The 288,358-nt window shown below is 43.9% G+C and overlaps 5 protein-coding genes across 11 annotated transcripts in view; 3 read left to right on the forward strand and 2 right to left on the reverse strand.

Annotated features, from left to right (window-relative positions):
• The first annotated feature begins 16,296 nt into the window (after positions 1-16,296).
• LOC103185262 (T-cell acute lymphocytic leukemia protein 1 homolog) lies at positions 16,297-23,115 on the forward strand. The gene is made up of 4 exons (XM_007903668.2): positions 16,297-16,416; positions 20,373-21,017; positions 21,759-21,838; positions 22,647-23,115. The coding sequence occupies exons 2-4, from the start codon at positions 20,467-20,469 to the stop codon at positions 23,102-23,104; spliced, it is 1,089 nt and encodes a 362-aa protein (XP_007901859.1). The 5' UTR covers positions 16,297-16,416; positions 20,373-20,466; the 3' UTR covers positions 23,105-23,115.
• Positions 23,116-42,797: 19,682 nt separating this feature from the next.
• Positions 42,798-49,021, forward strand: pdzk1ip1 (PDZK1 interacting protein 1). 2 transcript variants are annotated; one of them, XM_007903674.2, is made up of 4 exons: positions 42,798-43,010; positions 45,485-45,614; positions 47,319-47,417; positions 48,830-49,021. In XM_007903674.2, exons 1-4 carry the CDS (start codon positions 42,938-42,940, stop codon positions 48,915-48,917), a joined length of 390 nt encoding a protein of 129 aa, XP_007901865.1. In that variant the 5' UTR covers positions 42,798-42,937; the 3' UTR covers positions 48,918-49,021. The 2 variants fall into 2 exon arrangements, with proteins under 2 accessions (XP_007901865.1, XP_007901866.1); XM_007903675.2 differs by having other exon boundaries at positions 42,837-43,010; positions 45,488-45,614.
• A 4,912-nt stretch (positions 49,022-53,933) lies between these two features.
• patj (PATJ crumbs cell polarity complex component) lies at positions 53,934-203,569 on the reverse strand. Of its 3 annotated transcripts, XM_042334863.1 has the most exons (48): positions 203,449-203,569; positions 195,859-195,927; positions 194,560-194,729; positions 193,632-193,838; positions 192,713-192,852; positions 190,167-190,365; positions 186,941-187,069; positions 184,949-185,167; positions 184,205-184,304; positions 183,679-183,767; positions 182,700-182,820; positions 181,713-181,826; positions 161,722-161,798; positions 159,067-159,123; positions 158,508-158,642; positions 157,605-157,763; positions 156,446-156,514; positions 155,893-156,006; positions 147,136-147,345; positions 146,075-146,182; positions 144,420-144,800; positions 143,479-143,605; positions 142,321-142,501; positions 136,771-136,842; positions 135,677-135,854; positions 135,039-135,149; positions 134,623-134,685; positions 129,273-129,426; positions 99,228-99,424; positions 91,028-91,119; positions 81,407-81,479; positions 77,823-77,852; positions 73,664-73,762; positions 72,355-72,447; positions 71,688-71,762; positions 69,803-69,932; positions 69,140-69,276; positions 68,412-68,495; positions 65,379-65,572; positions 64,672-64,819; positions 64,163-64,249; positions 62,685-62,805; positions 61,547-61,584; positions 60,589-60,711; positions 58,952-59,056; positions 55,554-55,657; positions 55,175-55,298; positions 53,934-54,135 (listed from the first exon to the last, which is right to left on the reverse strand). In XM_042334863.1, the coding sequence occupies exons 2-48, from the start codon at positions 195,878-195,880 to the stop codon at positions 53,989-53,991; spliced, it is 5,907 nt and encodes a 1,968-aa protein (XP_042190797.1). In that variant the 5' UTR covers positions 195,881-195,927; positions 203,449-203,569; the 3' UTR covers positions 53,934-53,988. The 3 variants fall into 3 exon arrangements, with proteins under 3 accessions (XP_042190797.1, XP_042190798.1, XP_042190796.1); XM_042334864.1 differs by lacking the exons at positions 53,934-54,135; positions 147,136-147,345 and having other exon boundaries at positions 54,877-55,298; XM_042334862.1 differs by lacking the exons at positions 53,934-54,135; positions 77,823-77,852 and having other exon boundaries at positions 54,877-55,298.
• A 2,581-nt stretch (positions 203,570-206,150) lies between these two features.
• Positions 206,151-239,339, forward strand: tm2d1 (TM2 domain containing 1). Of its 2 annotated transcripts, none has more exons than XM_042335737.1 (7): positions 206,151-206,338; positions 207,820-207,893; positions 209,961-210,069; positions 215,370-215,461; positions 219,229-219,302; positions 224,828-224,950; positions 238,453-239,339. In XM_042335737.1, the coding sequence occupies exons 1-6, from the start codon at positions 206,205-206,207 to the stop codon at positions 224,936-224,938; spliced, it is 594 nt and encodes a 197-aa protein (XP_042191671.1). In that variant the 5' UTR covers positions 206,151-206,204; the 3' UTR covers positions 224,939-224,950; positions 238,453-239,339. The 2 variants fall into 2 exon arrangements, with proteins under 2 accessions (XP_042191671.1, XP_042191672.1); XM_042335738.1 differs by lacking the exon at positions 238,453-239,339 and adding an exon at positions 237,315-238,235.
• Positions 239,340-286,696: 47,357 nt separating this feature from the next.
• nfia (nuclear factor I/A) overlaps positions 286,697-288,358 on the reverse strand; it is a 225,766-nt gene continuing 224,104 nt past the window's right edge. For all 3 annotated transcript variants that reach the window (XM_042334849.1, XM_042334850.1, XM_042334848.1), the window contains one exon: positions 286,697-287,883. In XM_042334849.1, coding sequence (XP_042190783.1) covers positions 287,866-287,883 — 18 coding nt within the window. In that variant the 3' untranslated portion in view covers positions 286,697-287,865. The remainder of the gene's footprint in view (positions 287,884-288,358) is intronic.

Genomic DNA, 288,358 nt, shown 5'->3' on the forward strand with positions numbered 1-288,358 from the left:
GCTGTCAAAATATTACACGCTTTATTAAAACCAAGAATAACTTGCTGCTTAACTTGGCTACAGTATACAAAAAACAACTCTTAGTCCCTTGCAGAATGTCTTATTGGCGAGGACTGTTGCCCATTAAAGAAGATTTGCTGCTTTACCTCTGCTACGAATCCTTTGATCAATGCGGATTATATCTGGCCATTTCACCCACAAAATACAGTCACTGTACTTTACAATATATTCTGTGAAGCGCTTTGAAACATGAGATAAGGCGCGATATCAAATGCAAGGATCTGCAAGGATTTTTTTAAACCCAGAAAGTTAAAGCTTCCTCAACCAAATAAATTATATTTGTAATTCTGTGCAGTGTCTAATCACATCAGGACATCTCACTGAAAGGCTATTGAATTGTTGAGAGAGAGACACCTCCTGGATCATCACTCAAATGATTTGTGGCTTGATAAATGATGTGAATCTGTACAACACATTCTAGAATTATTAAGAATAAATAGCAACAACGTGCATGTATATATTGCCCTTCACACATGGAGTAATGCCGCATATCACTTTACAGAGAGACTAGACACCGAGCAGAAAGGGAGACGTGACCATAAGTACAGTCAAACAAGCATTGGCCTGCTCCATGTCCCCCGCCCTGCCCACCCAACCATCTGCCATCGGGCCTTCACCCTTTCTGCCCCTATCTGGAACTCCCCCCTGGAATCTCTTTGCATCGCCCTGTCCCTTCCCTCCTTCAAGGTCCGTCTCAAGACCTTCCTCTTTGACTGTGCTTTCGGTCATCCTCCCACCCCATCCCTCTTGCTCTCCGCCTCTCCTGATCCCTTCTCCCAGCTCGGGGGAAAACCCTCGACTATCCAGCATTGAGTGGAGGGAGCGGACAGGTTGTGAAGCTGAGAAGAGATAGCTTTTTAGGTGGATTTTTTGGATTTAGGTAGATGGGACAAGGCAGACAGGTTGAGGAAAAGAGTGTCAAAGTATGAGAAATAGGATGAAGTTTGCCAAGTGGAGGTGTGAGCAAGAATATCTTCTACATGATCCAGAGAACAGCTTTGCTGGACAATCATGTGAGTTTTGGGAGACAGTAGGCTACTTAAACCTCCACAGCAGAAATATGCGGGTGAGAGTGCGTGGAATGGGTTCCAGAATGTAAGAGCAATGCAAGTGAGATGAAAGGTCTGATTCATTCAACCCTTCCCCTCTTCACTGTAGGCACACTAACACTCAACTGTCATAGAATTATATAGTACTTACCATTAGAGCTACACTGAACAGAGGTATTGCCTTGCAGGCAGAATGTAATTTAGGATGGGAAGGTTGTACCAATCTGATACTTTGTACCTATGTTTGATCAAAGTGGTATTGGCAGAAATCCAGAAACAGGCTACCCAACAGAATCCATTGGGATCTAAGAAATTCACAGGATGATTTATACGAGAAATTTATTTTAACTTTTACTCTTTACATAAACCGTGACATCACATGTTCTTGAGATGTTCCCAAGTATCCATAGACTAACTGCTTCACATTGTCCTGATTTCCTGTTGGGAATATTGCATTAGCTAGCTACCCTGCTGCATTGGGATGTCCATTGGGAAAACAGTGTTTTTCCCAGTGTCCTGACCAATAAATCCCGGATATTAAGTTGATCGCTCATTCCATGTGTGCAAATTGGCTGCTGCGTTTTGTCTGCAAAATATACAAATATACAATCCACATTGCATGGATAAGCGCTTTGAGACACCTCTACGACGTGATAAGGCGCTGTATCAAATGCAAGGATTATTATTGTTAATAACACTGAACAGAATTTCAACTGTTTTCCCACATTTTTGTGCTATTGAGTAGCCATGTCTCTTCATGACATAATACTTCAAATAACGGCTGGATTTGTTCCACCAGAATTGGGTGATGTTTTGTGCAATATTACATAACATCAAAAAAACAGTTCCTGTTCAGAAGAGTTGTGTCTTCAGTCAATTTTTTTTAGAAAGGAAGGAAAAAAAACTGTACGGCATGTTGATAATTTTCTCAATGTTGTGGATAAGGTCAAATATTAATGATAAATGGTTCAAATCAATCACTGAATAGAGAACTGGCTCAGGGATGGGACTACTGAGACCACCAGAGAGGGTTGACGCGATTAAGAACATAAGAATTTGCTAGGCAAAAGAAGACAAAGTTCACCTTGTACTATCCTGGCAGTCTCATGTATATGTCATGTGCCAAACTAAACACTGTATCCCGAGATATTATTTCCTAACAGAAATATACCTCATTTGTTCTTGAAAGAATCATCACTTTCTGCTTCCACTGTCTCCCTAGGGAGCCTGTTCAATACGTTTACTACTCACACACTGCGGTAGTGTTTCTGCAGATTTGTTCTGAATTTACACCACTATATTAATTATTAGTTTATCATTACAGATTGAAACCAGTACTCAGTATTCAATTTAAAAATAGACCACAGTGGAGCTTTGAGGTAAGAAACCATCATGTTCATTTTCCAAATGCTGCACTTGAAAATCTAACCACAATCGGAGCCTGTGGTGATGGACAATAATTAAAGCGAGCTATTTAATAAAGATCCAGGTTCTGTTGACAAAATAATAATATAATAACAACAATTCTTGCATCTTGTTAGCTAGCGTTATTCACTTCAGGAGGAGGTTTCAAAGCTCTTCACAGGATTTACTGTAAAGTGTAGTGACTGCATTTTGTAGGTAAACACAGCAATTTATGCACAGCGACGTGTACAGTCATATCACTTACGAGCTGTCTGATGTGTTGTGACTGCTGATATAACAAAGCTAGCATTTGTATGGCTCACTCATTAATAGAGATACCAGATGAACCACACTTCCCAAAGGCAGCAACAGATATGAGGACTTCCTTATTCACAATCAGTGATGTATTTTGGCAATAGTTATAATCACAGTATTAGGTCACTTCCTGAAGCAGGTGCCTTGGTTCATTACATGCTTGCCTCTGGTCCAGAAGGTTTTAAACCCCCACATCAGCACAGTATTGGGGGAGAGTGGGGGTACCTCACTGCTGAAGGTGTTGTGTTCCAGATGAGATGTTCAACCAAAGACCCATTTGCCCATTCGTTAAAGATCTCATGGCACTATTTAGAAAGAGAAGAGAATTTCTCCCTGTGTCCTGGCCAACAATCCTCTTGATTAAGTGGTCCTAGGTTTCATGGATGTTTGTGGGACCATGCCTACACAATGGCTGCTGCATTGCCTGCAAAAATAGTCATCACATGTGAAAGTGCTATAGAATGCGAGTACTTGTTTTTTAATGCAGAAAACCGACTGTTTTACGAGAAGTACCTTTCTGCTCAAGGACATTAATCATTAGTTGTCTATGCAATGCCATTACTGAAACAATAAAAAAAAACAATTTGTAGAAGGAACAGGTGACGCAGCAAACATTATTAAAACAAAATTAACAAATTTCCTTTGAGGACTTTAGATAATCACTGTAATAATTACATTTACCGTCAATGCCTCTGGACATACATGAGCACTCAACCTAGTTTTACAGTTTTATTCTATTCTAATTGCAGCACGGTGAAAATATGTCCACCATTACTAAGCAGCACCTTAAGTAGTTGTTAAAAGGACAATATCTTCCCTTTGTATTCCTCCTGATTAGCCACTCAATGTGCAAAATGTGACAGCAATGTCTTTTGTATTGGCAAAACAGCTTCACTGAAAGATCCTCTTGAAGACATTAATAAGTGATGTCTGGAATAACCTTCAATACAGCTTCTATATGCTATCAATGGTCAGGGAAAAAAAGGAATCATGTTTTGTGTGAATAGGATGCACCAATATGTGACTAGGTTGTGGCAGTGATGTAAACTGTAAACGTAAGCACCTATTGATTTCAGCTAAGCAATAGTAAATGAAGAAATGTTAATCAAGTGAATGTTCAATGTGTTTTTCTTGCTCTTTGAATCTGATCAATTTGTGACAATAATAATAATCATCTTTGCATTTGATATAGCGCCTTATCATGCCGTTGAAATGTCTCAAAGTGCTTCACAGAATATACTGTAAAGTGGGGTGACGGTGTATTTTATGGACGAATTTTGATGACGATGTCGTCATCACATACTGTCTTGTTTTGCCCACAAAGTGCACAGTCACCACACTTTACAGTATATCCTGTGAAGCGCTTTGAGATGTCTCAAATTTATCATGCTTGTTAAATTTTTCAGTTAACGCTGGGTCTCTTACACATCTCCTAGCAATCGGATTAAGAGGTTCAGTAAGATTGGCAACTCTGTTTCACAAACATATATGACAGTTACAAAAACTGGAAGATAGGTTTTTTGGTGAGTGGTGAAATGCAGGGGTTTGCTCCACATTGTGTAACTGTAACGTCTTCTGCAGTTAGCTCAATGTGCAAGCGGGATGGTTCTGCAATTTTTAGCAAAGTAACGTATTGTTTCTGTTATTTGGTCAGAAAGAAGGACGGAATGCAGCCTTCGGATGAGATGTTATAGGTGAATGAGGTAACCAACTTGTGCACAACTATCCAATCACTATCCAATTCCCCTTACAAACTTGGCCTGCAGATAAACGCCACTTGTCTATGTCTTCTGATATTTCAGCCACCTACTGAGTTCACAGCAAAATAAATATAAAAGAACAAGAGAATGGTTTTCACATGGGGTGACATTACAAAGTACTTCACAGAGACAAAGTGGAAATACAAAAGCAAGTGACTGTTGGACAGCAGATTTGTGAATAACAATGACTGGCATCCCCTGGTTTTCCTATATATGTTTTCCTCTGAGCGAGGGTTTGAAGGGACTGTGTTCTGGACCGCTCTCAGCCCCATGTCTGAAAGAAAATATGCTGACCCAAGTTTAGACATAGCATTACCTTTTCCCAATTCTTTCTTTTCTTCTTCACCTTTCTTCTTATCTCTCTGCCATTTGGCAGAGCTTGGCCCACTGTCATGAAGTCTTTTGGGACATCTCCTGATGTTGAAGACACATGTGAATGTAAAATTCTTGTTGTTGTATCTCTTACACCTAGTCAGCACGCATTATATAAAAATCTCTACCAGAGTGTTCAACGATGTGAAATGTCCTTTACAGAACAGTATCAGCTGCTATCATTTTACAGCTTTATTTATGAAGGACATACTTTACAGTTTCCTTATTAATATTACTAACAATAATTCTAGTGTTTCAAATCATGCCTAACAGTGAATTGACTCCATATTTGCGGCCATTATCAATAATGATTATCATCGTAATAATCCTTGCGTTTGATAAAGTGCCTTTCATATCATTGGGATGTCTCAAAGCGCTTCACAGAATGTACTGTAAAGTGGAGTGACTGTGCATTTTGTGAGTGAAACACAGTAGTCAGTTGCGCACAGCAGTGTCCAACAACAGCCATGGAGCGAGTGACCAATTTTGTGGGGGGGAATTGTTGGCCAGGGTACCGAGGGAAACTCCCTTCCCTTTCAGAATAGCGTCACGGGATCTTTAACGTCCACCTGACCAAGCAGACATCGATTTAACTTCTCATCCAGAGGACGGCACCTCCAACAATGCAACACTCCCCAGCACTGCATTGGAGCATCAACTTAGACTATGCGATTCCAAGTCCTGACATGGGACCTGAACCCACAATCTTTGACTCAGAGGTGAGAGCGCTATCACTGTGCCAGGCTGACACAACCAAGCCATCTCATTGACAATTATATCATGTCAGACCTCCGTTAGGATCCCTGCTGGAAGATCCTCATGTGCACAGGGTGTGTGGAAAGGATGTCTTGGCTTCAATACACCCGTCTCCCCAGTCAAACCACACTGGAATAAAGTATTGTGGAAAACATAATTATTTACTGAGCAGGAAATGATGGTATTTCAATGGTGCGCTCGAAATAGCAACAGTATACTTGCCAATAGCCTTGATTTTATTGGGACAATCCCAGTTTATTGTCCTGAGTTCCCTTTACAGCATGCAGAACACCAACTATGTGAAATCAGGTCTCTCTAGATTCCTTTCATCTCTTCCATGTCTCCTCCTTCGCTAATATATTGAACATTCCGTATACGTGTGATTTGTCTGGTGTGTAGTGCGCACCCTGTTTACCTAATCCCAGAGAGTGCAAGGGCATGCTACCAAAATGCAAGGCTTGTGGGAAGGGGGGAGTACAGGGAAACTGGGAGTGCTTTTGAGCGGGGGAGAGGGCAAGGGAAGGAGAAAATTTCAAAAGCTGTCAATCCACATGCCTCTGCTTACCTACAGTAAGTAGGAACCCAGTTGTTAGTCGATTGGCGGATGCTTTTCTGGAGCTAATAATCTCTTATATATAAAAAAAATTGATCACTCAATCCATGACTGTTTGTGGAACACTGCTGTGCGCAATTGGCCGCTGTGTTCCGCCCACAAAATTCACAGTCACTACATTCCACAATATATTCTGCGAAACATTTTGAGACGTCTCAACAAAATGATATGCGCTATATCAAATGCAAGGATTATTATTATTAATTAATGCTCCGCCACTGTCATGTGCTTTGGGACTCTAACCTGTGTGAGGACACTCTATAAATGCAAGTTGTTGTTGTTTTTGTTGTTGAGTTTAACCAGAAGTCAAGCACTAGTGACTAGAGCTCTTTTTTTCTTCTGAATAGACAGGGAAGCAATTTGATTCAGAAGCTTGAATGCTCTTCGATTTGACTTGACAACTCTTAGACGAGGAAGCTGTTTGTGCTGAATGCTTCCTGCAGATGCTAGGGTCACAGTGGTTGAGGCCATCACCGCAAATTAACAGCAAGATGGTCTTTCATTGAGCAGCGGTTTTTGTCCGGTGTAAATAAATTTCCTCTTTTCTTCCCTGCAGGCCCACAATTCCACCTAGCCTGTGAGACCGTTTCATCTTAAAATTCAAGTTTGCTTTTTTTTAAAGCACTCAATCCATGATTGTGGGACGCTGCTGTGTGCAATTGGCTGCTGCGTTTCACCCACAAAGTATACAGTCAATTCACTTTGCAACATATTCTTTGAAGCGCTTTGAGACGTCTCGAAGATGTGATAAAGCTCTGTATCAAATGCAAAGATTATTATTATTATTATCATGCCTAATTGTGGAAATTTCAATTCATTCTTAATTTGGAAGCCAGCTTTCAGCAGTTCTTGAAAATAAATGAAAGCTTCCAAATTACATACTGAACTGAAATTTTTTTTTCACAATTCTGCATAATCTTAAATTTTAAGACAAAATGGCCTCACAAGCTAAGACTTAGTGAGGTTTCAGTCCTTCAGGGTAGTGAGATTGTATGAACTTGCTGGTCGAATCAGATAGTATAGATGCATTCAAGAGGAATCTAGACCTTCACATGAGGGAGAGGGGAATAGAGGGGTCTGAGGGGGAGTAAGGAGTGGGAAAAAGATCATGTTAAGTATAAACAGCAGGGACTGGTTGGGCCGAGTAGCCTGTTTCCATGCTATACATTCTTTGTGAACTCTTTCACTTGCAATTTTACAGTCCCTGTGTTTTGTTTCAGCATTGACTGTCTTCTGTTGGTGTGAGCTAAGTGTGTCAGCTTGGCTCAGTTTGCAGCACTCTTGCTTCTAGGACAGAAGATTTGGGGTTCAAATCTGAGTTGAGGACTTGGACCTCAGGATCTTGAGTTGCCCCTTTGAACCACCCTTCATAATGGGATGCTAAACTGAGGTTCCATCTGCCTGTTCAAGTGAATGCTAACGAACCCATGAGACTGTTTGAGAAGAGAAGGTGGCTTCTCCTGGTATCTTGGCCAACAATCCTCCTGTTAAGTTGTTTGCCTTCTGACTGTGGAATATTGCTGTGGCCAAGTTAGCTGCCGCATTTTGTGCAAATGCACAGACAATGCACTTAACAGTAATTACTGTGAGTTGCTTTGAGATCTTTCAATTTGTTATATCAAATGCAAAGATGATTATATTTTCTTTTCTGTTAGCCATTTTTTGCCCCAAAGAGATCGATATTTAGGAAGAGAATTATGACTTGTGATGTATTCATTACTGGTGTTCCTGAAAATTCTGCCCTGATGATGACTAGAGACACTAACTAGTCTGTGGTTGTGGAACCCCCCAACCTCCACTCTTCATCCTTGACCTTCTGCATTACTCCTGATGGGACTTGTTCTAGAACTGAGTTTAACATTTGGACAGCCAGCAAATTAGACAACAACAACAAATTACACTTACAAAGTGCCTTTCATATTGGGGGGACGTCCCAAGGCGCTGGACACTCAGGGGTTTGGACCCAAGCTAGGGATTGGAATCAGAAGGAGGTGGAGGGCAGGGAGGATAGAGGTAGGAGGATGATCAAAGGCGCGGTTGAAGAGGAGGGTCTTGAGATGGGCTTCGTTCATGTTGTGAATGGTGGGGTTACACCAGTGGAGTTGTAAAACTTCAGCAAGTACAGTTGTTCATGGCAAATTTTGATTTGCATGGTTACGAAACATGGTGCATGATTACGAAACAGGGGTATAAGGAGCAGAATAACCAATCATTGTGGTAAAGAGTAAAGTCACAAGAGTAAAAGAGATGTGCCGGTAAAGAAAGCCCTTCAGTCCATACGAACGCATACTTCCCTAGAACAATGGAAACAAAACAATATAGCAGGAGGCCAGCCATCGACCCCATCAGCGATGGCTCTCAATATAGCACTGATCCCATCGTACCAGCAATAATAATAATAATAATCCTTGCATTTGATATAGCGCTTTTCACATCGGGAGGACGTCCCAAGGCGCTTCACAGAACACACTGTAAAGTGAATTGACTGTATATTTGTGGGCGAACGCGGCAGCCAATTGCGCACAGCAATGTCCCACAAACAGTCGTAGATTGAAAATGACCAATTTATTATTATTTTTTGTTTTGGAGGGATTATTATTAGGCTCTGTGTGGAGTAAGGAAACTTGCCCAAGGTTTCGCCCTCTGCCTGGAATTGAACTCTGGTCTCTCGCTTGCAAAGCGAGTGCTCTAACCACTGAGCTACAGGACTCCGATGGCTCTCAATATAGAATTGATCCCATCATACCAGTGTTAGCTCCCTGAAAGAACATTATATGGTAAAGAATTGGACATTTACTTGAAAAGAAAAAAATTGCAAGGCTATGAGAAAGAGCGGGGGAGTGGGACTAATTGGATAGCTCTTTCAAAGAACCGGCAGAGGTACAGGCACGATGGGCCAAATGGCCCATTTCTGCACTGTAGGATTCTATAATAATATGATTCAATCAGTTAATGAACATCTGCAACTGATACACTGATGTTTCATTACCACATTAGGACTTGAACTCATATGGTCAAAACTGACTCTCCAATGCAGTGCTGGGGAATTCATTGTCAGAGGTGCAATCTCTTGGATGAGATGTTAAACTGAGGTCCCGTCTGCCTGTACAGGTGAACGTTAAAGGTCCCTCGACAATATTCAAAAAGAGAAGGCAGTAGCTCAGTGGTTCGAGCACTCGCCTCGCAAGCGAGAGACCTGGGTTTAATTCCCGGACAGGGCAAAACATTGGGCAAGTTTCCTTACTCCACACACACACACGTCTCTGTTTACCCAGCATTAAGTAGGAACCCAGTTGTTGGTCGATTGGCGGATCACTTTTCCAGGAGTAATAATTCCTACAAAAAAAATTTGTTCACTTCAATTCACGGCTGTTTGTGAGGACGTCGCTGTGCGCAATTGGCTGCCGAGTTTCGCCCACAAAATAAACAGTCAATTTCACTTGCGTATCCTGTCAAGCGCTTTGAGACGTCTCGAAGACGTGATAAGGCACGATATCAAATGCAAGAATTATTATTACTATTATACCAAATGCAAGGATTATTATAAAGTGACATAAGGCCACACTCTCTCTTGTTTTGCAGTGGGTTTACGAAGAAATTCGTTGTGTGGCGTGTATTTATCTCTGCAAAACAGCTTTTCCCTAATCAATCGGGGGCGGGGTGTCAATCATGCTGTGTCCTGGCATTTCCTGCTCTGTTGGGTGGCGTTGACTTGTTATTGATCCGCTGTTTCCTGGATAGGGTTTCCCAAGGCAAGCGCTGGGCTGCAGAGCCCTCCTGTATCACACCATCGTGACCTCGGGAGGACAAGGCAGCAATACTCGTGACTGATGAGATGAGGCTCAGCAAAGGCACGAGTGGCTCAGCTCAGCTCCGCTCACATCAGGGCAACAGATTCACAGCTCAAAACAGGGACCACATCGTTCTCATTTGAGCCACTTCTCCTCCACGACCCCAGATTTTAACCACGTCTCTCCCTTCCTGTGATGTCGAAGTTTTTGACAGTCTCCGGGTTCTTCTCATGACTTTACATTGACGAGTTTAAAGTGTTACATTTTTTTCTCTCTCTTTCTCTCTCTTTCTAACCAGAAAACATTGCAATTCGTGGAAACTCTGGTTAGGGTACCAGGTTACTGCATCAACCTGACGTGAGGTATTTGGGTTGAATCGCGTTCAGAATTCAACATTGAATGGATTGAAGTGTGTGGGGGGGAGGTTTTGTATTAAAAATACTCCCTGACATACAAAAATAATTTTGAGGGGTGAGTGGAATGTATTTATTTACCATTATCCCCATTTCCTAAACTTATACTTGCCCCTGACAAAAGAACTGAATTTTTTGCAAATACTACTACTGATAATAATCCTTCCAAGATTCCCAGCCCCTTATTACATCGTTGAGATGTCTCAAGGCACTTCACAGCATATACTGTAAAGTGAATTGGTTGTATTTTGTGGCTGAAATGGAGAGCCAATCGCACACGGCAGTGTCCCCCAAACAGTCATGGATTGAGTGACCACATTTTTTTTGAAGGGATTATTAACACCAGAAAAGGATCTGCTCGTCAGCTAACAACCGGGTTCCTACTTACTGCTTGGTAAACAGTGGAGTAAGGAAACTTGCCCAAAATTTCACCCTTCTGGGAATCAAACAGGTCTCTCGCTTGCGAGGCGAGTGCTCTAACCACTGAGCTACAGGACTCCACATCAAATGCAAGAATCGTTATTATTTTATTTTTGGTCCCTTACATCATGACTTTGTGAGATATTGCTGATGTCAAATTGCTGCTGAAATATCCTCAAAACCAGTCACCTCAGGTACCTTTGAAAGGCATTTTGAGACGTTTCAATGCGATGAAGTGCTGTAAAACTGCATTTCTTTCTTCGCTGCAATTTGGAGGAAATGGGAGGAAATTGTTGTAATAATAGTAATTAACAATATGTTCATAACAATAACAAAGACATTTAACAGTATGTGCCACACATAACAAACTGTTCAGCAATGTAACCCACCTTGGTCCAGTTTTATTTTGTGGGCGTTATTGGTTATTACAAACTACATTTGTTTGTGATAAGGTTTACCACAAACTCAAGGCAGTTACAGCTCATAGTTATTCATTACTTTTTTTCGAACAAGCCCTGCTAAGATGCGGCTGTATTTACAGCTATCTATTTTATTTTCTATATTGCTACAGTTACCCATGCAGGAAATATGAATGTACAGATAAACCAACATGCAATTTCCAATGTACTCTACATCAGTCATGCAGCGAGATATGCTGTAGTGGAACTGGGGAGTGGGTGTGCTTTACAATGCACACCACAGTCTCATTTACCTTTAATCTCTGAGTAAACCATCAGAAATTAACGGATTATTGAATTGCAGCCATCATGCTGACTGCCTAATGGGCATTAATTTCTCCTGCTTTGCAGCAAGTGCTGTTTTGACAGTGGTGCTTGTTTTGAGGGCAGAGTGAGACTGTTTTACTAAATTCTATTCCCCATCTGCCTTTCACAGCCCTTCGATTTCCACTGCTAAGTAATTCCACACATTAGCCCATAAAATCAGCTTGTCTTAAAATGTAAGGTTGCACAGAACCTTGAGAAATTCTTAAATTCAGTCTTAAATTGGAAAATGGTTTAAGTACTATACTGTGGAAAACCAGCTGTCAACTGAATACATAATGTGAAAATTACCTCATGAATTTCAGACAAAATGGTCTCACAGACTAAGATTAGGTGGAATTTCAGACCTCTGTGCTCTGTGAGCTAATTGCATTGATTTCACAAAGGCAACAATTTAAAATGTTGTGTTTAAAAAGATCAATCAAAGAACCACACAAGTTTGTTTTAATACTGTGTTTGCAAAAATCCAAAGGCAAAAGCAATTGTTATAATATTAATAATAATCCTTACATTTGATATAGCACCTTTCATATTAGAGGATATCTCAAAGGTATTCAGAGGATATTCTGTAAAATGCAGTTACTGTGTATTTTGCAGGGGAATGCGACTGCCAATTTGCTTGCAGCAACATTCCACAAACAGCCAAGAAGTGATTGACCAATGTTATCTGGGGAAATTGATGACCAGGAAATGAGGAGAAAGTCCTTTCTCACAACAGCTTGTGACATGGGATCTTTAACACCCACCTGAACTGTCAAACCGGACCTCGGTTTAATGTCTCATCCACGGGATGAATAATAATAGAACAATAGTCCTTGCATTTGATATAGCGACTTATCACGTCTTCAAGATGTCTCAAAGCGCTTCACAAAATATAGTGTAAAGTGATGTGACTGTATATTTTGTGGGTGAAACAAAATGAAGAAGACCCTTTGGTCCATTTGATTTCATCCTTCCAGAATACCCAATCCACCATCTTCGAATCACAGCTTCACCCGTTTTTGTGTTAATGAGTACAGTGTTTTGGCCTCAACCATCCTTCTCAGCAATCTGTTCCAGTCAATTATTACCCTCTGGATACAGAAACCCTTCCCTGGTGCCTGTCGTGCAATTGCACTCTGCAACTGTTAATCTATCTCTCCATATCAACCTGTCTGTTTCTTCCGCTCAGCAGACTCTGGCCTGCCCCACGTCCCCCCGCCCAGCTCACACCACCATTGGAGGTCGGGCCTTGAGTCTCTCTGCCCCCACCCTTTGGAACTCCATCCCACAGTCCCTTTGCCTCGCTCCCTCTCTTGCCTCCTTCAAAGCCCCGTCTCAAGACCCTCTTCTTCGACCGCGCTGTCGATCACCTTCCTACCTCTTCTCTCCCTGCCCTCCACCCCTCCTGATCACAACCCCCTGCTCAGGTCCAAATCCCTGACTGTCCAGCGCCTTGAGACATCCTCCTTACGTGAAAGGCCCTGTGTAAATATAATTGTTGTTGTTATCTCCTCTTGTTCTACGGTTTAGTGCATCCAAAAGTATTGTTCTGGGTTTACTTTTTCAGTCCCATTTAAAATGTTATACCCCTGTATAAGGTCACTTTGGGCACTGAAGTGTTTCCAGCTTGTCTAATGAATGCTCGTAGGTTATTGCTCTAATGCTGGACTTCATCCTGTTTGCTCTCTGCTGTACTAGGGCTTGGGCAGCCCTCTTACATTGTTTTGGTAGCTTTTATTCATATATACATTATATAAATATATGTGGCGTCCCGTAGTGTATTGGTTCGAGGACTTGCGCCCCAAGCGAGAGAACCCGGGTTTGATTCCCGGGCAGGATGTTTACCTCGCAATAAGTAGGAACCCGGTTGTTAGTCAATTGGCCCAATGCTTTTTGGGGGTAAGAATCTCTCCCCCTAACAAATGTGATCACTCAATCCACGACTGTTTGTGGGACATTACTTGTACAATTGGCTGCTATATTTCGCCCACAAAATACATATTCAATTCACTTTACAATATATTCTATGAAGCGCTTTGAGACGACATTTCAATGACATAAGGCACTATATGAAATGCAAAGATTATTATTATTTGTGGTGATCAGAACGGTATACAGTACTCTAGGTGGGGGCTGGACAGCTTGAGTAAGATATTGTATGTTCTACACCAGACTGAGGCAATATCCATGGTATAACTGAAGCCACCTCACACCATTTTTATTCAATGCAACCAGGCTGGTTAGACTGATTCCAAATCTGAAGTGCAGCTGGCTCACATGTCGAGCGGTACCACATTCTGAGATACAGTCAATTCACTTTACAGTATCTTCTGTGAAGCACTTTAATACATCTCAACGGCATGATAAGGCGCTATATCAAATGTAAGTATTATTATCATTTTAGTTTAAGTGCTCCTAAGACACTACCCTGCGTGGAGGGTGCTATATTAAGTGAAAATTGTTGTTGTTTTGCTGTTGTAGTTTGAAAGTTCCCCGACACACAAAAACATTCAAAAGTGAGGAATGTTAAAAAACCTCTCAGGATTCGGTTATTGTCTGGAAGGAATCAATTGCATTTGTTGAGACGTCTGCTCGTTATATCCACTGTTTAGGGGGTCATAAAATAATCAATGCTCCAATGTGTTTAAAACTGCAATATTCCCTCTTTTAGATGACAGCTGAAGACCTTCCTCTTCGACCGTGCTTCCCTGGCTTAGCGTCAGGCTCTGCTTTCCGATAAGCTGCCCTGTATGAAGGGCGCGGTATAAATGCAAGTTGTTGTTGTATGTGACCCCAAGTAAATTATCTGCCTGCCCCCCTCCCCATTTCCAAAATAAACAACCACAACAAAAGTACATTTTTATAGCATCTTTCGCATCGGGAGGACGTCCCAAGGCACTGGACGGACAGAGTTACAGACCCAAGCTGGGGGTCGGGGAGGGTGGAGGACAGGGGGAGGAAGTAGGGAGATCGAAGCGGAGAGTCTTGAGATGGGTCTTGAAGGAGGCAAGGGTGGGTGTGAGGCAGAGGGACTGTGGGATGGAGTTCCAGAGAACACTGCAATGTGTTAATTGTATCGTGGCTGAAGACTTGCTGTGTCTGGTGGGGGAAGGGGGGGTGGTTGGCGATCCAACGCCCCCCCCCCCCCCCCTCCACACCATTATTTTTCTCAACTGACATTCTGTGCAGACAACATGCACAGTATATACAGACTAGTCTGCAAACAAGAGGACAATACGCTGGTTTTAGGGTGTGGTCAGGTGCCCGTGGCAGTCAAAGGGTTAATAATATTGCTGGGCTGCCGTGTCAGGGAAGTGGTTACACTGGGAAAAAATAATGTTATTGATCAAGGCAATCTTACCAATAGCAGGTCACATCGGATCCTGCTTTAAGAGTTACAAATCCATTAACACAGATAACCTATTATGGAGAACATAAAGGCACTGTTTAGCAGCATTTTTTTTAAAAACTTACATTTTTAATAAAAGGGCGTGAATTCAACCCAGTAATTAAATTCCCAAGCCTTTCAAGTAAGACAGCCTTTAGCCTTTCTGTGGAAAATATGGCAACTTTAACGTTATACCCATATTCTTTGCGTTTTCCTCCATGAAAATTAACCTTTGGATTGTATTCAATTTGTATTTCTTACCATGTCGCCTGATTTGTTCGCCAGTGAACGACATTACTATGTGAGGCGACATAGAGGGACAGAAAAGATATCTTCACAACATGCGTGGCTGTTTTAAAATAGAAAATTACCGATAAGCTATTGTTTTTCGTTAAGATGCGACACAATGCTGTGTGTTTATTTTAGTGCTGGGAAAATGATCAGAGTCGGCGCATTGCATTCCTTTCTAGGATCATTTTGATAAGAGATTTGTTTTCTCTTTGGATCAATTTTTCCTCTTTCTCGCCAAAGCCCTCACAGCAGACTTGAAACAGTCATACACTGACTGTAGCGTCGCTGATGGCAAGTCGCCTGTCTAGGAAAATGTCTATACAGTATTTCTAAACTGGCGAGGAAGCGAGGGAAACTATTTTACTTAATGTCCTTCCTCAACCCAAGCTTTGTTTATCATATGAAAAAAAATCCTATGAATAGGAGAATAGCCCTGTGGTGCACATTTGAGCCGCTCATTAAATTTAATCAAGGGCTGAGTAGGTGTTTTCAATTTAATCAAAACATGGAATAGTTACCAGGAAAGGAAGGGGGAATATATATACACATATATATATATATATATAAATATAAATTACAATCCAACAAGGCAGGGCTAGATGCATTTTACAATTCTGCATGGCTTTGAAGGGGACACACACACACACACACAGAAAAAATCTATATCGGGTTTTTTTATGCCTTGCATTCCAAAGTTATTCCTATGCATATCCATGCAATATTTTTCCGCTTTCCCTCGATAAAATTGCCAAATAATAATGATTCATTTCATAAATAATGGCCTGGCTGTCTTATCTGGGAAGGGCGGCGAATACTGCTTCCTTATCTCTCCTGGACACATTGCTGGAGTGTTCCGTTCCCCATACTAAATAGGAAATCCAACGTGATGTCAAATCCACACCACTCTCTAAGGCACACAAAAAAAAGCTGCCAAAAAACTTATAACTGCACAAAGACTCTCTCTCCGGCCATGGAGGGGGGTGAAAATGGCTGCAAACATTTTGCTAATAAAAAACAACGGTGAGTATATGTCTAAATTATCAACTCTTTGAGGGGGTGGATGTTTTGTGCTATGTGGATGAAATTCCCCCTTTATTATTGTACAATTTCAAATGCGGGATTTTAATAAGCTTTGAACGATGGCAATATATATATTTTTTAAAAAAACACATTGAAGCATTGATTATATCTATATATTTTTTAAAAAGTTCGATTTATTTTTAATACAAAAAAACCCTCGGCGAGATCAACAAGAACACGATGGGAAGGGTTTCCACCGAATTTTGTAACGATTCCCCATGTCGAGCGGTGTCTTTTGTTTAAATACAAATAAAATTGTAAAATTTTGCTTTTGATGTGTTCGCGCGTGTAATAAATCGCCTGATGATATTTTGAATTGATTTGAGAAAGAGAGGATTATTTTTTTTTCGGTCTCCTCCTTTGGAAAATAACAGTAAACGACACACACATATACAGACACACACACAAAAGGACGGTGGTACTTTGAATGATATCAGGATCCAATAGTTTCGTTTTCTCTTTTCTTAATTGCCATTTTGCGCATTTCAAGAAATTTGCGGATGGGGGGGAAGGGGGAAAGGGAACGAGGGAATAACCTCAATAACAATCAACGAAGGGGGAGAAAATCACCGAACGTTTGCTCTTCCAACGAAAAATAGCGACGTGCGTTAAAACTGATCTCAGAGCCCTTTTGATGAACATTAACCTATTATTTACGCTCAAATTCACTCAGGATTCTCCAAAGCACTCTCCAGCCAGAGCTCTACATGGGCTGGGGCGCAGCTATGATGGGGATTTGTATCACCGGGTATTAATTTAGAAATTAAAACCCCACACCGTTTCACAATATGTCGATTTAAAGGCAATTTTCCCTTTTGGAAAAAAAGCTGCATTGTCGTGAAAGTCACCCATATTTGAGTGGGAACATCAGCCATTGGGAACATGGATGGCCATTGTTGACAGGGAGGCAGACTGTCGGGTGGCATTGCAGGAGACCAGAGAAAAATACATTTTCAGCTAAAAGTTAGATTTTTTTTTACAAGTTTCCGTGTGTTGTGATGTATCGGTAGAGTCGTGGGAAGTGTCCTTTTGAGTACAGTTAAACGGCACGTTTTTTTTATTCGTCCCCATTGTGTTTGATTTGTTTGTTTAGTCCCAGGCCCTGTTAAAGACTTTGACTTGCATAAATATACATACAGGCAGCGGCTCCCGCCTGTTTATGGGAACGAACGTATAAAGGGAGCGAGCGATGGGTACACATACACACGGTGTCTATTTTAACAGGAATTGGCAGAGGGAACGTCGCATTTGAACGTGTGTGTGTGTGAGAGAGTGAGTGAGTAAGTGAGTCAGTGTGTGTGCGTGTTTGTGTTGGGGGGGGAATCAAGAAATTAGGACATTTGTGCTATTTAGATACAAAAAAATGAATTTATTACATAATTTGAATAAAATAAGGAAATTATTAATTGTAATATGAATGAATGCGGGAAAGAGAGAGAGGCGGGGGGGGGGGGGGGGGGTGATATTTTAATTTGCACAGGTTATACCTTTTAGATAGACTCCGTGGATAACACCAAAAGCGAATTATAGCTAAATAGTTTAGTGATTTTTTTTCTGAAACAGTCTGATATTTTGTACTGTTAAAAAAGATACAGCTATGGGTTAGAAACTGAATCGTGTCCCCCCGCCCTCTTTTTAAACCTGGTTTCTGAGTTCCCTACAGAATTCACTGAAAATATTACAGTGTGTGTGGGTGGAGTGTTTAAACCCGGATCTTTAATTGATCAACTGTTTTAAGTATCTCGGTTGATTTTCCGTACACTGCAGAATACTTAATCCATCCAACAGCCTATTTTTTCTCCACTCCACAAACACACACAGGGAAACACACACACACACAGGGACACACACACACACACACACACAGGGAAACACACACACACACAGGGACACACACACACACACAGGGAAACACACAAACACACACACACACAGGGACACACACACACACACACAGGGACACACACACACACACACACACAGGGAAACACACACACACACAGGGACACACACACACACACAGGGAAACACACAAACACACACACACACAGGGACACACACACACACACACAGGGAAAACACACACACACACAGGGAAACACACACACACAGGGAAACACACACACACAGAAACACACACACACAGGGAGATACACACACAAGGGACACACACACACACAGGGAAACACACACACAGGGACACACACACACAGGGAAACACACACACAGGGACACACACACACACAGGGAAACACACACACAGGGACACACACACACAGGGACACACACAGGCAAACACACACACAGGGACACACACACAGGGAAACACACACACAGGGACACACACACACATAGGGAAACACACACACAGGGATACATACACACAAGGAAACACACACACAGGGATACACACACACACAGGGAAACACACACACACAGGGACACACACAAACAGGGAAACACACACATACAGGGAAACACACACACAGGGAAACACACACAGGGACACACACACACACACACACACACAGGGACACACACACACACAGGGAAACACACACAGGGACACACACAGGGAAACACACACACAGGGAAACACACACACGGGGAAACACACACACACACACAGGGAAACACACACACAGGGAAACACACACACAGGGACACACACACAGGGAAATACACACACAGGGAAACACACACATGGAAACACACACACAGGGAAACACACACACAGGGACACACACACATGGAAACACACACACACACACACAGGGACACACAGGGAGACAGAGCCTCACATGCAGATGTTGGATTGCGTGTGTGACCCTCAGTGTAATGAGATAATTCCGATTTCTCAGTGAGTTTGAGTGCGGTAACTGGAAGCTGTGGCAATACATTACTAAACCCTTTCTCACTTCAGTTGAAATTGCTGGGAAGATATACAGGAGGACAGATATTTTTAGAGATGTTACAAGTATTGACGAGTGTTGTGGTGACTGAACAGCGGATAGAGATGTCCCAGCAATAGTCATGCTTTAAACAACGGCTATACATGTAATAAAAGGGTGACCAAAAAGTCGTGATACCATTACAACATCTAATAAGGCTTAACGGAATGAAGAAATAAAGTAATTATTATTAAAATAAATGGCATTACGATTTGTTGGTCACCCTGTATATATATATTATATAATAATAATCCTTGCATTTATCTGTATTTTAAGGGTATATATAGGGATATAGATATAATTTAACAATGACTATATATTCATTGAAGGTTGTTTTATTAAAATAAATATGCAATTACGATGCAAGGATTTGATGCTGGATTGACAATCGACTTATATAGAAGTTATTGGCTTTCAACATTTTAATCGCGATTTTGTTTTGCACACATCAAAAAAAAGGTTATTTTTTCCCCGAATTTCACAGTCGGCGACAGACAAAGACAACAACGCACAATAAATCTGGTTGGCATTTAAATGGCAAACTTTGAATTACATTTCTCTTCAAAGTCATCGAGTGATATTGGGTTAGGTGTTTAACATTAAAATAGGCGTTTAATTCGATGACTATTTTTTGCTTCTTGCCAGGGCACAAGGTCTTAAGTGTGTTAAAACATTCTTTGTTTGTAATCTGGGTGGCTTTTAAAATTCTGTAACGGCATTCGTTCATGTAACATAAATTATTGAAAGCGGTGCCGAATTTAAAATGAGATCAGATGTCATACATTTCTCTATATAATTTAGTCAATGTACATTTATTTGGTCGCCAAAGTCATGGGGAAACTATTCCCTTGTAATGTAAATCACCATCAGCTGCTGTGTGTAGTGTTTTGTGTATATATGTGTGTGTGTATGTGTGTATATATATAAATAGGATTTTATTTGCAGATGAGGTTACATCGGGCGCTCATACATTTGCGGAAATTTAACGAAAATTGTGCTGAAGCTACGAAAGGGGATTTTTGTTTGCGTTTGCGGAGGGATGATGGAAAAAGTCGGTTCGGATGTTGACGGAAGTGGTGCCGGAGACCTGAACCCTGGCCCCAAAGCTTCTCCCAAACGGCCGGGGGATTGCGACTGTGAGGATGCGGATAACACGACCCAAACAGCCGCGGTGGCGGTGGTGGCGGCGGTGGCGGTGGTGGCGGCGGCCTGTGAGCAGCAGCTCAGCCAAAGGCGAGAGGGACCGAGTGCGCCACAGCCACAGCCACAGCCACAGCCACAGAGACCTGCGTCAAGTGATGGGGTTCCCATGGAAACGCGACACAACTCCCCCGACCCCTCGTCGGAAGTACCAGTCATCAACCTGCACACGCAGAGAGCGGCTCTGCCTATAAATCAGACTGATGGCAAAGACGCTTTCACTCAGTCAGTCCCCACCACCGAGCTGTCCAGACCTCCGCTGCCCCTCGCCCTGCACACTCAGCTGAGCGACAATCGGATGGTCCAGTTAACCGCAGCCCACCTCCCTCTCCCCGCCGCCAGAGCGATGCTGTACAACAGCACTGCCCAGTACCAGACACTCTTGAACAGGTCAGTTTCGTTTGCATGGATTTCTGTTAGGAAATTATACTTCGGGATGCAGTTCAGTAGATTTAGTTCGGGGGGGACATGACCTGTGCCATGGGACTGACTGACTGTGTGCCAGGATGGTGGGTCTTGGTCTAATTTCTTGTGGCAAATTCTTATTTTCTTATTCATGAAATTTACTGACATTTAATGGTTGCCTTTCATTGGGGGGGATTGGGGAGAGGAGGAAACCTCTTTTTTTCTTCACGTCTCCATCTTATTTCTCCATCCCAATTATGCATTGTGGTTTTCAGTTAGGGTTTAACCCCCTCCACCCCCCCAATATTCGGGGGTATGCAAAGATTATCATGTGCCTGAAAGTAAGATAAATCAGAAATATATGTGCATCCAACGAGAGACTGACCAGCTGCTTATCTCTCTCAGAGTTGGCGTGGCATCATTCACTCGGTGGATTCGAGAGGTGGGATGGCTATTTATGACCCAGAGTGGATTGTGAAGGGGGCACTCATTCCTGTTTCTTAGAATAACTGTAGGTTGAGAAACAGTTTGCGCCATAAGTCGCTGTGCTATTTTGGACTGGTGAATACACACATCACCGATTGGCAAGGGTTTGGGAAAGGGCGCCGACATCAATCAAGACATACACACATACATTAGTAAATAACAAATACAGAAATAAATAAATGCTGTGGCAGATTTCACGATTGCTATTACAACAAAAATGTCCTTTTCTTGTGACTTCAGTGATCCAGAACCCTTCAACATGTTCCCCAACATCAGGGTGAAGCGAAGGCCGACTCCCTACGAAATGGAAATCTCTAGTGGTATGCACAGCTCGACTGGGATATCGCAGCACAACTGCCCGCGTCTCTCTCTCTCTCTCTCACACACACACATCATTTACGGTGCAATGCAACGGTCTGAATTTTGCAACTATCCGAACACAAAACCATCTGTATATATATATAGATATATAGCTCAAGGCATGTGTGTGTGTGAGACAGAGAGAGGAAAGACACTCACGCACACACGTGGGTGAAGTTGGGATAACATGCGCTCCGCTCCATTCATTCATTCATGGTTCAGATACAGAATTTTTGTAAAACATTTTTGGGCAATTTTTTTTTGCATCGAATTGAGAGATTAACTGCTCGCGTCTATTTAGGCGCACGATTTGCAAATGGTTCAGGCGGGTGTGTCTGTGTGCTGGCGTTTGCAAATCGCTAGAAATGCAAAAAAACAACCCCCAAAAACATGCAAAACGCAAGAATTACGCAACAACCGGCATTCACGCAGCGCTCCTCACGCAGGGCAGCGCCCCAGAGCGCTTGGTGTGTGTGTGTACAGTATTATATTTGGATTCATTCTATTATATGTATTATATATATATATACATATATTGTGCAGCATAAGGGTTTGATTCCGTTGCAAACTCGGATCTGAACATGACGCACAGCGCTGGAGGTCAGGGCTGGACTATTCGCTCATCATTCGCTGTCTCTTAACATGCGTTGCGCTCACTGGGGGAGGGGGGGGGGGTTGTGGGGTGCGGGGTCGATGTAATCGAGCGGCGTTTGGATTTGGGGGTGTAATAACCTCCCCCCCCCCCCCCACCCCCGGTTTATTTTGCAGGTCCGGTGTCGCAGCCCAAAGTGGTGAGAAGGATCTTCACCAACAGCCGAGAGCGGTGGCGGCAGCAGAACGTGAACGGCGCCTTTGCGGAACTGCGCAAACTGATCCCGACCCATCCCCCCGACAAGAAGCTCAGCAAGAACGAGATCCTGCGCCTGGCCATGAAGTACATCAACTTCCTCGCCAAACTGCTGAGCGACCAGGAGGAGCAGGACGGTGACCAGGGCGCCAGGGCTCCGCAGGGCCAGGGGGCGGGGGGGGCCGGCACCAGACTGGCCAGGGAGGACCTGCACACCGGGTCCCCGGACTCCAGCTGCGGCAGCTGTTTCGATGGGACGGGAAGTCCTGGGAGTTTAAGCGAAGAGCAGGAACAGCTGGAGTCACGACACGACCACCAGCATCACCGCCATCAGCACCCCATCCTTCCTCCAGATGTGAATGTGAATGGCCAGCGGTGATAGGACCACAGAGCGAGAGGGGGAGGGGGGGGGGGGGGGAGGGGGAGGGGAGGGTGGGGGGGAGGGGGTAGAGAGGGGAGGGGGGGGATGAGACACTGCAGTTAGAAGCTACAACACTGACTCTCTCTGACTTTTCTCGGATCTCAATGCGCCTCTTTATTTTAATTGCCATCTTAGCTATAAATAATGATAATAATACTACTAACGAGGCGCGTGCATTCGACACAGCGCCTGGTCAGGTCTTCGAGACGTCTGAAATACACCGTCAAGTGAATCGACTGTGTATTTTGCGGGCGGAACGCTGCAGCCAAATGGGCACAGCGGCGTCCCACACACAGCCGTGGCTGAAGTGACCAAATTATTATTATTATTATTTTTGTTGTATTTATAAAGTGGAAACCGCTTTAGCCGGTCAAAACAGCCAGTCCCGACGTGTCCGGCTTAAGCGGCTCCCACACACACACACACACGTGCGCACGCATATATATATTGCATTTAACTGTTTCATTTCCAGGTACACGTCCATCTACGCTTCTCTCTTTGCCTCACACCCATCCTCTCACCCACAACAGACTGTGACTGGTTTTATTATCATTGCCTCTCCTTTAAAGAATGAGTCATTCCGTTTCGTTTTTGTTTCAAACAGTTTTTTTTCTCTCCAAAAAATAAAAGAGAAAAGGTACATTGTAAATATTGTACAAGATTCTTTCTGCCTTCCTTCCAAGCTTTGAGCTGCCGTGAACGAAAGGAAAAAAAAGGTGTCAATACAAAGGAGACTCTCACTCACGGCTTAGGTTGGAATAAGAGTATTTTCATTGATCTCGATTCCAATACCCGCCCTCTCCCTTCGCTCTCCCTCTTCAACTGTGTGATCACACGAGTGGAATAGTAGTGTAATTTGTAGCAAATCAATGGATGAGTGTAGGGCAAGGTACTTTTCTTGATATACAGTATTTATATATGGATTTCCCGCAAGGGCTAACCATCTTCAAACAGTAAGAGACTAGGCTCAATTGGCCAAATCAGCAGAGAAATTACACTTGACTTCTTAATTGATATGGGGATGAAAACGCACCATTACATACAGATGTGCAAAGTTACGAAATGGCACCTTTTTCACCTCTCTCTAACCCGGAGAGAGAGTGGGGATGAAAGGGGAAGTGGTTAGTTAGACCCTTTGAGATTTAAATTTCCAAACAGAAATATTTTGTACATTAACAAAGGCTGTGTGTAAAGAGCAGGACACTGTCTGCATATGACAAGTATGAAACAATTGTTAAGCACACGACTGTTTTTGAAAGTCCTGGTTTTCTATAATCTTCTGGATCAATAATCATAATTTATTCCACACACTTGATAAATTCAGATTTTTGGGGAACAAAAAGCGCAGGCAATTTTTATGGGTAAAATTTGTGACATTTTCTTTCCACAGAGTATTGGGAACTCGGCAAAAACCACAACAGCAGACTCTTGTATTTAATAATAAAATGGACAATGTGTATTGTTTACTTAAGTGCAAAAAAATGGTACACTCTTAATTTCCCCATGTTTGCTCCCGCCTGCTAACAGTCTATGTATTTGTGAATATCATAATATATAACCCACACTGCACTTTCAATACATTTTGTATGTGATTGTTTCTTTTTCTTTTTCTGCATTTGCAGAAACCTTGGGTAACGAAAAAAAATGAAACCTGTTTTGACTTTCAGAGAGAAAATAACTCCTTATACAATGTACATTTCTGACAAAATGACTCTAAATGGATATCCTTTTAAGCCTGGTTAATAGGCTGGCAAAGTTTTGTGTGCAGTATGTATATCGCGTATTGTTGTAAAATATATGCAATGTTATATTACGAAGAATTTACTTTTAATAAAATTGTATACATAAACCGATACATAAACTGCCCATCTCATTAAACCTGACATGAGTCGCTAAACTGGGTGCTGCTAAAAGGTTGAATGAATACTGATGATGATTGAGCCTGTTTCAAGTGTTGGGGTTAAATTATAATTTTGCTTTTGGGAATTGGATCGTTGGATTGTTCTGGATTATATGTGAAACAGATACTGTCTATTACCCTGTGTGTACCAGACTGCCTTTCTGCCCCCACCCTTTGGAACTCCATCCCACTGTCCCTTCGCCTCACCCCCTTCCTTACCTTCTATAAGGCCTTTCTCAATAACCCTCCTCTTCGACCGTATCTTTGGTCACCCTCCTACTCCTTACTCTCCCTGACCTCCCCCCAGCTCGTGTTCAAATCCCTGAATGTCCAGTGCCTTGGGACGTCCTCCTGACATGAAAGACACTATACAAATATAATTTGTTGTTGTGGTATACTGGGTTAGTTGAAGCTTGTGTTCATGCTGGTACACGTTGAATCTTGTTATATCCAGTATGTGAATAGATAAGTACTTCATGGTTAGTGTATCAGATAATGTGCATTTTGTTATCCTGTACTATGCAACATACTGGTGCAAATCTGTGCATCACGTATTGCAAATTGTAAGGACTATGCTTATTTATTGGAATGCATGGAAATGCAGTGTATAGGATGATATGCACAGTGCTTGGGAACACATATATATAAATAACAATAATAATCCTTGCTTTTGATATAGCGCCTTATCACATCTTCGAGACATCTCAAAGCGCTTCACAGAATATACTATGAATATATTTTGCGGCAAAACACGGCAGCCAATTGCACACAGCAGTGTCCCACAAACCGTCGTGGACTGAAGTCACCAATTCATTATTGTTATTTTTTTGAAGGGATTATTACCCCCAGAAAAGTGATCTGCCAATCAACTAACAACCGTGTAAAACCTCATATGAAACCAACGACAAATATACCCCCAGATATCAATCAAGAAATGGACTAGAAATGCAGTTGTGACTTCATTGGGGGCAGGAGCACTCGCTAGATAAACATCATCTGAATATGGGTATCAGGATTTTAATAATAATAATAATTCTTGCATTTGATATAGCGCCTTATCACGTTTTTGAGACATCGTAAAGCGCTTCACAGAAAACAACAATAAAATGAAATTAACTATTTTATGGGCGAAATGTATAATAGTTATTCAAAGTGGCGAGACAGATATTTAGCACATCTAAATGCTAAGAACAAGGCAGGACTTGGCACCAGAACTAATTTTCTTCATACAGCGATTGGGAGAAATATATTTCAAATTGGCTAGGTGTTATGGAAAGGGTGAGACAGGGTAATATAGCTGATGCCATCCAATCCCCATTGGCAGTAGATTTATGTGGTTTATATGCAGTTGTAAAGGTCTGTCTAAATCCACAGCCTGTTCATTGCTAATACATACAGCCTCCTTGTTTTCAGGTGTAATTAAACACGTTTGGGGCCACGTGATCTCAATTGGCTGCCACGTTTATGCCCACAAAATATACAGTCACTACACTTTATAGTGAGCCGCTTTATAAGGTCTTGAAAATGTGATAAGGCACTGTATCACATGCAAGGATCCCTCTTATTATAACAATTGAAATGATTCACTCCATTGGCCCGCAAATTAATAACAATAATCCTTGCATTTGATATAGCACCTTATCACGTCGTCGAGACGGCTCAAAGCGCTTCACAAAATATACTGTAAAGTGAATTGACTGTGTATTTTGTAAGGCGCTATATCAAAGGCCAGGATTATTATTAGTAGTTGTATCAGTAGTAGCTGGAGTTGTACATTGATACTGATCCTTATATTTGTTGTATCAGACCAATTTTAACCTGGTGAACATTAGTTACATTTGGGTGTGTGTGGGGAACAAGGACTCTAGTGATCATGTAACTGCAGAAGATCGAGGGATGCTATTAAGAAAAGAAATGTGCTTATTCAGCCTTCAGTTGAATTTATTCCATTATCTGTTTGTTTAAAAAAAAGTCTTCTGTGACATGTTTCAGCCCTTCACGCAATGCAGTATAGTAATCATCAGCTACAATTCATTCAAAATTATTTTTGTATATAATAACCATTACTTTCTGTCAAGGAATTTGTTTTGAGAATTAGTAAAGTAACAACGTACATTCTTATTTGAATGCACGTGGTCTTGAGGTTGATTGATTCTTATGGTGTGAATCGATTCGGAATGTGCACTTGCCTCAGTTTGCAAGCATTGTAACCCTTATCTCTTTTTCCCCTCTCTTGCCTCTCTTGCCTCTCTTTTCATTATAGATTGTTGTGCATTAGAACAAGTTGGGGGGATTGTTTTACAAGATTATTTGCCCACAAAATATTATTTAACAGTATATTCTGCAAAGTGCTTTGCGACGTCTCGATGATGTGATCAAAGATTATTCTCATTATATATTCCGTTTGGAATCGTGCACATAAACTGTGGGTCTGAAACTTGCTAAATAGCCTCCATTATCAAGGCAGAACTTTCTTTCAGGAGATAAATTGTGGGTAAGGTGGAGGCCCTGATAAGCAGACTCTGTGTGGTCTGTTGAAAGATCAGGGTTGGTGGGCCAAATGGCTGTTATCACCCCATCCCTTATAGTTTCATCTTTGTGCTCCACATAGGATGAAAATGCATAATTATTTATTGTTACTTTTACGAACGGACCTCAGTTGGTAGCACTCTTACTTCTGAGCCAGAAAGTTGTGGTTTCAACAACAACAACTTGGATTTGTATAGTGCCCCCCACGCCGGACAGCGTCTCAGAGCGCTTCACAGTAACGGATCCTGGGGCCGAGCTAGGGGAGGGGGAGGAGCCAGGGGGAGAGGGGGGAAGGTGACCAAAGGCGCGGTCGAAGAGAAAGGTCTTCAGCCGAGACCTGAAAATAGGAAGCGAGGGAGCGAGGCGAAGAGAGTGAGGAAGGGAGTTCCAGAGCCTCGGGGCATAGTGGCTGAAGGCACAGCTGCCGAGGGTGGAGCGGAGGACAAGGAGGAGGCCAGACGCGGAGGAACGAAAGCAACGGGTACTGTTTTGAGGAGAGAGGAGGTCAGAGAGGTCGGGGGTTGTAGAGGAGTGGAGGGATTTGAATACAAGAGTGAGGATCTTGAAGTCAATCCTCTCTGGGACAGGCAGCCAGTGCACTCTGGTCAGGACAGGGGTGATCGGGGAGTTTGGTGTGGGTGAGAATGCGGGCGGCAGAGTTTTGAATGATCTGGATGTTATGGATGGCAGTGGAGGGGAGATCGGCGAGGAGGGCATTAGAGTAGTCTAGCCAAGAGGTGACAAAGGCATGGACCAGGGTTTCAGCGGCTTTTGGAGAGAGGTATTGGTGGAGACGGGCAATGCGTTAGAGGTGGAAGAAGGCGGTGCTGGTGAGGGACCGGATGTGGGGGAGGAAGGATAATTGGGGGTCGAACTTGACGCCGAAGTTGCATACGGGTTCGGAGAGTTTTAGGGGGAGGTCAAGTAGGTGGAGGAGGTGAGAACCATGAGATTTTAGATGTTGACGAGTGCCTAAGAGTATGGCTTCCGTCTTGTCAACGTTCAGCTGAAGGAAATTTGTGCTCATCCAGCCTCTGAGATCTGACAGGCAGAACATCAGGGGACTGGGGGTCGCAAAGAGAGGTGGAAAAGTAGAGTTGGGTATCGTCCGCATACATGTGGAAGTGTACCCCATGTCTGCGGATGACATCCCCAAGAGGGAGCATGTAGATCAGAAAGAGGAGGGGGCCAAGGATGGATTCTTGGGGTACCCGCAGGTAACCGGGTGAGAGCGGGAGGAGAAGCCGTTTGTGCAGATATACTACTGGCGGTTTGTGAGGTAGGACTCGAATCAGGCGAGTGCGGTCCCACTGAGGTGAATGATGGAGGAAAGGCGGTGGAGGAGGATGGTGTGATCGACTGTGTCGAACGTGGCGGAGAGGTCCAAGAGGACAAGGAGTTAGAGGGAGCCCTGGTCATAGATAGAGAGGATGTCGTTTGTGACTTTCACAAGCGCAGTCTCTGTACTGTAGGCGGAAACCGGACTGGAGGTGTTCAAAGAGGGAGTGGGAGGAGAGGTGTGCGCGAAGTTGATTGGCAACAACGCGTTCTAGGACTTTTGTGAGTAAGGGCAGGTTAGAAATATGGCGGTAGTGGCTGGGATTTGAGGGATCTATGGAAGGTTTTTTGAGGAGGGGGGTGATGACAGCAGTTTTGAGGGGGGCAGGGACTGATCCGAAGGAGAGGGACTGGTTGATGACATCAGCCAGTAGTGGGCAGAGGAGGGGGAGCTGGGTGACCAGCAAGTTGGTGGGGAGGGGGTCGAGGCAGCAGGTGGTAGGTTTCATGGAAGTGATGGTAGATGAGAGGGAGAAGGGAGAGATGGGGAGGAAGGAATGTAGGATGGGGGTGGTGGAAGGAGCAGAAGATGGGGAGGGTGAGGGGGACAGAGAGGACGTGGTGGTGGGTGACAAGAGGCAGGTGGATGAGGCTGTCTGGCAGATGTTGTGAATTTTAGATGAAAAGAAGTCCATGACCTCCTCGCACTTGGCATTTGATATGAAGATTGAGGAGGCCTGAGGGGGGGCACGGAGGAGGTAGTGGGTGGTGAAAAAAAGAGCATTGCATTGTTAGCGGTCCCGCCTGCCAGTTCAGGTGAATGTTAGAGATCCTATAATAATAATAACAATAATAATCCTTGCATTTGATATAGCGACTTATATCGTTGAGACGCCTCAAAGCTCTTAACAGGATATACTGGATATGGTTTCTCAATATCCTGGCCAACATTTCCCCAGATAGAGCCGAGTCATTCCATCGTGGCTGTTTGTGGGACACTGCTGTGTACAAGTTGGCTGCTAGGTTTGCATATAATCACACAGTCACTGCACTTTACGATAAATCCTGTGAAGTATTCTGACAGGTCCTGATGCAAAAGACCTATATCAAATATGAGGATTATTATTATTATTATTACTACTACCTTTTTTTAAATGATAGGTACGTCAGAGCTTAAGGAATATTATTCCAAAATACTACAAATAACATGGCGACTATTTGTATCAGCAGCTTCCACACACAGTCAAACAGAGGTATCTTGGCCAACAGTCCACCAAATAAAATCAGTTCACTGCTGTTTGTGGGGACATCGCCTACAAATACACTCACAGTTCATACTTTACAGGATATCCTGCAAAGTGCTCTGAGACCTCATATCAATGTGAAAGGGCTTTACCAACTGCATACATATACAGTAATATACTAATTATAGGGAGATAATCAATTTTCTTGTTTTTAAACACTGTCTGCCACCATCTGGTGGCCGTCACATGCGCAGCAGTTTCATTCCTCCTGTGTTATCTTGCCACATGTTCTGCCTTCGCAAAAACAAGCTCCTCTTATTCACCTCCTTCAGCTCAGCACAGCAGCAGCCCATCATTCCCTGCCGGAGCGAGCTCCTCCGACCATACTTCTTTTTATTTTATTTAAGCGCGCCAAGGCGCTACCCCGCTTGAAGGGCGCTATATAAATACAAGTTATTTGTTGGGGAGAAATCCCACCTGGGTGTAGATTTACGCTGTTTATGTAGCATTTCAAAGTCTCCGGGATTTGGCCAATTGTTGAATTCTGTCTTGACACTGACATTGGTTTTCTGGAGGTCTTAATATAAACTTACAGGAAACTGGCTTCAAAATTGAGGCTGTGCTTTAAGAATTTGTCAAATTCTGGATGCTCTAAAAATGCTACGCAAATAAGGTAAATCTAGACCCAGAATTTTCCAAATCTAAATCTGTATTGTTCAGCTGTGTATCTGAGATTTCATTGTCTTTGAGGTTTTCATTTCATGGTGCACAAGGTGGAATGTGTATATATGACATCAAAATGGGTCAAATAAATACATGAAGGTTTCCTTTTACATACGTGTAACGTGTGGGATTATAGTCCGATTGATCTGAATTTGGGACATTCCACCACGTAAATTGGCTGCTGCATTACACCCACAAAACACACAGTAACTACACTTTACGGTATATCCTGTGAAACACTTTGGGACATCCTCCCAATGTGAAAGTGCCCGTACCAAATGTGAGGAGCATTATTTTGTATTAAAAAGGTTGACTGAAGACTGACTCCATTGGCTCCCTATCCTTCAGAGGATCCAGTTAAAGATCCTGGTCCTCACATACAAAGCCCTCCATGGCCTCGCCCCACCCTACCTCTGTGATCTCCTAACCCCCTACCAACCCGCCCGCTCCCTCCACTCAGCCGGCTCTGGTCTGCTCCACGTCCCCCAACCCACCCGCCCCATCATTGGCCACTCTGCCCTCAACCTCTGGAACTCCATCCCCCAGTCACTCCGCCTCATCCCTTCCTTAGCCTCCTTCAAGTCCCACTTCAAAACCCTCCTCTTCGACCATGCCATCGGTCACCCCTTCCCCTCCCCTCCCTTCTCCCCCCCAACCCCAGCTCGGGTCTGAAATGCTGTCACTGTCCAGCGCCTTGGGACGTCCTCCCAACGTGAAAGGCGCTATACACATGTAATCTTCTTGTTGTTGTTGTTGAAGAGGAAGAACAAGGGAACATTGGGGGAAAAAGTAGGGAATTGGGGTTAGTGCCAGTGGAAGGCCTGTTTGGCCGAGAGGCGATGAATGGTTCTATTGCATTTCTCTGTGTTCCTGTCTCTCTGCTGTTCCTTTCACCCAGGAAACGTGTCAGTGTTGGGCGGGTGGATATCTCCATCCCTGTTGTTGTAACAGCCTTTTTAGTGGATGACAGCAGAGATGCCTTTGATTAGAATTGTTCCCTGGTTCAGATAAGGAGAGTTCTGTTACCGAGAATTCCACTATCCCAACACCTCAGCCTTCAACTAAAAACAAAATCATTTACAACAGATAGAAGTCTGGTTCATCTGGATAGGAAGAGCTGAAACTGTTAAATAGTTTTAAAAAATAGCAGCAGCAATAGTTGAATACCTCAGCCACTCTATTGAAATCCAATGTGACTGCCTAACTTGAGTCAAATTACTGTCATAAAATATTTTCTGTCAAGTTAACTTTTGTAACTGTTAAATATTCAACACAAAGAGCTGCTTAAGCGATTCCATGTTCTGTGAAAATATCCTCTGTTGAGCAAAGCTAAGATCTTGCGATTGAGCAGAGAAAGAGACATCTGGGGGAGAGTAAATGGTGCTGAGAGCAGGCGATAAACTGAGAACCTATTATTGGGAAAGGGAAAGCGAGATGGAGGGGTTCAGGTGTTTAGAAGAATGATTACACGCAACACAAGTGGTCGTGGGACAGAGCATTTAAAGGTTCCCATCATAGACTTCAATGAAGACCGCTTCGGTTTTTGTAATTAACATAGAGAAAGTGTCATGGCAAGGGTAATTTGCAGCTGTCTAACACTAATCATGCCTTCACCCCCTATTTTCCCTCCCCTCCCCTTTCCCACTTGCAATCGAGCAGCTAGCTGGTAATCTGTGTGAGTGAATATTTCCCTGGAAAGATAACAGCTGAGACAAAAGTGGGCCGTGCTCTTGAATCCAGGGATAACCTGCCATCCCCACTGCTCCCAGGGAATAGGTTTTCTCAGGTCTTTTGACTTCTGCTGCCCTTGAAAAGACTATTCACTGGAGGGGAGGGTTGTTCCCAGAGCTCATGTGACACCGTAGCGATTGCTGCTATTATTCAACCTATTCTGCTCTGCTTTCCCCTGGGAGCCGGATGGCTTGAGCAGCACTTTCAGCCTCCCTCTCTCTCACGTTCAGCACTTGGCAAGTGTGTGACACTCAGCGAGCTCAGTGATGGTGGAAGATGGGAGGGGGGAGGAGGGACTTGGAGGGGGTGAGGGTAATAACTTACTTCAAAAAACATTGTCTTTCGTTATAGAGTAAGGAGGTACTTTATCGTTGTTTAATTGGGAAAAGTCTGTTCCCCCCCCCACACACACACACACAAAGATCCTAAATGGTCCGCATTGAAAAGCATTCAGTATCTCTTGCCGGGAAGAGAAGAGGAAAAAATCCCACAACAGAAGCTGAGTGATTATGTAAAGCAGAATTTTATGTGTGTGAGTTTCGCTTCTCAGCATCTGCCACTCAGCTTTCTTGGTGATGGGCCAAGGAAACATGGCTTGTGTTTGTTTAGACTTCTCCCTCTCTCTCTTTCTCTTTCTCTCTCTCTCCCTCCTGGTATAGATTTTATTGTGAGATTTTACTGTAATGTGGAGTGACTGTGTACTTGTAGGCGAACTCAGCAGCCAGTATGCACACAGGGACAACCCACAAAACATCACTGAAGTGAATGACTTCATTCAGGCAGATCAGGCAGACAGGTCCTGGGTTTCAATGTCTCCTCCGAAGGACGACTTCTCCGCCTCTCCCCCCGGCACCGCGCTGGAGTGTCAGCCTGGACCGAGAGTTCAAAGTGCTGGAGGTGGGACTTGGAGCCACAAAGCTTCTGAGCCAGACCTGAGAGTGCGAGCGACTGAGCCAGACTGATGTTGCTTCACAAACAATAACAGCACATCCTGTCTGCTCTCACCAGAGTTTCAAACACTTGAAAGAAAATCAACCACAGAAAACCTAATCCTGTCAGGTTCCGATACAGTTAATTATATTTTTGCTGTTTCCTTGGAAACAAAGTAGATTATAGATCAGCAAGTTTTTATACAGCCAGCAACAAAGGACAACCCATCATCCACACTCCTCAGGATCCCTTAACTCATCTCAGCATCAATCATCAAGTCAAAAGTTGTGACGAACTGACGATAAACGCAATAAAAGTGTGGACATTGCAGAACACAGACCGAATGTGGGCTCCAGGGCCCAGTAACACTGAGGGTTCGTATCCGATGAGGATCTCACCGGAATTCAGATAAAGGTTGGATCTGAAGTGGTTATAAAACTGGGGTAATGTGTCCCTGAGGTTGGCCCAAAGAAAAACAATCGCAGGAAGCATTGCAATGAGATTCATTGTATACTGCAGTCCCTCATGTAACATTACTTACACAATAACACCTTGGCCTCGGGTATAATAATGGCTCTTTTTGTAACAGAAAGATGGAAGAATACGTTTGGAGCCTTATCACGCTGAAAGGTCAACACTTCACGCCGATCATTGTTACATGTGAAGCCGCAACGTGCTGCAAATAGCCATGAGGTGAGTGAAGGCTTTGTGGGGTGGCGGCCAGGACACTGAAGAAATTCCCTTCTCCATTTGGTTGGTGCCTTGGCATCTCTACATCTACCTGAAGAGTTGGCAGAAGGAACCTCGGTTTAATGTCTCATCTGAAGGATGGCGTCTCTGACAATGCAGCCTCCCTCCCAACACCCTCGCTTGTGTGCAATTGGCTGCATTTGCTATATCAAATGTAAGGATTATTATTATCATTATTACACTGGAGGATAGGTCTGGACTATGATCTGAAATCCCACAAGGGGACTTGAACCCATAAGTTGCTAATTGAGAAGTAAGAGTCACTATACTATACTGACCTGACCACCAGATCGCACCAATGATCTGGGTGAACACCACCAAACTACCGTTCACACTGATTCCTGAGGCACACTGCATGTGTGAAAATAATGTGTGTGTGTGAGTAAATTTCATTTGCTGAATTTTAAGACAAAGCGAAACCTCCTCCGCCCAAAGTTAATGTATCTCAGTTTGAAAATGTGTCTGATCTCATACAAACTACCCTGTGATCTGAGCACTCGCCTCGCAAGCAAGAAGACCCGGGTTTGATTCCCAGGCAGGGCAAAACGTTAGGCGAGTTTCTTTACTCCACATGCCTCTGTTACTTAGCAGTAAGTAGGAACCCGATTGTTAGTTGATTGCTGGATTGCTTTCTGGGGGTAATAATCCCTAAATATATATATTAAAAAAATCTGGTCACTTAATCCATGATTGTTTGTAACGCTGTTGTGCACAATTGGCTCCCAAGTTTCGCCTACAAAATCCTTACAGTCAATTCACTTTACAGTATATTCTGTGAAGTGATTTAAGTTGTCTCAATGATGTGATCAGGTGTTATATCAAATGCAAGAATTCTTCTTATTATTATTATCTGCAATATCTCTGCTCTTGAAAGCTTCAAATCTGCTTGTAGAGGCCTGAGAAACTGGGGGGCGGGTGGGGGAAGGACGGTGCTTTGCAGAATGTTAATGATTCCCTGTTAAAATCCATGCCCCTGGTGAATAGGTCAATCACAGTCCTTTCTTTCAGAGCTTAAAAATACTGAATTAATACAATTTTCAGCAAAATTTTGAGCTGTAAAATTATCACAACAAACGACGCTTTCTCCCCTTACATTATCAAATATCAATCCTGCCTTTTGTGTAGCATTTGCTAAGCCTTTTTAGTCAGTTCCCAATACTTCTATATACAATAGAAGATCTCAGATCTGCAGACAATGGCAGCATTAGATATGCTCTTGCTTTGTCGACCACCTTGCCTCCCAGGGGATCTTGTAAAGACCCTTTTTCACAAAAAAACAAATTGGACTTTAGTGAAATAAAGGCAGCTTCCTGTGGACATTTCCTCAGGGTTAGAACAGCTCTTTGCTCTAACAAATGTTATCAACAAACTGTAGTAGTAATAATAATATTCTTTACATTTGGTATAGTGCCTTATCACGTTAGAAGGACGTCTCAAAGTGCTTTCATTGGCATCACTAGGTCATTGAGTGACTGCGTATATGCAGAAAAACAAGGTAGCAAGTTGTGCATAGCAATGTCTCACAAACAGCCATGGAGTGGGCGAACAATTTTTATTTGGGGGATTGTTGCCCAGGACTCCGGGAGAGAGAAACTCTTCTCTTTTCCAATAGTGTTACGAGATCTTTAACGTCCACCTGAACAGGGCACAGTCAGGACCTTGGTTTAACATCTAATCAGTGTACAGGAATTGTAACGTAACACTGACGCTAGTCACAAAAGCAGCAACGTATAACGTGGTCACTCACGACTGTTTGTGGGACCCTGTCGTGCGCAATTGGCTGATGCGTTTCGCCCACAGTATATTCTGTGGAGCGCTTTGAGACCATCTCAATGATTGATAAGGCACTATGTCAAATGGAAGGATTATTATTATTACAAGGCGAGAGGGTTTAAGCATCCAATTTGCAAAATTCTGTTAAAAACACACAATAGTTTTATTTTCTGCTGAAAATAGCACACCCTGATTTGCCGGAGATGTGTGAAACCTTCCCTGGGACAATGTCATGATATGGTAATAAATTAGGATTCAGTTACTAGGGACCACCGCTGAGCATTGTTGAGGAACCTAATCTATATCAGCAATAAAATGTGGGAAAACAATAATTAGTGAGGACACACATAATTTAGCCTTGTTACACGCACAGTCATTTAAATTAATTTTCCTCCCTGGAATATTCCGCAATTGGCTGACCTTTCTATTCATTCTCGCTAATGGAACTCAGCCAAAAACTGTTTGACGCTGCTCTATTAGGTCACCCTCTCTCTCTGCCCCCCTCCCTGAGGTCAAAAGGCAAACCAATTTCTCCTCCAGGGAAAGATCCATCAATTTGTGATTGTCCCTCAGGTTTAGAGAACGAGTGAGCGAGCGAGTGAGCGAGCGAGCGAGCAGGGAAGCTGAACTCAAACCAAAAACATCACACCTAGAGCTGTTAATACAAGGAACAATGAGACACGCTAATTTATTGTAATGCGGTGAAAGACATTGAACCTAATCAGCGAGTTAGGAATATGATCATCAGCTGCAGCTTGTTCTGATTTCTGCTTCTGCGGGAATCACACACCGTGTCAGTGAGACCATGGGAATTTCAGACGGCGCAATAATTGGTACGGATTTGCTTTTTGGACGGAAAGAGGACGCAAGATGTCAAACTGAGGTCCTGTCTGCCGATTCAGGTGAACGTTAACGAATCCCTGTGTGCTGTGCCCCAGCCAACAATCTTTCAGGTAAACTGGTTATTCTCCTCCAGCTGTGTTGTACACAGGCTGTCTCCTGCGATTGCTACAAACACAACAACAACTTGCATTTATACAGCAGGATACCAGCTCCTCATGCTAGACAGCTGTAGGGTTAGACCCCAAGCGAGCGAGAGAAAAGAGGGAGGGCGGGGTGACCATAGGCCCGGCCGAAGAAGGTAGCTCTTAAAAATGAGATTTTTTAGATAAATAAGGTTAGGAGTCTCTTGGCTTAAGGAATGGCCACCTATGTATTAATAGCACCTTGGGACATCCTCCCGATGTGAAAGGCGCTATCCAAATGTAATATTGTATTGTAATTACTGTAAAGTGGTTTGTGTTGACTGTGTTATAGACGCTTTGGAGCAAAGACTGTTATGATTATATTACTGTTGTTACAGCACGGCAATGCTGAAACTAAGTTGTTGTCCCTGTTATTTGCCTGCTTTGGAGCAAGCTTTAATATTCACAGCCGCACATCACTGTAAAGCTCAAATGGGGAGTAACTCTGGAAGGATGAAATCAAATAATAATAATAATCCTTGCATTTGATATAACGCTTTGTCACATCTTCAAGACGTCTCAAAACGCTTCACAGAATATATACTGTAAAGTGAATTGACTGTATATAGCGCCTGATCATGTCACTGAGAAGCGCTTCAAGGAATACATTGTAAAGTGTAGTGACTGTGTATTTTGGACTGAAAAGGTCTTCTTCATATGACCCTTTTTTACACACTTGGAACAGCTGGTTTGAGACCTACTCAAAAGCACATTAGAATCATAGAATCATACAGCACAGAAAGAGGCCATTTGGCCAATGGCATCTGCACCGGCTCCTTAAAGAACAATCCCACTCAATCCCACCGACCGGCTTTCTCTCCATAGCCCTGCAATCCTGTCCTCCCCAAATACCCATCCACTTCTCTCTTAAAAGTTGTTGTTGAATCGGTTTCCACCACCCTTTCAGGTAATGCATTCCAGATCCCAACACCTCGCTGGGTGAATTTTTTTTTCCTAACCTCCCCTCTGTTTAACAACTATCTTAAATCGGTGTTCTCGGGTTACTGACCCAAATGCCAGTGGAAATACTTTTTCCCGATTCAACCTATCAAATCCTCTCATGAGCTTGAAAATCTCTATTAAATCCCCCCTTAATCTTCTCTGCTCGAGGGAGAATAATCCTAGTTTCGCTAATCTCTCCTCATAACTAAGGTACTTCATTCTTGGTACCATCCTGGTAAACCTCCTTTGTGCCCTCTCCAATGCCCTAACATCTTTCCTAAAGTGCAGTGCCCAGAACTGATCGCAGTCTCCAACTGAGGCCTAACCAGCAATTTATAAATATCCAACATAAAACCTAGTATCCCGTTTGCTTTTTTAACAGCTTTATCTACCTGTCCGGCCACCTTCAGAGATTTACTATATGAACCCCCAGGTCTCTCTGTTCATTTGCCCCCTTTAAGATTGTACCATCAGCTTATATTGCTTCTCCTCATTCTTCCTACCAAAATGCAACACTTTGCCTTTCTCCACATTAAACTTCATCTGCCACGTTTCTGCCCATGTTACCAATCTGTCTAAGTCCTCTTGGAGGCTGGTGCTGTCCTCCTCACCATTAACTACTTTTCCTGGCTTAGTATTGTCTGCAAAGAAGGAAATTGTGCTCCCTATGTCCAGGTCCAGATCATTAATATAGATCAGAAAGAGCAGGGTTCCCAAAACCGACCCCTGAAGGACACCACTACACACCTCCCTCCGGTCAGAAAAGCAACCGTTTACTACTACTCTCTGCTTTCTGTCTCCTCGCCAGTTCTGGATCCATGTTGCCACAGTCCCTTTAACACCGTGGGCTTCTATTTTGTTTATAAGTCTCTTATGTGGCACTTTGTCAAATGCCTTTTGAAAATCTAGATAAGCTACGTCTACTGCACTACCTTCATCCACCCTCTCAGTCACTTCATCAAAAAATTCTATTAGGGTTGTCAGACACGATCTGCCTTTAACAAATCCGTGTTGACGGTCTTTTATTAAACTATATTTTTCTAAGTGAAAATTTATATTGTCCTGGATTATAGTCTCCAGAAGTTTCCCTGCTACTGATGTTAGGCTGATTGGCTGTAGTTCTCAGGTTTATCCTTCTGCCCCTCTTTGTACAGGGGAGTAACATTTGCAATCTTCCAGTCCAGTGTCCAAAGATGATTGAAAGATTGTGGCCAGAGCCTCTGCTATTTCCACCCTTGCTTCCCTCAGTAACCTGGGATGCGTCCCGTCCGGACCAGGTGACTTATCTATGTTGAGCACCGACAGCCTTTTTAGTACTGTTGATTTTTATCATATCCAGTTTCTGTTCACACTCCTACGATATTGTGGCATTGGTTGCATCATCTTCTTTCGTGACGACAGTTGCAAAGTTCTTATTTAGTACATCAGCCAATGCCCTCTGCCTCCACAAGAAGATTTCCACTTGGGTCCCTAATTGGACCCACCCTACCTTTGTCTAACCTTTAACTCTTTATAAAATACCCTAGGGTTCCCTTTTATGTTTCCTATTAATCTGTTCTCATACAATCTCTTTGCCCCTCTTATTTCCCTTTTCATTTCTCCTCTGTACTTCCTATATTCTATTTGATTATCCTGTGTATTTTGGACCTGACATTTGTAATAAACCTCCTTTTTCTGTTTTATTTTAATCCTAATTTCCTTAGTCATCCAGGGAGGTTTGACTGTCCTACCTTTCCCCTTTGTGGGAATGTATTTGCTCTGTCCCCGAACTATCTCCCCCTGGAAGGCTTGCCATTGTTCGCTTGCTGTCTTACCTGCCAATCTTTCTTTCCAATCTATGTTAGCCAGGTCCCTTTTTAGCTCACTGAAGTTAGCCCGCTTCCAGTTGAGGGTCTTTACCTTTGATTGATTGTTATCCTTTTCCATAATTATTCTAAACCTAATGATATTCTGATCACTGTTATCCAGATGCTCCTGCTGAAACCTGCCCCACTTGCCCCACTTCATTCCCCAGAACTAGATCCAGCACTGCTTCCTTCCTCTTTGGGCTGGAAACGTACTGATCCAGAAAGTTCTCCTGCACACATTACAGAGCGGAGAGTTTCTCAGCAGTTTGCTGCTGTAGAGCAACATCCCAAATCAGGCAGAAACTGCAGTGGTGGAGATTTTTTTTCAGATGAAGAGACCGATCTGTGCTGCAGTTCCCGCACTGACCTGTAATGTCACTGTTGACCACAACGATCCACAAACTACATAACGAGGAAGTTTCAAAGTTGTTATGGGATTATACTTTACCTTGAAATTGCAAAAAATGGCAACAAGTTTTTAAATGGCCTTTAATCGTAAGAGCATAAGGATTTGCTGGACGAAAGACTGGTCCATCCAGTTCGCCCTCCACCGTCCTGGCAGTTGCTTGTATATGTTGGGTCACAAACTATACAAATATATATATATATATAGTATCCCACGATATTATTTCCTAAAATAAATCTCTCTGATTTGCTTTTAACAATAATAATAATCCTTGCATTTTATATAGCGCCTTATTATGTCTTTCAAACGTCTCAAAGTGTTTTTTTGCTTCCACCGTCTCCCTCAGGAGCCTGTTCCATACATCTACCACTCGCTTACTGAAGTAGTGTTTCCGCGGATTTGTTGAATTTACCCCACTCGTAGGCTGTGTCCTCAAACATAATCCATTCCCAGTAAGGACCTGTTTTGAAATGAACCTGATTGCATTTGAGTTGCCGGGCAGGTGTTAAGACTATATTGTACCATGTGTATTTACACCTGATCCTGTGTGATTGCTTGATTAAATTGGTCTAAAAAATGCAGATTTTACTTATTTTCCACATTCCTCGCTTCTGCTCTGTGTTTTTCCACATACAGTATTTGTTTGGGCAAAGATAGCACACTGACACCCTCTGGCCAGTTACAGGAACACATATCCCAACTAAAACCAGATACAGTAACATTGAGGTCTGTCGATTTGTTCTGCACTGAGAAGCTGAACACACAGGCAATACTGTGAGGAGGTCACAGACCCCAAACATCTTTTATTTATAATAATAATTCTTGCATTTGATACAGCGCCTTATCACGTCATTCAGACATCTCAAAGCACTTCACAGATTACACTGTAAAGTGAATTGACTGTGTATTTTGTGGGCGAAACGCAGCAGCCAATTATGCAAGGAGGCATCCCACAAACAGTGGTCGACTGAGTGACCAAATTTATTATTATATATTTTTATTTTTTGGAAGGGATTATTACCCCCAGAAAAGCGATCTGCTAATCGACTAACAACAGGGTACCTACTTACTGCTAGGTAAACAAAAGTGACGTGTGGAGTAAGGAAAGTTGCCCAACGTTTCGCCCTGCCCGGAAATCGAACCCAGATCTTCTCGGTTACGAGGCGAGTGCTCTTACAACAGAAAAGGCAAAGTCCATTATAGTTGTGTAGTCGCTGCTTGAGGTTTGTATCTTGGTTTTGCTCCCTTAGTCTCAGGCTCAGCCAAGAACTCAGAGCTTCTGTTGATACAGGTGACTGTTTACATCCCATCGCCTGTTAGATTTATTCTTGAGGGCAACCACATTGTATTGAGCAAACAGAAACAGCCATGAAGTGAATGATCAATTTTATCTGATGGTTTGTCAGCCAGGACGCTGGACGGCATCTCTGACAATGTGATGACATTCCTGTGTGCATGTCGGCTGTCCTATTTGCCTGCAAAACACACAGTTACTACACCTTATATCATGTGAAGACATCCTCCCAATGTGAGTGGAGCAAAATAAATGCAAGGAATTGTTATTATTTAAAGATATTACTAATATTTTCTAACCTTATTTTTGGGATAACCTTTCACCATGGTAAGTCCCTTAAATATTGGCCTAGGCATGTTAATGAATGATTTAGATTGGATCCTGCTAGTTGGAATTAATCCTTCACTCCAGAAACCGGTCCTGTAAAGGTTTAAAAATTAAACGCTTATTCCATTCCACAGAGCACAACCTTCACTGTATGTGGGCGATATCAGGGACTAATGTAAACCAGGTACGTGAACACCTGTCATAAATCAAACCCGCAAATCAAAGCTTCACATCCAGCAATAATGGGATGAAGACTGTCTCCAGCGTTTTGTAACTAGTTGTGTGTCAGCCTGGCTCAGTTGGTAGCACTCTCGCCTCTGAGTCAAAACATTATCATAATAATCCTTGCATTTGATAGAGTGCCTTATCACGTTATTGAGATGTCTCAAAGCGCTTCACAGAAAATTAATTGACTATATTTTGTGGGCGAAATGAGGAAGCCAATTGCGCACAGCAGTGCTGCTGTAAAGTGATCAACTAACAACCAGGTTCCTAATCACTGCCAGGTAAACAGAGTTGTGTGGAGCAAGGTTGCCTAAGGTTTTGTCAGGAATCAAACCCAGGTCCTCTCGCTTGCGAGGCAAGTGCTCTAACCACTATACTAAGGACTCCACACCTCACCTCCGCTCTCTCTCTCTCTCTCTCTCTCCTTTCCTGCCTTTCTGCCCCCAACATTCACACACACACACGCACTCTCACACACATAGAGAGCAATAATAGTAATAAAAATCTTTGCATTTGATATAGCGCCTTATCACGTCTTTTTGACGTCTCAAAGTAAAGATTATTATTATTTAAATGATTCCACTTAAATATTTTTAAAAAAGTATTCCACTCGTAAAAAAAAAGTTTACTTTAGTCCCTGATATGAACCACATATAGCGTCTCAAAGCGCTTCACGGGATACACTGTAAAGTGGAGTGACTGTATTTTGTGGGATGATCGCATGCAGAATTGGAGCACTAGTGCCTGTCCAATAATTCACCCGCAGAAGGCGTGATCTCCCAGGGCTGTAGAAATGTCCCAGACTTTGATGCCTGTTGGCACAGGGAGGTGCGCTGAGGGAAACTGCACATAGTCAGGCTCACAGTCATGGTGCAGCAACGGTTTCTACTGCTCTGTGCTGTGCTGATCACGTCTGTTTCGCTGGTCGATGGCCAACAAGGTAAGTGAGTGGTGGTGGGGAAGCTTTCACTGCTGTTTGTTCCCAGTTACAAAGGAACCTATATTTTTCTATTGTGGGATATTTGGCGGTGGGGGGGGGGGTTGTGGGGAAGCGGTGGGGAGTAGGGGGGTGGTGGGGGGATTAGTCAGACTGAAAAGCCCATCCATTGCGATCGTCGCAGACTGGATTTTGTTTGCGTGAAATGTGCAAACACCAGCCTAGGTCGGTGCTTGCAAGGAAGTTACATTTTGAAAGAGACTAAACCAAATTCTGAACGCTTTAACTAACTACTGCCCAACACAGATCCCAACAAAGTTCTGTAAATGCAAATAACTGTTTAAAAGTTCAAGATCTTTGTGTGTGTTTTTTTAAATGGCTTACAAAATAGATACAGAGTCATTAAACTTTGCAATGAAATCTCATGAACTGCTTCAAGACTTTATAATAATAATTAATAATAATAATGGTAGCATCTAGCACCTTATCACTTCATTCCACTCTACGTGTGGAGACCTGTAGCATATTGGTTAGAGCACTTGCCTCGCAAGCGAAAAGACCCGGGTTCAACTCCCGGGTAGGGCGAAACCTTGGGCAAGTTTCCTTACTCCACATGCCTCTGTTTACCTAGCAGTAATAATAATAATAATAATAATCCTTGCATTTGATATAGCGCTTTTCACGTCGGGAGGATGTCCCAAAGCGCTTCACAGAACACACTGTAAAGTGAATTGACTGTATATTTGTGGGCGAACGCGGCAGCCAATTGCGCACAGCAATGTCCCACAAACAGTCGTAGATTGAAAATGACCAATTTATTATTGTTTTGGGTTTTGGAGGGATTATTATTAGGTGTGTGGAAACTTGCCCGAGGTTTCGCCCTCTGCCTGGAATTGAACTCAGGTCTCTCACTTGCAAAGCGAGTGCTCTAACCACTGAGCTACAGGACTCCACAAATAAGTAGGAACCCAGCTGTTAGTCAATTCACAGATTACTTTCCGGGAGTAATAATCCCTTCAAAATGAATAAATAGTAATTGGTCACTCAACCCATGACTGTTCGTGGGACGCTGCTGTGCGCATTTGGCTGCCGTGTTTCGCCCACAAAATGTACAGTCACTACACTTTACAGTATATTCTGTGAAACGCTTTGAGGTGTCTCAATGACGTGATAAGGCGCTGTATCAAATGTAAGGATTACTTTTATCATCATCACTCCGTCAAGGCCTCTCAAGGCGCTACACAGGATTTTACTGTAAAGTGGTGTGACTGTGTATGCGTTTTGTGGGCAAAGCCACAAATATTTAAAAAGTGCAATAAAGTAATTTAATTCTCAGTCTTTGAATATTACATTCCTGAGAATTTCAGCAGAACAATAGAAGCGTTATAGTCAGAGTCTGGCTGAACAGGTTAGGTTTCAAGATTCTGGAGATTGTTGGCTCGGACAACATGGGATCTTAAGGTCCACCTCCACAGGCAAACAGACCACATTTTATCATCTCATCTACAAGATACAGATACAGAGTCATTAAACTTTGCTGTGAAATCCTGCTTTGAGAAATCTTTGAAATTTTATAATAATATTAACAAAAATAATAATATTAATGCAAATAATAATAGTTACATTTGTAGTATACAAATGTGGAGGCTAGTGTGCTTGTCTCACAAGCGAGAGGACCTGGGTTTGATTCACTGGTGGCTGAACCCTTGCGTACTGGAATGTCAGCCAGACTGTGATAGACACATTTAAATGCCAGGCCGGACTAGTTGGGTCAAATGGCTTGATTAAGTGCTATAGATTCCATGTAATATTCCCACCCAATATAACTGGTTTTAAACCATAATATTTAACAGGAAGCTTCCAAAAGTAGGGCTGCGTTCAGTTTCTTTTGGCCAGGAGACAAAAAGAACATAGATTACGACACACTTCTTCGGCAATTTACTGGAAAGGAACTATTTTAAGCAATGTGTTTGTAAAAGAAACGTAGGTGTGATTCTTTGAGAAGGAGAGTTCTCTAATCATTGTAAGACACTCCAATGGGTAAATATTTCAGGGCAGGGAAGTTAGTTGATCCTTAACTTTCAACTAAATCATAAAGCAGACGGGAGCTAAACCAATGACACAAGCGATAGAGAGGCCATTGATCTGGAAATAAATGTTCAAATAAGGGCTTGGCTGGCTCTGCCTCCTGCTTGTCCCACATGCCCATCGTTCCACCAAAGGAGGCTGCCCTTTCAGCATCTATGCCCTGAAACTCTTGCACCCTCTCCCTCAATCCCTCTGCCTTCCATCTCCTTCCCCATCTTCAGGACTCACCTGAAGACCTTCATCTTTAAACCGGGTCACTTCACCCCCCACCCCCACCTACCACCCCAGCCCGGTGCCGTGCTCCGCCACTGTCAAACGCTCTGGGACCCTACCCTGCGCGAGGGGCACTGTGTAAGTGCAAGTTGTTGTTTAAGTGCATTTTTCTTCAGCAGGTGAGAATAAACAGCAGCCAAGACGGGTGCTACAACCCTGGCTGACAGGGATCATAGCGGTCGTTGTCTTCCTGTTTCTCTGTTTCATTGGATTTATAGTCAACAAAATGTGGTGCAAAAATTCCCAGTAAGTTCCTGATCCTTTCTATATAATTGTCCATGATTTTGTCTGCAAACATCTGTACGTGGGGTGGGGTGAGCTGGGAGAGGAGAGTAACGATTTCTATCATTTTTAGGATGACATTCTCTCTACTCCCTCAGAGAGAATGTGCGGGATAGAATCATAGAATATTACACCACAGGTGATTCAACTAATGGTTAATCAGATTATTTTGCTGTGAAAGTGCAAACATCAGTGTTATAATAATAATGATCTGGTCAGTATTATAATAATAATCCTAACATTTGATACTAGGACATTGAGATGTCTCAAAGCACTTCACAGTTTATCTCCTATGAAGTGTAGTGACTGTGCATTTTTGGGCAAACGTGGCAGCCAATTTGCACACAACATCATCCTCCACATACAGACATGAAGTGAATGGCCCATTTTTATTTGGGGCGGGGGATTGTTTGCCAAGACACCAAGGGGAGAAGGGTGGGGAGTGGGAGGTAAACTCCCCTCTCATTTTGAATGGTGTCGGGGGATCTTTGACATCCTCCTGAACAAGCAGACACTGGTGAGGCCAACAACAACAACAAATTACATTTGCATTGGGCCTTTCACATCAAGGAGATCCTAAGGTGCTGGCAACCCATAGGTTTGGGAATTTACTCCTGCTTAAACCTTATCCCGTAAATCAGAAGATTGCTAACCCACAGCATAAAAAACAGCATTCGTAGCACAAAACATCGAAAATACCAGAAATGCCCAATTAATTGAGTTCAAATTCATAATCTGTGCAGGACTATGAACTTGTTAGATATCCATTAACTTGTTAGATAGCCGTTAACTTGTTAGACAGCCGTTAACTTGTTAGATAACCATTAACTTGTTAGATAGCCATTAAGTGCTACTTAATTCTACACTTCCCATGTTTGCGAGCACTGTCTAAAGTTTCCATAACTTTAAAACTCTGAAGCCAAATAACACTAACATGGGAACATTGTAATATGGCTTGAGGGTTTTGTTTTTATTGAATTTATTTTGTATTTATTCTATTGAGCTATCCTCGGGGGTGGGGAGGGGGGTGAGATTTGGAGGTGGGGGAGATAAGCTGGATCTCCTCGGAGCTGAACTGGCTCCAAGGTGACCTGCCTGGCATTGGAATGTTGGAATCGAGCCAACCTCTGGTCCAGTTCCTGAGCCGGGAGGGTCCACAGTGTTCCAGGGCACCCACTGCTGATGACAGCACAGCCCGGCCTGGCTCATCAGCAGGACCCAGAAGGGCCGACCAGTCACTGAGAGCAGGGAATTCTCCCATTCAGCTTCCATTAATGGCAGAAGCCAAAGCCCTAACGGGTAGGGTGGTTCTAGCTGGACAAGCTGCAGTTTTATCTGGTTAGACACCAGCAGTTACCCCAACGCATGCTCTGGGGTCCCTAAGCTTTGGCTCTCGCCATCCTGCACCTAATACTCTCTGGAATTAGATAAGCAGGATGTACCTCACCAGGGAGAGAGTGATATCTCAGGAATTTCCATACATTGGTGAGTTGCATGGAACTCTGTTTGGTTTGGATACTCTAAAGCACGGTTATGGGTTTCTGCATGACCAAAAAAAAAGCATTATTTTGTGCAAATTAAACAGAAAAGTGCACTTGAACAGTTTAGGGATGGGCTGTTAAAACTGAGCTTTATTTGACCATTTGTTTTTTGTTTTCCTTTGCGCAGTGAGAGTATTGATCTGGAGCCACCCACAGGTCAAGCCGATTATGCAAATATTAATGGAACAAAACTGACCGAAACCATGTCTTCCACAGATCCTGTGAGGTGAGTCAGTGGTTAATGTTTTCCCTGTTGCTGTGACTGTTGCCAGCTCTGCTTAAGAAGGTGCATTCCCATCACATAGCGTCAGAGCCAGGACTTTTGTGTTTAACAAAGAAAAGTCAACACAGAGAGGCAAAGGAAGTTAAGGTACTTCAGAGGTGCAGTGAGCAATCAGAAAGACTAATGGGCTGCTGGTCTTTACCACAAGTTTGTTCGATCAGCCGGGTATCCGACACACACAGTCACACACACACGCACACAGACCCATTATAAACCATTGATTGCACTCGCTAGTGCATTTGACATGTTAGAAACTCATCAATTTCCTGCCAATGTCAAGCCATAGCACAAATTAGACATAAGAAATACCGCAACTCAGACTTTGCCATAAGAGCATCCAAATCAAATTGCTCAGAGTTCCACACCTGCATTGGAAATGTTTCTTTGATAGAAGTGGAGGCAGCACAGGTTGGTGAGAGCCAAAGATTGTGGGACACCAGAGCGTGCATTGCGGGGATAACTGCTGGAGATTAACCAGCAAAATACCCACAACGGTGCCATTGGGAGCACTGTCTGGCAAGCTTCCCGCTGGTTATCCAGCTAGGACCACCCCACCAATTACTGCATTAGTTCACAGGATTAACAGGAGCAAATGGATCAAACTTTATAGCAAGGGAGCTTGAGTATAAATGCAAGGAAGTACTTCTGAAGTGTGTCGAATGCTGATCAGATCCCATTTGGAGACAGTCGTGGTCAGATTTGGATGTCCAACTTTATACCCAAGGCACCAGCTTTGAAGAACTTCCACACCAGCTCTTTATATTAATACATGGAAATGAAGGGACTTAGCTATCTATAGTGACTCTTTGGATAAATATAAAGATTGAGGGGTGATCTGGCTGACATGTTTAAGATAAGGAACAACATTGAAACTGGGTGGGGAATTTAGCTCCAAAACAAGGGGACGTGATCTTAAAGATAGAGCTAAAGTGGTTAGAAGTGAAACGAGAAAACATTTCACACAAAGGGTTAAGATAGGAGTGCACCGCCTCTCAAGAAATGGATGTAGATTTGATGGACTATTTTAAAGGGAGATAGACACTTGAGAAGCAAGGGATATGGAGAAAAGGCAGGGAGGTGGGATTAAAAGATTTACCATGACCGAAAAATTAACAGAACAGATTCAACGGATCAAATGCATCAGCGAATTACTGAAGCATTCATTGCACTCATTAGCACATTTGACTTGTTAGAAACAGCTGCACATTTCCTGTGATGAAATCTGTCAAGAAATACTGCAACTCAGACTTTACCACAGTGTTGAAAAATCTGATCCGTGTTGTACTTAGAAAATTACATAAACAGCAGTCACGAACAGTCCAAGGCGCTCACTGTCTTTTTATTTGATGCCACAGGTCGAAGGAACACGCTAATGCTTATGAGAACAAGTATGAGATCAGTCTCAGTGAAGAGTTTCCAAAGACAACTGTAACTGCCATGTAGCACCATGAATCATGGTGCTGAGGTTTCAGCAGGTCTGTGTCATGTGTCCTGCTGTATTCCACTTATTATTTCAGGTACAATAATAAATTGGTCACTTCAATCCACGAATGTTTGTGGGACGCTGCTGTGCACAACTGGCTGCTGCGTTTCGCCCACAAAGTATACAGTCACTTCACTTTACAGTATATTCTGTGAAGCGCTTTCAGACGTCTGGGAGATGTGATAATGCACAATGTAAGGATTAAATTACACCTCACGATACCTGCATTTAATGATACAATAAACTGTATCAGTTGGGACCTACATTTAATATGATTTACTCAAAGTCTAAGTTATATCAAACTTGAATAGAATATAAACTATTGAACGGTACTTGGATGATTGTACGATTTATACAGATCAGACTTATGTGACTTTTACCGCAATAGGAATCCTTGTATTTGATATAGCACTTTATCAGGTCATTGAGAGATCTCAAAGCATTTCACAGATTTTACTGTAAAATGAATTGACTATGTATTTTGTGGGCAAAATGATCCAGAATATCCGCAGTGGGGTACAGAATGCGGACAAATCAAGCAGGAATTTCTCACCTGAATCATGCCGACTGGTTGGCAAGCCCTCCGAAGCAAAGCAGAGTTCCCGCGGTTGCTGTGACGTATTTCTGTAAGAATACCCCACTTGCAATTCCTCAATGAAGAAATCGTCGTCGTCAATTAAGAAAGACCTTCTTCTTTGACCGCGCCTTTGGTTATCCTTCCACCTCCAACCCCCCTTACCCTCCACCCCTCTTGATTCCAACCCCCAGCCCGGGTACAAACCCTTCACTGTTCAGTGCATTGGGACGTCCTCTAACGTGAAAGGCGCTACATAAACCCAACTTGTTGTGGTTATGGCATTTTAGACCCTAATGTGGAATTCACTGCAAAGTGTGGAGATGGCTCTAGGTATTATTGTGTCGCACAGAGCTCCTGTTACAAATTAATCATTGCTTTAAATATATTCTGTGCTGACCTTTGAGTGCTGTTTCCTATGCATTTGGATTGATGTATTTACGTCATGTTCTCCCTGCCTGTTGTGATTTTTATTTTGGGGGTGAGGGTTGGGTGGGGGAGGGAGAGGGCAAACAGATGAGCTCAGTTTCCAGCCTTTTGTCTTCGAAACGCATGTCGTTTAAAAAGCATAGTTCTTGGGGGGAAAAAGGTAATTTGCTTCACCTGATTATCAGCGACATTAAAATATATTTTGCACTACAAAATAATTTTAGCCCATTTTTCTCACAGTCGGGAGTTGTCACAACCAATTTATTAACACCATTGGGGGTGTAACAAGATCACAAGACAGGTTTGGATGAAGAAGGCCCTTTGGCCCATTTGATCTCATCCTTCCAGAACATCCATCCTACTGTCATCCCATCATAATATCAAGCTGTTTTTTTTAATTGAGTCCCAGTGTCCTGGCCTCAACCACCTTTCCTGATAACTCATAGTCAAGGCCACGCTGGCACCCCAGTGCAGTGTTACATTGCCTTTTGGATGAGATGTTAATGCAGAGGTCTGTGCCTGTTCAGATGGATGTTAAAACATCCACAATTTTTCTAAGGTGTCCTGGCCAACAATCCCCAGGATAAGTTTGGTCTTTCACTTCGTTGCTGCATGCAAATTGACTGCCACATCCACCTACAAAATACACCACTCACTCCACTTTACAGCATATCCTCTGAAGCACTTTGAGAGGTCCTCCTAATGTGAAAGGCACTGAATCAAATATAAGGATAATTATTATTGGAGAGAGGGTTAAGGAAACTTTATAAAGAATTAGTGTAATTAATTTAATTAAAAGAAAATTCTCTCCTCTGTTTACCCTCCCCCCCATAGGAACTGTAACGTCCGACTTGAACAGGCACAGGCAAGATGAAACTGAGTAATATCTCACTTGAAAGATAATGCCTCCAACAATACAACACTCACCCAGCATTTATATTAATGATACAAATTAATTGTGCAAATGATTATATTATTTTTTATTAAGCCCAGCACTACACTGAAAGACCACAGTCTTTTAAAAGAATCTATCTCATTGATTTAAAAAAAATTCTCATTTAGTTCATGGCAATGACACCAAGAGCTCTGCGTTATCACCGGTTTTGGTGAACATAATAGTTCTCTGTGTATCAGTGTAATGTCGAGCCCATGTGGCTGAGAATCTGAGTGCGAGAAACACCAACAGCTCAAAGGTTCACCAATGATACGAGACAAGACGTCTGGTGCCTTGGGACGTCCTCCTGACGTGAAAGGCATTTTACAAATGTAATCTGTAGTCATTGTTGTTGGTGCCAAAAGGTCCGAAACCTTTGTCCGTGTCTTAGTCACCTCCTGCCTTGACTACTCCAATGCCCTCTTCACCAGTCTCCCCAGCTCCACTACACACCCACAAACTGCAACTGATTCAGAACTCCTGGCACTGGGACTGATTTGAAAAAAAAACAGCTCGATGGTGTGATGGGAGAATGGTGGGTGTGGCGTGTGTTCTGGAGGGAATCAAAATGGAATGAGGGGGAGAGCTCCGGCAGAGAGCCAAGGGTGTTCTGAACGTTCTGCTCTTTTGGCCAACAAAGTGAATGCCCGCACGTACACTTTGGTTTCGTTGTGATTTAAGAAGTTACAAAGTTAAAGCTATATCCGAGACACAATGGAATATTGCCCTTGTAGAAATGAAGAGAAGCCGGGTGAAGGATTGCTGGAACGGATAATTTACTGTGACCGAAGCCGGCTGATTAATGGCTCACGATGGGTTGGACCACACCTTGCTCTTAATCATTTTGTACTTGACCTATGGTGGAAGTGTGTGTGTGTGTGGGGTGTGAAACAATTAGGGACATTCAGGAGAAAGATAAAGTGTTTCTCTTTCTCTCTGGGGTGTGAGCTGAGCTCTCGTAGCCTCACAGAAACATGATTCATCACAGGTAAGAGCTGGGCCAGTGCTGGCATCGAACGCAGCATTGTGACGTGAGTGGGAGGGTGCGTGCTGGACTGTCGCTGTGATCAGGCAACAGGACAAACAAACATGCAGCAAATTTAACTTTACTCTTTTTTGTTTCTTCCGACATTGGGGCAATGTTACAAGAGGGAGGAGTGTGGCACAAAACATCAGAAGTGGATGGTTATAATAATGCTAAGCTAATAATAATAATGCTAATTTGATGTCGTGCCTTATCACGTCTTAGAGACGTCTCAAGGCACTTCACAGAATATACTGTGAAGTGGAGTGACTGGTTTACTTTGTGGGCGAAACGTGGCAGTCAATGGCGCACAGCAGTCCCACAAACAGTCAGGGATTGAGTGACTAAATTATTACTATTATATATTTTTTTGAAGAGATGATTACTCCTGGAAAGTAACTGATAACCAAATTCCAACTTACTGCCAGATAAACAGGCGTGTGAAGTAAGGAAACTGACACATGGGAATCGAACTACGAGGCGAGTGCTCTAAACAATAGGCTTACAGGCCTCGAGTATTTCCAGGCTGCCCCTTTTTCAAGACAACAAGACGAGTTGAATTCAAACAGGTAGTGTTTTATTCTGCCACCTGAATTCCACCAGGGACACACACCTTATTTCTCCGCCACACACAGTAGTTGCTATCGGTTTCACATCAAATTAAAAACACAATGGAAAGAAATAAAAATCACTGTGCAATTAAATTGGACCAGCATTTTATATTTTATCTCTCTAATATATATATATAGTTTTACCATTATTTCTCAAAAACTATAAACTGAAAGTTCTGGGTGAAGGTACAACAAATATATTCTGGCTAATCAAAGTTTGGGAAGAGTCAAGGAGACATTGGGGCGGGTCACAAGGTGATGAGAGCATGACCCACAGACAGATCCTGGCAACATGACAGTCAAACACGCAGAGAACTTAACTTTATTCTGTTTTTTTCTTCGGTAAATGAGAAGAAGCACGATATTTGGCATAGTCTTTTTTTTGAGAGGGGAAGGGGGAGGAGAATTTTTATTTGTTTGTTTTCCGCGAGCCGCTAAATTTTAAGCCACGCAAAATGCTAGCACACCTGAATCCTTCCGCCTGCAAAATATGCAGTCACTACACTATACAGTCTAATCCCATGAAAGGGCTTTGTGCCGTCTCACCGATATGAGGCGTTATATCGAGTGGAATTATTAATAATGACGGAAATTCTTATATTTTTACAAAAAACACACTATATCAAAATTAAATTAAAAATGGTTATAAAACACACAGACCAATGAAGAGGTTTAAAATATCATTAATAAAAAGCAGAATAAGGTTAAACTCCGACCGGTGGTGAGTATTTCACACGACTCATTTACAAAGCTAGAACATTGCGTATCCAGTTAAAGCTTAGGCACTCTCGATCCAGAAAGACTGACAATCTTCTATAATGATATGCTTTAAATATGAAAGCACTTGGTGAGTAAAAGATTGCTTTGAGAAGCTGCGTTTGTAGAACTAATAAGCAGTTTTTCGCAAGTCAAAAAGCACAGTGATTGACACACACAGCAAATAACTTCAGTACACTTCTCCTCCCCCACTCCTCCACCACACACCGTACCAACAGGCCATCAGTAACATACAGAGTTTGGCTGCCACAAAATACAGAAGAATGATCAGATCACCATTTTGCTGAAATCACAACTGTCGAAAACGTTGGCTTTGCTGCTTCTGGGGTTGTGATATTTTGGGCCTAATTTGCGGTGTTTCTTATGCAAGGAAGTGGATGGGGGATGGATGGGGTGTGTGGTGGGGGGACGGGGGGAGATTGTTTGGGGGCTCCTTCCGTCCGCTAACAGGAATTACGTCACACTGACCCGCGGGAAGGAACTCTGTTCCGACAGGAGCTGCCGGTGAACGGGAATTTTATGTAGAAACGTCGCATTTTGGACCCCACTGTGTTCTGGACGAATTTAAGCAGAGGTTCCTGACCAACCACAACGCTCCCCCCACCCCCCACACTGCGCCCCCCACTCCCACACCGCGCCCCCCCCCAACCCCCCACATCTCCTTGCACCCACGTGACCGAACTCACGACAACACTGTTAAAGTCACAGTCCCTTTTTGGCGTTTGAGGATAGCCACCGCCTGCTCGTGAGTGACGCCCTCCAGACTCTCCCCATTCACGGCTAACACCTGGTCACCTCGCTTCAATCTGCCGTCATCTGCCGCGGCTCCCTAGGGAAAAACAATATACAACTGACTCGCGATCAGCCCTGCTTAACAATAATCATAATAATCCTTGCATTTGATATCGTTCCTTATCACCTCGTTGAGGCATCTCAAAGCCCTTCACAGGATATATTCTAACATGAAATGACTATATTTTGTGGGTGAGACGCAGCAGCCAATTGTGCACTGCAGTGTCCCACAAACAGCCGTGGATTAAGTGACCGCATTTTTTTTGAGGGAATATTACTCCCAATTAGCAATCCACCAATCGACTAACAACCTGGTTCCTACTTACTGCTGGATAAACAGAGGAGTGTGTGTGGTGTAAGGAAACTTGCCTAAGGTTTTGCCTTGACCCGGGAATCGAACTCAGGTCTCTCACTTGTGAGGCGAGTGCTCTAACCACTGAGCTACAGGACTCCATAGTGATGGGAAGGAGGGAGTGAGGAACGAGCAGACCAACTGCATTCTCACTTTTAGCTGACAGCGAGAGGATGTTTCCAGCACTGAGGGAGATTCATCGGGCACATTGTGCCTGTGCCATCTCTCTGTGAAGGGCTTTCTGATTTATTAATAATAATTATAATAACAATCCTTTCATTCGATATTGCATCTTTAAAGTCAGGAGCACGTCTCAAAGCACTTTGTAGAATTTACTGTAAAGTGTAGTGACTGTGTACTTTGTGAGTGATCTCGGCAGCCAATTTGGGCACTGGAAAGTCCCACAAACAGCCATGAAGTCAGTGACTGATTGTATCCGGGGTGATTGTTGGCCAGGACACCAGGAGAAACATACTCTTTATCGAGGAGGGTCCCGGGATGTACAACGTACGCCTCAACAGGTAGATCACCACAAACCATCAACAGCGTTATTTGTCGAGGAGTGAACGAACGCGAGAGAAGACAACTCAGAGAACGTAATGAATGCTAAACCTGAGCAGTTATTGCATTGAAGACAGTAACATCTGCAGCGAATACCACTGCTTCCCTCTGGTGGAATGCACGAGTAAAAGCAAAGCCATTGACAATGAATCTGGATAGATACCTTACTGAACACAGTCTTTACGTATATCGGCAAATCTCCGTGGGGGCTTCCAAATCCTCCCACAATACTGAACCCTAAACCATCCAGACCCTTCTCTAACATGATGATTTTGTACTGCGGAGGTCTGCAACGATAAAAGAATAAAACAGTTCATTCGTAACCTCTCACACGTGCTGATTTTTTTCGAAAGCAAATTAAATAGATTTTTCTTTTGGAAAATAATATCTTGGGATAGTGTTTATATACGTAGTTTGGGACACAACATGTCAAGCCAGGAGGGTGAAAGATGAACTGGATGAACCTTGGTCTTCTTTCATCTTGCAATTCTTATGTTGCTCCGCACACACGCAGACAGACACACATGCTGACCCACACTCACTCTGTCTCTTCTGTCTGGACGTCGGACGGGGAGCTCAAGTTGGGCCCAGGTGAGATATTCTCGAGCTGACTTGCGATTGCAGTAATGTTGGTGTCGGCTATCACCTGCAGGTCAAAACGAACAGAAACAGCCATGAAATCATCGGCCTCTGCCACTGTTCAGCGCTCCAAGATGCCGGCCGGTGTGAAAGGTGCTATATAATTGCAAGTTGTTGTTGTCATTAACTCCTGAGTTAACAGGAGCTGAGTGAGGTGAATCCCTGCCCTCAGTGACTGGTCTAGCCTTCCAAATCCTGACGATGAGCCAGGCTGAGCTGGGCTGGGCTGTCATCAGCAGTGAGTGCCCTGCAATACTACGGATCTGGCTGTTTCAGGAACTGGACTAGAGATTGTCACAGAGGACTGACTCGATTCTGACATTCCATTGATAAACACGTCACTTTGGAGCCAGTTCAGCTCCTAGAATACCCCACTTACGAGGAAGATAGTCACCACTTGGTCGTATGACAACTGACTAGGTGGATTGTTGGTAAAAGGAACTCCCTGGTTAAAAAACTACATAGCGTAAAATAAGTGCTATTTGAGCGCTCCGGTGGTAGGAGCAGTGGGGTTTGAATCCCAGTGCTTCCCACTACTTAAACACACTGACTGTGATTAGTTCACTTGTCTCAGTCCAGGATTCCTGTCATTCGCACTCCCAGATCCATCAATTGCAGTAAGCAGCCTGCAGCAAGTGAACCTTCTCTGTTTAATATAACTGCTGTTAATAATAAATAATCCTTGCCTTTGCTTTTAACCCATTAACACATGAACCTGAAAGTGCTTCACCATTGGAAATGGAAAGTGTAAATGGATGCAGCAGCCAATTTGCTCACAGCAAGCTCCCACAAATAGCCATGCAGTGAATGACAGATTGTATCTGGGGGATTAGACAGGACACCAGGAGAGAGAATCTAAACTCCCTTCTGCTTTCGAATAGCGTGTGGTATCTTTGACCTCCACCCGAACAGGCACAGACTGGGAAGCTCGCTTTAACATCTCACCCGAAGGACGGCATCTCTGAGAATGCAGTGCTCTCTCTCCCCCCACCTCGATCCTGAGCTCAGGTGCTGATGTGGGGCTTGAACCCACCACCTCTGTCCCAGGGGCGAGAGGCAAGCTGACCTCCTCGACCCCGCATGGCTTTCCAGCCTAACCCACCATTTGTACTTTATATATAATTACATCATTTCCCCCCCAAAAAAAGCCATCAAACGGTACAAATAAAATTGCAACCTAAATAATAGCACCATAACAAAGGGTCTGAGAGGAGGGATGTGCAGGAGGCTGGTGGGCAGCAAAATGTGGATTGGAGAATGTTTGCATCTCCAGCACTTAGCAGATGGTTGTGAAACGTACGGCTTGAGGCAGAAAAGCACAGGAGGAAAGCCACCAGTGCGTAAAGGGTAAAATTTCCTGCCAGTTGTGCTGCCCAGTCATATTAGTCGATCTGTTGGTGGTTTGTACATAAAGCAGTCAATAAACACCCTCAGCTTTCCTTTATCTCATTACTACACCTGCTATAGAGACAGATTAAATCACGGAATGAGCCAGAAAGCCTACAGACACTGGGGTTTAAGAGGGTGGTAATTGTTCCCGTGAGACCTTAATCTTTCCTCAGCAAACAGCCTTGCTGAAGTCTTTTAACATCCTACTGAAGACAGGCAGATAATCAACCTACATTTCGCCCATTTGCATGAACGAATGCAATTATCTGACCTTGTGGTTCAGAACAGGGCTGCAGAGCGGATAACAAACACACGCCAGTGACTAATGACACGCTACTCTGGATTAGGCCCGGAACTACGCTACATTGCAACACAATTGCGGGAAAATGTTGTAAATCCCTGGCAGCCTCCACGCTGTGATCCCAGCCTGGCGGGCACGAACACTGAGGCCCTGACTCTGCACTCGCTGGGACCCTGTATCTCAGAGCTTCCTACAGTTTGCTTTGCGTAGCTGTTCGTGGTAACAGCTGGACATTTTTGGCCATGTTACAACGTTCTATCCCCAAACCACCTTTGTCAGTTCAACTCCACAGCGCTGTGTGTAATTGGCTGCCGCGTTTTGCCCACAAGATACACCAGTCACTCCACTTTACAGCATATTCTGTGAAGCGCCTTGAGACGTCTCGATGACGTGATAAGGTGCCAAATCAAATGCAGGAATTATTATTATTATTACTATTGTTACCCTTTTTCTTGATTGTAAATTCCATCCGTCTCCATAGAACCACAGAGATTTACAACCCAGAAGAAGGCCATTCAGCCCACCGTGTCTGTGCTGCCTCTTTGAAAGAGCAATACAACAACAACAACTTGCATTTATATAGAGCCTCTCACGCAGGGTAGCATCTCAGAGCGCTTGACAGTCAATCTATTTAGTCATTTTTACTTGCTTCTGCCACCCCACCCCCCGCCATCTTTCAACCCTGAGGTGTTATGCGAACAGAGAGGAGAATTTCTCAGTATTCTGACTGAAAAACTTCCAGATCAAATTGGTCATTCATTTCATGGCTGTTTGTGGAACATTACTGTGGACAAATTGACTGGTGCGCTTACTCACAAAACACATAGTAACTACACTCGTTCAAATCAAACGTCTCTGTAATCGAATGGCGAGATTTGTTTTTACACGTTGGTATTCGGTTACCCATTTTCAATATGGTTTAAAAAGTTCAGAGAGAGAGAGAGAGAGAGAGAGAGAGAAGAAAACATCATAAACCCACAGAAGATGAGGAATTGGGAGAGTTTTAAAAAAAAACACAGCTTTGATCTGCTCGGTCTTTGAGGGGAAAGAACGATGGGTGAATGTAACACAACTGTAAGAGCAAGATGCAAGGAGAGAAAATTGACATTCCTAATTTATTATATCGTAGGGTGTACCGAGTGTATTCAGAAAGGGAAGCTTGGATGAGGGGCTTAGGGGGTACAATTATGTGGGGAGATTTTCCCCCATGTCGCTGCCCCTTCTCTCGTCCATTACATCTCTGATTGGTGACTGTGACCTTTCGATGTCAATGTAAAGTAATAAAAACATCACAGGAAAGGAATGAAGAGGGGCAGGCGGAGAGCAGGGGGGATTACTGTCCACGTGCTATTGTTGTCTTGTTAAGAGTTCACACTGGTTCCTTGTTAAGGTGGCTGCACAGGTGTCACTGGGCTAACTAGATAGCGGCCAATCTAAACAGCGTTAAATCCTGGCTGGTGGTGGTGGTGGTGTTGGTGGGGTGGGTGATGAGTGCATGAGCCAGACCGCTTGTTCCTCTGCCACCCAATCGCGTTTGACAGCAACACTCGGCTGCCTTTTGAACGAGAATTATCTCCCGCGAGCAGCTTGCCACTGCCTTTATCTCAATACCTGAAGGACAATGCTTCCGTAGGCATTCTTCAGCAGATTAACCGCTTCTGTGTGAGACAGCCCGTCCAGGGGTTGCCCATTAATACTCACAATCCGATCCCCAACCTAGCATCACAACGAGAGAGAGGCAAACAGAATTTTAAAAAAATAATTAATTATTTAATTAATTAATTAATTGTAAGGAAAAATTAATTTCAATGCTGAAAGTTAACACTGAAGGAATGAATCAATGAATGAATCAATGAATGTGGTACAGTATTCTTTCCCATCAAGTTAATAAAACAAGTTCAGGTTCACTTTAATAATAATAATAATAATCCTTGTGTTTGATATAGCGCCTTATCATGGCATCGAGATGGCTCAAAGCCTGCCGACGGCCAGGAATCAAACCCGGGTCTTCTCATTTGCGAGTCGAACGCCACTACTCTACAGGAATCCTAACTTTACTATGCTCTCCAATATTTTGACGATTTGGTTGGGAAAGCAGCAGAATTCTGCACGTCTAACTTTGTGCTGTGTCTCAACGGCATTTCCTTAATACGGAACCCGAGTCTTGTAAATGTTTTTTTTTCCTTCCAAGTCACAGGGAAGCATGTCAGTAGCAACCTCAGCCCGGAAGCAGTCTACTCCTGGGAAGGAAGCTCAATAAAAATATGTAACAGGATTCCCAAGTATGAAGCTATAAAAATCCTTGCAATTGATACGGCACCCTATAATAATAATAATAATCATCCTTGAATTTGATATAGCGCTTATCACCTCTCAAAGCGTTTCACAGGATATATTGTGAAGTGAATTGACTGTGTATTTCGTGGGGAAACATGGCAACCAAATGGACACAGCAATGTCCCACAAACAGTCAGGGTTTGGACTAAATTATTAAATATTATTTATTGATTGAACTGTTAAGAAAATAGATCAAAACAGACCCCAACATTTTCTGAACTAACAGCAACTAAATCGAGGTAAGTTTGTAACCAGTTGTGTTTCAGTGCATAAACACGAAAAGAGAAGGGAGTTTCTCTCTCTCTCGGTGTCCTGGTGGATAATCCCCCAGATGAAATCAGTCCTTCGCTTCAAGGCTGTATTTGGGGATGTACGTGTGCGCAAATTGACTGCCTCGTCAGCCTACGAAATACAGTCACCAAACAATGTCCTGTGAAGTGCTTTGAGACGTGCTCCTGACGTGAAAAAGGGCTTTGTCAATGCGAACATGATTAGGGAGGGTCACTGCAGCGTCACCTGAGAGGTGGGAACCTTGGCACAGACTCTCTGTGTGGTTAGAGCACTCGCTTTACAAGCAAGAGACCTGAGTTCAATTCCAGGCGAAACCTTGGGCAAGTTTCTTTACTCCACACAGAGCCTAATAATAATCCTCCAAAACCAAAAACAATAATAAATTGGTCATTTTCAATCTACGACTGTTTGTGGGACATTGCTGTGCGCAATTGGCTGCCGCGTTCGCCCACAAATATACAGTCAATTCACTTTACAGTGTGTTCTGTGATGCGCTTTGGGACGTCCTCCCGACGTGAAAAGCACTATATCAAATGCAAGGGTTATTATTATTATTATTATTAATCGAGAACAAGTCACGGGGTGTAACAAGCGCAAGACAAGCTGTCTCTGTGCCTCACCTTCAGCCTGTGTGTACGTGCAGCCACTCCACTGGCTTGGATCATGGCAATGAAGATGGGCACGTCACCTAGCGGGCTGCCTTTGCCTCCAGCGATGCTGATCCCCAGTGCATCACTCGGTCCCTGGGGGGAGAAACAGGGGGGTAGGGGAGGGGGGGGAATGTAACAAAGACGAATGATCAGCTCAGGTGTATAGCCCTTAACTGTCCAGTGCCTTGGGACGTCCTTCATTCCCACGCGAAAGGCACCGGATAAATGTAAATTGTTGCCGTCGATAGTTGGGACTCTCTCACATTGAGCAAAAAAGCTGTCGCTTAAAACCATCAAAGCACTGTGCCCCCCAAACACACCCGTGCCTTGCACCCCCCCCACCCCCACCACCCGTATTAACCCCGATTGCCTTGACCACCCACACCCTTGTCTCTGTGTCAGGAGGGTTGAGGTTCCAGCCTGAGCTCACAGTCTAGGCTGACAGTCCAGTGCAGTACTGAGGCAGTGGGGGAGTGTTGGGGGCGAGAACTCTCACAGTCGTGGGGAGAGGTGGAGTGAGCCATCTTTCAGATTAAACCAAAGCGTTCCAAACCGTCTGGAGTTTGGCAAACCGCTGATCTCAGCCTGGACTGTGACTCAGTTTTCTCCGCAAATTTCTTTTAAGAGTGAAGGGAAAAACGCGTGAATGTTGAGGCTGAATCCAACAGAATGCCAAACTCTAGCCACCCTGAAACACTACAAAACACAGAGCAGGTCTGGGCTCGGGTGGGATTTCTCCCCATGAAATTAGCTGCAACTTTGGGTCGAGAGCTTCTGGCAAATGAATCTCTCAATCGCGCTGTTGATTCCGTTACCTTAAGTGCACTAGAAAATCTCTGCGTTGTTTTTTTGCTACAAATAAGTTGCTGTGTGGATGCACTAACTTCCCAAGAGGAACTCACTAAAAACACACACACCGATTACTCACCCTGATGATTTCCACGGTGCGTATTCCCGTATCGGCACCTGACAAAGGCAGACACGTACATTAAGGCTCGGTAGCGAGATAGTCAAGGTAACAGTTTCAGGCGGAAGCCAAGCGCAGCTCCAGCCCCAGCCAATTGTTGTTGGCTTTGAAACAACTGATTCCAAATACAATACAAAATGACATTTACACAGAGCCTTTCACATCGGGAGGATGTCCCAAGGCGCTGGACAGTCAGGGATTTGGATCTGAGCTGGGGATTGGGAGGGCAGGGAGAGTAGAGATAGGAGGGTGGCCGAAGGCACGGTCTTAGAGGAGTCTTGAGACGGGCTTTGAAGGAGGCAAAGGAGGGAGCGAGTTCAAATCTAAGGATTATTGAGCACACATTTGTCAGTTCACTTCCACAACATTGCGCGCAATTGGCTGCTGCGTTTCGCCCACAAAATACACAGTCACTTCACTTTACAATATATTCTGTGAAACGCTTTGAGACGTCTCAACAACGTGACAAGGGGCTGTATCAAATGTAAGTGTTATTATTATTATCAATGGTTTCAAAGCCAACAACAGTTTGCGTTTATACAGCGCCTTTTATGTCGGGAGCACGTCTCAGAGCACTTTGCGCAACTGGGTGGTCACCCAAACTGGAGGGTCTACGGAATGGAGGTACCGAGAGCTGGAGGGGCGCAGGGGGAGGGAGTGGGGGGGAAACAGAGGAACGGCGACCGAGACTGGAGTTGAAAATGTAGGTCTTAAGGTCGACTTTAAAGCTGGGGGGAGTGGGAGCAATGCAGAGGGACTCCAGAATGGGGGTCCTGAGAGCGGGGGCAGATTGGTTAAAAGCTCGTCTGCCGATGGTGGAGAGGGTCAAAGGTCAGGGCGAGGATCTTGAATCTGATCCGTTTGTCAATGGAGTTGGACGATAAGGAAACAGTTCTGGGGGTGTGGGGTGGGGGAGGGGGTTTGAGGGGGAGGGAAGTGTTTAATAACGTGATGTATTCAAACATATGGAATCCTGACGGTAGTCAAAGCAAGTCATTGCGACTGATGGGAGATATGCTGCGGTGACCTGAAGGGTGGGGGAGGAGATGGGGGGGAGGAGTGGGCGGGGGGGGGGTTCACTCAGCTCGGCCCCAGTTACCTGAATCCCACTTGGAGACTTCCCCTGAGCTGCGCTTGCTGTTGCCGTTGCCGAAGCCGTGGGAAGAGGCCCCGACGGAGCCGAAAGGCGGAGTGTTGGTGTTCCCACTCGTCTGGCTAATCTGGACCAGGATTGAAAACAAAATAACACACAATCTGATGGTAATCTCTGAACGGGAAAGACAGCGAGTTGCACAGCCAAACTGTGACCCCATTCAAGTCAACCTTACGAATGACTAGCTCGCTGATCAGTTTACCAATAAGTAGAGAGCTTAATATGGCTATACAGCAGCTCTGAGATTATGTACATTAGCCTCTGTGTGTGTGTGTATGTAAGTGTATCTCTGAACTTGTGTGTGTGTGTATCTCTCTCTCCTGTGTGTGTTTCTCTCTGCATATCCCTCGATCTGTGTGTGTGCGTGTGTGTTTGTAGGTGTGTCTCTCTCACTTGTGCTTGTCTCTCTCTTGTGAATGTGTGTGTATGTGTTTCTCTCTCTGCATATCTCTGTATCTGTGTGTGTGTGTGGGTGCATGGCTCCCCCCTCTCTCTCATGTGTCGGTGTGTGTTTATGTCCCTTTCTGTTGTTCTCAGTATCTGTGTGTGTGTGTCTCTCTGTCTGTTTCTGTGTGTGTGTTGGGCGCGCGTGTCTTTCTTCTGTATCTGTGTGTAACTCTTTCATTTGGAAGTCTATGTATTCTAGGTGCGTTCGTCACCTCTCGGCTGGTCTACGCTAACGCTCTCCTCATGGTCTCCCCTCCTCCATTATTCACAAAATTCAACTCATCCAAAACTCTGCCGCCCACATTCTCATCCTCACCAAGCTCCGTACCCCGATTACCGCAGTCCTTGCCAAACTCCACTGGCTCCCTCTGGCTCCCTGTCACAGAGCAGATCCACTTCAAGATCATCACTCTTCAGCCACTACACCCCCAAAGCTGTGGAACTCAATCCCTTAACCCCTCGGCTTCATCCCCTCTTTCCCCATCTTCAGGTCGTGCCTGAACACCTTCCTCTTCGACCGCACCTACGGTCACCTTCCCCCTCCCCCTGACTTCGGGCTCCACCATTATTAAGTGCTCTGAGATGCTGCCAAGCATGGAGAGTGCTATATAAATGCAAGTTGTTGTTGTTTTTGTGTGTGTGCATGTGTGTGTGTGCATGTGTGTATGTGTCTCTCTCTCTCTCTCTTTATATCTGCCCCAGGTCCTGATTTACTCCATTTATGAGCAGTTTAGAACATCCAGAATTTGGCCTTAAACAACAGCCTGAATTTCAAAGCTGTTTATTTTCCCTTTAAGCTACTTTTTTAAAAAAAACAACTTCAAAGTTATTCATCCAACTCGGCAAACTTGCCAAATTCTGGATGGACGAACAGACGGACTGCTCGGTAAACGAGTAAACCTTAGACCCAGGTGGGACTTCTTTCTGGGCGGGCAGGCGGGCAGGCAGTGGAGTTGGGCGATCCCTCAGTGGCTGACCTGACTGCCCTGCGATGTTCTTCGTGATGAAATCCATGACGCTGCCTTCAGCCGCCCGACCTCCAGCTGCACCCGGCCCTGTGCACACTGTGGGGAGGGGAGACAAAGCCAGTCAGCTTGGGGCACAGGGCAGCACAGTACCCTCAAACCACTTCCCTCTCCTTACTTTGAAGATGATAGCCAGCTGTCCCCTCGGCTGGCTCCAGTCTCCTGCTTGTCTCTCGTGCCCTGTGTTCCACCATCGGTGGCCGCGCTTTCAGCCACTATGCCCCGAAACTCTAGAACTCTCTCCCTCTATCCCTCCGCCTTGCTCCCCTACTTCCTCATCTTCAGGTCACGCTTGAAGACCTTCATCTTTGACCATGCCTACGGTCACCTCTCCCCTCCCACCAGCTCGGCGTCCTGCTCCGCCACTGTTAAGCGCTCTGGGACGCTGCCCTGGGTGAGCGGCGCTGTGTAAATGCAAGTCATCGTTGTTGCTGTTGTCCCCACCTCCCCTCTCAGTTCACCTTCAGTATTGTCGCCACCGTCTCCTGGGAGGCGTTGCGCACGTCCTCCCCGTTCACGGACAGGATCTGGTCGCCCTGCATCAACCGCCCATCCAGTTCAGCCGCTCCCCCTTTAACAATGTCTGAGATGAAGACTCCCGTTCCATTCCTATCAAAGAGGAAGAGAATTAGAGACAAACAGAGGGAGATAGAGAGGCAGAGAGAGAGAGAAAGAGAGATGGACATTCTAATATCCCTCACGCTGTAAATTACCTGCAGGAAATCACTTAACCGGCATTTACTTCTCTTTGCGTCTCTTTCCACCATTTCCTGTCTAAGCGAGGAAGTGGGAAAGCTATTCCCAGTGGTACATTTGAGCAAGCTGCTCGGATCTGATCAGGTGACCTCAGAGGGTTGATTGGTTTATTGGGGGGGGGAGAGGAGGGGGTTAAAGGACAGGAACTCAAGTTCAAAGTTGCCTTTTCCGGTAGGAAAAGCTCAGTCTTCGTTCAATACACTCGGTGCCTGGCGTGGGATAATAATAACAATACTGAGAATCATTGCAGTTCATATAGGCCTTTCACGCCAGGAAGATATCTCAAAGCGCTTCACTGTAAGTGTGTGTGTGTGTGTGTGTGTGTGTCTCTGTTTCTCTGTATCTGTGTTAGAGTGTGTACCTCAGTTCCGGCCTCAGTACAGCATGGTGACCTCATGCTGGGCGTTCTCACCTCTTTCCTACGATGCTCAGCCCCAGCCCTCGGCCGACCTTCTTCTGAAGATCCACCACAAAGACATCCAGGTTCTCCTCGTCCTTGTACTGAGCCTCATCCCTGAAGACAATGAGACGCACTTTCTGCGGCGTCTGACGTAGCGCCATGATGGCTTCCTCGTGAGTTGCATTCCTTAAATCGATCCTGTTTACCTGTGGGGCAGAGAGTCCCCTAAGTCACCCTCCCTTAAAATCCAACACAACAATTGTTGTCAACTATCCTATTCATCACACGGACCAGATAACAGCAGAGGAAGCAGCTCAACAGGAATCCATTAGATGGCACACTTCACCAGTGCAATGTTGCTAATGCCAGCATCAACACTGTGACTTGCTTCACCGTGGCTTTCAGCACCCGAGATTTACAACAAAACAACTTCGTAATGAATCGCGCCTTGTAAATTTACTGCTCCGATCGGCACACGGCACAAACGTGCAAGGCAGCAATTGCAGAAATTCAATTCGCGAAGGGTTAACTTGAACTCCTCCCTCACTGGAAGGGGTTAAGTGGCATCAATGCCTACCTTGGATTTCCGTGCTCCTGCCCGGTGCAATATCTCAGGGGCAGTTCTGCTGCTACGGGGATCTAACACGCTCATCTCTCACTCGCCCAAGAAACAAAGGCTTTGGATCTCAGAGTGTGTTTCGGGAAGACGGAAGCCAGACTCTTTGGCTCTGGTCATCAGCTTCTCTCCTGCGGGTCTGAACTCCTCAACCTCCATTGGTTCTCCATCAGATTCACCGAACCCATGCCCAACTTAGGGTCAGGTTTAATCCCCAGCTTTCCTTTCTACACACAACATTCCCTGACCAGTACCTCACAACCAATGCCTCATCCATGAGTTCATCACTTCTCGGCTGGACTATTCCAACGCCCTCCTCGCTGGTCTCCCCACCTCCACCATACACAAAATTAAATTAATTAAAAACTCCGCCGCCCAGATAGTTACCTGCACAAAGCTCTATATCCCCACCACACCAGCCCTTGTCAGGCTCCACTGTCTTCCAATTACTGAACAGGTCGATTTCAAGATCCTCTCACTCATTTTCAAATCCTTTCATGCCCTGGCACCTCCCTACCTCTCCGACCTGCTCACCTCTCACCCCACTACCTGTTGCCGCCGCCCAGCTGGCTCCGTGTTGGGGTAACTTTTGGAGTTGAACAAAAAGCGCAACTTGCATTCATATAGCGCTCTTACCATTGAGAGCATTGTCAAGCAAACCTCCTCTGCTTGTCCAGCCAGGCCCATCCTACCCATTTGGCTTGCACGGTGAGCAGGACCCAAGTGGGAAGAATCTATGCCCGCAGTGTAATGGGTAGCCGAGAGAGATCACTGAAGAGGATGGGCTCGATTCCGACATTCCGTTGCCAAGCCTGTTACACTGGAGCCAGCTCAGCTCCTTACCAACCCCAGCCCCCCATCCCCTACCAATCCTCCCTGGAAATCTGCTATTCTACAAGATGTCTTTGCTGGTCAAAACACATTCGTTTATAACGATGAAAGGAAATTCTATGTCTAAATCTTGCAGAAGAACAATAGCATGTCAAAGGGCAGTTCAGGTGATGGATGAGTTCTGGAGAGATATAAAAGGTGAAGGCTAAAAGATGTCTAACAGTAATTGAAAACGTCTGCCTTCTCTGACAGAAACCTCGTGTTAACAGCACTCACAGACAATTTCCTCATACTAATGATCCTCCAGCAGTTTAATAAATACTAAGTCAGCTCTAATACTTCATGAACTTATAAACGCTGTGTGCCAAACACCTAATCTCAACCCGGGAGCCGGTTTTGTCTTGAAATTTAACATGGCACTGAATTCTGCAAAATTCTTTGAATTTAGACCTTAATTTGGAAGCTGGTTTTCTGCAGTTTCCTAAAAAGTAAGAAATGTGGATACCTGTAGCTCAGTTCGATTCCTGGGCAGGGCGAAACCTTAGGCAAGTTATCTTACTCAACATGTCTCTATTTATCTACCAGTAAGTAGGAACCTCGTTGTTAGGTAATTGCTGGGTCACTTTCAGGGTAATAATCTCTCCATGAAAAAATGGTGACTCAATCCACGACTGTTTGTGCTGGTGCAACCGTTTGCTGCAGTTTGCCCCAAAATACAGTCAATTCACATTACAGTATGTTCTGTGAAGAGCTTTGAGGCATTTCAATGACGTGATAAGACGCCATATCAAATGCAAGGATTATTATTATCATTATTATTTTACAAGTAAACAGTTTCCAAAGTAGACTCGATTTTCCAAGTTGGTTTTCCCACATGGTCATTTGAAAATCTGAGGAAAACTGGCTTCCAAATTAAGCCTGATCAAATCCTCATAATAATCCTTACATTTGGCATTACTCGTTACCACATTGTTGAGACATCTCGAAGCATGATTTTACTGTAAATGCAATGTCTGTATTTTGTAGGTGAACATGGCAGTAAATTTGCGCACAGCAATGTCCCATAATCAAAGTGAAGTGATTTTATCTGGGGGATTGTTGGCCAGGACATTGGAAGACAAAAACGTCCTTCTCTTTTTGAATAGTTCCTCTGAACAGGCACAGACAAGACCTCAGTTTGACGTCGGATCCGACAGATAATGCAGCTCTCCTTCCAGAAGTGTGTTGAAGTACTAGTTTTGAGTGTGACAAAAACAACAACTTGAATTTATATAGCGCGCCTTAAGGAGGACAGCGTCCTAGAGTACTTGACAGTGGCGGAGCACAACACCAAGCTAGGGAGGGGGGTGTGTGTGTGTGTGACCGTAGGCACGGTCGAATAGGAATGTCTTCAGGCACGACCTGAAGATGGGGAAGGAAGACGCAAGATGGAGGGATAGAGGAAGGGTGTTCCAAAGTCCTGACTTGGGGGCTTGAACCTATAACCTTCTGATTCAGGGGTGAGAGAGCTACCAACTGAGCCAGGCTGACACCTTAGCCAGGAGGTACAACAATGGCTGCAATGCATTTGTAAAATAAAGCCCATTTGCTGCACTCACCTCCAAGATCTGGTCTCCAGCCCAGAGTCTGCCGTCCTTAGCAGCTGCGCCCTCCTCATACACCTCGTGAATAACTATCGCGTCCTAAGGGAGATCCACAAACATCATTTAGATTTGCCAGAGCCCTGCACATCTGGATGTTGGATCAAGGGGAGGCCATTCAGCCTGCCTCACATCTGGAAGTCTCTTTTGGTTTAATCAGTACACAAGCCTGCTCGTCTGCATTCAATTTATTCCCTGAATTGAATCTGAGTTGAGCCAATATGTGTCTGTGCGTGTATGTGTGTGTGTGTGTGCAAGGGGGCATGGTGTTAGAGATCACATAATAAAAGAAAATTTCACTTTTACAGAGTTTACACATGTTCACGTAGGGTGGACATCACAAAGCTCATTCACACACAGTGCCCGTAGGCACCTGAGCTGTGGGTGGGAGCCGAGGAGCGGGTGGGGGCAGGGGAGGGATGCGAAAGCATGGTCACAGAGGTAAGTTTTGAGATATTCCTTGAAAAAGGGGAAATAGAGAGCAAGCAAGTCATACAGACTCCAGGATGGAGTTCCAGAAAGCAGGGGCAGAATGGCTGAAAGCCAATCTGCTGAGCAATGGGAGAGGCTGGATCGGTAGGATTGGATTGGATCTCCATCAACTTACACTCCTGAAACTATTCTGTGTTGTATTTGAACTGGAAAACCATTGTCCCTCACCTTCCACAGGCATTTACTGTACTCACCAACAGGGTATCCTTCCCCCCCACAATGCTGAGGCCAAGGCCTGAAGATCCTTTGGAAATTTCGATGGTTGTTTCCTGTCCTGGGACCACAGAACATGTTGCTGGATCCAGTACCACAGCAGGTGACAAGATATTACCTTCGGAAAACAATTTCAGAAGATGCCATGGGTCATACCTGACATTTCGTGAACTAAATAAAATGTCTAAGTTTGACTCAGAGCCCTTTATTTCAGGAGCGCTCTCAAAGCGTTTCACGGGATTTACTGTAGAGTGTAATGACTGTGTTCCCGAGTATTAGGTACAGGTTTGCAAGAGCCAAAGTTTGGGAACCCCAGAGTGTGTGTCGGAGTACAAGCTGCAGTTTAACGTAGCTTGTCCTTTGAAAATATTATTTAGTCAACTTTCTTCCCCACTGATTGTTGCGCTAGGACACCCTACCTGTTCGGCTTTGGCTTGCAAGGTTAATATTCTGTTTGGATCTTTGAATATTTCTACTTCCCAAGAATCAATCCATCTCTTCCTTAAATCCCTCAATGGCTTTCTCATCAGTGACTATCTGGTCCAATGAGTTCAGGATCGTTATGCAGATTAAGTGTGACCAAGTGCGTGAGGGGCGCTATATCAATGTGAGTTGTGTTGTTATTATTGTTGTTATGAACTCACTGTGTTCTGATAACTTGGAGTCTGTGTTGAGGTAGGAAGGGGGAGTGGCTGTGGATGTTTGCTGTGTCCTGTCTTGAAAGCTGATGGTCAGTTTCACGGTTCCTTTTGCCTTTTTGAGGAGATTAATGGCCTAAAATAAGATTGCAAAGGCACAGAATGTAACACTGACAGAGATGCAAGCATGTTTGCGCGCACACAAAAACACACACACACATCATATACCTGGTTATAGTGACTTCGGAAAGAAAAGACCTACAATATGGTGAGAAGCCAGTTCACATTCAGCTGTATCTCAGGCAATGAGCAGGAATGATCTGCCAATGATGCAACAATCTTATTTTAATTCCCTCAGAACCTTCCACAAATGTTCTTCAATTTTCTTTTGGTCAGCCAGGTGTCTGACACATGCGGAAACTCATCAGCAAGCTTAAGAGTATTGAACCCAAGCTGAGATTTCCATGTATCCCACTTAAGCATGGAAATTCCAGAGACAGACTCCACAATAAAAAGTGTTTGAGATCAAAATAAATTGCAAGAATGAATTGGAGTGCGCCCGTACCAGTACTGCCTTAAGGATGCTGAGGTATGGGTATGTAGAGGCCTGATGGTATAGGGGACAGAGCTGCAATCAATCAAATCCTGCTGAATTTTGCTGGTCTTAGTCTGGGCTGGAAAGGGAGGGGTGTATGTGTATGTGCGTTTGGCTGAATTGGCTCTGGTATTCCCAGGGTTAGGGAAGGGATCACCAGCCCAGGTTTCCCGGTCTCTCTACAGCACCCTCTACTGGTAGTGAGTGTGTGTGGCAGCCGGGTGGGGGGAGGTCAAGCTTGGCTGTGATGCCCTCTGCAGCCGAGTGACTTCATGACACTCACTGCCAAAGCTCAACACCTGAATAATTGGCCACTTGGACAATTGGGCAATACTGATGGGCAACTGGTAGCTATAAAACATACTTAGCTAGGGGAGGCCAGACTGGGAGGAGAGAGGCATATGCCAGTGGGCGGAGGAAACTAGTCAAACAATTGGACACACAAAATATTTTTTAAGAAAAAAGGACATTGAGGTGTACTTCTTAATGAAGGGACCTCTGTTTCACATGCACAGAGAGAGGGCATGGTGGCGGGCGTGGGTGAGAGCGAGAGAGAGCAAGAGAGGAGAGTAGAAAAAAACAAGGAAATGGGAAAATGAATGTAATCTCAGAGGTCAAATGGGGCAAGAGCACTGTTGGGAGCGGTTTCCTGATTTGTCTGGTTGATTTAATGAAAAGCTGCCTGTGATTAACTCCTCCACAAAGGGATCGCAGTGCTGCAGAACTCTTCACCCCGTCTGAGGACACAACCGATTAGCTTCTTCCTCTCGAGGGAATTGGAACTGGAATTGAGAACTCCAAAATAAAGACGAGCCAAGCAGATTGTTTTTCACACTGTGATGAATTTGTCCATTTGGCCTGAGCAGCGGTGTAGTGCGGACACTATACCAGCTCCCCCCCCCCCCGGTACGGTCTGACTCTGTTAGAGCGTAGTGGTTTGGTTTGTGAGAGGAAGCAGTGCAATATGAGGGGTCACGTTGCAAAATGGCTGCCAGTCAGCACTTGTGAGCCCAGGTCATGTCGCTGATGGCATCATCGCTGAAGTCGCCAAATGATGCAATTCCCGATGTCCTAAGTTGGTGTCATCAATTACATCGCCAATGATGTAATCACCAGCGTTGCAGATGATGTTATCATTACGTGGTCAAATACATCATCACTTCCTATATGCGCCTGAGCTACCTATGCACAGACTTACTCTCTCTACCGGAGCACGGTATAATAGGGTCCGACTGACTAGGAGAGCAAGATTGAGCCACTACATAGAGGGGAAACATGTTCACTGAGCATGGTTACCTTCTCCGGAGGCTGTGCCACGACACTCTCATCATCCACAGCCAGGATTCGATCTCCCACTTTGAGCCTTCCATCCTAAACACAGCATTGATCGATTATAACAAGATATGAGTGGTAATGTTTCTTTAATCTGAATTCAAGCAGCTTTCAGCAACAGTGGACTCACAACAATCAATGTTTACCCTACCTTCTCAATATACCCCTCCCCATCAAACTAAGGAACTTTACTTTACACAGAAGCTGTCCATAGTAAAGTGAATGAGGAGAGTTTGAAACACAAAACCATGTAATACATTCTGTGCTTCTCGAATTGATTAGCTCAGAGCAGCAATCTTTCTCTTCTCTCTCACTGTCACTTCCCACCTTAATTGATACGTCAAAATGACTAACTGTAAATAAACTAAACGGACATTATTTTATGTGATATGTGCAAACCATGGGTAAATCGTGCGTTATTAACCATTTGCTTTGCCTGCAAAATACACAGTCTCTATACTTGAATCATTTCAACTCAATATTAAATGCCATATCTATATATGTCATATATCAAAAAATCATTGTCAAGAGACCTGCATTTGCCCATGGTTTAAACATAAGACCCCAGACCACTCATTTTCCACTAGGGACTTGCAATGTCGTGGCTATTGGCTTCAAGTTTGCTTCTTACCTTTATTGCTGCTCCATTGTCAGTAAGGCTTTTGATAGTAACTCCCTTGCTGGTGTTGTCTTCACTGATGGCAAGGCCAAGACCAGTATCATCCTATGAGTACATAGAAATATCAACTATTTACATTTAGACTTCCATCTGCTCAAGACTTTCCAACTCCTTGAGAGGAGATGAGGCTAACACTAGGCCTGTATGGGGGGTAGAGTGGGGGTGGGGTGGGGGGGGGGGAGTTGCAAGGTGCTGTCCTTTGGATAAGACATTAAATCAAGGTGTGTGTACTGGTGGATGTGTATAATGGACATTTTCAATGAAATAACTCGTTCTTATTCCTCCAGAAGGTGCTGTTCATCTATACACACACTCACACACCTGCCTGTTCAGGTGGATGTTAAACATCCCTTGGCACTGTTGAAAAAGAGAAGGGAGTTTCTCTCCCAACAATCAGCCAATAATCAGACAAATGAAATTGATCATACTACATGGCAGTTTGTGGGATGTTGTGTGGAAACTGGCTGGCTATAAAAATACATAGTGACTGCATTTCACAGTAAATCCTGTGAAGTGCTTTGAGACATCCTTCCGAGATGAAAGGTACTGTATCAGACGTAAGGATTAATTATTCTAATTGTATTATTATTAGTAGTAAGGTGTATTTTTGTTAAGATGACATTCTGTAAAAGGTGTGCAGACATACACAGAGAAGAAATCTTTCCCAAAGACTGGGGATCAGCCCTGAATACGCAGCATTCCTATCTAATCACAGTATGTTCGGGTTTCCATCGGAGCCTTGGTTGCTGTATCAATTATTTATTATTACTTATTATTACGTATTTGGACCAAAACTTATTATTACTTATTTGGTCTCATCCTTCCAGAATATCAACCGTACTTCCTATTAAAATAAGTACCAGCGTCCTAGCCTCAACCACCCTTCCTGGTAACCATGTTTCAGTTGTTAACTACCTTCTAGGTAAAGAAATAATTCCTTGTGTCGGTCCTGAAATTGGCCTTTGTAACCCTAAATCTGTCATCTCCTGTTGTGCTGGCTCAGTTCATCTGAAAGTAGCGTACTGCTTGTTCTTGGGTTTGCTTTCACTTTGGGTCCAAATTAATTTAGAAATGACTTTGGAGCCCTGGCCTATTGTCTCTTGAGTTTAGTAACGTAGGGAAATCATGTGCAACGATCTAACCATCAACAGATGTAAGAAGCTCCTTTAGCAAACGCTAAATGCTCTTCAAAGGCCAGATTTAATGGAAATAAAGATGTTGACCTGAACTTCACATTAAACAACTCTAACATGCCTCTGACCTTTGTTAACAGTATGTGCTGGACGTTCTTGAAATGTGAATAATCTGACTGCGAGGATGACAGTTCCAGAGAAGTTGGCAGTGCTTCTGCATCTCGAACCTAAGTCAAAGAATGAATGGTTATTACATAAGGAAAGGAGTAAGATCCTCAGTCATTCGATTCCTGAGCCTGGCTCTCGTCTTTGAACCAGAAGGTTGTGTTCAGCCCCACGTAGGGATTTTGAACTCCCACAGTCTTGGGGGAGCGCTGCATTGTTGGAGGTGTAGTCTTTAAACCGAGGTCCCATCTGCCTGTTTCAGGTGGATGTTAAAGACCCCATAGCGCTATTCTAAAAGGGAAGGGAGTTTCTCTCTCCCGGTGTCTAAGCTAGCAATATAATTGGTCATGAACTTTATGGTTGTTTGTGGTACGTTGCTATGCACAGATTGGCTGCCGCGTTTGCCCACAAAACAGAGTCACCACACTTTGTAATATGTCCTGTGAAGCGTTTTGAGACATCCTCCACATTTGAAAGGCACTGTAGCAAATGCAAGAATTATTATTGTCAGGGTGGTCCAACCTTTTGGCTGCTGAGGGCCAGGTGCCCTATTTGAGAAATGTCCTTGGGCTGTATAAAGCTATATTTTTGTGGCTCCCTTCTAGAAACATAACTCAATATTTACGGGTTATAGAGGGAGCGGGTGGGCCAGATGAAATAGAGGGAAGGGATGGGGGGGAATGGAATAGGTGTCAGTTGGACCACCCTAAATAAGGAGGTTGTGAGCAAGAGCATGAAAGTTAGGATCTACCATTAAACTTGGAGTCCAAGAAAATAGTTTCTCTTGAAAATGTTACAAGTTAAAGTCTCCACAGAACCATTTTGGAAGGCAAAGCTGGAACTTGGTACAAAAACTGGACTTTGAGAGAAAAAAACAAAGGGTAAATACAGCAAAGACATGGTAGCACAGGATATATAACAAACTACTATATATAACATTGCAGAAAACGTTTGCAACAAACCAGACTTGCTTCACAGCCCCAGTCCCCCTCTGCTCCCCCTCTGGTGGGCAAGGTTTCCCTGGGCAATCTTTCACACACCATCTTCCATTAAATCCCTCCACGTCACTCTCTCAGTCCTTGCTTTAAAATCACATCTTAGAAACCTCTCCCTCTGACTGCACCTTTGTCCACCACCCCCACCTATACCCTCCTCCCCTCATTTCACACTGCTTTACAAAGTGCTTTGTGATGGGTTGCTAAGTGAAAAAGGCACTGCACAAGTTGTTGCTGATGTTGAGTTTAGGGCATGGTGACTCTGTTTTGTAGGCAAACGCGGCAGCCAATCTGTGATCCACTGCGTCTCGCTGTCCTTGCATAATGGAAGCAACATGAATTACATTAAGCCACATGTGAATTAAAATGACTCCCTCCTATTTGATTTGATGCATCAAGGTTAGTCCAGACAAAGGAACATGAGGTACACATTTGAATGCGTCTGTTCCTTCTGCAGAGACCCAGTTTTTTTNATTCCTTGTAATAACCTGCAGGCTATTTACACAGCGGAGTTCATCCTCCGAACATCTGCACCAATTAAAGGAACGGGAGGTTTCAAATGAACATATCTAGGTTTTCAATTAAATGACTCATTCTTATTCCTCCAGAAGGTGTTGTTCATCCATACACACACACACACACACAGATACACATGCACACATACACAAAAACCTTTTCAAAATAGTCAATTGAATCCTCAGCCCATTATATTTTCCTGGTTTCTCTCACAGTCATGTACAGTGATGGAGATAATGGTAAGAATAATCAGTCCCAAAATATGAAACCACATGTCAGTCTGGCTCAGTTGGTGGCACTCTTCACTTCGACTCTGAACCAAAAGGTTGCGGATTCGACCTTCAACAGCTCATAGTTTGGGCTGACATTCCAAAGCAGTGAAGTGTGTGTGTGTGTGTGTGTGTGGGGTGGGGGGTGGAATGGGGTGGGGAGGGGAGTGCTGCATTGTTGTATACGATGTCCAACAATGCAGCACTTGTTGTTGGCAGTTTGTCGTTCCATCTGACAGTTCAGGTGGACGTTAAAGATCCTATTCGAAAGGAGAAGGAAGGAGAAGGTGTCCCAGCCAAAAGTGCAAGGATATCTTACACGACATTGCAAACTTTATTGATTTGAAATGTTCAGAACAAAACAATCTCACCGCAAAGCAACTGTGCATAACACGGGAGGGTGAATGTTAGGGAGAATACTGTGGTTTAAAGTCTGACTGTGAAGAGTGTGCTTTCTGCATCCTATCAACATCTTCATTAAGTCTGAAATGCACATAAGCCAATCAGTTTTCTGGCAGCTTTTTAAAAATATAGTATTTCACTTACAAAATACACAGTTACTACACTCTACTGTGTATCCTTTGAAGCCCTTTAAGACTTTTTGACAACAAGATAAGGCACCATATCAAATCCAAATATCATTGTTATTATTAATAAACATTACTTTCAACGTGTGTCTTTGCCTCCTGTCAATGTTATCTTGGAAGCATGTAAGGGGTTAAAATTGCAAAGCATGTGGTTCTAATTAGAGTAGATGATAAATGTCATATCAGAACAACACGGACCGGTCATAACTGAAATCTGCCCTTGAGACCTTTCACACTGTGCTGTGATGGACAGGTTTGGTGTTCTCTAAGGATTGAGATAAAATGGGCCAAAGGGCCTTCTCCACCCCAACCTCTCTTGTGATCTGCGATCAGTTGGAAAAACAGGACTGAAGATACAGGTTTCTACTGAAGCTGGGACACATACCCTTGGGCATCAGAGTAGATGACAGGCGGGTTTGCAGCAAAGCAGGGCAATACACCTCAGTTATCGCTCCCCAATTAGGTTAGTGGTTAGAGCATCGCCTTGCAAGCGAGAGGACGTGTGTTCAATTCCCGGGGGTGGGCCGAAATCTTAGGCAAGTTTCCTTATTCCACACGCCACTGTTTATCTAGCAGTAAGTAGGAGCTCAGTTGTTAGCCAATTGGTGGATCACTTTTTCGGGGTAATAATCCCTTAAAAAAAAATTTGGTCACTCAGTCCACAACTATTTGTGGAACACTGCTGTGGACAATTGGCTGCCATGTTTCACCCACAAAATATACAGTCAATTCAGTTCACAATATATTCTCTGATGCACTTAGATTCGTCTCAATGAGTTGATGAGACTCTATATCAAATGCAAAGATTATTATGCCTTCCTGTGAGATATCCGGTCTAACAAATGGTCAGAAGAGAACTGAGTAACTGTAATCAGTGTAAACAGAACAACAGCTGTGGAGTGAAGAGGTGGCAGTTTGAAGCAAGTGTCTTGCCTACAAATGAAGTAACACAGGGAATGAGGTCCAAATTTGAATCTCATGAATCTCAGGTGTTATTTTTTCTCCCACTGAATTGATCGCAAAGAACAAACGCCTGACACACACACATATAGCTTCCCTGCTACTGAACCACACCCCACAACCTTTAATGGTTTGTCGGAAAGGAAAGGCAGAAAAGCCTAATGGGTAGGGTGGTCCTAGCTGAACAACCAACAGGAAAGCTTGCCAGACAGCGCTCTCAACAGCAAGTTATGTAATTGTAGCTGGTTCAGCTCCAGCCTGGGACTGGGGTCCCCAAGCCTTGGCTCTTGCCAACCTGCGACTAATACCTTTCAGAATTAGGTAAGCAGAACGCGTCCCTCCAGGGACAGTGCGCATTACATTCCAATTAATATCTCTAGAATTTCCATGGGTAGGAGGAGATGTATTATTATTATTGTAAGATATTATTGTAACCTGTCTACTCCTTCTGTTTGACTGTGACGGTCACTCTCCTATCCCCAGCCTCCACCTCTCCTGATCCCAACCCCCAGCTTGGGTATAAATCCCAGACTGTCCAGTGCCTTGGGACGTCCTCCGGACGTGAAAGGAGCTATACAGATTCAACTAGTTAACTGATATTGTTGTTGATCTTCACTCGAATATTGCATCCGCACAGAGAGGTTCAGAATGACTTAAAAAATTGGATCCGGTCACCTCCCCTCGCCTTCTCTTCCTTGACTGTCTGTATTTCCCCCCCGCAGCCCCAGCCAAGCGACTCGCTAAAGAGATCGTCAGTTGATGCAAAGATCAAAAGGAAAAGAGAGTAAAACCCACCATCATGTGACAGCCACAGATCTGGGACTGCTGTGAAAAGAAGGGAACAATGAGAGTGGAGCCGTTTTACTTTCGATACTCCTGAAAGCAGGTGCTTTCAGACGTCTCAACAACGCGATAAAGAGCTGCATCAAATATAAGGATTATTATTATTAAGATTGATCTGCGACAAGAATTTATCCACATTCCCAGTGACAACTATATGAGTGCCAAATTCCAGAGCAAGCCACCCCCACCCCGCCAATAATAATAAAATCTGCGTTTTAAACACATGCAATGCAATAACTGCCTCTTTCCCTTCCACCTCCCAACACAAGAAAGAGGATAATTTTTCCCCGCAGAACATCTTCAGGGGTGAAAAACGCAGTTTTTAATTCTCACTCCTCCCCCAACCTTATCCAACTGGCTGGGCCAAAATCTGTTCACAGAGCCACGTGTGCTAAATTTACGACTTGGGGTAACCAGCATGCAAACGTACACGGCTGCCTTGATTGATTCAATCGATAATTAAAACATTTATAGTTGCCCTAAATCCATCTCGTGATTTGTTAGTTGGTAACATTAATTAACCCGCAATTCAGAATTGTACGGCTGCACATTCACTAGGATTTCTGTGCCCCATTCATTTTAATAAATAGTTGCGTAACTGTTCCAGACCAGGTCCTCTCGCTTGCCAGGCGAATGCTGACTTTCAAAGCTCACTTTCTATGAAGTTCACTTTCAAAGCTCAAATCTCTTCCAGTGTCAGCATGAAATCAACGCTCAAAGGCACGCTTAAGGTAAAGTGTGGGGTTTAATTTGCGTGTTGGATTAACCATGTGCAAGCATGTACGAATGGAGGGAATACTTTACTATGTAACCTGCAACCAATGGAATGGGTCGTTGGTGACAAAGATGGCACCAGTTATTAATTTCATAATTAATTTGATAATTAACCAAAACTGTAAATTTAAAAGTGGGTTTTTAACCCAAGGCACAATTGGACATACAGGGGAAGCTTCCTAATGGAGGCATGCACATATGCACACACTCTAATGCAGTGCTGTGATGGTGTTGCACTGTCAGAAGTGCCATCCTTTGGAGAAGGTATTAAACTGAGGTCCCGTCTGTGTGTTCAGGTGGACGTTAAAGATCGTATGGCACTATTCGAAAAGAGAAGGGAGTTTCTCCTGGTGTCTGGCCAACAATCTACGCCCCAAAATTGATCACTCATTCCATGGCTGTTTGTGGGACACTGCTGTGCGGAAACTGGCTGCCTCATTTCACTCACAAAATACACAACCACTCCACTTTACAGCATGTCCTGTGAAACGCTTTGAGACGTGTCAACAATGTGATAAGATGCTATATCGAATGCAAGGATTATTATTATTATTATATGGAACTCTCAGGCTGGTTTGGCAAGCAAGCACGGCGATGGGTTTCCGTGTGTCAAACTCCCTCGTGTGACCAAAACCAAAAATTGAGAGCTCGCATCAGGCTCGATGGCAAACCACGCAAGCAGCCAGAGAACATTTACAGACAAATTCCAGCACTTTGCATTAGTATTTGGAGTTGAGGTACAGATCAGCCATGATCTAATAGAATGGCAGAACAGGCGCGAGGGGTTGAATGGCCCACTCCTGTTCCTTTGCTAATATATACTATTAATAATAATACTAATAATCCCAGTATTTGATACAGCGCCTTATTACGTTTTCAAGACTTCTCCAAGCGCTTCAGAGAATATACTGTAAAGTGAATTGACTGTATATTTTGTGGGCGCAACGCAGCAGCCAATTGCGCACAGCAGCGTCCCACAAACAGATGTGGATTGAGTGACCAAATTATTATTTTTGAAAATTTTTTTTATGTGGGGTTGGCACCAGCTCCATCATTCAATTGGAAAATTATGAGCATGTTCATTCAGAAAGGCACAGCCGCAAAAAAAAATCTACTGCAAGCAAAGGAGAAGCAACTGTAGCAGCTTCTTATGTAGAAGCTAATTTAAACCCAACGTTTTTCCTTGAAAATTGACACACCAGAGGCCAGCAAGCTGTCAGCTATCCAGCTTCACTAATTCCCACGTGGATTCAAGCAGCTTGAACACTGAACAATCTCTGTAAACCGGCAGTTTCGTGCCCATGTTATTCGAATAATTTTGTGGACACCCGGCCTTTAAGCAAAGATCGATTTGCATGACTCTATGGAGCTTAATCCCAAGTCTTAATATGGGAGCATTTGCTCAACAGACAAGATGGATAATGTAGCGTAGTGGTTAGAGCGCTCGCCTCCGCAAGCTAGAGGATCTGAGTTCGATTCCCGGGTAAGTCGAAACCTTAGGCAAATTTGCTTACTCCACACGCCTCTGTTTGCCTGGCAGTAAATAGGAACCCTGTTGTCAGTCGAGGCAGATTGCTTTCCAGGGGTAATAAACCCTGGTCACTCAATCGAAGAACGTTTGTGGGCAATTGGCTGCTGCGTTTCACCCACAAAATTCACTTTACAGTATATTCTCTGAACTGCTTTGACACATCTCAACGATGCGATAAGGTGCAATAATAATAATCATTGCCTTTGATGTATTATCACGTCTTCGAGACGTCTTAAAGCTCTTCACAGAATATACTGTAAAGTGAATTGACTGTATATTTTGCGGGCGAAACACTATATGAAACGCAAGGATTATTTTATTGTTATTATAATAACACTGTAGACATGCAAGCTAGCTAGGCTGAGACACTCAGAACAGACTAACATAGATTGAAACACCAGCATGTCAGACTATGTGACTGGAGGCATCTGTTTAGCAAGTCATTCTGATTTTATTATTGAAGTTATTAGGGTGGGATTTACGCTGTCGTGTCTTTTCAGATCCATACTGCTGATGGCAGCTCAGCCAGCCTTGCTCATCGGCAGGACTTACGAGCATGGATTCTTCTTCTTCCCACTCAGCAACTGCTATCCCTGCAAGTCAAACCCCCAGCACTTAAGGACACTACTCCGCGTAAAGGGTACGATATAAATGCAAGTTGTTGTTATTGTTGTTGTGGGGTGGTCCTAGCTGGACAAGCAATGGGAAGCTCTCAATGACAAGCTATGTGGTTTTAAGACAGCTGTTATCCCCCAAACACACACTCCCAAAGCCAAAACTATCTGGGATTCTGTAAGCAGAGTGCATCCCTCCAGGGAGAGAGGATGCATTTCATTCCTGACACGGGGAATTGTCATGTGTAGGTAGCATAGTTATGTGTGGCAGTACATTGGTACAAAGTAGGGTGGCACACATAAGTTTGGATACTCTTAAGTGCAGTGATGGGTTTCCGCATGTGTCAGACACCCAGCGGACCAAAAATAACCTACCTCTGGGAGTCAGTCTCGGGAGAAAAAAAGTCTGACTTGCGTTTAATTTCACAAGTGTAAAAGAATTACCCATTAATATTAGGAAACCGAGTTAGTAGATTTTCAAGGAGTTGAAATACACAGTCACTACACTTGACAGCAATTTCTTGTAAAGAGATGCAAGATGTTTCGGAGTTAGACTAAAATGAGTGCAAGGATTATTAAACTAAAATAAGGTAGGGAATAGCTACCCAGATGCTTACCTCAATGGAAGACTGTGAACTGGATGGCACAGGGAAGGGAGTAACGGCCATTTGATTAACAGCATCTTCATTCCTGTATTAATGAAAAAAGAGAAAGTAATTGAAAAATATAACTTGCAGGTCTCTTTTTTTAAACAAAAAATCCAATTAAGACTGTTGAGCGCAAAAAGAATCGCTCACCACAATCTTAATTTAAACATTTCATTTAAAGTTTCAGCAAAGTAAATTGCTTTTCGTTTTTCATTTAAAACAAAGGTTTCAATTCTGTATTTATTTTTGCCTGGCCGGGTGCCTGACACACGCGGAAACCCATCACCGTTGCTTAAGAGTCTCCAAACCAAAATGAGAATTCCATACATCCCACCTACATGTGGAAATCCCAGAGACAGATTGTTGGAATGGAATGCACTCTCTCTCTCTCTCTCTCTCTCTGGAGTAGACGCATCCTGCTTACCTAATTCCGGAGAGTATTAGTCCAAGGCTTGGGGGGACCCCAGAGTGTGCGTTGGGGGTAACTGCTGGAGTCTAACCAGCTAAAACCACACACAGCTTGCCATTGATATTGCTGTCCGGCAAGCTTTCCTGCTGCTTGTCCAGCTCGGACCACTATACCCGTTAGAACTTTGGCTGCAGGTTAAACAGGAGATGAGGGGGATGATTCCCTGCCTCCAGCGACTGGTCTGCGCTTCCAGGTTCTGCCGATGAGCCAGGCTGGGCTGGGCTGTCTTCAACAGTGCCCTGGAATACTGCGGACCCTCCAGGCTCAGGAACTGGACTAGAGATAGTCACAGTGTGATGGTCTCCACCCCAATTCCAACATTCCATTGCCAGACATTTCCTGTAGCTCAGTGGTTAGAACAGTCGCACCGCAAGCAAGAGACCTGGGTTCGATTCCCAGGAGGGCAAAATATTGGGTTCCTTACACCACACACACGCTTCTGTTTAACCAGCAGTAAATTGGAACCCGGCTGATAGTCGATTGGCAGATCGCTTTTCCAGAGAACAAAATTCTTTTTTTAAAAAATATTGGTCAATTTAATCCGTGACTGTTTGTGGGACACTGCCCTGTGCAATTGGTTGCACACAGCTGGGGGGGCGGGGGGGGAAATAATAATAATGGTTCAAAATCTTTGATACAGCTCTTTCACGTCGGGTGGACGTCTCAAAGTGTTTCACAGGATTGCACTGTAATCTATCTAAGTTAGTTAGTAAATGAGAAAATGGAGAGGTTAGGAGAATTTATTTTCTGATTCTGAGTGGTTAAGATATGGAATGCTTGGCCGGGAGCAGTGGTTCAGGTTTCAAAAGGGAACTAGATAAATACCATGTAAAGGGTGCTATATAAATGCAAGTTGTTGTTGTAAAGGAGCCAGCACAGACATGATGGGCAAAATGGCCTTTGTCTGTGCCATGAATTTCCATGGTTCTATCTTTCCACAGGATTTGAAGGTGGGGAGGGAGAGGATGAGGCGGCAGGATTGAGGGAGAGATTTCCAGAGTCTCGGGGCTGAAATGACTGTGCATTTTGTTGTTGACAAAAAAACGGAAGTGGGGTAGGTGGTCGGCAGTCTTAACTTTAGTTTGTCACAGCAATATTTCAGCACCTCAGTTGCTTGAGCTGACTACTTAGCAGATTTTGCTTAAAAAGCCAAGAGAATCCCCATTGCTGCTGGCAGCCTCAAACGCAAGTCGAGAGAGATTTCAAACTCATCGAAAAGACCGACTGAAAGGAGAGCAGACTGTCTGGGTGAGAGCAAGCGCATTGTCAAGTGCCGGAGAAATCCAATAAAGCGCTCGCGTTATTGATAGAACAATAGAAATGTTTTGAAAGAGTTGGGTCTTTTAATCTAGGAACTCTCGGAATCACCCAGGAATGTTCGTCATATGCAGTAAAAAAAATACATATATAAAACTCTAAAACAAACGGCTGATTTACTGAGCATGGCTAAGCACTTCTAATGAGTGTAGCTGGCACAGGTGTTAATCAACAGGTAGTATCTTTGGGTCAGTTTCCTGATATAATATGCCTACAAAATGCACAGTCACCGCACTTCAATGTAAAGCCTGTGAAGTGCTTTGAGACGTTCTCCCAACCTAAAAGATGCTGTATTAAATGCAAGGATTATTTTTAATATATTAGCATTACTTTGATTATCATAATAAAGGGTGAGCACTGTTTCACTTGTTAAATTGGTTTGAAATTCTGTGCGTCCTCCCTAAATTGGTCATCCCAGTCCCTCGGCCTCGCACCCCCCCTTGCCGCCTTCAAGACCCATATCGAAACTATCCTTTTCGACCGTGCCTTCGGTCACCCTCCAACCCCCACCCTCCTAATCCCAACCACCAGCTCGGGTGTGGATTCCAGTACTGACTGTTCTTCCTGATACGAAAGACTCTCTACAAATGTAATTTGTTATTGATGTTGTTATAGATCAAAAGTTAGCGATGGACAAATAACAATTAATCCCATGCATTGTAAAGTGGGGGGGGGGGGGGGGAGAGGAGGGGAGGTAACGAAAAAATAAAGTTAGGAAGAAATAGTACAAATTAGTGACTTGCACAGAAGCTAAACAAGCGATTCCTGACACAAGTAATATTCGCTTTGCACACACAGCACTGCAGAAGTAAACAAGACTGCCGGATCGAATTAATTTCGCACAGGCGGTGAGGAAATCAGGGAGCAAAACATCTTAAGTTTAGGGAGTAAAAACGATTGCAGTTACCCTTCAGAGCAGCAGAAGATGGTGAAGGAAAAGATGGGCATATTTGCTAGGATTGACTCCCCTCAGCCAGCTGAGTAGGTACCTTCAACCCGTTCAATAACAGAGCCACGTCATGCTGCAAGCCCGGCGTTGCACTGAATGGTAATCTCTGACATTCTCCTCCCTGCCTCCTGTTGCCTTTCCTGGATGCTCTGTGGCTCTGAGACGGGAAATGACTCTCTTCTGCCCGAGCCCTTCATGGGCAAGAAAAGTATTAACAAACCCAGGCGCTCGGGCACGGAACCAACACTCCTTTTTTTTTTCTCTTTTCCTTCTTTTTTTTTCTCTTTCCTTCTTTCTGCTTTAATCATGGGTTTTCATGGTTGCAAGCGTGTTAGTGCCCTAGGCATGCCATGTTGTAGTGTGACTTGCCTTCAATAGCTCCAATGCTCTGACCTAATCCACACAAGTCACATTGGAGAACCTTTCAGATACAAAATGTACACATCTCGCCTCGGTGATGGAAAGGGGCCTTTATAATTTCTCTCTCTCTCTCACTCTCTCTCATCTCTGTATCATCAGTAATACAATTCCAACAGCACAACACAGCTGTGAGATTAATTAAGAGGCAAACCTGACCTGTAGGATGGAATACGATTAAAGTGCTGAAAATGCCACCTTCCTCATCCTCCACACGGGAAAGGGAAAAATAATATCAATCAGCTCGTTCATACCTTTAACAGGTGACGTGGCTTTGGCTTATCGCATGCAGCTGGAAGCTATGTTTGCTGCGAGCCAGAAAAATGTCTTCACTGCTCTGACGAAAGGAAGATAAATTTGCTTTTTAAGTCCAGAAGGTTTCTGACCATCAAGTCTTCCCAAAGTCTTTGAATGTTTGCAAATGTTAGTGAAATCGTGACAGTTGTCAATCAAACCCTCATTTTTTTCCCATCAAGATAAATGCAAGTTGCTTCTGTGATGATGTTGCCCAAAATCTAAGACACTTTCTTCAATTCCTCCCCCAGCACATACATACACACACACAAACACACACACACACACACAGACAAACACACACAAACACATGCGTGTGTGCTGCAGGATTCTGCAACGGAATTGTAAAGTTTAGTCACAAAGCAAAACATTTGGTCGCAAAAATAATTGTTGGTTGCATCAATCTCTAGAAAGCAAACGTCCTCCCCTTCCATACCTTGCTCAGTCTGCTTTCAGTCATTCGCAAAATAATATTAAATGGCACCGAGGAAGCCTGTGACTTGCGAGACTGAGACTGTATGTAAACTCCTCAAGGCCCAAAGTGAAGGTAGAGCAAGCAGGCGGCTGAGCAGACATTACACTGTGTGATTTACACAGAAGCCAGCTGTCTGCTGTAACTCACTGAATACCATTAGCCTTCATCTGTCACTGAATGGTACCTACACTCCAGCATGAATTGAGTAACCTTTAATCCATCCTGTCACTGGCTTTGTCAATCAGCGTCTCATTCTTCCCCCACTCCCCCCAACCACCACCTCCTTGCATTGGTCGCATTCTGAAAAGTCAGTCACCTCGCCGCCACTAAAAATGTGACTGGTTTTGATAGTGTAAATACTACTGTGAATCAGGACTGGTCACTGGCCAGGCCCACCCCAGCACAGTGAAGCTCTGGCAGTTTATCTTCTCACCGCGCATGCTAACTGGGGGAAATTGGCATTCAATGAAATCGCTAACAATCACCCACAACACGAAGCAAGGGAAAAAAATAACCTTTAATGATGACCACAGAGGACGGTGGAAGGTGAAATTGACTTCTCTCGCTTGAAAAGTAAGCCTCAATAAAAATGAACTGATACTACACAATGCAAATTTACATTTATACACGCCTTTCATGTCAGGAGAACTACCCGAGGCACTTAACCCAGCTGGCTTGGCCCTCGAGCTCAGGGTGGGAGCCGAGAGGGTAGGGGGTGGAGGGGTAGAGCCGGGAGGGGGAAGATGACCGAAGGTGCGATCAAAGAGGTCGATATTGAGATGGACCATGAAAGAGGTGAGGGAGGGTTGCCCAGGGAGATCTAAGCTTTCAGTGACTGGCATGAATTTAGTTAGTGTCACCCGCCATCGAAGAATACTTTCCTTTTCCCTCCAAGGCAACAGGGCAAGAGGGCACAGACTCCGGGTTGTGAAAGGCAATCTCCACAGCTGTTAATTGACCCCTGAAGCAGACTAACAGCAGGGCTCTGAGGCCAGGACACTGGGAAACCACTTGATGCTGTGATGTGAAGATGGCGAGATTGGTGTTCGGGAAGACTGAGATTGGATGGGCCAAAAAAGGATTTCATCTGAACCTCTCTCGTGATCTACGTTACAGTTCTACATCATAGTGCATTTGATATGAAAGTAATAATAATAATTCTTGTGTTTGATAGAGTGCCTTATCACATCTTCGAGACGTCTCAAAGTGCTTCATAGAATATACTGTAAAGGGAATTGACTGTATTATGTGGCCGATATCCCTATTGCTTTGCAACATCTCTGACCAGACTGCTGGAAAACAAGTGCTATGTTTCCTAACAAACACAATGACTATTCGATTGCTGAATGATTATTTTTCTCAGCCATGGGAAAGAAGAATTGATGATAAGTGCAACTGATGTGGCTGTCACTTAAAATAAGTTCTAATATGGGGGTCGGCACTGAACAAATTACATTTGCAAGTGGAATATTTTCCCATCAAGTCAGAATTATCAGCTAATTTTAAACACACCAAACCCTTCACTCAGTTACAGTGCATCTTGATGCAAAAGTAAACAGTTCAAAGGTGTTGTTCAACATTGGCTCGAAGGGGCCCCACAAGTGCACAGAAGATCTCACCTATTTTCTCCTTGGTTTCAACCTATCATTCATTTTAAAACCCAATGAGGAATGGCTGTGTTTCCCTTGTTCTTTACGGAGAGCCCAGGCCAAGCCTATAGGGATCAATTTATTTTTTGGTCAGCCAGGTGTTTAACACGTGCAGAACCCATCACTGTGCTTAAGAGCATCTAAACCAAGCTGAGAATCCCACGCATCCCACCTACACATGGAAATCCCAGAGATAGATTGTTGGAATGGAATACACACTCACTCCCTGGAGGGACGCATCCTATTTCCCTTAAGTATTAGTATTATCCAGAAAGTATTAGGTGTAGGTTTGCAAAAGCCAAGGCTTGGGGACACAGAGTTTGCGTTGGGGTAACTAATGGAGTTTAACATCACCAGCAGAGAAGACAAGAGACGACAAGAAGTTTTTAAGGAGATGTCAAACTTGGGCTCCAAACCTTACAGATTGCCGCCCAGATATGGGGTCATCTTTCAGGCTTTAGATACAATTAAGCCTTTTACAACAACAACTTGCGTTTATACACAGCACCCTTCACCCGGGGTAGCGCCCCGGAGCGCTTGACAGTGGCAGGATCTGACAACGAGCCAGTGGGAGAGGGAGGGAGGGGGGGAAGTGTTCGCAAGCACAATCAAAAAGCAAGGTTTTTAGGCGGGATTTAATAATAATAATAATAATAATAATCCTTGCATTTGATATAGCGGTTTTCACGTCGGGAGGACGTCCCAAAGCGCTTCACAGAACACACTGTAAAGTGAATTGACTGTATAATTGTGGGCGAACGCGGCAGCCAATTGGGCACAGCAATGTCCCACAAACAGTCGTAAATTGAAAATGACCAATTTAATTATTGATTTTTGAAGGGATTATTATTTCCATGTGTAGGTGGGATGCATGGGATTCTCAGCTTGGTTTAGATACTCTTAAGGCGTAGGTTTGCAAAGCCTTGGCTTTTGCAAACCTACGCCTTAAGAGTATCTAAACCAAGCTGAGAATCCCATGCATCCCACCTACACATGGAAATTTAAAGGTGGGAAGGGAGGGGGGAAGGCAGAGGGATTGAGGGAGAGAGTTCCAGAATATTGGGGCATAGTGGCTGAAGGCACAGCGGGGATGGGTGACAAGCGGAGGCAGCGGGTGGCGGAGTGAGGGGTAAGCAGGTTGGAGAGGTAGGGAGGTGCGAGGGCATGAACGGATTTGGAAACGAGTGAGAGGATCTTGAAATCGATTTGTTCAGTAATTGGATTAATTCAGCCAGTGGAGCCTGGCAAGGACTGGGGTGTGGGTTTTGTACGGTTGAGTATCTGGGTGGCGGAGTTTTCAATTAAGTTGAATTTTATGTATGTGGACCAGCGAGGAGGGCATTGGAATACTCCAGCCGGGAAATGACAAAGGGTTAAGGGTTTCGGGTGCTTTGGTTGTGAGGTATGGACGGAGAAGGCACTGTGGCAGAGGTGGAAATAGGCGGTCCTGGTCAGGGAACGGATGTGGAGTAGAAAGGAAAGCTGGGGATCGAACCTGACACCTAAGTTGCACACGGGTTCAGTGAATCTGAGGGAGAGTTTCTGGGAGATTGAGTTGTTCAGACGTTGCTGACATTCAGCTGCAGGAAATTTGCGCTCATCCAGGCCTTGATATCCATCAAACAAACTGACAAGACATCAGCGGACTGGGAGACACAGCTGGAGGAGGAGAAGTAGATTTGGGTGTCATCCACATACATGTGGAAGTTAACCCTATGTCTGCGGATGACATCACCGAGAGGGAGAGTGTTGTTTTTGGAACAATAAGAAGAACAACAAATTGCATTCATATAGCACCTTTCGGGTCTGCCCAACATCCCAAGTCTTAGGGATAGGAGAAGGCCATTTGAGCCATCCTTGAGATTTTTATGACATGATGATATAAATCTCTTTATGTTTCTCATTCCACGCTCCTTGTCTTTGGAGAAGCACATTGATGAAGGCACCAAGGAGGATTTCAGTGGCAGAGAGGGTGAAGGAAGCACACAAGTGGACAAATTAAGGAGATGGCAAAAAGCAATCTTAGCATTGGAATGAATGTGGGGGTTGTGTTGCCCTTTGCAACTCTAAACCTGTGCTCTCTTGGCCTGTTATCTCAAAGTATAGTTCTGGGTTTACTTTCTCAGTCCTGTTTAAAATCTAATACACCTCTGTAAACTGTGAGATAGTATGAATTGATCTTGATGCTGGTACAATCCCTCCCTCCTTGCAGATAAATCACTTTGTACTTGTGTTTAACACAGGACACACATTGCTGTGTAAGTAACCAGGGACACAGGAAGAGATTGATAGCTGTCTTACCGTCAATGTTCGGTCAGGTGACTGCCTGGCTTGTGAACTCTCATTCTGAAGCATTACTTTATATGGAAATACATTTTGTGTGTGTGTATGTGTTGGGGGAGGGAAGCAGACTTATTGCTGTTACATTATTATCAGAACCAAGATGTCAAACAAATGCTTCTTACTTTGCTTCAATACAAAGTGATTTGCAAATGGGGGGGGAAGGAGCAAATGGAAGGCAGTTAACACGCTGGGGAGACAGTGGCGCTCATTAAGCAGATAAAAACATAAATACGTTCTCACTCTTCAACCTGCCAGCCAATAAGCAGAGTGGTTCCAGTTGTGTGAGTACTGAGCTGTGTAATTAGCATGTTTTCTAAGAAAAGCCTTGCTTGAAATGGCAGCTTATTAAACATTAACAAAATGTGTGAGGTCTGTGGCTAGATAGGGCAGTGGTTTATAATAACAATCCTTACATTTGATACAGTGCCTTATCACGTTGTTGAGACATCTCAAAGCACTTCACATAATATATTGTAAAGTGAATTGACTTATATTTTGTGGGCGAAACACGGCAGCCAATTGCACACAGCAGCGTCCCACAAACAGTCATGACGAGTGACCAAATTATTATTTGTAATCTGCTAATCAACTAAGAACCGGGTTCCTACTTACTGCTAGGAAAACAGAGGCGTATGGAGTAATGAAACTTTCCCAAGGTTTTGCCCTGCCCGGAAATCGAACCTCGGTCCTCTTGCTTGCGAGTCGAGTGCTCTAACCACTACGCTCCAGGACTTCATGAGACCTTGCTCCAACCCTCACACAACTATTACAACTCATGCACTTTTATGGTTCTGCAAATGCATGGATGGACGGAGATTTATAAGGGGCTCGGCATTATCCCTTGCCCAGAGGTCACCGTGTGATGCAGATTTCTCAATTGAAGCGCAGCCCACCAAGACCTTACTGAATGTTCAGCAATTACATTCCCATTAGCCCCCTCCCCCCACTGTAAAGTACTTCAGCTGCGCATGTGGCCAAACTTTGTTTCACCAAAAACGTCAAAATTGAGGTCCAACGCAACATCGAATGGACGGAAGGCAGCTCCCACTCCTCACCCACCACACCCCCTGCTCTCCGAATCCATTCTCAATGGAGAAATCCCAGAGATCGAGTGTCTGGTGTGTTGGATTTCCAGAGCAAGGCTTCTGTCTCCCGAATAGCGGAATAATGGCTTTACAGTTTTCAGTTCAACGTAAAGCCAATATCCTGCCAAATTGCAATATCCACACCAGATTAATGAGGTTGCCCCCAAGTTGGCAAGAGCAGTGAAGCTAACTGGTTTTATTGCTGTAATATTACGGGGATTTTTTTAAAAGAAAAAATTGTAGGGTCACAGGAAAGATACAGAACCGGTCAAGCCCAGGCAGACAGGACACTCTATGGCCCTGTTCAGCAGTTTTAAGGTTTTATACCGGAGACTGTGTAAGCAGGTGACCTACCTTCACTGTGAAACGATTAAAAACAAAGCTCACTGCCCAGCCGCTGAATGCCGTTGTAGCAATAACTCACATTGGGCTGAAGGGAATATCCTTTTTTAAAATGAAACACTGCAGACTCAGTCTGGATCCACCAACACATTGGTTTAATAAGAATTACAACAGCCTGCAATACAGCTCTCGCTACGTACATCAGATATGAAATTAACAAGCATTGGCTTATTTAATGAGGAAGGCATTACCTTATCAGAACTATTTTGACCTTTGTTCGAGCGTTCTTTATAATTGCGGATGCATTTTGATGGCTTCTTCCGTACAGAACCTGGCTGTTGATCTGCGTGAATTAAAAGAAAAGCACATTAATGGGATTTCGTAAATTATCTGCAGATTACCAAAGGGAAATAGCGACTTTAGGTACGGAACAAAAGCAGCCACTAAGCTACGATACATACAAACTAGTACTTGCCTGGCAACTTATCACTTAACATCCCCACTGACAAATAAATGCTACACTGAAACGATTAATAACACTCCGCAAAGCTAGGGGTAAAGGACCAAAACTACGTGGCACAGGTGCATAAAGCAACATGCACTTACTGGCTACCTAATTGTTGCTTGTAACCGAATACGATGGGAATATGCTGAATGTAAGGCTCTATCGGGGTTGCGCTAAGAGCTAAGGGCTGTCATGGAAGTGATCTTAGATTGTCATCATGCACGATCCCACAGCAGTTATGTGGATAAGCGTGCGAGCTGGAAAGAGATTAAACAGTGTGCAAGTGACACTGAGCAAAAAGAGTGTCAAAGAGTCAGCGAGGGAGAAACATTCTTCACGGTGAGGGATGATTAGTGATTTTGCCACTGCTATCGCTTTCTGTGTCAACCTGTCACAGTGGTAGAGCTCTCGCCTCCGAATCAGAAGGTTATGGGTTCAAGCCCCAAGTTGGGATTTGGAATCGTAGTCTAAGCTGACACTCCAATGCAGCCCTGGGAGTGAGTTGCATTGTTGGAGGAGCAGCCGTCCTTCGGATAAGACGGTAAAACCGAGGACCCATCTGCCTGTTCAGTTGGACGATAACGATTCCGTGGCACTATTCGAAAAGAGAAGGGAGTTTTTCCCAGTATCCTGGGAAAAAAATTAAAATTGATCACTCCTCCATGGCTGATTGTGAGCCCAAATTGGCTGCTGCGTTTCACCCGCAAGATACAGTTACGACACTCTATAGTATATCCTGTGAAGCACTTTGAGATATCTTGATAATAATAATAATAATCCTTGCATTTGATATAGCGCTTTTCACGTCGGGAGGACGTCCCAAAGCGCTTCACAGAATAGACTAAAGTGAATTGACTGTATAGTTGTGGGCGAACGCGGCAGCCAATTGCTCACAGCAATGTCCCACAAACAGTTGTAGATTGAAAATGACCAATTTATTATTGTTTTGTTTTGGAGGGATTATTATTAGGCTCTGTGTGGAGTAAGGAAACTTGCCCGAGGTTTTGCCCTCTGCCTGGAATTGAACTCAGGTCTCTCACTTGCAAAGCGAGTGCTCTAACCACTGAGCTACAGGACTCCACAAAGTCCTGTAGCTCAGTGATGACCTGAAAGACGCTATATCAAATGCAAGAATTATTTTTTTTTCTTGAAGTCACCCCTTTTTTTTAGTCTTTTCTTTAAGTAACCCCATCTCTTTCCCCGAGTCGAAAAGATAAGGGAGGGTTCTCCCAACAATCTACGCCAAAATGCTCATTCACTTCATACTTATTTGTAGGAGAGTGCTATGTTAAAAATTGGCTGTTGTGTTTGGCTACAAATACATAGTTAATAGATTTTACAGAAAAATTGTGAAATGTTTTGAGATGTTTAGAAAGCAAGAGTTATTATTATAACAGGCAAGGTGGCCCAAGTTAGACAAGTAATTAAAATAGTATTCCCAATTAATACAGAGCCTCATCCTGTCAAAATATCTCAGCATATTGTTATAGTTTCCAGATACCATCTGCCTAAATACAAAGCAGAACAACAAAAATCCATATCTAATTACACTGTGCAAAAACTATAACAAATGCAAGCTTCATAGCAGTAAAAAAAATCCATCAATACATAGTAAATCTAGCTGACCAATAAAGAATTGTTTTTTGCCTCCAGATCTGCAGAAATTTTTGGAAATGAATTATGTTGCCATCCTTCATAACCAGTGGAAATTAGTCAGCATGAAGCGATAAATTTTGCCTTGCAAATTATAATTTCAAATACAGTCTGGTTTGATATGGGACATGCACTTAGTCAGTGACCTAACCGCAACTTGCAGAGATTGGATAACCTGACCTGAACTGCAACAGATGGAGCTGGAGCAAAGGCAGGTAATTGGAGTTGAGGTACAGTTCAGTCATGATCTAACAGAATGGTGGAACAGGCTTGAGGGGTTGAATGGCCTACTCCTGCTCCTATGTAGCTAAATGGAGAAGTCCTAGGATACAACCCTGCTTGAGTGGTGCTATAATGCAAGTTGTTGTTGTTGTCCTCTTACTGAAACCATGTTTGGATCATATAGAAAAACAGGAGACGTGTTTGTGAAGTTGTGCGATGGGGTTTATTGGGGAATGCCAGAGGACAGATTCACCCTGGTCACTGATTAGGGTGTCAGCCTAGCTCAGTTGGCAGCTCTCTCGCCTCCGAGTCAGAAGGTTGTGAGTTTGAGCCCCATGTCGGGACTTTGAACTCAAATCATCTAGGTGGATGCTCCAATGTAGTACACTAGGGCACGCTGGATTATCATCTTCTTTGGATGAGATGTTAAACCGAGGTCCCGTCTGCTCAATAACCTTCAGGGAGAATCTATGCAGAACTTTCCATGGGTGATGGTGTCGTCTAATGTGAGGGCATTGCATGAACCAAAGTCCCGTATGCCTCTTCAGGTTGTCAAAAAACTTGTGGAAAGAGAAGGGAATTGGGAAGATATTGAGATATTAAGCTCTAAGTCTTATTACAGAATATGTCATTGGAATAAAAGGGCAGGAACGGCTAAAGCAACAGTCATTTTCACCATCGTGACTCTGAGCCTTGGTTCCCTCACCCACCAGGTATGGTCAGGTCCATCTCTCCCACTCCCATTCTTTCCCTTAATCAGACAAGAAACATTTTGAAGGTCCTGTATATAAATAATAATAATAATAATCCTTGCATTTGATATAGTGCCTTATCATGTCTTCAAGATATCTTAAAGCGCTTAACACTTGTAAAGTGAAGTGACTGTGTATATTGTGGGCAAAACCCGGCAGCCAACACACCTGTGCCCCACAAACAGTCTTTGATTGAGTGACCAAATTATTACATAAAAATTTTTTTTTGGAGGAATTATTAGTGGGAAATGTGATCCAACAATCATCTAACAACCGGTTCCCACTTACTGCTGGGTAAACAGAGGCGTGTGGAGCAAGGAAACTCGCCTAACGTTTTGTCCTGCCCGGGAATCCAACCTCATTCCTCTCGCTTGCGAGGTGAATGCTCTAACCACTGAGCTGCGGGACTCCACTGACTGAAGGAACATCCAATGGCTTGCACAATTTTGAAGTGAGCCGGGTTTTGGCAATCTTTGACCTCCTTTTTGCTAACGAGTGTGATTTTCTGAACGATCTCTGAGTGAACAAGAATCTTAGCTGTTGCATATATCAGCTACATTGTCCCACGTGTAACTCCATTCTGCAAATACTTACTCAGCCATATTTTTGAATTTATGCTTCAGTGAAAGTGCTGAGAATTTCAACAGAATACAAATTTCTAAACATTCTTATACATCTACCAGCAACAAGGCTTCCTGTGAAGATTAAGGAACAGCACCACACAATACAAAATACATTTATCAAGCTCCTTTCATGTTGGGCGGATGTCTCAAGGTGCTCAAAGCACAGCGCAATCTGTACGTTCACTTTTATATGTGCTATAATTGAGGATAATCCTTGGAGAGTGCAGCGTTACATTTTATCAGCAGGGAAGTGATGCATAATGACAGGACTGGTATAAGTTTTCTTTGGTTGGAGCAATGTTGGAGTCAAAGTATTTTTTTCTCTTTTAACTTCAATTTTAATTTTGTTCCCTCTCATTTTCTCTCTTGCTTTAGTAATTGGCTTGATAACTTGAATCCCTTGTGATAACTAGAGGGTGGAATTTATTCTGGAACGTACACTCACTGGTGGTTGAATACCTCAAAGCACTTTACAAGGGCAATGGGAATTCATGAAATGGGAATCAATGAGCAGGGAGAGGAGCGATGACCAAAGGCACAGTGAAAGAGCTCAATTTATTCCAAGAGGTTTGAAGGCAGAGAAAGAGCGAACCCAAAATGAAGGTACGTTAAGAGAGATAATTCAAAGGGGGAATATAACAGTCCTTCCTTCGGACATAGCGCTGTATCTCGTCATCGACCTGTATCAAAGCGCACCACAGGATATGCTGTAAAGTGTAGCAATTGTGCAAGTTGCAGGTAAACCTGGTCCCCAATTTGCACATACAGACATGAAGTAAATGAGCACATTTCTTTTGCAAAACAATTTACAATTTACATCTATATAGCGCTTTTCACATCAGGAGGATATCTCAAGGTGAGCTGGGGGAGGGGGGATTGTTGGCTCTAGATTGCTTGTTCCTGACTGTACAGTCAATGCTGATATTTCGAATCATTCTATATTGTGGATAACAACAACTACTTGTATTTGAACAGCGCCCTTCACATGGGGTAGCGTCTCAGGGCACTGATCCCAGGGACCTAATTCCCATTATTGCACCAAAACTAGAAATAATTCCATCTTACAATTATACAATAATTGTTTATCATCTCAAAGCCCTGCAGATGTAAAGAATGAAAGATACAAGCAAAGATTGTTACGATCTTCACAAGTGACTTTGAAGTGCATTAGCTGATGTAACACAGTCAGATACGGCAGCTAATCTGTAACGAGTCCAATTATTAGCAATGAGACAAATTACCAAATTTAAAGTGTTTATAGGTGGATTTAAATCTTTGAGGGAGATTGGCCTGAGACTTGCTCCGTGATAGGTGGTGTTTAAGTTTATGAAAGAATTAATTAACGGGGAAAGAAGAACATATTTTTATCCTCAGTAAGTGACAGACTTGGATAGAAGGCAGTAGCACAGTGGAGCAATGGGATATGAATTCTTGCTTCCATCAATCCACGAAATATTGTGAATCATAGGAACTTATGCCATTCAGCTTCTCGAGCCTGTTCAGCCATTCTGTAAGATCATGGCTGATTTGTACCTCAACTCCAAATACTTGCCTTTGCCCCATATCCCTTGATACCCTGACCTAACAAATATATTTCTACTTCAGTCTTGAAAATTTCAATGGATCCAGCATCCAACAGCTTTTTGGGAGAGGGAGAGAGATAGATTTCCACTATGCTTTAAACATTTTATTGCCAAGAGTGAGTATGTGCCTGTCATAACACAATCCTGCCACCCACTCACCTCTTCCTCTCCCAAAAGGCTGCCTTACAACAGAGCTGGACTACAGTGAAATACAATGAGGAATTATTATTTATTTAATTTTTACAACAAGATTTGTGAGTAAATATAATGTCCATTACAAACACGCTCAGCGGAAACACAGAAACATCAGTCACTGTGCTTTCCAGACAGGTTTCATCTACCGCAATATCTGTCCTTTTTTTNCTGAGTCATTAAATCTTTATGGCAGAGAGTGCTGAACTATTCCGCATTAATTTACTATGGGATGGGTTGTTAATATGCTCATTTATGTGTACTCCTTCATCCAATTTTGCTTCACGACACTAGTAGAAGCAATATTGCATTTAAGGCTTTAAGAGCAAACATAAAACATAGAATGAGCAAGGGCCATTCAGCACTTAGAATCCGATCCCTCTACCATCCACGCAACAGTTACCCTGCAACAACATGCACTTACATTGTGCCTTTCAAAGTAACATCTCAAAAGGCTCTTCAGAGATAGTGCTGGACACTGAGCTGGGAGAATAGGAGAATAATAATAATAATAATCATCCTTGCATTTGATATAGTGCCTTATCACATCTTCGAGACGTCTCAAAACACTTCACAGAATATACTGTGAAATGAAATACCTGTGTATTGGGCCAATTGCACACAAACAGTTGTGGATTGAATGAGCAATTTTATTTTACCCCCGGAAAGTGATCCGCCAATCGACCAACAACCGGGTTCCTACTTACTGCGAGGTAAACAGAGGAGTGTGGAGTAAGGAAACCTGCCTAAGGTTTTGGCCTGTTGGGAATCGAAACAGTGATTTGCGTCATTGATAGTAGTTTCATCCCATCGTAAAATTCAATGAATGATCAATAATTATACAGCAATTCATTCTCTTCTTCCATCTCACCTAATGGATGGCGCTTCACTTTATGCACATCGCTCGCAGTTTCTTGTTCCATTATGTCACCTACGTTTATCCACATTGAAATCCACTTGCTTCTTGCATGCTGCGCGCAATTGGCTGCCACGTTTCGCCCATAAAACTATACAGTCAATTTACTTTACAATATATCCTGTGAAGCGCTTTGAGACGTCTCGAAGGCATCATGAGGTGATGAGGCGCGATATCAAATCCGAGGATTATTATTATTATTATTATTATTATGCTCGCTGGCTTTAGCAACAAAATGGCAGAATTTCAGGTCACAAGGTTGCTGCCTGATGACACCCCCTGCTTAACACATGCACAGTGGACAGGAAGAGACATCGGTGATGACCCAATGACCCGTAAGTCGGCCATTTTCCTTTGAGTGTGGGAACCAGCTGTCCGGGAGTTTACGGATCTCAACCACAGCGCTGCGGGAAGCTCACCCGCGTGAAGGGTGCTATATAAATGCACATTGTTGTGGTTGCTCAAGTCAGGCTCCACTATACCATCAAATGTCAGAAAATTGTAGGACGTCCTCTCACCAGGTCTTTTAGGAATTGTTAAACAACGAGAACTTGGTCAGTCACAGCCCCAGATGGAATATTTACTCAATTATCATCACCTTCTGCTTCCAGTCATGAAGCCAATTTTCAATCCTACGATCGAATATCATTAATTCTGCGAGTCTCCGCTGGCTGCCTATCACAGAATGGATCGACTTCAAGATCCTCACACTTGTCTACAAGTCCCTTCACGCCCTGGCACCTCCCTATCTTTGCGAGCTGCTTTCTCCCTACTCCACTACCCGCTGCCTCCACTCGGCTGGAAGGGGGAAAGGCGAGGGAGGGAGGGCGCGAAGGGGAAAGGAGAGCGGGGTGGGGAGGTGGTAAGAAGAGAGAATTATCAGCATTTGATTAGATAGATGTGCTCCATTTCCTGGCATCGGCCGCTTGGATAAGCACAAATTCAGAACACATCCAGAAGGGCTGCAGTTGGATCAAACAGGAGGGTTTTCTCAGGCATTCAGTGCTTATTTACAGATGTTGCTCTGTGCTGAATTGTATGAATTCTGTCTTTTTGTACTCGCTTCAAACGTCCATTTACATCTTCTGTGTTTTGTTTTGGTTCCCACGTGCCAGCAAGCAATGCGGACGCACCGAGAGATTGCCAGCGTTAATGGCCAAATTAGATTCACATAAATTTGGTGCAGCTGCCTGGTTTGAGCAGGGATTTCCCTCAGCTGCCGCTGACAGCTGTACTGTCCATGCCATCTGTTACTTTCAGCTCCAGCGAGTGCCAGTCACGTAAGCAAAGATGACAGTCTCTGACCCCCCCCAACCCAAAAAAAAACTGCAGTCACAGCACGTTCCAGGGGGTGCTTGCTTTACGTTTGCCCAAAGCCAGTGCAGTAAAACTAACATAAGTTTTATCTTTCCAAACATTCACCCGAGTCTCATTCAGTTTCCTATCAAAACCATTTAGATTTCTTTACACTACACGTCATAATCACATCCTAACTCGTAACGCTGCTCCCCAAACGTCCCTTACCGATGGAACTTACCGTCTGCTTTGAATTGCAAAAATGATGTCCTGAGCCGTCGGTGCACACGCACGTACTGGCTGAGTTTAATTATGCATCCGCAGTGTAGATTATCGATTAAATCAGATTTTCTATGATTTATACAGTTTGTCTGTAACTCAGACTTCACTCAGACTTCACTTAATGTTATGGTCCCGACTGATACGACTTACTGTAGTTGGAAATGTTTTGCATCAATACAGCTCAACAGCAAGGTGCACTTAGATAGCACACATAATAATGTCATGGAAAACTTCACAGTTGAGAGGTCTGGATACTGGGCTTGATCCCACAATCATCTGACTCAGAGGCGAGAATGCTAGGAACTGAGCCAGAGTGAAAAGCAAAAGAACTGTGATTTTAGAATACTTGTGAAAATAGTGTAGAAGTGACACTTTCTTGAAGAGCTAAAGATCACATTGAGCTCAGACACGTGCTTGTGACTCTTACCTCCAGAAGCTCATCTCCAATCCTGATCCTCCCATCTTTTCCAGCCGGACCGTCGGGATTGATGCCAACCACAAAAACGCTCATGCGAGACCTGTCCTTGTTACCAGCTAGACTGAGTCCCAATCCATTCTTGTCCTTCTCAAGCTCGATGATGTGTAGCTGCCCTGGCAGGTCTCCATATCTCTGCCTGATCTTTTCTGCAGGAATAACAGGACATCGCAAGCGTCAGGAGAAGGTCCACACATCCCACTTTCAGACATCGTGCAAGAACAACAACAAATAGTAATAATAATCCTTCCATCTCATACAGCGCCTTATTACGCCATTGAGATGTCGCAAAGCACTTCACAGAATATACCTTAAAGTGAATTGAATGTGTATTTGTGGGCAAAAACCGGCAGGCAATTGCACTTAGCAGTGTCCCACAAACACTCGTGCATTGAGTGACCACATTTTTGGGGGGGAGGGATTATTACCCCCGGAAAGTGATCCACCCATTAAAGCACGTTAAAGACAGCAAAAGTAAACAAATGTGTTGCGCCTTTCACATCAGGAGAACATCTCAAAGGCGAATAGGAGCCTCAGCCGCAGGGGATGGGGTGAAGGGAGGGGGAGTTACTTCTTCAGTTATCAGGAGAGGCTCGAGAAGCTGGGATTATTCTCCTTGGAGCAGAGAAGGATAAGAGGAGACTTAATAGAAGTTTTCAAATGATGAGGGGATTCGATAGTATGAACAAGGAGAAACTATTCCCACTGGCGGGTGGGTCAGTAACCCGAGGACACCGATTTAAGATAGTCAGAGGGGAGGTGAGGAGAAATGTTTTCACACAGCGAGTTGTTGGGATCCGTAATGCATTGCCTGAAAGGGTGGGGGAAGCCGATTCGATATCAGCTTTTAAGAGAGAAGTAGATAATTATTTGGGGAGGACAAGTTTGCAGTGCTCTGGGGAGAGAGCGGGGGAGTGGGGTTGATCAGGGCTATGGGGAGAGAGTGGGGGAGTGGGGTTGATCAGGGCTATGGGGAGAGAGTGCGGGAGTGGGGTTGATCAGTATGGGGAGAGAGTGAGGAGTGGGGTTGATCAGGGCTATGGGGAGAGAGCCGGGGAGTGGGGTTGATCAAGGCTATGGGGAGAGCGCGGGGGAGTGGGGTTGATTTGGAAGAGCCGACACAGACACGATGGGCCGAATGGCCTCCTTCCGTGCTGTATAATTCTATGATTCCATGATTCATTCATATATGGTTCAGACTTTCTTATAAAAAATTTCTTGCCTCAAATACAAATTTGTTGCTCGTCAAATTGGGAATTGACTCAGTTACGTGTCGAACTTCATTGAAGGGTCACTTTAGACTGACACTCTGGACAGCCTATCTGCATATAAAACTGAATGGTACATCTCTTGTTTTTGGTCTGAATTGGGATTGAGCTCTGAAGGGAAGCTGAGCAGACTAGATCACAGAAAGAGAGGAAAAATACTGCAGATTCTGGAAATCTGAAATAAAAACAAAAGTCGTTGGGAACACTCAGCAGGATAGGCAGGGAGAGGAAAGTGAATTAACGTTAACTCATTTTACATATATGCTGCCTGACCTGTTGAGTGTTCCCAACGACCTTTGGTCATCGACCTGAACCTTTTAACTCGCTTTCCTCTTCCTCTCTCCATAGATGCTGCTTGATCTGCTGCATGTTACCAGCGACTTCTGTTTTTATTTTAGATCATAGGAGGTTAAGGGTAGGTTTGATTAAGATAGAGTATTTAAAATAATGATAGGGATTGGCAGGGTATGGCAGTGGATGACTCTTCCCCTCAGTAGATGGAGCCATTACAAGGGGGAGCACGGTCTTGAAATAAGAATGAAGACAGTTATAATTGAAGTCAGGAGCAATTTCTTCACACAGTGAGTGGGTTGTGAGAGTGTGAGAACACACGGCCCTATAGAAAGCTGTAGAATATAATAATAATATAATAATAATCCTTGCATTTGATATAGTGCTTTTCATGTCTTCTAGACGTCTAAAAACGCTTCATTGAATATACTGTAAAGTGAATTGACTGTATATTTGTGGGCAAAACACAGCAGCCAATTGCGCACAACAGCGTCCCACAAACAGCTGTGGATTGAAGTGACCAATTTATTATTGTGTCTTTTTTCTTGAGAGATTATCAGTTATAGAATTACTATTATTATATTATGTTATTATTATTATAGAAGTGGAATCAATAAGGATGTTAAGAGAAATAGACAGAGACTTGGGGAAAAGAGGTGTTAAAGGGATGGACAAAGGCAACGGCATTAAAAGATTTGCCAAAATCTAATAAACTGATGAAACAGCCTCAATGGCCTCCTCTTCCTGTTTTCCTTTGCTCTTATGTTTTACGGACTCGTATTCCAAAATGTTATTTGCCCTAGCAACTGTTGCCAAGGGAAGCCGTGCCAACTTCCATGTTAAGTCAACCATTAAAACCTCTTCTTTTCCTAGGCTTGCCTTATTTAACGATGTATCCTTCGTTCTATAATCATATTTGTCATTTTTAGCACCACAATGTACGACCTTTCATGAATGTTAAACTCCGGGTGCGGTTTTATCTTGTGTGTGTGTAGAGGACACCAGCAAGGGTAAAGAGATAAGATGATGAGATAGATTGAGAAGTACTGTTGAGGCAATGGCAAGCTTGGGCTTTTAGGAGGATATGGGAAGGCTGAATGTGATGAGGTCTTCACTTTGTGAAGATTAAAGACAATGTAACCACCTCATTTTAATACAATGAGACTCTAGGAGCTTTCTTCACTTTTCAGATTTTGCCATACCAGGCATAAGTACCCAGGCATATAACCTAACACTGCATCAGGGTGACTCACTCCCCTCTGACTCAAAGATCGAGGGTTCAAGCCCTACGCCAGGACTCCAATGCAGTACTGGAGGGTGTATTACATTGTCAGAGGTGTCGTCCTTTAGATGATGAGACATTAAACTGAGGTCCTTTCTGCATGGCATAATCTGAAAAGCGAAGTGAGTTTCTCCTGGTGTCCTGGCCTACAATCCCCCATATAAAATTGGTCATTTACGTTATGGCTAACTGTAGGGCGGTGATATGTGCAAACTGGCTGCTGCCTTCCCCAACAGTAAATCTGGTGAAGGGCTTCGAGGCGTCAAGACAACAACAACAACAACAAGATTCCATTTATAAAGCGCCTTTCACGTCAGGAGGACGTCCCAAGGCGCTGCACAGTTGGGTCATGACCCGAGCAGGGGGAAATGGTCAGGGGAGGGGAGAGAGCGAGGAGGGGGGAAATGGTCAGGGTGACCATTTGTCAAATGACAAATGAAAATGAAAAATGAAAAAAAAGACGTTTTGTCAAATGCAAGTAATATTACTAAGGAATATAGCCCCACAAATTAACACCACTTGAAAGATTTGTGTGTCTGAAGGAGCTGCGGTATTTGACTTTACAAGTAACTCTCTCGACACAAATAAAAATCGAATCAGGAAATGGATCATACATTTTAAAGATGGCTATTATATTAATAGGAGCAACATAGACACAAAACATGAAACTGAAACATGACAGCCGGATAAAGCAGCGACTATTAGAATGTACAGCATTTCCAGGGCAGCAAATATAAATTTTCACCTAAAATGCTGGTGAATAAGCTCTCCGTCTGATCCAACTTTACTTTTCCAAAGATAGCTACTTAAATGCAGATCCTTATTAAATGACGAGGAGTTCATTAGACATTAGCTTTTGGAGACTGAATGATGAAGAGTTGGTGCACTGGACCTGCGCTCATTATGCAACAGATATATGTGTTGTTTTGTTAGTTGCAGCTGTGACATTGAACGAGAGAGAACACTGGTTGGCAGCCTGAGAATTTTGTCTGTTTAACTAACTGAAGGCTGTGGATGACAGAGCCCCAAATCCAGCTGTAATCACGCAATCTGCGCCTGCCTACACCCACGCACCACAGCCCTTGCTGGCTTACACGTTGGTGAAAGCTCAGGGAAATAAATTGAAAGCTGATAATGAGTGTCAGCAGCAAGTGCTACCGCACAGAAGCAAGCAAGCATTGACTCCCCAGTTATAAACCACGCTTTTATCGCTACTACCTTCCCTCCCCACCAAGAATAATAATAATAATCATAGTCCTTGCATTTGATATAACACTTTATCATGTCTTCGAGACGTCTCAAAGCGCTTCACAGAATATACTGTAAAGTGAATGGATCGTATATTATGTGGGCGAAACGCGGCAGCCAATTGTGCACAGCAGCGTCCCACAACCAGTCTGGATCGAGCCACCAAATTATTTTATTATTTGTTATTTTCATTTCTCCCACAAAACATACAGTGTATTCTGTGAAGCGCTTTAAGATGTTTCAGACAACAACAACAAAATTACATTTATAGAGCGCCTTTCACGTCGGGAGGACGTTCCAAGGCGCTGGATAGACAGTTCTGGGTCTCGAAGACGTGGTCAGGGCGTTATACAAATGCAAGGATTATTAATATATTATTTTTTTTACCGTGTCGGGCTGCTTGGGTCAAAGAGATGTAACAAATGCTCTGATCTGGATTACTAGATGCAAGCTCCCAGCATCACTCCTATATCGTTGTATTAACATTGGATTCCCTCCCGCTCGCCCTCCCCAAACCGTGGGTAACAAAGGATTATGCAAAACCACCCCTGTCACAGCGAGCTTTTGTGAGGGTGAAGTCCACAGTTGCTAGGCAACAAAGTAATCCCTCAGGATGAAAACAAAATTGATTAAAGGCTCGGATGACCGCTGTGTTGTCCTGACAGCAGCAATAACAAATGCCGAACGAGGTGGATCAACAACATTTTAAATCAACAGTAATGTGCGACAAGAGAGGGGGAGAAATGGCTTGAAGTCCTCACATTTTCCGGAGTGCTAACAACGCAGCCATTACCAAATGATCTAAAAATCAGGCACAAGCCAAAAATGTTTTAATTGCTTGTTTGCGCCGCAATCCATTCCTATCCCCTCATTAAAATCCGGTTATTATTAATAATAATCCTTACACTTGCAAAGTGAAAATGATTGTAAGTTTTGTGGGCAAATGTGGCAGCCAATTTGCGCACTGCCATGAAGTGAATGACCAATTATATGCAGAGCATTGTAGACCAGGTCAAGGTCACCGGGAAACTTCCTTCTCTTTTCAAACAGCGCAATGGGTTCCTTATCGTTCCTCTGAATAGGCACAGACAGGACCTCGGTTTAACGTGGGGCTTCAAACCCAAAAGTGCGAGAGTGCTACCAACTGAGCGAGGCTGACACGCAAACAGCATTAATTGAAGTCAAATTGAGCGCAGAGCAGAGGTAAACACTGGTTGAAAGATCCCTCTCCCCCACCCCCACCCCACCAACGTGTTGGTGGTTCATGCAGGTATTTTTTCCCCGGCCGGTAGAGTTTAGTGGTAAACCCGGGGAAAAGGGGCCATTTGCTGGGAGCGATTCACCGACGCCCGGTTCATATTGGACTGTTCCTGGCTCATCCAACTGATGGTGACTTATTACATCATCTAGACATCTTAAAGCACCACATGGGATTCACTGTAGAGTGCAGTGACTGTGTATTTGTAGGTAGGTGAACACAGCGACCAACTCCATGACATATAACAACAGCTTGCACTTATATAGCACTTTTCAGTATTGGAGTTCACAGAAGCGCCATTATATGCTGTAAAGTAGTTTGACTGTATATTTTGTGGGTGAAATGTGATAGCCTGTTGCACAGAGTAATATTCCCACAAACAACCATTGAGTGAGTTACCAATGTTTTTTATTTGGGGGATTGTTGGCCAGGACTCCGGGAGAGAGAAACTCCCTTCTCATTTCGAATAGCGCCGCGGGATCTTTAACAAAGAATTTATTAAAGAATAAGCTATTACTTATTTGTAATTACTTATTACTCTTTACAATTGCAACTGTGTTGTCCACAAAATATATGGTCCATTCACTTTACAGTGACATTCACTTGTGGAGTCCTGTAGCTCAGTGGTTAGAGCACTCGCTTTGCAAGTGAGAGACCTGAGTTCAATTCCAGGCAGAGGGCGAAACCTTGGGCAAGTTTCCTTACTCCACACAGAGTCTAATAATAATCCCTCCAAAACAAAAACAATAATAAATTGGTCATTTTCAATCTACGACTGTTTGTGGGACATTGCTGTGCGCAATTGGCTGCCGCGTTCGCCCACAAATATACAGTCAATTCACTTTACAGTGTGTTCTGTGAAGTGCTTTGGGACATCCTCCCGACGTGAAAAGCGCTATATCAAATGCAAGGATTATTATTATTATTATTACTGCTAGGTAAACAGAGGCATGTGGAGTAAGGAAACTTGCGAAGCGCTTTGGGACGTCCTCCTGACGTGAAAAGCGCTATATCAAATGCAAGGATTATTATTATTTATTATTATTATTATATCCTGTGAAATGCTTTGAGGAGTCACGAAGTCATGATAAGCTGCTACATCAAATACAAGGATTATTATTGTTGTTATTAATTGATGAAAATGCAATTTAGAATCATCATCATAATAATCCTTGCATTTGATATAGAACCTTATCACATCTTCGAGTCGTCTCAAAGCGCTTCACGGAATATACTGTAAAGTGAATTGACTGTACGTCGTGGGCAAAACGCGGCAGCCAATTGCGCAGAGCAGCGTCCCACAATCGTGCTGAAGTGACCAATTATTAGTTTTTAGAGGAATTATTACCCTCGGAAAAGCAATCCGCCAATGGACTAACAACGTTTCCTACTTACTGTTAGGTAAAGAGAGGCTTGTGGAATAACGAAACTCGCCCAACATTTCACCCTGCCGGGAATCGAACCCAGGTCTCTCGCTTGCGAGACGAGACCTGTAGAAAGTTCACAGCATTCAATCTGTGCTGGTGCGAGCTATGAAAATGAACGGCAGTCATTTTCTATACTCCCATTTGACTGCTATGTCTCTACACACCCACAATAATACATCAATTATTCATCCCTCTTCTCTTTTCAATGTTGTTTCCAATTGACACCTAAACTCAAGTCATCTTTGAAATTGCGGAGATTATTACCTACCCATCGCGGAGCTAAACGATCAATCAAAGTGGTTATTGCAGGGTGACTATAGGTTGTCACACTTAACATGACAGATGACACTGCACAATCCTTTATTTGATAACATGAGTGAGGAAACTTCCTAGAATATAATTCCGCTGTGGATATAGTACTGTACTTCACGCCAGAGAAGTTTTCTCCCCTTCAACCCTTGTTCCTGATTCATTCCATAGAAAAGTTAAAATAACATGTCAGCAAAGTTCTTTACAACTATTCAAAATAGTCTGTCTACAAGATATAGTCACGGCAATTTATTCTCCATCCTGTGAAGCACTGCCTGCCGCCTTTCAACAACAACAACAACAACAAAATTGTATCTGTATAGCGCCTTTCAAGTCGGGAGGACTTCCCAAGGTGCTGCACAGTCAGTGTTTCACCCACAAAGCACACAGTCAGTCCACTTTACAGTATATCTAGTGAAACATCTCAATGGCATGTTAAGGCACTATATCAAATACAACGGTTATTGTTATTAAGTAAATTAAAACAGCTTTGGGGACATCAGACCGATATCTGACCAGACTGTGTAAATGTGGTTGAGAGTTTTGCTTCAGGAGCAGAAGTAAAGCGTTCAGCATGTGCGTGTGTGACACAACACCAAAAATTTCTACAGCACCTTTCACGTTGGGAGGACGTCCCAAAGCGCTGGACAGTCAAGGACATAGACAAGAGTCACACAGCAGACAAATAACACAACCTGGATTTCGCGTGGTCCTCTCGCTAGAGCAGGAGAGTAGAGGCGAAAGAAACATATAAGGGAGCAAAATGAAGCACAAAGTGGCTCCTCTGCCATTCTACCACAAGTGGTGGTCGCAAGGTTGAGAAGATGTCTCCATACTGACCAAACTCTCCACTGATGAGCCAATATATGGAGCAATAGCATTAAAAGCCTTCAACGGAATTTTTAAATCGAGTTAAAAATAACAACCTTGCATTTGCTACAGCACCTGATCATGTCGTTGAGACATCTCAAAGCGCTTATATATACATTGTAAAATACTGTGTATTTTGTGGTAAAATGCAGCAGCTAACTGCGCACAGCAGTGTCTTACAAACAGTCGTGGATACAGGGAATGAGCAGGTAATTGACAGTAGGGTAAATGGCTTTGCTGGAGGAGCGAGGCCTGACACTATTGCAATGCGCTCAGTTGTGGATTGAGTGACCAAATTAAACATTTTTTATTTTTGAAGGGATTATTACCCCCATGAAGCGATCCGCCAATCGACTAACAGCCGGGTTCCCACTTACTGCTAGGTAAACAGAGGCGTGTGGAGTAAGGAAACTTGCCTAAGGTTTTGTCCCGCCCAGGAATTGAACCTGGGTCCTCTGGCTTCCGAGGAGAGTGCTCTAACTACAACTCTACAGGATTCCCAAGTTGCACAGGATGGACATTGCAAGTAAGTACATCCCGACAGTTATGAGCCATGTATCAAATGCTCATAACCATCAAAATGTGTGTAGTGTTCGTCCTGTGGTGCTGTGCGCTACACATTCAACAACAACAACTTGCATTTAGACAGCGCCCCTCACGCAGGGTAGCTTCCCAGAGCGCTTCAGATGGTTTGAACTTCAGAGTTTCCAGAGAAGTGGGAAAGGGAAGGGGTTGTGGGGATGGGGGGTGAGTGGGGGTTAAATTGTCAACACCTAAAGCTTAAAATGCACAAAAGACAAATGTTTAAATCCATCACTGAAAGTTTTCTTCACAGATTAACACTTCAGTCGTGAAGCTGAAGCTGAAGCTCGCTAGTTATGTGTGCTAATTAACTTTTGCTGCCAGTACTTTTCCCCTCACAGTGTTGAGCTGTGACTGATACAAACACAATCTCCTTTCTGGTACAACAAAGCCCCTTTTCATTACACACACATGCGCGCACACACACACACACAGGCACACACTTGCACACACTCACGCACACACACCCACGCACACACATGTGTACACACACGCACAAGTGCACACACACACGAAAATGAAATGTGCATCATTGTTCAAAAGAGTATTTGAGCAGTTAAAAAAAACACATGAAGGGATTAGCAGGAGAGAGCTGCAATGCGGGTTTAATTTAACACAAAGGCGTTTTAGAGAAATAAACAACAGTGACACTGAAATAACTGGCTCATTGATCTTGCCGAATTCAGTAACAGAAGGGAGTTTTTCTTTCCCCCCCACCCCAAATCCCCCAGATAAAACTAGTCATTCTCTTCTTGGCTGTTTGTGAGATGTTGAGGTGCACAATTGGATGCCATGTTCGCCTACAAAATGCACAGTCGCTAGACTTTACAATAACTCCCCCTGACATGAAAGCGCATTCAAAGAGATAGGTCTTAAGGCTGGTTTTGAGGCCAGGATGGGTGGGGTGGATTGGGCTGGGGGGGGAACGGTGGGGGCGCGAAGCCTGTTTGCTGAGTTGTTGACTGGGGAGGAAGTAGCTGTAGGGTCACAGAAGGTCACAGAGGTAGACCAAGGCACGTGCATTGGACACTCGACCGAAAAATCAGTGCCTGCTGTCAACTTGCGTGGACATTCAATTAACTGCTCTGTAGGAGGCAGTGTGGGTCAGTTACAAATGCCCAAGCGTGCCACTTGCAATAGCTGTGGGGAAGCTCCAATCCTCTGATCAAGCCATCTGCCGCCAAAGCCAGCGTTGACATTGCAAAGGTCATCAGTGTAACCACATCGTGGGAACTAGCAACGTAGCTGGCGATTGGATAGGACCTAAGCCACCAAATAGATCTGGGATTCACATTTAAAGTGAATAATAACAATAATCATAATCCTTGCATTTGATACAGCGTCTTATCACATCGTTGCAACGTTTTAAAGCGTTTCACAGGATATACTGTAAAGTGCAGTGACTGTGTATTTTGTGAAGTGAAGTGTTCTAACAGCACTTGCTGCCTGTAACAAGCCTGACATTTGACAGTGCCTTTCAAGGCCAGTTGACGCCTCAAAGCACTTTGTAGGATATATTACAGTTTGATTGCCTGTTCTTATACGCAAACATGGCAGCCAATTTGCTGACCACAAACAGCAATGAAGTGAACAGCCAAGTAGAACCTATCAAATCCAACCTCTTCTCTGAACAAAAGTACATTTGAGCATTTAAATGGTGGAATCATAATTCGCCCTTCAGCAAAAATACTCCTAACTCGACAAAATTCTGGACATCGCAAATAGATCACATTAAGAGTCAGTTCAGAGTAAAATAAAAAAATTATCACACAAAGTAAATCGCACCCACCTGCAATTTATATTTAAATCGTTTTTATTTTTTTCACAAGGAAACTAACCTGCCGCTAACATAACATTGCAATGAAGCTGGCAACTCGTCGGCGCTGAAAAGGGGTTAATTAAACAAACGGCATTGATGCAATGTTGAAGGCATAATAAAACACAAGTGTTTTAAATGCTGCTGCAGAACGCTGCACTGCACTTTTTGGGGGGATGTGAATGCGGCCAGGAATCCTTTAACCCCACCTATTAAGACATAGAGCACTTCAGCCCCGCACTACATTTCACATCCCAATGGTGAAGACTCCACACAGGTACTGTGACAAAGGTAAGCCCGGAATTCTAAAGACATCTGAAGCCAGTTAGCAACCCTCAATGGCCTGTGGATTATTTTGATGTGACATTTTTATATATGTATATATATGTATTTGCTTATAATAATTCTTGCATTTGGGCAACTTTCCTCACTCCACACGCCTCTGTTTCCCTAGCAGTAAGTAGGAACCTGGCTGTTATTTGATTGGCGGAGCCTTTACCAGTGGATAATAATCACTCCAAAAATAATAATCATAAGTGGTTGCTCAATCCTCGGCTGTTTGTGGGACGCTGCTGTGCTCAATTGGCTGCCGCATTTCACCCACAAAATACACAGTCAATTCACTTTACAGTGTATCCTGTGAAGCGCTTTGAGACGTCTCGAAGACGTGATAAGGCGCTATATCAAATACAAGGGTTATTATTATTTGATATAGCATTTTTCATGTCATCAAAAACCAACCTGAAAAAATTCCCCATAACACAGCTTTTATGGTCTCAGCAGATATTGTAGAAGAGTAACGACCATTTGTCTACTCGCAAACAAATTAAGCACCACATGATGAGTGATGATGAGGGAGGAAATGCAGGTCTCAAAAAAAGGGTTTTTAAAAGACTTCCACACCACCCCCCTCCCACATTCCTTTTCAAGTATCCAGAAAATCAGACTTGTGGTCTAATTTTGGATATTTTGCTAAAAGGGGATCGGGGGCGCGGGCGGGGAGGGGTAATGTCTTTTAAAACCCCTTTATTGGAGACCTGCATTTCCTCCCATAATAATGATCCTTGCATTTGATACAGAGCCTTATTCACATCTTCGAAATGTCTCAAAGCGTTTCACAAAATATACGTAAACTGAATTGACTGTATATTTTGCAGGCAAAATGTGGCAGCCAATTGCGCACAGCAACGTCCCACAAACAATCGTGGATTCAGTGATCAATTTATTATTTTTTTTGAAGGAATTCTTACCCCCAGAAAAATGATCCGTCAATCGCTAACAACCGGGTTCCTACATACCGTTAGGTAAATGTCTTCAATTCCTTGGCTCCTCTGAAATCCAGGGTTGTTTCCAAACCCGCCCGCTCCCCTGGTACAAGAGTCACCTTCGCTCACTCAAAACACAAACCCAGACGCTCGAGCGCAGATGGCAGAAATCTTGCCTCATTCACCACCAGTTGTGGCTGCACCTCCACACCCACCGCCTCTCCCTTTCACAGCCACAACTGACTTTTACTCCAAAGTCATCCTGGAGGCAAACAACAATCCAAAGATGCTGTTTTCCACCGTCCATCACCTCCTCCGTGCACCCTCTCATCGGAGGTCGTGCTTTCAGCCGCTATGCCCCAAACTCTGGAATTGCTCTCCCTCAATCCCTCCGCCTCTCCCCTCTTTCAAGTCCCGCCTGAAAACTTTCCTGTTCGACCGTGCTTACGACCTCCTCCCTCCGACTCGGAGTTAGGCTCTACCACTGTTAAGCGCTCTGAGACGCTGCCCTGCATGGAGGGCGCTATATCAGTACAGGTTGTTGTTGTAGGTAAACAGAGGCGTGTGGAGTAAGGAAACCTGCCCACCATTTCGTCCTGGCTAGGAATCAAACCCAAGTCTCTCGCTTGTGAGGCGAGCGTTCCAACCACTGAAGCTACAGGACTCAAAGAGACGATATTTCACGTGGTGCTTAATTCACTCTGTTTCTTAATTGCTCGTCTGAGGTCTTACCATCTACTGAACTCATAAAGCAGAAACCACATATCGCATTTGAATTATGTAAAGCACCATCGGTTCTTAACAGCGACAGCAAAACAGAGCCATTCCTCGTACAGACAGATGTCCTTCACTATACAGAGGCAGCTTCTGATTTGAACAGCGACCACGCAAACGCTATAATATTTCACACAACACACTAGACACAGCACCGATGCATGCAAACGCACGCAGCCACAACACCACGCACGAGCATAGGTGCACAAACGCGAATGCACACGACACACTCGCACGCATATACGGATGCACAAAAACGCATGCATGCACAAACACTGACAAGCATACGCAGACATAAACGCAGAGGTGCACGCAAAGGCACGAACACACAGGTATGCAAATACAGACACGCACGTGCAAAAAATAATTAACAAACAAATTAACGGATTACATTCCTTTCACGTCAGGAGGACGTCCCAAGGCGCTGGACAGTCAGGGATTTGGACCCGACTTGGGGGTTGGGATCGGGAGCAGTGGAGGGCAGGGGTAGAAGAGAATGACCGAGGGTGATAATAAGTGAAACAAACACAGATGAGGACAATGCCTAGAAGGCTTTAGAAGATAACTGCCCCGCTTGCGTCATGAGTCACAGTCAGTAGTTAGCCTGACTTTGAAAGTTCCATTTTGAACCAGCCTCGCAACCCCCCCACTTCCCCACTCCCCCCTCTCTCCCCCCTCTGCTTCACTCCCTACCTCCCTCTCTCCCTGCCTCTCTCTGCACCATTCCAATTTTGCATCAAGCAAGCACTGGGCAGCCACACACACAGGCAATCAGGTTGGGCTACAGCCCTCACAGGATACAACAGAGATCGACATTCACAACAGATCAAAACAGAGTTACAGTGAAGAGCACATTCCTCACTACCACTACGGGCATCAACTTTCATTCTAATTAAACATGAATCTTGATTCCTCCTCCTTCCTCTCTACATTTCCCCAACACCCTTCCTCCTCACACACACACACACACATGTATACACACACAACATCACTCCCCCTCCACTCTTGCAAAATTCCCCATAAACTTCTTTTTACCACCACTGACCTGGCAACATATCCCATGATTTGGTATTTCCAAGGCTATTTCTGTCCAATGCTCCTCTGTCCCTCTCTGTAGGACTCTGAAGCTTACAGCCCAGATCTCACTAAGGTAACAAGTCGCCCCTGCAAGTGCTGTAGCAAGACAAGCCTTTGGTGGCATGCTCCTATCCAGGGGGCAGTGCAGCAAGCAAAATATATATATATATATATGTGTGTGTGTGCTTGTGTGTATACCACTATTTTCAACAGCTATCAGCAGCATCATGTTAAATGATTCATGTTCTGAAATAGTTGCAACATTCCCCCCTGCAAACCCCCCCCCCCGACATACACATACTGTTTTCTCCTCTATTTTGCAAATCAAATCTTTCAAGGAATTAGCAGAATGCTGCCACTGGATTCTGTAATTCTGTAAAACACTGTTTCAGTGCCTCGAACAGGGGGAAGCAATAGAAAATCGGGCTCTATTTCACTCAATATATAATAGGAATAATAATCCTTGCATTTGATATTGTGGTACAGATTTTCTGGGGGTAATAATCCCTTCAAAAAAAATGAAAGTTTGATCACTCAATCCACGACGGATCATGGGACGCTGCTGTGCGCAATTGGCTGCCGCGTTTCGCCCACAAAATAAAGTCAGTTCACTTTACAGTCTATTCTGTGAAACTCCTTGAGATGTCTCGAAGATGTGATAAGGCGCCATATCAAAAAATTCCAAAGATTAGTGCTTTATTGCATCGTTGAGCATCTCAAAGCGCTTCACAGAATATAAAGTGAATTAACTGTATATTTTGTTGGCAAAACGGTCTTACTTGAGGGATTGTTGACCCAGATGAGATTATTGATAATAATAATAATTCCTGTATATGATACGGCGCCTTTTATTACGGGAGGGTGCCTGGAAGCATCTCACAGAATTTGACTGTGAAATGTAGTGACTGTGCACATTGCAGGCAAATAAGATTGAGACTGAAAGGGTTAATGTCGCCAAAATCTCCTGGTGGTGAAAGCACCCTTTGCTCTGATCGCTGTGTACTAACAAATGAATCTAGAGCCAAGCTGTCGCTTTCAAATAAACAGGAGAGCCGCCCATATAACAACCACAACAATTTGCAATTATATTTTACAGTAAAGTTGAGGAACTTGTTAAAGACTTGTCCACCACTGTGCAATGACAGCTTCACGGAGTGACACTGACTTCTCCTGGTTGACGCAGATCTCTGTTAACAATTGTTGTGGACTGAGGTCAAAATGAATTCTGGAACTGTGACTCTTCAGGATACCGGCTTTCACTCCTATCCTGTACTGGTCAGTGTCTAAATCTCTATTAATGATAACACCAAGGATATTTCTGAGATCCCCTCTACCTGGGATGGGCTACAAATCTTTACGCAGTGTAATTGCGGTCAGAAGAAATATCAGACCAATCATTGTAAATGCTTCAAAGCATTTGATCTGTGACTCTCAGTGTCACGAAAGCCTCACTTGTGTTAACAAATGAACATTTGACTTGTCAGTGAATGAAATGTCGCATGAAGTTTACGGTGAATAAAGTATTAATTTTCATAATGTATTATTTATTTGTTAATAATGTTAACAAGTGTCAAGGCAAGGTTATCAATATGATGAAATGATCACTTTTTCACAAAATCCCTGACTCCTAATTTCAGTGATTTCACAGTTTCACAATTTCAAAGAATCATAGAATATTACAGCACAGGAGGAGGCCATTCGGCCCATTATGCCTTAGCTGGCTCTTTGGAAGAGCTACCCAATCGGACCCACTCCCCCCGCTCTCTGCCCACATCCTTGCAATTTTTTTCCTTTTCAAATACCGATCTAATTCCCTTTTGAAAGCTGTTATTGAATTTGTTTCCCTACATTTTCAGGCTGTGCATTCCAATTTTACTGAGTGTTTTGCGAAATCCCTGGTTTCACAATTTTACTGTAATAACGTAAAGAGTTCTTCATGCAAAGTAGCATCTTGGAGCTCTTAACAATGGCAGAGTTTCACAAGAGTTAAACATTAAATGGGTTTAAGAATGTTCAAATTCTTATTACTAAACTGCTGCTTAATATGTATGTGTATTCATAAAATATGAATAATGAAGGTCAGGAATGAATTGCTGAGGTGACACGACATAAAAAGATTCAAACCAATGAGGGCTTCCTGTTCCCCTTAATTATTCACTTTCTCCATTTGTTTTCTGGTCCTATACAATAAATAGTGTATGGCTCAGCTGGAGTGGCTGTGAGGAATCAGGATGTGAACAAACCTGATGATACTGGTGGGGGGTTGGGGGGATGGAGGGAAATCACAGTCTTTTTCATTTGATCAAAATGTTGTAAGGCGTTTTACAGTGTAGTGACTGTTTTTTAGCAGACAAATCGCAGGTGGCCAGGCTAACATTCCAGTGGGGGTGCTGGGGGGCTGGTGGGGAGGGGTTGCATTGCCGGAGGTGCCATCCTTCAGATCAGACGTTAAAACTAGTCTAGTGCATGCACTCAGGCGAACTTGTAGATCTTGATACTCTAAAGATTAAGAAGTTTGGCCTGGTATTCCTGGCCAACAAATCATCTGGTGAAATTGCTCTGGCTTTGCTACCGAGGTCAGGCACAAAAGCCCACCTGATTCCCTGGCCTAGAGTCGTGTTCAACATCACGAGATATTTGGGATCACAAATTCCAGACCAGTCACTCTGTTGCCCTCAAATCAGCCTCTCCACTAGATTGTATTGCACTCGAAGATGTGATAAGGCACTATATCAAATGCAAGGTTTATCATTATTATTATTATTGAAGGCTGTCGAGTGTTTCAAGAGAAGAAATCACAAACCAGTTATGAAAATGACAAGCTATAAATTCCTGGCCAGATCCACTTCATTCCGAAGCTTTTGCTTCTAGGAATTGACTCCATTGCATAATCATTGCTGAATTATACAGTCCATTGCGGCCCTGCCCTCCGGTGAGGAAATAGAAAACAGATTGGATGGTATAATCACCACCAGTGTATAAAGGACATAGAAACACAGGAACAAGAGTAGGCCATTCAGCTCCTCAAGCCTATTCCGCCATTCTACAAGATCATGGCTGATCTGTACCTCAACTCCAATGTTATACCTCCTGATGATAAAGGTCTGCTAAACCCAATTTGAACCAAAATACACAGGTATACACGTCATAACATCTCAAGGAGCTTCGCACCTAACTGCTGTCAAATAGTTGTCTGTGTGCATTTGTAGGCGGACCAGGTAAAAATAATAATAACCCTTGTATTTTGATATAGCGCCTTATCAAGTCGTTGAGATGTCTCAAAGATCTTCACAGATCTGTAAAGAGAATTGACTGTATGCCTAGTAGGCGAAACAAAGCAGCCAACTGCACACAGCAGTGTCCCACAGACAGTCGTGGATTGAGTGACCAATTTATTACTCAAAATATCTCCTGATCCATCTGTTGAATGTTCTTTGGTCTCTTCAAAAGCCGATTTATTTTAAGACTTTCGTGGATCTTTCCAACAATATTTCCCCCCAACACACAAAAAGTAATATTAAAAATTATTTCTGACACTTGGAACTATCTGGACTTGAGGTACAGATCAATCATTTTCTTGAGCAGGAAGAGTGCTCTTAATCATCCTAAATTGAAGGATTCAGGGATTCACAAAGCTAGAGTTCAATTGTATCAGTCCATGGGAATACCTTTCCCGACAAGGTTATCAGGAATTTGAGCTCATGGTAAGTGCCATTCCTCCAGATGAGACATTTCTGTTTTGCCCACAATATACAGTCAATTCACTTTACAGTATATTCTGTGAAGTGCTTTGAGAGTCTCGAAGAAGATGTGATAAGGCGCTGTATCAAATCCAAGGATTATTATAATGAAAATGGATTGAAATCTACTGCATGGAATTAGACTTTCTCTACCTTCTCTCCATCCTGATTTTCATGACATAAAAGGCAACACTCGTATCGCACTTTACAGACAGGATAAACGTCTCAAGATAAAATCCAGAACATGAAGTAAGGACGAGGGAGATTTAAGGTTGTCGAACAGGATGCAAGGGGAACAGACTAAGATCTGGGGGTCAAAGCAAGCGACCTTGGCAGCAGCGATGTGATGGGCAGGGGACAAATAGATAGCTATTTGTTAGGTCAGAGTATTAAGGGATATGGGGTAAGTGTGGGTAACTGGTACAGATCAATCATTTTCTTGAGCAGGACAGTGCTCTTAATCATTGCAAAAAATAATCCTTGCATTTGATATCATTGTCAATCCTTGCATGGCGGAACAGGCTCGAGGGGCTGAATAGCCTACTCCTGTTTCTAAGGGGGAATAGGGTTCGAATTCAAATCAGGTTGAAACAAAATGAAAAAAATTGTGCTCATCTTAGCCAGCTCACCAATGCGTTTTGACTTATCAGAATGTTAACATTTTACCAGTGAAATTTTCTTTTTAAAAAATCATCCCCAGGCAACATATTATAGCTTTTCTTTTCGTGGGGGGGAGGGGTAGAGGTGGATGAGAGAAAAAGAGAGAGAAATTGCAGAGCTTAAAGCAGGGTTTTTTTTGCACTTTCACTCCTGCTGCTGTAATATTTAATGGAATTACCACAGGCTGGAGTTTATATTGAAACTGGGTTCTCAAAGCCAGAATTTGCAGTGTTAATGTTATGCCTACCTGATATCACGTCCATACGTGCGTCCGTGTACTTTACCATAATGAAAGCCAAGGAATCATTAACCCAGCTTCCTAATGCAATTATCTGAATATCTTGATATTTATTTTGCTGCTTTGCTAAAATGCTAATCGGATTAAATGCTTTTTAGTGCTATTTACTAAAAATGTATTTAAGTGCGTTTTAAAAAAAATTGGCAGCTCATATTTAGGATTGGATTAATTTAGTCTTTCCTAAGTGAAAGTTAAATCACCCTCCTCTGGAGTTTCTAGGCTTTTATTGATAATTCTGCCTAATGGTTTCGGGAGCAAGAGGCAATGTGCTAATCTTGAGCTCAGTAAACACTAATCTCAGATTGCCTCACAAATCAACGTCCCCACAACACACATAGGAAGATGCTGAGCATGAACAAGAGTTCTAAATAACAATGCAGCTCCATCGATCGATGAGTCACCTTAAAAGCAAACAGATAATGTTTTATATATAATAATAATCCTTGCATTTGATATAGCGCTTTTCACGTCTTCTGCCGTCTCAAAGTGCTTCACAGAATATACTGTTAAGTGAATTGACTGTGTATTTTGTGGGTGAAACGCGGCAGCCAATTGCGCAGAGCAGCGGCCCCGCAAACAGCTGTGGATTGAAGTAACTAATTTTATTTTTTTAAATATTTTTTTCTTTGAGGGATTATTATCAGGCATATGGAGTGTATATGAATTGACTATATAAATACTGTATACTGTAATATACTGTACATATACTGTAAAGGAAAGCACTACAATGCCTGAGGTGCTGTCCTTCAGATGAGATATTAAACAGAGCTCCTGTCTGCCTGTGGTACTATTCAAAAAGTTTCTAATGTTATCTCTGGTGCAGTGTTGCTGCTGTAAAAGCCTCTAATGGCTCAGCCTCTGTGATACCTCTTTCAGTCGTCATCACCGCTTCAGAACCCAGCGCGAAAGCAGGAGATCGTTTTTAAACAATGCAATTTTCCTAACAGGACAGCGGAGGTGAAATTTCACAGCATGCTGAGCCGCAGACTCCATTGGAGTCCTGTAGCTCAGTGGTTAGAGCACTCGCTTTGCAAGTGAGAGACCTGAGTTCAATTCCAGGCAGAGGGCAAAACCTTGGGCAAGTTTCCTTACTCCACACAGAGCCTAATAATAATCCCTCCAAAAACCCAAAACAATAATAAATTGGTCATTTTCAATCTACGACTGTTTGTGGGACATTTCTGTGCGCAATTGGCTGCCGCATTCGCCCACAAATATACAGTCAATTCACTTTACAGTGTGTTCTGTGAAGCGCTTTGGGACGTCCTCCCGACATGAAAAACGCTATATCAAATGCAAGGATTATTATTATTACAGCATGTCCTGTGAAGCGCTTTGAGATGATTCAATGATGTGATAAGGCACTATATCAAATGCAAGGATTATTATTATTATTACTACACCCTTACTTGTGTATGTTATTGGAGGATGTTTGGTATGAGCAGTGGGATATCATAAATATCTAGGTTGCATTCCAATATAATAGTAATAATAATCCTTGCATTTGATATAACACCTTATCACCCGCTCTAACCAATATGCTGCAGGACTCCAATGATGCTGTAAAGTATATTGACTGTGTATTTTGCGGACAAAACTTATTTTGTATGCTTATATGTACACAGTCTCCATGTGTTCAGATGGGCTTTAAAGAACCCTATGAGACGACTCGAAAAGAGAAGGGAGTTTTCCTCTCCTGGAGTCCCAGCCCCACAGATAACACCAGCCATTCACTTCCTGGCTGTTTGTGGCACTTTGCTGTGAGGAAACTGTCCGCTGAGTTACGTCAACCAATACATAGTCACTACACTTTACAGTGAAATCCTGTGAAGGGCTTTGAGAGGTCTCCACAACATAATAACAACAACAACAAAAACATCAAATTACACTTGTATAGCGGCCTTCACATCGGAAAGACAAAGAAGGCACTATATCAAATGGGTTTGAAGTTAACTTGGCTTGAAAGAGATGCGATGGCCTTGGATTATCATGTGGAGCAGCTATGTCTGCAATCTTACCTCAACTTCTCATAACGACACAACCTACACCAACAACAACTTGCGCTTACATAGAGTCTTTCACTGAGAATCGCAACCTGGGGCACTATTTGAAAAGTGGAACTGACAGCAATGCTCAAAGGAAGGCGACCGATGTGGGTTCCGTTCACATAGTGATTAGCAAGAGGTAAGGAATGGTATTAACTCCTGCGTTCCACGTGCACTGACAAGACATTTCAAAGGTTAAGCTTGAGCTTTGCGGAGGCATTGAACTGCCTATAATTTGGTGTAACTTTCCCGCAATGAGCAAGAGCCTGGGATTACGTACTTAATCGCAGCTCTGCCTCTCGATTGTTTTTTAAAAAAAGTATGTTTCCATCACAATCCATCTCGAAACCTGGGTTGCTATTTACAGAACTGCCAGCAATCCGCTCCCTCATTCGAGACAGCACAATGAGTCAGGTCAGGTACGGATAACACAAGGAAGCTGGGAGCTTTCAGTCACTGGAAACCGACACGCTCGGCTTGCTTTCACACTAATTCCAAGCTGCTTTCTTCCTCTGCTGTTCATCTATTTCACTCTCTCCCCCCGAACACCCCCTCCCTCCCCCTTCTTTCCCTCTCTCCCATTCGTTCCCTGCCATGTTTTGACTGATCAAATCTCAGTTAAAAAAACTCACAGCAACATGTTAGGACGTGAAGTTCTCCCAGACACTGCCTTCCATGGTAAAATGCGAAAAGTGCACTAAATAGTCCCGGGTGATTTTAACAACATACAGCGCACACCGAGCAAAGAGATGCCAAGTGCAATTTAGGCGAAGCCTGCCCACAAATGCACAGTCACTACACCCAATACCTCATCGAAGCCCAGTGCTTTCTTCGTTATGAGGCATTGTATCTTCTCAATGTCAATTTATGGAATTAATATATATATCTTTAAAAAGATACATTATCAAATCTCAAAGGGTCAAAGGGCTAAGTGGATTCGCAAGGATGAAATGAGTGACCAATTTTATTTGGGGATTGTTGGTCAGAACATTGGGAGGTAGAAACTCCCTTCTCTTCTCAAGTAATGTCATTGGATTTTACCATTCACCTGAACAGGCACAGAAGGAACCTCGGTTTAACATGTCAATGCAGCACTCCCCAGGCTTCTGTTTGGCGTGTCAGCCTGGACCATGTGAGGTCTAAGTTCCGACATGGGACTTGACTCCACAACCTTCTGACTTAGAAGAGAGTGAAAGTGCTACCGACTGAACCAGACTGGCACCCACTGTAATGAGAGCACCTCACATTCCTTTCAGTGGGAAATGAAACCACATCAAACAGTTTATCCTCATAACTGCTCCTTACTGCTTAGTCTGAGAGCCAGTCAACAGCAGTTACAAGATATGGAAATGCTGTACAACGACAACAACAACAAAATTACATTTGAATAGCACCTTTTACGTTGGGTGGACGTCCCAAGGCCTTGGACAGACAGAGTTTCGGACCCGAGCTGAGGGTCTGGGTGGGGGAGGGTGGAGGGCGGGGGGGAGTGCAAAGGAGGGAAATCGAAAGCATGGTCGAAGAGAAGGGTCTTGAGATGGGTCTTGAAGGTGGCAAGGGAGGGGCCAAGGCGGAGGGACTGCGGGATGGAGTCCCAGAGGGTGCGGGCAGAGTGGCAGAAGGCCCGCCCGCCAATAGTGGTTTGACCGAGGCGGGGGACGTGAAGCAGGCCAGATCCTCAATATATAGCATGTATGAGGGTTTCGGCGGTCTACGGTGTAAGACAGTGGCGGAGCTGGGCGATATTGCGGAGGTGGGGGAGGCAGAACGGGTCATGGCGCAGATGTGGGGTAGAAAGGATAGTTGAGGGTCAAACAGGATGCCAAGCTTCCAGCCTGGCTTAGTAAAGTGGAGTGTGCAACCATGGATGGTGATTCTGTCAGCGCCTAATGTGAGGAGGCGCTGAGGAGCCAATCAGGAGAGCCTCGGTCTTGTTGACATTTAACGGGAGAAAGTTAGCTCTCCTCCAGGACTTGATGTCTGACAGACATTCTGTCAGGACAGCAGTGGGTGGAGGCAGAGGTAGAGTTGGGTTCATCCGCACACATGTGGAAGTTGACCCCATGTCTGCGGATGATGCCACCCAGTGGGTGCATATAGATATTGAAGAGGAGGGGACCAAGGACAGAGCCCTGAGGAACACCACACAAGACCGTGCGGGGGCGAGAGGAGAAACAGTTTGTGGAGATGAAGTGTAGGTGGTGTGAGAGGTACGATCTGAACCAGTCAGGGACAGAGCCGTGGAGGTTGAGGTGAGAGGTGAGGCGGTGGATAAGGATAGAGTGGTCGATGGTCAAAGGCAGGAGGATGAGGAGGCAGGGGGAGCCCTGGTCGCAGATGGACAGAATGTATTTGTCACTTTGACCAGGGCTGTGGGCAGCACGGAAACCTGATTGGAGGGATTCGTGAAGGGTGTGACGGGAGAGGAAGGAGTGAAGCTGGGAAGCAACAACTCACTCCAGGGCTTTTGAGAGGAAAAGGAGGTTGGAGATGGGGCGGTAGTTTGGTAGTAGAGATGGGTCCTGGTAGAGTTTTTTAAGGATAGGAGTGATTGTATTATAGTTTTGGAATCCATAGCTCTTGTATTCCCTTAAAAAGGAACAGATACGCCGATGATGTCAGTGGCATCCTGATGGCATAATCATCACCAGTGTATAAGGGACATAGAAACACAGGAACGGGAGTAGGCCATTCAGCCCCCTGATCCACCATTATATAAGATCATTGGTGATCTGTACCTCCACTCCGATTACCCGCCCTTGTCCCATATCCCTTGATATACAAAATTACAGTCGATTCACTTTACAGTATATTCTGTGAAGAGGTTTGAAACGTCTCAAAGACGTCATAAGGCGCTATATCAAATGTAAGGATATTATTATTATTACCTGACTAACAAACATCCCTTTCATGTTTCAGACTGTGGGGCTTGGTACCTTTCTTAAAAGGAAAATTAGGAATAATAATATTAGCATTAGTAATAATAAAAATACATTCAAAATTTTACATTTAACACAGCGCCTTATCTGGATAACTTTCGCCCACAAAATACACAGTGAATTTACTTTACATTATATTCTCTGAAGTGCTTTGAGATGCCTCAATGATGTGATAAGGCGCGATATCAAATGCAACGATTATTATTATTGTTATTATTATAATGTAACTGAGCCAGTGGTTAATCCCTGAAGCAACACTGAGATTGCTTCAGGCATCAGATTCGGTTTGAAACTGACTTAAGCTGATCACCTGTTAAGTTTTGCTCAGAATAAAAAAAAATTAAGAAAGGCACGACGTACGGCACAAAATCGACAATTTCATAAGCTTCTTACCTGGGAATTCACACTGCCCCATATCTGCACCAGTTAATTAATCTACCTGCATCCTCGAGTTCAGATGCACAGTGGCAGCTCCTGACAAAACCTCTTTCTTCCTCTATCTCTCTCTCTCTTTCTCTCTACTAAGCACCGTGATCTCGCTCTTGCGTGATTTTTCTCTCTCCTCGAGGGCATGCACTCAGTCTGTTTCACTTATCAGCAACAATCAATTATCTAGTTTAATAAAGCGAAGCATTGACGCACACGTGCACAGACAGTCCTCAGTCACTGGGACGGAATCACAGACGGTCGGTCGGAAGCCATTGGGAGTTGGCTGCTTTTTGTTGTTAACCCTAAACCCAGTCAAGCAGCAGCACTTGGTGTCTGCCCTGACAACGTGACACTCGCTCAACAATCTGCTCGGATTCTGGATTGCTCTGTGCTCTGGAACAACAGTGCTGTAGCTTTGTGTATTACATTCTGCAGTGCCCTGTCCCTGCCATTGAGCAAGACCCATGGTGGGGGATGAGTGTACATTATACCATCACATCTTCCCAGTGGATGTGTAGAGAGCATCAATGCAGTAACACTTGCAGGAGCTATTGTTGCAATTGAGCTGATGACCACAACAACTTGCATTTATAGAGCGCCCCTCACGCAGGGCAGTGCTCGGAGCGCTTAATAGTAATGGAGCTTGACGCCGAGCCAGTGGGGAGGGAGGAGGTGACCGTAGGCACAATCGAAGAGTAGGGTCTTCGGGTAAGATCTGAAAAAGGGGAAGGAGGAATTGAGTTCCAAAATTTCGGGGAGTAGGGGCTGAAAGCACGACCGCCAATGGCGGAACGGAGGGGACGAGGGACAAGCAAGAGGCCAGGAACAATACACTGCGTGGCACTAGCTCTAAAGACTGCCAGTTCTGAACTGAATTAAATAACTCAGACTATCTGCAGCAAGACTTTTTTTTAAATGAGATCAGCATTAAATCTTAATCAGATCCAAGCAAAAACAAGTACAGTTTTGAGAGAGGAATCTAATTATAATAATAAATAATAATCCTTACATTTGGTGTAGCACCAGTGACATCAGGAGAGCGTCCCAAAGCACTTCACGAGCTATACTGCAAAGTGCAGTGATGTAGTGTCGAATATCAATTCAGCACATGTAGGGTTAATAGAAACAAGCTGGTGTTTTAACCTTCTTGGGAAGTGACAGGAGACAGTGAACTAGATGGGACTTTCAAGGAAGGTTAGCGATCGTACCAGTGATCTGAAACAATGAAGGCTCCAGCTCTCTCACTTCACCACTGTTAAGCGCTCCGAGACGCTATCCTGCATGAAAGGCCATATATAAATGCAAGCTGTTGTTCTCATTTACGTTATTGCAACACTACTTGAGCATCTCGGTATCTCACTAAAAACAAGCTCATTTACAGTAAATGCTGGAAAATGGTTAATTATAATCCTTACATTTGATACCCATTGTGAGGACGTCTCAAAGCACTCCACAGGCTCTCCGCAGGCACTCTGCAGGCACTCCACAGGACATACCGCAAAGTGCGGAGACTACGTACTTATCAGGTGATCGTCTCCTGTCACTTGTGTTGTGTCAGTTACGCTGGGGTCAATAACGCCCGAGTTATTTAGCCATTTATTTGCGCGGGGAAGCAAATGATGATTTTCTGGATTCCCAATTTATCTTTTTGTTAAGAATTCTGCGTTCGAAAGAAATCAGAAAAATCAAACCAAGCTTTCCCCATTTACATTCTAACACCCTCAACGTGTGCTAGATAGAGAGCAACGTTCAACAACAGAGGTCAAAACTCAGCTGTCACTTTGAATGCCCCAGTCTAGAGCACAACCTGTTGGGTTACCAGTATGGGTTGAGTTGGGCCATTTGTTCCATTGGTGATCTTCCAGACAATCTTTGTTCTCTGCATCTAAATCTTTGAATATTTTGGAGGCTTAATGTGTCATTGAACATCTCCTTAAACCTTTGACATGGCTAACTCATTTCCTAAAATATAGCTCTATCTGTTCCACAGTTGAAACCTCCTTGTCTTGTTTTTATTGTACTTATTTGGGAATTGCCAAGGGCTCCCTTCTCTCTAAACTGGTCGAGGCTCCTACTGCGCTCTCGTTCACAATTTTACCCACAAATAGCTCAGCGTTAGTCTTACAAAAATGGATGTTACACCATGACATTATCACTCATTTCATCTATGTACCCTAAAGGAAGGAAAGGAAGAAGGGAGAAAGAGAGAGAGAGAAAGAGATAAAGAGATAGAGAGAGACAGATAAAGAAAGAAAGAGAGAGAAAAAAATAAGGAAGGAAAGTGCAGATGATCAGGGAATGAATGCGATTCCAAGCTGTTTTTGGATCAATCACATTGTGTATTATGCACACACCAGCCCCAAAGTAATACATTACTCTATACATGTCGGTAACCCAGCCTCGACCATCTGTGCTTTGTATTGAGCTCAGCCAGGATTTCCAGGAAGACATTCATAGATCTAAAAAAACACACAACACACCAGCGCAATATGGGAGCAAATTGAGTTGAAGGAGATCTAAATAATGCAATACAAGCAGTAATTGGGCTTGCAAACATAAAAAATCTAAATATCTAACCTCGGGAGGAGTGAATAGAGGGAAATGATTCAGTCAGACTTGTTCATAGGAATGAACAGATTGCACAGGCTGCAAGCCTGGAATCACTTCAAGCCACTAAGCCAATGGGGAGGGGGAGGAGGTTAAGTTATATATATAAAAAAATTTGCTCAATCCATGACTGTTTGTGGGATGCTACTGTGCGCAATTGGCTGCCGCATTTCGCCCACAAAATATATAGTCAATTCACTTTACAGTATATTTTGTGAAGCGCTTTGAGAAGTCTCAACGATGTGGTAAGGTACTATATCAAATGCAAGGATTATTTTTTAGTATTAAGTTGATCTCAAGCTTCAAGATCAAACCATCAGAACCCCCCCCCAAGTCCTTAAATTATAGCTCTGGCCTGAAAGCCGCCATCCCTGGTCTCAGTTGTTGTGGGAAACAGATATTTAGATCTATGGATCTATGTTTTCTGATTGTGTGAAACTAGAGTCTCTCTTTCTTTCTGCTGTCTGTCGTGTTGATCTCGAGCAGCTGAATATTATGTGTTCTCTACCCAACAATTCACCAGAGGCTATTAATCTCCATTGCAGCGTATTACTGCAGAGAGCAATTTGAAGCAGATTGTAAGGGGCGGGGGGGGGGGGAGCATCTATATACACACTGTATATTGTAGTGTACAGTGTATATTGTGTGTATTGCAGTATAAATAACTGAAGGTGGTAGGCAAGAGGAACCTTGCAACAACTCTCAGGTCAATAACAACAATAAATTACATTTGTATAGTGAGGACATCGGGAGGACGTCCCAAAGTGCTGGACGCTCAGGGTTTTGGATCTGGACAGCTGGAGCGTTGAGATCAGGATGGGTGGAGGGCAGGGAGTGTGGGTGTAAGAGGGTGACCAAAGGCCAATGAGGAAGGTCTTGAGACGGGACATGAAGGAGGCAAGGAAGGGAGCGAAGTATGTGGGATGGAGTTCCGGAGCTTGGGACAGAGAGGCTGAAGGCCCGACTGCCGATGGTGGGGGGGAGCAGGCCAGAGTCCACTGAGAGATAAATGCAAACTACATCTATAAGTTCATATTTAATCATAATCATCCTTGCATTGGATACAGAAGCTTTCATGACTATTTTAAAAAAGAAACGTGATAGCCAATTTACGCACAGGAATGCCCCCCAAACAGCCATGAAGTGAATGAATGATTTATTCTGGGGGATTGGAGGTGGAGATACTCCCTTCTCTGTTCAAGTCGTGCCATGAGACCTTTAACCTCCAATTGAACAGGCACAGATGAAAGCTCGGTTTGACATCTCATCTGAAGGATGGCACCTCGAACAATGCAGAGCTCCCCTCAGCCCTGCGCTGGAGTGTCAGCCTTCAAAATCATAGCGTTCCACATAGCGTTCAAAGTCCCGATGTAGGGATTGATCCCACAACCTTCTGTCTTGGGAGTCAATAGTGCTACCAAGTGAGCCAGGTTGTCACAAGACCCCATTCAAGAGATAGTTCATTCATATTATATATAGCTGGAAAAAAAGAAAATCCACTCGTGTCTAAAGCCAATAAATGTAAAATGAGGCATGTTAGACACCCCCACTTCATCATAAATAATGCCAGGCTAAAAAGGACCTTAGAAAAAGTACAGGTTTCAGGCCAGGGTAATTTAAGGTACTTGGCAGGGGTCTCTGACTTGATCTTGCAGCTTGAGATCAACTGAACCCAAAGTCAATGTACTCAAGTTTAATTCAAAATCTACACTGAGCGCTCTGAAATGCCGCCCGGCTTGGGGGGCGCTATATAAATGCAAGATGTTGTTGTTGTTGCGGGTTGAATGCCTGGCAGAACTGTGGACAAAGAGGCGTCTTGCTCACTATGCTCACTTCCCCAGCGTTGGAAAGCTTACGCACATGTGCACCTATGGAGACACCATGGGTATCAAACAAGGGCGATTACAGTAGGAGGAGGAGCAAGAATTCCCAATGGGTCAAAGCCTCCACCTTTGCTGCATTTTCTCTACTGCTTGGTATATCCCAGGCTTACAACACAGACCCGAAATTCTACCTTGGCTCAGCCTACGAGTCCAGTTTGTGGAAAATTCTTAAATTCGGCCATAAATTGGAACCTAAGTTGTCCACAGTTCCTATTAATAAACAAAATACTAAATCAAGACTGAGTTTAAGGACTTGTCACAATGTGGCACAATCTATGGATATTAAAATGGCTACCCTCTTAAACCTGACAGGCCTTTTTGGAACTCAAGTGTTTCAAGGCCGAAACCCAATTTGTTCTAAACATTTGAATGCAGATGCACGAACCACTGGCAATTACAAGACTGCAAAGCAATAATCCACAGACAGTGAGCCTAATGAGGATTAACACAGCAAACAAGACAACTGCAATACTATTTAATTGCTCTCATTGGACTTGTCTTTCACATTACAATAAAGTTTCACTTCAACTTCCCAACACATTTGCTCTGACTCATCATTGTGCTTGTGAGTAAACATATATTTATATATGATGAACTATTGTTGAGGATTTTTGGTTATATTATTTTAGATTTATGTTCATTAAATCATTTGCTGCCTCTAAATGTGTCCAGCATATGTTTGTTCCTTCTCTCTCTGTGTCTGTCTCTCCCTCCCTAGAATTTGATTTCTTCTTCACTGCAAACTCAATCTTCACCAGCGATGAATTTCAAGACGAGTGTAACTATTTAGTCTTGCAGCCTATGAGTATGAAATTTTAGGCCTCCCACCTGAACACCACCAATAAATTCCATTCATATAGCACTTTTCACGTCGAGAGGACGTCCCAAGACCCTGGCTGGAAAATCAAGGGTTTGCATCCGAGCTGTGGTTGGGATCAGAGAGGAGGTGGAGGGCAAGAGGGGTGGTCGTGGGAAGATGACCAAAAAACACAGTCGAATCTCAATCTTTTCAGTAGTACGCAATTTTACAAGACTCTCTTAACTCTGCTTTTAAAAATATAGAAACCATTCAGCCCCTCGAGCCTCTTCCGCCTTCCATAAGATTACGGCTGATCAGTACCTCAAGTCCAATTACCTGGCCTTGCCCCAATACCCTGACCTAACAAATATCTATCCACCTCAAACATTTTTTTCCCCACTGGGGAAAACCGGCTTCCAAATTTAAGGTTGAGTTCCAGAATTTCTCCACAATTCTGCTCTCTTAAATTATAAGGCAAAGATGGGCTCAAAGGCTAAGACCGAGGAGAGAATTCTCACTAAAGAAACAATTGTAATATAGTAAAACAAATAACTGCAACGTTTAAACCAGTCTTCTGACTGGTCTATTTATTAATAATTAATAACAATAATAATCCTCGCATTTGATATAGCGCCTTATCACGTCTTCGAGACGTTTTGAAGCGCTTCACCGAATATATTGTAAAGTGAATTGATCGTTTTGCGGGCCAATTTTGCACAGCAGACAAACAGTGGTGGATTGAGTGACCAAATTTTTTGAGGGGGAGGGGAGGGGCTCGGAGGATTATTACCCTCGGAAAACAATCACAATTATGATTATAATTACAATTACAATTATTGAAACAAATAACCAATCTATTAACAACCAATCAGTTAATAAATTAATAAGTTAATAAACAATTAATTAATCAATAATTAGCCAATCGACTAACAACCGGGTTCCTATTTACTGCTAGGTGAACAGAGGTGTGAGGAGTAAGGAAATTTGCCTAATCAGACGGAGTGTATAATGGGAGGAGGGCGTGGGGCAGGAAGGAAGAATGGGAGGTAATAAATATTGGATACACCCGAGTTCGTCAACACAGCACTAATCAAGACATAGAGACGAAGCTAATTGCTCATTGAACGTACGGTCACTGTTGCTCCTCTCTGTGGGAGCGCTGTCTGCCTCAGTCGGCTCGTCAATTTGCTGTGGCTCAGGTTCCTGCTGGTTCGCGATGGGCTCTCTGTAGGGTGGAGGCAGCCGCATGGGCGGAGGTGGACCACCTCCATCAGGTCCCAATTTCTAAATCAAACAAAAGGGGGAGAGAGGAAGAGCTATTAGAAGATAAACATACGAGCGAGAGCGAGATGCATTTTAAGTGAACACATTAGAAATTGAGCAAGGCAATACGGCTTCCAACTTCTGTTCCACATACAAGAAACACAAAGTACTGGGTCGCCTGCTTAACAATGACACCATCATTCACCATCACACTAACCATTTCCGAGCAGACATGAGAGCATTTTACAAAGCAAGACAAGGGCATAGCAGATACATGCAAAAGCATGGTTCGGGGCAGGTTGTGAGACGTTAGTTGACAGCACTGGGAGCAGGGAAGGTGGTGTGTTGGGTGGGGAGGGTGTGGGCGGAGTGGGAGGGAGGGGGGGGAGGATTCGAATTATGAACCAGCTGCCCTTTCAGACCAACATGGCTTCTGCAAACATAATCAATGAGATTCAATTAAGGCTGTAATAGTACAAAGCCACTAATGGCCGTGTACATTACCAGAAGTGCAGATAAACCCATTACGCAGGGAGGCATGATTTTTTTTTGTAGCAGAGTTCTCAGAGGAGGTTTAACAAGGACATTCAAGCTGGTCATCCCTCTCAGAGCTTCTCCTAACCACTGCTGCAGCATCTGTTGAGATATTCTGGGCTGTGCAGTCAGGCTGATAAAGAAGCTACCACAACAACAACTTGGATTTATATAGTGCCCTCCACGCCGGACAGCATCTCAGAGCGCTTTACAGTAATGGATCCTGGGACCGAGCCAGGGGGAGGGAGATGAACCAGGGGGAGGGGGAGGAAGGTGACCAAAGGGGCGGTCGAAAAGAAAGGTCTTCAGCAGAGACCTGAAAATGGGAAGGGAGGGAGCGAGGGGAAAGGAGTGAGGAAGGCAGTTCCAGAGCCTCGGGGCATAGTGGCTGAAGGCACGGCCGCTGAAGGTGGAGCGGAGGACTTGGGGGGACAAGGAGGAGGCCAGACCCGGAGGAACGAAGGCAACGGATACTGTGCTGAGGAGAGAGGAGGTCAGAGAGGTGGTGGGGGCTCTTGTGAATAATCATGTGGATCTGATGACCGGAAGTTCCCATTGATTGGAAGATCACAAATGTAACGTCGCTATTTAAGAAGGGTGGGAGACAAAAAATGGAGAACTATAGACCAGTTAGTCTGACATCGGTGGTAGGGAAAATTCTAGAGTCCTTAATTAGAGACGTCGTCGTGGGGTACTTAGAAAATCATAACATGATTAGGCAGAGTCAACATGGCTTTACGAAAGGGAAATCATGTTTAATAAATCTTATAGAGTTTTTTGAGGATGTAACTAGCAGGTTAGATAGGGGGGAACCAGTAAATGTGGTGTATTTAGATTTCCAGAAGGCATTCGACAAGGTGCCACATAAAAGGCTGTTGCATAAGATTAGAGCCCATGGAATTAAAGGTAATATATTAGCATGGATTGGAGAGTGGCTAACAGGAAGGAGAGTAGGGATAAACGGGGCTTTCTCAGATTGGCAGGATGTGACTAGTGGAGTGCCACAAGGATCAGTGCTGGGCCTCAGCTATTTACAATCTATATCAATGATTTAGATGAGGAAATAGAACTTAACATTTCTAAATTTGCGGACAATATGAAGATAGGTTGGAGAGTAAGCTGTGAAGATGACACACGATGAATGCAAAGGGAAATAGACAGGCTAGGTGAGTGGGCAAGAAGGTAACAGACGGAGTATAACGTGGGGAAGTGTGAAGTTGTTCACTGAGGTCGTAAAATTAGAAAAGCGGATTATTTTGTAGAGAGAGAGACTGGGTCGTGTTAGTGTTCAGAGGGATTTGGGTGGCTTTGTACGCCAGTCACAAAAAGTTAGTATGCGGGTACAGTAAGCAACTAGGAAGGCTAATGCCATGTTGGCGTTCGTTGCAAAAGGGTTAGAAAACAAGAGTAGTCTTGCTGCAGTTGTATAAGGCCTTGGTGAGACCGCACCTGGAATATTGTGTGCAGTTTTGGTCTCCTTATATAAAGGACATACTCGCCTTAGAGGGGGTGCAGCGTAGATTCACTAGGTTGGTTCCTAGGATGAGGGGCTTGACCTATGAGGAGAGGTTGAGTATATTCTCTAGAATATAGAAGAATTAGAGGTGATCTTCTAGAAATCTGTAAGATTCTTAAGGGGCTTGGCAGGGCAGATAATATGAGACTGAGAATGTTGCAGAATCTAAAACTAGGGGTCGTAGTCTCAAGATTAAGGGTCAGCCTTTTCAAACTGAGTTGAGGAAACATTTCTTCACTCAAAGGGTAGTGAATTTGTGGAATTCCCTACCCCAGAAGGCCGTGTATGCTCAGTCCTTGAACATATTCAAGACTGAGGTTGATAGATCTCTAAAGGATAGACGGATTAAGGGATATGGAGATTGGGCGGGTAAATGGAATTAGGTTATAAGATCAGCCATGATTTTATTAAACGGCAACGCAGGCTCGAGGGGCCGAATGGAATACTCCTGCTCCTAAGTCTTATGGTCTTATCACGAGCATTAGCACGGCTCATGCTGTCACTTCAAACAAGGTTCCTTTGATGAGGAGTCCCAATGTCAGGACACGTTCCAGCAAGCGGGGGTGAAGGTCACACCAACTGCCAGAGATTCCCGCATGGCACCAGAGTAGATTTCCCACAAGTTTCTTTGTGCTCTCGGATAGGGAACTCATCCAATTCAATGGGACAGTGGGTAAAGTCAGGATAGCAGCAATTACATGTGGACTGATCACTTGGGAACATAGGAAAACAGGAGAAGCAGGATGCCATTCAGCGCATCAAGCTTGTTCCACCAGTTTATTAATCCCAGCAGAAACAAAACCACCTTACATACTGTTTCAGAGCGCAAACAACTTACATTTATATAACGGCCTTCCTGCAGCATACTGTTTCAGAGCGCAGTACAGTAGCGTGTAGGATACCGGGAAAAGTTGAAGGGGAAGGACAAGGTGCATCAGCGTGGTCAAAGAGATTTACTGTAAAGTACACAGCAAAGTCTCACAAACAGCCATGAAGTGAATGATCAATTTTATCTGGAGAATTGTTGCTCAGGACATCGGGAGAAACTCCCTTCTCTTTTCAAATCGTGCTGTGGAATCTTTAATGCCCACCTGAACTAGCACAGACGAGGACTCGGTTTATAGTCTCATCCAAGCTCCCCCTCCCCAGCAAGGCCTTGGAGCATCAGCCTGGACAGTGAGCTCACAGTTTCAATGTGGGGCTTGATCCCATCACCTTTCAATTCAGACGGAAGACTGCTTCCAACTAAAACAGGGTGGTGTCCCATATTAACGGTGGAGTGGGACTAGTTGGGGAGCTCTTTCAAAGAGCCGGCACAGGTATGATGGACCGTGACCTCCTACCGTGCTTATAGGGTTCTATAATTTAAAAAGAAATACAAAATGGAAACTGAGGAGAACTCACAATAGCTCCCCCACCACCGCGCCCACACACCGCAGCTGCAATCTGGCAAAATAATATCATAAAGGGTAAACTTCAGAAGCTGTCAGAAGCAGTCCGTCCCCACTTTGAGCGACAGACGATGAAGCTTTTATTTATTGTGTTCACCAAGCTACCTTTCATTGGCTACAAAAAAAGTCATTCCCCTGCACCCCCAACCACCACCGACGTTCGAGTGGTTGCTTTGATCATCTTGACAAGCGTTGAAGACATACTTGGTTCTCGCGTGGTTACAATTGACATTTCTCACTGACAATAATGGTTTAATGTGACGGGGGTGGGCAGATTGCTCAGCAGCTCACAAATCACACATTGCAACCAGTCACTCAAAGACAACTCCCCGCGAGGACTCAGAGCCAACATCAGGCGTCAAACTCCTTCTTGTGAGGAAAGCATTTTCAAGATGCCCACCGCTGCACACACTAAAATATCATTAACTCTTGTCTCAGCAAATAAGAATGTTTTCAACTCTTCTTGCAGCAGCCAATTTTGCACAGCAGACAAACAAAACCAGATATTCATTTTCCAATGTTGCTTTCTTCCACTGCATTCGACAATAACAAATTCTACTTGTATTTATATCGCGCCTTTCACGTCGAAAGCATGTCACAATAAGCTGGTTTATGGTTTATGAGAGAATTCAAGGTTAACGAGAAAATTTGTTCATCGTGTAAAACAAAGTGAGGTGGGGGGAGCAGGTGGGGAGAGGGTGTCACAGAGAGAGGATGGAGCAGCAGATTACAGACAGGGAACTTGCTGGTCTCTCTGTATTCAGAGGGTAAATTATCCCCAGCCCAGCCTTCCCAGGGTAAGGAAGGGCAAAATCAGCCAGGGCTCCTACTCCTGGTCCCTCATGTATGTGTGTGACAGCTACTGTCTGTCTGTCTGTCGGTCGGTTGGTCTAGGAAGCGAGTGAGAAAACTTTAATAAAGTTGTACCTTATAGTGTGTCAACCAGGCTAATTCCACGGTCTTGCTTCCCCCCACCTCTCCGACCTCCTAACCCCCTACGACCCTGTTCGCTCCCTGCACTCAGTGGGCTCTGGCCTGCTTCCCTTCCCCTGCCTTGCTCGCCCCACTATCAGTGGGCAGGCCTTCAGCCACTCTGCCCACCCTCTGGAACTCCTTCCCGCAGTCCCTCCATCTCGTCCCCTCCCTCACCACCTTCAAGATCCACCTCAAGAATCTCCTCTTTGACCGTGCTTTCGATCTCCCTGCTTCCCCCCCATGCCCTCCACCCTCCCTGACCTTCAGCTTTGGTCCGCAACTCTGTCTTTCCAGCGCCTTGGGACGTCCTCCCGATGTGAAAGACGCTATACACATGTAATTTTGTTGTTGTTGTTGTACGCTCCAGTACAGTGCTGGGAGAGAAAGTGAGGGGAAGCACTGCATTGTCAGAGGTGCCGTCCTTCAGATGAACCATCACACCAAGGCTCCATCTGTACCTGCTCAGTTGGATGTTAAAGGTCTCGTTGAACTATTCAAAATGAGGAGGGATTCTCTCCTGTCCTAACTAACAATCCTCCAGATTAAAAAGAAATTAGTCATTCACATCAGGGCTGTTGTGGGGCAATGCTGCAGGCAAATATGGCTGTCGGGTTCACCTACAAATATGCAGTCACTGTACATTATAGTAAAATCCTGTGAAGCGCTTTGAGATGCATCGGTGATGCGATAAGGCTCTGTATCAATTGCAAGGATTTTTTATTAAGTGTTTCAAGATATTACCTTCAATATTTTTTTGCTCTCGCCTCCCTTTCGCTCATCTTTACTTTGATGTATGGAATTGGGCTGCGGTAAAAAAAAGCCTAAACATTAGATGAGAGATTTAAAACATTGCAAATTGGCTGCTCCCTTGGCGTGCAAAATACACAATCTCAATAGTCAGCAGTAATGAAAGGGAAACGCTTCAAGATATTTTGTCGTGATAAGGTGCTACATCAAATGCAAGGTTATTACTTTTACAGAATTGTCAATAAAGTCCGCAGAACAATGCAAAGCATACATGACACAAAGTGTCGCGATGCAGGAGCTAAACTGGTTCTCTAGTGGTTGAGGCCAGGGTACTGGGACTCATTTAAAAAGCAGCTTGATGCTGTGATATGAGGAAGGTAAGGACCGATCTTGTGATCATTATTACTCACCCTAGGAGTGGACAACAGGCTCTGGACAACAAAGATCACGGGGTTTCCAGCGTTCTTTATGGCTTCTACTGCATCTTCGTGTGTGGCATTCTGCAGATCGGCGCCAGAAACCTGCAACACACCGCAGCTCAGTTACACAGTTTTCTGCGTTCCTCTCATCTCACTCCTGGCAACGGTACCGAGCCAATGTCTCATCAAGTCTCACCTTTCTTTCCTATCTATGTGCCTGTCTCTGTGTCCATGTATCCCATAACATTTTTATTCAGGGTTTAGGCAGTACAGCGGCTATCTGCCCTGTTCGTGCAAGAGTGGCTCAGTTGGCAGCATTCAACAACAACAACAATTTGCACATAAGCACGGTCGAAGAGGAGGGTGTTCAGGCGTGATGCGAAAACGGGGAAGGAGGGCAAGGCGGAGGAGTTGAGGGAGAGAGTTCCAGACTTTCGGGATGATGTGGAGCGGAGGGAACAAGGGACGAGCAGGAGGCCAGAGCTGTTGAGTGGAGGCGCCGGGAGGTGGCTCAAACCACCCTCCCCTGTGTAAAATTCTCAATGTATCTCAGTCTTCACTGTTTATATCTTCAATTACAAATGTCTTTACCCCGCATGCATTTCAGGCGTACAAACGGGGCTTCCTACCTCAATAATTTTGTCCCCAGTCCTCAGAGCTTTGCTTCTTCCAGCTGGACTCTCCTCCAGGACGTGTTTTATGAAAATCCCTTTCAATTCCTCCCCATTTTTCAGACGTTTGATGACTGCTTTGCCACCAACGATACTGATTCCAAGCGACTCCCCTGGCACTCGCCAGACCTCCACCCTGGAACGAAGATGGATTCAGCTCGAGTTGAAAACCCTGCTTTGTATCATCACCACCACCACCAACAAATTACATATTCACGTCAGGAGGACGTCCCAAAGGACGCTTTACTTTACCGAGTGAAGTTGGCACAGGGGTTTACTGTTTTTCAAGATGTTATCCTGTTTATTGAACTTAAAGGTGCATCAACTTGACTCAGTTGGTAGCGCTTTCGCCATTGAGTCAGAGGATTGTGGGTTCAAGCCCCGCATTGGGACTTCGAGCTCGCAGCCTAGGCTGACGTCCCTTTGCAGTGCTCAGCATTTTCTGAGGTTCCAAGTCTCCAGTGAGGTCCTGTCTGTGCTTTTCGAGGTGGACGTCACAAGATCCCATGCTCAGACTGATGCCGGCCATCAATCCCTCAGACAGATTAATCAGGCACTTTGTGGCTGTTTGGGGGCCACTACTGTGGTTGCACTTTGTACAAATGCAGTTACTACGCTTTAAAACTCAAGAGAAGCGCTTTGAGATATATCAAGTGCAAGATTATCTAAAAGTAAAACTGGCAGCTGTGTTCGCCTACAAAATATGCAGTCACAACACTTTGCTCTTTAAATCCTGTGAAGTGCTTTGAGACAACTTTGTTAATTATTCATTGCTAACTTTTGATCTACGTCAACAACAGATGATAGTTCCACAGCGCCTGCCATTCACGTCAGGAGGATGTCCCAAGGAGCTGGACAGTCAGGGATCCACGCCCAAGCTGGTAGTTGGAGGGCAGGGAGGGTAAGGGTAGGAGGGTGACCGAAGGCACGGTCGAAGAGGCGGGTCCCGAGACGGGTCTTGAAAGAGACGTCCTCCCAACATGATATGGCGCTGTATCAAACACGGGATTATAGTGATTAGAATTACTGATTAGTATGTGATCCCTTCTTACCTCCGTGGTGGCTCCCAATGGCTCAAGACTGGAGTTTCTTCCCCTTCGCCCGCCTCTCGCTCGGGCAGCTCACTGCTCAGACAGATAGGGGAATGTTGAAATGCCAAACAGCACTTATTTCAGCACAACAGCAATTACCTCTAACACAAATTAAATCACTTGTATTCCGAGAACTGGAGAGATTAATTCTAATCATTATATTTTCATATCTAAATAACCAAATAACTTACAATCAGATACCTGATATCATCAGGTCAACACATTGTCAATTCAGCACCAGTAGCAATAGCCAGACAGCTTAGCCGGCGGAGGAAACATGAACGTGGTAATCGATTCTCTAAATCAGTGGAAGTGACAAGAGAATACTGATGATGAAATGTGAAGCTCAGTGAGCACCGTTAAGTGCAGATCTTGACCTTTACTGTGAGCGCAACGGTGTGGCCTCTGTGAGTGCGATCCAGTTCATCTCCACTCCAAGACCTGCAGTTGATGTATTCCATTTGCTCACTCATGACAGAGAGTGTGCTTACAGAGAAAAAATTAATGCTCTTTTTGACATGCTCGGTTAATGCTCCCCCCCATGTAGCACAAATAGTATTACCATATTGTAAACACACACCCAAGGCTCCATGTTTATTACTACAGACATTATTATGGTTAATTCTTCACTCAGTTCATGATATTCATATATATATTATATATATACACATAAAATATAAAGTAAACATGTATGTGTTTGTGATGTGTCTGTGATGTTTCCCAGATAAAACTGGTCACTCTATTCACGGTTGTTTGTGGGACGTCACCCTACCCTGCGTGATGGGCACTATACAAATGCAAGTTGTTGTTGTTGCTGTGGGCAAAATCGGTTTGTCCCGTTCGCCTACAAAACACATAATCACCAGACTTTATAGTCAATCCTGCAAGACACTTTGAGGTGTCCTCCCGACATGAAAGGCGCTGTATCAAATACATGAAACGCGCTGTATCAAATACAAGAATTACAGTGAAAACCTGCGATTGAATGTATCTTCATGGCCTTTGGTGTTGGTATTGGGTTTTGGAAGTGTGTGTTTCAGATCAAGGCATGATGATAAAGCATTAGTACTGATAACGTCCAGCTCCCAGCCCTTGCAACATTTAGAAGCTGTTGTGCAAGCGACTGCCAGGACGGATAGTGGAAGGCAAACTGGATGGACCTTGATTTTCTTTTGTCGAGCAATTCTCATGTTCTATAGAGATACGTTTTGTTAAACACTGAGATTTTACGATCGATTAATCTATAATAACAGTCTCAGTTCTGATTTTACGGGTATGCTGCTGTGCAACGGATCCCTCTACTTCCCCCCGGTTTAAGTAAATTTACATCCAAGGATGTAATAAATTAAAGCACAGAGCGTGGTTTGCTGGTTGTAAAGTAAGGCTGCTTAGTTACCACAAAGTGACCTTTACCATCAATTCTGAAGCCCTTAATAAGTCACTGAAAGAACTTCCAAACAGCAGCCCATATTGTGGACAGGACAGAAACAAGAAACCAGGAGAAAGGCGAGGTATTCCAGATTAACTGAGTGATGAATGAGCTTAGTTGAAAATGGATCCTTTCCAGTTCCAAAGGCTACTGTGAAGTAAAGCGTTTCCTTTTAATAACCCTTGCATTTAATATTGTGCATTTTGCGTCAGGAAGACATCGCAAGGCACATCACACCATTTTCTGTAAAGTGCAGTGACTGTGTATTTTGTCAAGCAAATGCAGCAAACAAGTTGCATACAGCCAGGTCCCCGCAAACCGTCGTGAAGTTAATGATCGATTTTATTTGTGGAGTAGGGGGATCCATTACAAGGGGTCGTAGCTTCAAAATCAGAACCAAGACAGTTGGTACTAATAATATTTAATAATAATCCTTGCATTTGATATAGTGCCTCATCAGATCTTCGAGACATCTCAAAGCACTTTACAGAATATACTGTAAAATGAATTTTCCAGAGCCCCGAGGCTCTGGAATTCCCTTCCTCACTCCCTTCGTCTCACCCCCTCTCTTCCTATTTTCAGGTCTCTGCTGAAGATCTTTCTTTTCGACCGCGCCTTTGGTCACCTTCCCCCCCCTACCCCTGGCTTCCCCCCTCCCCCTGGCTCCGCCCCGGGATCCATTACTGTGAAGCTCTGAGACGCTGTCCGGTGTGGAGGCAATATATAAATCCAAGTTGTTGTTGTTTTTGAATTGACTGTGTATTTTGTGGGCGAAAAGCAGCAGCCAATTGCGCACAGCAGCTTTCCACAAATAGCCGTGGATTGAGTGACCACATTATTATTTTTCATAAAAATTTTGAAGGGATTATTACCCCCAGAAAAGCGATCTGCCAATTGACTAACAACCGGGTTCCTACTTAGGTAAATAGAGGCGGGTGAAGTAAGAAAACTTGCCCAACATTTCGCCCTGTCAAGAAATGAACCCAAATCTCTCGCTTGTGCGGTGAGTGCTCTAACCACTGAGCTACAGGACTCCAATCTGGCAACCCAGCAACCTCTCACTAACAGCCAAGCCCATCTCGTTTCACTACAGTGTCTTTCACAACAATTGACGTTCAGCCCCCCAAAAAAGGTCCCAAATCACGGCTATAACAACAAGCTTATTTACATGAGAGTGAGGAAGGGATGGCCTTGTCCAACGTTAACATGGGCTGGGTATGAATGGGACACTCTGCAGGCTCTTCTTTCCAATGATAATTAGTGTGTGTGTTTGCTGTTAAATAGCTTTTTATATAATGTTATACTGAGAAAACAGGCAATGCATCAGCTGGGCTTGTAATAACCACTTAAGCCAACGCAATTAATTTTGTTCAGTCCCCGAGTTCAAAACTGGCCAGAAGACTGACTAAGAATCTTTTTGGCATTAACGAATATGGAAATTTATCCCCACGAGAGTACTTGAATTTACGTTTGAGATAATAAGTAATAAGGAACCTTGTTTTCCCAGATGCAGCTAATCAGAAGTTTTTATATAAAATAAATCTGGTGGATCCACCAATCGACTAACAACTGGGTTCCTACTTACTGCTAGGTAAAGAGGTGTGTGAAGTAAGGAAACGTGCCTAAGGTTTCTCCACATCAGGAATCAAACCTGGGTCCTCATCAGCATCAGCATCCAAGGCTGCACTCTCCACCTCTCAAAGCCAGTCAGGGTTCTGTTCGACCCTGAGCTGTCCTTTCTTCCTCATATCCGCGCCACAACTGGGTTGCCTTTCATCACCTCCGGAATATCGCCAGACTACGGCACTACCTCACCCCTCACGCGGCTGAAACTCTGGTCCACCCCTTTATCACCTCAAGGCTGGACTATGGGAACTCTCTCCTCGCCGGCTTTCCCGGCCCTCCCTCCACACTGCAGGTCATTCAGAACGCTGCAGCTCATGTACTGTCCCGCACAGGCTTTGGGACCACATCACTCCCACCCTCGCCCTCGCTCGCCTCCACTGGCTCCCCATCCTCCAGAGGATCAAATTCAAGATCCTCATCCTCACCTACAAGGCCATTCACGGCCTTGCTCCCTCCTACCTCTCCAACCTACTATCCCCCTACCTACCTGCCCGTACCCTCCGTTCCTCTGGCTCCGGTCTGCTCCACATCCCCCGCCCTAACCGCCCTACCATCGGTGGCCGGGCCTTCAGCCTCTCAGCCCCGAGTCTCTGGAACTCCATCCCCCAGTGGTTTCGCCGCCTCCTCCCTTTCCTCCTTCAAGGCCGGTCTCAAGACCTTTCTCTTTGACCATGCCTTCAGCTCCCCTCTCGACTCTCCACCCCCTCCTCGCTCCTTCCCTTCCCTCCCCTCACCCTGATCATTTTCCCCCTCCTCGGGTCCTGACCCAACTGTACAGCGCCTTGGGACGCCCTCCCAACGTAAAAGGCGCCCTATAAATTAAATCTTGTTGTTGTTGTCCTCTCGCATGTGAGGCGAATGCTCTAGCCAATGTGCTACAGGTCTCCACATTAAAGGTAGTTCATGTTCTCCCGATGTGAAAGGAGCTACAGAAATGCAATTTGTTGTTGTTGTTGTTGTGTTTCCTGGCTTAGATCCTCTGAAGAGATGAGACAAACTTTGCGCTGATGGCTAAAGCGAGTTCCCAGTGCTTGAAGCTTCTGCCGGCAATTGGGATATTTGAGAAGTTCCAGCCTCAACTTTCATGGTTATAAGTCAACCAGAAGGTTCATTGCTGGGCACGATGCCTTATCTCTCTCCTCAATCCCTCCAGGCACTGGCTGAATAAAGGCACAGACGCCATCACAGGCACACAGAGACCATAGACCACACAGTGACATGTACCTGCGTCACACACACACACACACTCATACAAGCACACAAACACGCGTATACAAACACCCGCCCGCAGTTACAATGAAAATGAAACACATTTCTGTGACGGGAGTTTTATGTCTCAAACCCACTGCCTTAAGCAATCACCTCAAACTTTCAGTCAGCCACACCTACATTACCTTATACTTGTTATAATACACTTAATAAAATGGATCTGGGAGCCGGCAGCACTAATCTGCACCGATAAAGTGAAAAGAAAAGCTGCTTTGCCAGATTATCACTTCCAAAGCTTTGACCTTGCTCAGATTGCTCTCAGCAGCGATCACTTTCATCACTTTCATTCATTCAATGGAGATATCAGAGGGGTTCTGGGAGCAACTTTGCAGACCCACCACCCATCCCACCCACCCACACCCCACTGTTATGTAATTTCACACCGAGACAAACATTTTGAAGATTTCCATTACATGTCCGTGCAAAAACCTTGTGGGTTTCTCTTGAAACATTCTGAAAATGTGGGCACCACAAAAGGAATTGTACCAATGTATATTTCTTTCCATACACTCGCAAAAAAAGCACATTGCAGTGTGCAAACTGACTGCCACGTTTTGCTCGCAAAATGCACAGTCAATCCACAGTCAATATATAGCACAGTCAAGTGCTTTGAGACGTCATATATCAAAAGCAAGGACTATTATTATTGTTATCTTTATTAGATTCTGACTGCATGGTGCCAGCCATGAGGCTTTTATCAATCAATTTCAACAACCCTTCTCTCCAAACGTGAAATTCAGCGGCAAGCTAAAATTCCACTGATTTGTATCCTCTTTTCCTCACCCGCCCTCCCCGCAGCCCACCCAGATTTTTTTGAACTGAGGCACACTTTACCAACATGTTTTTAAAAATGTCTACTGGAGAGTCATATGATTAGCGACCAATTCACATCAGGAATCTCTCACACTGCTCGGCAAGTCACCTAATGAATGGCTTCACTTGCTCAGGGAATGGAGATCAACTCGTTATTCACCATAATCGGGCGATCAAACTTTAACTAATTTCAAACAGGTCAGAGCGCTGAAAATGACCACGTAAACTAAGTGCTTCGGTATGTCAATGTTACCAACAATATTCGGATCCAGTGTGGCCTCTAGGAGGGTTGAGATTGAGAGTTGGGGGAGGAGGGGAGAGCAGAGGAGAAGAACAGAAGAACTTGTAACATAGAAGAATTTGAAGCTACTCACTCCATAGTTTTAGAAGCAGCTTGGGTGGAGAGGTACAGAGAAGGCTGAAGTCTTGATGGTTCCTCAATCACAGAGGCAGTGAGGCGCTCTCTCGGCTGCTCATCTCCTCTGCCAGACCGTCTGTCTCCAATCTTCCCAGCGATCGCTCCAGCTTCCCTGTCGTCCCGTTTTAATTTCATCCCTGTGACATGCTGAGGATTAGTAATATTCCGGGGGGGGATGGGGAGGTCACCTTCATTTAGAGCATCAGCTTGGCTCAGTCGAAAAATCTCTCGCCTATAGTATATATATATATATATATTCAATGGCAAGCTGTGTGTGGCAAGCTCTGTGTTGACTCCAGCAGTTACCCCAATGAACGCTCTTGCCAACCTGCGCCTAATACTCTCCAGAATTAGGTGAGCAGGGGGCGTCCCTCCAGGGAGAGAGAGAGAGAGAGAGGGGGGGGAGAGAGCGCGCGCATTCCATTCCAACAGTCTATCTCTGGGATTTCCATGTGTAGATGGGATGCATGGAATTCTCAGCTTGGTTTGGAGACTCTTAAGCAATGGTGATGGGATTCTGCATGTGTCAGACACCCGACCGGGCAAAAATAAAGCTCTAAGTCGTGATCTTTGAACTTCCATCGTCTGGGCTGACACTCCAATATAGCGTTTAAAGCGTCTTCATAGACTGTGAGCGTAAAGTTTCCTGACGTGGGGGCTCAAACCCACAACCTTCTGACTCTAGGCAGAGTGAGCCAGGCTGACTGATTTCCTGGCGACTATTACACAAACAGGTTTTGCTGCGTATAAAATGGAGGCTGTAAAAGCAAAGGCAGGAACGACACAGCAAAACACAACTTGCAAAATTATACCGCGCCTCTCACCCAGGTCAGCAGCCCAGAGCACTCGACAGCAGCAGTATACGATGCTGAGCCAACGGGAGGAAGGTGGGTGGGGGGAGGTAACCATAGGCACAGTCGAAGAGGAAGGAGCGACCTGAAGATGGGGAAGGAGGGGGCAAGGTGATTGAGGCAGAGTTTCGGGGCGTGGTGGCTGAAAGCGCGGATGCTGGAACATAGGGCGCAAGACACAGGCAGGAACATTTAAGGATGATTTTAAGTTTAAATGCGAGCCTTTAAAGAACGGTTGCACAAATCAGCTGACAAGGACGGACCTAGCTCGGAGCTGCTCTTCAGCACGCCCACGTGGTGACCCTGATACTCTCCGGATGCCCCGTGTAAGTCACCGCTCTCTGCCGATGAGGATGACGATCTCGAGCTCCCGCCGAGCCCTCCTTCTCCCTGGATAAAGGGACGCACAACACAATGGGTTTGACATGTCAACCGGCGGGGAATCGGTGAAGCCAACTGAACCTTGGAGCCTACACTGGCACTGACAATCCTCATGTTGTGAGGGGCTTCATGTTATCTGGCGTCTGTCTGATCAGTCGTTACCTTTCCTCGTCCGCTTTGCAAACTGCTCCTGCATTTTGATTTGAATTGTGTGAGATTTCTCAACGGATTTCTTATTTAAGAAATCTGAGAGGGTTGGGGGAGAGGGTGGGGGATGCGATCCACCAATCGACTAACTTCCTAACTTAATAAATAATAACAATCTTTGCATTTGATATTGCGCCTTTTCACGTTGTCTAAACGTCTCAAAGCGCTTCACAGATTAGACTGTAAACTGAATTGACCGTTTGGGCAAAACACGGCAGCCAATTGTGCGCAGCAGGGTCCCACAAACAGTCTTGGATTGAAGTGGCCAATTTTATTATTGATTTTTTTTGAGGGATTATTATGAGTCGTGTGGAATAAGGAAACTTGCCCAAGGTTTCACCCTGCCGGGAATCAAACCCAAGTTTCTTGTTTGCAAGTACTCTAACGACTGAGCTACAGGACTCCAGTAGGAACTTAAGAGTTCCTACTTACTGCTAAGTAAACAGAGGCGTGTGGAGTAAGGAAACTTGTCTAAGTTGCCCGGAAACCCAACCCGGGTACTCTTGCTTGCGAGGTGAATGTTCTAACCACTACACTATGGGACTCTACACATTGCCATTAACGTTGGTTATGAACCGCACGGTGAGAGCTGGTGTTTGCGGGAGACAATTCCTACCTCTCTGCCATCGTCATAGCGACAGGGCTGGAACATACGGGAATCGTCGGAGGGTCGCTTGGCGCTGAGCTGCATCCGTGCCGTGTCCAGCTCCTCGGGAGACTCCAGACTCTCGATCCAATCCACGATGTAGTTCTCCTCGCCGAGGTGAGGCTCAGCATCCCCCTGGCCACGCTGAAGCCGCTCACTGGCGTTTCCCTGGGTCTCTCCGCCTGCCTCGCACTCCTCGTCCACTAGCATCTCCCGCTCATCGGTCCTCACGGGCCAGCCCTCCGTCTCCCACCCTGCGGACCCTCCTCCTGGGTGCAAATGGAATGAACCCAAGTGCATCCTGGGGTCATCCACCAGCTCTTCCTGGGAAAACGACTCATCCCCAAAGTCCTATTGGTAGCAAATACACACTAGGAAGAATAGATACTTAACATGGAGATTTGTTTTACAGATAAGGAACCTGCCGCTGTTTATTATACCTCCTTAACAGTTCCCCTCCAAGACAACTCATTTTCACTAATCATTCCCCATTCCTCACAGGGCTGGAATGTTTATTCAGGGGAACTGAGGTCATGTCAGCATTGGTGATGGGCATTTGATTATCATTATTATCATCAGCTTCACCTTGGGTTTCTTTTACAACCGACTCCACCACTGTCAGGTGCTATATAAATGCAATCGGTTGTTGTTGTGGAGCTTTCCAGTGGCAGATGAAATGAGTTGGAGATAGAGAAGGAAGGAGATGGATTGCTGAGATGGGATCAGGACAACAGGAGAAATTCACTCTCTCTTCAAATGACACCACTGGATCTATAACTTCCACCAGAACAGGCACACAGGGGACCTCGGTTTAACGCCTCAGCTGAAGGACAGCACCTCCGACAACACAGTGCTCCACCATTGGGATATCGGCTTTGCCCGCACGGACAGACTTTCGGCTAGACTTGTACTCAAACCAGCTTACTTTTCAAAGGACGGCAACTCAGTCAATGCAACAACAACAACACAATTACATGTGTACAGCGCCTTTCACATCAGGAGGACGTCCCAAGGCGCTGGACAATTAGTGTTTCGGATCCAAGCTGGGGGTAGGAATCGGGGAGGGTGGAGGGTAGGGGAGAAGGAGGGTGATCGCAGGCACGGTCGAAGAGGAGGGTCTTGAGACTGACCCAGAAGAAGGCAAGGGAGGGATTGAGGCAGAGGGACTGCGGGACAGAGTTCCAGAGGGTGGGGCCAGAATGCCAAAAGGGGACAGGTGAGGCGGGGGACGCGAATTAGGCCGGAGCCCGCTAAGCGGAGAGAGCGGTAGGTTGGTAGGGGGTTAGGAGGTCTCAGAGGTAGGGGAGAGCGAGGCCATGGAGGGCTTTAAAGGTGAGGACCAGGATCTTGAACTGTATCCTCTGTGTGGAGCACTCTGTGCAGCGCTCCTCAAAAGTCCCAATGTGGGGCTTTAAGACTTCAACCTATTGACTCAGAGATGACCATGCTACCAACACAGCCAGGCTGACACCAGTTAACTACAGGATGCCTATCTCTGAACCAAGTTTCATTGATAATGGAAGTACTGTGTACATATTTTCTAAAATAACATAAAATAACATTAACATACACTGGATGAAACAGACATTTTTAGCTTTAACTTGACAACACCAGAGGAGTCTCACCTGAGGAGGTGGAATCGCTGCGAAGAGTGGATTCAATCCTTTCAGGTCATTGTCCGTACCAACTCTGGAGCCTGCAAACCTTGAATCTGTGCTCCCGTCTGCTTCAGACTGAAGAGACAACAAATAAAATTCCCGCAGGAAGTTTTATAAATTTGCGATGCTTTGGTCTGAACTATTACAGTCAAACTCGCGTAAGTATATATTTTGTTTACAATTGAAGGATTGAAAGATTGAATGACCTCCTGTGCTGTAATATTCTATGATTCTAAGTATGATTTTAAGTCTGATCTGTCTAAGTCGTACATCTGCCCAAATCCCGTTCAAGAGTTTATATTCTATGCAAGTTTCACATAACGCATAATTCACATGAAATGGATGATTCCTTGCATTTGATATAGAGCCTTATCATGTCTTCGAGACGTCTCAAAGCACTTCACAGAATCTACTGTAAAATATATTTTATATATTACTGCAAAGTATATGTGATTGTATATTTTGTGGGCGAAACACGACAGCCAATTGCGCACTGCAGTGTCCCACAAACAGTCGTGGATTGAGTGACCAAATAATTTTTTTATGTGAGGTTTACTGTACTGCAAACATTGTAGTATTGGTTCTTAACAAGTGGAGCGAATGGCAGGCTGGTAAAGTCTAGCATAAGGTCTGTCCCCTGGGCTACAAGCACACAGATGTGTAGTGACTGAGAATTTTGCAGGCGAACAGGGAATTTCGTTTGCCCGCAGTGACATCCTAACAACCCATCAACTTTGATGTTTAGGTGGAAAATGGTCTCAGCAGCTAAGACTAGTTGGAATTTCAGGATCCTCAGGATCCTGTTCCTTGACTCATGACCCTCCCCGGCCTAGATGGCACGCGGGCTAATTGTGATGCCCTCGTCTCGCAGCTGAGTTGAGTTTGTGACATTCCTCAGCCAGGTTGGTTAGTTAGCTAGCTAGTTAGTTAGTTAGCTGGTTAGTTGCTTAGTTAGTTCCTTAGTTACTTAATTAGTTAGTTAGTTACTTAGTTAGTTTGTTTGTTTGTTAGCTCAGCTTGGTGCTTACCACCGCTGGTTTGCAGATACCAAGGTGCACCTTGCCAGACGGAGCATCTTTGAGAGCTTGAACAGCGTCCGTCAAAGCAGCGTTCTCTAGGCTACGGTCATTGACAAAGACGAGGCGATCGCCAGGCAGCACCCTGCCATTGCGTTCAGCAACCCCACCAGCCACCAGAGAACGGACAACAATGACAGTACGTGTGGGGTCTAAGGGATCCTGGAGAGGGAGCCAGAGACCACAAGAACTCAGGTTAGACAGAGACCCAGAGCCAAACCCAGACAAAAACACATAACACCTGCACGAAAGCAGCCGCTTAGCAAAACAGCAGCGATTAATTCCACATGCTTTAGCTCCGATCAGTCAACTCTTTAACACATAATCATTACAAACATTTTCCAGAGCGGCTTCTTTGACCTTCTTTTGCCATCTGCTCAACGCCCAACACCTTTGCTTGTGAGAAGGGATGAGCTTGAGGCATGAAAGTCAAACAATAGCAAATTGTCAGGCGTCGATGTCTCACAGTGACAATGCCTTGCAAGTGGGGTTTAGGGAGGTGCAGGGTATCTGTGCGCCCTCTCTTCCCACAGGCAGACAGAGGTCAAACACCAGTTAGTTCATCCGAAGGGTTGTTGGTAGTCGGCCAGAAGACACCTTGGTCTCACCCTTTGGGATCTTTGACGTCGGCCTAAGGACTTGGAGGAACATAGGAACAGGAGGAGGCCATTCAGCCCCTCGAGCCTGTTCCACCATTCTGTAGATCGTTTATGATCTGTACCTCAACTCCAATTACTCGCCCTAGCCTCTTATCTCTTAATACCGTGACCTAACAAACATCTATCCACCTTAGTCTTAAACATTTGAATGGATGCAGCATCCACAGCCTTTTGGTGGAGAGAGAGAGAGAGTTCCAGATTTCCTAATTTCACTCCTAAATGGCCTGGTTCTAATTTTAAGATTAAATGAGGACGGTGGAACCTGAGTTTAACATCTCCTCTGAAAGCCCGGCAGAGGTCACTTATCTCAGCCAAGAGTTAACATGACCAAGTTTGCCATGAATTTAACTGAAAGAAAACAGAAACACCGCCAGCCAACGAGTCTATCAGAGGACGAAGGAGAGAATAAGGTACGTCAAACAGTATGCACGGTGGAGACTTGCGTCTGGCGCTAGACTGGGAGCTCAAACTACAGACATGAGACTTGAACTCACAACTTTCTGCCATAGAGTGCTAGTGACTGAGCCAGGCTGACGCACTGGGCTGCCTAGACACACCCCAAGCCGTACTCGGAATACGTACACGGAGAGAAGCTCGGGACCTCAGTGGTGACCCGACCGCTGTGACCAGCGGCCGTTACCAACACAACTACACAAATAGCCCTTCGGTTTAACACGGCGCCTTTCACATCAGGACATCTCAAGGCCCCTCACAGAATTTACTGCAAAGGGCAACGACTGTGTATTTTTGCAGGTAAAGGCGGCAGCCAATTCGCAGATCGTGAAGTGAACGACCAAACGAGGAAAAAGCGCATCAAGCAGTGAGTTTCGAAGTGCGGGTTCTGCACAAACCGTCTCGCGGCAATTGATAACGAGCTGAATGGAAGCACAGAATTCTTCCACCGACTGACCGACCGGCAGCTGAAAGCAGTCAGTCACAGAGGTCAATGTGCTGAGTTGTGAGGTGTGCTGTAGAGGGAGCTGCAACACAGCTCTGGACGGGACTCTACTCTGCCTGTCTGTGGGTCCATCCGCCCACCCGCCCGCCGGCACGCTGTTCCCTTAACCCTTTGCCCTCACCATCCCCCTGCCAACAGTGGCATTTCGATGAGGAAGATCACCCACTGATTAAAACAACGACGACGAATTATATTTGTGTCGCCCCTTTCACATCGGGAGGACGTCCCAAAGCACTGAACTTTTTATGGACTGGAACTTTTTATACAGAAACGAGCATTCACTGGATAAAGTGTGTTTTTTTCATAGTTTTCATTATGAATAAGGCAGACTCGTTCAATGAAAAATTATAATAATAATCCTTACATTTGATATAGCGCCTTATCACATCTTCCAAAACGTCTCAAAGCTCTTCACAGAATATTTTGTCAAATGAATTGACTACGTGGGCGAAATACGGCAGCCAATTGTGCACAAACAGTCGTGGATTGAGTGACCAAATTATTTTTTAAAATCGAACGCTGTCGACCTTTCTTCTCCCTTCCACCACCTTCCCTCACCAAATAGGGGAGGACAAATTTGCAGGTCTATGAAGAGAGCGCGGGGGGAATTAGATTAATTTGTACAGCTCTTTTCAAAGAGGCAGCAGACACGAATAGCCGAATGGCCTCCTTCTGTGCTGTACAATTCTGTGAATCTATGATCACAGGCAGGAAACTCTTTGAAAAACAATGAAATAAATATCCTTACATTTGATACAGGCCCTCTCACATTGAGAGTATGTCTCAACGTACTGCACTGTAAAGTGTATTTTGGAGGAGAGCGTTTGTGATGTAAAGTGTAGTGACTGTGTATTTTGGAGGAGAGCTTTTGTGATGTAAAGTGTAGTGACTGTGTATTTTGGAGGAGAGCTTTTGTGATGTAAAGTGTAGTGACTGTGTATTTTGGAGGCGAGCCTTTGTGCTGTTAAATATAGTGACTGTGTATTTTGGAGGCGATCTTTTGTGCTGTAAAGTGTATTGTGTGTATTCTGGGAGAGCTTTCGTGGAAACCTCAAAGCTCTGAAAGCAGCCTCTCGCTGGCACAACAGTACGGCTTGGGGCAGCTTTCCCACTCATTTCCCACTTCTTCCCTGGATTGTGGGATATAAAAATTCCGCTCAATGATTCCAGGCACCAACCTTGGTGCTCGATGGGGTTTCTGATCACAGTTGCTGAGCACCAGAGGCTCTGTGAGGAATGCTGAACGGAATTTCTACGGCTCAGGAGCCCGTTGCAGAAAGAAACTGGGTTAAATTAAAATGAATCCAAGCAGTTCAAAGGTCTTTTAATAACAATAATAATCCTTGCATTTAATATAGTGCCTTATTACGTCAATGAGAGGTCTCAAAGCGCTTCACAGAATATACTGTAAAGTGGTGTGACTGTGTATTTTGCGAGCAAAACGCAGCAGTCAATTGCACACAGCAGTGTCCTACAAACAGTCGTGGATTGAGTAACCACATTTCTTTGTGGGCTTTTTTTAGGGATCATTACCCCTGGAAACCAATCCACCAAGCTATTAATAACCAGGTACCTACCTACTGCTTGGTAAACAGAGATGTGTGGAATAAGGAAACATGCCCATGACTTTGCCCCACTCAGGAATCAAAACCGGATCCTCTCGCTAGTGAGGCGGGTGCTCTAACCACTGAGCTACAAGCTTCTACATCCTGGAGTCCTGGAGCATAGCACTTTATAAAGCGGAGCATTTTTAGCAGAACAATCTGGCTGTATAACACCTGGGGAGGGTGAAGAGATATAGGAGGCCATTCACCACAGCATACAGTATCATAAAATGTGTTGTACACAAATTACTAGACAGGATCGCACACATCTGTCTTAACAACAAAACTGTTGCCTAACCAATGATTGGAGTTCCAAGAGTTATTACAAGCAGCTAAATTTACAATTTAAGATTTTTTTCGGGGAGCCGGGTGTCTGACACATGCAGAAACCCATCACCGTGCCTAAGAGTATCCAAACCAAACTGAGAATCCCCTGCATCCCGGCTACACATGGAAATCCCCAGAGATAGATTGTTGGCTTGGAATGCGTACTCTCTCCTGCTTATCTACTTTGGAAAGTACAATTTAATAATAATCCTTGCATTTGATATAGCGCCTTATCACGTCTTCGAGACGTCTCAAAGCGCTTCACTGATTATACGGTCAAGTAAATTGACTGTGTATTTTGTGGACAAAACATGGCAACCAATTGCACACAGCAGCGTCCCACAAACAGTAGTGAATTGAGTGACCAATTTATTATTTTATTTAAATTTATTTTTTGAAGCGATTATTATACCCGGAAAAGTAATCCACCAATTGACTAACAGCCAGGTTCCTACTTACTGCTAGGTAAACAGAGGCGTGTGGAGTAAGGAAATTGCCCAAAGTTTCACCCTGCAGGGAAATGGACCCAGGTCTCTCGCTTACGAGGAGAGAGCTCTAACCACTGAGCTACAGACCTCTACTCTCTCCCTGAATGGAGTGCTCTCTCTCTCGGGAGGGAAGCATCCTGCTTACCGAATAACGGAAAGTACTATTTAAGATAGTTAGTAAGTGAGCGAATGGGGAGGATAAGAGAAATTGTTTGATGCTCAGAGTGGTTAGGATATGGAATACCATACCATGAAATGGTGGTTGAGGGTAAACCCATGTTGACCTTCAAGAGGGAACTAGACAGATACCAAAAAGAGTCAGCTACAAGGGTGTGAGGAAAGGGCAGAGAAACTTGATTGAAACAATTGCTCTTGAGAGAGCGGCACAGACATGATGGGCCGAATGGCTATCGTACATTTCTCAGTATGCAAAAAGTAAATTAACTTTCTCGCTTGAAAAAAAACACACCAAGGCGAGGAGGGGGCGTGTGTAAAAAAAGAAAAAGTTTTGCACAAAATGATATTTTAATGAGGTTGGCTGATATTCTTTTTTTCTATAAAAAAAGTACCGTTTCTGGTAAGGTGATACTCAACATGCTAACACACAGCTGGAAATAGTGTGCAGCTGGCCTCAATCACACTCCCCAGGCCCGGTGGGGGGTTCGTGGGGGGGCGGCGGGGGGTGGGGAGAGGGGTGCTGTAGCTCAAAGCAGGTCCAATCTCTATTGAGAGCAAAAAAAAATCCGCGCTCTCTCCTCCTCACTCTGGTTCTCTCTCTCTCTCTCTCTCTCTTTCTCCCCCGCCTCACTCTTGCTCACTCTCTCTCCCTCTGCCTCCCTCTCGTTCTCTCTCAATGACGTGTTAAGGCGCTATATCAAATGCAAGGATTATTATTATCATCCGGGTTTGATGGCAAGTTTGGGATCAGTCTTTTAGCTGGGTTAGTCATTAAAATGGTAATGATACTGTTATGGATAGATCTTCCTGTTACATTCCCTCTTTCCTCCTCCCCACCCCAGAGTTGGTTATGGATCGTGGGGCTAAAAGCAAAGTTATTTCATTGTAAGACAATATCAGCAGCACACAAAGTTGTTTTGTGTTCCTTGGTAACAGACACTAAAGTAACCTTGTGGCTGGCTCCAGCTATCGTCCTATCATCACAATTACTCATTCCGGTTATTAACTGCAATCATTTTGGCCAAAGTCCGGTTTTCGGGACAAAGCGTCGTTCTACCTCTTTTGGCGGTTATCTCTACTCAAGCCATGAGGTTAGGTATTTTTATTATCATTAACATTCATAATATTTATTATTATTATTGTCATTGACAATATAAATTAATAACAACAAGAAGAATATATTTTAAGATATTGAGATCAGATTGCAGTGAGTGCCAACAAAATGTGTAGAAAGGTTGAAATCATTCCAGGTCGTTTCCAAATAAAGCTTTAAAACCCACATTCACCCCCACCTCTTATTCACCGAAAAGAAAAACAATTTTCAGATCAAAATTTACTGTTTCAATTTGTGGCAAAAAAAATCCTCTCCCTCAGCCACATCTGTTCAAAGAACCTTGTTGTTATATGTAAAATACCATTAAAATAGGACTTAAAAAGGATGGTGTATCGAGTAACCAGCCGTTTACCAAAGTAACAGAAGCAGCAGCGACTGGGGTGGACTTGACTCTGCGGTTTGACTGTGTGCTCAGTACCTATGTAATACGGTAAGACCTTTTATCTCTTCATGGAAGTAGGGCAGTTGGGTTTTATTGCACAGCTAAAGCCCTGTAACTCTAGTGAAGCTCACATGTGTTCCACATTAAAGAAAGAGCAGCCCAGTCATTCCGATGGAACCCCACCCCGGCTCTCACAAGCACACTTCCCCAGAGAGAGGGGGCCCCATCACTCCACACAGGGCCACCTATACCTGGGGGAGGGGGGTGGGGGGTTGCCTGCAGAATGGGCTTCATTGAGACATCCAATTCTGCATTGTTTGAGAACGTAAAACTTCCCCCAAAACATTTCTTCACCGTGCTGCTCTCACCTCATCTGGCCCACATCCAAGAACAGTCAACATTCCTGATTATTCATGTGCTCCCAAGAGAAGAGGCTCATATCATCACATACCCTCGGGGGGAAACGGAGGGGGGGGGGCGGGGTGTGGGGAGGAATGGGGAGAGGGATGTAAAACACAAGAAGAACACTGAACGCAAGAGATGCTTGCACTATTAAATCAGAACATTAATCCAAATCTATTGGTTGCAGAGGTTTGGCCTATTCAACGATACACTTCAATCACGAGATATCAAAGATGTGATAAGGCGCAAGGATTATTATTATTTGACCTTGTATTTTGTAGGTAAATGCAGCAGCCGATTTATGCACAGCCAAGCAGCCACAACGACCAAGTTTACCTGTAGGGATTGTTGGCCAGGGCATTCTGAGAAACTGCTTTCTGTTTGCGAACAATGCCCTGGGATCATTAACGCCCGTCCACCTGAACAGGCAGACAGTTTAACATCTCAACTGAAAGAAGGCATCCCTTTCCTGAACTGCACCGGAGTGTCAGCCTAGACTGTGTGAGCTTAAAGTACCGACATGGAGCTCAAACCCACAGCCTTCTGACTCGGGGGTGAGAGCGCTACATGATTGAGCACACCATTAACCGCAATCACCACCACCACGCTCACCGTCCATGTTCTCAGCAAGCAGCAGACATGGAGGCAGGAGGCCAGTGGAGATGTGCTGTGTGAGGTGTATGCTCCGGGCAATTTGTTTGGTGCCACTGCTCCCATTCGGCCATCAAATTAGCCAGATTAAAAGCTCCATCACCCGGTGGCAAGAGTTGAGGAACCGTACTGGCTCTACTTCATGAAGGGATCAGATGTTATTCTTAAATTGCAAGTGGGATGGGGGGATCAGCAGTGTACGTGCATGGAGGAGGGAAGGGGGGGAGCGGAAGCAAAGTTGGCCTAGTTTATAACAAAACAGTTTAATACATGATACTGTGGATTTATGCAGAATTCAGCTGCTTGAAATCTATCGCGATCATTGTAAGCTTCAGAGAAAACTGATACCCTTTAACCCTAATCAGTCTTACATTTTGTGCAAGTCTTGCCTTAGTCTGAGATTTCTGTTCAAAATAAATTAATACGGTACGGCAGAGTTTAACAGCCACCAGCCCCCACCACCCCCAAACCCACCAAAAAAGTGTCCCCATCACAGCCCAATTATGTCTTTCCCCTTTATTCTATTAAACTCTTCCGTATAAACTTATTTTGAAAAGAAATCGTAGACAAAGGCAAGACTGGTATCAAAAGGCGTCAAGTAAAACTGATTAGGGTCAAAGGATATCAGTTTCCTCTTAAGATTACAATGATTGTGATAGATTTCAAGCCTTCTCTCCACCAATGTGGTTAAACGTGGCACTGTAGGTGGTGCCACTGTGCAGTGACATGTCACCCTGGCTGATGGGTGGGGTTGGGGGGAGAGTATTTATTTCTCCGTTACAAGAGGATGGGTTCCAGTCTTGCTTTGGGACTTGAGTTTACTGTCTAATTTGGCCGATTCGCAGAGCATCGCTGAGACTTGGACATCCAAACTGTGCGAGCCAAGGTTCCCTCGAGGGGAGGCACAGCCTTTGTGTTGGTAATCTGCCCATTGTTTTCAGTTATTTTATTAAATAGGATAATTACAGCCCTTGAGCAAGCTAGCCCATGTGAATAATAATAACCCTCGCATTTGATATAGCGCCTAAACGTATTCTTGTTGTTATTATCACGTCGTCGAGACATCTCAAAGCGTTTCACAAGAAATACTGTTTAGTGACTGCGTGTTTTGCAGGTGAAACGCGGCAGCCAAATGCGCACAGCAGTGAACGGCGCTCTATGTAGATATGTGCAAATTGTTGTAAGTTAACAAGGCTAATGTACTAAAGGTTTACCTCTGATTGTTCTGTTTATTTACAGCACTTAATATTTCTACAGCTCCTACAGTGGAAGATTGCTCCCCTCCCCACCCACACTCCCCAACCCTCATTATATGGGATCCATAAAATTCCAACCCATGTCGTCAGAGTGAAGTGTAATAGTGGGTTTGGCTGTGACCTTGCTTGCCGGCCTGTATTATTATTCTGTACTGTAAGGTCATTCTCAGTGGTGAGACAACCAAATCTGGGACGACCAGTCACAAGAGGCTGGTCTGAAAGCTAAGCTGAGTCTCTGTAGGTGATGAGCTCATACGTGCGAACATCTGGCAATTATTTAGACTCTCTCAGACCACACAGGTGGTATTAAAGGCTGTGTATGGACAGTGAGAAAGGACAAGGGGGCAGTGTGTCCTACACATGCCTTCAGGCCACAAGCTGGTGAGATATTTCACACCAATCAGAAAGAAATCTCAGAGACTTTCTCTGCAGCTGAGTGAAATGTTTAGGAATAAGCTGAGACCTCGCCCGCAAAACAGTGTCTGTGTGCAACACAAAGCAACGCCAGTGCTGGTAACGTGCGTTTAACCATCTTCTCCTGGTCCCTCGTTTTCCAGATAATCCTGAAATGTCCCCCAGCTCTTCCTCACTTGTGGATAAGGACTTTTGATAATTCAAGGTAATTCTGTTGCTAGTCTGTAAGTTTCAGTCACAATTGTAGTGCTCAGAGCAAACCATGTGTCACACGTACCTGATAGTCCAGGATACTGAACCCTAAACCTTGCGAACCTTTTTCCATCTCCATCACTTTCACGTCAGAGGACCATAAAGCCAATTCCCCATCCTCTTCTGAGTCTGACTCTACCTGCGGGTGGCGGGGAAGGTGGTGGTGGGGTGTGGGGGGGCGGAGAGGAGGAAAAGGGAAGACATATAAAATGGACTTAAATGTAAATCAAGTGATGTTTAGTCTAATTTACAGTTAAACAGTTCTTTTGCACTCAGCCTAGTGCTGAGAGTCAGAGGTCAGTAAAGAGGCAAAGTTTAATCAAAGGGCAATATAGCTTCTAACTGAAGGGATCACAGAGCAATGTAGCTGCCTTCTGGGTCTGGGTTGGGAAGTATAAGGCTTGGGCAGGGCAAAGTGACCTGATGATGATCAGGAGGTAAAGGTTAAGGGTGAAGAGGGAGGGAAACTGCATGAGTGAGTGAGCGAGCGAGCAAGTGGGTGAGCGGGTGAGCGAGTGAACATTCTAGTTCGGCGGGCGTTGCTTTACTGGAGCCCTGGCAGGAGATCTGGGGTTTACCAGGCTCGTGCAGTTTTTACTGCTCCAAGGAGATGGCGGTCTGACCACTGGATCACTGCTCTCTGTGTCCTGAGAAGAGAGGAGAAAAGTTGTTGTAGTGAAAGCAGCGAGGTGGAAGGAGCGTGCCATCTCAAGAGCCGCTTCTCCACTCGTCCATGCCAGTGTTTATGCTCCACATGAGCCTCATCATGCCTTTCCTTAACTGAGCCTTCAAGCATAACCTTCTATTCCTTTCTCCCTCATGTACCTATCCAGCTTTCCCTTAAATATATCTATGCTATTTGCCTCAACAACTCCTTATGGCAGCATTGTTCCACCTTCCTGCTGCTCTCCGTGTGAAGAAATTTCTTCTAACTTCCCTATTTGATCTATTTGTGACTATTTCATATTGATGGCCCCTGGTTTTGGTCTCCCCCACAATTGGACCACTTCCCCATGGCTACCTTATCACATCACTTCAGCTCACTGTGAGGAGGGAGGCTCAGTGATCAGCTATGTGGGCACCTGCAGTACATAACTTCTCCCTTTCCTGTCTCACTCTCGTGCCATCCCATTCTCCCACTACATCCCAAGAGTGGTTCAGAGATGAAGTACACACACATACACACACACAAACCCTTCCACATTGCCAAACCTTCCCTGTGTCTACAGATTCATAAAAATGAGTTCAGCGTCCCTGTCCTATGTCTGTGAAACACTCTCGTAAATGTTGTAACAATTCATCGTTGTGAAGTGAAGAGTAATTTCACAGCGTTTCCTCTCCATATCACAACAACAACTTGCATTTACATAGCGCCCTTCATGCGAGGTAACATCCCGACAGGACTTGACAGTCTGACCCCGAGCCAGGGGGGAGAGAGACGAGGGAGGTGACCGTAAGCACGATCAAAAAGGAAAGCGGGATTTGATGGTGGGGAGGGAGGGAGGGAGGGGGAGAGGCAGAGGGATTGACGGAGAGAGTTCCAGAGTTTCAGGGCGTGGTGGAATGGCCTCCTTCTGTGCCGTAACATTCTATGAATCTATGAATCTATGAATAGGAGGCCGGAGCCTGCTGAGCGGAGGTAGCGGGTGGTGGAGGGGGGAAGTAAGCAGGTTGGCGAGGTAGGGAGGTCCAGGGGCATGAAGGGATTTGAAAACGAGTGAGAGGATCGCGCAGTACCTCGGGAGCTGCTCTCTGTGTGACATAGGGCTCGTCCACAGGCATCTCGGTCCCCTCCAGCAGCCGGCGACAGCAGGCCAGGGTGAGAGGAGAAGGAGCCTCGGTCAGAACGGATACCGCCTCACGCCGAGATTTTCCACGCAGCTCTCTTCCGTTCACCTGGAACACAATTGTCAAGAGTTCACTGGGCAATATCCAACACTGGAGTATGGGTCTCACTGGTTAAACTTCAGCAGTTACTCCCCCACCCTCCAAACACACACCACAACAAGGGAAGGGGGAGAGTGCATTGTCTGAGATGCCTTCAGGTGAGACGTTAAACCCAGGTCCCTTCTGTGCCCATTCAGGTGGGCATTGAAAACCCCACATCTCTATTTGAAAAGGGAAGGGAGTTGCTGTCTCCTGGTGTTCCGGCCAAACAATCCTCAGGAATTGAAAACACCATTAAGCTTCTGGGTGCAATTGGTTGCCATGTTTCACCCACAAATTACACAGTCATTCCACTTTACACTTATCAACGACGTGATAAGTTGCTATAACAAATGCAAGGATTATTATTATTATGCCAGTAACAAAAGACAATGAAACAGTGGAACCAGATCTATCAGCTGGTGAGAAAACAGCGCAGGAGACACAAACACACACACGTAGGACTGTCGGCTACCTCACCCCCCCGTTGTCAGTCCCTGATCTTAGCTGATCAACAATTCCATCTGTAGGCAGAGAGCAGCGAGACGAGAAAGTTGTGGGTTCAAACCCCCACATCTGGATTTGGAACTCATGTAGCCCTCAGCTGACAAAAGTAAATTGTCTCTGCAACTGAAGTATTAATTCTTGTTGAAGTGCAGAGAGGACGCTTTGAATCCTAAATGAGCAGAAAAAACAGAACCGAATAGATTTTACCTCCAGAATTTCATCCTCTGGCTCCAGGTATCCAACTCTTCCCATTGGGCCATCAGGAGCAACTGATGATATGTAATGATGTCCATCAAAAGAGTCTATCTCTACTCCCAGTCGCAGGGTGTGAGCAGGCATTAGCTGGAGTGAAGCAAGAGGCGACAGTTATAGCTCAGCCGCCGAATGTGCTCTGAGACACTACACCAGTCACTCCGTTATTTAAGAAGGGAGGGAGGCAGAAACCAAGCATCCACAGACCTGTCAGCTTGACATCAGTTGTAGGGAAGTTACTGATAATCTATCATCAGGGTCAGAGGGACTGAGCACTTGGACATGTATGACCTGATCAAAGGGAGTCAGCGTGGATTTGTGAAGGGTAGGTCATGTCTGACAAATCTTGTTGGGAATATTTTTGAGGAGGTCATTAGCATAGTGGATAAGAGAGTGTCTATGGATGTCGTCTACATGGATTTTTCAGAAGGCATTTGATAAGGGTCCGCAAAAGAGATTTTGTTCACAAAGAAAATCAGGCCCCACTCCGTGGCCAAGCTCCCTGTGTCATTACCTTAGAGTATTTCTGCAACTCTGAGATGTCAGATACCTCGGGGTCCAGATTAAACACCTAGTTCGAATAAGGGAGAACATAACATTATTATCACTAAATTTAATGGTGTCACACACAATGTGTTACACTAATGTCACTGAATTGTATTCACACAGTACAATCAGTCCAACGTAGAATGGAGGCCGTCTCTTAGGTAAGACTATGCCTATTCAGGTGGATGTTTAACAACAACAAGTTGCATTTATATAGCGCCCCTCACACAGGGCAGCATCTAGAGCGCTTGATATCTCATCGTACTATTCGAGGGAGTTGCTCTCTCCCAGTGTCCTGCCCATCAGGCCCCAAGATAAAATTGGTCATTCACTCCATGGCTGTTTGTAGGATATTGTTGTGCGCAAATTGACTGCCTTGTTCGCCTACAAAACCCACAGTCACTACTTCACAGCAAAATCCTATGAAGTGTTTTCATGTGCACCTGAACAGACACAATATCAGTTTAATGTCTCATCCAAACGACAACATCTTCAATGATGCAGTGTTCCCCCCAACACTACACTAGAGCGTCAGGTATGTCAGCTCGAAGTCCTGGGGGGCTTGAACCCTTCTGACTCAGAGGCGAGAGTGCTACTGACTGAGCCAGGTTGAAGTTGGGAAGCAAAAGGGGTAGGGGTGAGGTTAATGTAGGCACTCTTGAACGAGTAGTTTTTTTTAAAAGAAAGCATTTGAGAGGAGAGAGGGAGGGGGAGCGAGGCGGAGTGATTTACCGAGAGAGTTCCATTGAGCAAGGCTATGGTGACAGAAAGTTTGTTCCCAATGAGAGGGAGAGGAACAACAACAAAAACAACAATAACAAAATTCCATTTCTATACGTGCAGGAAGTGTGAGTTTGCAGAGCTGGGGAGTGGGTTGAGGGAAGTCGGGAGGAGGTAGAGACACGGAAAACCACGTAGTGCTTTTTCACTTTGAAGAGCTGCAAAAAACTATCCAGTACAAAGTAAGCGTTAATTAAGTTGTTATGATACTCTTGGGAGGGCTCAACATGTCCTGATGTTGTAAAATAATATTCAATGGGAGTAAAAGGCTGGTTTTCTTGGTATAGATTTCCTTCTCAGTATTTATTGCATTAGCATTACCAAGAAGAAACACACACAGCTTTTTTCAAAAAAAATCTAGACTCCTTTCCCCCAATCCACATGTGGTTAACTTTGACAGCTATTTATTGTTAATAATTAGCTTTCACAAGAATGATCAAAGGTGAAAAGCTTCCATTTAGCTTTCGTCTCTCATCCAGTGCCAGAGCTCCGAAGATTGGTCAGAATAACATGGTAATTGGGACTTGCGCTCCTAATGGGAGCCTCTATAGAGAGCAATGTGACTTTAATGATGTGTCTAAATTGTTCCTTTCATTGGATCCGCTTTAAATTCCTCTTTGTAATTCAATCAGATGAGCGCTTCTGCCGGGATGAGGAAGAGGACTGTTTGACTTCAGACAATAATACCAATTTTTACACTTGATACCTGGCCTCATCACGTCAACGAGACGTCTCAAAGTGCTTCGCAGGAGTTACTGTGAAGTGTGGTGACTGTTTTTTTGTAGGCCAACACAGCCAGCCAATCTGCATGCAGTAATGTCCCATATTCATGAAGTGAATGACTAATTGTTTTAATTAGGGACTGTTTGCCAGAAGGCATTCCCTTCTCTTTTCAAATAGTATCATTTAACATCCACCTGAACAGATGGATGGGACCTCAACAGCAACAACTTGCATTTATATAGCCCTCCTCACGCAGGTCCCAGATGGCACATATGCTAATGCAACACACCCCAGCACTGTATTAGAGTTTCATCTTAGACTATATGATTCCAGGTCCCAACATGGAACTTGAACCCACAACTTTCTGACTCAGAGACAAGAGTGCTACCACTGAGCCATATGAAGCACCTCCAAAAATGAAGCGTTCCCCCAGCACTGTATTAGGGCACCAGCCTAGACTGTGAGTTCAAAGTCCCGACGTGGGGCTGAACCCACAGCCTTGTAACTGAGAACAAGAGTGCTACCAAGTGATCCAGACTGACACGCTAGCACGGGTTAGATATCAATTCAAATCTCCCTTCCTAATCGCTTCATTACTGGATCAATAAAGAATCACTTCCATCATTATAAACCTGGAATTAGGAAACCCAACACCCGATAAACACAGGAGCCCTTGATACAAATTCTTGAAATAACAGGCTGTTGTGTTGCTCTGATGAAGCAAACTCAATTTTTCTTTTCTTTTTGCGACTGTTTTTTTTCAGCTTAAAACATAATTCAAAATCAAGGTTCATAAACCGTCCTCACTGTAAAGTATTATTTTTTATTCCTCTTTAGAATCAATTCCTGCCAATCAGTGTGAGGCTACTGACTTCATAAAAGTAATAATGATAACCCTTGCATTTGATATAGCGCCTTATCATGTCGCTAAGAAATCTTTTGCCCCAAAAATACAGTCAATTCACTTTACAGTATATTCTGTGAAGCGCTTTGAGACATCTTGAAGACATAAGGCGCTATATCAAATGCAAGGATTATTATTATTATTATATCAAAGCGCTTTGCAGGATTTTACTGTGAAATGGTGCAACTGATTGTGTGGTCTATGGGTGAATCATACCATCACTTCATAGTCTTGGCCCAGCAAATTCTCCCATTTGATCTTCAATTCTTCATTTGCTGAATCGTGTTCGTATCCTAGAGGCAAAGTATTACCAAATTAGTTTATCATTAAAGGCACAAGAAAAAAAAGCAGCAAAATACATCTACGGTGAGCTGAACCCATCACAGGAGGGTTTGGCAATGGGGAAGGGTGTGTGTATGCTTCATTTCTGAATCACTCTTGGGATGTAGTGGGAGAATGGGATGGCACAAGAGTGGGATGGGAAAGGAAGAAGTTATGCTCTGCAGGTGCCCACATAGCTACTTTCAGCACTGCATTGATCGGAGTATCAAGCCTACGACACGTGAGGTATTAAAGAAGTGAAACACTGATAATAAACGGGCAGGATGATGGGAATGAATGCGGATTACCAATGTTAGTTGATCTCACCTGATTGATTCGCTAAAACCAATGGGAAACTGTAGGGATGAGCTTTGGAACCATGCTGCCCATAATACTGTATTTAGAAGCAATCATGGCAAGTGAACTGGAAGCAGTCAGACTACGTTTGCTGCCAGTAATACCCAGGAAAGCAAGAAGCTCTGAGAAGACTTATAAAATTCAAAGGCTTGGCAATGGGGTAGATTAATGGCAGATGGTATTTAAATTTGAAATATGCAGAGTAATCCACAACAGCGCTAAAAATGACAGGTATGATTACATACTGATGGGCGTAGCATTAAATAAAGAGCAACCAAGAAAAAAAGATACGGCAAAATATTTGGCTGAATGCTAAACCCACACTGTGTAACATTGGTTACCAGAAGATTACATCGATTCATCCAACAAATGCAAGTTCTAGGAAGGGATTCAGGTAATGCATAAAGCACTATCCAGTGTTGGCAAGCCACTTCACATAAGAGTCCTGTAGTGTATTGGTTAGAGCACTCGCCTCGCAAGCAAGAGGACCCATGTTTGGTTCCTGTACGGGGCAAAACTTTAGGCAAGTTTCCTTACTCCACATGCCTCCGTTTGTTAATCGATTGGAGGATTGCTTTCTGGGGGGTAATAATCCCTTCAATCCATGACTGTTTATGGGACACTGCCTTGCACAATTGGCTGCTGCGTTTCACTCACAAAATATACAGTCAATTCCCTTTCTGCGAAGTGCTTTTAGACATCTGAAAGACGTGATAAGGTGCCATATCAAACGCAAGATTAATATTATTAATAGTGATATCTCAGAGTTTGTAACAGGAAGAGTGACGGACATAAGCAGGGAAGGGAGGTAGGTGACTCAAGCACAGTTCAAGAGGTAGGGCTATAGCCGACTTTTAAAGGGAGAGGGAATGAGACTGAGAGGTTGAGGCACAGTAGCTGAAGGCTCGTTCACACAGAGACCAATTTCTGTCATCCTGTTGATGATCAAAGGACAAAGCGATCGGAAAACATTCACAAGGGCAACGACAAGAAGAGTGCTTTGTGATCTACATCAACTCAGCAGTGGAGAGAGGCCAATGGAGCCAAATCGTCTAAAAGGGCTATTGTCTAAAAACTGAGCAGAATTCATTCTCAACAACAACTTTTATTTACACAGCGCCCTTCACATAGAGTGTTATTTCGAAGTTCATTATATACAGGGAAGGGAGGTAACTGTAGGCACAGTTCAGTAGGATTTTAGGCGGCTTTTGAAAAAAAGAGGAGACAAGACAGGTTGAGCCGCAGTGGCTGAAGGCTTGGCCACCGATGATAGGGTCCCCAGGGAGTGAGGTGGGGCTGGGGGGAGTAGAGAGCAAGGAACGCATAGCACCCTTCCCTCGGAGCTTCCCATATAAAGAATCCATCTCAACTCTTTTTAAGCGGTGAGGAAAACTGGTTTCCGAACTAAGAGTGAAGCTGAACATTCTCCAAAACATTCTGCACGATGCTTCATTTGAAGGCAATCGCCTTCAGGGTAAAACCAGGGGGAATGAAGAGCGAGGCTTGTTGAGGCAAGCTGAATGTCCTTTTCTCAATCACGTTAGTTCCCCTTAACTGCCCATGATTCCGGCAAGAAGGGCTGAAACAGTGTCCGTGGCTTGAATCCGAAAGGAGCTTGCTTTTGGCTTAAACTGGTCGTCTCAGTACGTTCCCCTTTTCATTCCCCTTATTACAGCGAATTACACACAAACCTTGAGCTGTTTGCTGTTTGCCAACTGCAGCTATCCTGGCATATTAAAAGCTTACAAGTTGGTAAAAGTGGCGACTCTTTCAAGAACAAATTAGACAGCTCTCTGAGATGCAGTCCGGCATGGAGGGCGCTATATAAATCCAAGTTGTTGTTGTTGTTGTAGATAGATTTCTGTTAGGAAATAATATCTTGGGATAATTTGGGTCCTGACGTGTGCAAGCGACTGCCAGGATGGTGGAAGGTGAACTAGATGGCCATTGATCTTCTTTCGCCAGCAAATTCTTATATTTTTATGGTAAAGCAGAAACACATTCCTGTTGAAAAACTCACGTGTCGGTGTTAACTGGCACTCCAGTACAGAGCAACACAAACTCAGGGTCAAACAGGAAATTATAAATATTGGGGAGTAACCGGTTAATAAATACATACCTGAGCTAAAAGGCAGCAATTGCAAGTTACCTGTCAGTTAGAAATACATCAAGTAATTCTCCCGCACCAGGCTCCATGAGATCATCATCCCTCCCCCCATCCTTGCTTATGGCCTCTCTATCCCTCTGTGGCCTCCCACAACACTACCGCTCTTCCCACTTCCCTACACTCAGCTAAAACCAGCCTGCTTCATGTCCCCTACCTGGCCTAGAAAGTAGCACTCTTGTCTGAGTGAGAAGGTGCAAGTTCCATCTCGGAACTCTGATTTCACCCACACAGTCAATTCGCTTTAGTGTATATTCTGTGAAGCGCTTTGGGACATCTCGAAGATGTGATAAGGCGCTGTATCAAATGCAAGGATTATTATTAATTGTGCTCCAGAGACGCCTTCCATAAACAGGAGTCTATTCTGCCTGTTTCTCTAGTCTGAGCCAATTTGCACGTTGCACTCTCACCCTCCAGTTCCTCCAGTGATTCAACTGTTATTCAGCCCCAGTAAGAACCTGCTTTGTCCCCTCGCTTCAGCCAGCCTTCAAAGAGGTCAGGATCACATCCTCGCTTAATCATTTCTTCAATGGAAAAAACAGTTCAGTCTCTGATTCTCTCCCTTAAGAAGCGGGGAGCCCCTTTTAAGTGCGGGAAACATGCGTATTATTTTTCTCTGAACTCTCTCCAAGGTAACAATGCCCTTTATTTGAAGGGCAAGGGTTGTCCAATGGCACACATAATATTCTAAACATGACCTTAACATTGAAACGCACGGGGTTAAAACAACCTGCTGTGACTTGTGATCAAACGCCTTTGATGCCTTGTATATACGGCTCCGTGCGAGACAGGACTGCCTGCAGCATTGGAGACTTGCCTGAGGTATACTTCACGTGTGTTTATTCCCCTCCCCTTCTCCCCCTCCCACACACACCCTCCGCCTGTTAAAAACTAAACACAGTCACATGAGCGATCAATTATTTTTAAACAAAACACGGGCTCTTTGAAAGTTCTTGAGCCCTCCGTTGGACCATTGGGTAGACAGTCATAAAAGGATCTAACAACAATTTGCATTGATGCAGCAACCTTCATACAGCTCAGCGTCTCAGAGCGCAACACAGTGGGTTTGGATGAGCAAGGGAAAGGGGGAGGTGACAAAGAGGCGATCGAATAGGTCTTTTTTTTGGTATAAAATGTGGTGCGAGCAATACTTTTCATGCTTGTCAAAGCAGCCTGTTGCTGTGTCGGGGTCGGTAGACTAGGCTGCTCTGCAAAGGTGAAATCAAATGGGCAGAATAGCCTTCTTCACTCAAACTCAAACTCAAAAAAGGCACATTTTTTTTCCTGGAAACTCAAAAAAAAACTAAGGTTCGCCAAACTACCGTAAAAGATGTATTTAAGATTTTAAATAATTTCATTACTAAATGGCTGAAGCAGATGTTAACGTGCTTCTTTCTTATTCAATGTTGGAATCAAGTCAGGACTTATTTCTGATTCCAGACACTTGGCTTTAGTTCGATTGCTGGTATCAAGCCAAAAGGCTCTTCGTCAGACTTTCAAAGCAAAGTATGGTTTCTTTTGGGTTTATATATACTGTGTATGTGTATATATATTTATTTATTTATAAAATTCTTAATCATAAATGTCAAGCAGATATTACGACAAGTCAGTGTTGGGTTTTCTGGGTAATTATGAAGTTAGTTTGTTGGGAACCAGTGGAAAACAGTGATCCCGAGGTTAAATGTTGCTCAAACTATTCTTACGTTTTTTTAAACTTGTAAGTTTGTTAAACTTTTCCTTTTGCAGGCCTGCCATGAGGCCTCTTTTCATTTCACAAGCTTCCTTCTTGAGCTTAGAGACCCACACCACAGTGTGATAAAGAGGCTTGTCTATAGAATCCAGGTGTGGTTTGTCTTTGAAGCCGACTGTTCTAGAATTGACTTTCAACAACAACAATTTGGATTGATGCAGCTTCACACAGGGCAGCGTCCCGGAGCGCTGCACAGTGGTGGGGTTGGATGCTGAGCAAGAGAGAAAGGGGAGAGGAAGGTAACAAAGGAATGGTCGAGGAAGTCGATCACTTTTTCGGTGTAAAATGCAATTCTTATGTTCTTATGTTCTAAGGCGGCACCATAAATGCACAAGTCCCAGGTTACTAATTGCCATCTCCACTTGAAAAGTACAACAACAACAAAATCACATTTGTAAAGCGCCTTTCACGCCGGGAGGATGTCCCACAGTGCCTAGCGAACACAGTCTGTTCACGTGTCTGCTGAGTTCCCAGCTATGTGCACGATAGGTCTTTAATATGGATAAAAGGGCTTTAATCCTTGCAGCTGAGCCCCTCATAAAGGAACCGTCACACAACACTGGGTGGCGGACTCATCAGGTCACATCACACTAGGCCAGTGTTTGGACACCGAGCTTTGATAAGGCAGCAGACATACATACTCAGCTTCTGACGGGGAGGATGCAGTTGGGTGGAGAGGGGGGAAAGGAAAAGGTTTGACTCCAGTGTTTTGATTTCAGAAACGTTGCCTGCTTTGCGCAGTCCTGACCCCGAGGGAAATAAGCAGTTGACAAGCCGTCATCATTATCTGAGCAGCAAATCGGCAAGTCGCAATCGCAAGGCTTTAAATTTATACTGTTGGCAGCTAGAAATGGTTGATCTGGTTTAATTAGCCCAGATTGTAACACAAGCTTTATTACAGCCTACAGTTCTGAACCATTCTTCCGTTCTGCTCCTGCTATCTTGACATTTTTATCTATTCAGACTTCTTACCTGCTGCCCTGGGTTGCACAAGCCAGACAGCTTGATAGGGTTTAGATAGCATGATATGCAGGGGCTGCCCCACAGGTGACCCTTGACAAAGACCAGCGTTACACGGATAAGGTTCCTGAGCTGAGTCATTTTGAAACTGCCACTGACTCAAAAGCATAAAGCGGAATTGCAGCTATCAGTGACACCCAGAAGGCTTCCCAGGTTCCCGCACCATTTGCGCATTTTCTAAAAAACCTTTCGAACGTTAACAGACTGTGCGGAGTCCATTTCACTTCGTTTATTTTACATTTCACCTGTCGGGGTGATATCTTCCTTTAAATTTTTTTTGAAAAAAAATCCTTCCATTTGATGTCTTTCACGTCAGGTGGATTTCTCAAAGCGCTTTTACTGTATTTTACAAGCTGAGGATGCAGCCAGTTTAGGCACAGCAACATCTCACAAACCAGCCATGAAATGAATGACCTATTTTATCTCATCAGCCAGGACACTGGGAGAGAGAAACTTCCTTGTTTTTTCGAATAGCACTGTGGGATTGTTAACGGCCGCACACAACAGGCAGATAGGATCATCCCAGCACTTCATTGCAATGTCAGCTTGAATTCAAAGACTCTGATGTCAGGCTCAAACTACAACCTTCTGACTCAGAGGCGAGAGTGCTATCAACTGAGCCAAGGTAATCAGCCAGGAGACACAATTTGTTGCTGTGTAGGCCTTAATCCTATCGAGGCTTACATTCAGGTACAGCAGACAAACAACAGCCCTCTCCCTCTCTGTCCAACACCTGTTGGATGGCAACAGCAGCAGCTAATCAGTGAAAAACACGGCAGATTGTGCCGATGAGATTTGGCAGTGAAGAGGTTTGGGACACCACTGCTTTATTTTGAGGAGGTTTGACAACGACCATTTGCTAATCCACAAAAATCGACCTTAAAAGAAAACCCTACAATCTCACTGATGTTCACAGAGTAAAAATGAAGCGTGAAGTGGCCGAGTCAACAGGTGAGATGGTGATCCGGAGAATGGCCCACATTCTGTTCCTGGACTCTTCTTGTCTTACTGGAGTAAGATGATATAGGCAGGACCTTTACCCCCCACCCCATCCCCTGTTATATCACGGTGTTTATGGTCCACAAGCTCAGTCCCCGCATTGTGACTAGGCAAAAAATAAGACCGTCAGTCAACCCGTCCGGGTCATCGGCTCACCGCTGACATCACTTCCCGTGCACCTTTCACGTCGGGAGAATGGCTCAAGGGGCTCCACAGGGTTTTGTTGCAAAATGTAGTAACTGTACTCGCAGGCGAATAAGGCAGCCCCACAAACAGCCATAAAGTGAACAATCAATCTTACCCAAAGGGATTGCCAGCCAGCACACCGGGTGAGAGAAATCCCCTTCTCTTTTTCCAAATAGTGCCATGGGATCTATAATCCCCACTTAAGAGGTACAGATGGGAGCCTAGTTTAACATCAGACCAGGGGTTTTATTGTAGTGGGGTGGGGTGGGGGGGGCAGGGGGATCAATGAATGAAAGAGGCTAAATCAAGCTCTGACTGTACAGTCAAAAAGGTACATATTTTTGAGGGGTTAATTTATTTATAAACCAGAAAGCACGATGGAACAGGAACCTTTCACATAAATAGCCATATTTTAAAACCATTTTCAGAAGGTTAACGGGTCAAGAATCCAGCCAAACGCTAAATATGTTCAGAAATGCCAGAGGAACAATAAAACCATCTGCCAGCAATTTCACTGAAAGAAAACATTTTTATGAACTTATCCACCAAGATTGTAAATTTAATCTTGTATAAACGATTTCCCACCCCGCCAGGACGGTGACCTTCTGAACGGAAGTAGCTTAGGTCTGACGAGGGGCCCGTGTTGGCTGGAAGGAATGAAAAACAGTCCCTCCCTGCACTCGGCTAACGAGGCTGTTTCAACAGAATTGTTCAAAGGGGAACGGGATAAGCAGAAGCTGAGCGGGGGCTCCTCTGAGCTGAACTGGCTTCAATGTGAAATGCTCGGCAATGTCAGAATTGAGTCCACCCTCTGTAGCGGTCTCTAGTCCGGTTCCTGAGCAAGATGGGTTCACAGGACTCCATGGCACTGCTGACGACAGCCCAGCCAGCTGGGCTCGTTGGCAGGACTTGGAGGGCAGGCAAAGTCACTGGGGGTGGTGATTCTTCCCACTTGGTTCCTGTAAACCCCTCAAGGTTCGACGGTGAAGGACGCCAAATTGTGCAATTGCCAATGGTTCAATTAGCTCAAGTACTGTAGTCTAAGAAACAAGCCAAGATTCCCAAATCCTCTGGAATCAGCATATTAGCTGCAGAATTGACAGAGATTCTGTTCCATCAGCTATCAAAAGATTGATTCGGATAAAGAAGGCCCTTCAATCAATTTCATCTCGACCTTCCTGAACACCCTCCTGCCCATTTTCCCATTAAATTATTAAGCTGTTTCTTTTAAAGGAATCCATTGTTGGCCTCAACCACCTTCTCTAAGAATTCCCTTCCAGTCACAAAGAGAGGGATGTGCTGGTGTCTGTCCTGAAATTGCCCTCGTGATCACCCTGAAACTACACCCTCTTGTCCAGCCTCTGTTTTCATGTGTAAAACTATTTGTCCTGGGTTTACTTTCTCAATCCCATCGGAGGACGGAAACTGTGCGAAACTGTAGCCAAATCTCCAATCAGTCAACAGTAAGTATAAAGAGATGCTACATAAATTGCAAACATGCGCAGGAATTTTGCTTCGTTGAAAAGTGCTGGTGACATGAACATTTTTCCAAAGTCTTCTTGGGTTTCTACTTTCGAGTGAGTTTCTTCATTTGCTGCAGAAATTTCACTGTGGAAACCCCCTCAGGAGTCACTCCAACCCCCCCAAGACATTGTACAAATGTTAGAAGCATATGAATCAAACTTAGAAGCTCATAAATAACGTCAGCACTCAAACGGCTTTGAGACATCTACCACAAGAGAGATGATGGTTTCTGAGTTATGTTTAGTCTGTTTCCCCGCCCCCCACCCATGAGGAAAGTACTAACTATGTAAAGATTACCCATCTCTGCGCTAGTCATTCTCTGAACATAGCCTATTCTCTACAGGAATTCAAATAGGTCCATGCCCCAATGAGTCAAGAGTAAAATTGTTCCCATGATGGTTTTTGCTCACTGTAGACTCCGAAAGAGCCACGTCTCTACCCCTCCCCCTCCCCCCCCAATGCTGCTTAAGAACTGTGACTCTGAACCAGACCCCCAGCTCTTAAAACAGACCGGCTGCAAACTGGGTTGTGCGTACACAGCTAAGGAAACCATTACTCAATAGTTAAACAGTGTCCAAACATTAATAAATCAGAGGCAGGGACACGAGGGGGACAGGAGGGTGGGAAGGATCCGAGCAGCAGATAAATTAAGTTCAAATGAACGAGGACAACCCAGCTGGTGGCTGATCCGATAAGGACCCATTCTCATCCACTCCAAACTCCACGCACATTAAAGCTGCCCACCATAGTCCAAAGAATGGAGGGAGGCTACCAGCTTTAATAATAGTAATAATAATAATCCTTGCATTTGATATAGCGCTTTTCACGTCGGGAGGATGTCCCAAAGCGCTTCACAGAACACACTGTAAAGTGAATTGACTGCATATTTGTGGGCGAACGCGGCAGCCAATTGCGCACAGCAATGTCCCACAAACAGTCGTGGATTGAAAATGACCAATTTATTATTGTTTTTGGTTTTGGAGGGATTATTATTAGGCTCTGTGTGGAGTAAGGAAACTTGCCCAAGGTTTCGCCCTCTGCCTGGAATTGAACTCAGGTCTCTCGCTTGCAAAGCGATTGCTCTAACCACTGAGCTACAGGACTCCACACTTTACATGCCTTGAGGACATTTGAGGCAAAGAAGCCTGTGGAAATTCAATCCAAGCAGCAGTGTTGTGTAAAGCCTTGATGATCTGCCTCCCCCACCAACAGACACACACACACACATACACCCTGTTTGAAGCTGGTAAATAATAATAATCCTGCATTTGATATAGCACCTTATCACATCATTGAGAGCATCACAGAATATATTGTAAAGTAGATTGGCTCCCCATCCCCCAGAGGATCAAGTTCAAGATCCTGGTCCTCACTTTCAAGGCCATCCATGGCATCGCCCCCTCCTACCTCTCTGACCTGCTGACCCTACCAACCTGCCCGCTCCCTCCGTTCACTGGGCTCCGGTCTGCTCCATGTCTCCCGCCCGACCCACCTATCATCGGTGTCCGGGCTTTCAGCCTCTCTACCCCCACACTCTGGAACTCCATCCCACGGTCCCTTTGCCTGGCTTCCTCCCTTGCCTCCTTCAAGGCCGGTCTCAAGCCCCTTCTCTTCGATCGTGCCTTCCATCGCCCTCCCACCTCTCTGCCTTCCCTCACCCCTACCCACCCCTCCCCCATGCTCGGGCCCCGACTCCTGACTGTCCATAGCCTTGGGACTTCCTCCCGATGTGAAAGGCGCTCTATAAATGTAATTTGTTGTTGTTGTTGTTGTGAAACGCTGCAGCCAATTGCACACAGCAGTATCCCACAAACAGTCGTGGATTGAATGATCCATTGTTTTTTCATTTTGTGTTTTGGAGGGAATGTTACCGCGGAAAGCGAACTGATTAACAATTGGGTTCCTACTTCCTGTTAGATAAACAGAGGCGTGTGGAGGCTGGAGACATGGCTAAGGTTTTGACCCGCCCGGAAATTGAACTCGGGTCCTCTCGCGTGCGAGGCAAGTACTGTAATACTACAGACTCTGCTTTCTTCCTTAGCAAAGAGAAGTTTTACCTCTTTGGGAATGTGTATGGAGAGGCGAAGGGTTGGTTGCAATGAGTTTTCACTTCCCTTACCATTTACACCAACATTGTGCACTCCACAACCCATGGAGTGACACACTGCTCAGTGCGAAGCTGTAGAGAGATTTATTGGCCATGAATTAAATATTTGTATAGATTTACCCAAACTTGAAGTCCTACTGTTACAGTATGTCAAACCTTTGGAGACCTCTGGAGTTAAGCCTGCATTCGATCCCATAATGATGTGTTGACGGAAAGGAACTTTGGCCCATACAATCTCATGTGCAAAGTGAAATTTTGAAAGGATTTTCAGCCGAATATCCCGAGAGAGGTCTGAGGAAGGACAGCTCAGAGCGCCAAGTCAAATCTCCTGCCTTTGCCATCACAGCTTGGAGCTCCGGACCTGAGCTGAAAGTCCAGGCTGATGCTTCAGCACAGTACTGCGGGGGGCAAGCGCTGAATTGCCGTCCTTCAGATGAGTTAATAATACTAATCCTTGCATTTGATATAGTGCCTCATCACATCCTTGAGAAGTCTCACAAATTTACTGTAAAGTGAATTGATTGTGTATTTTTGTGGGCGAAACGCAGCAGCCAATTGCATACAGCATAGTCCGACAAACAGTCGTGGATTGAGTGACCAAATTATAAAATTACTATAAAAAGAGATGCTGAACTGTGTCTAGTTTTCCTATCTTCGGACATTAAAGAACCCAGGATCTACCTGTGAGGCAAACATGGCAGCCAATTCACAGGAAGCAATGTCCAACAAACTAACATGGAGTTAATGATTATTTTTACCTGGGGAATTGTTGGCCAGGACACCAGGAGAAACGCTTTTTGATTAGGATGGCAGGATCTTCATGTCCCCTCAAACGGGCATCAGGGACCTCAGTTTCACGTCTCATCCAAAGGACAACACCTTTGAAAACAAGACTATCAGCTTAGACTGTGAGCTCAAATTCCCAGCATGGGCTTGAACCCACAACCTTCAGCCTCAGAGCGAGAGTGCTACCAGCTGAGCCAGGCTGACACCTAATAGTTCCCTTGGGACATTAAGGCAAAGCTAACTGACAGCTTCTAAAGCTCCTGAAAGCATATTATCCAATCACACAACGGAGGTGATGTTTCACACACCAGTAAATCTCCTGCACTTCACAACACTTATAACAGGAAATCCCATTAATCGCACAACACATCAAGGTTTGCTCCACATCCTGGTTAGAGCATCATCACCACCCTCAATCAGTATGGAGAGGATAAGAATCAGGAAGTAAAATCAGTTTCACTGTTAATAACATAATAACAATAATCCTTGGATTTGATATAGCAACTTATCACGTCTTCGAGACGTCTCAAAGCGCTTCACGGGATACAATGTGAAGTGAATGTATCATGTATAATGTTTGTGGGCGAAACAGCAGTTTCGAGTGGTGTTGAGAGTGTACAGCAGTTTCTTCCGAAGTACAGAATAATGATAAAACCAGCTCACAGTTTTAGCTGACGCTCCAGGGCAGTGAGTACTGTATTGTCTGATGTGCCATCCTTCAGACACTAATTTAAACTGAGTTCCCGCCTGTGCCCGTTTAGGGGGATGTTAAAAGATCACAAAGTTCCTGTTTGGAACAAAAAGCCATGAGCTTCTCCTGGTGTCTTGGGCAACAAACCTCCAGATAAAATTGCTTATTCACTATGTAGCTGTTTGTGGGACATTGCTGTGAGGAAACTGGCGGTCACATTCACCAAGAAAATACACAGTCAGTGTGAAGCGCTTTGAGATGCCTCGACGATGTGTTAAGACGCTGCATCAAATGTAAGATTATTGTCATCATCAAAACAGAGCAATATTCTATTTTCAGACTTTGTTGGCTTATTATTGAGAACAGAAGCAGCAAGTGTATAGCAATATAATCCCTCGTTACTTAACAGTTAAATACAACAGATCAAAATTTCCCACTAAATGTGCATAAAAGTGACTTTCTGCGCCACCTCAAAGCGCAACTTCAGTGGATAAGACACCAGAGGGCGCTGTGCGGCACAACACCGCACGACACTACACTGCACTGCACTTGGAGGTCAAGATTTGTTGGACAAGTTTCCTTAAAATAGCAGCAGACTCCTTCCGCAGGGCAAACCCACGTCTCGGTTCTGTTTACGGATAAAACAGAATTCCTTCATCGGCCTCATCCCAGTTTCCAAAGTGGACGACTGTTTCCACTTCCAGAATGTACTCTTTACGAGAAGCAGATGCCACAAAGTGAACTGCGGAAGACTGGTTCCATGAGTCTGGCCGATCTGGGCTGTGACATGGAGTGTTGGCTATTGAACAAAGCTCAAACTGACACCTGGGACATGAAGACACTTCCCAGCTTAAACCTTATGCAAGCGGATTTTGAATAATTGGGAAGGGGAGGCGCGGTGGTGGGGGGGAGGGATTCATAGAAATTGACAGGGCAGAAGGAGGTCATTCAACTATCCAGTCTGCACCAGGTCTCAGAGCAATTTGTCCATTCAATCCCACTGTTTTGTTTTATCCCCACACCCCTTCAAGCCTCTATCCTGCTGTGCGCAATTGATTGCCATGTTTCGCCCACAATAATACAGTCACTCCACTTTACAGTATATTCTGTGAAGAGCTTTGAGACGTCTCAAAGACGTGATAAGGTACTACATGATATGAAAGGATTATTGCTATTGTACACCTCCCTGCTTTCCTCTTGAAACCCACAATGGACTCTGCCTCCATCATATCACTTGGCAGGGCATTGTTGGGAGAGGGTCCCAACAGCTCTCTGTGTGAAAAAGTACTGTCATCAGAACTCATAAATAAATCAAGAGGTTTTTACTGCCAAAGCAGCGGCAGAGGCATCACACACACACCACAGGACACATATACACACCACAGGACACACACACATATACCACAGGACACACAAACATATACCACAGGACACACAAACATATACCACAGGACACACAAACACATATACCACAGGACACACACACACATATAACATAGGACACAAACACATATACCATAGGGCACACACACATATACCATAGGGCACACATACATATACCACAGGACACACAAACATATACCACAGGACACACACACATATACCACAGGACACACACACACACAGCACACACACAAACACCATAGGACACACACAAACACCACAGAACACACACAGACACACCACACGACATATACACACACCCTACAGGACATATGCACACACCACAGGACATACGCACACCACAGGAGACACATAAACACCACAGGACCAACACATGACAGGACACACACACATACACCACAGGACACACATACACATACCCCACACCCCACAGGACACACACAAACACCACAGGACACACACAAACACCACAGGACACACACAAACACCACAGGACACACACACACACACCACAGGAAACACACACACACCACACCCTACAGGACACACAAATACACCACAGGACACATCTTAAATGGAATGCTTCAATGGTGGAAACATGGAAGTGCATTGCGCTGGCTCAGAGGAACTACTCTTTTGGAGCAGAGTTTCCAGGAGTCAACCCAACATGCGTCCAGTTGACAGGAATCCCATGCTCCCTGACCTGGATAACCAATTAGAGGTCCTGTCCGGGGATCTTGCACCAATTTATCCGTGTGCATACTGCAACACAATACAACTTTACATTTATACATCTCACATCCTGTAGCTTACAACATCAACAACAAGATTCCATTTATAGAGCGCCTTTCACGTCGGGAGGACGTCCCAAGGCGCTGTACAGTTGGGTCAGGACCCGAGCATTGGGGGGGAAATGGTCAGGGTGAGGGAAGGGAGGGAGGGAGCGAGGAGGGGGTAGAGAGTCGAGAGGGGAGCTGAAGGCACGGTCAAAGAGAAAGGTCTTGAGACTGGCCTTGAAGGAGGAAAGGGAGGAAGTGGCAAAGGCACTGGGGGATGGAGTTCCAGAGCCTCGGGGCTGAGAGGCTGAAGGCCCGGCCACCGATAGTAGGGCGGTTGGGGCGGGGGATGTGGAGCAGACCGGAGCCAGAGGAACGGAGGGTACTGGCAGGTAGGTAGGTAGGTCAGAGAGGTAGGAGGGAGCGAGGCCAGATCCTCTGGGGGATGGGGAGCCAGTGGAGGCGAGCGAGGGTGGGAGTGATGTGGTCCTGAAGCCTGGTGCGGGACAGTACACGAGCTGCAGAGTTCTGAATGACGTGCAGTGTGGAGGGAGGGTCGGGAAGGCCGGCGAGGAGAGAGTTCCCATAGTCCAGCCTTGAGGTGATAAAGGCGTGGACCAGAGTTTCAGCCGCGTGAGGGGTGAGGTAGTGCCGTAGTCTGGCCATGTTCCGGAGGTGATGGAAGGCGGTGCCAGTTGTGGTGCGGATATGAGGGAGAAAGGACAGCTCAGGGTCGAACAGAACCCCGAGGTTCCTGATGGCTTTGAGAGGTGGAGAGTGCAGCCTTGGATGCTGATGCTGTCAGCGCCTGAGGTGCGGAGGCGCTGACGTGAGCCAATCAGGAGGGCCTCAGTTTTGCGCACGTTGAGCTGAAGAAAGTTGTCTCTCGTCCAGGACTCGATGTCGGACAGACAGTTGTCAGGACATCGGGGGTCGTGGAGTTGAGGGTAGAGGAGGAAAGGTAGAGTTGGGTGTCATCCGCATACATGTGGAAGTTAACCCCATGTCTGCGGATGATGTCACCACAGGGGGAGCATATAGAGGGTGAAGAGGAGAGGACCGAGGACAGAGCCCTGAGGGACACCGCACGAGACAGTGTGGGGGTGGAGGAAAAGCCGTTTGTGGAAACAAAGTGAAGACGCTGGGAGAGGTACGACCTAAACCACTCAAGGACAGGGCCTTGAAGGTTGAGGTGGGAGGACAAGCGGTGGAGGAGGATAGCGTGGTCGACCTTAGTGGTTAGTGGTTAGCCCGCTCGCCTCGCATGTGAGAGAGGAACTGGGTTCGATTCCCGGGCAGGACGAAACGTTAGGCAAGTTTTCTTACTCCACACACATGCCTCTGTTTACCTAGTAGTAAGTAGGAACCCGGTTGTTAGTTGATTGTAGATCGCTTTTCCAGGGGTAATAATCCATTCAAAAAATTTATATTAAAAATAATAATTTGGTCACTCAATCCACCGACTGTTTGTGGGGACGCTGCTGTGCACAATTGGCTGCTGTGTTTCATCCACAAAATATACAGTCAATTCACTTTACGGTATATTCTGTGAAGCACTTTGAGACGTCTCAAAGACATAAGGCGCTACATCAAATGTAAGGATTATTATTATTTCATGTCAGGATGACGTCCGAAGCAGCTGGCTTGGCACCCGAACCAGACGTGGGTTGCTGAAGGGAAAAGGTGACTGAAAGTGCAGTCAAAGAGGTATGTTCTTGAGACAGACCTTGAACGAGTTGTCTGCTCATCTCATTGTCATTTACGGATCCTAGCTGCTACATTTGCCAATATAAAAACATTCACTTCATCCCCATTTTGTAAAGCGCTCCCGAGTCTTTTCACATGAAACTTGATGCCTGCATGAGGGAGAAGGGAATAGAGGGGTGCAGGAGAGGGGAATAGCAGGGCTAAGGCTTGTGTGGAGTATAAACACCGGCATGGACTAGTTGAGCCGAAAGGCCCATTTCTGTACTGCACCTTTCTCGGTAGTTTCTGTGTGAAGTGCAAGTTATTAAGAAATCCCACTTGAAATTGCAGCACTTAAGTTTCCACTATCTCTGTCGAATAGCACACCTGAAGTTTTTTAAGCGACTAAACAAGCTTTGAACAAATCCTAGTGTTCTGATGAATGTTTCTAAGCCACACTTTTGTAAAAATCCAAACCAGCCTTAATCATGGAGATAAAATTCCTGATGTTTTCCCGAGTTAGTGCATTTATAACCAGCGCCCCAGCAGCAACAGTCTGATATTAGTAGAGTCGGGAACTTTATGTAACATGGAAATGGGACAAAAAACAAGTTAGGAGTTTCAAAGCCAGAGCCGTAATAGCCTTGCAGCACATACTTAACCATAACTTGTTTAATCTCAGCAAAGGTTTAAATTATTCATCGCTCAATCAATCTGCCCAATCAACATATCAGTCAAAGCTGCCTCTGTAAAGTTACCACACCCCTGCCCTGCAGCTTCCAATCGTCAGGTTTTGCTGTGCGCAACTTGGCTGCTGCATTCGCCCACAAATACACACAAAATCAATCCACTTTACAGAAGATCTTTGAAGCGCTTTTGGATGACCTCCCTACATGAGAGTCTCTCTAGCAAATGTAGAATTATTATTATTAATTGGTGGTATGAGCATGAGTTGCATTGTGGCTCACTGTGTGTGAGTAACTGGAATGCATGTCTCTTTGAGTAGGGCCAGAGGTTCTTTCAATGTCCAACTAAATACCCAAATAGGCATAGACTGGATCTCGCTTTAGCATCTCGTTCCATAGACAGCACCTCCGGGTCTGTCCTCTCCCAATGATCTCTCTTCTTAGCAATGGCAATGTATCAATGTAAACTTGTCTTGTAATTTGCATACAGATAAAGCCAATGCAAGAGCCTTGGACGACATCTCTAATTAATAACACAAGATGTGAATTTTTTACTGATGGGAGAGAGCCATCAAAGAACAAAAATCATTTGCTGGTCTCAGCGAGAGGGCTGAATTAGCTCCCTTTGACCTTCCATTGAAGGGGTGGGAGGGAATTGGGGGGGTGCAACCAGCCAGTGTTTCTATCCCTGGTCCCTCCACAGCACCCTCTACCCGTTGTGCGCATGTGTGGCAGCCGGATGAGGAGAGGTCAGGCTCGACTGTGACAGCCTTTAAAGTCGAGTGGTGCTGCTAACACTCACTGGCACAGCTCACACCTGAACAGCGGACCACTTGTGGTGGGGCGGGCAGGGGGACAGGGGATACAGGAGGGTAATCAGCACATGTGGACTTTCACCCCAGAGAGAGCAGGCCAGATCAGGAGTGGAGAAGAGTTTGCCAGTGGGGAGAAAATTTGACAAAAAAATTGAAGACACTAAATTTAGATTTTTTTTATCTTGGTCAGCCGGGGGTCTGACACATGCAGAAACCCTTCACCATACTTAAAGAGTATCCAAACTAAACTGAGAATCACATACATCCCACCTACACATAGAAATCCCAGAGACATACTTTTGGAATGGAATGCGCGCGCTCTCTCCCTGGAGGGACACATCCTGCTCACCTAATTCTGGAGAGTATTAGGCACAGGTTGGCAAGGCTCGGGGACCCCAGAGTGTGTGTTGGGGTAACTGCTGGAATCTAACCAGCTAAATCACATAGCTTGCCATTTGAATTTATATAAATAATGCTCGCACATGCAAATGAGATGAAACATTTTGACACCACTGTTCTTCAATGCATTGCGAGTCTGTAAACAATGCTACGTTTCCTGAAATACATTTTCACAAAGGTGGCGTCACATATAATTATCTCTCAGTTGAAGGCAAGGTATTTGCACCATGTGCAACCACCAACCCCGGAAAGATTACACCTCATAAAGGATTGAAATTCTCCGTCATAGGGAACACGTGTCATAATGTTTGGACTCGCAACAAAGATAATAATTTATCATATCTTGGACCATATCTGATTGAAGCAGCTCGCTGGGCATTCAAGGCTTCTCTTAACTTGATATGGCAACAACACAGCTTAGTCTTGCAGGAATAGGCAAGAAACAGCATTTGCGACATATCAGAAGACACCAGAGGCTGGTTGGATTACAAGCACCCCTTTCTGCTTTACAGAGAAAAGCACAGTGCTAAAATACACCATAAAATAATGCTGGCATTTGTTACAGCACCTTTCACGCCAGGAGGACGTCTCAAAGGATCCAATGTGAATTGTAGTGATTGTGTGTTGAACGGGGCAGTCTGTCTGTGCGCAGCAACGTTCTACTAACAGCCATGAAGTCAATGGCCAATTTTATCCAGGGGCTTGTCAGTTCAGACACCACGGTGGAGTTTGTTAAGTCTGAATCGGCTGCGGTGTTTACACACAAAACACTCCCTACACTTTATAGTAAATACTGTGAAGGCTTGTTTTGGCACTGCCTCCTGACATAAAAACACTATATTAAATGCAAGGATTATTATTATTGTAAGATAATAATAATAATCCTTGCATTTGATATACGCTTTTCACTCCTCCCAGACGTTGCAAAGCACTTCAAGGAATATACTGCAGAGTGTAGTATTTGTGGGAGAATAGAGAAAGTTAATCAGGAACAAAACTTTCAGCTCCTCTTAAAGTCAACAGCAGAGGTGAGGTCACTGTTCAGGGTCAGCAGAATTTGAGGCTAAATAATTTTAGTTGGTCAGTTTGTAAGTTAAAATAAAAATCACCATCAGTCAATACAACACAGCTCCTTTGTAAAAATATACAATAGAATAAACATTTGGATTTTTCTTTTGATGTTTTCTTTTCCATTTGATTCAAGCTAATTAACGCTGTGACACATGATTGGGAGCGTTAATGCGGTTTACCTTGGATCAAACAGAATGGAAGAGCAGATGCTCCAAGAGAAACATGTCGCTGACAATCAGCCTGCTCATGTTTTTAGAGCAGTAAACAATTCGCTCACTGCGGAGCAATAGAACAGTCTCCGAGACCCAATCCACACTCGAAGCTTTGCTCTCCTCCTCCTTATTCAAAAAACAAACTCAGATCAGTGAATCAGGATACGGAAAAAACAGAGGGAACCACAAAGATGTACTCTATCCGTGAATTGCTCAGAAATGAGGTATCCGCTCAGCTTGTAACCCTCTGGGACGCTGTTTGAATAGAATCAGAGTCTGTGAAACGTCTCCGATCACTGAACTAAACAAATAGCAACAGGCAAAACACTGCAGATGCTAGAAATCTGAAATACAAACAGAAATCGCTGGGAACACGCAGCAGGCCAGACCTTTCGGGTCCCTACAATCAATCCCTTCGCTCCATAGATGCTGCCTGACCTGTTGTGTGTTCCCAGCGACTTCTGTTTTTTGTAAAAACAACTAGTACTGCATTGAAATTGGTCAATTATTAGACTGGGACAATAGGCACATAGGAACAGGGGTAGGCCATTCAGACCCTCAAGCCTGTCCCGCCATTCTATTGGATCGTGGCTGATCTGATCCTCAATTCTAATTTAATTCAATTCAATGAGGAGGGGAGAGGGAGTGAGAGAAGGAGGGAGGGAGGGAGAAGTAAGATAGGGGAGTGGGTGGGAGGAGGAAGAAATGCGAGGAGAGATAATAAGGGGGAAAATGGGAAAGGGGGAGGGAATTCTCACTGCATATCTAAACATGCCCCCAAAGGTGAAACTAATTTGTGCAGCCAGTCACACAAATGAACAAAAACCAAACAAGGAGAGCGTCCCGAGGCAAACCTTCAAGTTATACAAAGTCCAGATTCTAAAGAGTTGAAGCCAGATGTTTAGCTTGTCCTGTTTTGCCATTACACACAGGGCTAGCAGAGGATTTACACACCACAGAAGGTGGGAGGGGGCGGTTTCTCCAGCACATTTGCCGATGTGATTAAATGCTGAGCATGTCGCTAAGTATTACATTATTAAATGAATTTGCTCAAATCTGTAATTTGTTTTTGTCCAGTTAGAATCATAGAACCCTGCAGCACAGGAGGAGGACATTTGGCCTATCATGCCTGTGCGGGCTCTTTGAAAGAGATACCCAACTCTCCCACTCTTTCCCCATTGCCTTGCAAATTTAAATTGCTTCTGAACCTGACGTCCTCACACAGAAATATTGAGTGGACAAAAGGCAGGTACCTTCCAGTTCCATTTGCTGCTTCTCTTGCTCCTGCTCTTCATCCCCACTATCCACATTGCTTTCACCGATCAGTGAATTTGCCAGGATCATGTGCCTGTCATTATCCGTCTTCACTGTTCAAATACAGAATTTATTTTGTAAATCCACAAAGTACACAAACATTACTTTACAGTATATCCTGTGAAGCACTTTGAGACGTCCTGAAGACATGTTAGGGCACGATATCAAATGCAAGGATTATTATTATTATTATAGTGTGGCATTCATTCACATTACAGCACGGAAACAGGCCATTTGGACTAACTAGTCCATGCCGGTGTTTATGCCCTGCACTCTCCTCCACCTCCCCCTCTCCTCCTCTCTCCCTTATGTATTCATCGAGTCTCCTGGCAGCGAGTTGCACACTCTCACCACCCTCAGTGTGAAGAACTCCCTTGTAGGTCTGCAACTCGTATCTTGTATTTCTACCCCCCAAACCCCCCATCCCATACCCCTCATTTTGGACTCAACAAATAAGTGGAAACAGCCTGTTCCACCCACCTTAATGAATCCTTTCATAATTGTAATGCCCTCTATGTGCTCCCTGTCTGAATCTGGAACGTAATACTCCTTGTGACTTCCTGTGCAAATCACGTCATGCCCTTCCTCTCTGACCCCCACTTCACTACCTACCACCTTCTCCCAGCTGGCTCTGGCTTCCTGCATGTCTCTAGTCACTTCCGCTCCATCATTGGCGGCCGTGGTTTCAATCACTACGCACTCTCTGCCTCAATCCCTCCGCCTTGCTTTCTCCTTGACCACCTTCAGATCACACTGAAGATCTTCCTCTGCGACCATGCCTCCGGTCACCTCCCCACGGCTCACAGTGTTCGGCTCTGCCACTGTTAAGCGCTCCGAGCAGCTAACCCACCTGTAGGAGACTATATGACTAAATTACTATACAAGTTGTTGTGGAGTTTCACGGCTGAAGGTAAATGGTATCATACCTATATGGGAGTCTGCGCCCGCCTTCTTTCTGGCCAAGGTAAGATGGACTGTATTCCCAGTGTTACGCAAAGCATCGATGGCTTCCTGGTTAGTCAATTCCTGGATGTTAAACCCATCCACCTGTAATAATTACGGAAAAAAGGGTCAATTCCTAGTGGCAGGATTATAAAGCAAACACCAGATGCCATTCCCTGTGGGAAAATTGAATTCCCATGGAGCATTAAGCAATGAAACCAATCCCATAAAATTACATAGAAAGCTACAGAAATTTGGCCCCCAGTCCATGTGCCGGTGTTTATAATAATAATCCTTGTGTTTGATATAGTGCCTTATCACATTATTTATACTCCATACCAGACCCGTAGCCCTCCTGTTCCCCTCACCCACACCCTTCTCTTGATTCACTTCTCCCTCTCACGTAAACCTTCGACTCCCCTTTCCCAAACCCCACTGAATTTCCAATTTGCTTGAGGCTTGATTCTTAAAGGAGGCATTAATTAGGCCAGTTTAAAGGGGCTGAGGTATTAATGCAGTGAATGAAAGGGGTAGATCATTCATCTCAACAACAACAACAACAAGATTCCATTTATAAAGCGCCTTTCACGTCAGGAGGACGTCCCAATCTCAAAGAACCCTTTTGGCCATTTTTAAAAAAAATATCATTAGATGATCTTCTAAATCAATTTCCCCACATCTTTGCTCCACACATCTCATAACACCAAGAATCTACTGTCAGGATTTCCCTTTTAAACATGTCCATTAACTTCGCTGAAGGGTTGCTATGCTTTGAAGCGCTCCGGGACGCTACCCCATGTGAAGGACGCTATATAACTGCAAGTTTTTGTTGTTTGTTTGTATGTAGCCAAGTGGGTTTCGTGGGTTAGAGTGGAATAGGAGCAAGCAGAAACTCTCACAGGGGGAACCTTCAATACAAGACGAGAACGAAAAGAATTTCAAGTGAAACAATGATTGACTCACAGCGATAATGCGGTCGTGGATCTGAATGCACCCGCTCTGCTCCGCGGCACTCCCTGGTATAATGCTCTTGACAAAGATACCAGAAGTGTCTGAGGGACAAAGTGGCAAGTTATTCTGCTATCTGAACATCTCGCAACAAGTATTGTATAATCATAATCCTTGCACTTGGTAAAGCGTCGGGAGGACGTCTCAAAGCGCTTCAGATTTACACTGGTCCTATCAAACACAACATTGCACCTCCAACCAATGAAGACGTCCTCCCCGACGTGAAAGGGGCTGTATAAGTGTACATTGTACTGTAAGAGAGGCTTGCAATCACCACCACCACTGCCCATCTGTCTACCACACGAGGCACGAGCAAGTTATATTTGAAGAAAAGAGACACTTGTTTGCTACTTCTGAGAAAACTTTTCTTAAGATGTTGGAGAAATCCATGCGCTGACAAGAGGCTAACACCAATTTAGGAAGAAAAGAACAAGAAACACATTTCTACTGACGGCTCATGGAGCTATGGTTGTAAACTTGCCTCCGTGAGAAGCATCGACGTAGCCAACGACAGTGATGCCCAGGCTCTGTCCGTCTCTGTTGAGCTCCACATCATAAGTGTCGTGATCCTCAACGCTTACCTGCAGAACAAAAAGCAGATAAATACAATATATATAATAATAATTGTATTTGACATAGCGCCTTATCACATCGTCGAGACGTCTTAAAGCGCTTCACAGAATATACTGTAAAGTGAATTGACTGGAAATTTTGTGGGTGATCACGGCAGCCAATTGCGCACAGCAGGATAGAGGCTTGAATGGGTGCGGGGATATAGATTGGTTTCTGCGGAGGAACATTTTGATACGAACATCAGCTCGTATATCCTGCGGAGAAGAGACTTGTTACGACAGGCTGTTTAATGACCAATCTCTGAGTCAGTCTGACTGGCAGAACAAGAGCAACAACAAAATGACATTTGTAAAGCGCCTTTCACGTCGGGAGGATACCCAAGGTGCTGAATAGTCAGTGATTCGGACCCGAGCTGGGGGTCGGGATCGGGGCGGATGGAGGATGGGGGGGGGGGCGGAAGGAAGGTGACTGAAGGCGCGATCGAAGAGGAGGGTCTACCCTGACCCACATCAATGATTTAGTACTGTGAATCTGGGGTTGAATATGGAACAAATTGATGTCCCAACAGTGAGATTCTCCCCTGTAATAACTCGAGGGGCCCCAGAGGATTTAGCTCCATCAGTCCCCCAATACGCCTGCAAAGGAAACTCACGAATGGAAGTGGGATCTTCCTTACAGCGTTAGAGATTCGATCCTGAGGAGGGAGAGGATCTCTGGAGGAGGAAAGGTCTTCCTGGGGATTCCTGGCCACCACCATTCGGACCCGGTTCCCACAGTTTCTCAACACCTGAGCGATTTGCTCGCTCCCCATCCCCTGCACGTCGGTGCCTCCAATCCTCAGGATGTGGTCGTCAGTCCGCAGCCTTCCATCCTGCAAACATGGCACACAATAGCATGGGTCACAGGGAGGGTCAGCTTCACAAGATAATAATAATAATCCTTGCATTTGACATAGCGCCTTATCACGTCATTGAGACGTCTTAAAGCGCTTCACAGGATAGACTGTAAAGGGAATTGACTGACTGTGACTGTCAAATCCTTTCATGCCCTGGCACCTCCCTAACTCTGCCAGCTGCTTACTCCCCGGCCCACTACCAGCTGCCACCGCTCGACTGACTCCAGCCTCCTGCATGTCTCTCGTGCCCTCAGTTCCACAGTGGCCACACTGTTAGCCACTATGCCCCGAAACTCTGGAACACTCTTCCTCTATGCCTTTCCCCCTCCTTCCCCATGTTCAGGTCATGCCTGAAGATCTTCCTTTTCGCCCGTACCTACAGTCACCTCCCCCGCTTGATATCGTGCTCCACTGCTGTCAAGCGCTCTGGGGCGCTACCCTCTGTGGGGGGCACTATATAAATTCAAGTTGTGGTATATATCGTGGGTGAAATGCGGCAGCTCACAGCAGTGTCCTACGAACAGTCATGGATTGAGTGACCACATATTTTTTGGAAGAGATTTTTACCCATGGAGAGTGATCCGCCATTAGACTAATAACCGGGTTCCTAATTACTGCCAGGTAAACATAGGTGTGTAGAATAAGGAAACTTGCTGAAGGCTTCCTGCCAATCAAACTTAGGTCCTCTCACTGAGAGGCTCTAACCACTAAGATAGTCCTGAATCTGATTCTGTCCTTGAATGGTTCAGATTGTACCTCTCACACCACCTGCATTATTCATCGCCACAAACAGTTTCTCCTCTAGCCCCCGCACGGTCTTGTGTGGTGTTCCTCAGGGCTCTGTCCTTGGTCCCCTCCTCTTCAATATCTATATGCACCATCTGGGTGGCATCATCCGCAGACATGGGGTCAATTTCCACATGTGTGCGGATGACATCCAACTCTATCTCTCTGCCTCTACCCTTGAGTCCAGGACCATTGCTGTCCTGACAGAATATCTGTCAGACATCAAGCCCTGGATGAGAGCTAACTTTCTTCAGTTGAGGCTCTCCTGATTGGCTCCCATCAGCGCCTCCTCACCTCAGGCGCTGACAGCATCACCATCCATGGTTGCACACTCCACCTTGCTAAGCCAGTCCGAAACCTTGGGGTCTTGTTTGATCTCAACTCTCCTTTCTACCCCACATCCATGCCATGACCCACTCTGCCTTCCCCACTCCGCCACATCACCCAGCTCCGCCACTGTCTCAAACCACAGGCAGCCGAAACCCTCACACACGCTTTCATTACATCGAGGCTCGACTATGCAAACTCCTTGCTTGTCGGCCTCCCCAACATCGCCCTCCACAGGCTGCAGATCAGCCAGAACTCTGTAGCCCGCACCAGTTCCATGACCCTATTAACCCCCATCCTCGTTTAACTCCACTGGCATCACACAGAGCTCAAAATCCTGGTCCTCACTTTCAAATCCCTCCTGATTTGGGCCTTGCTCCACTACCTCTGCAACCTCCTAACCCCCCTACAATCCTGCCTGTTCCCTCCGCTCAGCGGGCTCCAGCCTGCTTCACATCCCTCTCCTTGAACATTGGTGGGTGGGCCTTCTGCCACTCTGCCCTCACCCTTTGGAACTCCATCCGCAATCCCTCCGCCTCACCGCCTCCCTTGCCTCATTCAAGACTCACCTCAAGACCCTCCTCTTTGACCATGCTTCAATCACCCTGTTCAATAACGCTGGGAGGGAAACATTACCCGATCAGCTAGGCCTCCTGGTACCACCGTCTTCACAACCACTCCGGCTGCTTTCCCTCCGACAATTCCAAATCCCAGGCCTGATCCATCGTTGACCAACTCGATCTCTTCGACGTGGCCCCATTGCATCTGGGGTGGATTCAAAGCGGAGATCAGGTTCAGGATTTAGGATGATAATAACCCTTCCATTTGATAAAGCGACTTTTGTACCATAGGGCGTCTCAAAGCGCTTCATAGGACACACCGCAAAACGAAGTGACTGTGTATTTTGTGGGGGAGAGGATATTTGCCAGTCAAGCAAACAACACGTTTGCTGATGAGTGAGATTGAATGGGCTCATCACAAAATTATAAAGTGAGGCTTTTTTCTCTCTCTCCATCGGCTCCTTCTTTTCTTCTCCCATCTGACACCACCATCCCAAAGTCAGGATTAGAAAAATCAGAATCATTGTATTTTCATGATTTTCCCACCGCCATCCCCCAGCCCCCCCCCCACAACCCCACCCTCGCAAGCACAAATCATCTAATTAACACCTCCAAACTCTTGCCTCTGCAGACATCCATCCAACGCAGAGGGAAATGGTGAAGGAATTTATTTGCATTCACAAAGGGATCTTCACAGCATTCTCGATTAGCTTTGGAGATTTGGAGAGACGATTTTTGGACAAGATAAAGAATTTTTTTTAAAAAAGAGAAAACAGTTGGAAAAAACAAAACCTGACATTGAAAGTCGGTGTTTCGCTCATTCTTAGAGGATCGCCTTCTAGCAATGTTCACGTATTTTTATAAAAATTCATCTGAGGATGTGAGCGACTCTGGCGTTTATCAGAAAGAAAAAGGACCAAGGTCCATCCAGTTCACATTCCATCATCCTGGTAGTCGTTTGACATGTCGTGTCCCAAACTATATACAGTATCCCCAGATATTATTTTCTAACAGAAATCTATCTAATTAGTTCTTGAAACAAAGGACACTTGCTGCTTCCACTGTCTCCCTAGGGAGCCTGTTCCATACGCTTACTACTCGCTCACTGAAGTAGTGTCATCGCAGATTTCTGGTGCTCGTTGAAATTACCAATTTTGTTTCAAGGAAGGTAGCGGGATTCAAACTGGCCATCTGTAGGTTGCTAGTCCATTAACAATCACCACTGCACTACACTGCACGCTCTTGCCCGCCCCCTCCCCTCAATGGGAGAGTAAGCAGGACGGACGAAGTACAAAGTGGAGACAGAGGTAATAGAATGAACAAGAAAAAATAATAGGGTAATGTATCCTGTTGAGGAAGGCCATAAAGCGAGCGACAGCTCACTAAGCAAACTGCAAAACCCCATCTTACATTAGAATACATTAAAATATACAGCACAGAAACAGGCCATTTGACCCAACTGGTCTATGCCGGTGTTTGTGCTCCATATGAGCCTCCTCTTGCCCTTCCTCAACTAAGCCTTCAGCTTAACCTTCTATTCATTTCTCCCTCGTGTAACTTCTAGCTTTCCCTCAAGTCTTATTATACGCTTCCCAGAACGACGCTACCTGTCGCCAACCCCAAAACGACTTGTGGTGCGTGTGTGTGATTGCCTAGTCACCTACTTTATGGCCAGTTCTCATATCACCTCCTTCAACCTCAAAAGGCATCGTTGCACATCTTTATATTTGATCATCCCGACCCAAGTGAGATTGCAAGAGACAGAAAAAAAAGTGCAGAAGCCAGGCACGCAGATTGCAGAAACCACAGTCGGCAGCCAAGAGCATGTTGATTTTCACATGTTTCTACTTTTAATCGGAGATGAAGATTTTTCCTGTTTAAAGAAGTGGCCCCCACTTCGGAGAATGCACGGTTTGTTCCTGGTAAAAAAAAACTGCGCTTTTGTTGATACTGGCAAACGTCGTTGAGAGCCCAGAGTTTACATAAATCTGGCAACTTTCCCTCTTTCTCGAAGAGGAAGATAATTGAATTGGAGCAGTTTTTTTGATTATTATGCATTTAAAAAAAAGAGAAAGTTAGTCCCAGTATTTAGAAAAGAAAATTCAGTCCCTCAGTTTTAGGAAGAATAAAGCAGCGAGTTAGTTAGTTCTCTTTTATTTTATAAAGCAACCGGACGTTCCCTTTGATTCTTAATGGAAAGAGTTTCTCAACAATGCAACAGCCATGTTGCAGCTCCATACTGATTAATTGGCAATGCGGATTCCTGGATACATCTTAAACCTCCCAACTATCAGTGTTGTTCTTCAGTCTGGTCACCCTTTAAACCTCATCCTCACTGAACCAGCAGCAATCACTGCCAGCATTAAAGCAAAAACAAACTCAGTCAATTCAGCTTATACACATTTCCAAAGTGAAGCGAGATGCCAGATTGAATTCAGCACTTAAAAAAAAGTGACTTGCATTTACACTGTACAGAGCCTTTCGCGTAGGGTTAGCATCTGAATGCTTCAAGAGATGGGGTTGAATGTCAATCAAGGGAGAGAGTGGGGGTGAGGTGACCATTGCAGAGGTAGGATTGGATAGGTATTTCAAAAGGAAAAATTTGCCGGACTATGGGGTAAGAGCGGGGGAGTGGGACTAGTTGGGTAGCTCTTTCAAAGAGCTGTCACCTTTGCCTATTTAACCACCTCTACACAGGCAAGATGGGCTGAATGGCCTCCTTCTGTGCTGTACGATTCTATGATTTGAGGGTAAGCAGAGCTTCCAAGACAGAAAGGTGGGTGGAGGTGGAGAGACAGAGTGGTAAAGGGAGTGAGGCCCAGAGAACAGGGCCTAAGGAGTGAAGGCTCGGCCTCTGCTGGTGGCTCAGAGAAGGTGGGAGGACCAGCAGAAAACAGTCAATACACTTATTATTATAACAATGATCCTTGCATTTGATACAGAGCCTGATTACAGTGTTGAGATATCTTAATAAAAACATTTCTTTTTCATTTTCCTGGCCAAGTTGTGACTGTAATCCCAAAGTGGAATTTTAAATCTAAATTTTAAATATTATGTTCGGTTTTTCTGAATATAAATATTCAGAAAAAACGATGGGATTTAACGTTTGTCCAACTGATGAGAAAACAAAACATATTGATTGCGCACATCAATGAGGAGAACGGCTTCAATAAGGACGGATTTCAATGTGGGTTAAAATCAAATCAACTTAAAATCCGTTAAAGTTCGCCTGTGATCATTCGTGATTAAAGTATCGATTCCCAATCTAAAAACGGGGGGAAATAAGAGAGAACAGAGCTTACTGGTTGTGAAGTGAAGGGCAAGGCTGTCGTGTATGTTGGATTCTTATAATCGTTTGGGACAGCTCCTCTGGCAACCACTAAGCCCACAGATCCTTGGCTTTGCTGAAGCAGGCCAATAGCTTGCTGGTGGGAAATGTTCTTATCCAGGGCTGTGCGATTTATGGCCAATATGTGGTCATGTACTTTCAGCCTTCCGTCCCTGCACGCAAAAACCACAAGAGAGCTTGATTACTAGCCTTGATGCGAGAAAGCTTGAGAGCTGCCAGCCTCGGACATTTAATAAAGCTCACATCCGTTTTACACCCCAAAAATTAGGCACTTCGATTTAATGGCCTTTCCCTCCTGGCAACAGCTCAGTGTAGTGCATGTGAGTGCATGTGCATGTGTGCACGTGTGCATATGTGTCCGTGTGTGGTGGCGATGGTGTGTGTTTAGTGTGTGTGGGTGTGTGGGTGTGTATGGTGTGTGCATGGATGTACGGTGGGTGCAGTGTGTGTAGTATGTGCAGTGTGTATGTGTAGCGTATGTGTATAGTGTGTGCGTGTGCACAGCAGGAAGCTTCCTGATTTAGACTTTCCACAGCAACGTAAAAATACAAAAATCGTTTTAGCTTCGAGAGTTGTTGGGAGTGACCGTGCTTCCGAGGATGCGTCAAAAAAACAAAAAAAATGAGACTCCCTTGTGCCTGTTCTTAGGAGGGCATTAAATCTCCCGTGACTCTGTGGTCCAAAAAAAAATAAGTTTCTTCCAGTGTCTTCCACATCTTGTGGCTGTCTTGTCAGATGTTGCTCTGGGGTAATGGGAGCCATGCTTATCAGCAAAGAACAGTCACTACACTTAGAATAATAATAATCCTTGCAATTGATACAGCGCACGATCACATTGTTGAGACATCTTCAAGCGCTTCACAGAATTTACTGTCAAGTGCATTTTGCAAGCCAAAGCGCTGCCCAGTTTATGTCAGCCAAGTTACCTGCAAACAGCAGTGAAGTAAAGGACCAATTTTTATCTGAGGGGTTATCAGCCAGAACCCTGGGAGAGAGAAACCCCCTTCTCTTTTTGAGATAGTGGCATGGAACCTTAGGTCCGCCAAAATGGAGCATAAACTGGAGTCCTGCAGCTCAGTGGTTAGAGCACTCGCCTCACAAGCGATAGACATGGGTTCACCTGTGTGAGATTAAAGTGCCGACGTGAGGCTTGAACCCACAATTTTTTGTCTCAGAAGTCAGAAACTGAGCCAGGCTGACACCTAATCTGTAATAAATAATAATGATCCTTGCATTTGATATAGCGCCATTTGCGCACAGCAGTGTCCCAAACAGTCGTGGATTGAGTGACCACTTTTTTTGTTGGGGGGGTGGGTGGGAGGAATTAATGCAAAAAAGTGAAACAGAAATTGTGAGGAATTATTGATTTGGTGTTAAAAAAATTAATAATCTATAGCATATGCACATTTCATGGCACAGGTTGGCATCACACCTATTGGCAAACAAACTTCTCTGACTGACCTATCTCATAAAACCTTTATACCAACTCCCTGAAGTCAGCTTTTGTGGGTTGCATTATATGATTCAGCCAAAACCCACTCAGGATTTCTGAAGAGGGACGTGCGGGGGAGTTTCATTTATTTTGAAATGTTTTAGTGGTTTTGTAGCTTTTTAAAAACTTTTTGAAACGTTGCTTTTCCACTGACGTGGTGTCTCACTAACACACACAGTGTTGAAAGCTCAGCTCACATTACATAATGCTTCTGAGAAGTGGAGAGGAATGAGTGGGGAGCAGAGAAATCCACTCGCCGCAAGTGTTGGCGTCAGTGTGGGTCAGTAATGGGGAAGGGGGGGAAAATGAAGTGGGGGGTGTGGGGAGAAAAAAAATCTCAACAAAGATTGGAACATCCTAAAACAAAGTTATATTCCTGAGGGAGAACTGAACGAACATGTTTGCTGCAAAGAGTGACATCGAAAAAAATGAATTGCATTTGATACAGCGCCTCCTATGACAAAACATCCCAAAGCGCTTCACAGAAAGCTGCTGTCAGGTGGAGTTACTGTGTACTTTCTGGGCGAATGTGGAGGCCAATCTCGGCATAACACAATGCACAAACAGCCATGGAGTGAGGGACCAATTTAGCTTAGCGGTTTGTTGGCTCGGACACAGGGAGAGAGAAACTCCCGTCTCTTTCAAATAGCGATGTGGGATCTTTAACAACCCGAACTGGGCACAGACGGGTGCTTGGTTTAAACTCTCTTCCAAGATGGTACTTCTGATTCACAGCGCTCTCGCACCGTGCCAGCCCCCACCCCCCCACACACACACAGGATTGCACTGCAATGTCAGCCTCGACTGTTGAGCTCCCGACGTGGGGCTTGAACCCTGTGACTCAGAGGCGAGAGTGTTACCCAGTGAGCCAAGCTGAAATACAACTGGAAAATAATTAAAGTCAATATGTTCAATGTCTTGGGAATCTGACGTTTCATTTAAAAAGTAAATTAGCACCACTTTAGGGACTTCGCCAACAAAATTACATAGTTAATAAGTAGCCTTACCAGTCTGCTATGCTGCCTTTCTGAATTTCCTTTATAAAGATACCAACTTCTCCCATGTTGGCATTTTTAAGACCAACTACACTGAACCCCAGGCCTCCCGAGGTTGGCTTCTTAAGTTCAATATGTTCCATTTGTCTTCCCTGGCAAAAAAAAAGAAATGTAATATATAGTTAAGTGACTTAGTAGAAAGCACATATTAATTTTTTTTGTTTAAAAATAAGCCACGCAAGATGTAAATCTTGCCTTAGCCCAACTAATTCCCGAACAAAACCAGATCTTATCGGGGTGCAATTCATCACACAAAGAATGGATTGAGCCTAAAGAAAAACGTCCCGGTAACAATAAATAAGACATTTATATACTATTGTACAGACTCTTAAAAGGGCTGCATTGTGGTGTGCACAACAGCTTCTAATTCAATGGTTTTGCTTCTCAGAAAATAACTTGAAGAATGGCCAGGGTGTCACAACATTTAACTTCAAAAAAGGGTCATGCGCAGTCACCCACAAAATACAGTCACTCCACTTTACAGTATATTCTGTGAAGCGCTTTGAGACGCCTCAAAGACGTGATAATATAAAATACAAAGAAAACGACATGTGCATAGCACCTTTCATATTGGGAGGTCGTCCCAAGGTGCTGGACAGTCAGGGATTTGGATCCGAGCGCTGGGGTGGGTGGCTTGGGATCAGTGAGGGTAGGAAGGTGGCTGAAGGCGCGGTCGAAGAGGAGGGTCTTGAGATGTGCCTTGAAGGCGGCAAGGGAGGAAGCGAAACAAACTGCTGAGCGGCTCACAGCAGCCAAGCGCTCAGGTTAGCGTTGACATCTTCAACCTGCGCCCCATTCAGTCAGAACAGTTTAAGACACGTTGACGAGCTTACAGCAGCTGCCACCACAGAGCCCGGAAGGAAACACAAACCTGAGCCAGTCCTTGAATAATCTGGTCAAACTCATCTCCTGTTCTCCCAGGGAATGGCAAATCTCTCTGCTGCTTGTCCCCGTTGGGCAGGGCTTTGGGGGCCTGAGCCCAGCCTGGGTCCCTCTCGGGATATTCCGCGTTGAACACCAAATATCCGTCTTGAGAGAAGTCAAAACTGGGAGAGGCGTCCGTGGGCAAGGAATTCAACTGCAGAAGGGAAACCAGAGGTTGACATTTATTCTAATCTTGCACAATTGGGATTGTAAGTGTGTGCTCGTTGAAGGAACAGACAACAATAATGCTGACAACTCAATACCTGAATGCAAAGACTCCTTTGCCTAAAATACACAGTATACTTTACAGTAAAAATAATAAGCCTCGCATTTGATAGAGGACCTTATCACATCTTTGTGAGACGTCTCAAAGTGCTTCAGAGAATATGTTCAGAGTCCTGTAACTCAGTGGTTAGAGCACCCGCCTCACAAGCAAGAGACCTGAGTTCGATTCCTGGCAGGGCGAAACCTTGGGCAAATTTCCTTACTCCACACACCTAATAATAATCCCTCCAAAATAAAAAACAATAATAAATTGGTCATTTCAATCCACGACTGTTTGTGGGAACGCTGCTGTGCGCAATGGCTGCAACGTTTCGCCCACAAATATACAGTCAATTCACTTTACAGTTTATTATGTGAAGCACTTTGAGTCGTCTAGAAGACGTGAAAAGCACTATATCAAATGGAATTATTATTATTATATTGTTTCCCCAATGATTATTATTCCGATTATTATTCTTATCAGAAGATCCATCTGGATGAAGAAAACCCTTCAGCCCATCTTCCCTCCAGAACATCTGCCCTGATGTGCACACACTCATACAGACCCACACACACACCCAGCACAGCATTGAATGAGAAGTCCCACTTGCCTGTTCCTTCAGGTGTCTGATGGAGTGCTGCAGTGTCAGTATCTGGTTGAACAAGGGGCTTCTCATGGTCTGGTGTAGGAGGTTGAGTTTCTCTTGTTGCTGCGATTCCCCTCTCTCTCTCAGCCTGGCCTGAAGGCGATCCAGGGCTTCCAGAACCCGCTGCTTGTCCACTGTACAGCCAAAACATCAATTCACAGAGGAAAATCAATATTTCTTCCTAATTTGTTTTATGCCCAGCCGGGTGTCTGACACATGAGGAATCCCATCACCATTGCTTAAGAGTCTCCAAACCAAGCTAAGATTTCCATGCATCCCACCTACACATGGAAATCCCAGAGATAGTTTGTTGGAATGGAATATACACACTCTCTCTCTCCCTCTCCCTGGAGGGACGCATCCTGTTTCCTTTATTCCGGAAAGCATTAGGCGCAGGTTGTCGAGAGCCAAGGCTTAGGGGGACCCCAGAGTGTGAGTTGAAGTAACTGCTTGAGTCTAACCAGCTAAAACCGCATAGCTTGCCACTGATATTGCTGCCTGGGAAGAACATAAGAACATAAGAATTAGGAGCAGGAGTAGGCCATTCAGCCCCTCTAGACTGCCCCGTCATTCAATAAGACCATGGCTGATCTATTCTAACTCCACCTACCTGCCTTATCCTCATATCCCTTAATCCCTTTATTCACAAGAAATCTATCAATCTCAGTCTTGAGGCAGCCCTTTGGGGTAGAGAATTCCATAAATTCACTACCCTCTGAGTGAAGAAGTTTTTCCTCAACTCAGTGCGAAAGGGCTTACCCCTAATTTTAAGACTGTGACTCCTGGTTATAGTTTCTCCAACCAGGGGAAAAAGTCTCCAACTATCTATTCTGCTGTGCCCCTTAATAATCTTATAGGTTCCCATAAGATCACCCCTCATTCTTCTATATTCTAGAGAATATAGGCCTAAATTGCTCAACCTATCCTCATAACTCATCCCCCTCATTCCTTGTACCAACCCTGTGAATCTACGTTGTACCCCCTCCAAGGCGAGTACATCCTTTCTTAAATAAGGAGACCAAAACTGCACACAATACTCTAGGTGTAGTCTCACCAGGGCCCTATACAGTTGCAGCAAGACTTCCCTGCTCTTATATTCTAACCCTTAGGTAAAAAATGCCAATATACCGTTAGCCTTCCTAATTGCTTGCTGTACCTGCAAACTAACGTTTTCTGGCTGCTTACTAATTATTTTTTTTCTCTCTTACTAATGCCTGCTCCGCTTAAAACAAAAAAAATCATAGGATGTGACTAAGTCATTACCCAATTCAAGGTTTTCAGGCATGATTGGGTCTTTCAATAGGTTGGTCTTGTTTGTTTTTCACCGCGATCCTGTAACAATTAAAGGAAATGTTGGTAAAGCAAATATAATTAATAATGAAAATAAAATAAAGTGGAGTGCCTGTGTTTTGTAGGTGAGCGCGGCAGCCAATTTGCCCACACCAATGTCCTACAAACAGCCATGATGTAAATTATCTCTTTTTTCTCTCTCCAGGAGATTGTCAGCCAGGAGAAACTCTATTCTTTTTTCGAATAGTGCCACGGGATCTTTAACGTCTGCCTGAACAGTCACTTTGGTTTGACGTCTCATGTGTCGGATACTCCTTTAAGAGTAAATTGACGAGTAAGAAAAGGGCCAATAATAAGAAAGGCAGGAAGTACAACGGGGCACTGGAAGTGGGACACAGTGTGTGGTTTAGAGTGGTGGATTATTGAGTTTGGATTGACACATAAAGAAGCTACTAACACAGCCTTGATTTGGAATCTAGTTATATTTCATCATCCAAAGGATGGCACCCCCAATAGGGCAGTGCAGGCTCCCCCGGCACTGAATGGGAACGTCAGTCTATACAATGAGAGTCCCAAAGTGGAGGGCTTGAACCCATAGCCTTCAGGCTCAGAGGTGAGGGTGCTACTCACCAAGCCAGGCTGAAACTACTTTGGTCTTCCTACAGTGCAGTCCTTCGTTAGTACTTGTACACAACTATGCTTTTATATCACTAAATACACATTTTATATCACTAAATATACAGCTTTATATCACTAAATGAGGTTCTGTGAAACACTATCTAGCGGATACACTTGATTATTGTACTTGGCTCCATGTAAATGAGGCCTGAAGTAAACTGACCTTGATTCTTCACCAGTAGAACATCTGCAGCATTTCTTTATCCTAGAATCCTGAAAATTTACAGGGCAGGAGGGGGCCATTCAGCCCATCGAGTCTGCACTGACACTCAGAGCAATTTGTTCATTCAACCCCATTGCCCTGCCCATTCACTTCATGGCTGTTTGTGGCACATTGCTGTGCACAATCGACTGCTAAATTCATTTACAAAAATACAGTCACTACACTTTACACTGAATCCCATAAAATGGACATATTTCACCCACAAAATACACAGTCAATTCACTGTACTGTATATTCTGCAAAGCATTTTGAGACGTTTCAATGACGTGATAAGTCGCTATATCAAATGCAATGATTGATATTATTAATCTTGCGAAGCGCTTTGAGACTTCCTCACAAAATAAAAGGTGTTATATGAAATGCAAGGATTATTATTATTATTACTGTAGAAGTTTGGTGCCAGAACTAATCGCGATCACAGAAACAGACTCCAGTGCAGTGAGTCACAAACTGAAATGCAATTACTGTAACTAATCACAAAGATTGCCTGTTTATCCACGAAAAGAGGCTGGTTGAGTCATTGCAAGACGAGGCGATTTTTTTTAATAAAATCAACATTTTCTTTTCCACCCTCTCTCTGCAGATGCAGGAACGGTCGAATTTGGCAGTGCTCATCTGACAAAATGTTTGGAAACAAATGACAGACACAAGAACTTCCAACTCGCTGCATCTGATTCATTCAGTGCACAGAGAGCCATGTAGCTTGGCTGGCTGGCACAAAGAAATTCACACTACAAAAACTTTGTGAATTACACGATGCTGCCATTGACAAGTCAACGCCAGCAAAGACAGTGGATGTGCCCCACTAACTGCATAAGAGAAGTTCCTCCCTGTTGTCCTGGCCAACTATCTCTCAAATAAAATCGTTCACTTCAGGTCTGCTTTTTTATGGGACATTGCCCTGTGCCAACTAGGCTGCCACGTTTTCCCACAAAATTATAATAATCCTTGCATTTGATAAAGCGCGCCTTATCACGTCTTCGAGACGTCTCAAAGCGCTTCACAGAATATACTGTAAAGTGAATTGACTGTATATTTGTGGGCGAACGCGGCAGCCAATTGCGCACAGCAGTGTCCCACAGACAGTCGTGGATTGAAAATGACCAATTTATTATTGTTTTTTTTCGAGGGATTATTATTAGGCTCTGTGTGGAGTAAGGAAACTTGCCCAAAGTTTCGCCCTCTGCCTGGAATTGAACTCAGGTCTCTCACTTGCAAAGCGAATGCTCTAACCACTGAGCTACAGGACTCCACGCTTACAGGGAATCCTGTAAAGATATCCTCCTGACGTAAAAGGTGCTGAATCTAACGAAAGGGTAAATATTTATTTATTTTGTAGGCCAATTATCATACTGCACAATCCTCCCTCAACTAAATCCCCCCTCCCACCCCCATACCTCTCTATTCCCTTCCCCCTCATATATTCGAGGACAGCACTGGCAAAGACCGAATTGCCTCCGTTCTGGGTTGTGAACATTCCATGACCCGAATACGATCCTAAGATCATAGATTTAATGAGTGTGACGAGGCATCAAACAGCAAGCAGCACTCACTGAGCAAAACAAAATTGGGTTATTAAATCTTTGCTTGCTGATATACAAACAGCCATGCATCATTTTCAGCCAAGTGTCACCCTCGAGCCTCTTGACACAGCATTTGGGTGTTGATTTATGTCACGGAGCCCTGTGTAAACACCAGGGCTTTGCCAAACACGCATAGTCATTGTGACCGCTTAATTCCCAAACCTCGTTAGTTGACTTGGAGAAGCGCTGATGTGCCAAGAGTTCAACAGCCCCGTGTGACGTTGGAAAAGGACAGCGTATAAAACAAAGTGGGCTCCAGTTCTTAAGAGCCCACGGCACTTCTCGATAAGTGAACCGAGTCCCCCCCCCCACCCCCCCGGGTCCTGGCTGACATTCTTCCCCCAGTAAAATTTCTCATTCACTTCCGAGCTGTTGTAGTGCTTTGCCAACATCGGCGGTCAGGCCTTCAGCTTTTCTGCCCACACCCTATGAAACTCCATCCCAGTCACTTCCCCTCCCTCCTTTGCCTTCTGTCTGAATAACTCCTTTTTCACCGCGCCTTCGGTCATCCTCCTACCCTCACCCTCCCAACCCTCCACCCCTCCTGATCCCAATCCCCAGCTCGGGTTGTCCTTGACTGTCCAGCGCCTTGGGACATCCTCCCGATGTGGAGTCCTGTAGCTCAGTGGTTAGAGCACTCGCTTTGCAAGTGAGAGACCTGAGTTCAATTCCAGGCAGAGGGCGAAACCTTGGGCAAGTTTCCTTACTCCACACAGAGCCTAATAATATTCCCTCCAAAACCAAAAACAATAATAAATTGGTCATTTTCAATCTACGACTATTTGTGGGACATTGCTGTGCGCAATTGGCTGCCGCGTTCGCCCACAAATATACAGTCAATTCACTTCACAGTGTGTTCCGTGAAGCGCTTTGGGACGTCCTCCCGACGTGAAAAGCGCTATATCAAATGCAGGGATTATTATTATTATTATGTGAATGGCGCTGTGAAAATGTAATTCGTTGTTGAATCCAAGAGAGAAACCAAAGTGCAATAAACCTATAAATGCATTGAACAATAACAACCCAGGCTATCAGAAGCTGCGACTCTGACAGTGAATTTCCCAGCTACATAAATTAAATGCAAGTTTATAATGAGAAGAAATCAGCAAAAGTCAGGAAATTAGCAAACCTCATACACACATAAAGGGAAATCGCTGTCAAGAGTAAAAGTGTTGCAAAATGTTTGGTCTTTTTTTTCACATTCTATTTGAACCTTTCCCTTTCACTATTGGAACATTTCCCCTTTCGTATTATAACTTCTCCCCTTTATTTTATAAGTTTATCCCTTCATGTAACTTTTTCCTGCATATTGTAACTTGTCTCTCTGGGTCGCCAGTTTGCATGAGGAGCGCTATACAAAATGCAAGTTGTTGTTGCACATTATATTGTAACTTTTGCCTCTGATTGTAATGATTTCCCTTTTGTACTGTACCTTTTTCCTATATATTGTAACTATTGCCGAAAGGGTGGTGAAAGGCGGTTGGATAACAACTTTTAAGAGAGACATAGATAATTATTTGGGGAGGACAGGTTTGCAGACCTATGGGGAGAGAGTGGGGGAGTGGGGTTGATCAGGGCTATGGGAGAGAGCGGGGGAGTGGGGTTGATCAGGGCTATGGGGAGAGAGCGGGGAGTGGGGTTGATCAGGGCTATGGGGAGAGAGCGGGGCAGTGGGGTTGATCAGGGCTATGGGGAGAGAGTGGGGGAGTGGGGTTGATCAGGGCTATGGGGAGAGAGTGGGGGAGTGGGGTTGATCAGGGCTATGGGGAGAGAGTGGGGAGTGGGGTTGATCAGGGCTATGGGGAGAGAGTGGGGGAGTGGGGTTGATCAGGGCTATGGGGAGAGAGTGGGGAGTGGGGTTGATCAGGGCTATGGGGAGAGAGTGGGCAGTGGGGTTGATCAGGGCTATGGGGAGAGAGTGGGCAGTGGGGTTGATCAGGGCTATGGGAAGAGAGTGGGGAGTGGGGTTGATTTGGAAGCTCTTTTCAAAGAGCCGCGCAGTATATTTTATATACATTGAGACCCTACTCTGCATGAGTGGGGGGGGGGGGGGGGAAGGTTTCCTAAAGGCAAGTCGTTGTTACTCTCAAGGCCCTCCATGATCTTGCTCACCCCCACCTCTCCAACCTCATAACCCCGTATCAGCCTGTCCGTTCCCTCCGCTCGGCAGACACTGTCCGGCTGCTTCAGGTCCCACCATTGGCACCTGTTTATTCAGCATTCCTGCCCCCACACTCTGGAAGTCTATCCCACAATCCCTCCGCCTCACACCCTCTCTTGCCTCCTTCAAGTCCCGTCTGAAGACCTTTCTCTTCAATCGTGCCTTCGGCCACCCTCCCACCCCCAACCCCCACCCGCAACCCCACCCCTCCTCCCTCCCTACCTGTCCCAGCTTGGGTCCAAAAACCCCTGACTGCCCAGCGCCCTGGGATGTCTTTCGGACAAGTGTTGTTGCAGTTTTTTTCCTGTATATTATCATTTTTCCCCCCGATATTGGAAGTTTTTCCTATATATGGTATCGTAACTGTCCCCTTTATTATATTGGTTACTTTCTCCTGTATATTTATTGTAACTTTCCACCTTTATTTCATTGAATACTGTATATTACCAAAGGCCCCAAGACCCTCATACATGCACTCCAAGCTCAACTACGCAAATAACCTTCATGTCGGCTTCCGCAACCCCTCCCTCACAGGCTGCAGATCATCCAGAACTCTGCAGCCCGTGCCCTCTCCCACACCGGGCTCTATCACCCCCATCCTCACCCGACTCCACCGGCTTCCCATCACACAGAGGATACAGTTCAAGATCCTGGTCCTCACCTTCAAAGCTCTCCATAGTCTTGTTCCCCCCGACCTCTGCCACCTCCTAAGCCCTACCAACCTGCCCGTGAAAGACGCTGTACAGATGTAATTTTGTTGTACATAGTAACTTTCCCACCCGTGTAAGGTAACTTTCCCCTCATGTAGAGTAACTTTCCCCCTTTGTAGGGTAACTTTCTCCCCATGTCGAGTAATTTCCCTCGTGCACAGTAAATTTTCCCCTGTATAGAGTAACTTTGCCCCCATGTAGAATAACTTTCCCCTCGTGCAGAGGAACTTCCCCCGTGTAGGGTAACACCTCTGTATAGAGTAAATTTGGCCCCATGTAGAGTAATTTTCCCCACGTGTAGGGCAACTTTCCCCCATGTAGAGTAACTCTCCCCCTGTGTGTCAGTAACTCTCCCCCTGTGTGTCAGTAACTCTCCCCCTGCGTGTAGTAACTCTCCCCCTGTGTGTAGTAACTCTCTCCCTGTGTGTACAGTAACTCTCCCCGTGTGTGTACAGTAACTCTCCCCCTGTGTGTGTAGTAACTCTCCCCGTGTGGACAGTAACTCTCCCCCTGTGTGTAGTAACTCTCTCCCTGTGTGTACAGTAACTCTCTCCCTGTGTGTACAGTAACTCTCTCCCTGTGTGTACAGTAACTCTCCCCCTGTGTGTGTAGTAACTCTCCCCGTGTGGACAGTAACTCTCCCCCTGTGTGTAGTAACTCTCTCCCTGTGTGTACAGTAACTCTCCCCCTGTGTGTGTAGTAACTCTCTCCCTGTGTGTACAGTAACTCCCTCCCTGTGTGTACAGTAACTCTCCCCCTGTGTGTAGTAACTCTCTCCCTGTGTGTACAGTAACTCCCTCCCTGTGTGTACAGTAACTCTCCCCGTGTGTACAGTAATTCTCCCACTGTGTGTCAGTAACTCTCCCCCTGTGTGTCAGTAACTCTCCCCCTGCGTGTACAGTAACTCTCCCCCTGCGTGTAGTAACTCTCCCCCTGTGTGTACAGTAACTCTCCCCCTGCGTGTAGTAACTCTCCCCCTGCGTGTACAGTAACTCTCCCCCTGCGTGTAGTAACTCTCCCCCTGTGTGTAGTAACTCTCTCCCTGTGTGTACAGTAACTCTCGCCCTGTGTGTACAGTAACTCTCCCCCTGTGTGTGTGTACTAACTCTCCCCCTGTGTGTAGTAACTGTGCCGCTGGTCACGCGGTAACTTTGTTGCTGTGGACACAGTGAGTCGCTACATTGTGTCCAGTGCTGATGGTGGAGGTGTTGGGGGTGATTCCCCCTCAGAGGCCCCAACACACCGCCCCCCCCCCCCCCCCCCCGGCCCGTCACTGCACCCCTACCCTCCCTGCCCCCCAACCCTCCCAGCGCCCCTACCCCCAGCCCTCCCTGCCCCCCTACCCTCCCTGCCCCCTACCCTCCCTGCGCCCCTACCCTCCCTGCCCTCCTTGCCCCCTACCACCTACCCTCCCTGCCCCCTTGCCCCCTACCCTACTTGCCCCCCTACCCCCTACCCTCCCTGCCCCCCTACCCTCCCTGCCCCCTACCCCCCTGCCCTCCCCTACCCCCCACCCTCCCTGCCCCCTACCCTCCCTGCCCCCCCTGCCCTCCCCTACCCCCCCACCCTCCCTGCCCCCCTACCCTCCCTGCCCCCTACCCCCTGCCCTCCCTACCCCCCAGCCCTCCCTGCCCTCCCCTACCTCCCTGCCCCCTACCCTCCCTGCCCCCTACCCCCTGCCCTCCCCTAACACCCTGCCCTCCATGCCCCCCCTACCCTCCCTGTCCACGTAACCCCCCACCCTCCCTGCCCCCCTACCCCCCACCCTCCATGCCCCCCTACCCTCCCTACCCCCCAGCCCTCCCTGGGGGTGGGGGGGGGTCGGGCTGTGTGGTGACAGACCCCGGGGGGGGGTGGGGGGGGGTCGGGCTGTGTGGTGACAGACCCCGGGGGGGGTGGGGGGGGGGTCGGCTGTGTGGTGACAGACCCCGGGGGGGGGGGGGGTCGGGCTGTGTGGTGACAGACCCCGGGGGGGGGGGTGGGGGGGGGTCGGGCTGTGTGGTGACAGACCCCGGGGGGGGGGGGAGTGGGGGGGGGGTCGGGCTGTGTGGTGACAGACCCCGGGGGGGGGGTCGGGCTGTGTGGTGACAGACCCCGGGGGGGAGGGTGGGGGGGGGTCGGGCTGTGTGGTGACAGACCCCGGAGGGGGGGGTCGGGCTGTGTGGTGACAGACCCCGGGGGGGGGGGTGGGGGGGGGTCGCGCTGTACCTGTTCCCGTTCTCGGGGTCGCGGCTCAGATCCTCTCCGCGGTTTCACTCACCTGACACTCGGGCGGAAGTGGAGACACACCGCAGGCGCACACCTGGGCCAGAAAAACCACACCCTGACCCGGGCCACAGGGGGGGGGGACTGACCCGGGCCACAGGGGGGGGGACTGACCCGGGCCACAGGGGGGGACTGACCCGGGCCACAGGGGGGGGGACTGACCCGGGCCACAGGGGGGACTGACCCGGGCCACAGGGGGAGGGGGGGACTGACCCGGGCCACAGGGGGGGACTGACCCGGGCCACAGGGGGGACTGACCCGGGCCACAGGGGGGGAGGGGACTGACCCGGGCCACAGGGGGGGGGGACTGACCCGGGCCACAGGGGGGGGGGGACTGACCCGGGCCACAGGGGGGGGGGGACTGGCCCGGGCCACAGGGGGGACTGACCCGGGCCACAGGGGGACTGACCCGGGCCACAGGGGGGGGGGACTGACCCGGGCCACAGGGGGGGGGGGGGGACTGACCCGGGCCACAGGGGGGACTGACCCGGGCCACAGGGGGGGACTGACCCGGGCCACAGGGGGGGGGACTGACCCGGGCCACAGGGGGGGGGGACTGACCCGGGCCACAGGGGGGGGACTGACCCGGGCCACAGGGGGGGGGACTGACCCGGGCCACAGGGGGGGGGGGACTGACCCGGGCCACAGGGGGGGGGGGACTGACCCGGGCCACAGGGGGGGGGGGGGACTGACCCGGGCCAGAGGGGGAGGGGGACTGACCCGGGCCAGAGAGAGAGGGGGGGACTGACCCGGGCCAGAGAGAGAGAGGGGGACTGACCCGGGTCAGAGGGGGAGAGAGAGAGAGGGGGACTGACCCGGGCCAGAGAGAGAGAGAGGGACTGAACCGGGCCAGAGAGAGAGGGAGGGCGACTGACCCGGGCCAGAGAGAGAGAGAGAGGTGGACTGACCCGGGCCAGAGAGAGAGAGAGGGGGACTGACCCGGGCCAGAGAGAGAGAGAGAGAGGGGGACTGACCCGGGCCAGAGAGAGAGGGGGACTGACCCGGGCCAGAGAGAGAGAGAGAGAGAGAGGGACTGACCCGGGACAGAGAGAGAGAGAGGGCGACTGACCCGGGCCAGAGAGAGAGAGAGAGGGGGACTGACCCGGGCCAGAGAGAGGGGGACTGACTCGGGCCAGAGAGAGAGAGAGGGGGACTGACCCGGGACAGAGAGAGAGAGAGACTGACCCAGGCCAGAGAGAGAGAGAGAGAGAGAGAGACTGACCCGGGACAGAGAGAAAGAGAGAGACTGACCCGGATAGAGAGAGAGAGGGAGAGACTGACCCGGGCCAGAGAGAGAGAGAGACTGACCCGGGTCAGAGAGAGCGAGAGACTGACCCAGGACAGAGAGAGAGAAACTGATCCGGAACAGAGAGGGAGAGACTGACCCGGGACAAAGAGAGAGAGAGAGAGACTGACCCGGGCCAGAGAGAGAGAGAGAGAGAGAGACTGACCCGGGCCAGAGAGAGAGAGGAGAGAGACTGACCCGGGACAGAGAAAGAGAGAGAGAGAGAGAGACTGACCCAGGTCAGAGAGAGAAAAAGAAAGTGACCGAGGACACATGGACACAGAGAGAGAGAGCGACTGACCCAGGGAAAAGAAGACTGATGGAGAACAGCAAATGACACTTTTATAGTGCCTTTTACATCAGGAGGACGTTCCTTTCATGGGACAGAAAGAGAGGAGACTGACTCAGGACAGATATACAGAGAGAGTGAGAGACCCGACCCAACTGTACATACAGCGCCTTGGGATGTCCTCCCGACGTGAAAGGCGCTCTATAAATGCAATCTTGTTGTTGCTGTTGTTGAGTGATGTAGGACAAACAAACAAAGAGAAAAATTGACCTGAGGCAGACACAGAGAAACTGATATGAGAGAGAGAAAAAGGAGAGAACCAGAACTCCAAGAGAGGGAGAGAAAAAGCATCTGACAAAAAAGGTCTGACTTGGGGCAGAGGTTTTTTGGGTTGGCCAGTCAGCCAAATGCCGGCAGCAACCCTTCGCTGTGCTCCTGAAGTGTCCGAATCTCACAGTTCCATGCATCCCACCTAAAAAACATAGAAATCTCCCCACAACAACAAAAACGGACGTCGCCGGGAACGCTCAGCAGGTCAGGCAGCATCTGTGGAGAAAGGAGAGGTTTTGGGTCCACGACCCTTCGTCAGAACGGTGCCCTCCCCACAAGGGAACCTCCCCATCCTGGCGATGAAAGGTGCACTCTCTCCCTCTGTGTGTGTGTGTGTGGAGGGACGCACCCTGCACCCCAGTGGGGGGGGGGGGGGTAGTGTGCGAGGGGGATGGTGTTGGGAGGGTGGGGGGAGGGTGTTAGGAGGGTGGAAAGGGTGGGATTGGGGAGACAGACACACAGAGGGACAGAGATCAGAAGGTGTATTTACTGAGCGCCTTCACTCAGGATCCCAAGGTGCGGGGGGGGGGGGGGGGGGGGGGGCAGGTGATTGACACCTGAGCAGCTGCTGTCTGATTGATTGACAGCTCTTCTGGGGGCGGGTCCTGTCTGTCCATGACCTTGGGGTTGAGGTGATTGACAGCTCTGAGGGGGCGGGGCGGGAATGATTGACGGCTCGGGGCGGGGGCCGGAGTGATTGACGTCACTGGGGCGGGACCTGGGTGATTGACGTCACTGGGGGTGGGGCGTAGGTGATTGACGGCTCTGGGGGCGGGGGGTCGTGACGTAGCTAAGATGGCGCTGCCCGGGCAGCGCGGGCTCCTCCCGCCTCTCGCCGCCGCTGTCCCGCTGCTGCTGCTGCTCACGGGCGGCGCTCAGGCCGCTCGGGCCGAGGGTGTGCAGCGCTGTGACCAGCTCCTCATGGGACAATATCCTTTGTGATTTTCTGTGTTTTCTCTGCTGAGCGGCGTCAGGCCTCTCAGCCTCCACTGCCGCGGGGTGAAGGCCCGAGCCTCCCCCCGGCCAGACACTGGGACAGACAGAGAGAGGGACAGAGAGACAGAGAGAGGGACAGACAGAGAGAGGGACAGAGAGACAGAGAGAGGGACAGACACACAGAGAGACAGAGAGAGGCACAGACAGACAGAGAGAGGGACAGAGAGACAGAGAGACAGAGAGAGAGGGACAGACACACAGAGAGAGAGAGGGACAGACACAGAGAGTCAGAGAGAGGGACAGACACAGAGAGAGAGAGAGGGACAGACACACAGACAGACAGAGAGAGGGACATACACAGAGAGTCAGAGAGAGGGACAGACACACAGAGAGAGAGAGAGAGGGACAGACACAGAGAGAGAGGGACATACACAGAGAGACAGAGAGGGACAGACACACAGAGAGAGAGAGGGACAGACACACAGAGAGAGAGGGACAGACACACAGAGAGAGGGGGACAGACACACAGAGAGAGGGACAGACACACAGAGAGACAGAGAGAGAGGGACAGACACACAGAGAGACAGAGAGAGAGAGGGACAGACACACAGAGACAGAGAGAGAGGGACAGACACACAGAGAGACAGAGAGGGACAGACACACACAGAGACAAAGAGAGGGACAGACACACAGAGAGACAGAGAGGGACAGACACACAGAGGGACAGACAGACAGAGGGGGACAGACACACAGAGAGAGAGAGAGACTAAGGGGGACAGACAGACAGAGAGAGAAACAGACAGACAGAGAGAGGGACAGACGCACAGACAGACAGAGAGAGGGACAGACACACAGACAGAGAGAGGAACAGACAGACAGAGAGAGGGACGGACACACACACAGCCAGAGGGACAGACAGACAGAGAGAGGGACAGACAGACAGAGAGAGGGACAGACAGACAGAGAGGGGACACACACAGAGAGAGAGAGGGATAAACACACAGACAGACAGAGAGGAATAGACAGACAGAGAGAGGGACAGACACACAGACGGACAGAGAGAGGGACAGAAGGACAGACAGAGCCTGAGAGTAACAGACAGATAGAGAGAGACTAGAAGGGACAGACAGCGAGCGGGACAGACGGACAGAGAGAGGACACAGATGGGTCAGACAGGGACAGACTGAGGGACACAGAGAGACACTATTGTGAGGACAGTGGGATCGATATTCTGGAATGTTGAGACTAAATGGACTTCTTCACCTGAACCTATCGTTATCCATAGAGTTGCAACTTTTGGTGGGAATTTTTTTTTTTAGCTTTGACAGTGTAACGTTTCTTTTGATAGGCCTTTAGAATTGATGAGCCCAATATATATTTAAACACAGAATATGAATTGTTATTGTAAGTATGTAACATAAATAGCTTTCACTTATGTGTTTTTAAAAGATTTCCTTAATTTTTCCTCGATAACATATAAATGTGATAGCCCTGATATAAGTGAGACAACGCAGGAACCAGAAAACTGCACAAATTACACAGCCTATGGTACAGTCTGTTTTCTTGCAATTTACGTCATGAAGATTAAGTAATAATAATAATCCTTCCATTTGATATAGAGCTTTACCACATCATTGAGACGTCTCAAAGCGCTTCGCAGAATATACTGTAAAGTGAATTCACACTGTATTTTGTGGTCATGTTGCATGTTAGCCTCTGATTTTCATATCAGTAAAAAATATTGATGTCCCTCTCCGCGCCTGTCCCACTCTCCCCGCCTGTCGCACTCTCAGTCTCTATCTGAGTTAGGAATAAGACTCATGACTGACTTGTCTAACCTGGGACCTATATTACAATAATAATCTTTTGATATAGTGTTTTGTGAAGCGCTTTGAGATATTTCAATTCTCGATATCCGAGACCCTCTTAATAACAATAATCCTTGCATTTGATATAGTATCTATCTTATCACGTTGAAATGTCTCAAAGTGCTTTACAGAATATATTGTAAAGTAGATTGCTTGTGTATTTTGTGGATGAAATGCAGCAGCTAATTTCGCAAACAGCAATGTCTCACAAACAACCATTGAGTAAGTGACCCAATTATATTTGGGAGATTGTTGGCCGGACACTCTCTTCATTAGTGCCATGGGATCTTTAACATCCACTTGAAACAGCAGATGGGACATTGGTTTAACGGCTCATCCGAAGGATGGCACCTCTGACAATGCAGTACCCCCCTGGGACTACATTGGAGCATCATCTTAGACTATAGATCAGAGTGGTCCAACTGGCACCCCCTGACCCAGGGGGCTGATTTCATCCCCCCGCCTGCATACCACAATGGTCTGAAAGGTTCGGTGGAAACAGATTAAATCACAACTTTCAAAAGGGAATTAGATGGGTACTTGAAAAGGAAAATATTGCAGGGATATGGGGAACGAGCGGGGGAGTGGGACTGATTGGGCAGCTCTTCCAAAGAGCTGTCACAGGCGCGATGGGCCGAATGGCCTCCTTCTGTGCTGTAATTACAGTATATTCCGTGAAGCGCTTTGGGACGTCTCGAAGACGTGAAAAGCGCTACATGAAATGCAAGGATTATTATTATTAATGTATGATTCAGTGTCGGAAGAGCAAATACAAGTGACGGACAGGCCCCGAGCCAATCAGGAGACGGTTACCAGGGCCTCAGCCTCTGCCTGGCAACCGGTCTGGCCAATCAGGGGAGGGCGCTCAGTCAGTCTGTGTTGTTTGTTCCAGATTTTATTTTGAATCATTATATATTCGGTTTATCTTTATTTTGTCGCTTTGGTAGTTTTTGCATTTACGGATTAATCTGTTTTGGTTTTATTGAGTGTTCTCTGTAGGGGCCTCCGCCTGCTGAGTTGATGAGTTGTGTTTTAATTTTAATACCCCAAAATTAACTTGAGGCATATCATTTCTGTTTGAGATTACCATTATTTTGTTCATTACCAAAGCTACTATGTGCATATCCTACTAATGGAAATAATGTAGAAATGCTAAGTTATCTCAGTGTTATTGGGGGAGAATAAGATTGGGGGAATAAGTTTGTAAAGAGAGTTCCACGTTTATGCAGGAAACGAGGAAGTAGAATAAATGGCTACACACACTTCTCTCAAATTGTAACTGTTGAAGTTTAAATAAAGATATGTGAATTAGTGATATAACCAAAATATAGTTTGGTTAAGCACTTCAAGCTGCTACTCATGAAGGGTGCTATATAAATGCAAATTGTTTTTGTTCAGAAATTAATAATATATGAGCAAATGTTTTGGAATATTATAACAACAACAATAAATTGCGTTTATATAGTGCCTGCCTTCCATGTCGGGAGGACGTCCCAAGGCGCTAGGATTAATTACAAGTTATCACTGCAATCAATTACTTTGTTATTAACTGATGCTTCACCAAATCCGCTTCAGTCTGAAAGCACTTGGTTGTACCGCATTTGAAGCAATGCTTTGAGATGCTTTGGGAAAAGTAAACCATCCATGTAGTTAATGAGAAAATGATATTGACTACTCTGTTTATGAATATTTAAAGTTGTCTTCCATTCAGTTCTAATGTATGGTTTCCTTTTGGCTTTATTTCCAGTTGCTTGTACACCAGCTCCAAATATTACCTGTAAAAATTATAATGGAGTTGTGAGCACTTTCAGTGGAAAAGAAGTGGGCTTCTATAAACCTATATCATGCCGTAATGTGTAAGTATTTAAGTGTAAGTAATTATACTGTTCCTTATCTGTGTGTGTGTAAAGAAACCAGGGATTAATCCAGAATTGCTGTTTTAACTCCCAACTTAACATCACTGCTTTTTTATGTGTCTTGCTGAAATGTTAATGTTTTACATGGTTGAGTGACTTTCACTCTAGTGTTGATTAAAGCATTTATATCAATGGTTAACAACGTCTGGCAAATTTCTGTTGCTGCTTGAGAGAAAAGGGCAGAACAGTAAAGTTAGATATCATACCATTAGATATCATCATGTCTTAAGCTTTGCAATTGGATGGGAGCTTGAGCGAGACCACTGCCCTGGGAGCTGATGCAATGTTCTGAATTGGCTCTCGTTTTAACCTCTTCCCAACCCCCACCCACTCACCACTACAAAAACTGAGATGGGAAGAAAGGTAAAGGTTCATTTCTATGAGTAAAACATTTTTATATATAAATCTAGCTATACATAAATCTGGATTGCTTTGAACAGAAAGTTATTTTTCTTCCACACAGACTTTCTTCCTCTGAAGATGAGATAAACTGTCCACATGTATCGTTCTCAAATAGCGTTGTGTTCAAAAGATAAAGTTCTTTTAATAATAGCTAAGTATTATGTTGCTTCCTCTACTGCCATTACGAGTTCAGTGACTTAATGAGTTACATTCAGCCACATTACACTATTACCCAAGTTGTAACGGTTTAAGGTGCTGAACACCATTTGTTCATTTCATTGTTAGGTACAGAAATCAAGCAGTGTAAATTTGGCAATTAGATTGAGTAGTAACAGTAGATTTACCTAAGTGTATCAACAGATTTTTTTTATTATCCTTGTCTTTAGACTTTTGAATCTTTCAGGTAATTTCACATTTCGGTTTGAAAGTCTTATACACTCAAAGTTTGGTCTGAGTTGAGACATTCACCTCTAGTTTGAAAATTTCTCTATTTAAAAGTTATAATGCCAAAGATAGGAAAGCGAGTGTATCTGAACACTGGACAGTTGAGCTCCCCCCAAATGGCTCTGCCCAGCATTGTTCCCCTTGGAAATTGAGCCAAACAAAATCTGGCAGCTGAAGATTGGATCCCTGGTGTGTGCTGGGTTAAATCATCTCAGCTGTGACAATACAATTCTGGGCTCAATAATTAGCATTGATATCTCTCAATTGAAGAACCAGGATCCTTCTTGATCACCATCCAGTTCCCCCTTCCCTCACTGGAAGGTATTATGTGGGGGTGAGTACCCATGGATTCAGTGTTGATGGACCAGGATTGTCTCTGATACCTTCCACAGTCAGATCGCCTGCTGAAACCCAGCCTCACACTTGAATGGCCACTTGGGTAACGCTATAATTATTCCCTGGCACAAGTCAGTGTGTTCAGGAATAGTCAGAAGACAAAGGAAATCTGACAATCGTCACTCAGCTAATTAAACAGAGAATATACGCTCCACAGAAGTCCTGTTATAAAAGTGCATCATTAAATTGAATGTAGATTGTTAGTTGGCTGGCAGGTGTCTGTAGTTGGAAACCGATTGCTTTGAGTTTTTAATCTCATGCTTACATAATTGCTTGGAATGAGTCACAAGCTCCAGCTGTCTGGTGTTTGGGTCAAGAATTACTCCATTTCATTGTCAACACAGCTGAAGCTGACTTTTTGGATCTTGTTGTTGATTCAGAAAATAAAGCTTAAATCAGACTTTGTCTCCGTTCAAATGAAGAAAATCATTGAGCCTGAAAGCCCTTAAAGTTCCATAAAAGAGAGATTTTTAAGTTATTGATGAAAATACGGGAGGCTGCATGCCATTGCCTTTGATTCCAATTCCTAATCTCCCGCTTTGCCAAATTACACTGGTAACAATAAGCAGTTTCAATAGATTACTTTTAAACCAGCTTCTCAATAACATGGAGTGTTGTGGTGTTATGATGCATTGAAATGTTACAATAGGGTTTATAACATGATGAACAGTGACATGTGCATCTATCCTGCTCTTGTATTTGTGCACAGGTATCTCACTTGACAAAAAGTAGCATCAATAAGTCAGATCGATCTTTTAAAAACCTTTAAAAAGCCTCAATTGGGGTCATTGGTTTATTTATCAATACTTCTTGTGCAATCCTCAATCTGGGTTCCTTTAACAAGGAAGGTGTTGACTAGAATCATAGAATAGAATAGCTCAGAACGAGGCCATTCGGCACATTATGCACATCATTCCCTTTTGAAAGCTACTATCTAATCTGCTTCCACCCCCCTTTCAGGCATCCTTTCAGACAGTGGCACACAAAAAGACTACAGTGAAGTTTTAAAAAAAGTCATATCTCAAAATGTCATTACAAAGGTGGGTAATAATGCACTTTGGCAAATGGAGAGTGTATCGCGCCAGAAAAACAATTCAATTTGATAAGTCAACAGCTGCACACAAATTCTGAAGGTTGTCCTAACAAATTAGATTCAAATTATATTTCAGTAATCTGTCAAATATTGTATTCAGCATAACAAATGGTTATACTATTTTTTGGAGCTCGTTATAGGCAAGAGAGGAAGCATTCAATTCTTAGTACCTTACTACGAGGCAGCTTTCAGCTCTGTTTTGAAACGCTCAGCTGCTATTTTGAAAACGTTTTTAAGTAAGGATTTATTTTTGTAATTGGTTTTGTTATATTACCCCCCATTTCTACATCTCCTTGCCCCACACGCAGTCATCCCCAGCAGGAGGATGGGCTGGAGACCTGTTCCCAGGCCTCTGACAATGCTGCTCTGTGACCGACCGGCCTTCATAGTAGCAATACCGGGAGATTTTGTTTCTCTCCCACGTTGTGCAGAAGCGCTTGGCATCTGCTCAGCATTTTCCTGCTGTGGCATGATTGAGATTGGGAGCTCACTGTGTGGGTAATTGTGGGCACAATCCTGGTTTTACGATTCTACGGCATAATGCACTGGAGCTTCGACCTGCTGTCCCTGGCAACCATCGCATTCTGAAAAGGTAAAATTGAGCTGTTGGAGCCCTAGATACAGCTGACTGCAGAGCTGGTCAAAAGGTTAAGAATGCTGGAAAAAAAAGTTGGAAGCTAGTGTTTGATTTCAGGTTCAAAAGCAGGTGGCAATAAATAATACTGCTATTGTATCGCATTTATCTTTCGTGGTGAAACGTTATTCTAATTAAATATACATTGAGTGACACATAGCCCTGTAAAGTTTCAGCTTGTTTCATAATCAAAAAAATCAAAGCTTATGCTTTTTGGTCATGTAACAATCGTTACAGAAAGTCATATGATTCTCAAATAACAGCCACAAAAGATGATGTGGCTTCTGCTGTCCCCAAGAGTATTGTAAACTTTATAAATTATCTGTATAACAGCATAAGATGGTTCAAGACACTTGGCCAAGATTTAAAATTGCAGTGCGTACATTTTTTTTAAAGGAAAAGTCTCCATTTCCAATTCACTGTATTTTGCAGACTACTTCCTACCATAATTTGTACAGTAAAACGCACGTAAGTTTTATCTTTATAAATCGTACAATCGCCTCAGTCATACATGCACCTGAGTCCCGTTCAGTTTCCTACCAAAAATCACTAGATTTCTTTGCACTAGTCGTATTTTATAAAACATCACCTCACCCGTAACACTGCTCCCGGGGCTGAATGAAACCGCGGAAAATGAAGTCCTGATCCGTCGATGCGTGTGCACTTGCCAGCTGCATTGAAGGACACATGCACAGTGTAGATTATTGATTGAATCAGATTTTATACGCCTTGTACAAGTTTGTGCAACTTGCATACTAAATGTTATGGTTCCGACTGATACAACTTATGTTAGTTTTACTGCATTGCCATACCTTGAAATTAACACCAATGTTTCAGCAAGAAACTGAGACATCGCTCCTCATAACTCTATTTGTACAACTGTCTTAATTCCTCTTCAACATCTCATTGGGAGAGGAGAAAATTGGCTAGTGAGCCCACGCCTGGTACCATTGTGGAAGTTGTTTGAGAAGAGAGTTGGTTTGGCTCCAGTGGTCATATAAGCTGCTAAGATTTAATACCCAAGGCTCACATATGCCAAATGGCTACTTTAGACAGGGTACTAGAGAGTGACCAGGATTGGTGAAACTACAAAGGCAATATAATCGAATTTCTTCTGAAGAATAGAGGGAGGGAGGACAATGGAGATTTTTTATAACGTGTAAATGCTGCAAAGATTGAAATGCGATCACTGCACGTGCTTTGTGTTGGCCACCATTTTAGAAATTGGTTGCTGAGCACCATTGCTGCTTCTCTAATAATAATAATTCTTTCATTTGATACAGCGCCTTATCACGTCTTCGAGACGTCTCAAAGCGCTTCACAGGATATACTGTAAATTTTGTGGGCAAAACGTGGCAGTCAATTGCACACACAGTCATGGATTGAGAGACCAAATTATTTTAATTTATTTTGAAGGAAAAATGATCCGCCAATCGACTAATAACCGGGTTCCTACTTGCTGCTAGATAAACAGAGGCGTGTGGAGTAAGGAAACTTGCCCAACGTTTTGCCCTGCTGGGAATTGATCCCAGATCCTCTCGCTTGCGAGGCGAGTGCTTTACCACTGAGCTACACTCACTCGATTGAACCTTAATTTATTTCATGAACCTCAATTTCAAACTCCCTCTGGCTGTCCTGCTCCCAAGTTTCCATCAGTGCTTTTCTGGAAACCAGTGGCTGAGAAATCACACAGAGGGGACTTTCTTGCAGATCTTAGTTTGTGTTGTTGCAGCGAAGCATTTTGCAACCAAATTCTCCACCCCTCTTGATTCCAATCGTCAGCTCTTGTGCAAACCCTTCCCTGTCCAGCACCTTCGGATGTCCTCCCAAAGTGAAAGGTGCTATATAAATGCAGCTGTTGTTGTAAAATCAGGTTAGCTGTAACAGAATGTATTGAATACTCAGCGTACCCAACAGTACTATGGTTTTTGCTTGCGCCAAGTATGATGACATTGCGTGAATTTGAACATGTCAAAGTGTCCTAAAATGTCTAAAGATCTCAAATCACTTCTCAGTTTTTTTTAGTGTAATAACTGTATTTGTAGTAAAGAGGAACAGCCAATTTTCTTATAGCACAGTCCCACAAATGGGCATGACTAATTGATCTGGAGCATTGGAGAGAAATTCCATTCTTCAAATAGTATCCTTGGGATCTTTAACATCCAGCTAAACATGCAGATGGGACCTCTGCTTTAATGTTTCATCCTAAAGATTAAAATGAAAAATTATAAAATACTGCTACTAATTTTTTTTTAACTTTTTTTAATAAAGAACTAATTACTCGTACAAAGTGGCCGTGGCTCTTTCCTTGTTCCTTGGATGGTTAGGAGCGGACAGATTCTACTTGGGATATCCAGCATTGGGTAAGTGTGTCTTAAGTCTTTCCAACAAATATTCTTAGTACATTCTTTATCAAAGTAAGCAGAAGATTGGTGTGCATATAGATTTTAAGGTTGCTGATCAAAAGATAAGTATTTTCAGGGTTATTCCATTGGATGAAAACAAAAACAAAAGTCGCTGGGAACACTCAGCAGGTCAGGCAGCATCTATGGAGAAAGGAAAGTGAGTCAACGTTTCGGGTCCACGACCCTTCGTCTGCTGAGTTCCCAGTGACTTCTGTTTTTGTCTCCAGATTTCCAGCATCTGCAATATTTTGTGTATTGTTTATCCCATTGTATGCTTGGTTATGGAGTCTGGGAATCTGTTTTGTTTTTCGCATTAGTTTGAAATTTGTGGCAGTGAATTTTGGAAATTTCTATCCCATAAGAAAATCAAATGTATGTATAAATTCCACTGCAATATATTTCAGGGTATCATCACACTGAGATGCATTAATTAGGAGGAGAGGGAGAAGAGAGAAAGGCCAAATCTGGTTTGAAACTAGACTTTAACTGGAGCATACATTGTACGATGATCACAAAAGGTTAGAAAAAATTCTTTAAATAGAATTTACAAACCCTTGTGGAGGGAGAATGCATCAATTCTTTCGAAAAGGAAACTTACATAAGTGCTTGAAAAAGAGGAATTTTAATGGGTGTGAGAGAGAACAAGAGAGTGGGATGTGACGAGGTGCCTCATTGTAAAATAAAGCAAAAGAAAAGCTGAGTAAAATAGTATGTTATTGGTGTACACAGACAGAAGCATGATGTGCCAAATGGCCTGTTTGTATGCTGTTTAGGCATAACATTTGAATAATTGCTTTTCTAGTTCTGCTATGTTAACATCTGGTAGTTGTACATGGCCACTTTAAAACTAAGCTTTGTAATGTATTGCTTAGGTCAACTGAGGTGAGCACTAAAGCTGTAAAATTTAGATTTTAGAAGCTGAGTAAGTTGTATGTTATCGATGTGTGCTAAGTGCATTTCCAATGTGCTTGATCTCAAGCCAACTACATGTGAAGAACTATGAAAAGCGTATTATAAATCAAGCATGAGCAAACATGTACTGTACATAAAGCCACTTTTGTTTTCCAAAACCACAAGAGCGGGTGTGCTGGAATGATTGCAGTTTGCAATCTTTCTCATTATGATATTAAGTCAGCTGTATTGAAAAGAAGCATCAAATGTTGTCTTCCTCCCCCTCCAGCAATCGTTTCTTCTGGTCCCTGGCCAAACATGTCTCAACATTGCTGTGAATGCTTCTTTCCAGCACAGTTGCTCACTTTCTTCCAGAGAAAGCTGATTTATTTTTCTTCTCTCCTACTAACCCTGAGCTTCTGATCTTGGCAAACAACCTTCCTCCATTCCTCAGTTCGACAACATTGGCAGTTATCACTTTTATTCCCATCATGTCTATTGGATTCTCTGTTCCATTATAATAATAATAATTATTGTATTTGATACAGCATCTTATCATGTCTTTGAGATATCTCAAAGCTCTTCACAGAATATGCTGTAAAATGAATTGACCCTTATATTTTGGAGGCAAAAAGCAGCCGCCAATTGCGAACAGCTGTGTCCCACGAACATTTGGATTAAATGATCAAATTATTACCTTTTATTTATATTTATTATTTGAAGAGATTATTACTCCTGGAAAAGCGATCCCCTAATTGACTAATAACCAGGTTCCTAATTACTGCTAGGTAAACAGAGACGTGCGGACTAAGGAAACTTTCATAAGGTTTTGAGCTCCCTGGGAATCGAACCCGGGTTCTCTTGCTTGTGAGGCGAGTGCTCTAACCAATTCGCTACAGGATCCACAATAAAGATAAAAGTTACAGGATAAAAGTTAATCATCAGATTTTCTTTAATTGGGGGCATTAGAATAGTTTAAGCTTCTCTGGACACACCCATTTTATTGCAGCAACTGGCTACAGATGCTCTTGATGTTGGTGCCAGGGATTGTCCTGCACACGCCTGCCTGGCTGAAAACCAGACTCAGGCTTTTCTCCATTACAGAAGAGAATGCTGGCATTTTTCTTAATGGGCAATGAGTTGTTTAGTCAGAAAGCACAGTCAGAAGACCAAAGAGCCCAGTTTGGCAACCTCATTGGCTTCTTTGTAGAGGGTATGTAAAAGACAAAATAACAATCTCTCTGTGACAAGGAGAGGAATTTGTCCCTGAGGCCATAAAGTATCTACTGTAAGCTTTACGTTCTTGAAGATGTTCAGTACAAAGCATTCTTGTGTATAGGCATAATCTTTCAACACTGTAGAGACGAACAATAGCTTCAGATTCAGTTTCTATTTAATGTCAGTGGTGTTTGATGTGTTCTACCACTCTTTGTATACCTTGGAAAATTAGTGTTACATTCACAATTTTTTTTCTTATGAAGACTAGTTCCTTCCCCTCCCACCTGATATAAACAAAGGATCTGTGTAAAAATACCTCACATGTCAAAAGAACACTGGGAAGTGTTTTCAAATATTATCTCCCAAGTTCCTACACTGACCAACTGTTCTATGCATTTTCACCTTGAGCGCTGTGATTCTAAGATTACAGTATGACTCAAACATCACTTTTATTAATGTAATATCAACCTTAACCAGATGGTTAACAAATAGAAATAGTATTTATAAAATCAATATTGCCTTTCCTTGGCCTTTTGTCAAGAGACTAATCAAGTGTTTGAGTGATAAATTGTGTGCTGAGATGGTAGAAGCTAATTTTTTTCTGATTTTGCTCGGATGGATAATACTGCCAGTTTTTTTTAAAAAATTGATTTTGGTGACAACAAAATGGTCCACTTTCTCCATAGGCTCATACGTGCAAGACACCGGCAATGAAATTAGCAGCACTTCTGTGCATAGTAAGCACAGCGTGCGGAAAGCCACGCCTGTGGTACCTAACGACCTAGAAAGTCGGCCATGTTTGTCACGTTCCCCCAAAAATGTGTGAAAATGTATATTTTACCAGATTGTAGAACATTCCCCTCTCTCTCCACCCCCTCCCCCCAAAAAGAAACTTGACTACATGAAGTGGGTGGGATGGGGTGTAGTTCTCAGTGGAGTGATCTGTGGTCTGTACAGGAATGAAAAAGCCACAAGGTCTATCTGTCCAAAGTGAGAAAGAAAAAAATAATTCTATCAACATTCAAGTCGCACCTTGCATTTACCCATAAAACTGCACTGTAGCACTTTAGGATGTGTCCCCCCCCCCCCCCCCACACCTCCCGGACATGAAAGATGCTGTATAAAATATAAGGATTATTATGAAGTATGCACCTCCATTGAGATCTTCACTGAACAGATATCTAATTACCTCTTGACTTTTTGTTACAGTCTGCCTTCAGCTTCATGAACTACGTGCTTTTTTTAGTTTGTCCTATGCTATGGATCTATTTTACCTGTGTAGAGTACACAGCATCGATCACTTCTGGTATAAATTGCAGCAGTTTACACAGCAGAAAGCCAAATGTGAGACAGTGGGGCAAACATTCATTATTTTACTAAACATAACATTCTAATTTGCTTAATTGCTCCTGTAGACATTCAACAAAGTATATTAAAATGCAGTTCTAACATTTTCTGAGGAGCACAACAAAGTAAATGCAGCATTTAATTGGAAAAAGTGATGAAATGTTTGCTAATCTTCAGCCACATTTGCTTCATGCATGCCTACGTTTATGATCCTGATGGTGATAATGCACTCGGATTGAATTAAATTTGTGTTGTCGTTTTCTTTCCAGGCTTGTTGAAGTTCTGCACAGTTGGATTTTGTGGGATTGGCAGCCTTATCGATTTCATTCTTATCTCCGTGCAGGTGGGTTGATAGCATCACATCAGCTTAGGAGATCTGCCAACCTGGTTACAACCTTTCGTGTTGAGTGATGTGTGTGCGTAGTGTGTGTGCTCAGTATGTGTGCAGTGGGCGCAATGCGTATGCGTGCTGTGTGTCTAATGTGCGCTATGTGTGTGTGTGTGTGTGTGTGTGTGCAGAGTGTGTATGCAGTGTGTGTGCGCGCGCAGATTGTGATTTGACTTTTTTTGTTAAAAATTATATAGCTTTAAGCTTTGTGCACCTGGATGCTCTCTTTACAAAGTGCTGTCAGTGAAGTTCCCAGTCTTATTTTAAATCTTTGTGCAAGTGTATTAAAATATGGATTCAATACCAGAGCTTTTGTTGACACACAAGAGTGCATTCAGCATCAATCAATTTGCGTTTGATGGTTTCACATAAAGAGGTTCTGTCAAGTGATTAAAAGGAATGTGATTTTAATATTTAATATCTCCACCTAAAGTCTCCAGTTGTAATGAAAATGTGCATCAACCCGTGAATTCTGTCGGAACATGCAATTCCTTGATATGAATGACATGCCCCAAAATCATTTCCATACACAATATGAACTCTTTTGCCCACAAAATATACAGTCAATTCACTTTACAGTATATCCTGTGAAGCACTTTGAGACGTCTTGAAGACAAGAATGAGGGCTGTATCAAATGCAAGGATTATTATTATTATTCAATTATTGTGCTGTACACCCTGGGAACTCTGTTGTGTTTCAGTCACCTCATTACAGAGGTACAAATGGCTGGCGTTGTGCACTTTGGACATCGCTCAAACACACCATCTGGCAGAGCCATATTGCCTGAGTCGAGATGACCACAGGTGATCACAGATTTCTGAATTGATGGCAATGAAGTTGTACAGTTTGGGGTGGTGCTGAGGGGAAGCAAAGGGAAAAGGAATGTGAGCTAGACTTGCATTACTTTTGTCAGCATTTTAACTAAATCTCCAAGTTCAGAAACTAGCTATAACATTGTTTTTAACAAGAGAGCCACTCTGACGAGTGGCTCTCGTCACTACAACAAAATTCCATTTATAGAGCGCCCTTCAAGTCAGGAGGACGTCCTAAGGCGTTGGACAGTCAGGGGTCAGGACCTGAGCATGGGGTAGGGGTGGGGTAGGGGGTGAGGGAAGGCAGAGAGGTGGGAGGGCGACCGAATGCACGATCGAAGAGGAGGGTCTTGAGATCGACCTTGAAGGAGGCAAGGGAGGAAGCGAGGCAAAGGAACTGCAATGGAGTTCCAGAGTGTGGGGGCAGAGAGGTTCAGCCATCGATGGTAGGGCGGGTCGGGCAGGAGACATGGAGCAGGCCGGAGCCCGATGAATGGAGGGAGTGGGCAGGTTGGTCAGAGAGGTAGGAGGGGGCAAGGCCATAGATGGCATTGAAAGTGAGGACAAGGATCTAAATAATTGCATTGTAAAATTGTAGTGTAAGAGCACTCACCTCACAAGCAAGAAACCTGGGTTCGATTCCCAGGAAGGGTGAAAGGTTAGACAAGTTTCCTTTCTCCACACTCCTCTATTTACCTAGCGGTAAATAGGAACTTAGTTGTTAGTTGATTGGCAGATCGCTTTTCCAAGGGTAATAATTCCTTCAACAAAAAAATTGTTACTCAATCCACGACTGTTTGTGGGACACTCCTGTGTGCAATTGGCTGCCAATTTCGCCCACAAAATGTATAGTATATTCTGTGAAACACATTGAGACATCTCGAAGATGTAATGAAGTTCTATATTAAACGCAAGGATTATTATTATTAAATTATGCATCGAACCTTGGTGGTGCCACTTGCATTCTTTTCATTCCATTTCTATTTAGTTGAGTCATTTGAGATTCAAAGAAATTGATTTTTTATAATGCAAGTTTTGCCGGTTCTGAACCTCTTGCAAATTTTAGGAGTGTGAGACAATAACATTAGTTGGAAGATGGGGCAGTGTGGGTTGAAAAATTAGGTAGGGGATGTAATATATTTGCGAACACATAATATTTCAGACTTGTATAGAAATGTGATCTTCACAATTGGCAAACGCTTAAGACAAATTCCAAACCTGCCAGAATTTCGACCACCAAAACACTTTATTATCACTTCACCACATACCTTTCTTTCTTATCATCAATGCATTACATTGAGAGTTTTCAATAACCTCTATGAAGATAAACAACTAAAAAGAAAAGGTATCTTTTGACTTTGATAAACCAGAGTTCACAGTTGCTTTATTGGGCTTAATTCATGTTTTGATTCTCATTAGGAAAGATCTTAACGTCTTAACGCAGTGTGGGAAATTTCCCATAGCAGCCACAGCTGGTTCACATCTAAATATGTGCTCATAAGCTGTCCTATTCCATGTAAAATGATTTTTTTTAAATGTTGGCTACAAACTTTGCTCCACCCAAACCTTCATGGCATTTGTAATTGATTTCCAGAAACGACAAAGCTGAAATCCATGGATTTCATCAGTTCGCTAAGCTTATGTTTATACAGCTGTTCTTTTCATTCTGTGCGCAATGAATATTTTTTGTCCTCCAAATAAGTTTAATGAGAGTATTTTAGTTTGGGTTTTACTTTAGGAAAAATTCAGCTAGCCTGTGCAGATCAGGGAGCTGAGATGAAGCACTGAGCACACATTTATGGATAAATAGGGACATCAAATCTGTTTGTTACAGTTGATCGGATGGGGAGTAGATAATGCACGTCTCTCTCAAACTTCAGTTGCAAAGAAAGTGTTGCTGACTTAGGTACTGGGTGTAACAATTCCCCCAATGGCCCGTAGCTCTGAGTACCAATGGTATGAATTGGTGAATCCTGGGCTGTTCATTTGGCAAAGGACAGGTTATTCTTGATTAACGGTTTCAAAAGCAAAACTGAATTCCGGAATTATGAAAAGAAAACTAGAAACACATCACAGATCGATCGTTCCACGTCTGAAAGAGAAAGATCAGTCGATGTTTGCGGGTGAAACCCTTCATCCAGACTGAAACGAATTGGCAGCAGAAACTTATCCAGAGAAGTTGAAAGTTATCCAGAAATCCTTGTTGGAAAGTGCGTATGTGTGGATATTGGATAGGGATACAATTAAGCTGAATTGTGGTGCCCCCCCCCCCCCCCACTCCCAACATCTCTTGGCTGAATAGTTTACCAGTCCCTCACACCCTGGCGTTACTTGAAGAATGGCTACTTGGACAAGTTTGTAGATATTGTTTGTCAGCCTTGTGTCGACTTGAGCTACATCATTTGTGCCCAAATGGTGGTGGGGGAGGGAATATGAATATCCTCCCGCCCCCTCAAGACAATGGGTGGTGGGGGGAAGAGGTTGAAAGCAAGGAAATTCTCAAAAACTATTAGGTAATATTGTGAAATTAACATTATTCACCAAATTGAATTGTTTGATTGATTCCTAATTGGAGATGCTCAACAAAAATGAAAAAACTGGTCTAGTTGATTTTAAATATGACGTAAATCATTATTAATGCTGAATTGATGCTTTCCTTATGTGGTACTCGGCCCTACACTTTGCAGTGGATTCTGTGAAAGACTTTGAAGATGTCCTTCTGACTTGAAAGACTCTATCAAGTGTAAGATTTATGATGTCAGTAAATGTTTAATATAGAGTGTTTATTCGACTACCTAATGGCTGCATTTTAAATGAAACCATCCTTCTCACAGTGAGCAACCCAGGCGTGACTTTTTGTCAAGTTTTTTAAAAAAAAGAGGATCTGAAATTGTGGTGATTGCTTTTGAGGTTGGGTAGCCACCAAAATCTTCGCTGACTTAATAGTAGACCGGGGTTTCGAGTACATTGTGTGCGGGACTCGAATTTGGCCACAACCCCATTTGGTTTAGAGAAGTAAATTCAAGCTGCCATGTACACAATGAAATAACACCACTGCATGAGCTTGTGTTGGTTTTGTAGGAACACAAAGTCAAAATAGTCTTGGTTTTATTGTTAAATCCCTAGGCCTGTCTATTACTGTTCATTTAACAGCAGAAGTGTTATATTTAATTTGGAGGAAAATAATGCATTCTCCTTTGTTACCCAATGACAGACGGTACTTAGGACTCCCATTTCAATTATAAACCTTCTCTAGATGAAATGTAGAATTGTTAGTTGGTTGTAGAAATCGCCACCCTCATCCTCTCCCAGGTTCCTTTGGATAAGTGAGCTTTTACGGGTCCCGCAACTCAACTTACAGTAAACTTCACAAGTTGTATCAGTTGGGACCACACATTTAATAGGTTTTATGCAAAGTATGAGTTATGTCAAACTTACATAAATTATAAACTCTTGAACAAGACTGGGGCAGATTTACAACTTGGGCAATTGTACGATTTATACAGTTCAGACTTATGGGAGCTTCCCTCTTGATTCCGAGCCAGAGGCCCTCTTTTGCGGTCTTATTTTTAAATGATAACTGGAGTTAACATATCCATGTGCAGTTTGCAAAAGACAAGCATCGTAAGGTAGAATGCACTGCCCACTATGCTCACTGTCTTCCAGGGACCTTTGTAACTGGGGACGTTTTTGTAATTAAGGAAGTGCAGATGGCTAGTGCCAATATTGTAAGCATGTTGGGATGTCCTCTCGATGTGAAAGGTGCTATATAAATGCAAATTGTATTGTGCATGGTATCCACATGGGAGGGACTGTGGAAGTGAATAAAGCAAAAGGAAAGAATGGGAGAGTGAGTGGGGGGTGGGGGAACTAACACAAATTGCTTAAAAGTAAGGCAAAAAAAGAAGAATCTGAGACTACACGAGTGACTGATTCGATGTGTGTGGAAAATGGAAAGGAAACTAAGGACGATATAATGAAAAATGGTAGTGCACTGTTATTGATTCCAAAGACAATGAGTGAGTTTGTTGAGCAGGTGTATTAACAAGACACTCCTGGACAATTTTGTTTTATCAGAATCACTCGCCTTTTTTAAAAAAAAATGGCAACATGAAAATAGAAATGCTAAAGTAATGCACTTCATTCCCCATTATCTACAGAGGCATTGAATTCCAAAGTGAATCATTTCTCTTCATAGCCCAGTGCATTTGTTTCTAGAAACTGAGCTCCACCTCACTGGGAATCACTACCTCTGCCGATACAATAGATTCTAAAGTAATGAGGTTGTATGCATACATTTGAAATCAAATTCATGCAATGTTTGTTCTCAGTACAGTTGCTTATAACCCCACCCTTATCTGCTCACCTCATGCACAAAACTTAAATAATGTTCGTATGTCATTACTATACTGATAGAATTCCAGAATCTGTGATATTTACTCATGAAGTAGCTTTAAAACAGTCCACACAACGGTTTCTAGTGCAGTCTAGTGAAGCTTTCTACAAAATGGTGCCTTGTTTTTGAACTTTGCCCTTTGAACCGTTATTTGAGAGCAAAAAATTCTGTGCAACTCTTATCATAATTTGTTGGAAGTTTTAGAAACTATGCTTTTTTGTTCTCTCTCCTCGCGCCCCCCCCCCCCCCCCCCCCCACCCTCCACACATAGATTGTCGGACCTGCAGATGGCTCCAGTTACATCATAGATTATTATGGAGCACGGCTGATTAGATTGACGATAAACAATGATACGTACAGGAAGACCCAAATGGATCTGTGAGCCCCAAATATGGTAAGTTTCTTTTGCAGTACTAACCAGTGCATGTTCTTATGAAATGCATATTAAAGTGTATACTGTATACCTCCAATTACTGCTCAGTATTTAGGCAACTTCCCAAAGACCCTTTAAAATCTTTATCAAGAGTGAGATACGAGTATTTAAAAAAAGATTTTTCTTTGTTGGAAAGTTATAAACTCACTTCAGACAGGTGTCATAAGGTGTAAAAGCTAAAAGAAAAAAAATTATGTTGACTTGTCCACGTGAGAATTAAGAGCCTTTATTTCAGCCTCTCTTTTATACAAAGCATAACTTTAAATCAACTTGAATGCTCAGCAAAGGTAAGTATCAATATTCTGCAAGCTTTGTGTATTCTGTTTTTGCGCGAGATTAATGATCTAGTCCAATTCTGTAAATCTTTAATTGTGGTGTGTTAAAGTTGCCAATACTGTACAATACTATCTGGCCAAGAGAAGTATTATAGTCTAATGGTGTCAGAGGCTGCTTCTGAGGTTAAACAATTCTGGTTGTCAGTGCACTTGCCAAAAAAAAGTATAATTGATTCAAACAAAAGATGTTGTGAATGAAGGTTGTCAACATTGGAAAATGACTAAGCTTTACGCATTGGAATTCATGTCAAAATCAGGCATTTCCAGATCAGGTGCTATACAAGCCAGGTTCAGTCAAAATACCACTACTGTGCCTCAGCCTCAACAATGTGCCTCAACACTAATCCCCTCCTCAGAAGACAATCTTTTACTGCGCCAGTGTGAAATATATTTTCCACGCCTGACAGTTTACAGGAAGCGACTAATCTGTGTTGAATTATGAGCAGTTTTGTGCCCTCCATCAACTAGGGACTCAGAGAGACTGCTTGAAATTCAATTCAGATGGGACCCTTAGAGCCAGAAGTGAACTGAGACTTTATCCCATCAGTTGGTGTTCGATTAAAATCTATGACCCATCAGTGAAAGGAGTGAGTTGCAGCACAACTGTGGCTCCAAGGCCCCTCACAGATCAACCTGCTGGAGAAACCCATAATGATTTTAGGAATTGAACAATGGAACCAATCAAAGACATTAGTATTGGATAGTTGAAGCACTACTTGTATGTGGGCCAACAGCCAAGGTACATGCGAGAATCGGTTTCAATTCTGCTTAATCCAACTTTCTGATTTGTGCCAACCCAGCACAGAGCAAGGCATTTAAATTCTTTATCGCTATTCATTGTGACTATTTGATGTGCATTACATCTAATATTTGTATTGAAAGTAGTAGTACTGAATGGACTCGTGATTCACTAGTCGCTGTGTGTGTGGCATAGCACATTTGTGCACAGAGTGGTAGGATGCAGTTTTATGCCCAGGGAGGTGAGACAATTTCTTGAGGCCAAACACTGCTCATTCATACCTTTAAGGATCTGGTTACCAGGCAGACTTAACAGAGGCCTAGGAACCAATCAATAATCTGTCCTTTCATTAAAAGAATGGTGGAGTGCAAGAGAGCAGCCTCAAAATGGAGAATAATACATTTAAAAGACAAATTATCAGTCGAACACAAAATTGGATGATGGCATATAGCCTTTGCTGAAATGAGGGGTATTGTATGGTCAGATTTAATGCTTAACCTGTTATTGAAGTGCATTGTTAGTTACTCCAGCGCTGCACGTTTTCCACTCCGAGACTGAGCAGTTCTCAGGTCACACAGCAGAGGGCTCTCGTGGGCTGCTCACAAGACCTAATTGTAAGGAAGCAGATCGGGCACCATTACAGATTGAATGAAACCTTTATCAGAATTCAAATCTACAAGCATGTCCGAGACTCCAGTGTATTCACCTTACTTGCTGCAGTAAAGCTGGTAGTTTGGACTAGCCAAGAGTTTCTTTCTCTCTTCTTGCATAGCCACACGGTAGGAAGCCTGAAATTTCACAAGAGGATGCTAACAACTTGCATTCAGCATAGAAACCTTTAGCAGAAACATTTAAACCTGCTGATGAGAATTGTGCCGATTGCATTGACACACTTAACCAACACTTTTATTTTGCCAACTTCCCCAAGATTTAATCCAGAGCTAGACATTCGAAGATAAGACTGTTTAGTGTAATTCTGCATTTGTACTTTGTCTCCAGTTTATTCATATACTGTTTCTGATATACAGTAAGTCTTACTATAGCTTATTATACATTGCTTAGACTATCCTGTGCACTGAAACTTTTTTTTTGCTGGTGGGGGCGCAGAAGTGATAGAGAATAGTTTGGTAATAGTTCCACTTGCACAGCAGGGTTATTTGTGGTTTGTTTTGAATCTCCTCCATCTCATTGTTATTTCTGTTACAAAAGCCTTAATAAGATTGGTGGCTTTAAAGAAGTATAAATGTGCACACATCTGAAGTTAATTAGATTGTAACTATTCACTCCATTAGTTAAATGGGCAAATCTGCTGTGTCGCATAATTCAGGAGATGTTAATTACCACTGGCTGGACTTGTGTTTCTGTTGGGAAAAAATCACATTCTACTGGACATCTTGGGTGTTACAGATTCCCATCCCCAAAAAAATAGTTTTCAAGCTTTTGATGTAACTTTCCTTTTAAATCCAGAGCTAGGAATTTTGAACAATCCAGTCATTGTTTGGGGTGGGGAAATTCAATGTAAATTACTTCCCACACACCCGCCCCCCAACCAGCCCCCCAAAATTGTTTATATATTTATATTTAAAAAAAGATCTCTGTGAGAGGAGAGATTCCCATTTGTTCTGGTTCAAAGGAAGCCCCATCTGTCCACACAGATGATTTATCCGAGTCTATCTCCGACTGGCTGCTATCGAGTGGAGCTGAGATCAGGGATTGACATCCTTCCCGGCACAGGAACTCGATGGGAAACCTAATGGCAGCCAAGACTCGATCCCTGACAGGAACAGAGCTGTTCAGTTGTGTTCAAGTGGCAGGTGTCCTGAAGGCGGTGTCCCAACTTGTTTGAAATTGTTGTCTTTCTGGGATATAACATTGCACTGAGAGTACTTCTTTCTCCTCTCCCCCCCCCCCCCCCTTCCATCCTCTCCCCGCGTGATAATTTACTGTGTTTAAAAGGGTTGTTCGATCATTCATTTTGGCTCAACTAAAACCATACTTAAAAAAAGTATGGCTGGAATGCTTGCTTTTGATCATTTTCAGATGCAGATTTTTCTGTGGGGTTGCGGGTGGGGGGGCCTTATTTTGTTTCATTTTAAAAAGTAATTACAGCACGCTAAATAGGTGTGAGAGTATGCTAGCACGCAGTCAACTCTGGAGACGCGAGATTGAACGAGGTGAAATTCCCCACTCTGTAAAGGTTTACTATGCGAAGTGAATTTGAGCTGTGTTTCAAGACACCAAGGATCTACTAAAATCATCAATCTTGCTTTCTTTTCTCCTTCTCTTCGCCTCAAAGTGATCACAACTCCTTGGCACAGACTGTAATTTGCCACTAAACTGGCAGCCTCACTCAGCTGGCTGACATGGGAAGGTAGCCTTGCCTGTAGAAGGTTCGGCACTGCTGAAATCGTCTCTGAACCTTTTACACATTCGCACAATGCTCAACTTCAAACGCCCTGTGCTGGCACTGGCTAACAAACATGGTGAGCATTGTATTCACCAATAATGTCTTTCCCCCACACAAAAAAATCACTGTATGTACTTTTGTTTGCACTTTCATGTTTGGCAAATCTTTTACCCACAGGTCCTTTGCTTTGAGCCATTTTACTTCTGTTAAGGAAAAGGTTTGATTTGTTGCTTCTGTTTTGCAGCAGTTTGTGCAAGTTTTTCACGAAGACTCATTTTAAAAATAGAAACATATCCCTCAAGCCAAATAATTATTTCCTTAAGACCATTTCAGAAACTAAAAGAGATTAGATATCCAAGCTTATCAATGTTATTGTGGTTTGCAGTTGTGTGCGAGACGGGAAAACAATAATCTAAATCTTTGTGTTTGATTTTGGCCTTTCGTGTCAGGGGACTTCTCAAAGCAATTCACAGATTATACAGCGAAGTATAAATACTGAGTGTTTGTAGGCAAATGTGGTAACCAATTTGTGCCACCAGTGTGCCATTAAACGGCCATGAAGGGAATGACACGTTTTATCTTAGGGGATTGTTGGCCAGGACACAGGGAGAAACTTCCTTCTCTTTTCAAATAGTGCCATGAGATTTGGATTACAGTCAAACATTGAAAGTATTAGAAAGTTAATCAGAATTCAGCAATTCCATTTGCTTTGGGAATGTGGATTCCCAGTAGAGCCCCATATTCTTAGAACCTAATTAAAATATCAAAGTAGGGCAGTTCGGTGAACTGTCTGGTAATGGTTGCAATGTAGGGAGTTGATTGTGTGAAAGAAATCTTAATTTAATATTTTCAAGTTTCCATTCTTCACTGAGTATCCGGGTGAGAATTGGCCAATTGTCCTTAAAAATAATTTGGCTTTTAGTGTTTTAATTTTTTGAAATTGCTTGGACAGAAAGTGACAAGCGCTCCCTCGTGATGGGCGCTACATAAATGCAAGTTATTGTTGACATCAGAGACCTAATGATCCAGAAGTTGTCCATTCCAGGCGCACAGGAAGCTGACTTCAGGGCCGTACAGCGCCCCGCCTTATAAACAAACCTGCGTTAGTTATAACCTGGGCCAATAGAAAAGTGCAGAAATATTTATCCAAAATTGCGGGGGAATTTTTGTTGTTGTTGTTAACATAAACTGGGGGTGGGGGGGTGACACCACAAGGATCTAGGAACTCATCACCTCCTGCTTGAGGTCCTGCATCGCAGAGACCCAGACACACGCACAGAAAACTGAAAACTTTCTTCTTCGACCGTGCGTATGGCCACCTCCCCCCTCCCCCCGGCTTGGAGTCAGTCTCCACCACTGTTAAGCGCTCTGAGATGCTGCCCTGCGTGGAGGGCGATTATATAAATAAATGTAAGTTGTTGTTGTATACAGAGGAGCGAGACTCACAGAAACACTCACAGACACACACAGACGAGAGAGACACACTTCTCACATAGACACTCACAAACACATAGAGACACACACACAGAGGAGAGAGACCCACTCCTCACATAGACACTCAAACGAATAGAGAGATATACACACAGGATAGAGACACACTCCTCACATAGACACTCACAAACACACATAGACACTCACACAGATGGACACCGATACAAATACAGAGAGACACAGACATTCACAAACATAAAGAGACACAGAGATTCACAAACACATAGAGAGACACACACAGATGCTCACAATCCAACACAGACGCTCACAATCCAACACAGACGCTCACAACCACACCCAGACCCTCACAACCACAACAGCAGGGCCTCCGAGTGAAGCCCATTTGCTGCTTGCGCCGCATCACGCATGTGCGTCTGGAGCCGCCGGGCACAGAGTGATGTCGAGCGGTAAACAGCGACCGGCCCGCGGGCCAAAAACTTTGTTTATAGCGGGTTATGGGTATTTATGGAGGAAACAGTGCAGCCGCACTTTTCTATTGGCCCAGGTTCTTCAGCTCTTCAGTATTCTTGGAACTGTTGGCAACATTCTGATCCCCTTAGAAACATTCAGCCAATATTTCTGCAGAAAATGATTCCCCCGGAGGTAGTTGAACTAATACTTTTAGAGGCACCTGCTTTTTAACTTCTTCTGTGGTTTTGTGGGGATACTGTAGTTTGTAACTACATATAAATGTTATGCTGGCACTAATTATAGGTGCTGACAGGATGAATACTGTAATACCATTCTGCCCATTTGAAGGCACTGCAACTTATAATTATTTGATGTACTTAATTAGGTATTTAGAATGGAAGTGGGTGAGCAGTTTGGGTTTATTTTCTTCAATGGTGTTTGCTCGTATGGTATGAGTTGAGTGAAATGTCTGAAAACGCGCTTTAATAATTAATCTTGACAGGTGAGCGTCTAAGCACAATGCATTTCTGTATATGAGCTGTGATCTCTAGCACATTTCATAACTTTGAATAAGTACTCATAACTGTCTAATTTAGCATTCTTTGCATACTCTTTAATTTGCACTTGACGTATATGACTTGCACTTGATTTGTATGATCGCTATATGTGACCAGGGATGCTTTTCACCTTGCTACAATACAGAGTTTATATGCCTATTGAAAGACTTGCTTTCAAAAATGGCTGTCAACATTTTTTGTTTCATTGACTTCCATGTAAAATTTTGCAACGCCAGTACTCTGGAAGGATACAATAAAAGAGCCCTCGTTTTGGAAGGGCGGTGCAGCCGGATGGTCTGACACGTGCGAAAAATTTGGATACTCTTAAGCATCAACATATTTAAGAGTCTCCAAACCAAATTGAGAATTCTATGCATCCTACCTGCAATTCTAGAGATAGATGGTTGGAATGGAATCTCAACACTCTCCCAAGAGGGACGCATCTTGCTTACCTAATTCCAGAAAGTATTAGGCACAGGTTAGCAAGAGTCAAGGCTTGGGGGCTCCAGAGTGTGCTGTGGGGTAACTGTTGGGAGTGTAACCAGCTAAAACCTCAAAGCTTGCCATCGATATATCACTGTGAACTTTCTTCATCTGCACATTTTGAACTGGGAAAATTCTAGGGATTAGTTCCTATGAAATGAACACGTTTTATTTAAGGAATTAAACTGTGATAATTACCAATCTTTATGTGCTAAATTATGCACATTTCCGTACTTTGTAATATTTTTCATTAGTCTGATAGTGTCATGCTATCTACAATGACTTTTGATAATCTACTTTCCTGGATTAGTTAAACAGGGTGTGTCCCTCTGGGAGACAGTAGAACATCAATCAGCCCTGAGAAATGACTGTGCTTAGATGGTATGCTTATGTGGAGCTACGTCAGGTTTGGATACTCTCTTAAGGGAGTTGATAGGTTTCCACTTGTTCTAGACACGCAGATAATCTAAATAAAACTTCTCTAAGGTAAGTTTTTTTCAAAATTGATTTCGATTTCAGTGAAACAAATTTATCGAGGAAACTTTCTGCATTGAATATCATCAAATAGTTGTGAAATTAGATTCTATAGATTTTGCATTTCATGGCTAGAGATTTATTCCAAGAACTCTGCATTTGTCACATTGTGACCAATTGCTAAGTACACAAGTTCCCTCCAATATTCATAATTGCAAAGTTCTTTTGGCCCATTTGATCTCATCCTTCCAGATCCATCCCCACCCCCCATTCCCATCTTTCCATCAAGCTGTTTTTAAATGTGCTCTGGCATTGACTACCCTTCCTGGTGACCAGTTAACTACCATCTATGCAAAAAAAAACCTTTGTGATGTCTGTCCTGAAATTGCCGTTCACAACCCTGAACCTGTGCCCTCTTGTCTCGCTGCTTTGAGTTGTGGGTTAGCATCTTACACACCTATATATGTATATATATATATACATATATTCCATTTTTGAGGCCTATCTTTTCAAGGCTGAATAGCTTTTTGGGAAACAATATATAGTTTGGGGACACGATATGTCAAGGATGGTGGAAGGCGAACTGGATGAACCTTGGTCTTCTTTCACCAGCAATTTTTTATGTTCTTAAGAGCACTCGCTTTGGATTGAATAAGAGAGATTTGTGGCTTCAGACTTTCATTTTAAACTGTTGCGTTGCAACACCTAGTTGGTGTATATACAGCTGCTCTCAATACTAAGGTGCACAGCATGATCACTTTAAGCCTGATGGCAACCAGCAAAATCTGTGGCACCCCCACCCCAACATTGTCCATTGTTAATTCTACATTTATTGCTGCAAACAGCTGAGCAAACAAGGTGTACAATTAACTTACCTTGAATTTTTTGCTGCTGTTGCAATGTATGCAGCCACTGAAATGTACCTCAGACTCAAAAAACACAATAGCACCAGGAATACATTGCAGTGAAACATTGTAATTTGAAATGTTAGTCTCCGGTGAACTGAAAGTAGCAGAACATAAAATATTAACAGCAAGAGAGTTGGAACATTTTACATTTTTTTTTCCTAGATATTTTTCAGCGCAGATGTTCACAGCAATTCAGTTCGACCACTCTGGAGTTTTTTGTTTAAAATCGCGTGGCAAGTTTGCCAAGTAAAATCTATTAAGCGTCATCTTAACTTGTTTTTCCAAAGAGACTACAAAGCGCTGGCCGAAAGCAGTTCAGACCCATGAGATGAACATGGGAAATGTGGATAGAAGAATGTCAAAGGCTGGATGAACTAGATCAGTTGCAGCTACTTTCATTTATAAAATCCTTGATCTGAATACATAACCAGGCAGTACATTCATTGTAAGGAAAATTAGTTTTTCTTTTCCCTTCCCCCTTCAATACACAGTGGTTTCATGCCTGTTTTCTGTTGTGGGACAGGTGTGTTTTATATCCTCTTCATCACCAGTTCTGTTGCTTGCACCATACCTAATCTCTATTTGGTTTATTAGACAGAATAGTAAGTTCAGACCACATTAGAAATATGGTTAGCTGTGCCAAGTTTTGGCTTCAGAATGCTCTTTCACTAAGAAAGATTTTTGCTCTAACGTGTCCTGATCAGGGCCTTCTGTTGCCTTTCATCAGTCCATGACTCTCTGCTTTGTGGACGTTCTGCCGATGTTTCAAAGGAAGGTCAAAGTGAAATATTCATCAATGGGTCAGGTCAAAAGTAAAATATTCTTCAATGGGTCAATTGGTTCTCGAATGTCTACAGTGATTAACTTCACAGTTAAGTATAAGAAGCGTGCCAAGTCTTTCTTTTCTCACACTTTCTTGTGTGTGTGTGTGTGGTGGGGGGTGGGAGGGACATTGGGAAAACACAATAGGGTTGATTGCAGCATTACCTCTCAGTCCAGATCTGCAGTGCATCAATGGTACCTTGGGTTTTAAACAGGCATGGTGTGGGGGTGGGGGGCTGGGGAGAGATCCAAGCCAGGAGCTTGCTTTTTGTTCACGTTAGCTCACGTTGCTGCGGTGGGTTCTATTTGAGACAGGACCAGGGTGTTCTGGAACTGACCTCTTATCACAGGCATCTGTGCAGTGATTTTTTGTGTTATCTCGCCGCACATTGTAACTAAGGATATTATGAAAAGTTGTTTGTGCACCCTAAGTGCTTTGGTTAAGTTAAGAGATTTCTGAGATGCCGACTGCTGGAGATTAAAAAGAATGAGGTTTTGTTTCTTTGTGCGAGTAGTTACATTACAAATACTACCACGTCGAGAAATATTTCCACTCCTGCGTTGGCCTTCAGGAGCACAGCAGTGTAATAGACTAGCTGTCACCATTGCTCAGTTGGTGCTGACAGTGTAAGAACTGTAAGCTATGAACTGGGTTTTGCTGTTGTCTGACACATGTGTGAGACATCGAATAAAACAGATTTGAAGGCTTCATGAACCGAAGTTGACAAATGTATTCTGAACAATATGGGAAGAAATCAACACCACCATTACAATGCTTATGAAGTAAAGCTGCAGACTGTATTTGTAAATGGGAATTGGAACTTAATCAAACGTACGTTTTGAGTATATAGAAGGACACAAGGTATAACCTGTAGTTCAGTGATTAGACTCCTTGCCTCGCAAGCGAGAGATCTGGGTTCGATTCCCAGTAGGGTGAAACTTTGGGCAAGTTTCCTTACTCCAGATGCCTGATAATAATCCCTCAAGAAAAAAAAACAATAATAAATTGGTCACTTCAACCCACAACTGTTTGTGGGACACTGCTGTGTGTAATTGCCTGTCGTGTTTTGCCCACAAATATACAGTCAATTCACTTTACAGTATATTCTGTGAAGCGCTTTGAGATGTCTAGAAGACGTGAAATGCAAATGAAAGGATTAATTATATTAGGACAGTAAATTATCACACCGTCCTTTCATTCCTGGACCCGGGTTTGCATTGAGCCTGGACTGACAGTTTCAAGGCAGGTTTACTGTACATCTGGTCCGTGCTCCTTTGTCTTCTGGTTGTAAGACTCCTCAGTAAATTGAATCAACCAGGTTGAGAGTCCGTAGTATATAATTATGTATAACTCGGCAATAATTGACCTATTTTTTCAACTGTTGAGAAGGCTGGAATAATGCGCATACTGCAAATGATGGCATCTGAAAGCTACATTAATGTTTCGGGAAATGTGCTGAACAAGCAAAATTATTGACCTGAACTGCAAATGTGAATTTAACCTTATCTTTTCGTTTTGCACGTTGATTGACCTGCTATGGGTTTCCAGTATAGTATTTTCTGTGTCTTTTTAAATCTATCATTTATTTCTGATTTTCAGCATCCTTTTTTTTAATCTCTTCTATAAAAGTCTGTTCTGGTCTGGAAAGTGGAGAAATTTGCATTGAACTTGGAGTTGAATTGTTCAGGCAGTTTCAAGGCAGGTTTACTGTACATCTGGTCCGTGCTACATCTGACCCGGGAGTGCGTTGTATTGCAGTTGGAGGCTGAAAGTGGAAAAATGTTCCATTTCACAGCATTGGCATTCTTCACTGTAACAGAGTACAAAAGTTCACTCTGCACATAAATGTTTATATTACATTTTTGGGGGGGAGAATTATAAAGAAGTGGATTGTGCATCTTATACAATTCTATCAAGATTCTACGAGATCGACAAACATTTGCTCTAAACTTCAACTCTTTCCTGTTTTTGTATTTTTTAAAAAATATATAAGTACATTTTAAAAAAAACATAATCCTGTCAGCAAATCATACCTTTGTCAGGAAGCGAAATGTAATTATCTAGTTGACATGCTTTGAACAATTTATCCCAGGGACATTTGTTCTCAGGTGATGAGGACATTTTTGCTGACTTGTCGAGCAGGAGTCACATTCAGAAACAAGCAATTTATCATACTCTTTATACAGTTACTTTTCTACAGGTCACTTCGTTCAGCAAGCTAGATTAATATACGTGTAACTAAGCCCCAGGTTCCAATTAGAAAAGCCCACTTCCCATGCACTCAGGATTTCATGCAAAAGCTATATTTCAAATAAAACCTTGTTTAGTTCTGTTTAGCCTCTGTTTTCGGGAGTTGGGGGTCTGTGAGATAACAAGTTGGCATAGAACAAGTAGAGTTTAAATTCTTCTGTCTCTGTATTGCTAGGCGTCTGATTAACGACCACATTAAAAGAAGGATTTGAAAAAGTTGTGCAAATGAAAGATTAGCGTCTGTGAGAGACTGGACAAGGTGGCACATTGCAGGGAAAGAAAAACTCTGCCTCTTAAAATCCTGCGTAATAACAGTGCCACACAGGCTACATTACCATGAGACCAAGAGCGTTGATGTGAATCGCTTTATGTTTGAATGCTCCCAGGTTATTTAGGAAGGCGAGTGAGTTGCATACCCGATCACTGATCATCCTTAAATTCCTTGGTTAAGAGGAGAACTGAGGTTAGGATCTTACATTTGATTTCCTTCATAATTTTTAAAACTTAGATTATATTTATATCTTCTCCTGCACTGCCTCTCCAATTAGTGTTCAGAATGAATAAATTCAGCTCTTGTTCCTTATTGGATCATGAAGATTTGATTGATTCACATACCACTTTCAAAATTCCTGTATTAGGTGGTACTTAAATTCCATCTGACTTACTGGAGCATACACACACCAATGCCACAAATCTAAAATTGAAGGCAAATTCTCCCCCACAAACTTTGCTAGTAAAACAAACAAAATCTAGGTACCAAACAATCCACTTCACTGTGTCTCACATATAATAATCATCATCCTTGAATTTGGTATAGTGCCTTATCACATCTTTGAGACATCTCAAAGCACTTCACAGAATACACTGTAAAGTGAATTGACTATAATTTGTTGGCGAAACATATGTACAACTATCTCCAGCGTCCAGTTAGTCAAATGAGTTCAGCAGGTGTCAGATAGCACTTGAAGACTTCTCCCTTTCCCACTTTTTCCACAAGTAAATGAAGCAACTATCTACATATTGGTAATTGGGTCAGAATACATTTTACCACATCTCATAATTTCTGAACTTCTGCATAGGAAGACTTGTCATGAATTAGGGAAGACATCTCGTTTTGGGGAGTCATGGCAAAAAAAANCTTCAAGCTTTGTACGGCGTTTTGAGTTGTTAATTTGTTGACGTGCCGTGAATGAGAAAGCTTCTTGATTCAGCAAAGAAAAGGGCACTAGCTTGTCACTTAGAGGTGCAAGACTGGTGCTGAATATGTACCGCAGCAACTGGGAGAGATAGATGGCCAGCTTTCCTTCTGCCCTGATATAAATTAATGGTTGTTTATGGATAATTCAAGAGGCTTAGTTGCACGCAAAGCATGAGGCAAAGGAATCAGGCATGGACCGTGACTACTGGGAACGGCTCTATTCATCATACTACTTTGTACTTTTCACAGATTTTATCCATTATGCTTGATTGATCTGTTGTACCCACTTCAAGGATGGCTGCTTTGATCCATTTTTACCCTGCCAGTCTGCTCTCTTCGTGGTAACTGAACAGATCCGCCCAGACAATATAAAAGGAAAGTACACCTTAGCAACAGTGAACATCTGAGGCAACAAGTGCTGCAATATCTGTCAGCTGACATTAATTTTTGTTATGGCATTTGTTGGCAGAATGATATAAATTACATTGCATTAACAGATGGGTCATCTTTGCTGTCATTTTCTGCTGGTGAAATCTTTAATCGTTATGGCTCTGTGATGTCTAGTCATTGCCTCCCATCTGTCCAAGCACTAAGTCAGAGGCAGTGGAGAGAAAAAAATGGCTAAAAGTTTGGTATTTTGTGCAACACTAGAGTTTGAGCCACAAATGGGACCAGAAGAGATGATTTTAAAGCAGAAACAAGTAGTGAGCGCGAGATGACTTGTAGCCAAACATCTAACACATCTAGTGACAGAAATCATTACAGTAAAATTACATCACAGTGGGGAAGGAAATGGGTTGTGCCTGAGATTTCGCTGATATGTTGAGTTCCCTATCTTTCCCTTTCCCAGTGGGAAATTGGAAGTGCGTCATACCAAGCCACTTACCCCCACTCAACCACAGCCATGTTCCATGTTCACTTAGGGAAGTCGTGTTGGAAATGATGAAAAGGTTGGACAATGTGTCCCTTTTTTTAAAAAAAAGCTCCATTTTCTTACAGCTGATGAAGATTCAAGGCACAACCTAAAGCATCTTAAATTCATGCATCAGCAGTAGAGAGAAAGAGGCAAAGGCATCAAGATAAGAATAATCAAACTGTTGGGGATTCTCAGTGCTTCTGGCTGGGATAATAATAATCCTTACATTTGATACAGCGCCTTATCACGTCTTCCAGACGTCTCAAAGCACCTCACAGAGTATACTGTATATTTTGTGGCGATGCTCACCTAGCTAATGTGTGACGAGTAATGAGATAGTCATCTCGTTTGCTAATTTGATGGAAAAACCACAAATTTTACCAAATGACTGCAACATGCAGACATTCACCAACCAATAGTGACATGAATAGAGCCTCAATGAATTGTTTTTTTTTTTCTCCTACTTTTCAGAGTTGCTTTGTGAATGATCAACGCCTCGCGTTGCAAAAGGGAATGTTCTCCAAAGAACAAACGGAAAGCATCGGTCAATGGAGGGACTCACATCGGACTCACCGGTTTGCTTCAACCAGGACTCTCTTATTAATGTTAATGTTATTACATTAATGTTTCAGTCAACATTGGAGACTATTAATTTCAAGTTTTTACGAAATCTTGATAAGTCAGTGCCCACATTATTTTCTCTCTTCACATTTCGAGAGGTCTGAATCGGTTTATTGATGCTTGTTCCATCTAGGTTTCCATATTGGTGAAATATGTTAGTTAACAATTAATTGTTTACTTTGAAAATTCATTGGCTTGTTGTCGGAAGAGAATAAACTCTTCAGCTTCTCATTTTAACTCTTGATAACAAGCAAACCGAAGTCTTTGTGAGCTTTATACAGCGATTCCTTAAATACAGATCCAATGGGTCCTGTGATTTTTTTTNACAAGTTTTCCACTTCCCTTCTCTTCCCCCATTAGATGTTTCAGCTGGAGGGGCAACGCAGATAAATAAACTATGATCCTGACTGCTCTGATCAGTCGCAACAATTGATGCTGTCATAGATCAGGATTTGACACTCGAGGTGGTCTTCTAGCACTCTGACAAAACACCACATCATTCAGACTACACTTTGCATTCACTCGCTCTGAGTAAAAGTTCGCTTCACCAACCGAATTGTCCTTTCTTCATTTTATTTTAAGTTGAAGGTTTTACAAAGGTTTCCCCCAGTGTATTGTCCATGTAAGGCTTTATTTAAATATTACAAAGTTCAATGTTATGAAATGTCTTGCGTTTAATTTTATTTAAAATCTGATCACGTGTCTGCCTTTATTAAATAAACAGTATTTGTATCTGGGCCGGTTTGTCCTTTCAATCATAGGGTCGTTCCAACTTTCAATATTTCTCAATCTGAAAGTGTTACTTTCCAGCCTGTGTCCACACTATGAAATTACCATTGCATGCTACATGTAATAAATACTGGTGCCCCAACACAAATTCTAGTGTCCCAAAGCCTTGACTCTTGCCAACCTGTGCTTAATCCTTTCTGGAGTTAGATAAGCAGCATGCGTTTTCCTCCAGGGAGAGAGTGCGCATTCCATTGCAACCATCTATCTTGAGATTTCCACATGTAGATGGGATGCATGGAACTGACCAAAAAAGAAAACAAATACTAGGAACGAGCGTGAAAAATTCATAGATTGAGTCTTAATTTGATAATCGTTCTTATGAAGAAGCAACTGCTCTTCAATTCAGATTGATTTGAAGAATTCCACAAATCCTTGTGATATTTTGTAAGAAGCGGTGTTCTTACAGGCTAAGTCTAGGTCTAGGCTAAGAATTTCGGGACTCTGCAGCATGAGTAGGACATCTCGGAAGTATTTGACAAATTATATGGATGGCAGTTGGGTATGGTGAAGTGCTGCTTGTGAATAGAAGCATTGTTCTGTGTCATGTAAAATGAAAAGTTACCCCATAATAAAATACAGAGAGGAAATTGCACCAGTCAGGATTAGAACATGGAAAACTTATGAACATTTTTATTTCTTTTGATGAGCAAAAATATATCTGAGGCCCCAGTCTCACCCGTTGGCAGAATTTCTGGCATAGACAACAACTTGCATTTATATAGCGCCCTTCACGTGGGGTAGGGTCCCAGAGCGCTACACCTGTGTTTCAGTTACGGGCCCTATTCTTAACGCTTAAATACCTCATGCTATCAACAAAAAAGCCATTCTGTGCCAGTCTCTGCCTGCACCATCCTGGCAACAGTTGGTTGCAATCCTCAGATCTGTTCCATACTTTTTTTCAAACATGCTTTTTTTTAAAGATGCAAATTCCTTGTGCGTTATTCTCTGCTTTTAGAAACGTGACACTCTGAGACTCCCTCCTGATGTGAAAGGTATCAAACGTGAGGATTACAACAACAGTTTGCATTTATCTAGCACACTTCACGTTCTGAAACGCTTCACAGTGGCGGAGTCTGACAACAATGATAACAATAAAGTGTTCACTCAATCCACGATTGTTTGTGGGACGCTGCTGTGCCCAATTGCCAAGGTGCCAAGATTCACCCACAAAATATACAATGAATTCACTTTACAGTATATTCTGGGAAGCGCTTTGAGACATCTCAATGCAAGAAGCACTGCTATTAGGAGTATTACAAATGACTGGCTGCTTTTGTTCAGTTAATACAACATTCTTGTGAGTTTATTTTATTGTGTGTTACTATCAAAACAATTTCTTATCAAATACGGAGTGCAATCCATAACAATATTTTCACGTACTCTCCACATAAGTGTATTATGTAAGCTGCTTCTCTCCTTGTTTTATGTTTATTTCGCACTGATGGTCTGTTTGGTGCACAGTTTACATAATCAGTTTGAAAAGTGACTGCTTGGTGTAAAGGGTGATTTATGTTTATGCTGGATGCTCTTCTGTTTATCTTTGAAATTAATTTGGTAAGTTTTATACAGTTCGAGTGCCATTCGTGGAACAAGACTATCTCAATAGCTCGAAAAAGTTCATCTCTGTAGAACTGGAACCACTCTTTTCGCCCAGCAGAAAAGCTGCAAAAACAAAAGTTTGTTTCTGTGGAAGGTGCAATTACTAATGTATACACTTCACTACTCTAGTGTTGCCCTTCTAGTTTTAGTGTATTTGTTTATTTTTCATGTAACTCTTGTGTAATAAGTTTCAGAAGACTTCTAAGTTTCAAAAGTTTTGTTTTATCTCTTGCACTGGCTCCAACTAGACATTTGTGGCAAGCATAGCTGTGCAATCTGTCTGAGTGAGGTTAAAGGTTGACAAGTGAAAATTTAAAATAATAAAGCCCTGTGCCTCTGCAAAATTACTGACTATCATCCCAAAAATGTGCGGTGGAATTGTATTCGGCAAAATTATCAGCAGTTAGGGTTACATTAAATTTCCAATTGTGTTGGCCAGACAAATTTAGTCTACTTTGTTTCTCGTTCCCTTATGGGGCTTTTGACATCTTATTTCAATAATAATAATCCTTGCTTTTGTTATAGCGTATATAACACTGAAACATCTCAAAGAGCATCACAGGGAATTTCTTACAAATATCGTGAGCTTGATTTTTTTTGGGTCAGCCGAGAGTTTGACACATGCAGATACCCATTGCCGTTGCTTAAGAGTCTCCAAACCAAGCTGAGAATTCCATGCATCCCACGTACACATGGAAATCCCAGAGATAAACTGTTGGAATGGAATACCCTCTCTCTGGAGGGACGCATCCTAATTATCTAATTCCGGAGAGTATTAGGCACAGGTTGGCGAGAGCTTGCGGACTTCAGAGTGCGCTTTGGGGTAACTGCTGGAGTCATGAGCATGTATTGTGTAGGCCAATTTGCACAGGTCAAGGTTCCACAAACAGCCCTGTGGAGTCCTGTAGCTCAGTGGTTAGAGCACTCGCTTTGCAAGTGAGAGACCTGAGTTCAATTCCAGGTAGAGGGCGAAACCTTGGGCAAGTTTCCTTACTCCACACAGAGCCTAATAATAATCCCTCCAAAACCCAAAACAATAATAAATTGGTCATTTTCAATCTACGACTGTTTGTGGGACATTGCTGTGCGCAATTGGCTGCCGCGTTCGCCCACAAATATACAGTCAATTCACTTTACAGTGTGTTCTGTGAAGCGCTTTGGGACGTCCTCCCAACTGCTATATCAAATGCAAGGATTATTAATAATATTATGAGTGAGTGACCAATTTATCTGAAGGATTGCTGGGCAGGACATCAGTGCCCAATAAAGAGATCGCAACATCTTTTAACGTCCACCTGAACTGGCAGACTGGATTTCCGTTTAATGTCTGCTGATACTGGTCTCAGCTTCCTGGTGGGAAAAAAGTGATTTAATTACCATATTTGCATCTGTCTTAGTCCTGAGCTCTGAGTTGACACTCAAAATGGGAAATGCGGAGTGACTTTTTTATCATTTACTTTGGAGCAACGCTATGTTTCTAACACATTATTATAACTGGCTTCTTGTATTCAGACTTCGCTGAGATTTAATTTAGTTCAAGTTATGTTTCATAATGAATGCACTTCAAGACACAGGTTACGTGTGTTACTGGGAGCCCCATTGGTGTGGCTAATAGCTCAGGATCTGGAGAGATGGGAATTACGTAGTAATTATGGTACCAAAATAAGCCATTGGCCCAGTTAGTCTGTGCAAATGTTTGTACTCCACATGAGCCTCCAACATATTAATCCTCTTAATCTCTCCCCACCCACTCTATTTCTCCGTAACATGTGCATTGAATTTTCTCTTAAATGTATGAATACTTTCTCCTTCAATCACAGCTTCAAGTCTGTTCGATATTCTCACCGCCCTCAGTGTAAAGAAATTCCTCCTAAGCTCTCATTTAGACCTGTTAGTAGCTATTTTATATTGATGGATATGAGACTCACTTTTATGGATTCACCAACAAGTGGAAACGGTCTATTTTTGTTCACGTTATTTGAGCCCTTCCGAATTTTAAACAGCCCTCCCTCTACCCAGTTCCCCCACTCAATCATCCCATCGAAAATGGGTCTTTTTACTTAATCCATTTGGTTTGCAAACCAATCTGTTGTCGTCATGCTTTGCATGTTAAAACCATTTGTGAGATCAGAAGATGCATTACTAACACATATCCTGTTTAGCAGGAGGGAACTAAAGATCCTATGAATAGAAAGTAAGTGTGTATGTAGCATTACTGCCAAGTCATTCCCAGGACTTCAACATCAACCAAATCCTCGGTGTTAGCTGCAAAACACTGGGAGACTTGGCACCAGCCAAACCATCTGTCATTTTGTTCTTCAGTCTTTGCAGTTCATATTGCAGCTAAGTCTACCTGTGATTAATACGTTTAATACCAGCTTTTCATTATAGGCAGCACCTTAAAATGAGGCAAATGAGTAACAGAGGATTAATGAAATGACTACGTTTGGTGCTAAGGATTACAGATTGGCTCCACTCTCCATTCTTCCAAGTTGGCTTTGCAGACCTCGCTCTTGAAACTTACAGTAGTTGAGGTCAGATATTTTTCTTCAGAACTGTCTCAAAAGCTCATTGTTCTCACTGCAACCAAGAAGGCCATTCGAGGTGGAAAGGAATAACGGAAAAGCAGTCTTGACACTATATTGGACTTATTGGAAGGCATTAATAGCATTGTAACTCTCAAAAGAAATTGTTAGATTATTTTTCCCCCTGGAATAGGTACAAAATGCTTAATGGTCCTTAATAGTCTTGGTACGATCTCCCTTTGTTTCTCTGTTGGCAATAGATCACGCGACACCTTAATGCAATTAGTCAGTTTGAGCTGTATGTAGTTTTACCGATTTGCACGCTGAACAGTCTTGATGCTTGGCTTTAGGTTTCTCCTGAATGAGCTCCTGACGCAAAATGTGTTTTCCCCAATCAAAGTTACACATGACACCCGCTCGGAGACTCAGTCTTGTTAGTTTTAAGCTGTTGTCGTCATCTGCATAGCTTAAATGTCAAAAGCAGACTGAAACGTTTTGAGCAGAAAGCTTAATTATGTTACAATGGACAAAAGCCAAGTACATTTGGAACTGTATAAGTATAACTAATACACCCAGATGATATTACAGTGTCTAATGCAGCAACAAGGCAATGTTAGAGGTGCAGTTTGGAAACTGGATGTTTTATTTTTAATGGACTAAAAAATCTTGGTTTTAGAATCCGAGTTGATCATGTTCGGGTGTTGGTTACAAGTTATCAACTGAGCTGATTTTAGCAAAGATACAATCAATGGAATATTAGCCAAACTACCTTTAGAGTAAAATGTTACGGGGTTTTTTGTTTCGCAGCTGTCATTGATTTTCATGCCCAACCTCAAGGACATCCTGTTCTTCTGGCAGGTTTTTTGCCTGTATGAAATCTCTCGTACTAGGTCATGGCTTTTAAATATTCATGTGAGGTTACAGGCCATGTGTGTTTAATCAAAATTCAATTATTACAGTGTGCATGCTCCAAACTGATGATTTCAGGTTATAATGGATGACGAAGCAGGTCAGTCTAATTGGACCAGTATGGAGACATTATCAAACAAGCTCATTATGATGAATTGCTTCCTGTGTTAAAGGTTCTCTTGAGCTTAAGCTTGGCTCACCACCTCCAGTCAGGTTATATTGAAGCATTCAGGGAACAGCTGTGTCGCTCTCGGTATTGGACACTGAAGCCACAAAGCTGTGTTTCCCCCCCACTCCCCCACACCATACTCCCATCCTATCCTATAAATAGGCTGTTCCCACTTGTTGGGGAGTCTGTAACCAAGGGACATGATTAAAAGATAGCGACTCTGGGATCTAACATAACATGTAGGAGCAGGAGGAGGCCATTCGGCCGTTCAAGCCTGCCCCGCCATTCATGGCTGATCTTCTAATCTAACTCCAGCTAATAACCTGACCCTGTTTTATCCCCATATCCCTTAATCTCTTTTGCAATAAGAAATCTATCTATCTCAGTCTTGAATATGTTCAAGGAGATTTTAGGAGGAATTACTTCACGCAGAAGGCAGTGAGTGTATGGAACTTGCTACCTCAAGCAGTGGTTGAGTTATATAGTGTAGATACATCTTTTCAAAGAGCCAGCACAGACACGATGGGCCAAATGGCCTCCTTCTGTGCTGTATAATTCTATTATTCTATGCATTTAACAGGAAGCTGGATATATACATGAGGGAGCGGGTAATGGAAGGATATGGAAGTGATTAAGAAGCGGGTGGGGACTTGAGTATAAACACTGCTACCAACTGGTTGGGCTGAATGGCCTGTTTCCAGGTCGTATAATCTGTAAATCTCTCTCTGAAAAGGCCAACCTTTCTGTCCCAACCATTGTTTAAAAAAAAAGTGGAAAATAATGTTCTCTTGGATTATATTAGGCAAAAAAGTGGACACTTTCCACCTTCCCAAACACCTCCAGGCTGGCATTATAATAATAAATAAGAATCCTGTTCACTCAGAATAAATGATTATGATCACTGAGAATGAAATTAGCAGTGTAAAAGCCACCTGAGCAACAAAGTATTCTGATTCTCAGCTCCTTTCTCTTCCCCCCGCATCCCCCCATCTCATTCTGCACACTGTTTGACAAATGTAAGGCATCAACAGCCATCTAAATGGCTTTGTAATGAGGAGCGAGTGAAATCTTTGTGGAGGAGGAGATTCAAGAGAGACATAAACAGTGCTCAGCTCTGCCAACTCTCACTTCCCCCCCCAACCCGGCCAGGCTTGGTGAAGGGGAGATTATGGGTTTGTTGTGATTTGGTTTGGAAAGGTTAGGGTTGCTTACAAGATCCTATGTCTGTAATGAGTAACTAAGATTTCTTAAAGCCAGTTTTGAATTACATTGATTAACTCCGGCAGTGTTTAGCATCGAATTCTCAGCTCGTTCTGCCAGAACTGAGGTTCCATGCAAACATAGATCTGAAACTTTACGCCTCCTCAGGCCATGACTAAAGCCTAAGAGACATCAGAAAATTGTAGTTTGTTCACTTAATTGGATTCCAGGAACCACTGAGTGACTTAATTGCTGGTTTCAGTGATATGTGCAGCGAATGGGGTCCCAATCTTGGAACTTCCCAAGCTAGCCCTATCGTGGGAGCACAGTCGCCGCAAGGAATACTGAGGTTTAAAGAGAAGGCTACCACCCCCTTCTCAAAGCAACCAGGGATAAACACTAAACACTGGTCCTGCCAATGTCACCCACAACCCAAGACCGAGTACAGAAAAGACCACTTAACCACCACTTGTGTGGGTGAATTGTCAACTTCCTCTGCTGTCAAGAATCACACAATGATTTTCTTGTCTGGGGAGGAGTATAGGTGAAATTTTCCCCAAAAAAAACTCTGCAAAACCTCTGAAAGTGTTAACAAACCTGACTCACCTTTTTTTTAGAGCAAAGTAGCAGAACGACTGCATTATATGAAGGCCAATATAGTTCTTTAAAACACACAGAAAAAGCTCTTAACTAAACCGCAAAAAGCACAATGGACTGGCCTTGCGAGGCTTGAACATCTGAGGCTGGAAACCCACAATATTTCATAAGACTAATCATGTGGCTTTATATCCTGCTGTGAATGATAACTTGTTTGTCCTGATTTATGCATTTGCTATTCCACTGTATACAGTTAACATTTATTTCCAATGGAACCTTCAAAGTAGAGTGGGTATATTGCACTACATTACAAATCTGAATTGACGTATTCGTTTGGCTCAATTGGAAGCACTCTCACCTTTAGATTGATCAGAAACTTGTCATTTCGGACTCCTGTTGCATATTGGTTAAGGCACTCGCCTCACAAGCAAGAGGACTCAGGTTTGATTCCCGGCAGGGCGAAACATTAAGCAAGTTTCCTTACTCCACACACCTCTGTTTACCTAGCAATAAGTAGGACCCCAGTTGTTAGTTGATTGGCGATCGCTATTCCAGGGGTAATAATGTCTCCAAAATAAATAATAATATTAATTTGGTCACTCAATCCACGACTGTTGTGCACAATCGGATATCGTGTTTCGTCTTTACAGTATATCCTGTGAAGCACTTTGAGGCGTCTAGAAGACGTGATAAGGCTTTATATCAAATGCAAGGATTATTATAATAGTGCAGGAAATGTGTTTAAGGACGGAAACTCCATTTAGCAAAAATTAAATGTCTTCCATCTAATGAGATGTTAATTATAAACGGGTATTATAATTGCGTTTCTCTCCATGGATTAGTAGAGGACAGCTGAATATAAACTCTATTGTTTTGTTGAAGCAACTTCTATCTTTTTTCAGATAATATCTAGATTGTATCTGTGTCAGCAACCTGATAGTAGATGGAGGTGCCGTCCTTTGGATGAGACGTTAAACCTTGGTCCCATCTGTCTTGACATGTGATCGTAAAAGATCCCCTGGCACTATGTGAAAAGAGGAAGGGAGTTTCTCTCTCCCCCGGTGTCCTGGACAATAATCTCTCAAATAAAGTTGGTCATTCACTTCATGGCTGTTTGTAGGATATTGCTGCACGCAAGTTGACTGCCATGTTCACCCACAAATGCACAGTTACTACACTTACAGTAAATCCTTTGAAGCGCTTTGAGATATTCTTCCAACATGAAAAGCGGTATATCAAATGCAAGGACCATTTCATTATTATTACTGTATTTATTAAGGACAGCAGGTAGATTGAAAAGGGGTGGATCTGATCCCAAAGTTATTAACTTCCCATAGTCTTGCTGTTTGGTGAAGAAATCTGCTCTTATTGCTGTCTTTCTAAGATATTGAGTTTAAATCTCAACTGTTGATGGCGGTGAATTTTAATGAATTTTTTGGGTTTGATTCCCGGGCAGGGCGAAATGTTGGGCAAGTTTCCTCACTCCACACGCCTCTGTTTACCCAGCAGTAAGTAGGAACTCAGTTGTTAGTTGATTGGCGGGTTGCTTTTCCGGGGATAATAGTTCCTTCAAAAAAATAATAATGAATTGGTCACTTCAATCCATGACTGTTTGTGGGACACTGCTGTGAGTAATTGGCTGCTGCGTTTCGCCCACAAAATATACAGTCAATTCACTTCACTGTGAAGCGCTTTGAGACATCTCAAAGACGTGATTAGGCACTATATCAAATGCAAGGATTATTATTATAAATGTAATTTTATTGCTGTTGTATTATTAATTTACACTTAAGTATTTTTCTAATGGTAAATAATGGTCTAAAAAGACACAAGTCGTTTAATCTGGCCTTAAAAGGTTTGTAGTTGGCTTGCAGATGTCAGTGTCCTTATGGCACAGGTCTTGGCCTAGTTCAGTTGGTAGCGCTCTCGCCTCTGAGTCAGAATGTTGTGAGTTCAAGCCCCACATCGGGACTTTGATGCATAGTCTAGACTGACTCTCCAATACAGTGCTAGGGATGCATTACATTGTCGGAGGTGCCGTCCTTCGGATGAGAAGTTGGACTATTTGTCTGCCTGCTCAGGTAGTCACGTTAAAGATCTCTCAGTTATACTCAAAAAAAGGTTTCTCCAGGTGTCCTGGACAACAATCTCCCAGAAAAACTTTTGGCTTGTGGGACGTTGTTGTGTGCAAATTGACTGCCACGTACAAAATACAGTCACTAAGTTTCACCGTGAAACCTGCAAATCATTTTAAGACAAATTCCCAATGTGAAAGGTTACGAGAACAACGTCTATAATGGAATGGTCCATATGATAGGATGTGGCTGCTTTCGAGGATTGAGATACTTTACCAAGGATAAGTGTAGGAACTATTAGCCTCTGCTGTAGCTGATCTGCGAGTGTTTGGAACTGATAGCTTGGATGGGATTCCTCTGTCCCCATCCTCTGGAACTCCACCCCACAGTACCTCCACCTCGCCCCCTCGCTTGCCTCCTTCAATAATAATAATAATAACCCTTGCATTTGATATAGCGCTTTTCATGTCTTCTGGACGTCTCAAAGCTCTTCACAGAATATGCTGTAAATAACAATAATAATAATAATAATCATTGCATTTGATATAGCGCTATTCACATCTTCTAGACGTCACAAAGCGCTTTACAGAATATGCTGCAAAGTGAATTGACTGTATATTTGTGGGCGAAACGCAGCAGCCAATTGCGCACAGCAATGCCCCACAAACAGTCGTGGATTGAAAATGACCAATTTATTATTGCTTTGTTTTGGAGGGATTATTATTAGGTGTGTGGAGTAAGGAAACTTGCCCAAGGTTTCGCCCTGATGGGAATTGAACTCAGGTGTCTCGATTGCAAGGCGAGTGCTCTGACCACTGAGCTACAGGACTTCACAAGATCTGTCTCAATACCCTCCTCTTCGACAGTGTCTTCAGTCATCCTCCTACACCTACCCTCCCGGCCCTCCAACTCTCCTGATCCCAACCACCAGCTTGGGTGCAGATCCCTGACTGTCCAGCGCCTTAGGACGTCTTCCTGACATGAAAAGCGCTGTACAAATGTAATTTGTTCTTGTTGTTGCCTACATGGAGAGCAGCTTCATTCCCCAAGGTCTCTGCTTGCCTTATTAAATGCAAAAAGAAATGCTTCCATTTCAATCCATTAATTGCAAGTATCAGTGCAGTTGATGTTCTGACAAAGACTGGGTGTATGTGAATACATTTGTTTTACACAAATGCTCTCTTGTCATTTGTGTGAAGCTTGAACAAATTGTGTCTCAATCTCTAAGGAAGTGTTCTGCCGTTGTGATAATTAATTTGATTTGCATTTATAAATTAACTCGCAGCTCAACCTTGACAATGAGGAATTGGCTGTGGGAATGTTTGAAGAAGGTGTTCTGATCACCACAAACATCCTGCTCCCTCCCCTGTGTTCTTCTCATAGAATGGAAAGGTTTGGTCAAGATCTGGTTAAGATATAACCTCAGAAGTCGCTGGGAACACTCAGCAGGTCAGGCAGCATCCATGGAGAGAGGAAAATGAGTTTCGATGATCATTGGAAGAGGCAAAGAAACTTTGGTTAACCTCGGTTAGCCCTGATGTGTTCGGTTTCAGTGGATTCCACTGTATATAAAAAAATTAGTCACTCAATCATGACTGTTTTTTGAGACACTGTAGTGTGCAATTGGCAACTGCGTTTTGCCCATAAAATATACAGTCAATTCACTTTACAGTTTGGGAACATTCAGCAGGACAGGCAGCATCTATGGAGAAAGGAAAGTGAGTCAACGTTTCGGGTCCACGATGGGGTTCTGACGAAGGGTCGTGGGCCTGAAAGGTTGACTCAGTTTCCTTTCTTCATAGATGCTATCTGACCTGCTGAGTGTTCCCAGTGACTTCTGTTTTTGTTTTCAGATTTCTGGCATCTGCAGAATTTTGCGTTTTGTTTCATTTTACAGTATATTCTGTGAAGCGCTTTAAGACATCTCAAAGACATGATAAAGTACTATATGAAATGCAAGGATTATATTATATCCTGTGAAGCATTTTGAGACGTCTCATTGACTTGATAAGGTACTGCATCAAATGCAAAGATTATTATTATTTTATATCCCACTTTTCCATAACGAGAGAACATCTTTTTCTTTGGTTTTCAACCTTTGAATATTGTGGTTTTGAGTAAGTTAGTAGATAGCCTCAGTGATAGGTTCCAAATTTTGTTCAGTCCAATTTCACGAGCAGAGTAATGCTAATCCTCATGTGTTGATGCAGTTTATAAGATATAATGATAATAACATGCAGGGTGATAATCCAATAATAGTTTGTAAGCTAACTATGATTGGCAATTAAGAATATAGTAATTCGCCTTACATTTGATATGGCGACTTATAACATTGAAACATTTCAAAGCGCTTCATGGAGTTTTTGCCAAGACTGTGTATTCATAGACAAACGCAGGAGCCAATTTGCCGACAGTAATGCCCAGCAAACAGCCAATGAGCTAATGACTATTGTTTGATGTTTTGGAGGATTGTTTGCCTGGACACTGAGAGAAATGACTTGATGGATTGATTGGCCTTCTTCTATACTGTTTTAAAAAGCCTTCCCTTCTCTTTTCACATAACGCTACAGATCTTCAACATCCACCTGAACAGGCACAGACGGGGACCTCAGTTTAACTTCTCACCCAAAGGACAAGACCAGTTGGAAAAGCTCCAAGTTTTGTACGCCTTTGCTGCTGATATTTCCACTAAAGAGTAAAATATGCAGTGCTATTGAGACAGCCGGGATCAACGGAAGGATCTTCATTAGTGCTTTGTACAAGATGTGCTCCTGTGGTGGAACGCTGGACTTGGTGTTGGAGGGCATGGTGGAGCAAAATCTGGCCTTATATGGAATGGAAATTTGAATATCATGCTGAGCATCTAATCTGTGCGACCGGTTTGTTCTGGAAGCTCATAGATTTGTTGCAGTCCTTTTGCACGTCCCCCCAGGGAATAGACTACATCACAGAACCTTCTGGGAGCACAGCTCTCCACACAGCGATGACAAGACCAACAAAGCAAAGTGGCCAAGTTCAGCAGCCTACGCCGAGGTAATGAAGACATCTGGGGAACCATTCGTGGAAATTACCATGAAGCAGGAATTGGTGCTTTAGCCTTACTATTGGAGCTTCTCAACGGGAGGACGTCCCAAGCCACTGGATAAAATGGACGCGAGATCTGCTATTGCATCAAATCTATAAGAACAGCTTCTGATCTCGTTTGTGAAGGAGATGCTGATGTTTGCAAATGGATACTCATGATCAGCAGAGGAGGAGTCATATCCTTTTCAGTCAAATTGGCTCAATTGGAAGCAAACTTGTTTCCAGGTCAGAAGGTTATGGGTTCAAACCCCAAGTCATGACTTAAACTCATAGTCTGAGATTAACATTCCAGGGGAGCACTGGGAAAGCACGTATTGTCCTTCATTGAGGGCTGCACTTAACAGTAATTAACAGTAATTACTGTAAAGCTCATTGAGATGTTTCAATGTCTACGGTGCATTTGCCTAAAAAATACAGTCAATCCGATCTACAGTATTTCCTCTGAAGCATTTTGAGATGTCCTCCCGACATGAAAGGCACCATATCAAATGCAAGTATTATTACTGATAATAATATTCTGCTGCTACTCAAGGAAACTGGATGGTGCAAAGCATTTAACAGCAGCAGCTACTGAAATCAGGAAAGTTGTATGTCGGCTTAGCTCAGTGGTCGTGCTCTCGCTTCTGATTCACAAGTTATTGGTTCAAAAACGATGTTAGGACTTACACTCACATAGTCTAACATGTATGCAGTGCTGGGTGGGAGTGAGGCTTGGATTGTTGGAGGTGCCATTTATGGATGAGACTTAAAACTGAGATCCTGACGTCTTCCTGGTCAGTAGACGTTAAAAGCTCCCTGGCACTATTCGAAAAGAGAAGGTTGCTTCTCCTGGTGTCCTGGCCAATAATCCTCCAAACTAAAACCAAAAATGGCCATTCAATTCACAGCTGTTTGTCAGACATTGCTGTGCGTAATTGCGCTGTGGCCCTTGCCTACAAATATACAATCACTCTATTTAACAGTAAATCCTGTGAAGCTCTTTGAGACGTCCTGGAACGAGTTGTTACTTCTCAGCTTTGCTCCTTCCTCTCCCGCCACTCCCTTCTCAAACCCCTCCAATCGGGTTTCCGTGCCGCCCACAGTACACAAACAGCCCTGGTCAAAGTGACAAATGACATTCTGTCCATCTGTGACCAGGGTTCCCTCAGCCTCCTCATCCTCCTTTACCTCTCTGCTGCTTTCGACACAGTCGACTACTCTATCCTCATCCACTGCTTCACCTCAACCTCCACGGCTGTGTCCTCGATTGGTTCAGATCGTACCTCTCACACCACCTGCACCTCACCTCCATGAGCGGTTTCTCTAGCCCCTGTACTGTCTCCTGTGGCGTTCCTCAGGGCTCTGTCCTTAGTCCCCTCCTCTTCAACATCTATATGCTCCCTCTTGGTGACATCATCCACAGACATGCAGTCAACTTCCACATATATGTGGATGACACCAAACTCTATTTCCCTGCCTCCAAGCTTGAGTCCTGGACCACTGCTGTCCTGACAGAATGTCTGTCAGACATCAAGTCCTGGATGAGAGCGAACTTTCTTCAGTTAAATCTCAACAAGACCGAGGCTCCTGATTGGCTCCTCAGCGCCTCCTCACCTCAGGCGCTAACAGGATCACCATCCATGGGGCTCACTCCACCTTGCTAAGCCAGTCCGAAACCATGGGGTCTTGTTTGACCCTCAACTATCCTTTCTACCCCACATCTGCGCCATGACCCGCTCTGCCTTCCACCACCTCCGCAAAGTCGCCCGGCTCCGCCACTGTCTCACACCACAGGCCGCTGAAACCCTCATACATGCCTTCATTACATTGAGGCTTGACTACGCACTTCCTGCTTGTCGGCCTCCCCAACTCCTTCCTCCACAGGCTGCAGATTATCCAGAACTCTGCAGCCCGTGTCCTCTCCCACACCAGGCTCCGTGACTCTATCACCCCCATCCTCGCCCGACTCCACCGGCTTCCCATCACAGAGGATACAGTTCAAGATCCTGGTCCTCACCTTCAAAGCTCTCTACGGTCTTGTTTCCCCTACCTCTGTGACCTCCTAGCCCCCTACCACCCTGTCTCCCTCCGCTCAGCAGGCTCTGGCCTGCTTCACATCCCCCACCTTGCTCACCTTCGGCCCCCACCCTCTGGAACTCCATCCCGCAATCCCTCTGTCTTGCCCCCTCTCTCGCCACCTTCAAGACCCACTTCAAGACCCTCCTTTTCAACCATGCTTTTGATGTCCCTGCTTCCCCCCCTGCCCTCTACCCTCCCCCACCCCGACCCCCAGCTTGGGTCCGTAACTCTGTCTGTCCAGCGCCTTGGGTCGTCCTCCCGACGTGAAAGGTTTTTACAAATGTAATTTTATTGTTGTTGTCCTGCTGATGTTTAAAGGCGCTATATCAAATGCAAGGATTATGATTATTAAATTACACGGAAAAGATTATTTTGAGGGAGTATCCCATTTCCCCATTGCATCTGAAAGTGAGCCCTTCACCATCTTGCTCTCGGTTGCATTATTTGGGAATCTCACTCTCTTTAAACACGTTTTGGGGAAATGCTTGCGACACTGTCAATTTGAAATTAAACAGCAAATTAATTCTCTTGCGAAATGGAAACACCAAGGGCAAGAGGCAGATCATTTGGTAATTGGTCAGTAACTTTGCTACAGTTTCGGCAGATGTCATTTCAACACGGTTGCTTTTGGTTGCAAAAGTCACAGTCAAATCACTTTACAATATATGCTATGAAGCTCTTTGAGACGTCTCAAAGACGTGATAAGGCGCTATATCCAATGCAAGGAATTATTATTATTATTTTAAAACACATGAACAGCTTTATGCAGAATGATGTTCAAATCTCTGTCTGCATACCAGTAGACGTTCAAATTGAGGAAAGTGCCCAGACACGCCACTTCCTTCCTAACTCCTGTGTTTTCAGATAACCGCACAGAACGGATGTCTATCAAGACTCAACAGAGAGGCAACTTCATCAGAGGCCTGAGTCCTATGTTAGATCTTCATTGCCATTATTGGCTTAAGGAGCAAAGCTTCAACTGATCCTAAAGTGACAAATGGCCGATAACCCTGTATTTTGGAACAGATTTAATTGCAAAGGAACATCACAAAGGTACGACACCAGAGAGAAAGGCCATACTCTCGTACAGACTGGAGTCTATTTATTCCCTCAGACCATGACTGTTATGCAAAAAAAAGACCATTTCGCCCACATGAAGGACGATTTCCTGCTACTTTAATAACGCAGCAAAGTCAGGAATAATGGCTCCCTGGAGACAAAGACGTGAACCAATGTACATTACAACACTACATCAGGTTGCTCTATCTATAAACTGTAACTCCCACCACTAGCCCCTCTTGACAGACTCCTTGCTGATAAAGCGAGAAAAACTTTCTGTGACCACATATCACACTTTGGCAGTCTGTTCATGGGCAGCCTGTATATCTGAGGAGATGTGCATTTTGTTTGTCTGTTGTTTTGCCGTGAATCTCCTGCTTCATGCTAACGAGAACTCTTACAGGTAGAATGTTTTCCTCTGTGGTGCTGGTGTGCACATTGCATGCATCTGTAATTATTATTATCATTAGTAGTAGCAGTAATGGTAGATTGGATGCTCGCGATCGCGGGTGTCAGCACACCATGATTTACAAAACCTGCCAAGACTTATTGAAGCTAAATTTCAACTGAGCTTCACAAATGTAGAGCAATAAAAATAATCCTCGCATTTGATACAGCGCCTTTCAAGTCAGGTGAATGTCTCAAAGATCTTCACAGGACTTACTGTCCTGTGGTGTGGTGACTACTTTACAGGTGGACTAAGAAAACCGATTTGCACACCGCAATGTCAGCTTTGGAAAGACTCAATCGATTCGCTAGTGAACATCACTCACTAGCAAAGAACAGCGCGTAATTTGTCACTGAATTGACAAATAGGTGAGAGAAGTCCATGTGGCTGGTTGGTATGAACGCTGAGAAATGCATACTGCACGCAAGGTTGAAGTGTAAGGTTTGGGATGCAGTGCATTGTTGAAAGAGAGAGAGAGAGGTGTAATTTGTGATGTGTCTCTGGTTGGCCCTCCCCTTGGCCATGAATCTGAAACTGGAATTAGTGTCTGAGGGCAGTTCCAGGGATTGTACCTGCTGGATTTCTTATTTCTTACAAGTCCTTTAATAAATCTTGCAAATTGCTTTATTAAAGGATTCATCCAGAGATATTGTTGGTCTGTATCTGACTGTACTGTAACTGACTGTACAAGCGCTCTGGGACGCTACCCTATGTGAGGGGCACTATATAAATGCAAGTTGTTGTTGTTGTACTGTATTGACTTGGAGTGATTACGCAAAGACTGGGAGTGCAACACGCAATGTGCTAGCCAGGCTTCACTATCAAGTGTTTCAGACAGGAGACAACAGTTATGTTTGTGGCAAAGATTTACCCTCTTTTTATTTGATATCATTTTATTTTGTCTGTATCGATGGTCCTCAGGATTTTCAACCAAGAAGGGAGCTTGGATCACCCGTTTTAAGACTGCCATCAATCCTCCTCCTACAGCTGAGAAGAAGTTGCTGTAGAGAAAAGTGAGTCAATGATATTGGCCTCGATACTCCCAGCTCACAGGCTGCCTGACTCACAGTTGATCTTAATTCACACAATTACTGTGGGCAAGTTTGAAGGATGAAGTGCAGAAGCTTCCAACGAAAGCCTGTTTTCTTGGGTTTCCTCTCTCACTCTCTCTCTCTTTGTTCTTCCTTCTTCCTCTCACTCTTCCTTTCTGTCTTTCTCTTCTCCCTCTATTCTTCCTTCTATCCTTCCTTCCTCTATTTTTTCGTTCCTCTCTTCTTTCCTCTCTTCCTCTCTTCCTTCCTCTCTTCCACTCTTCCTTCCTTCCTTCCTTCCTTCCTTCCTTCCTTCCTTTCTTCCTTCCTCTATTCTTCTTCCTTCTCTGTTTTTCTCTTCTTCCTCTCTCCTTCCCTTCATTCCTTGTATTTCCTTCCTTCTTTCGCTTCTTCTTTCCTTCCTTCCTCGCATCTTGCCGTTTCCTGTCTACACATTAGCACAAATCCACCAGTAGCAACCGCCGAAAATGCTCAGAAAACTCACTAATAGCTTTCATCTGGCAAAACCGCGGCTCCAACAATAACAGTAACTTCTCACAGCCTCAATAGGCAAGGAGCTGATGGGATGACAAACACCATGATACCATCTGCCACGGATTATTATCACAGAAGAAAAAGTTAGGCGTTTTCACTGACCTGCTTTGTGGGTAATAGAACAGTAAAAATGTAAACGCTCATTGGGGGGTTGTAAGAAGTGAGCCTAAATCACTCAACGTGTACCTTTGAGATTAAGATGTTCACAATGGTATTGCAAAAAGATAGAGAATAACATATCAAGAGATTAAAAGCAGCAGCAGGTTAGTGATGGATAAAAATGTGGGCCTAGTGCCAAAGATTGTGGAAATGGAGAAGTCTCTCAATGGCACTGGGTTCACAGACCGACCGACCTTGTAATTAATAGAAAGATTTACTGTTGTGAAAATCAAAGTTCTCAACTTCTACTTATGAAGTCGCAAGTTGTTGGTGGGTGTTAAGGGTTAGGGTTAGGGTTAGATAAGAGTATCCAGACTTCCACGTGTGCCACCTACACACTGAAGATTCCTGTATCTGGAATGGAATGCACATTCTCTCTCTGCCTGGAGGGATGCACTCTGTTTACCTAATTTCAGAGAGTAGTGGGTGCAGGTTAATGACCACCAAAGGTTGGGGACCTCAGAATGTGCACTGAGGGCACTGCTGGAGGTGAACCAGCTAAGAATGTATATGCTGCACATAGATATTACCAGGTGAGGATACTGAAGAGGATCCAGGACCAGAAACCCTGGCTGATTGTCCCCTCTCTGCTTCTGAGAAGGACGGTGACAGACTTGAGGAACATGAAAGACCAAGAAAAGAAATTAAAGAAGATTCTTTCGACCAAAAGGAAAGAATTGAGATGTAGAGATAGATACATCAAAGGAACTTTGTGCAAAATTGTATAGGTAAGTGAGATGCACTGATGATCTACTCCTGTCTGAAATTGTTACCAATCTAGCATGGTAGTTGACAGTATGTTGAATTGGAATGAATTGGAGGCCTCTGTTATGACAGATTGGAATGTCAACTGTCAAACGGATGATACCATATATCACTGCAGGTAACGGACACGGGTGATTGATCAGCTTTGTGATACACTGAACTTTAAAGGTGTGTTCTGACTAAAATTAAACCCTTCAGAGATAAGTTTTCACCCACAAAATACACAGTCAATTCACTTTACTGTGAAGCACTTTGAGAAGTCTCAACGTGATAATTAGAGATATATCAAATGCAAGGATGACTTTTTATTGTTATGAGTTAGGTAACTAAAGTTCTTTAAAGTTTTATTTTCAATTATAAGCAACGGATACAATAGAAAAAAGGGTAATGCTAGATAGAAACTCAAACTGGTGCAAACAAATGAAGAAAATAACTGAGTGAGGAGAAATAGCTTTTTTATAATGAAATAAAATATTCTTCTTATTTTAATTGTATAGTTTCAACATTTCAGGAATAAATTCTCTTGACATTTGAGAAATTTCATTATCTGTAATAGTTCTGTGTTTGTTTCTGTGTCACGGTGTGCCAGCTGGTAGCAATTGGCAGTTAGAAAATATAGCCAACTCGGGGAGACTGGAGATTCTCTGAACCCGCTCGGCAAATACAATATTATCTTCAATATGTGAAAGTGAGACTTTATCTCCTATCTCGGTCCATCTTGATCTGCAAGAATTTATAGCTTAATAAACCTGAGAAAATGGTCGAGGCAATGGAACGCCCAAGAAAATGCTCTCTGACTGGAATTATTATATAATTTAGAGAAAAAATTATTGCAACACAGACTGTTCTGAGTTAAAGTCAGCCGGTTGTGCTCCCTGAGGTAGCCAAGAAACTTGACATTTCTGAAAGGGAATTAGATACGATTTCTGCACAAGTAGATCTGATTGAACAATGTTTGGGCCGCAGAGTGTACTCCGAATTTACTGAAGAAAGAGAAGAGATTTGAACCAGCAGTAAACCTAATCCTTCTGCACACCACTCGCCTCAGTCGAGGCTAGATTCTGCTGCTTGAGCCTTTCTCTGTCTCTGAGCAAGACAACAACAACAAATTATATTTTGTGCAGCGTCTTTCAAGTCTGGAGGACCTTCCTCCAAGGGCTGGATAGTTACGGCAGATTGGTGGAGGCTGGACTTGAAAGAATTTTGGATGATAGGTTTTATTTAGCCTCTAGCATCCCCTCCTTATTGAAGTCAGAAGATGCTTGAGGTGTTGAGGGCTAATTGGACCCCGAGGGGTTGGATTGGAGTCAACGATTTGTCGTCGTGGAACACCAGGGTGTGAGAAAGAGCCCGGACAGTGGAGCAGGGAGCTGTGGGGAGATGATGTCTTGCTCTCCAGCCGCGATTCCTGGCCAACAATCCTTCAAAATAAAATTGGTCACTGACATCATGGGCAGTTTGTGGGACGTTGCCGCGCAAAATGGGCTTCCGCACACAGTCACAAGTTATCATAATAATAATAATAATAATCCTTGCATTTTGATATAGCGCTTTTCACGTCGAGAGGACGTCCCAAAGCGCTTCACAGAACACACTGTAAAGTGAATTGACTGTATATTTGTGGGCGAACGCGGCAGCCAATTGCGCACAGCAATGTCCCACAAACAGTCGTAGATTGAAAATGACCAATTTATTATTGTTTTTGGTTTTGGAGGGATTATTATTAGGCTCTGTGTGGAGTAAGGAAACTTGCCCAAGGTTTCACCCTCTGCCTGGAATTGAACTCAGGTCTCTCGCTTGCAAAGCGAGTACACTAACCACTGAGCTACAGGACTCCTCAGCTACAGCTCAGCTCATCTACAGAAGTTGTGCTGTAAATGCCCCGTGGAGCACTAGGAGATTTCCTCCCGATATGAAAAAGGTGCTGTATCAAATGCAAGGATTATTATTTTTCGGAGGTTAACTGTTTTCCATCCCTCTGCCCTCTCACACACAGGGGGACGTGCAGTCAGATAGCTATAGAGTTTCACTAGACACTTCTCTGCACACGCCCAGCTTTCCCATGCTGCTCATTAGCCTAACATCAATATCATGTAATATAATAATAATTGCATTTGATAAAGCGCCTTATTACATTTTCAAGACGTCTCAAAGCGCTTCACAAAATATATTGTAAAGTGAATTGACTGTATATTTTGTGGTCAAAACGCAGCAGTCAATTGCACACAGCAGCGTCCCACAAACAGTTGTGGGTTGAGTGATCAATTATTATATATTATTATTATTTTTTAAGGAATTATTACCCCTAGAAAAGCGATCCGCCAATCGACTAACAACCATGTTCCTACTTACTGCTAGGTAAACAGGTGTGTGGAGTAAGGAAACTTGCCCAACATTTCGCACTGCCCGGGAATCAAACCCAGGTCTCTCGCTTGCAAGGTGAGTGCTCTAACCACTGAGCTACAGGACTCCACTCCATGTAAATTAAAATAATCTATTCTGCAGGGCAGGCTGAGGGAGTAACAGTATATAGCAATAAGTTAATAAGAAACAGCCAGCATGGATTTAGATAGTTGAAATAAACTCCCTTGGTATCTTTGAGGACGCTTGAGACAAAATAGTTAGTTTACATGCTTATGATAGAGGTTATTTAGAATTTCAGAAAGATTTTCGACGAAGATCCACACAAAAGGCTTGGAATCAGCCTGAAAGCCATATGAATTCAGGCAGAGAGATTTCGCCCCCAAAATATATAGTCAATTCATTTTGCAGCATACACTGTGAAGCACTTTGAGACGTCTTGAAAATGTGATAATATGCTATATCAAATGCAAGGATTACTTTTATTATTTCACAGATGGAGACCTGGAGTAATGGCATCCCATTTTGTGTGGAAGACAGACAATGTGTTGAAGCGATCGCAACTACAGATGTGATGCTACAGGGAGTAGGGAGGGAGACTGGCAAGCGTGCAAAATGATTTCATGCTAAGGACTTGGCACGTGTTGGTCAGACCTCACCTTGCTCACGTTCCAGGGCAGAAGAAAAAACAAGATACATTTGCCTCAGAAAAGCTGTGGAAACCTGCAACAAGTACAAAGAAAGATTAGAGAAAGTTAATCTCAAGAGGCTATGAACGAACGAACGAAGGATGGAGAGACTTTATCAATGTTCTGTGTAAAAAAGATTTAATGGAGTAGATAAGGCTCAACTTATCTACAAGACTGTTACTTCAAAGGAAGTCAAGGAGTCGGAACGTGATGACATAAGTGGAAATTTCTGAGAAGCGAAAGGAAAAAGATAAGAGGAACTCTTCACCCGTTATATAAACAGTTAGAATAATCCACTGAGCAAGTTAGCAGAGCAGAAAAAGACACTCCAGTGCAAAACTATGCGAAACTTTACACTGTCCTGCGCAGTCCCACTGCACCAGCTCTGAAGGTTTGGTGGTAAACCTTCACACCTGTGATGAAATAGAACCTCAGAGATGACGTGGAACTCTGCTCTTGATAACAACGATTAGGCTAACGCTGCAGTGCAGTGTCAGGGGAGCATTGCATTGACGGGAGTGCTGTCCCTCACATGAGACGCTAAACCGTGTCCCTTCTGCGTCCGGGTCAGTTGGACATTAAAAATCTGGCAGCGTTATTCAAAATGAGCACAGAGTTTCTCCCCCGATATCCCTGGGCAACAATCCCTCCAGATAAAATGGCCATTCACTTCATAGCTGTTCGTTGGACATTGCTGTGCGCAAATCGACTGCTACATTCACCTACAAAACACAGACACTACAGTGTCTGTAAAGGGTTTTGAGACATATCATAGAATTGTAGAATCATAGAATTATACAGCACAGAAGGAGACCATTCAGCCCATCGTGTCTGTGCTGCTCTTTGAAAAGGGCTTCCAAATCAATCCCACTCCCCCCGCCCTCTCCCCATAGCCCTGATCAACCCCACTCCCCCGCTCTCTCCCCAGAGCCCTGCAAACTTGTCCTCCCCAAATGATTATCTACTTCGCTCTTAAAAGCTGTTATCGAATCGGCTTCCACCAGCCTTTCAGGCAATGCATTCCAGATCCCAACAACTCGCTGTGTGAAAACATTTCTCCTCCCCCCACCCTCTGTTTCTTTTAACAGCTATTTTAAATCGGTGTCCTCAGGTTACCGACCCACCCGCCAGTGGGAATAGCTTCTCCTTGTTCATACTATCGAATCACTTCATAATTTTGGTCTAGCAGCTGAGAAAAAGAAATCAAAGAAGAAAAATGTACAATTGCAAGATTATTAGGATTAAGGTTAGGCCTTCCAAAATGCATCACTTCGCATTTCTCCACATTAAACTTCATCTGCCACTTCTCTGCCCATTTTACCAGTCTGTCTATGTCCTCTTGTAGTCTGCTACTATCCTCCTCACTGTTTACTACTTTTCCAGCTTAGTATCATCTGCAAACTTGGAAATTGTCCTCCCTATACCCAAATCCAGGTTATTTATCTAAAACAGCAGTGGTCCCAAGACTGACCCCTGGGGGACACCACTGCACACTTCCCTCCAGTCAGAAAAGCAACCGTTCACCACCACTCTCTGCTCTCTGTCTCCCAGACAGTTCTGTATCCGCTGCCACTGTCCCTTTAATACCGTGGGCTTCTAACTTGCTGACAAGTCTCTTATGTGGCACTTTGTCAAATGCCTTTTGAAAATCCATATAAACTACATCAACTGCACTACCTTCATCCGCCCTCTCCGTTACTTCATCAAAAAACTCTATCAGGTTTGTTAGACATGATTTGTCTTTAACAAATCCGTGTTGACTGTCCTTTATTAACACTTATTTTCATAAGTGAAAATTATTTGGTCCTGGATTATAGTCTCTAAAAGTTTTCCCACTATTGATGTTAGGCTGACTGGCCTGTAGTTCCTGGGTTTATCCTTCTGCCCCTTTTTGTAGGGGGGGGTGGGGGGGAGGGGGAACATTTGCAACCCTCTAGTCCTGATATTCCTGATTCCTGAAAATTATTATGAAGATGGCAAGTTTCTGTACAGAAGACCCTGTGGTTCATTTGATCTCATTGTTCCAGAACACCCAACATCGTCAACTGACATTTCCAGAACCTTACATATGGGGGATCCTGTCCTCCCATCCATCACACGCTGCCTGGTGTCAGCCTCACACACACTGTCCTGACAACCCGTTCAGGACCGAGAAGCATTTTTTAAAACAAAATTATTAAATAAATAACGAGCGTTGTGATGGAGATGGGACGGGATATTTTATAACATCGAGGAACTCCCACCCCGTTCTGAACATCGTCAAGTGAGGAGATAAATCAAGCTTCCAGCTCCCTCTCCACCAATTCCTCTGCCTTGCCCCCTCCCTCCCCGCCTTTCAAATCCCGCCTAAAGACCTTCCTTTTTGATCATGCTTACAGTCACCACCCCCCTCCCTCTCCAAGCACCCCGGGACGCTACCTCGCGTAAAAGGCGCTGTGTAGATGCAAATTGTTGTTGCTGTTTACATCACTGGGCACAATCAAGAGAGAAACAGTCTTATTCGCATCAGAAAAGACACAGCATTAATGTTATGATGAGTGTTCAAATGGTCTGAATGGCCTTTTCTCATTGCGCACATCAGTATCCCACAAACAATCGTGGATTGAGTGACCAATTAATTTTTTTAATTATTATCCCTGGAAAATCGATCTGCCAATCGACTAACAACTGCATTCCCACTTACTGCTAGGTATACAGAGGCGTGTGGGGTCAGTGGTTAGAGCACTCGCTTTGCAAGTGAGAGACCTGAGTTCAATTCCAGGCAGAGGGCGAAACCTTGGGCAAGTTTCCTTACTCCACACAGCGCCTAATAATAATCCCTCCAAAACTGAAAACACTAATAATTGTGGGACATTGCTGTGCGCAATTGGCTGCCGCGTTTGCCCACAAATATACAGTCAAGTCATTTTACAGTGTGTTCTGTGAAGCGCTTTGGGATGTCCTCCCGACGTAAAAAGCGCTATATCAAATGCAAGGATTATTATTATTATTAGTAAGTGTAGCATCTCTTCTGAGGATGCCACTTCTGACAATGCAACACACACCTAGAACTGCATTGGAGCAGCCTAGACTGCATGAGCTCAAAATCTGGACGTGGGGCTTGAATCTACAACCTTCTGACTCAGAGGCGAGTGTACTACACCTCCGGCACAGAGAACAGGAGTGAAGTTGGCTGCTCTCAGTAACAGGAACTTATTTCCTACTTGCAATAACGCTGTGTAAACATTTTAACCAACAAGTGATATACCTCAAATTTAGAAATAAGAATAGCAATCGATATCTTGTTGAAGAGCGCAAATACTCTAGTTATCATGAACTTCATGGTTAGTGAAGTAGCCGTGTTAATATGTTGGGCTAACAGTTAAGGAGAAGCTTTCTGATACTACGTTAATACTTTGGGAAAGCTAAGACGAAGCTTTCTGACCCTATACCCTGAGCCCCTGTCTGATCAGCGCTGTTCCTTATATGAGATGTTGCTCTGGTGAATTAAAACATTCCAGTTCTTCACTAAAAGAGGCAATAAAAAGGAGATGAATCCCAGGCCTGTCGTTTGCCAATAATGTTCTAAAAATGTTCTGTCATCACCAGGAACTGGTAACACAATGAATTAATTTGCAGTGACTTGATGCAATATCTCTGTGCGATGGTTTGAACCTTTGCCCTCAATTCTGCCAAAGAAAAGGCTCCACATAGCGCAGCCTTATGCTCGTCTCTATATTTCCATCTCGTCCCTTCGCTCACGCATGGCCTCTTTTCAAACACATCGGAAATCTGAATTAAAATAGAGAAACGATTGTTCACTTCACAGCTATTTGAAGGTCATTGTCACCCAGTTCGCCCATGAAACACAGTCATTACACTTTAGAGTATTTTATTTGTGCGATACTGTTTACTGCAAATTGACTGCTGCATTCGACTATAAAACACAGTCACTACACTTTATTTTAAATTTAAGAATATTAGTGGGACGATCCTCTGTACAAATCACTTACAAGAAGACACAATTCACTAAAGTTTACACTAAGACTTACAGTGCATCCTGCAAATCACTTTGAGACATCCTCCCGATATCAAATGTAAGGATTGTTTATTATTATTATTATTATTATTTAAATCCCTAAAAATAATTTCAGCCAAATGTGGGTTAACTAAATACTTTTGAATTGAATTTTTTTTCTTTAAAAACATAACTTGTTTCGTTTCAGATCTGTGTTGCAGATCAAAAGGTATTTGAATGTTAAGGGTGCTTTTTTTCTACACTGCTTTTCCAGCGAGAGTTTTTTGAACAAAACAACTTTTTAAACAATTTTGAGCAAATATTTTTGAGTTTTGATTCAGGACGTAAAGAAAGGCAGCAAAGTCGAGCAAAGAAAAGTGTGCGTGTGATGTGCGTTAGTGTCAAAGCATTGACAAACACCCGCAAGAAATCACAGTACGGCAGGGAAAACTATGCACCAAGTAACTTTGTCCTGCGGTATGTTTATTGCAAAGCTAAATGTTTATAGCTGTTGTGATTATTTCTGAGGGAACATTTATTTACAGATATCAAATCAAGTCCTCTGTGTACACCACTGTGGAACGCAATCAACACTGTGCAATCGTGTGGGAGAACAATAAGGGCAAACTCTCTCTCAAGCTTTATTCCATTTCAGTATAAAGGATCCCTCAAAGCCAGCTTGCTCGCTGTAAAGCCACATCTGGTTGCTACTAAACCAAGGAAGCTTTGCTCCCTTTTTTTATGCCCTGAATCAAAACTCAAAAACTCTTCCCGAGTCCCAGGTTCACTCAGCTGAATGGAGCGTCAATGCTCAAAAACTATCCGTGTGGAACTATAAATTAATTAATGGGTCAGATCAACAATAACACAGAGAGAGAGAGCAAGAAAGCCTACTGTCATTGGCCATATAAGGCAAAAAGTGAATTGAACCGAGAGATGAGCCACGTTTCGAACAAGTCATGACAGAAACGCGTCTCATTTATAACCAGTTATACCGAGGATCCCAGATAAGCTTGTCAAACATTTCCAGGAAATGCTAAAATTGTGATGCAAAAAATACAGTCTTGTATTTTATTTTGTATTTGCAGAGCAATGGAGTATTATCAATCATTGCTTTCAACAGTAAAGTCTCTCCTAAAGGTTCCCAGGGCACAGCTGGTCTGCCGATTAGAAAATTCTCTGCTTGCCCCCCCATTCCCACCCCACCACCACTGCGTCCCCCCCCCCCCACCCCTCCTACCCCAACAACAATCCACACCAACATTTCCCCCAAATAAAAGAGAAAAAAATGATTTTGCAACAGCAGCAACAAATGGCACTTGTATAACGAGTGCCTTCACGTCTGAACAACTTCCAGGCCACTGGACAATCAGGGATTTTGGGCCCGAGGGAGTTGGGGTCAGAAGGGGAGGAGGGTGGGGAGGCTGGGGTTTGGAGGGTGGCCGAAGGTACGATTGAAGAGGAAGGGCTAGAGGCCTTCATGGCCAGTGGCTGTACGCAAATCGGCCTCTGCATTCGCCCACACAACACACAGTCACTCCACTTCGCACTACCTCCTGCGAAGCGCTTTGAGACTTCCTCCTGACGTGAAACGCTCTGTACCAATGTAAGGATTATTTGGTTCGCGTTTGGAAATCTCCAGGGAACCCAATTAAAATTGACGGGAATGAAGGAAAGAGATGGCGGAAGCAAAGGATGACAGATTACAGGGTCCAGTTTGTGCTGTTTCTTAATAAGTAATCTGAGTTATGTAGATGGGGAGAAAGTGTCTGTGTGGGGGAAAATCCTGCGATTACGACCTGCTATAATGCCTTTCAAGCATATTTACTTCATTATCACATGATTAAAATGTCTCAAAACACTTCAACGGATTTCCTTGGGTGTCAACCTGCCTCAGCTGGTCACACTCTAGTCTTTGCATCAGAAGGCTGTGGGTTCAAGCCTCACGCAATGTCTTGGAGCTCACATTCTAGGCTAAAGTTCCAATGCGTTGCTGGGGAGTGAGTGTGCTGGTATCGTCTTTCACAAGACATTCAAAAAGATCCCTTCTGTGCCCTGTTCCAGTGAAAATAAGCCCATGTCCTCCAACCGCTTTCACATGGGCGAAGGTCTCTGCTGGATTCCTACTCTTTGAGGACAGACGTCATTCTTGCAATTTGTTCCAAGTTTACTTTACGCTAAATTCCATTTATGTCCTTTAGTCCTACTTTTTCTGACTTAATTTGAAATTATAGTCTGCGTTTACCTTATCTATTCCATTAAATCCTTCCTATACTTCAATAGGCTCCCCTTAGCCACCTTCTTTCTAGTCTGCAAAGCTTACGCTTGTCTAATCTATTCCTGTTACTGTTTATACTGAACATTTCTGTATAAACAACTAAGTGCTGCTTTTAATATATTTTAAGACTCTAAAATCTGGTATTTATCATTTCACCATCCCTTTTCCAAGAAACTTATACAATGTGCTGCATTAAATTGGCTGCCGACGTGCCTACCAAATACACAGTCACTACACCTCACAGTACATCTTTGAGACTTGAAAGGCGTTATATTAAACGCAAAGTTCATTGTTATTAATAATAAATAATTTGTGGGTTTTATTCCTTAACATTGAATGGGGTTATAAGAAAATAATAATTCTTGCATTTGATATGGTTGGGAGGAAGTCTCACAGGGCTTCATAGGGTTTTATTATTAAGTGTAGTGACTGTATTTTGCAAGTTCACGTGTGGCCAACTTGCGCACAATAACGTACAGCAGACAAATGAAATGAGTGACCAATTTCATTTAGGTGGATTGCTGGCCAGGAGACTGGGAGAGAGAAACTCCCTTTTCAAGCAATGCCATGATATCTTTCCCAACATCCACTTGAATAGGCACAGACAGGACCTCAGTTTAACATCTCATCCGAAGCATGGATGATACATTGGCAAATGAGGATTCCTTCCATTATCTGGTGACAAATTGCCGGGAATTCTGCACCCGATCCAATCAGCGTCTTCCTATTTCTTCCTATGGAATATTGTTGGAACCACTTGCTTGGTTCCAACAATATTCCGTAGGAAGAAATACTGCAAGTTAGACCCCAAAGTAGGCTTTCCTTTTGTCCTGTAGGCAGTTAGGAAAATAAGAACGTTAACAGGAAACTCAATGATAACTAGTTCCACATGGAGCCTTGTTCAGTGCGGAGTCAGTACTGCAATGGGGCTCAGACAGTGATATTTATTATTATATTATTTGATGTACACTTGCAAAGTGCATACAACAATATGCAAAATATATCACAAGTGGAAAATATGGACCGGGAAAAGGTTGAGCTCACAAAAAAGTGGCCCAAAAAGGTTCTTTCAATGTGTTTTTCATCAATCGGAGAACTTAACTATGTCACATTGTACTGATTTTCTACGAAGCAATTGCCTTTATAACCTCGCAAGAGAAATGCGGTTTGTTTGTTTTTTGTTGAACAATGGGGTGGGGGGGAGAGGGTTGGGAGGGAATTGCATGTGATATTTCTGTTTTTTTTAAAAGGAAAGTAAAAATCTGCTTTGGTTTAACTCGGTCTGTCTCCAGTCAGACAGCAAAAGTCACAATGCATTGGCAAGCATTTCTTGATTTTCATCATGTTAAGAGTGCTGCTTAATGTTTGTGTGTGAACCATTGTTTAATGTAACTTGATGTCATTTGGGGATTTCTGTACTGCAGTACAGTACTGTACATTCAGAAATGAACGCTTCCATGGCAAAAAACACCTGGTTCGGGGAATTCATTGTACGCACTGAGACACTAACTTATCTTAGACGTAATGATAATAATCCTTGCATTTGGTACAGTGCCTTTTCCGGTCCGGTCGACAACTCAAAGCGCTTCACAAGATTTACCATAAAATATTAGTGACTGTGTGTTTGTAGGCAAGCTCAGCAATCAATTTGCAGCGTCCCACAAACAGTCGTGGATTGAGTGACCAAATTATTTTTATTTACTTTGAAGGAATTATTACCCCAGGGAAAGCGATCTGCCAATCGACTAATAACCGGGTTCCTACTGACTAGGCTTAATGTCTCATCTGAAGGATGGTGCCTTTACCTATTCAACACTCCCTCCCCAGAACAACAGCTTTATTAAAAAGAGGAATAGAGCCAAAAAGCAAATGTGATGTGCACGTTATTGGTTGGACCACAGTTTTGTGCCCAGTTCTGGGTTCCCCACTTTAGGAATAATGTCAAGATCATGAAGTGGATGCTGAGGAAGTTCATGTAGGTGATACCAGGGATGGGAGACTTCATTTATAAGGAGAGACAAGAGAAACTAGATTTGTTTTACTCGACCAGAGAAGGTCAAGAGAAGATCTGAGAGAGGTTGTTCAGAATGATCTGACGATTAGGGAGAAGTTATTTCCACTGGCTGGTGAGTTAGCAAAACCAATTTAAGATTCTCCCAAAAGCACAACACTTTAGGAGGATTTTTTTCTTTGTCCTGTAGGGTTGTTGGGACCCAACCACTGGTTGAAAGTGTTAGAAGGGAATTAGGCAAATATTTGAAAAGTAAAAGATATGAACTGGCATTGATGAAAGCACAGGAGCTTAGAACTAAATAGATAGAGAGAAAGACATGGGCTTAGGGCCCACTTCAGTGCTAAGTAATTTACAAATGTAATTTGTTGTTGTAAGCATATGATTCTAGTAGATCTAAGAGACAGTTAGAATCGAGGTTAGGAAGCATTTCTTCACATAGTGAGTCGGTTGTGAAGATGTGGAACACTCTGCCTCGGAAAGCTGTAGAGGTGAAATCAATAGGGGTGTGTAAGAGAGAGACAGACAGAGACTTGTGTAGCTGAGGTATAAAGCTGCAGGACATTGAGATTAAAAGTTCTGCCGAAAATCTAAGAAACTAGCAGGAAGACTTAATGGGCCTCCTCTTGTTCCTGTTTTCCTAACATAGCATAACATAGCATAACATAGCATAATATGTAGGAGCAGGAGTAGGCCATTCGGCCCTTCGAGCCTGCCCTGCTATTCAATCATGGCTGATCTTCTAATCTAACTCCAGCTAATAACCTGACCTGCCTTACCCCCATATCCCTTAATCCCTTTTGCAATAAGAAATCTATCTATCTCAGTCTTGAATATGTTCAAAGACTGAGCGTCAACAGCCCTTTGGGGTAGTGAGTTCCATACATTCACTGCCCTTTGAGTGAAGAAGTTCTTCCTCAATTCAGTGCAAAAGGGCTGCCTCTGATTTTAAGGTTGTGAACCCTGATTTTAGTTTCTCCAACCGGGGGACACAATCTCTCACTATCTACTCTATCATACCCTTTGAAGATCTTATAGGTTCCTACGATTCTATGATTCTCTTCCATGTTTTTAAGCTAGTTCCTATAGACCCATGAAATTTACAGCACAGAAGGAGGCTGTTCGGCCCATCGTGTCTGTGTTGGCTGCTTTAACAGCGATCATTTCAGTCCCATTTACCTGCCTTTTCCCCACACGCCTATCGAGTTTCTTTCTGAACGCTAATACGGATTCTGCCTCAACTTTTTCTCCCGGCAGGTCAGTGCACTCCACGTCCTAACAACTCTGAGGAGATCTGATTTGGAAAGGCAGCGTTCAGGGTAGTTTCTGGTTTACTTTCCACAGACATTTCTCCAGACTGGAAACTAGGCTACTATTGCATTTCTGATTGGTTTTGCTGATAATTTCAATGAACGTTAGCCAAAACAACAAAAATAGGGGAATGCAATTAATTCCCTTTCCAAATCAGAGCTCATGTATCTTCATAGATTAAGAATGTAAATACAGCCAGACAGTGCTCTCAATGGCAAGCTGTGCAGTTTTTGGTATTATGGTCGAATTTTAAAACTGCTTCCCACCTCATTTGGTGGATGCGCACTTACAGGACATCCGAAATGCCCTTAAAAATGTTGTCTACCTCGTCAAGTTAGCAATTCCTAGATTCCTGAAAAACATTTAGCCGTCAGAGCTACTCATGAGCTCCATTGAACGCCTCTACAGTGGAGACGGAACATTGGTTTTCAAGATTTCAGTGCTGCTGCCGAACTGTTGTTTTGACAACTGCAGTTCATCTTCTGGCTTCACCAGATGTTGACATGAGCTTCAGTTTGAACCAGATGTTGACTCGGATCACAGTTAAGGACACTGATGTTCCACTGTCTGCTTCGTCTGTTCGGGGTGGACATTAAAGATCCTCAGGCACGTCGGGAAGAGAATGGGCTTTTCTCCCGAGGTCCTGGCCAACAATCCACCCTGTGATTTATGGGTCGAACTGGCACAGATGGCTGCCACTTTTGCCCACAAGAAAGTCAGTGAAGTTAGTTTGATTGTTAGTTACCTGTGAAGTGCTATGGGATGCTTCAATGCAATTAGGAGCTATAACAATTTGGGTTGGGAGCTAGTGAATTGACTCTATATTTTTCACACAAAATACAGTATCAATTCACGATACCATGGAAGGAGGGGTCAGGGCACACAGAGCAGGGCTTTGTTAGCCGAGCAAAAGGTGTGGGCAGAAGATTGGAGAACGAGCAGTGTGTGCATGGGGGAGGGGCGGGGGAGTGGGGGTGGGAGGAAGGAAAGAATCTCCTAATCTCCAGTCTCTTTAGAGTCTGGTTAATGGTAACACCGCACCCTCTAGTTCTACGCTCAAGTTAAATAGTTGCCAGTATATACAGCACATCATCTCACACCGATCAATCAGCCTAACAAGTGGAAAGTATCCACTTGACCTTTCTAAATTTTCCCCATTGTTATTTCCTCCGGCAACGACACAAGGAAAATGGCAAAGATAGCACTTTTCAAGGTTCTTAAGCCTAGAGAGTTATAAAGGGGCTTCAGCAATTATAGTCTCAATAAGATGACCAATGTCAGGGAAAGAAATATAAATAGGCCATAAATGAAACTGCAAATGATAAGGACTGATAGCCTCTTAATGACTTGAAATAGCTGACTAGACATTAGATGATAACGATTATCCTTGCATTTGATCATTGGGAGGACGTGTCAAAATGCTTCACAGGACTCCGCTGTAAAGTGTAGTGACTTGTGTATTTTGTAGGCAAACGCTGCAGCCAGTTTGCAAGTGACGACATCCCCACAAGCAGCTATGAAGTGACTGAACGATTTTATCTGGGAGATTCTTGGAAGTTGCGACACAGGACTGTAAAGTCCGCCTGAACAGCTTTATCATTTTCACCCACAAAATATACGGTTAATTTACTTTACTATGTATCCTGTGAAGCGCTTTGAGACGTTTCGGAGCCGTGATAAGGCGCTATATCAAATGAAAGGATTATTAACGCCTCACACGAAGCACAACACCTCCGACAATTATTAATTACCAGCAAATGCCTCAGTTGAGTGAGACCATTTGAGCCAAACAACTGACTCATCTAAGCCAGGCTAAATTTATCCCTGTTTTGCCTGCTTCCCTTCAGTGCTGGAGGCTGATCTATTCAGCAACTTGGCCAGAGATTGATGAAATTCACCACTGAGTGGAGTTATAAGATGTCATACAAGGCAAACATCGCTATTGCTGGCCATCTAAACGAGCATTCAATGCTTTATTGCTACATGTAATGGGTCAGTCCTTGAATTGTGGGCTTAAGTAACGTATAATGTGATACCATCTCCTTCATAGCTGTAAGAACCACAGAGTCTCCACCAGAACAAATGGGTAATTCATCAAAAAAAGCATTCAATTACTTTTACATTAATTGTTTCTTTTTTCTTTCGAATCTGGGAGCGGTTTTGCTACTGCAACTGACAAAGCTGTGGGGTACTTTTTGCTCCCCTACCCCAGAGGATTTTCACAGGTTTTCAGAAAATTGAGAGATACAGTGAGTATGAGAGGATTGAGTGTATATCTTCTAGATGCTACTTAAAATTATTAATATTAATAATTATTATCTTCAACCAGAGGACAAGGTCTGTGACTGAAGGAGGCCAAATTCAAAACCAATCGCTGCAGAAACTCTATTTCAGTGAGCGAGTGGTAAATCTATGGAACTAGCTCCCGAGGGAGACGGTGGAAGAAGAAAATGTCAATTCATTCAAATTCAAATGAGATGGATTTCTTTTAGAGCATAATATTTTGGGGATACAGTATATGAGTCATTTGAGACATGACATAGTGTAAGTGAAGTATAGCTTGGAAGAACTCAGCAACTTTTGGATCTAAGGTTCTCAAAGCCCACTGTGATGGTCGACTAATCCATACAAAATTCACTGCTATCGACATCTCCATTATTCTAGTTAGTAACTACCAGGATTGTAGAAGGCAGACAAGATTGTCTTATTTCGTCTCGCAATTCCTATGTTCCTAACTGGAACTATCTCATTCCTTGGTTGAGGATACGATGGACTAGATGGCCCTCTTCTGTGCTGTCAATTCCCATGGTTCTAAGATTCCACCATCTTTTAACCAATTGGTTAAGAATCATCTCTTTTGCTATGTTCAATCTCTCCACACCAATGGTCCTTGCTCCCCCTTCCACCCACACCCTTCACCCTTCTCCCTTCCTCCCTCTCCTCCTCTCCCCCTCTCGCTCTCTACTTGAGTCAAAAACCTCTCTGGTAAGGTAAGCTGTTTGCAGGATCACAAGATTGGTTGGGGTGAAGAAGACTATTCGGTTCATTTGATTTCATCCTCCCAGAACACCCTCCCTAGCGACCTCCTATCACTTAATCAGTTCCAGGGTCCTGGCCTCAACAACCTTTCCTGCCAACCTGTTCTAGGTGTTAATTTCCCTCTGGGTAAAGATAAAGGTCCTGAAATTTCCTTCTGCAACTCTAAACCTATGTCGTCCTGATCTGCTGTCTCTGTGTCTCCAGGTTGTGCATCCAACCTGGTGAGCACAACACTTGTTGACCAGGACACTGGGGGAGAGAAACTCCCTTCTCTTTTAGAATAGTGCCATGGCGATCTTTAACGTCCACCTGAACAGGCTAATGAGAAACTCGTTTTAAAGTCTCATCTGAAGGACGGCATTGCTAATAATAATTCCAAACAGCCGTGGATTGAGTGACTAAATTCTTCTTCTTATAATTATTAACAATGCAGTGTTCCCCCCGCAGCATTGCCTTCACAATACAGTGCAAGTAATCCACTCGACAAAGAATCAAGAGTGCAAAGAATAATGGACTTCAATTGCAGTAGAAATCTGCAACCGCTGAAGCTTTGAACAAAGAAGCCGGGACATTAATTGTGAGAGCTTAACAAGAATACTGTAGTCTGCGAGGAAATTGTCTTTGTGCCGTGATGTTTGAATACACTTGATTAAAGTATTGATGGAAAATCTATTATTAAACCTGCAAGATTCGCAGTGTGTGTAAAATACCAGGCATAGACTGGCTGCCGCGAGCGCCAGAGTAACATAAACAGCACTAAACCTCCACTCTTCTCAGTTCATCACTTCTCACTTGAGTTATCTTCCTCCCCTCCATGCCCTCCACCCCCCCGAACCCAAGCACCTGCTCAGGTTCAATTCCTTGACTGTCCAGCACCTTGGGACGTCCTCCCGACGTGAAAGACAATGTGTAAATGTCATTTGTTGTTGTTGTTGTTGAGTTATTACTGTAATGTTTGTTTGCCTTCGGTTTTCCCGAATTGATTTCTGTTTGCAAAGAGCTCATTTTAAATTACCTGCTCTCCCTGCTACACGCTCTAACCATGCAACATTCCTATTACTCTTAATAAAACTTGCCACCACAACAGATACAGCGCATCCACCCCTCCAGGCACTATTATTAAATGAATTGCATTTTTTTGTACATGTCCATTAATGTATAGATGCTTTGTTTTGGAAGCACCTCTCTATCTGCTGAAAGAGGTATTTTTACATTACTCCATTACACTAAAGCTGGCAGTTTCCATCAGTGAAATACAATATCTGTGTTACAGTAAATTATTTACACAAACGCCAGCGATGTGCTGTTCTATCAAGCCGGTTCCTCTCTGCTGCAGTAACTCAAGAGCTTTTCTTCAATGTCTCTTGAGAGAATTAAAGTTCGCCAGAGGTTCTCTTCAACGGCAACAAACACGGGCAAAAAAAAATTATAAGCTGGGTTTCCATTACACATTGAAAAATATTTTATTCTCCAGTTTAGCCTTTTGATACGAGGGCAGATCTTTCAATGCAGACTGTATGCATTGCATCTCAACAGGCCCTGGCTCCACAGTGAATTGGAATACAGGTCTATGTATATTATATGATATAAATCCAGAGTTAATATGTGCTACAATATAGTTATGATTGATTGCAGTTGTTGCATTTGATACAGACATCGAAACCTTTCAATTGCTTTGCTGGATTTTACGGTAAAGCGCACTGACTATAATAATGACCCTAATAATCCTTGCATTTTATATAGCACCTTTATCATATCATTGAGACTTCTCAAAGATTCACAGAATATACTGTGAAGCGGATTGAATGCATTTTACGGCAAACAAGGCAGGCAATTGCGCACAGCAGTGCCCCAAAAACAGTTGTGGATTAATTGAACATTTTTTTTTGAGGAATTATTACCCCTGGTAAGCAATCCGCCAATCAACCAACAACCAGTTTCCTACTTATTGCTTGGTAAACAGAGACATGTGGAGTAAGGAAACTTGGGTAAGGTTTCGTGTTGACTGGGAATCGAATCCGGGTCCTCTCGATTGTGAGTCGAGTGCACAAATCACTACCCTACAGGATTTCTACTGTGCGTTTTGTAGGCAAACATGGCAGCCAATTTGCATGCAGCCACATCCCACAAACAGTCATGAAGTGAAAGACCAATTTTATTTGTCCAGGACACCAGGAGAAACTCTTTTCTGCCTTTGAACAGCGCCCTGGGATCTTTGACCTCTAGCTGATCAGGTGCAGAGAGGACCTTGATTTAACGTCTCAAAGGATGCTCCCCACAGCACTGCACTGGAATGTCAGCTAAGACTGGAAACTCATACTACTGTCAAGGGTCTTTGAACCCACCATTTCCTGCCTTTCTGGTTACATTGTCTTGTGGTAGACAGCCTTTTGCTATCCCCTGTGCTGTGTCTGATTTTAGAACATTTCACACTAACAGTGGTTTCCTGCGCCTGAAATGATTAGATAGTCACCAGGAACGTCTCTAAATTCAAAAGTAATCTTAAAGACGGGCTCCCAAGATGAAAGGAATGGTCCAAGCCCATTGAGGCTTTTAAAAGATGTTTTTAAGACAGTTTTAATCGTTTCACAGAAATGTCCCTTCTGGTTCTGCAAGCCGTAGCACCAAACTGAGTCACCGGTGGGTAAAGGGAAATGTATTAGAATTGGTCAAAACCTTGAAGAGTATAGCCAACCTGAGGAATGGCCAAAAAAGCTTACACTTTCTTCCTTCCTCCCTCACTTTGTCCTTCCCGTACCTCCCTCCCTCCCTCCCTCCTTCCCTCCCTCCTTTCCTTCCTTCATGTACTTTCCCACCTATTGAAAAAGGATTAGTCATTTACTTCACATACTAATCCTTGCATTTGACATAGCGTTGTTGTGACGCTTCACAGAATATATTGTGAAGTCTATTTTGTGGCCAATTTCACACAGCGATGTCTCACAAACATTGAGTGACCAATTTTTTTTGAAGGGATTATTATCCCCGGAAAGCAATCTGACAGTCGACTGACAAACTGGTTCCTACTTACTGGCGGGTAAACAGAGCCATGTGTGTGGAGTAAGGAAACTTGCCTAAGGTTTCACCCTGCTGGGGAATCGAACCTGGGTCTTCTCTCTTGTGAGGCGAGCGCTCTAATCACTGAGCTACAGAACTCCATCTCATGACTGTCTATTGAATGTTGCTGGGCACAAAATTGCTCTTGAGTTTGCCCATTAAACTACCCAGTCACTGCACTTTGTAGTATATCCTGTGAGGTATTTTGAGATGTCCACCCGATGTGAAAGGCATTATAATAAATGCTACGATTATTAGTATTATAATTATTATTAATTTTAATTTATTCCATTTATGGAAAATAATAATAATAATCCTTACATTTGATACAGCGCCTTATCACAACTCTGAAACGTCTCAAAAGGGTTTGATGGTATAAAGTGAATTGATGGTATATGTTGTGGGCAAAATGCGAAAGAGGAGAGTATCCAGAAATTGACAAATTCTTAAGCATAACCTTCATTTTGAAGGCAGTTTTCTGTAGTGTTCTTTTAAGAAGTTTAATGCGAGGCTGGATCAGGAATCTCCAGGAACCTCTTGACGTCCTAAAACACTGCACATCCCTTTACATAGCGCCTTTCAGGCAGGATAGTGACTCAGATCACTGGTGTGCATCTGGACCCTGGTGAGATTTCTCTCTGATTGACCTTGTTTCGTTACTTTCATTGACTATTAAGCAGCAGCAACAACATCAACAACAACTTGCATTTATAGAGCATTAGGAAGTCGTCCCAAAGCATTGGACAGTTCAGCCCTGGGGTCGGATTGGGAGGGGGGTGGGGGCTAAAGGGGTTGGGATTGATGGGGGAAGGATGACCAAATGCGTGGTCGGAGAGGAAGGTACTCAGATGACCTTGAATGAAGCAAGGGAAGAGGTAAGGTGAAGGAGCTCCAGGATGGAGTTCCGGAGATTGAGGGCAGAAAGGCTGAAGTGAGTCAGGTAGCAGAGGTAGGGCTAGACCGTGGAGGGCTTGAATAGTGAGGACGAGGATCTTGAACTCAATCCTGTGGGGGGCACGGAGAACCAGTGGAGCTGGGTGAAGATGAGGAGGATGATCGAATCATGGATCCTGATGCAGGAAAGCCAGATCAGAGGCTGTGAGCTTGGCTGTGCGCAGGGTCATTTCAGCCTGTCATAGCAACTGAGAAAGCAGTTGACAGGAGTTGGAGCAAACCCAGACGGGTGGTTTAGATGACAGGGAAATCTGAGACACAGCCCCGACCAGCCACGTCTCGTCTGAAATCTGGACCGCAACGAGATTATTGCATTTCAGACAATTTCTTTCCCTCCCCCCACCCCCACCCATTAAATTTTTAAAAAATTCTATCCTGATGGGCGGGGTGGGGGGATGAGGGTTAGAGCGGTGTTTGAGAACGATTGTCTTGTAGCTGAGCATCAGAAGGTTAAGCGAGGTGACCGCACATCCGTTCATTGCACTGCCTGAAAGTGTTTGTGACATCGGACGCAGCACAAATGGGCCCGAGACTCCAGCCTCATCGCCACTTCCTCTACACCTGGTTCCTGTGTGTACTTGTGAAAGACTCCACTCGCTCACACACCACTGAGCTGCCACCGCCTCACATCCCATTGCAGGCTTTGATCTCGCACCTCTCCAGGCAGAGATAATAATACCAATAATCCTTGCAGTTGATACAGTGCCTTATCACGTCTCAAGGCACTTCATAGAATATAATGTAAAGCGTAGTGAACGTATATTTTGTGGGCAAAACGCGCAGCGAAATAGCTCAGTGAAGAGAGTTTCTCCCTGTGTCTTGGTGACAATCCCGCCCCCTCCCCTCCCATAAAAATGGGACATTCGCTTCATGGCTGTTGGTGAGGGGAATCTTGCTGTGCACAAGTTGGCTGCTATGTTTGTTTGCAAGTCTGCATCTTTCACGTGGAGAAGCTCTCACAGAGTCACTCCACCTGACTGCGCTTTGAAAGGATTCAAGGCTGTAAGCGCTGTATGAAAGACGAGCCTAAGTATATTTTATTCACAGATTCATAGCAGTTACAAACCCCCCCTCCCCACCCTTTGACGGCTGAGTCTTAATTTGCCCATGTTGAATAATTACATGTATAATTAAATTATATTCATTTGAGCTTAGAAAGTCATTTGAGATTCCCTGCAGGCATCTAAAGTGTTACCCGGCGATGGCTCCAGCAACTCAATTATACAATAATCAGACAAAAAGCAAACCAGTGGTTAAACAATAGATTAATGACATTAGCCAACCCTTTACACTTGTGTAATAATGATTGAACTGCACCACCTTATGCTGGAACATTAATGAAATTAGCAAATCATTTAGTTTCCCGTCCTGTAAAATCATTATTATCCTTACGTTTTCTACAGGAGGGCATCGCAAAGTGCTTCACAGGATACACTGTAAAGAGTAGTGACTGTGAGTTTTCTAGGCAAATGAATGGGTCAATTTGTACTACGACGTCCCACAAACAGGCATGAAGTGGATGCGCAATGGTATCTGGGGGATGATCAGCCACGACACTGGGAGAGAGAGTCCCGTCTGCTTTCGAATAGCACCACAGAATCTTTAACCTGAACAGGCATCCTGGACCTCGGTTTCACATGGTGACCCATCAATTAATCTGGAGGATTATTGGCCAGGATACTGGGAGAGAGAGACTCCCTTCTCTTTCCAAATAGCGTCATTTGCATGGGGAAGGGGGGAGGGTATCTTTTAATGTCCGCTGAAAGATGGTTTAACATCTCCTCCAAAGGACAGCAATGCTCTCCCCCCGTCAGTATTGTACTGGAGTGTCATCTTACAGGGTGAGCTCAAGCTCCAATGTGATGAGATTTCTGAAATCGTAAATTCCAGGTACCCTTTGTGTACCAGCAGCAAACATAGCCACTGGCTACGGGATATTTCCCCGGGTTTCAATTTCAGAGTAAAATCACCCATATTTTCAACTCAGAACACCCTTTGGGCTGGATATTGGAACATTCTTACCAGATTACTGGGAATCGAAACTATGCACACACCAGGCAGGCAAAGTAACTCAATAGCAAGTCAATGAACTAGCTGACTGCTTGGAGCTGTCGGGCATTAAACCCTTTGGGAAATTCGCAATTGCGCTCAGGTAATGTGAATCCAAAACCCTGGGAAATCTTTTGAGGATATGAAAGCATAATTACGGAATTAGGTAAGCAGGATATGTTGTCTCTCCAGGGGGAGAGAGAGAGAGCGCATTTCATTCCAACAATCTACCTCTGAGATTTCCACGTGGAATGGGATGCAATGAATTCTCAGTTTGGTTATACTCTCAAGTATGGTGATGGGTTTCCGCATGTGTCAACCACCTGCCTGACCCCCCCAAAAAAAATACTTGGGGGTCAGCCCTTAAAAGGCCGAAACCCATGAAAGTGCTTCACGAGCAATTCCTGTCAACTTGACTTCCATTAGAAATCTTCCAACTGTGTGTCAGCCAGGCTGTTTGGTAGAGTTCTGGCCAACCAGGTCGGAAGGCTGTGGGTTCAAGTTTCACCACGCGGGAGGTGGATGTGGGTCAAGGCTGACACTTGAATAGAGTGCTTTGGGGTGTGTGCATGCCTCAACAACAACAACTTGTACTTATATAGCACCTTCCAAGCAGGGTAGCGTCTCAGAGCGCTTAACAGTGGCGGAGCCTGAAGCAAAGCCTGGTGGGGGGAAGGGGGGGAGGGGGTGAGAGGTGGCCATAAGCACGGTCGAAGAGGAAAGTTTTTAGGTGAGAGGGAGGTCAAGGCGGAGGGATTGAGGAAGAACGTTCCAGAATTTTGAGGCATAATGGCTGCATTGTTGAGAAGTAAATAACAGCAGGAGAACTTTATACAGCAACTGAATGACACCAAAAACGAGACACATATACAGAGGGTTACAGTAGCATTAGCATTTTATTTTCCTTTTTTGTTGCATAGGAAATGTAGCACTCGCTTCCAGTAATTGTATGTAATGTGAGAAAGTGGTCGCACTAATCGTCGTTTTTTTTAATTACATGAGTTAAACTAATCCACACCAGCTCAAAACTTGCAGAGAATTTTTTGTTTAGTCGAGTAAGAATTGACGCCAAGTGTTTCTCAACCGGCAACATACTTTCACGTACACTTAAAATGAAAAATTAAAAAAAAATGAGCATGAGGAATAGAAACAGACCCTTGCTAGAATTGGAGGCACATTTTCACTGTCTGAAGTAAAATGTTCAACAACCCATGAAAATAAACAGCCACATTTATCCCTCCCTCCCTTTTGATTCCCTCTGCACCCCTCCAAACCACTCCCGCTCAAAAAAAATCATGCACTGATGTGAAGGTGGGTGTGGAGAAGGGAAATGGTAAACACTGTTTTACTTATTTGACTCTCAATAGTGCTCCCAGCACTCAATACATGTTCAGTTCAACTCAATCCACTCCAGTCCCATCGCCCAGGACGTGGGGAGGAGCGGGGTCTAACTTGAACAGTGTTGCTAAATAGTAGTGGGACGGTAACTGAACGGATCCATTTAAACCCCCCCCACCCGCAGTCCATCCACCCACCCCCTCCCAGAGAAAAAAAAATCTAAATTGCGTGCAATGCCACTTTCAAAGTAAAGTAACTTCTCAGGTAACTGTCAGGGGTCAGGGTCAGGGGTCAGCCTAACACAATCTTTGAGCAGACACGAGCCAGCATTGCGCACCTCAAAGTGAAGCAAAAAAAAGCAAGATAAAGGAAAGTTGTGAACGATGGATGGGCAGGATTAAACTAATACCGGGACAAAGAAGATTTTTTTGATATCTATTGAATTTTTTTTTGCTTTTTTCAGAAGTAAAAACATTTGAAACGAACTGAAAACACCCCCAGCGGAACAAGAAAAAGAACAAAAACACAGCGAGTGAGCGACTGAGCGAGCGAGCGAGCGATCCGTCTGCTCCAGACCCGGGTCAGAGCGAGAGGAGGAAAAATAACTAACATGAAACTTGACTAATCCGTATACAACTCAATAAGCAATATGGAATAGCATGCATTAATATTGTATGGTTATTTTACAATCGCTTACAATATCAGGAGTAGCTTCTGACAGACATCAAAGGCTGCCATTGTAGAAAATTTTAGTTTTCATAAGATTCATATAATACAGATGTATTTTTGCAGGCACCGTTTTTTTTGTGTGTGTTGTGATGTTACAGGTAATATGCTGGTATTATTTTCCATTTTTATTTGTTTTCCTCTGTTCTAAAGCTGGCATTACAACAACAACAACAACAAGAATAATAATGACACACACAAAAAAAAAGAAAAAGGCAAATAATTGGAGTTAACTCAAATAGATATACTAAGGTTAACCATAGGTTTGTGCATAGGTCCATGCAAAAGTTACACTGCTATGCATTTACAATGTCAGAAAGCAAGTGAAGTGAGCCTAGAGTAGTCATATTCGGAGCCAGCCTGTAATAGCACCATGGATTTTGCATTTAACAGCGATTTTCTTAATTACAAATTCGATGACAGTATTCATTACAGTTAAGTGCTATGAAACAGCTTCAATGGTCACACCAAGGCAATTTAACAATAATAATCCTTGCAATTATTACAGCGCCTTATCACGTCGTTGAGACGTCTCAAAGCGCTTCACAGAATATATTGCCAATGTGGATTGACTGTGTATTTTGTGGGCGAAATGTGAAATTTCCACCCCCCCATTCCCCTCCCTCCCTGCTATTGCTGATCTCAAAGATTTTTTTTGTTGTTGAAAAAAACAATACTTGCTAAAAGTTTACGAGCTGAACTTCTGTGCAGCCTTGGTCTATATTTTGTTGCAAAGCTTTTTTTTTAAAATTTCTTTTACAATTTTGACTGCCAGTGCATGCAAATGTTCTTCCAAGATCAAGACAAGGGCGCATTTATTTTGTTGGTTCAGTTTTAAGCGCGTCCGAATGTTGCTAGGTTCCATTGAAGCGATCCTTTTACATTATAATCCAACCAGTCTCAAAAAAAAAGTCACCATGTGGCCAAAGACATGTTAGTTCCAGAGGAAGCTCCCTTCTATCAAACATTTATTTCCAGAGAGGAAAAATACTGCAGATGCTGGAAATCTGAAATAGAAACAGAAGTCGCTGGGAACAACCAGCAGGTCAGGCAGCATCTATGGCGAGGGGAAAGTGAGTTAACATTCAGGTCGCTCACCTTTTGAAGGTTATCGCCCTGAAACGTTAACTCATTCTGCTGTCTCCATAGATGCTGCCTGACCTGCTGCTGTTCCCGGCCACTTCTGTTTTTATCTGATATTGTTTCCAGAGATACCATTCAAAGTGTGGAAGAACCTGGTTTGACATTCCAAACAAAACAAAAAAGTATTCACCGCAAAATGGGGGGATTAATAAAACTGTCTCAAGCTGTGTCTAAGTGTATTATTTTTTCTTTTTTTTTGCCCAGAATATATTTCCAACAACACCGTCGTGAGCTGTGAAGCTGCGAGCGGCATCGAATTAAGAAAAAAAAGTGAGTGAAATCTGTCATGGAAATTGCATATTCCTGCAGGGATATGGGAGGGGAAGGGGGTGAACGGTAAAGGGAGTGGGGGGGGAGGGAACTGACTGAATTCTGCCTGTTTCCGAGAGGAAATTCCGTCCTATATTTATATTTTTTGTCCTCCCCACTTCCTCCTTCTCCTGTTCCCTTTCTGATGGAGGAAAACCTTGCGTCTGATAGTGCGTCCGACCAGCTCCAATTCAAGCACTGACTCTGAGCTCAGTCAGTCAGGATCGCAGGCTTATCAGAGGGGAGAGGAGAGGAGAGTAGGAGGGGGCGTTAACCCTTTTGGGACCACGGTGGCAAATGTGTGTTTTTTTTATAAACTTGCACCATTTCCAACGACAACAAATACAACAACAACAACAACAACAACAACGAAGACAAACAAAGAGGGCAAAAAGAAAAACAACACCCACCCCTTGCCGACAAACATTCCCGGTTCCTTACTTATTGCAATGTCCGTCCACCTTCTAAAGTTTGGCATTTCCCATTCCATAAAATGGTAACACAACATCGGATCTGGCCTCGGCCATCTCACAGGGCCAAAAAAAAAGATTAATAAAGGAGGGACCTGTTTCCCCTCGGATTAGCAGTCAGTGGAATGCTGTCACTACTTGCCTAACTGAAACTGAATTCTCACATCACTTATTGTTGCATGTAAAAGTATTATCTTAACAATACTTATAACCCCTTGTTCCCTCCCCAACCCCAACCCCAACCCCCATCCTTTCAGTTCGTTCCTGTCATCCTGACCCACTGTCATAACTCAAAACATTTTTTCTAAGAAAAAAAGGAACCTTTTTTTCTTTTAAAAACTTTACAATTTGATCTCTCTCTCTCTCCCCCTCCCTCCCCTTACCCATATCATCTTCGAAAAACGTGAAACAACAAACACTTTTTTTTAAAAAAAAGAGAACAGCATAAATGTCCATTTATAATGGTCTTCAGTTTACCTATACTTCATAAGTACAGGTTTACGCTATATCATTGAAAGAAAAAAAATAAAAGTTCTTAAATACATACAAAAAAAAAGATAGGAAACAGGAGAGTTTTAAACTCAAATCCAATTCCCAGAGGAAAAAAAAAGCAATTCTATGAATGCTGTAATATAACAATTATCCACTAAAGCTAAAGTTCCACAAGATTTCTTTCCTCACCTTGTTATAAAAGTCCTGCATTACAAAATAGGGCAGATTAAATCAGTGTAATTAATAAAGCTATACACAATTACAAACCAGCTCTGAATGGGCAGCAAAACTTTTTCTCTCTCTCTTTTCTCTCTCTCTCTCTCTCTCTCTCTCTTTATTTCCCCTCACTTTCCATCCAACTCATCATCGCACTCACCAACAGAAAAAAATATTAAAATAATCCAACTGCCCATAAAAGTATTGCTTTTTTTTCCTCTCTCTCTCTCTCTCTCTCTCTCTTTCTTCCTTAAAACTGTTTCAGAAACAGGGTGCATTTTTTTAATTATTACTATTATGTTTTGTATGTACAACCAATTTGACTTTTTTTTTAACCCTTGGCTTCCCACAAGGTTCTTACAAAACAAAAGGTTTATCCGTGCTCTTTCCCTTCACTGTGAAGCACTGCAAGTTGCTCTCTATAGTGCACATATGTCAATGTAATGCCCAAACTACAAGCTAAAGGAAGGTTTAAGGATGTAGGCAACAAGAAATTACATCTAAACAGTTACAATCTCACAATACTGTATTGTGGAAACACTTATCACAACTTATTAGATACCTATCAAAATCGAGATAGCTGATTCCAACGTTTTAATATACATAATCAGTAAACAATCTGAAAACGTGGAAGTCTCAAAATGTGCATATAAAACGGGCGTTTTGTTTCTGTGTTTTACTTCCACACCTCGTTAACGGTTTTTGCTTTAAGCTGAGAACAAAAATGGATCTGGGATTTTAAAGTTTTTTGAATGAAAAAAGGCTTTTTTTTTGTTAAGGCTCAAATGGCGATCAAAACCTGTTCTGAAATTTGTTTAAATCGGCTTTCGTGTTTTTTTAAGTGCTTCACAGTTCGCACTACAGGGGAGGCAAACCTCCTTTTTTTCCTGTCTATCCAGCGTTTATATATGTATTTTTTTTTTTAGTTTTTGTTTTTAAAACAAGTTCCAAGACAAACATCTAAAAAAAAACTGCGCCTAAACAGCAGCAATGACTTTGGTCAAATTAAAAAAATAAAAAGGAAAAAAAACAAACATGCTAAGCATTTCTATATGATAAATCAGGTATTGCATATTTTTTTCATATATCAGTGGGAAAAAAAACAAAGGAAGACATCAAATAATATTAAAATGCATCGCAACATAGGGAACACTAGAGCCTAAGAGTTTCAGAAATAAAGAGCATTGACTTAGGGTGACATTGAAATCAAGGCCTAGGTTGCAGTAAAAATTATTTGTTCATGACACATTTGAAACGTTTTCAAAACTTTCACAACTTTTTTTTAAAAAGGTGTGACTGATTGCTACATCAGGATAAAGCCCCATCGTGGGGAGTGGTGGGGGGGGGCAGGGAGGGGGGGGGAGGGGTCACACGGATAACGAATCCACGTATAATAACTGCTTTCTAGGGTTCTAAGGCAAGGCACATGAATGAGGAATTATTCGCTCTTTTTTTTCTCCTCCCTCTTTCTTTTTTTTTAATTCGTGCAAATCAAGAAACGTATTGAATTAGGGGGAAAAAAACATGAGGAGCAAGTTATTTTTCCCAAGACTTTTTGTTTACTGATTGTACTGTGTGTATGTGTACGTGTGTGTGGTTTTTTTTTTAAAGAGGCACCATTTTGCTTTTCGGGTGAGCCCTCTAAACGAAGTATTGTTTTGAAATGGCAAGTGCCCGAAATAGGGATTATATTTCTTGTGTCAATAATGCATTATACATTTCTCCTACATTGTCTATATAAAAATTAGTCACTAACGCTAGATCATGCATTTTAAATGTCTGGTTGGCTTGCGGGCCAAGCAGAGGGTTAATATACGGTTGGTATAACACGGGAAACTTTTAAGTACTTTATTGTATGTGTGAAGTTAGCCTCACTGGGTGGGTTGGGTTGGGAGGGGGTTTGGCAGGTGGGAGCGGAGGGGAGTCGGAGAGAGCGGGCTTCTTTGCTGTTTTGGTCAAATAAATGAACGTGAGTCACGGGTGCGGTGTTGTGGGGGGAATTTTGTTTGTTTGCTTTTATCTCCTTGTTCGGTTACGCTTAACGCTCATTCCGATCGACCGACGCAACATTGGACTGCGAAGTGCATTGAGTAGATATTAACTCGTTCCTCTCTCTCTCTCTCTCTCTCGCTCTCTCTCCCCGCTGCTCTCTTCCCCCACCTTCCCCCACCCCCTCCCCGCAGTGGTCTCATCTTCAAAAGGGAGGCACTGATGAGGGAATAAAATATATAATTGAATCCACAGATTGCATAATCCCAATTCAGGATGGAATCCATTTCCAGGGTGTGGATGCAACATTTATTTTTTTTCCCCCTTCCATCGTGTGCTTTGCTCTCAAAAGAGTGTGTGATCATTTTCTCTCTCTCTCGCTCTCTCTCTCTCTCTCTCGCTCTCTCTCTCTTTACATGATCTGGTAAAAGTACTGACCGACCGACCGATACCTTAAACTGCATTTTTTTTTGGAGTTTTTTTTTTGTTTTTAAAAATCTTCCTTCAGTTTATTCGGAGGGATGCAAGTTTCTTTTTTTATTACTATTATTATTATTAATAATAATGTTAATAATAAAAAAAATTGAAAAGCAAAATAAAAAGCTCCCCCTTTTTTTTCTTGCAAAGACTCACGACTTGTTTCTTTTCACCCCAAACAGTTTAGAGTCCAGGGATGGGAGGACTTGGAAAAAAAAAAGGAATATAGGATTTTTGTTTTCAACAATCTCTATCATACAAAGATATTTAACTATTCCAATAAAATTGCACTTTACTCAATTAATGAATCAAATTAATGATCGATTTTCATCTATTTCAATCAAAACAGACCATCCTTCCCAGCTTATATGGATTCCTCTCTCTCTCTCTCTATCTATCTATCTCTCTCTCTCTCTTTCGCACGCTTTCTATCTTCTTCTAATATTTCTCTCTCTCGTCGTTTTAAGAGACTGAACAAAACGAACAGCGTGAGTGCAGCATTTTTTTTATAAACGTTTGATTTCCGCGAGATGTTTGGACATTTTTTGTTTTTGTTTGGGCGGCGGGGTGATGGTGAAGGGGAGGTGGGGAGGGAAGGGGTTAACCCATCAGCGTGATATAACACTGAGTGCGGTGCTAACATTAGCAGTGGGTTAGCATTTTAATCTAAGTTTTGGAGTTGGGGAGCTCGGGGTGGAGAGGGAAAGGGGTTTAAATCAAAGGCTATTATTTTGTGATATGCTCCAGCTATGTCCATGGTTTAATCGTATTTTATATCTCCGAGGGTTTAGCTACGAACTTCAAAAAATATGTGTGTTTCGCTATCTTTTCGCTGGTAATTTAGATGCTCAGAGTTTTATAGTCGGACCAAGATTGTTTGACATTAAGTGCTTAATCATTAGGCAATGGGTAAATGGGGAGGGTGGGGGTTGAGGAGAGAGGGAGACTATATCTGTCCTGTGCTCAGACACCAGTCTTGGTATCGTGTACCAACAAGACACTTTAGGAGTTGCTAAACATATTTCTACGTATTTCAATCATCTCAGTACCAGATCCTTAATCAGTCGCACGGTGCCAAACAGAACGAGTGCCACCGATTGATTCTGAGCAAATCCATTGTCGTGATCTTCGTTTTTCAGTCTTTAGTCATCGCTGTTTTCATGTCGCTTTTCTTGTGTTGGAATTCTATTGATCTCCCCTCTCCCCCTCCCCCCACCCCCAACCCCCCCACTTTCCCCACACACACAGCTTGAAGTGACGAAGTCTTGCTCCCACGTTACAGAGTTGGGAAGGACTTGGGTGATCTGTTTGCTGGATGGCGGGAAACTATGGACTTTATCCCAGGTACCAAGACTAGAGGTTTGGGAAAAGGTGGAGGGAGGAGACGGAAGGGTGGAGGGGGAAGTAGGGTGGGGGAGGAGAGGAGAGAAAAAGAGACAGGAGTTAGATCCACAAACAATAAGATACAAGCAAAACTCAGCACTTCCCAAGCTATTTTGGTTGTGATCAATGTTCTTTAGCAGTTGGAGATCGAACGTGACCCATTAACGTAGTGTTTACTCTGTAGAAAGACAAGACGATAACATTTCTATTACACTTAAACTTCTGCCGAGCACACGGAAACACACTTTGCCGTTGTGTAGTTTATCTGCTATAATCTGAAGGCTTTCCAGGAAGGGAAATTGTTCTTTGGCTTCAGACGGCTCTCCAGAACTGTAACCAAAGTTCCCTCCACGTGATTGGATCGAGGAGGAGGGAAAGGGTTAAAAGCGCACACCTTCTCTCAGCCGCACCTTTACAATTGCAATTGCTTTGTTTGAGGAAGACT

This window comes from Callorhinchus milii, unplaced genomic scaffold (assembly GCF_018977255.1).
Source record: "Callorhinchus milii isolate IMCB2004 unplaced genomic scaffold, IMCB_Cmil_1.0 Scaffold5, whole genome shotgun sequence".
In the NCBI taxonomy this organism is placed as follows: domain Eukaryota; kingdom Metazoa; phylum Chordata; class Chondrichthyes; order Chimaeriformes; family Callorhinchidae; genus Callorhinchus; species Callorhinchus milii.

Coding starts and splice junctions, on each gene's coding strand:
- LOC103185262 (XM_007903668.2), top strand. CDS start 20,467: ATGATGGAAAAAGTCGGTTCGGATGTTGACGGAAGTGGTGCCGGAGAC. Junction 21,018..21,758: donor TACCAGACACTCTTGAACAG/GTCAGTTTCGTT, acceptor TTGTGACTTCAG/TGATCCAGAACCCTTCAACA. Junction 21,839..22,646: donor CGAAATGGAAATCTCTAGTG/GTATGCACAGCT, acceptor TTTATTTTGCAG/GTCCGGTGTCGCAGCCCAAA.
- patj (XM_042334862.1), bottom strand. CDS start 195,880: ATGCCTGAAAACCTTGAATTGG. Junction 184,305..184,948: donor GGAAGATCCCACTTCCATTC/GTGAGTTTCCTT, acceptor TTTGTTCTGCAG/GTAAGCGTTGAGGATCACGA. Junction 99,425..129,272: donor AGAGAGGAGCAACAGTGACC/GTACGTTCAATG, acceptor TTATTCCTGCAG/AAAAGATCAGGCAGAGATAT.
- tm2d1 (XM_042335737.1), top strand. CDS start 206,205: ATGGCGCTGCCCGGGCAGCGCGGGCTCCTCCCGCCTCTCGCCGCCGCT. Junction 210,070..215,369: donor CCTATATCATGCCGTAATGT/GTAAGTATTTAA, acceptor TTTTTAATAAAG/AACTAATTACTCGTACAAAG. Junction 219,303..224,827: donor TCATTCTTATCTCCGTGCAG/GTGGGTTGATAG, acceptor CTCCACACATAG/ATTGTCGGACCTGCAGATGG.
- pdzk1ip1 (XM_007903674.2), top strand. CDS start 42,938: ATGGTGCAGCAACGGTTTCTACTGCTCTGTGCTGTGCTGATCACGTCT. Junction 43,011..45,484: donor GCTGGTCGATGGCCAACAAG/GTAAGTGAGTGG, acceptor ATTTTTCTTCAG/CAGGTGAGAATAAACAGCAG. Junction 47,418..48,829: donor TCTTCCACAGATCCTGTGAG/GTGAGTCAGTGG, acceptor TTGATGCCACAG/GTCGAAGGAACACGCTAATG.